General features: G+C 40.8%; 8 protein-coding genes and 1 long non-coding RNA gene across 14 annotated transcripts; 4 read left to right on the top strand and 5 right to left on the bottom strand.

The window, feature by feature from the left end:
* The first annotated feature begins 37,341 nt into the window (after window positions 1-37,341).
* Window positions 37,342-55,212, top strand: ADRA1B (adrenoceptor alpha 1B). The gene is made up of 2 exons (XM_042880661.1): window positions 37,342-38,800; window positions 54,079-55,212. Exons 1-2 carry the CDS (start codon window positions 37,840-37,842, stop codon window positions 54,639-54,641), a joined length of 1,524 nt encoding a protein of 507 aa, XP_042736595.1. The 5' UTR covers window positions 37,342-37,839; the 3' UTR covers window positions 54,642-55,212.
* Window positions 55,213-69,605: 14,393 nt separating this feature from the next.
* On the top strand, window positions 69,606-103,949 carry TTC1 (tetratricopeptide repeat domain 1). 3 transcript variants are annotated; one of them, XM_042880756.1, is made up of 8 exons: window positions 69,606-69,696; window positions 70,164-70,514; window positions 81,701-81,761; window positions 83,620-83,732; window positions 85,847-85,883; window positions 87,125-87,273; window positions 94,618-94,672; window positions 102,322-103,949. In XM_042880756.1, exons 2-8 carry the CDS (start codon window positions 70,173-70,175, stop codon window positions 102,453-102,455), a joined length of 891 nt encoding a protein of 296 aa, XP_042736690.1. In that variant the 5' UTR covers window positions 69,606-69,696; window positions 70,164-70,172; the 3' UTR covers window positions 102,456-103,949. The 3 variants fall into 3 exon arrangements, with proteins under 3 accessions (XP_042736690.1, XP_042736689.1, XP_042736691.1); XM_042880755.1 differs by lacking the exon at window positions 69,606-69,696 and adding an exon at window positions 69,700-69,722; XM_042880757.1 differs by lacking the exon at window positions 69,606-69,696 and adding an exon at window positions 69,951-69,958.
* A 20,207-nt stretch (window positions 103,950-124,156) lies between these two features.
* On the bottom strand, window positions 124,157-138,279 carry PWWP2A (PWWP domain containing 2A). The gene is given in 3 exon segments (XM_042880754.1): window positions 124,157-126,579; window positions 126,581-126,992; window positions 137,577-138,279. Coding segments are annotated over 3 exon segments (2,358 nt in total). The 5' UTR covers window positions 138,254-138,279; the 3' UTR covers window positions 124,157-125,310.
* Window positions 138,280-138,785: 506 nt separating this feature from the next.
* FABP6 (fatty acid binding protein 6) lies at window positions 138,786-177,511 on the top strand. Of its 2 annotated transcripts, none has more exons than XM_042880759.1 (6): window positions 138,786-138,999; window positions 140,036-140,123; window positions 172,706-172,807; window positions 173,660-173,835; window positions 176,372-176,461; window positions 177,377-177,511. In XM_042880759.1, the coding sequence occupies exons 3-6, from the start codon at window positions 172,741-172,743 to the stop codon at window positions 177,428-177,430; spliced, it is 387 nt and encodes a 128-aa protein (XP_042736693.1). In that variant the 5' UTR covers window positions 138,786-138,999; window positions 140,036-140,123; window positions 172,706-172,740; the 3' UTR covers window positions 177,431-177,511. The 2 variants fall into 2 exon arrangements, with proteins under 2 accessions (XP_042736693.1, XP_042736692.1); XM_042880758.1 differs by having other exon boundaries at window positions 138,787-138,999; window positions 172,703-172,807.
* A 3,292-nt stretch (window positions 177,512-180,803) lies between these two features.
* CCNJL (cyclin J like) lies at window positions 180,804-201,394 on the bottom strand. Its single transcript, XM_042880588.1, has 6 exons — window positions 201,135-201,394; window positions 200,682-200,992; window positions 193,407-193,617; window positions 185,070-185,369; window positions 184,126-184,285; window positions 180,804-183,090 (listed from the first exon to the last, which is right to left on the bottom strand). Exons 1-6 carry the CDS (start codon window positions 201,349-201,351, stop codon window positions 182,643-182,645), a joined length of 1,647 nt encoding a protein of 548 aa, XP_042736522.1. The 5' UTR covers window positions 201,352-201,394; the 3' UTR covers window positions 180,804-182,642.
* Window positions 201,395-206,419: 5,025 nt separating this feature from the next.
* On the bottom strand, window positions 206,420-214,076 carry C1QTNF2 (C1q and TNF related 2). Its single transcript, XM_042880768.1, has 3 exons — window positions 213,798-214,076; window positions 209,571-209,819; window positions 206,420-208,545 (listed from the first exon to the last, which is right to left on the bottom strand). Exons 2-3 carry the CDS (start codon window positions 209,809-209,811, stop codon window positions 207,932-207,934), a joined length of 855 nt encoding a protein of 284 aa, XP_042736702.1. The 5' UTR covers window positions 209,812-209,819; window positions 213,798-214,076; the 3' UTR covers window positions 206,420-207,931.
* Window positions 214,077-220,029: 5,953 nt separating this feature from the next.
* On the bottom strand, window positions 220,030-230,392 carry SLU7 (SLU7 homolog, splicing factor). Of its 3 annotated transcripts, none has more exons than XM_042880701.1 (16): window positions 230,312-230,392; window positions 230,026-230,208; window positions 229,719-229,872; window positions 229,358-229,438; window positions 228,802-228,966; window positions 227,856-227,921; window positions 226,397-226,444; window positions 225,807-225,938; window positions 225,443-225,540; window positions 223,970-224,037; window positions 223,617-223,756; window positions 222,625-222,786; window positions 222,113-222,217; window positions 221,870-221,944; window positions 221,521-221,625; window positions 220,030-220,584 (listed from the first exon to the last, which is right to left on the bottom strand). In XM_042880701.1, exons 2-16 carry the CDS (start codon window positions 230,187-230,189, stop codon window positions 220,405-220,407), a joined length of 1,743 nt encoding a protein of 580 aa, XP_042736635.1. In that variant the 5' UTR covers window positions 230,190-230,208; window positions 230,312-230,392; the 3' UTR covers window positions 220,030-220,404. The 3 variants fall into 3 exon arrangements, with proteins under 3 accessions (XP_042736635.1, XP_042736636.1, XP_042736637.1); XM_042880702.1 differs by having other exon boundaries at window positions 230,329-230,345; XM_042880703.1 differs by lacking the exon at window positions 226,397-226,444 and having other exon boundaries at window positions 230,312-230,391.
* An 18-nt stretch (window positions 230,393-230,410) lies between these two features.
* On the bottom strand, window positions 230,411-234,598 carry LOC122185141. Its single transcript, XR_006180754.1, has 3 exons — window positions 234,568-234,598; window positions 231,152-231,381; window positions 230,411-230,975 (listed from the first exon to the last, which is right to left on the bottom strand). It is a non-coding gene; the product is annotated as an uncharacterized LOC122185141 (long non-coding RNA).
* Window positions 230,415-233,392, top strand: PTTG1 (PTTG1 regulator of sister chromatid separation, securin). The gene is made up of 6 exons (XM_042880704.1): window positions 230,415-230,649; window positions 231,212-231,314; window positions 231,602-231,774; window positions 232,182-232,275; window positions 232,725-232,874; window positions 233,246-233,392. Exons 2-6 carry the CDS (start codon window positions 231,233-231,235, stop codon window positions 233,323-233,325), a joined length of 579 nt encoding a protein of 192 aa, XP_042736638.1. The 5' UTR covers window positions 230,415-230,649; window positions 231,212-231,232; the 3' UTR covers window positions 233,326-233,392.
* Window positions 234,599-250,006: the final 15,408 nt, after the last annotated feature.

Here is a 250,006-nt window from a genome sequence, read left to right as displayed (position 1 = left end):
TCTGGGGGAGTGCAGGAGGTAGCAGAGGTGAAGCTTCTCTCTGAAATATTTTTATTACAAATAGCCATAATGAGGTAACAGAAGTTTCTTTTGGATGTGTGCAAACTGATAAGGACCACACTAAATATTTCATAATGTTTAATTTACAAGGCATTTTCATGGAAAGTGATCAGAGTTAAGCATTTTCCCCTGCAATTTTGTCAACAGTTCAGGGTACAACCAGATTAAGTTGATGTGTAATTCAGTTCATGCTCACACAGCAACTTTTTGCCTTCAAAATGTGTTCTCTCTCTCATTGATTGTTTTAGGGCAGTACTCCGGAACATTCTCATTGTTATTCTTTGCCAGGAAGCACAGGCTTTAGTTAAAGTTGATTTATTCTTCTACCTTTGCTCTGCTTCTGTAGATCATTTTCCTGTGTTCTGTGCTCCTGATAGGAAAACTGCTTGTTTGATCCTAAAAGGCACAGGGGGACAATGAAACTAGGCCAGCATGGACCCTGCACACAGCCAATCATGAAAAGGCAGTCAGCACATTTAAAGAGGGGGTTTGGTCGATATTACTGTATATGGGTTAGGAAATTAGAGAAGTGGAAATGTGTAGAATTAGACTTGGATTTGATTTTTGCCAGCATCCAGTATTTAAATAAAGAATGTTTCTTTTAGATTCAGCACCTGAGCTCAAGTGAGCTAGTACTTCACAACATTACTCTTGTCTTGTGTCCCCTTGAGGTCTAAAAGAAACAGGTTTGTGACTCCAGGCAAGGTAGAGGAGACCACTTCTAAAACAGAAGGAGCAGGAGTTCACTCTTTTGCCCCTTCACACTTCCACTGAACAGAAGGCGCAGCTCAGTGCATCACACAGACCATTCAAAGTCATGGAATCTTCTATACTTCATCCGACATGAGGAAATGGCGCTGAAAAATGGCCTAGAAATACGGTAAAAGACATGTTGGAAGTCACCACTTTGACGATGTGGGAAAGATTACTGGTGGTGCCTTGAGCATGTAATTGGGAAAACTACATTTATTAGTACCTCTGTAAAGAGCCAGTAAACAGCAAGGTTTTCATCTGCATTCCAAAGCATGTTTAGCACAAGCAGCTCCTAAATGTCAGATGATGGTCCATATTCCTGACTTGTTATAAAATTTACAGCGAAAACAGATGCATAAATACTGCTTATCTTTGCAGTACTAGTTTTCTGTTCTTGCTTTTTAATTAAAGTTCATAAACGATGTTTAGCTTATCATAAATCCAATAAGAATTGCTAGTTCTGGTTTTCCTTAGAAAACATACTGTAACTGCAATTTGCAATTTTTATGCATTTCCATGACTACAGCCAAAGCAGTGCTAGGGCTCCTTAAAGATAAGTTGATTCTGACAGCAGAAAATCCCTTCCCAGCCACCAAGGGAGGACTGAGCTCCAAACATTCAGAAAACTCTTCATTAGGAAGAAAAATGCCGGATACTTTCTCAAGAGCAGCATTTGAGTATTTACTGCTCATGACATTGGATATTTATGATTTTTGAAAGATATGGTGGAAAATACTAGTTTCTAGCCTGAGCAAGTTTCCATGTCAACTGAGATGCTTCCTGCTTTATATTTTGGTCACTTACTCAACTTTAAATAGAGGATGGTTTCATAAATCACTGACTTAGGCTTGAAGCATTGAAAAACATGACATGCCAAGGAAACTGTTTTCTAGAGATACAAAACTGACGGAAGAAGTGTTGAAAGAAACCAAGTAATGAACCGAGAGTAGTATTTGGTACTGCATGTTCACAAGTTGTCAATGAGCTGCTGGATCATCAAAGAAAGGCTTACCCAAAGCACAGGGCAGCATATGGCCCCAGCTGTTCTGCAGCACACAGCCCTGCAAGTTCCTGGCCTTACAGCTCCAGCTCTGATTTCTCTGAAAGCAGTGAATAAAAAAAAAGAGAAACCAGTATGATCCTAAAATATTTAACTCTTTCTTGCCTTAACTCTCTGATTTATTTTAATTGCAAATGATCTAGTGTTAGGAGGAAAGAACCCGCATCAGTAAGTGTTCTAGCACTAGATAAGGTGTTGGGATTTTGCCAAGGCAGAATGGAAGTAAAGCAAAGGAATACTATTTAAAAATTGTTTATGAACACTATAAATGTAAATAACAGCGCACTAGAGTCAGAGTGGAAAAAGCATTCATCATTATTTAAAAAATAGGAATTAGAAGGGCTATTAATTTGCTGTGAAATCTATAAGTTTGATGCTTATCATTGGTGATATTTCTTTATCTGGTTTCTTTTGCATCTTCCTTTACTACAGCTTATTTATATCAGTGCAGCTAGTCTCAAGGCTTTAAGCATTTTTCAGCTGGATATTATTACTAATTTATTATTGGAAAAAGATATCTGAAATTTCCTTTCACCTCTATAGTGAAAGGACTACTGGCAATAAATATAATGAAAATAAAAAAAAATTCTAACCTTACAAAGTGCAGCTTCGCTTTGCAAATCTGGATGTATTTTTAAATTATGCTCAAGTTTCATAGAATCATAGAATCTTAGAATCACCAAGGTTGGAAAAGACCTACAAGATCATCCCGTCCAACCATCCGCCCATCACCAACAGCTCTCACCAAACCACGTCCCTCAACACAAAATCCAACCGTTCCTTGAACACCTCCAGGGTCGGTGACTCCGCCACCTCCCTGGGCAGCCCATTGCAGCCCCTGACCACTCTTTCAGAAAAGTGGTATTTCCTAACATCCAGCCTAAACCTCTGCTGGCACAGTTTGAAGCCATTCCCTCTGGTCCTATCATCAGTTACTCGAGAGAAGAGGCCGACCCCCAGCTCACTACAACCTCCCTTCAGGCAGTTATAGAGAGCAATGAGGTTTCCCCTGAGCCTCCTCTTCTCCAGGCTGAACATTCCCAGCTCCTTCAGCCGCTCCTCATAAGGCTGTGCTCCAGACCCCTCACCAGCTTTGTTGCCCTTCTTTGAACCTGCACCAGGGCTTCAGTGTCTTTCTTGCAGTGAGGGGCCCAAAACTGGACACAGCACTTGAGGTGAATAATATTAATTTATTAATAATTATTTATTAATAATATTATTGTATATTTTCTAGAATACACTAATATTATATTAATACAATCACTATATTGATATCAATATTATACATTAATATTATATTATATGCATTTATATATTAATAATATAGTTTGAAATATTAATGTGTTATTAAAATTAACAAGCTACAGCAATATTTTTCTCCTCAGTAATTGCTGTTAACAGCACCAGAGCATAGCATAGCTAAGGCTCAGTTGACACTCACATATGAAAGCCTCAGGGTGTTTAATCTTATGAAATCATTACATTTGGACTGATTTTTTTTCTGCAAATATTCCACCGAAGTTGACTTTTAAACCATTTTGAGGCTTGCACACTTTAGCAGACTGTTAGTTCTGATAGGTTTTGTCCCTTTCACTTGTTATTTCTCAACAAGGAAAACAAAATAAGAACAATGACTAAGCTAGCACAGCTTTATACTGAAGTTTTTGAGTTTTATAGATTTATAGATATGAGATTTATAGATTTATAGATTTATGAGATTTATGATTTATGAGATTTATAGATTGAAGGATCAAGAGTAAAGATTTTTGCATAGGAACTCAAAACTGTTCCCTTGGCCGGAATTTTGTTATGGACTCAATCTTATGCAATCCCCCTCCTGCCCCTTTGGCAAGACAGTTGATGATGAAAGTTGTGCATTCCCTTCTGCAGAAAGAAAGCTTACAAAGATCAGGAGCCCTCAGCAAGGCAAAGCTTAAGGACTGTGCTACAAGGAGTTGGTCACCATGAGTGGCATGGATGGAGCATGGAGTGATCATGTACTGGATCCTCCAAAACAAGAATGGGGAAGTGTCTAGAAAAATTAGCAGAGAAAAAATTCAAAATAATTGTACTTCCTCATACTTTGAGCTGGAATTCCTTACCATTGGATACTGCAGATAGTAGAAGTTTGCATGAGTTGAGATTTAATTGAAAATCTCCTGGGAGAAAATCAAATAAAGACAGCATCGATTGTCAACATTGGTTACTTTTCTCACTCCTTTTCTCCAGGAGCAATCCCACAGCAAAATTAGGTATGAACTTTATTTTCTTTATCTAAGCTGTAGATATTCAGCTTTTACATCAGGATACAGGAGTGCATTTTCTGTGCCTTTCCAGTGGAAGGGCCTTAAGGTAAACACAATGTGAAGGCTGTTGCAGAATTGCATGGGGAATTGGATCCTCCTTTTCTCTTTAGAAAACTTAAGATTAAGGAAGTCATGTTTGCTCCAGGAATCCAAACAAAACCTCCTCTGGACAGAATCCTACCCTGTGTTTGCTCAGCATCAGACAGAGCATAAAGGATTGCCACAAGAACCCATGGGAGCACGAGCTGGCTGCAGAGAAGGGGCTTTGAAGCGCTAAGATGCTCCCTGGGGCAAATGGGCAGATTCAACAGACATAGGAGATGTATTTAACAAGTTAAAAATAAGGAAGTGTAAGTGATGACAGAATCAAAACCCATTGGGCAGCAAAGCAGAATTCACGTTATTAAGGACATGTATTTCAGCTGCATTGTAGAAACCATATATAGGAAATAACATATATAGGAAATAACATATATAGGAAATAACAGTTACACTTGATAGCTTTTGTAAGCGTATGAAAATGTCATTCGTTATCAGACATATTTTGAAGATGAACTTTGATTTCATTTCTTCAAAGTGCCTGAATGCTTCATGGGTGTTTTTCAGCATCCTTCTGTTTGTTCTCCCACCCTGCCCAGCACCCCACAGCCTGACTCAGACAGTGAATGCTGGGCAGTCCCCCAGCTTGGCAGCAGGCTCTCTCTTAGAAAGCTGGCTTAACAGCTGTCCTGTCTCCTTATTCTACCTCCTTTCTGCTCCATCCTGTGATGTTTAAAAGGCAACTGAAAATAATACAGCTGGATTTTGGATGTTATTGACACAACCAGTTCTCTGCTCCCTTGGAATAATGATGTATGTTTCTGCCTTGACTATGGTGCCAAATCTGGTTATTTTCTTGCAGGTTGCATGCTACGTCCTCAAGGCCCTGTTGTGTAGTTATGGGAAAATAAAGTTTCTAGGCTACATGTTTGTGGTGAAAAGTTTGAAAATACAAGGAGCCTTACAACCTATGTCTCCAAAAAAGGCAAGGAAAACAAACAAACAAACAAACAAATCCACAGTTTTCTTTTTTCTTCTCTGCTTTTAAATTCACTACATGATTATTTTTTAAGACTCTGAACTCACTTTTGCAGTGCATGAGTTGGCACTGCTAATGTAAATACTCAGTAAGTAGCACAAGTTTCCCTTTATCTTGGGATCCACATGGTCATTCAGCTACAAGAGCTATTTCCAGTGTGAAAAGAACCTTCACGTATTATATCACTCACTAGATATTCTATCAGTGTTGTAGGCTCTCAGATAACAAGATCAATCTTTGCATGTTTTTAGGTTGAACCACTATATTGCAATAACAAACTTAAGTTGAAAAAAGCCTAAAGATCCAGCATGGCTAAGTCTTTTCTGATTCCTTCAACTTTAAATACTGATGTATTGCCGCTTGTTTTATATTTTGCATGTTATAATGCATTAATAAGGAGAGAAATCGCAATTCACATTACCATCTCTCTGGTTTGTGAATGCTGCACAGACTGGGAATCTAGCACTTTCCAAAATTGAATCTGTTCTGTTGCATTTGATCATCAGTTCCGTGGCACATGACCACCATTCCTGTATCACTGAACTTTGTGCTTAAACATAGCCAGAGATGGAAGTACATCGAGCACTTGTCAGTACACTGAGCCCTCCCATTCAGGGACTCTGAACCCTAATGGTAACTGAGAAGCTATTAGGACGCATCTGAACGACATGAAAAATTAATGCTCCAGCCTGCTTCCGTGCTAATTATACGCTTGTGATATCACAGAAGTCTACATAGAAGTCAAACTAGCCACAGTTCAAGTTACAACATCCAAGCAGCCTAATGCAACAAAAAGGAGCACGCTTGAAGACGCTTGGCTAAATGCATTTGTTCCTAGCAAGTTCCACACAGCATCTAGGACATATATCACCTTGCTGTGCATCCTATGTGTACCCAGGACTCGTTCGTGACTTTGCACATTAGAATGACAGACTTTTTTATCTACTGCCTTAATTAGACTGTCTTTATTAATTACTACTTACTATTTCTCTTTAATATATAAATAAATACGTCCGTAATACAGGCCTTCCTATAAGAGCAATTATAGTTTAGAAATGTAAGGGTGGCTCCTGCAACATGACTGACTGACAACAGAAAACAATCATGGTTAAAAATGTACTGACTCAGATTTATCAAACTAATGTTGCTTCTCCCAAACTATACAATCAGTTCATTGTCTGGGCACCCTCCACAAGAAATGGGGGGGACACACCATAAAGGAATCTCAACTGCTCCAGGTGTGGAGGGAGTGACTCTCACCCCGGGGCCTCATTTCCAAGTGTGACTGCAGGGGATCCAAGATAAAGCCCATGGATTCCATGTGGGTTATGCCAGCCACATTGAGAGCTCATTCTGACTTCAGTTTGACTCTTTGCTCATTACTTCAAAACAAAGGATTATTTTTATAGCAATGTTAAGTTCTTACACACACCAAAACAATAAAGAGATATTTTAAATATTAGAAATATGAATCCCATCCATTGCATCTGAGACAACAGCACTTCATACCGTAATTGAAATCACTGCACTTCCACAGATTTGAGTCGAATTATGGGCTGCAACTGAAAACTGCTCAAAATGTTCCTTCTTATTCACAAGAGCAATAATGCTTAATCCTTCTGTATCCTAGGCATTCTCCTCCTTCAAGTGTCTTTCATTAAGGTTCCAGCCAGCACGGTCCCAATGGAGGTCTTGGCATGAAGATGAGAAGGCAGGACAAGCTGTTTCAGATCTGGGCACTAATATCTCTTGGATAGCACTGCAACATGCTCATATAGATGCACTCATAACAATAGAGGTAAGATTTAGGACCATTTCAGAATAAAGGCATAGACAGAGAATTAAGTTTACACAGGTATATTGAACTTAAATGTGAGTAGGCAGCTTCTCAAGAGGAAGATTCTTTATTTTATTATTTCAAGGCACTTACGTATCATTATATTATACTACATTATATTATATACTATTATATTATTCTATTATAGTATAGTATACTACACTATACTATTATTATTTGTACTATGTATGTAAATGAACAGTAGGGCTTCAGCTCTTGATCTTCACTGTCAGCAATTTATTCTCTTGCTCCCCTGAATTTATAAAAAGCAAAATGTGCACTCATCTAAATGTTAAAAAAGCACACTATTATCTGTCCTGGTTGTTTGTTTTGTTTTTTTTTTTTTGAAATTGTAACACTAATACTAAATCAAAAGCAAAATGTGACTCTTTCTATATTAACTCTATTTACAAGGCACTAGTTAATTCTAAGACAAGATATGATTGCCCAAAAGTAAAATGATAGGAAGGGTCTTTTGCACAGCGTGGCATCATAGCACTCAGCAGTTTCAAAGTAATTGACTTCAAGAAGTCAATTTATGTTGTTGTTAAACAGAGCTTTTTTCTGCATTACAAGAGGTGGGACATACTAATAGACATACTCAAAACAGGTTCTTCAATTCTTTTCTCATTTGCAGAAGTACTTGTCTCTCTGCTGTATGTCAGTGCCAGTAAAACATTCCACTCACTTCTAAGCGTCCTCTACTCTACTCTCCCTCCCATCCTCCCTATGTCCAGCTGTCATTCAGTTCAAATGACATTGCTGTTATTCTAGTTGTCAAGGTTTTAGAAGGGCAATACCAAAAAAGGTATTAGAATTGGAAAATATGTTATGTGTTCTTGGAACTGCCTATAATTGGTGACTTCATAACTTTAAATATAAACACCGAAACATAAGAATTTTTCTGAAGGAATAGTAAGATATCATGCACATTTTGTTATTCGTGCTTATTTAGTGTCATTCAAGAATATTGCTTATTTGTTTGTTTGTTTGTTTGTTTGTTTCTTAGAATTTGCTTATTGGAAGTTGACAATACTGGGCAGTTCTCAAGGGAGCAGGGCCCTGTCCCAGCCCCTCATGCTGTCCAGCCCTACCTCAGGGCAGCTCTGACAGCATTCTGCAACTTCCATTCGCAGTTCCTACGCCCATCTTTCCCCACCTGCTCTTTCTAAGCCTTCTCACTCACTCACTTAGATGTTGTCCAGGCCTACAAAAGAGGTCTGCACTAGGGGCACAGCTGACTTCTGCAGAAGGAATGCCATGCACGGTGAGACCAAAGGTCCCTTGCACTTGGCATCTCAGCAATGGATGCTTAGGAAAGGACTATCAGCAGCAGGATGGACATGTGGAGACTCTTCCCAATCACAGGAGCAATACTGCATGTCTCATGAATATAATGTTCCCTCAAAAAACAAAACAACAACAAGAACAAAAATAGAGGCTGCTTTTAGACAATAGATACAATGTACGCAGGCAAAATAAAATTTTAATTGATTTGTCTCCCTAATTCCTGTCTGTGGTCTTATATTTTTGAAGGTGTAATTTCATTTCCCATTCCTGATCTAGGCTTTTCCTTTTGATTAAAATTACCTCTGGTTAAAACATCAGTACAACAGGCCAAGCAGCCACTGTCAACTGCTCTGAATCCTGCAGTTGGAAGCAGAGTTGCTTTTATTAGTGCAATTAACTTCTGTAGCTTAAAAGAACATGCACCCTTGCAGACCTACACTATGCAGCTGGCAATTAAATTCCAGAAAATTCATTTCATTAAGACATTTTGTTCTTTTCCAGTTCTCCTGGGATGGTGACGTGATCATCCAAAAATTGTTGATATGCACTATTTTGTCATTAAAAGGACCTGAGAAAGCTTCTAACACAGAGACATGAATTATGTCTTTTTATCAGACTACAACAGACATCCTAAAAATAGCTGAGAAAAAACAACAGCGTCTTAAAAGCCAAAAAAGTATAGTAAACAGTAGATTAAACAAGAGGAGGAGTGAGAACAACACATGCCAAGAAAAAAAAAAAAAAGCAAATCCAACAAATAAACTCCCCTAACAAACAAAAAACCTACACAAAGGAAAAAGAGTTACAGAGTGTCACTGGAGACAGTTCTGAGGGCTGGTGAAGTGAAAACACGCAATAACACTGACAGAACAACATCCTCAGCCAGCTGTGGGGTGGCTGTGGGGAAAGGAAGATCTGGCTGGAGAGACCAAGGATCCTTACGCACAGATGGGTGCAGAGACACCATTTAAAGCCAGCGCCCTCAATTTACTTGCTACAGTTCATGTACTTGTAGGCATCAGATTTGCAATTAATGTTCAGGATCTTTCTTTGAAGGCTATGAGATAGGTGAGATTTTTCCTGGCATTGCCAGACATATCACTACTGTTTCTTGCAATTGTATTCATTATACATTTCTTCAATGGAACAAATAGTCACGAGCTGGAAGGAATAAAGATAGAGTTCATTGATAGGCACTTCTCTATAATGACTAGTGATTAGAATAAGCTCTATTTCTTTCCTGACTGTCAAATGAAAAAGGAGAGAGGTAACTCTTGAAAGTCAGTTCAAGATTTAGCACAAACAAGTTAAAAAATTTTTCTCAAGGGAAGAGATATTCTTGGATAATCACAAAACAAAATATTCTCACCCTAAACTGTCTACTCTGTATGAAAAATGTGAATTGTATTGTCACTAGAAAAAACTGCCAAAAAGCAAAATTTTCCAAAGGAAATGAGTTTAGTCAAAAAAAAAAAAAAAAAAAAAAAAAGCCAGTAATTTTCAATCAGGTTCATCACCAGCATCACACTGACGCTTCAGCTGCAGAATGCTCCCCCATAATAATCCCAGGCTCCCCTCCCATGTGCCAGGCAGCCATCCCACTGCACGCCCTGCTGCAAGACCCCACATGCAGTGCACTCCACAGGAAGGGGCTGCACGTTTGGCTGCCCAAAGGAACTGGGGAAATTCCAGTTTCCACCCTGCCTGCTGCCAGCAGGGTCGCTAAGCATAAAGACTTCCATAGAGCCAACAACTCAAAGGCTATTTGTCATCTACCTTTTGCACCATATGTGAGCACCATATTTGAGAGCTCTTAAGGTCCTCCTCGTCTATTTTTGCTCATCACATTGTCATCCCGTCCTTTCATCTCTTCCCACTTGCCTACTTTTTTAAAAATAAAGCCCTTGGAACGACCTTTGTTTTCCAAGAGAATTTGCTTGTTTCAGTTTTAAGGCTTTTACCTCTCACCAACAGGTAGAAATATTTCTGTTGACTTCTCCAGTCCCTTACACCTTGTTCTATTCATCTTTGCTGAAGGGCATTTCAGTGACAGCTCACACCAGGTCGCCTACCAGTAAAAATTCTCTCCATGCCTCTTAGAACACTTAGAGCAGGGACTGACTCACTTTCTTCTATTGAAGAAGTTTCTTATTCTGCTTCATGCAGTTTAGATTTCAATTTATGTATTTTATAGAGAGACTTATAGCACAAAAACAACTGAACAACTAAAGATTATAATTACAAGTTGTGGTATATTTTCTGATTCCTAATCACACCACATTATCAATCAAATCATATATGTCTAGCTGAAACTCAATAATGTATACTTCTGGAAACTCTCATCTACAGCCAAGTATCAGCCATTGTGGTATGCCTGCTTGGAAAGAGGGAAGAGCAAAGTGACATTTCTACCCACTGGCAAGAAGTACAATAAAAGATACAGTTGCCTCAAAAGCAAAACAAGCAAAAAAATTCCCTTCTGCCCCAAGTTGTGCATAAACCTCAAAACATGTTAGCATCTTACACATGTCAAGAGGGTTATTTATGAAACTATTTGCTTGTTAGTTACTGCAGTACATTCCGTCCCTCTGCTAAGATACTGTAAATTCAAGAATAATGAGTAAAGTCTTACTTTGGAAGAAATATTTATATTTATCAGAAAAAAAAGTTATCAGCTTGCTCCAAGGCAGAGACAGCCTTTCAGTGACTTGCAGCATGTGAGCATATGATGCACTCTCTCCTTGTGCTACAGAGACAGGCAGTGTTTATTAGTGCAAAGATTTTAGTTTGACTGAAGCAGATTTTCTTCTGTAGCAGTCTCAAATTTTTCTTGTAGAGTTAAATGTACAGGCTTTGTGCACATGCTTTCTGTTGTGTCAACTTGTGAACAACTAACATCCTCCTGCAGTGAGAGCTGGGTGCTAATAGCATGGTGTTTGCCAGCTTGCCTGTGGCTTCTGTGCCTGAGCAGGGGGAAAGCAGAGATCTGCTTGTACAGCTGGCCTTGTCGCTCACTTCTGCTGTTCCAGTTGATGGACCAAAGCTGAAACACCTTACGGACAGTTTTTTCATGTAACAGCCACACTCCCAGAAGCTGAGAAAAAAAAAATAAAGCTCCGTGCTCAAAGTGGTGTCTTTTCAGTGGTCCAGGATGCCAAATTTATTTATGCCAAATTAATTTATGCTAAATTTATGCCTCTCTATAGCAGTATGAACCAGGTTGTGTGTAGGAGACGATGATAAACATGAATAGCTCCATAAACTGCTCGCATAAATAAACCAGTCACGCAGATGCTTTCTCTAAAGCACAATATGGTTTGTGGTTGTTTAGGACTGGTGATCTGAAACCGGATGAATTTCTGCAGCCAGCATGAGGCTGAACTCAGTGATTCAATTGTCCACCTGCTCACTAAAACTACAGCTATGGAACACAAGATGTTTTTCAAAGAAAGAGAACAGGCTGCCATTTGGGAGTGGCTGCTAAGTGCTCTCCTCTGAAAAAATAAAGCAAACAAGGGACAAAAGACCACCTTTTATGCTACATCTCAAAAATCTCTCTAGGCAAAGAAGAGTCTTGAGTTGATCTTTGAAGCTGATCTCCTTCTCATTTCAGAGGCCAAGACTGGACCCTGGTTTTCCCTATTTTTGTTTTAAATGCTTACCGATAATAAAAAAACCAAACTGCAAGAAGGTTCCACAGTTCATTTCAGTAGGGCAGTCTCTTAGGTTAGCACGGACCTAGAAGCACTACAAAACTGCAGAATCGCAGAATCACAGAACCGCAGGAGCTGTAAGGAACCTCAAAAGATCACTGAGTCCAACCCTGCTAAAGCAGGTACCTACAGTAGGTCACACAGTTAGGCATCCAGCCAGGTCTTTAATGTCTCCATAGAAGGAGACTCCGCAACCTCTCTGAACAACCTGTTCCAGTGCTCTGCCACCATTACTGTAAAGAAGTTCTGCATGTTGGTACAGAACTTCCCATATTCAAGCTGTAGGCCATTAACTCCTTGTCCTATTGCTGCACACCACCAAGAAGAGCCTGGCCTCACCCATCTGGCTCCCACTTCCCTTTAGATATTTTAGAGACACATTTATCAGATCCCCTCTCAGCCTTCTTTTCCCCACACCGAACAGACCCAGGTTACTCAGTCTTCCCTCATACAGGAGATGCTACAGACCTTTGATCACCACTGTGGCCCTCCACTGGCCTCCCTCTAGGAAATGCCTGCCTTTTTTTGAACCGGGGAGCCCAGAACTGAACACAGTATTCTAAATGTGGCCTCACCAGGGCAGAATAGAGTGGGGAGGACAACATCTGTCTTGGACTGCTGGCCACGCTCTTTTAATGCAACCCAGGCCACTGTCCTTCTCGGCCACCAGGACACACTGCTGGCTCATGGCCAACCTGTTGTCCACCAGGACCCCTAGTTGTCTCTCTGCAGAGAGACTCTCCAGTAGGTCATCCCCCAATCTGTACTGGTACATGTGGTTATTCATCCCTAGGTGCAATGCTCTACACTTCCTTTTGTTAGATCTCAATAGGTTTCATAACAAGGATGTTGTAGGAAATGGTGTCAAATGCCTTGCTGAAGTCAAGGTACACAACATCCACTACTCTCCCCTTATCTACCCAGCCAATTATGACATCACAGAAGGCTATTCAGTTGGTCAAGCATGATTTCCCTTTGGGGAATCCATGTTGACTATCCTTGATAACATTGTTCTCTGTCAATTGCTTGGAGATGGAATCCAGAACAAGTGGTTCCATCATCTTTCGAGGGGCAGAGGTGAGGCTGACTGGTCTGTAGTTTCCTGGATCCTCCATCTTGCCCTTTTTGAAGACACTGGTATCCTCCAGTTTTCAGGATTCCCTCCAGTTGACAGGACTTTCAAAGATGATAGAGAGCAGTTCAACTCTCTCCTCTGACATTTCTCTCAGCACACACGAGTGCACCCCATAGAGGCCCATGAATTTGTGTGCATTAATTTTGGATTCGTGCTCTCTGACCAGATCTACCTCACAAATGGAAAGCCTTTCTTTACCCAGACTCTCTCTCTCTTACCTCCAGGGTCTGGGAATCCTGAGGGCTAGTCTTAGGACTAAAGACAGAAGCAAAGAATGCATTCAGAATCTCTGCCTTCTCAGCATCCCCTGTTTCCAAGGCAAATGAGCATTCCTCACAACATAACCTCTCCTCCAGAAAGGAGAGTCCAGCCAGGGATGGTGATCTCCTCTCTGAAAGCTCTTCTGGGCAAACTGATATACGCTTGAGACCAGAATGGGAAAAGTTGATATAATTGAGCTTCCATTAATAGAATGTTAACCTCTTTACTCATCAGAAGGAATGTGGATCATGACTTTATAAATGCATGTCTGTAATTACAATCATAATACCTTATAAAGAAGAACAATCATTCTGACTGGAAATTAACTATACATTTCCATGCAAACCTGAAATCTACATTAAGTGTAGGAGACTATTTGATCTAATAAACATAAATTTGGTAAATGTTTTCAGACAGTTAGATAAAAATTTGAGTAATGCTCTCAAGTAGTCACAAGCAATAAATAGAAAAAAAAAAAAAAACTGAAAAAAAAATGCTTTCCTTGGAACTGAGCACAATTCCAGCTCATTAAATCCTCATTTTTTTAATGCAATGTTTGTTCTCATTATTTATCTTTATTTCATAACAGAACACTTGTTCTCATGAAAACATAAGTTTGTTCTCACACCCTTTCACAGTGCATGTCAAACTTTGCTTCTGACATGTGTCTTTTTGTTGGTATTCCACTACAACTTGGAAAAAGTAGTTACTGAATGACATGCGGGAGCCATAAACTTGGTCCTAGGATGATCACACTGCCAACAAGTTATCTGTACAATCTGTTACAAAGTTAGCTGAGCTTCTGACCATTTGAACAACAACCACTGATGAAATTCTAACACAAACACAACTCAGATTTACTGTTATCTGAAAATCTTCAATATTTTGACAGGAAAACAACCTCAGGCTTACAAACATTTTCCCACAGTGCAGGCATTTAATCTTATAAAATGCATCAACCAGGTAAAGTCATGCTTGTAGCTTAGAAGAGATATTTTTGTATTCACAACCAGGGCAAATTAGAACAGCTGTTCTTTCATGGAACCATCAATAATAAGAGGTTTGGGACCTTTGGCAGAGAAGGAAATGAAGAAGGGTTTCCAAAATGAAAACTTCAGCTTTGCACCCTGCATTCTATAAATACAAAGAGCACTATTTTCAACACTCCCCAGACCAAAGGCTGAGAAGAAATCTCTGAAAACCTCACATTTTTTACCATTTTTTCCCAGTGTTGTAGATTCTTCTTTTTCCAGTTTAACAATGAATTTACATTCATTTTACTTATTTATGGATTTTAAACAAATGAAACTTCACCCACACGATATGCAATACCCAAGAGAAATCATTGAGGACGGTGATTTACATAAGCAAATCTAAACAATATATCATTCTTGATTCCTCATGCATTTAACAAAAAGCAACCCCCCAAAACTTCCATAGAAGTTAATGAAGACACGCTTTGCCACTTCAAAGTTCTCCTGAAATGCAGCTTTAGACAACTTCTTAGCATCAAAAGGAAAAGCAGCAATTGAGGTGCCTTGAAGAATTATCGAGTGTACCCTTTGGTACCTATAACTGTGTTACGCTATGCAGAGTTGTACAGCATAGTGCTGCAGAACACTTGTGCAATTGGAGAAAGATGATTACTTCCATTCATAAACAAAGGAGGGCTGACCCAAGCTCCCATTGCCAACCTCCACTTCCATACTCAAACTTGAATTCACTTCCTCTTTTATCCTTCCCCTCTTCACTTAAATCTGGGTGAATAAAAAATATCAATTTCCCTTTAATTTGATATGTACAAATTCAATATCATTCTTGTCCCTCAGCCCATTTCTAATTAGTATCTGTTTTACTACTTTCATGTTTTCCATTTCACTGAGCAAAACAGAGTGCTGATCTGTCCATCTTCAGAGACAGATATGAAGCTGAAAAACAGTATGATCATCTCATTTATTTGATCATCTACAAAATGATGGTCTTGCACTCTGTTTTTAAGCTATCTTTGAATTTCATTCTGGTTAGAACATTTTAATAATAGAAGATATTGAGATCCCTATAATCAGGGAATAGTCATTAATATAAAATCACATAGCAATTCCTTACAATTATTTGAAGCGTCCAAAGCATTGGCCATTGAAGGAAATGAGAATTAAAGTTATTAAAATGTATTAGAAAAGGAGATAGTAATTAAATCACAGTTGCTGGAATATAAAAGTGCTCTGAAATTGAACAATACATATAGTTCCTCCAGAAACAAGAACATTGGCAAGTTTTCTTACTTATAACCATTCAAAAGCTAAGGTAATTTTTAAGGTAAGACTTTCTCTTCAACAGCAATATTTGGACAAAATTCTGTACCCAACAAAGTGTTTCTAAGATATTTATCCTGCTGGTTTTAGTCTATAAAGCACAGAATGGAACAGTTCCGTTGGAAGGGGCCTACAAAGATCACAAGGTCCAATCACCTGACCACTTCAGGACTAATCAAAAGTTAACATGCAGCACTGATGGCATTGTCCAAAAGCCTCCTGAACATGGACAGGCATGTGACATCAACCACCTTTCTGGGAAACCTGTTCCAGTGTTTGAACACCCAACCTAAAGTCTTCCTTTTATTGCACAAATAGGTCTCACAGAACTCCTTGGCTTTACCTTTGGCTGCAGAATTAGCAACTCAGTGGCAGAATTAATACTGAAAGGAAAGCTATTCCTCAGTGAACTACTCTGCTTTTCAAATGCAAGTGGTAATGACTAATATTCTTCCTTATCTCCAATTTGTCAGATTTTATGGAGCAGGGATCTGGTTTTATTCCCCCACAGCCCCAGTAAACACTCACAGCAATAGGCTATCTTTGCCAATCTCCTTCTGGTTCAGCACATTAATTGTCCTGTAACACACACCAGCTCGAGCGGCAGCAGTGGACTGAGAGCCTTTCCACATGAACGTGAAGGCAGGCAGGCAGTTCTGCTGTGAGGAAATCTGGCAGCAGCTCCCAGCTACAGCAAAGTCTGCAGAACAGGTTTATCTATTCTGTGCTCACATTCTTCTCCACTTCCTTATCTTCAACTTAACACCTCGCTTGAGCTTTAGTTTTCTCACTCCTATCTTCCTATCAGCCTCTCACAGAAGTATATGTGCAGGTCTTTGTCACCTCGGGCTTGCTCCCAGATAAAGCAGTACTGTCCTGTGCTCCAACATCCCTTTAGCTGCAGCAAGCTGGAAGCAAAGGAGAGCTCCAGTGCCTTGGAGGAATCATCACAACCAACCTGTGCATGAGAATGCTCACAGGGAAGAGTCCAACTCATACTGCAACATTATTATATAGATGCACTGGGAAGGATTTTGTGACACACACCCATTATTCATGCAGTTATACTTAACTAGCAGATTAAGGGCTCCTGAAAGACTGGAAAAAATGCCCAGGTTAACTGTAACCAGAAGTAACTTGCTTAAGGTTTATGGCCTCTGAAGAGAGGCCCAGTGCTGTTTTGTTGGGATTTCCTTAGTAGCTCTGTCTTTTAAACATTCTTACTTCTGCTACGTTAGAATATATTCCCAAAACGGACAACTTCCTAGCAATGCTTTAATATCAGAAAGAATATGAAGAATGTCTGCCATTATGCCAGACAGATTACACGTGGCATTTTATGTAGAAAGCAGAAAGAAATTGCTCCTCTTGAAACCAGAAATCTCTACTGGTTATCCAGGCAAGACCTCTATACCTACCTACGTTAACACCTATGTTCACAGTTCCTCACCAGAAAATGAGTCTGACATAAGCTTGAAATGACATCTGAAAGCATGTCCCTTCCTCACAGTTATTGGTATTACCCTTCAGACAGCAAAAAGGCATTCAAACACTTTAAGGATCTATTTCTTATCTTTCTGTGGAATATCAACTAAAGGAAAAAAACATGGTGAGAAGGTTTCTTAGTTTCTGCACGCTAATCCAAGTCCTCTGGAAGCTGTCATCATTTTAGAAGAGAAATAGATCACTTTCGTACTGCTTTACTAAAAATGAAATCTCACTGCTTCATTATGTACTCTGCTAAGCGTGGGGCTGTGAAGAACAAATGATGTTAATGATAGCATACTTCAGAAAATCTGCTGTGAATCGCATATGCTGCATCGCCACTGTTTTTGGTTTAACTCAGCCAAGCATTCTTTTAGTGGTAGATGACATTACCATTTCATCATTATTAAAGATAGATTTCCTGTAGTCTGATACTGAAAACAGTTTAGCTACAGCAATCAAATGATTTCAAGCACTACCACAAACATTTCATTAGCATCCCTTCTTTCCTGGGAGAAGAGAGAATATATTAGCTATGTTATCGATTATTTTTATTTCTCCTCTTTCAAAAAATGATGTGTAACTCAATTAGATTATGGAAAGGATCTTCAGGGAAACTCAGTGGTATCTACAGCTGTAGAAGTGTCCCTGCTTTTACCAAGACTCAGCCGAGATGTGCTACTTTAAAGTTGATGTAAAAATGGCGTACTGTGAGCCTGTTAACCAGCACTGTTCCTGTTGGCTTAAATGGTCTCATTCTTTGGAGAAGACAAACTAGTTTCTACAAAGAAGACAGAAGGAAGTACATGTTCACGTGGTACTCTGCCAATAAATCTTTTCCACTACGCTGTGTGTTTCTGTAAATAGCGTATTTTGAAAATCTAGCACAGTCATTATATAGCTGACTCAGAATACCAAATAATGTATCTTCGTAAGTTTGAAAACCAAACTAATTCTGTCTTGTTTTCCCCCATCCAGACCCATGATCTCATCCTGATATTCAAAAAAAAATATTTTCCCACAGGTCAGGGGGTACAAAAATAAATATATTTCCAGAAATGCAAGTTGAAACCATTCAACGACTGTATCTCATTTTAGAGACATGTTCCAATAGAAGTTTGCCCTAATTATTAGAACAAGGTAAAGATACTCTAGCTATTTTCAGCTGCTGAAAGTACAAATACAAACTTCTATCTTAAGTCAACTGTAGCAGAAGATAATATTAGTAGGGAAACACCTAAGGGTATGGTAGGTTAAAAAACCCACTTGACTCTCCAGGTGACTTCCTGAATTGTTTCTGGCATCTAACCTTCTGGTAACTTATTCAGGTTTGGGTGGAGCAAATAATAAGACTAGCTATTCCCCTGCAATTAAATGGTCTTCCTTTTCAGCTCTAACAGACAATGATGAGAAAATAATATGATGTGCCCTATCGTAAGCAGTGAGCCCTCTCTCTGCCAAGAGGTGATGGTTTGGAGGCAGCAATCAGTAAAAACACAAAATCAGCAACTCTTCTGTAGATCCCTTGATGCCACTGGGTCCAAGAAATAGCATTTAGGAATGAACTTTCACAAAGGTCATGAGATATCTGTGGGTTTACAGGCCAAAGGCAGCTTCTCTTCCTATTCAACAAAGGTCGAGCAGATCCCAAAGGAAATGACTGACATGTGTTGCCTGGCGCTATTTACTGTACTGTTAATCTATCTCTGGTTGTATCCTTTCTCCCACATAGCCTCTGAATTTCATAGTGCATTTTTATAGTATTTTAATCTCTAAGGATTTCATTCATTCAAATGAAGTTAGCCTGAAGGGAGACAGCTCTGCTAGATAAAGAAGAAACATCCAGTAACTCCTAGCTACAAGCAAGAATAGAGTTAAGAATTGTACTACTTGGATTCCTTGATAGGTTATCTCTGCAAACAGCAAACTTCCAGCAGCTAACCTGGCCTACACACATAGGAGGGCTCTCTGAATCCCACAACTCTCTCTGCTGCCAGCAGTCAGTATTATATTAGCCCCAACCATCATCTCCATCACCTGTTACCCCAGGTGATACTGAAAACTCGTAGGATACCAAGGTATTTCCAGGGATCACTTCCCTCAACAGGCTTCCCACAGTGCATAACCTTGAGTTCCCAAGAGAAAGGGCAGCCAGCAGCACGGCTATTACTTGGGTGATAGACTCACCCTGGCTCAGACACTAGAAAGGATTGAATATACTTAGGGCACTTCTGGGTAGAGAAAAAGAAAAATGTACCTCTTCTCCCAGACTGCAGTCCTGTGTCACAAATACCTGATCTTCCTGTAATACAGACACTTGTGTCATTTTCTAAGAGTCCCAAAATCTTGGAATCTTCTCCATTTTTCACAGGTACTATCTTGGCATCAGCTGAGGATTTTAGCACACTGAAATTTCATTTATCATTCTGAACTGATCAACAGTGGATACCAAATGTTATTCCTCACAATTGCCTAAAATTCTGCACTGTATTGTTAGATGTAAAACAATCTCTAACTGCATTTCTGCCCTTCTGGCCTTATGTCACGGTGCTGGGAAAGAAGATCCTATTCTGGGGAGAGGAAATTTGCAATGAACTGTAAGCTATCCTGACCACAAATCTGTAGACAGTTACTGCTCCATGCAACCACAAAACATTAACTACGTTTATTTTAGTAAAATGTTCATTAAATTCCCACTAGATATAAACCAGAACATCTGTACCTCTGTCAAACAATTTGCCTTAAGTCTGGTGAAAAGTCAGCTAAGTATCAACCTATGATACTCATTATTGTGATTAAGGAGTGGAGGAGAAACATGAATCAGAAATGAAAATGTGCAGAAATAGCAGCACACAAGCTGTGAGTTGCACCAGCCATCTCCTCATCCAGTGTAAATCACTGCTGTGTTAAACCAGCTTGTAGCTGTGATTTGACCGAAATAATAGGAAAGAAAACAGTAATCATTACAGCACAGAACGGGTAAAACACACGAATGAAACAATGTCTGGAAATGTTCAACCTCAGGGGGGTTATAAACTTGAAATAATTTCTTTTAAAAGAGCTTGAAGTTTTAGGAAAGGAAGCAAGAGACATTTTATTAGTTACACGAACAGAGTGCTGAAATGGCATGGTCATTTTTTTCTGGCACCACTTAAGTAAGCTCTGTTTCTGCCAGCCTTTCCATGTGAGCTCAGAAAGCTGTCATTGCCTCACAGCTCCAAGTTCTCATAGCAGCATTTCTACTTCTTGTTCCGTACGCTGAGCCTCTCTGTTGGTTTCACTCAAACTGCATCTGATTTTGCTGTCTGCCCCAATGTCTGTTTCCCACAGACTCCGCCTGAGAAGCCAGCACTCAGGTTTTTCCTCAGCAGCTGCAGAGTTTCACACACCCTGAGCTGGCCTAGATGTACGTGGGCAGGTAATAGGAATAGGGGCTACTCCAGATGAGAGAGGTGAGAGACACTTTCAGAAGATCGCGTCCTTCAGGGCACTGACAGGGCACTGAGATGCAGGCTCCTCTCTGCCTAGATGTTCTGTACCAGAAGTGCTACATTTATATAACAGAAGGCTGTGTATCAGAAAACCAAAGCCTTTGCAGGACACCTCTCCCAGCAGCACTGGCACAGTTCTTGTAAATATTTCTTTTTTTTTGGCTGGCCTTTCTTAGCAGCCCCGAGGGTCAACCAGCTGAAATGCTCAACTAGATTGAAGGAATACATTTAGCAAAACCCCCTGAAATGTGGGAAGGTTCACAAACTGTTAAAAAAAAAAAAAAGCACTCTGTATTGTGTCCTTTGGATGAATGCAAACGAAACAGACCATTTGGAGGTATCCAGTCTAGTATAAATTCCCTTTCTGTCAAATCTAGTAGGTTGACAGCATGCCTACAGATGACAGAGCAAGTTATCCTTGCTTAAACCTCTATAAAACATGGGACAGCTGGCATAATGCTCAATAAAAATAAATATTATGACACAAAATGCTAACGTTGCTCCTTATCTAAGAACATTAATAATGCTTTGCACATATTCATCCAAGTCTAGGGAGTCAGGCAATATGTATGCATGTCTCTTAGAGGATGAAAGGATAAACTGAGTAGAAAATTTAGCAGGGATGATGGAATAGTGACAGCACAGAGAGTGAACTTTCAATATTCATTAAATGCTACACTGCAAGCTGTAACTGACTTTTGGAAAGTGCTCTGAGACATAGATATTGTATACATAGTGTAATGTTAATGTTACATTGGAAGGTTACTAGCAATTCTATACACTTGTTAACAGATCTATTTTCACATAGAGTAATTCCATTTCCTTGACGCCTATAAAAACAGGAGCACTGTGGAGCAATGATATTTTATTCATACAGATTCTCTTTTTCCTGTATTCCACCTATGCAGCATTCAGAAGCCATACTGAAATCATCATATACAAATGAAACACTGCATCTGCTTACAGACTGGCACAGAGAGATGAACAACCCAGCAAACAAAGCCACCCCCTGATTACAGATATTTCCCATTTATGAAGCTGTAGAAAAGATGGCCAGTCAGAATGCAAGGTCTGCATGTAACAAAAATTGTATCACTGTGTTCTTTCATTTTCTAAAATATTTTTTTAAGGCTTTTTTTGATAGGACGTGTACCTGCTATATTTAACACTAAGCCAGCAAGCCAACAGCACTCCCATAGGTGGCAATCAATGAAGAAAAGCAGCAGACTTTGGTATGACATGAACAACAGCCCTAAGTAAACAGCGTTGTCATTGGCTACCAACTGATAAAAGACCATGCCATTTAGGATTATTAATTTTGTAAGGCTAGCCATCATTCTACTATATAACCTTGTTTTTTTTCTGCGTAACACAATAAGAAAAGCAGCTAACAGTAACCACATTTTTCTCCTTAAAATGTAGTTTCCACATAACAGTAACAGTAATGTATTTTCAGTGTGTCAAAATAGAACATTTGTAAGTATAGCACAGTAAGGAACAAATGCAGGCCAATTTTGGATTTGAAGGTAATGTGCCTAACTGACTTCATATATACAGGAGTGAAAACATAATCTTCAATAAATAGTCAAAACACATTCATTGTAGAAAGCTATTTTCTTTTTGAGACACATAAACTAGCAAGATTCATTTCTCCTATGAAAGTCCTTTCAGCTAACACACAAAAGATCAAAGATGCTTAAGACGGCTTTGCGTCTTCTGAAATGAAGGTTGATTGATTAGTGGAAGATACAGGAATATATCAAAAGACAAAAAACACTCAGATGAGTGTAATGAGAGCATCACAGAAAAACTGAAATAGCTGGTTAAAAAATAAACAAAAAACGTTCTGCCATGAAACATTTTATTTCTGACCCCATCCATTATTTTTGTTCAATAGCTTCAACCATTAATTCCATTGAATTTCCATTTACCTCCAGAACCAACACACAATTTGGAACACAGAAGTTAGAATATGCAGTTAGAAAAGTTCTAAGTTTCTGATGAGATTCTATAGCCCAGGATTAAGGAATAGGCCACCTTGGTATAAGTTATTCTAAATTCAGTTCTACATCTTAAAGAAAAATTACCAGCGTGGTATTGTACTGCTGTTTGTTGGAATGCCAGGACTTAAATCCGTATCTTGTCATTTTCAGAAGATAAGGTTGAACTGCTGTAAATCACCACTGCCACAGCTGCAGATCTGCATATCCACATGGACAGCAATAAAGCAAACAGCTGCAGCCTTTCAGCTGAACTTTCACTCACTTACCAAGCAGGGAAGAGCAACAACTTGCAAGTAGGCTGACAACTCCAGCACTCAGCAGTTCAACCAGTTCAATTACAATAAATGCCAAAAAGGAGAATTTTGCTGTAGTATTGTTATTTTTTTTAGTGTCAGCTCATGGACCTGCAAATTATAGTGTTTCTGCTGTTTGCCTCTCATGTATAACAAGGAACTTTTTAGTTGTGCATAAGGACTTGGAGTTTCTTCCACCTGCCCTGGAGAGGAAGGAGTGCTCTGGTGCAAGAGAATTCTTAAACCTATGCTCACTGGTTATGCCTGGTGGAAGCAGTATAACCAAGAAATGACAAGTTTCATGGCACAGAGTAGAGGGTCTCATGCCAGGTGGAAGGGAAGAGCCTGCCCCAGCTGCATGGGGAACCAGGGAAGCACTTTGCTGCCTCTGCACAGCACCTTACAGTCCTACTCTGAGAAAGCGGTTTGCTACCCTCCCTTGTTCAGAAACATCTCAGCAGGCTGCACTGCTCATAAACTTGGCTGCTCTACCTTGGTTTCCTTATCTGCAAATCAAGAAGATAAAGGAAAAAAAAAAAAACAACAAAACCAACACAGCATAAGCTCAGTAGAGATAACCTGTCCAACTTTGGATACAGCTTACTCCACCACAGCTGGGAGAGAGCCATGCTGAAGGCAGGAGTGACTCCTTAAGAGGCAATAGGAACATCAGAATAGAGCTAGCAACCTTAAGGCGAACCTATCTGAGCACTACCAGTGACCCTTGCCATGATCTCTGCACAGCAGCATCCACCAGATCCCTTCCAGTACACACTACCACATATCCCTGAGGATACAAGGGATATACATATGTATATGTACTATTGACCAAACTCTGTGATTTCTTCAGGCTAAAAGGGGAAAAAAAAGCCCCAGTTTTCACACCCATCTAGATGAACGTCAAATGCTGAGCCACCCCTTATTTATTTCCTTCTCCAACACCTAGCCGCTGCATCTGTAAGCATGCTGGCGAGTGCAAGTACAGCTGCCCAACAGAAAGCATTCAAATAATGGTGCCAGCCAGGAATAGATAAAAAGGATGAAACTGATAGAAAAAAAAGAAAATCTTCAATCTCTTGACAAGCATGGGAAAAAAGTGAAATGTGAGAGCCATATGGGTGAGCTGTTGGATGTCCCACTCGAGACAAGTAGAAGATATATTTAACACTGGCTTTCCCATAGTTCAATCAAATAACTTTGTCACACTTATCTCATGATGGACCTTCATCATTCTGATACTAATCAGAACTTCCACCCTGCCACTTAACAGTAAGTAAAAGTTTAGGAGAATCTGCATGTTCCTATAGGAAGTTCGGATTACAAAGTATTGAAAGCAATTTGGAAAGATTTCAAAGAATTTCTGGGGAAATCTCATTCATTGGAAAATTCTGATGAGCATCTCTGTAAAATGTTTGCTTACTAGAGATAAATTAAGTTTTAGATTATGGAAACCTGTTATGTTACAGCCCAGTAACAAGCAGAGAAAAAATAGCTATTATCTCCTTCTTGTGAGCTACCTTCACTTCTTTTAGTAGCAGTCTGCATTCATCGTGCAGCTGCTGTGAGCAAGATTTGCAGTTGGAGACACATCGTATATTCAGCAGTGCTGAGATCACAGTGACGTGCAAAGCGAGGCAAGAGAATCACCCCTTCATGCATTCCAAAAATACTCCTGTTACAGCCAGCGAGAGCACACGCAGCACCCGATGCATCCACCTACAAACAGACCCAGTGCATCTCCAACTGCTCCATTTTTCCAAGACTGAAGGACGTCACAACGACAGGTACACCACGAAAGTTCTCGGTTGCTCATTTATTTTTAAGCATTGATGTTGTTTTTCTCTGTAATAGCCTCAGAGTCACACAACAGATGAGCAGGCACTCACCCTGTTAGTATGCGTAAAAGGCTGCACAGGCTCTGTGAAAGATTCACTCTAGCAGAAGCGAAGGCATAGGAATCATGATTGTAAGTATAAACAGAAGAAAATCACAGTTGTACTAAGGTGGGTCTGAGTGTATGTATGTGTATGTAGGAAGGGGGGAAAGCCTGGTTGTTCACAGAATTATGTTTCATCCCTAGCAAGTCATGTTAGCTAGGTGTTTATTACTTTTCAACCCAATATCTGAAAGCATTTTACTGAAATAATAGGCTCCGTCATTTCCACGTGAAATGTTGAGAAACTGAGCCACTGGAAGAGAGCATGACTTGTCTAAATTTAGGCAGCACGCCATTAGAAGGGCACAGACCACAATTACCATCTCCTCACTCTCCAGCCAGAGTCCTGCCTAGCAGCAAGGCTGCTTCTCTGCACCACAGTGGGGTGTTGGTCCAGTGCGTTGGTGCGGCCAGACGAGGCCACTGCCCAAAGGCTGTGGAACTGTTATAAAATGTATGACATTCTTCATGTATGTTACACTTCTGTTAACTTGATAGCGCTTTGCTGTTGCATATACACGCAGGCAAATCAATCACATATAAACAGGCAAGTCTTTGGTTCCATTAAGTAACACATTTATCAGGAACATCTGGAGAAGTCCAGGACCTATACTCTCACTGCAGCTACTTTATGATTACATCCAAGATGAGAGTGACAGGAATGTTACATCGAAGCAGCCTGATTTTAGCCTTGTAAAGGCCCTTTGTCCCTGAATATATTTCAATACATTTATAGTATTATCACACTCCGAAGTGGTAGAACTGAAAAAAAGACAGTCACGAGGATGAAATGCAGACTGCAGTATTATTCTAAATATTCTCCAGATTCATAGCTGTTTCTATTCTGCTGCAGTGCAACAAGTGAAATGCATTACCCAGTGTATATTCTAAAACCTCTTGCAGGGCCCTGCAGAATTAACATTGTTTTAGCTCTTTTGTAGTTTCACTGCCATAATGTGCTCATTTAATTTGTAATGGAAATAATAGAATATTTGAGTTATCATTATTCATTACTTTAGCTTCTCCTAGAGTTTCATTTGTCCTCCTGAAACTCTCTATTAAGTTTGGTCAGGCTATAAATAAGATCTCCTGGGGTTTTAGATCTTGCTTTCTGAACAGAAATTTCTGTGACTCATTCTCAAACATATTTTCTTCCATTATCTTCATCACATGCAAATGTTCATGCTCATTCCAAAAGGTCAGAAGAGAAGAAGCTGTGACTAGCTTCCTGTCAGAAGTAGGTCAGAATGCTCTTTCCTTAGATGTCCTTAAACAAAGGTGAGTTATATTTGAACCAGAGACTGCTGGAGTAGCTTCTCATTACAACTAAGTCTCCTTAAGCCACGGAGTTGTAGGACGATTCCTGTCCAAAAAAGGAAAGCTGCTAATCAGAAGACTGGTGCCATTCTGACTGACAAGTCTAATGACTTCATTTGGCATCTCCAACTTGTAAGCTAGTCGACGCCTTACTGAACTGTTTTTTCTAACGGATACGTTTGTTTCTGGCGTCAAGAACTGTCATTCTTAATTACTACAAATATTAATCTGAGTAATAGACTTGGAAAAGGACAAAGTCTACAGCAGCAGTGCCTGGTGGGGACACATATTATCCAGTGTGCACCCCTGCATAAGAGTTCAACAGATTGTTTCTGAGGGATAATTTCCTATTCATTTGAAATGCATTTTGTATAACTGAACAACTCTGGGGCCAGACATCACTGGCAATGTCCCAAAGAATTAATTTCTGAGGATGTTATTATACGCCTAGTCTTTTTTCATACATTTCAACGCACAGTAGCCACTGGTACATTCAGCCTTGCCAAAATATTCCCATTACATGTCCCTCCGCATACTTCTGATACATCTGACATATTCGTGCAGTTTCTCATGTATTTCTCTGATCTTTACCTCCTTCATCATTTAGTTCTTCATACAAAACATTGGCAATACCACGAGGTGTTCTTCTGGACAAGTAGTTATGAGAGGCACGCATTGCCCAATGCCGGTAGAGAACAACTTGTAGGATAATCAAGTGAAAACTCTTTGAAAGTGAAACTATTCCTCATCCATCAAAACTGTTGCCCTCAGCTGACTTTTCTTTCTGACTCACAGTGATTTCTGATGTCTTCATGAATATCACTTGCAATGAGCGTGTGAAAAATTTGAATTTCAACAAAATCCAGATGATTCTCATTTGAGCAATAGCTTGAAGCAGCCACATTCTGCAGCATCATGTTACTTTGCCTTTGGTGAATGAATCCAAGAGGAGATATTCATGTGGTTGTAGTCCTTTTCTGGAAAAGGAGCTTATACTGTATGCCTGGTGCTACAGCTCTTATTGTTTGTGTAAGACAATGACAAATTAATAGTTGTGTTCACACTTAATAAACAGCTCTGTGATGAATCTAAGGCAGAGAGCTATTGAACTATACCATGATCAGATTTTTTAATCTTACTGTTTTTCTCCCACTAGAGGGTATTTCTTATTCCTGCCTGCTTCTGTTTACTGGTGCTTAAAAGGATTATAGAACATAAACTTCAAGTAATGCTGAATGCTTTTGACTCCAAATTATGCATAACAAACTGGAACACTTCATCAGTACTACATCCCCATGCAATCCATTAAATACATCTAGACTTCTCAGGCATTGTGAAAGTATTTAAAAAAGAAAAAAATATTAGACCTGAAAATGAGTTTTGTATTGCTTTCCCTCTTCTTCACGATACAGAGGAATCAGGTGATTTCCACGGCTTGAGCCAGTTATGCAGTGATTCCCACTATCTGCCCTCTCCTGATTCGCACTGCCACAAGAAATGTGTGGATAAGGAACAGCCAGATATGACATATCCCTCTGTTAAATTGCAGGAATATGAAAGCAACAGGGATTGTTTCAATTCTACAAAACAAAGCTGTTCTCATTGTCCTCCTACAGTCAACCATGAGACAATAAAAATTGCAGTTCACTAATGCACGCTTAATTAGAATTAAATAGGTCTTTCATATCGGCCTTAATAGTAAATGTGATCGTTTTAAATCTTGATAGGATAAAGACAAGAGAAAGATGTTTCCTTTCACCTAATTTTTCTCTGAAGAAGTCCTTCTGAGTCCTTGAAGATTCTTATGGCCCCTCACAAGAACAAGATGTGGGAAATGTAGCAGATTCACACAGATTTAACATAAATTCAAAGAAGAATCTATTGCTTGTTTTAACCAAAATTACAAGCTAAATTCTGCCTAATTCCTTACTTTGAAGTTCTCACTTTCCCATATACAAACATGTACTCTAGCTCTTGAGTACTCAACTGTCGCCAATGCACTGAAGAATTAATTTATATTTACCCTCCCACTCATCTCCAAGAGGAGTAGCATACACTTCTTTCATTTACTGAGTTGTGTGAGGTCACTACTGCATATTTGTAAGCATTATGAGATGTTTATATGCATTCAAAATAATTCTGTGAAGCAAGAGAATATGTAATACTTGAATTCTGTACCTGACTTTCATGCTGAGCCTTAACAAAGTACTACCAAGGAAGGAATATCTTGATTCACTAATTAAATAAAATTCTCTAATTATCCTTCTAAGAAAAGAGACAAAAGAGATGGAGGTTCTTCCAAGTTCCAGATTTTACACTGATTTCTTGCTTAGACTAATAGACACCTAGGAGCAGCACATTTGTAGGTCTAATAGAAGTCACTGTATCAATTATTTTTGCTACGTTTGCCAACATAGCAAACTTCTTTCTCTTTCTTTCATTCCCTCCTTATACAACAAAGAGGTCTTTATTGAGTTTATGTTTTCAACATTGGACCAAAAAAGCTTTTTATCTGTCAGTAATCCGTATCTACACAATTCTGCCATTTCTTAGTATTGTTTCCTCAGCAATGAGTTCAGCAAAGGAAAGACTGGGTGACTGTTGAGACATGGAGAAGAAATACAAGTTCCTAGCTTCTCTAAGATTTTGAGCTGCAACAGGAAACCAATAGCACAGAAAACCTAGAATTGCTTCTTTTTATCAGAGATATCCATATTTTAACAGAAGAAGATGCAAAAAAAGCTTCTTCAAGAATAAATAAATGTATCGATTCCAATAAAGATATCCCTAAAGATACCTAAGCACACATATATGAGAAACAAAAATTAGATTAAAAATTCACATCAAGTTATTTGAATAAAGTTCTAGAGTCTGTGTATCAGACTATATAGAGCTCTGTGTATCAGAGCTCTATCTGTGTATCATCCATATCACTGCGCACACAAAACACATCCACTGCCCTCTCCAGGCATTCTGATCGTGGAAAAAACATCATAGCAGGTTGGTGTATCACCACAGCAAGATGAATTTCAGAGTTTAACAGCAGTGAGTCCCCATCCACTTACCAGCAATAAGCTATTTATGCTGCAATTGCAAACTCTAAATGCAATAAAGATGTCACGAAGTACCACTGCGTGCACACCATGATCAGAACTTAATGAAATGGAAAGAGATGAGAAATAAGCTTATGCTATTTTTTTTTTTTTAAAGGAAATATAGACCTTCCATAAAAATGTCCCAAGTTGACATTCAAGTACCTTGGGACCTAAATTGCTACGACCTGCTAGAGGCAGAATAAACCACCTGAATATTTAAAGACAAAGGAATGGCTATCAGCAGGCTCAGAAGCAGTCCTGGCTCTGGTGCACAGTTCCAAGAGGAGTTTTTCAGAAGCACTGATCAGTCAATAAGGTGTTTTAGTGCTAAACTGTGAAGGTCAAAATCACCAAGCCAGCACAAATTCCCACTCAGTGCAGCTGCATTAAAGCAGCTAAATATCTTTGAAAAATCTCTTCCCTACTCAAATTTCTGCTCTGTTACAGATGTTATTCAACACTCATCACCCTCAGTTTTAGAATTAATGAATGTTTCTGAGTATGTCACAGAAATGAGACTAATTACTTATGACATAACCTGCCAGTATGTGATGGTTCTACCCAGCCTGAATTTACCTTCAAGTTTATCTCCTGAGGAATGGAGATTTATAACTCAGCTGTCATCCTAGCTAGTTAATCAGTGATTGTTTCATTAGCCACATGAATGTCTAATCTGCTTCTAATCTTGCTCAGCTCTTGGCACAATATTATTTTATGACAGTGAGTAACATGAGTTATGTGTTGTGTTAAAAACATTTTCCTCTTTCAGCATTTAATTTCTGTCATTTTAATGTCACATTAAATGTTTTCGATGCAGACTGGTTTATTTATTGTAAAGGAATATATTCAGCAAAGTGCCTTTTTTAATTAAAAAAAGAATGATGCAGTCTTTATTAATTTTAATTTTTATGTTATACGACAGACTACAATATAGTGTTTGAGCCCAAAAGTTTTCCACTCTAGTTCTACTCTAAAAGATTCAAGTTATGAGACAGATGGGTAGGAATGGATTCCTTCAGGAGAGCCTGGCATCTGCCTTCTCCCACAGGTCAGTGTTCAGGCTAAAATGCTTTTCTAGGAAAAACAATGACCTTGTGCAGCTACCAGGGCTGCAGCACTGTTGGGTTCAACACACTAACAGCCCATGCAAAACAAGGAAACTCATCTGGTTCCCATAAGCATCTTCTAATTGGATCAAAATTCTCAAAGATTGCACATGTTAGATCTCACAAGGGCTTAGCACTCATCTCTAGTTGGGTTTCCCCATATATGCTCAGCACAACGTTTTAAGGGATTTGCGTTTGTCCTGGATGGTCTCTTTGCAGGTTATCATTAAGTAGAGACACACAAGCCAGCCATGACCAATCATCACACTTTTGCTACTGGTCTGTTTCCTAACACCCACCAAAGACAGAATCATTCATTTTGTACTCGCTGTCAAGTTTCATTTCAAGTATGAGTCCTTCAGATGGCCCAAGCCATCCGGTCACCTGCATGCCGCGTGATGCTTGTCATGAACTGGCACTGACTTACCAGCTGAGCATCTTCTAGACATCTGAGCCATGTCAAACTGTGGTATATAATTTTCAGACTGCTGGAGCTTAGATCAATTCTTTGCTAACAAGTCAATATGTTCATAGAAGAATCTAAATGTAGTTTTAAAGGTCACAGCCAGGACTGAGGGAAAATGTGACCATTAAGGAAGAATGAAAGATGAAAAAGAAATGAAATAGGACTTCTGATCAGTGCTGTTCACTTTATGTAAAATTTCATTCCTGTGAAAATGGCTTCTGACAATGAAGATAACTCTCACCACTGCCAGCTGAATATTCTTAGATTGTCTCAGGTTGAAGAATAAGCTCCTAAATAATAAGGTCTCATGGAATCAGAGATGGATTTCCAAACCTAGCACACATTTTCCTTCTAATTTCAAGGTGTAGTTAGCAATGGCTATCATCTATACATGTAACTATATATTCATTTTCCTGCAAAGCACACACACATATGGAAAGCATCAATTAAGGGACAGAAGAAAATCCTTTGAAAAGTACCTATTTCCCTTTCTACATTTGTGGCTTTAATTTCTGTTGTTCTGGTTAGACATGCTGCAGTGTAACAGCATAATTTCTAGATAAGAACAGAAGAATCCCATCAAGACTACACACTGTACTACAGTAGCAAAGCATATGGGGCAGGGGCTGTTCCATCACATCACCTCACTGAGCACAGGATGTTTTTGCAAGCACCTTTACATTAATAATCTATGACAGTTTTTCACTCTTTTGCATTTTTTTTAAATGAGTATAACACCACAGACCTGCACATCATCAAATACAGCTTTGTGGCTTTTTCTTCTCATAGTAAAGATATCTTATGCTTTATATGAGTAATTTAATAAGGTTTGTTTTTTTGTTTGGTTGTTCTTTTTACTACATTGTGGTTTGTCAGAACAACTTGTCAGCTAATACTGTCTTCCAATAGCTCTGCAATTTGCCCATAGTTTATGGGATCACAGCCAGCACACAAAAGGTCAAAAGAGGATTCATAAAATGAAATTTTCTTTCTCCACAAGAATTCATTTTGATGCTTCCAGAAGTGTGCTGTTGTTCAATGCCAATAGCTGAAAATGCTTAAGAAAAGACCTGCAATTTATAGAAAAACCAGGAGTGATTGTTCCTATAGAAACTTGTTTTGTTTTACAATAGAAGATGTAACAAGACAGAACCCTGTTTTGTCTCACTGCTGTCTCACTGCAACAAAAAGCAGAAAAGAAGTTGTCTTTATGATTTGATAAGAGGGTCATAAATAATAAGAAAATTCTATTCTTTATGCCAGTTTCCAGGCAGACCATGAAGAAAAATCTGGACTTTACAAGTTCTCATTTTTTCCTCATTCTGGTGATATTTGTCTGTAGTTACTCCTGCAGCTGTTTTAGTCCTCTCCTGAGAAGATGCAGATACTACCATGGAGCAGGGAGAAATTTCTGAAGGTCAGCAACCCAATGACCTGGTTCAAGCAGTCGGAAGGAGCCTGTTTACAGCTGCTCAGCGGTGCTACTGGATGAGTGGTGTTGTTTCTGCTTTTGTAGCTGGAGATTGTACAGGCCAGAGCTGCTACTGGGGCTCCAAGAAGGTGACAGATGCCATGTTATGAGCACCAGCGCTCTGCCCTCTTCTTTCTCCCCAACTCTAGGGAGCAGAAGGCAGGCGTTAAAAGAGTAAGTGGTGATGGACCATATTATCAAATCACGGGGCTGAAGGAGAGTATAGTTCAGATCAATCATGAAAGAAAAGGCCAAAGAGACTCAGTTGAGCATCTCATTAAAACAGTCTGCTGTCTTGGGGAAGATGAAACAGCTTGCAGTCATCTGTGCTGATTGGATGCTATGGTGATACTACATTGTGACAGAGAGAAACAGAAAGGGATCCTGGAGCTTGGTGAGATTAACAGGTCCTCCCTCTATCTCTGCTCCTTGTGGATCTGCTTAGTGCAGCGTTTGGCTGTAACCCTGTAGCCCTTTACACAAAGGTTCAATTGACATCACTCTCATCAAGTCTTTTCTAAGATGGGGCCCACATCACTTATCAGTAATTTTGGTGGTCTTCAGTACAGCTCTAGCAGAAATGCACAGCTAAAGGAGTGTGAGAAAAAAATATGCTTTAATATCAGAAATGGGTCCACAAAACCAAAAACTAAAAAAAGACTTAAGAGCCATTAACAGTAAAAAAAAGCATATTTCAATTAACATTTTACTTAGAAAATGCTCTTTTGTTGTGTTTTTTTTTTTTGTTGTTGTTGCTTTGTTTGTTCCATAGAAATGATATGCACTCAATCACAGCAGAAAAAAAATCACTCAAAATTGCAAATGTTGACAACCTTCTTCTGATGAGATTAAGCTAATTACCTTTACTTTAAAAAAGAAAAATCCTATGACACATTTTTCCAACTCAAAAAATACAAAGAATCAGAATTTTCAAAATATCATTACAGGACAATTGAAAAGTTAGCACTTTAAATGCACTTTTTACTCTCCTTATCACAGAAATTTATCCTGTCCTGAGGCCTGCACACACATTCAGATGAAACTTGCTTCTGTTTAACTATGAAATGCAATGAAGTGGGACCCTACGAATTTTCTGTGTCAATGGGAATTTTCACTCCTCTGGCTGAGCCACAAAGGTTTATAAAGGACAAAGATTTGCTAATCAACTGTATTAGAAATCAAAGAAATAAATACCGTGGATCACAGTGAGAATTTTAAATATAATCCAGGGATGGTGACAGAAAAAGAAAAAAAAAAAAAAAGACTTCAGGAAGAGCATTTGTTCAGAAAGACTAGAAGCTTTTGCAAAACTGTAACTAATAAAGCAAGTAATCAAGTAAGTGTATCTAGGTAAGGAACATGGAAATTTCTGGCAAAAACAGCCAAGATCATCTTTTTTATCACTACATTTTTAATGACTGATGCCACCTACAAAGATGTATTATGTAGCAAATAACCTAGTGCCAAAACAGAAAAGATACACCTGATGCATCACACAAGTCTGTGTGCACACACAAAACTATAAGTAAATTATTAAACAACTTTCTCCCACTTCCTCACTCCACTTTTCAGGAAAGGCTTAGTATCAGGGGTGGTGGCAAGGAAGTGTGATGCTCCAACAGCTGCATGTATTGCCCTCCTCATTGCTTCTTGTTTTTCATACCTCTTCCATGGAAGGAAGGTTTTCTGGTTTGTGCTAATACTGCAAGATCATTTACATCAAATGATTGCATATTCACAATACCACTCAATCCAGAACGAATTTCTGGAACTATAGTCTTGCTTTTCTTCAGTCAGAGGTTTCCAAATAAATCAACCAACTGAGATAAATTGTATGAAGCACTTGGTAGGTATACTCATTTAAACTCTTGGTAGGTATACTCATTTAAACTCTCTGTTGGCTCACATGGCTCCCGTGTCCAATTAAGAGCAAGCTGTATTATTCACCATGTTGCAAAAGTGCTCTGGAAATGCTTTTGCTGTGTTTCTGAACTCAGATCAAAACACTAATACATCCTTTTAACATCACTTTATAAAAGAAAAATAAAATGAATGTAGCTCATCACAAAACTGAACTATGGCAATAGCAACATTTGACTGATACAGTGATGTATATTTTAGAAACATACTTCAAATTTAAAACTTGTTTCCTCAAATACACATTCTGTATCCATTCCTTAACTGCTACAGCAGCCTTCCAGCAGAAGAATATTGAACAGCCAAAGGGCATTTCATCTTGCTGTGTATCATTAAAATAATACTGAGCAAGATCTCCAAGCTATTAAATTTACTTCTTCACTGAAAATTATAAATCATCTGAATAAAAACAATTCTGCAATGAACATGATCCACAATTTTCTGATCATATGTTTGGGTATGAACTGACTTGTAGTGCCACATTGACCTCCGCAAGAAAAGTTCATTCTTCACAGTACCTATTCTGTTATGTACCTAAAGGCATGTAAATAGTTCACATTCATTTCTGGCTTTTGATACATGTGTTGTATTATAGCACCTGCAACTGAAGACCTCAAAGCAATTTGCAAGCATTAACCAGCTGAGCCTCGTGACTATTCAGCCATTATGTTATTTCACAGATTGGTAAACAGAGACACAAAAACACATCAAACTTCTCATAAGAGAAGAGGGTCATAAGAGAGGTGCAATAGCTTTATCTTATACTTTCTTTCCCCTAGAAAAGGACTTTTTCATGTACTGTTTCATCTTAAAGGACAAGAAAAGCAGCATTAGTAAGACTTGCCCCAGTACTCCTGTGAGCAAATACAGGGCAAAGAAATGTAGTCAGTTAGAATCCCTCCTCCCTTCCTTTCTGCCCTTTCCTGACAGTGCTGTTGACACAGAGCTCTGGTCCCTGCCAGCAAGCTGGAACCAGCCAGGCCCTGGAAGTGACTATTGAAATACTACTAAAGGATCTGGTTCCTCAGGGCTACAAAATTCTAATGTGGTGCAGCCAAAGCCCAAGAGGAGTTACAAGCTGTTCCATTACACTTTATAGGCTAGGCATGCCGTGTCACCAGCTTAAAAACTGCACCAAACCAGCTTACACCCTCAGTGATCTTTTCTTCTCCAACCTCCCCTCATTTTGCAGTGGTGGGACCTTCTTACATGACAAAAGATTGTTGTACCTGGAGAAATGAAGATCCTTCTTACTGCTTATACACTTGGCCTTTGTGTAGCCCCTAGCTAGGATTATCACCTGTGCAGATCTAATCAGCTCTAATCAAGTTCACTCAAGTACCAAAGCAGGAACATGCAGTCAGACTGCAGGCTGTCTGATCCCACTGGGACTCTGCTACCCGAGCAGCTGCTCCTGCAGCCCTGTGCACTGAAAGCAGTACTCAGCCAGCTGTGATTACACCTTCACAGTGGGAGCGAGCCCCTCAGCCTGAGGAATTTACAGTTTAAACAAACAAGGCAGAGAAATGAAATCAGAAATCACAAATGAAACAGAGTTCAACTGGAGTCCAGTGAGAATGGATAACTGCAAACGATGCATGTCTAAAAAGCAAGGCTGCTAACCGCTTTCATTAGCAATGAAAACTGTCTTGCAGAGACAGAAAAGCTGAGGTTAGCTCATAAACGGAGTGTTTGTTCCTCTTCTCTTCAGCGACTCTGTGGCATGTTATCATGTCACTCGTGTAAATATTTCAAAGAGATGTTCCCAGTGACAGTGCTTTGCTATAGCCACTGCTGTTGAGAAGGGCTATACAAACATCTGCCATATATTCTTCAAATATAATTCAGCCAGCATTTTTGTTTACATGATTTATCCTTTATAACCAGCACTCAGCTGCAACTTTCAGCCATAGCTGCATTATTAAGAATGAACCTTTTTTTTTTTTTAAACACAGTACATTTTGCAATAGGAGAATCAATATACAGTAACCCAGAGCACTTCAGACAACAGCTGTAAAATATAATCTGATGGCAGAAAGTTAAGAACAGTATTTTGGCAGTTATATGTTCAGCTAATCTTTCACTTCTTGTTGTTAACAGTACCAGGCTATAAAGACCTGTATTTCTCCCTATCTAGTGACCAAAAGCTACACACGTTTTCCAGTATTGTAACGCTACTAGCGGAGGTAAAATATAAATCACTCGTTACTGACTTTTTTCCTAATAGGTTATTGCAGCTATTCCCAGGGCTGTAGCAGCTGAACAACAGGCCCCATCTCAGTGATCTCACAGCCCTTTCTAAGACACTTTAGCATAAAGAGTACATTGAAAAATGACTAAATACTTTTCACTGCTTTCACTTTGGCTGCAGTTGAGGATGTTCAGATCTGTTCAAGGCTGGGATTCAATGCATTAGTTTTTACCAAACTTATCTAGCCAGAAAAGAGATGAAGCCACTGCTGTGCCTGGTATACAGGAACATAGAATAAACATAAATATCCTACTAAAGGTTTGATAATGTGCTACTTTGTCTATATTAGTGCAAAGTTTACCCTGAGAAACAGACTATTCCACGTACATTTCTATGCCATCATTAAATATTGAATCTAGGAATAGAACAGAACCTATTTTTGGAACCTATTTCTCTTTAGAAAGCAGGAGAAGATTAGTTCTCTGAAATATTATGAGATTTGCTTTGATCACAAAATAAACTCGAAGACCTTTTTTTTTGGTGAGTGAAAGGCAAAGGGTGCCACATCATTCTGTACCGAAATTGATTTGTTCACCATGACTGCATTTTCCTCAAATAACAAAACTGGTTGTATTTTCTTTTTTAAAGGTTCTCAATCCAAATTTCTACGTTGCGAATGCTTTAAGACCGATGCATTCCATTCTATGAGCGTTCAGACGCCGATGTGGAAGCTTTATCTTGAACCGCATTGCCCTCTAGCGCTGCGCCGGGGCCGCCCCGTGATGTCAGCAGCGCAGCCCGCGAGCGCAGGCAGCGGCTCCCGCAGAGCCCCGAACTGCTGACAAACCCCTCGGAGACGCACGTCAGAACAGCTAACGGGGGCATCCTTCCAACCGAACCACAAATGCACGAGGGAAGACAGTAAAGCTGTCTTTTATTTCAGGGACCGTCATGGTCAAAACAGCTACTTTCGACATCCGGCCAAGACCTCTGCCTGCTAATTTCTGTTTAAACGAGTTGATGTGAGAAATTAAGCGAGTTTGAACAGGCTGTTATTTCCGACAGGCTTTGGAGGACTTCACGCTGTGCAAGTTTTACGTGCTGAAAGCTAACAGCTTGCTGGAGAGATGAGTTCTCAATCCAAACCTGGCGGGGGCTTTGCAGCAACTTCTTGGGTGGAGAGAGAACTTTCTGCTGAACTCAACCATCTGCGTGTTGTGCACAGGATCCAATCATAACCTGCTATGGAGAATTACTTTTAAGATGAATGCCTACCTTGCTGAGAAATCCAATTCATCAATACTTGGATATTTGAAAGTGTCTGCATTAAATAGCAGCAATCTTTCTGCAAACAGCTCCAATGAGACAACAAGCAACCTGGATTTGCCTACCTTGGATATCAGTAGGGCGATAACTGTGGGGCTCATCCTAGGTGCCTTTATACTCTTTGCTATTATAGGTAATATTTTGGTAATTCTCTCTGTTGCTTGCAATAGACATTTAAGAATCCCTACAAACTATTTCATAATTAACCTTGCAATAGCAGATTTGTTGCTGAGTTTTACTGTCCTTCCATTCTCTGCTACACTGGAAATCCTTGGCTACTGGGTTTTGGGGAGGATATTTTGTGATATCTGGGCAGCAGTTGATGTGCTCTGCTGTACAGCTTCTATTTTAAGTCTGTGTGCAATCTCCATAGATAGATATATAGGAGTACGTTATTCTCTTCAGTATCCAACTTTGGTAACAAGAAGAAGAGCAATTCTAGCTCTCCTAGGTGTCTGGGTCCTTTCCATGGTAATTTCTATTGGACCTCTTTTGGGCTGGAAAGAACCAGCACCCAAGGATGAGAAAGTGTGCCGTATCACTGAAGAACCATTCTACGCTTTGTTTTCTTCCTTGGGGTCATTTTACATTCCTTTAATTGTCATCCTCGTCATGTACTGTCGGGTCTACATAGTGGCCAAAAGGACTACAAAAAATCTGGAAGCTGGGGTTATGAAAGAAATGTCCAACTCCAAGGAGCTGACGCTACGGATCCATTACAGGAACATTCATGAGGACACCTTAAGCAGCAACAAATCCAAGGGTCACAATCCCAGAAATTTCTTAGCTCTCAAACTTTTAAAGTTCTCTAGAGAAAAGAAGGCAGCCAAGACGCTGGGAATTGTGGTTGGCATGTTTATCTTGTGCTGGCTACCTTTCTTCATTGTTCTGCCTCTAGGTAAGTTGGTAATCAAGGGAATGTGGGGAGGGAGAGGAAGAGCATAGTTGTTTACTATAAAAATCCCACAGAAAATAATCAGATGAATGAGAAGTACATAACCATTTTGAGAACTGCAGTGAACAGATAAAAGGGTGGGAAGCAAAAGTAATTTATTTCTAATGTTGGCTTTTTCTAAGGCTCATGCGGCAGCCTTGCAAAGTGTGCAGCCTGCATGAAGTCTGCCCATCTGAGCCCTCCTCAGTGATGTCAAATCAAGGGATAATGCTGTCAGTTTACATATAAAATCCTCCCTCGTGGGTTTTGTTTAGACTGAATTAGCTTGTATAGGAAGCTTTAACAAAACCTTTGTAGACAGAAACAAAATTAGTTTCAGCATTGAAACTTTCTCTGTTCCAGTTACTGCTGCAGGTTCAGACCATAAAACAGAGTCTTCAAACATTACAAAGTGTCTTAAGTGAAAATGGGCCCAACCAAATGATGAGGTGCAAAACCCTTCTGATCTTTAAGAAGCTGAGAGAGTTCTGGTTCTCAGTTCAAATTTCATTGATCCAATCCCAAAAAATAAATCCTTGAAGCCCACTTCTCTCTGCCAAACTGTTCCCTTTGGTTTCAGTAGGTCTCCGTTCAGGCATTCCAGGAGATCGTCATGTGCATTTGTGACAGCAACCTTACACTTCAAAATATTATTAAAGTATTCAACTCGGCCTTAACAGTGCACTGCATTTCAAATCCTTATGAAATCTGCTTACACTGTCTTTAATATCAGCATCAGCTCTAAAGAGGAACATTTCAAAACCTGTTAATATTGAATTACTATGCTTTGAAAAATATCTGTTCAACATTCACTTCTGAGACACAAACTGTCAGACTAAATACAGAGAGGTGGAGAAAAAAAGGGAGGAAAAGCCTTTATCAACATTCTGTGTTCACGTTTACTTACTGACCCTACCAAAACATTTCTAATTGAGTGAATACTTTTAGAGACCTGTAAAAAATTAAACTGTGTTTAACAGCATGGTCGTGGTGAAGTGTTTTGAGATTATAATTTCTAGTCTAAATGACATTGCATCTTCACTGAATGTCAACCACAGCACATCTGCTGGAGCTATTGAAGAGTCACCGTTGCCTCTAACTTAGTGTGTCTAAAGCTGAAAAGTCTTCGTAATTCATGATCTACATAAAGCTAATGCTGAGCTTATTACAAATTCCAAACAGAAGAAAAATAGAGAGCAAAGTTCTCCTTAGCTACTAAAATTTAAGTCCTATGCTATCTCTTAAGAAAGAAAGTTCACAACATAGAACAAGTTTCCAAACATTGCTGAAGTACATACTTAAGTGGATAGAAATTTATTTTCCCCATATATTACCAGCAGTAGCACTGGATACGTATCTACTAGGTCATGTCTCCTCTGATTCTGAATTATTGGAGGAACTTTGGAAATAAAAAGCAAGCATGAATGCAACAGAACACATGCTTAGCTAGCAGAAGCCAGTACTAGCACTGCTACTGGTGCTATTAAGCAAACAGATGCAAACTAGTCCATTAAAACCATTTTGTAACAGGGTATAACTAATATGACAAACAACTAAGTTTTCTGGAAGGGAGTCAGTTTTCCCATTGGGAAATTACTGCAAAATTCCTGGTCTTTACCGGGAGGTTTAATGAGTGACTGATTATAACAAATGAGTGGAGAATTCACAGCTTGTCACAGTATTATTTTATCTCTCATTTATCTCTCATCTCACTTGTGCCCAAGCCATCAGTGAAGAAGACAGCCACTCCAGCAAGCTCTATTGGTAGCAGTGCCTGGCAGGCTGAAAGGCGACCTGCTGCTGTGGGCTCTGACCCAGCACAGCTTGGGTGCCAGTGAATCTCAGCACGCTCACTTCAGAGCTGTGAGCTCCTGGTGCCTCACAGAGCTGTGGGTCAGGCAGAGCTGCTGTTGTTACAGTTAATACTAGAATGGTGAAAAAAATAAGCATGTCAGCACTGCTAGTGCAGTGGAAAAGAACTGCTATTGCAGGAGGGTAAAAAAAAAAAAAAAAAAAAAAAGATATGCATAGTATCCAACAAAACATCCAAATGTATTTAAACATTTGGTGGTGGTACTTCCTTTGTTTTACTGACAAATAGTGCAGTTCTCATTCCTTGCCCCACTCCTTTTTTTTATTTACTCAGGACACTCCAGAGTCTTGTACTTTTCACGTCTGTAGCAGTGCATTAATGCACTTTGTGTCTGTATATTAATGCTGCTAGGGATGACTAAGCATTGTTCACAAAAGCAAGTGGGGAAAAGACCTTTTCTCAACCTGCATAATTCAGTCGTTCCCAGTGGGAATACTGGGTACAGCAATGGAGAACTTCCTAAGGAGCTTTGCTATGTGCTGCATTTTTCATAACAGAAATCTTTTCATTTTTGTCTTGAAGTTACAAACATAAAGGAAAAGTTAAGAACCCTTATGAAAAGCACACAGTGATACAGAATCCATTTTAGTGATAGGCAAATGTAAAATCCAAGCTGTATCTATGATTTACAAAACTCAACAGGTGCCTGGACTGCTCCAGTCACAATCTATTCACCCATCGTTGCAGAACTGCAAACTACAACACCTCTTCTACTTCTGATTCCAGACTAGATATTTGCCTTCACTGTAGTGAAAGGCTTCTTCCTCAGCCTGTATTTTTCATGCCCTTATATCTACAAACACCAATCTAAATCATACATTCACATCTGCATCTTTAAAATGTGTGCCTTGTTTCACTCAGTAATGCAATGACTGCACAGTGGTGTTAGCAGAGTAGCTCTGGACTTCTGATGATTCAGCTGCAACACATTTGAAAAGTCAGTAATCCTTGTTTCTGCAACACTCCAAAACTAGGAGTTAGTAAATCTAGTAAATCTGCTTATATGTAGGAGTTCTCCTCATGTCAAAAGCATTCTCAGATGTTCTACTAGTTGCCCAGCCAAAATTATAATTGTTTGGTTGTGGCACATTAATATATACAGCTATTCATTTTTATATCCCAGACAAAGGATTATTGCATCAGATGGCAGATAAATGCTGGGAACTGATGTGGTGTTGAAAGCAAGGATATTGCTTGAATAAATATTCCACAACAAAGGGTGATTTTCAAGCAAGAATCACAAGGCTCTGCAAAGAAAGCTCTCTGACAGAGCTCTGTATACAGCTCCAGAGAGAAATTAGAGCACAGACACCATGAGGTGTTGAGTACTGTAAAACTATTAGCACAAAGAAGCACTTGATGATGCAGCAAAACTTCTCATAGTAAATAATGTGATAAAATTGGTTTTTATTCCAGATATTTCTTCCAGACAGCAACAGAGCAACAGAATATCCCCACAGTCTTTATTTATATATGCTTCACAGCTTTGTAAACTTTCACCTTGCTGCTCAGAATTATTTCTGGTGACGCATAAAAAACAAAATGAAGATGTGTCTTTGAGACAACTTCTCATACTATAAATTCAGTGACTCAGCTATGAAGAGTAAATATCTTATGTTTTTAGAATAAATCTTTCTTTTCTTCCCCCTCATATAAATCCATTCTTGATCAGAGCTACACTAAAAATGCATTGTTGAATGATGTTAACTAAAAGTGATTAATCTAAACCAGAGCCCTGCAGCTATATGCATTAAAACTTCCTCCTTTAAATAAAGGAAGATCCAATTTTATGCCAATAATTTCATTTTAAAAATGCATCCAAAATGACAGATCATGTTTTCCCTTGGCAACCAGATAAAACTTTAGTCTCATCTCTGTTAAATGAGGCATCAGACTGGGCTTGCCAGTCTTCTCCCAGCTGTAGAGCTCACACAACACACGTTTGCACACAAACCTACCATCTCCACTACTGTTCCAAAGCATGCCAACTTCCCCAGCCTATTGCTTGACTCCAGTAGTGATCAGCAAAGCATTTTTCACTCCCAAGTTCAGAGCCACCGCTCTGCTCCTACAGAATTTGTGATACCAGCCACTAAATTCAGAAGCAAACTTCTTGTAACTTAACTGGCAGTGGTATAAGATCCCAAGAGCCTCAGAACAAAGACACAGCTGTTTTGACTACCTTTGTATATTAAGTTCTTTAAACCTCCCTGTAGTAAAAAAGAACATAAAAGTCTTCTGCATGCTAATTGGCCAGCCAATACAAAATGATTCCTAAAATAAAATGTTGTTCATGTAAAGTACATAGATTTATGTTACGTCAGGCCAACCTCTGTATCTCTGCTCTAGAATACCAAATTAGGTCTCTAAGTTTCCCATGGGAAACACTCCAAGTCATTAGGTCCACCACTGCCACCACTACTGGGTTCTGCTTTCTGCAAGGCTTCAAGCCTGGTTTGTCTTCCATCTCATTTTGGTCTTGCCTTGCCTTCTGCTTTCTAAATAGTCTTACTCTGTAGAGTTATGGGCATAAAGAACAAGGAGAAATTAATGGTACATGTTGCAGTCTGTACCTCTGCCCACTTTGCAGCTCTAACTTCGGAACACATTCAGTTATAATGGTGACAGCAGAAAACTGCTCCTCCTACTTTTTAGGCAAGTCCTGTAAGACTAAATATATGATATGAGCATTTCTTGGCCAGTACAGCTACAGCATGTTTTGCCACACATGGAGAACTAATTTAGATTCTTTTTACTACTAGAATATCCTCCCTTAAGCCCTGATTTGAATCTTCTGTGCAAAAGTAAATTGCATCCAAAGGATCCCAATTAGCAGTTATTTAATCATAGAATCCTTTAGGTTGGAAATGAGCTCTAAGGTCAATTTCAACAATTAATCTAGAACTGCCAAGTAGTCTACATTTTAGAAAAAAAATCTGTTTTATCAATGCAGCCAAAATTACGAATTCTGAAGGATTGGGCACTTCTTTTGCAGATTTGATTTGCAGGTCAGAGGAACAAAGAAATTTTAAGAGTACAGCCTTAGGAAAGTAAACATGCAAGGCATATGCAGAAAAAACTCCGAAACACATGGAGCCCATTGAGCTTCAGGGACGGCAGCATCCTCCCACCTCAAGTGTAAAAGAAAGGCTTCTCAAATACAAGGTTACATCATCACCCGTGATGTAGGAGCATGGACCACATCCTGATACTATTGCCATAAAACCATGTCTGCCCCTTGAAAAAAAAAAATGCTGTGGTTACAACAGTGACTCACTATGGAAGCAGCAGAAAAAAGATACTCTGGTTTCCAGGTGCACAAACTACTTCCAATGAAAGTCCTTCACTGAATCAGAAAGTTCCAAGGAGAAAAAAAAAAGTCAGGACTGAATCAGTGGGCAGCAATAGGAAATCTCAAAATTATCGAAACCAAAACAGGAGAGAATTGGTAGTTCCAGAGGGAACATAGCTTTCAGCATGCAACAAAGCAGGAGACACAAGGACCACATGCCTTAGGAATCCCCAAACATGTGCCACTGTTCAGGTTGGCAGTCATTACGAAAGCACTGAATAAAGTTATGCTTCTGCATACAGTTCTAAGGACACCAGCTGTATGTCCTTTAGTGCACCTGTCTGTGAAATATAGTCAGGAATAAAAATGCATGTTTATGTTTCTTTCATATCCTCACTGAAGTTCTGCTCCACAGCCCATAGCAAGATTTAGAGCTATTTTCATGGACTTTCAAGTGACATCTAGAAACTGAAAAGCAGTAACGATCAGTGTCTAAATAACAAAGGAGAAAATACAACGGAAGTTCATATGGTAACTTCGTAGCTGTATTCAATACCCTGCTAGAATCCTTTTGTTAACCAGTGATGCCCAAGACAGATTGCCTCAGGTATAGGTGAAAAGTGAGAACGGGAGAAAAAGACACTAAAGTATGCCCAGTAATTGAACATAGTTAAGTATAACATATGAAACGTCAGCAGACGCAGGGTGGCTTTTCTAGACCTCTGATCAGCTAAATCATTGCAAAACAAACATAAGCTTGGCTCATATTCTTTCTGGTTAGCAGCTGCAAAACTCTGTATCTGTTTTGGACAAATTTTTAATAACAAGAATATATTATTTCTGTCCTTACCATCAATTTTAGAGTACTGAGTTTCTTCCTAAATCAGGCCTTGGTTTTACAGTGTTTATGCATGAGCAACACAGTGTAAAAAGAAGTTAAATGTAATTAAATTTTTAAAAGTTAATTTTCTCCGCAGTGTAAGCCATCACAAGTAGTGTGAATTGAGAAGGGATAGATCTATAAACAAGCACAAACAGAATTTCTGTCAAAATTCTGTGTGTGCTCGATGGCTTTTTTTCCCCAAATCTTGTATATTTTCTATATCTTAAATACCTATATTCTGTTATTTAAGACATTCAGAATTTTTGCCAATAGGACAGCTGTAGATAAGGCTCGAAGAATCTTCACTCTGCCAGTTCATTTATTTATTATTTTTTAAACTACAGATTTCCTTTATCTTTTTCTTTCTAGATTGGAGAAAGTTCCTACTTAACTCTTCTATACCTTCAACAAATATCAACTTGCCAATAGTCTGTTGTACCCTATGTTTTTAAAAATACTTTTCAGCTCTCCATGATTTGAGCAACAACAGCATCTTTTGTAAGAGGCTGTACAAAGGGCAGCTGGGGACTTCAGACCAGAGCAGGATCTGTAGGCATGATTTTATAAAATCTGCATTCCTGGTGACAATGTTGGCATGCCAGGAGTGCCCATGTTAGTAATGTGTGGTTAAATACATTAGCACTGCTCTTTTAAAAATGCAAATACAGTTACTTCCCTTTGCAGTTGCTTGTAAAACAAGAAGATGCAACAACTCTGAGTTTTAGTAAGATCTGATTCTTACCTACTGTAAGATTACATTACCTAATGTACTACAATTTCCATCAACAAAGCTTCAAGGGAAGTAAAGATCTGATTTTATTTTGGTCACTCTAGATAAAACTCTATTTTTGGAGCCTTCAATAGTATGTCAGATTTGAGTCACTGTGAATGCAAGTCTTGTAGGAATGGTTTGTTCACCTGAAACATGAGCCATCCTTTATCAGAGATGGACAGTGCAGATGGTGAGAAATTGTGGGTTTTAATCAGGAAAAGAAAATAGAAACTGTAGCCTTTCCCAGTCTATAGGATAGCAAGGAAAATATCTTCCTGAGGCTTTTCTCTTGTTCATATTTCCTTAGAGGAAGGTACTTTTTAAAATTAGATTTGGCAGTCATGTATGTTCGCTACTTTAATTTACCTACTTAAGAATTTGTTTGCTTAGGATCAGGCCTTGGATGGGCAAGACTTCAGGAACTTGGTTAATACGCATCCTGAGGCAATTCAAAGAGACACCAATGTCCTCAATGAGCACAAATGCTCATCATCATCACTGGCTTGTGGTAGTAATTTAAATCTCTTCTCTTTCATTTTCTTTAATAAATTTTATTCTGTTGTTTTTGGATGCTATTCCTATTTCTCAGGATCTTTTATTCCCCCTGCTGTTATCCTAATCCTTTCTCCTAGAAGGCCTGCAGGCTCTCCCAGCTTGATCAGCTCTTAATTTTATATCTCTGTTTTGTACTCCGCTGTTTGTAAACAGGGGTTCTTTTTTCTATATTAAATAAATCCAAGGGAATGCAAACAAACTGAATGCTGGCAGGAAAGGAATCAGGAGCTTGAGAAACCCAATTAGCTTTAAAACCTTGGCATGCTGACTTGGCTAAGCAAGTGGTAAAAAGGACCACAAAAAGCTTAAATACAAGACTAAAATCTTTCCCACATTCTGTAAGCTCATAACAACTGTGGTCAAACACAGCTTATTGTTTTTATGAGGAGAATTTTACTAGCTATCCACATGCAGCACTTCAGCTTTCCCTGTTCATTAAGAAGTGGCAGTAATTCAACCTCTAACAGCTAGTAGCAGGTCTGGCACAGCAGGAATCACAGCAGGAACTGCAGGGCAGCAGTGGTGGTTCGCAGCCAGGCTACTGCAGCCATCTACTGCATCAGGAAAAGATGGTTTTCATAGGAAGGCTGATTTTCAACATAAAACAAATTTACAGTGAAGCGATAATCATTTTTGCAAAAGTCATCTTCTCAAGGACAGGGTATGATATCCTGAGCCAATTCCCGCTTCTCAAGTTTCAGAATTCATGTTATCATTTGCATTTTGCAATGTTTTACACCACTACTGTGCTTTTTAAGACACTGGAATTTTCTGCATTCCAGAAAACACTGAAAAACTCAGATTTAAATCCAGCCACACGACTGCACGCTGTTCTCTCAATAAGGAAGGATGCATTTGTCTTCCAAGGTCCCCTCAACCAATTCTGTAACAAAACTTTCAAAGTTCCAAACTTTATGGCTTTTCTTTAAGATTAAAATAATGATCAGTGATGCTCTCTTCCTGCTGCATTATTGCTCCACAACGTATTTTACTGCAGTTCATCTGCTGTTACAGAATACTAATACACACACAGGACCTAAACAACTTCAGATCATTCTGTTTCAATAACAACAAATGCAGTATTTATTCCAGTAAACAAGATCATGCACTCACCCCAGGTTGGCCCCCACCCTAAGTGGAACCAGATTGAGAAGTTCTTGAAATACGAGTTTCTGTTAACTGATAGAAAACACAGCACCTGATAACCCAAAACTTATTCAGAGAGACTTTCTCTCCTTAACTCTAAAAACCTCACAGTGCTCTTCACCAAATGTTCAACCATCATCTAATCTAAGTATCAAATACTTTATTCTGAACATAGTTGATAATTCTGAGTAATTCATAGACTTAATTGATAAAGATAAATTAACAATGAATGCTTAATTAATAGAAAGTCAATTTTCACAACAAAAAGCAATTAGAAAAGAGTAGCAGCTAGAATTTAAAATTAAATGAGACATGAGAGGAAAATTAAGTATTTAAAAATGAAGAAGAAAGGAAATATCAGGAAAGCAAACATGCCACAGTGGAAAAAGAAAAACATGTGAGATACTAAAGAGAAGGTGGATAGGTAGAGAATGTCATTAATTTTGGTCTAATATAAATACTTCAATAGTTTGCTCCCGCTAGGTACAAATAATAAGTGCATGGCATTCTTGAAAACAGACACAGAATATTCTGCCCCACAAAGATGACTCACACAGATGTTAATGCAGGATGTAAAAATATTCAGACAGCCCTATCAGATGCAAGGTGGGAGCATATTGAGTATATCACAGGAACAGAGCCAGTAGATGGAGGGAAGTGATAATGTCCTTTTATTAAACACTCATTAAACCACGCCTGGAACAGTGCAACCACGTAGGAAGCTGTCTTACAGGGAAGGCAATGATAAACTGGAGTCCAGTGGAGGTGACCAAGGATATCACAGGGTTGAGTAGGCTAGGTGAGGGGAACCTGAGGGAATGGGGTTTTTCCAGCCTGGAGAAGGGATGGCTTCAGGGGAGCTAATGCAGTGTTGAACCTCCTTTGAGACCAAGATTGGAAACGAGACCACATGAAATCCCTCCCCACTGCAATAATTCTGTAATTCTAGCAACTTCTTGGCTTTTGGCCCCAAGTATAAATATATGTATATATATTTCTTGCATGAGTGATGAACAGAGCAAACGTAACTGCACAATAGAACCAACAGATATTTCACAAATGGCTGTCTGGCGTCACAAACAACTGTTGATCATTACCCACAGTCGTTTACTTCCTGTAGGTGGCTGGAAATGGCACACAGGGTGCAGTGGCACAGAGAGATCAAAGGCAATTTCAAAAGTTTTCATTAACTCATGAACATTACCTTACATAATCTTTTTAAGACTTAAACTCTAGATAATTACTATAGTACTTGATCACCTGACAACTGGAGTAGCAGATTTTCTCCTGGGTGTAGTTTGAGGGGATGAATGGTTGGTTGGTTGCATTGCCTGGTTTAATTTTTCTCCCATAACATGAATGTGGAAACTAAAACATGTCCTGTGTACTACACTTGCAACATAACCTTGCCAAATGTTACATTAAGGATCCTTAAATAGAAGGTCCTAACTTTCCCACACTCCTTTCTGTACACATATAGAGATCAGTGGAGAGAGGTAGCAACAGAGCAGATACTTAGATGGAAGAAAAATAACAGAGCAGGAAAGAATATGAGAAAGCAGTGTGTATGTGTATTTACATGCGTGTATGTGTTTCACCTCTGTACAGGGCTACATCAAATCTTGTTTAAGTGAAAGACATTTCTTTATTAAGGCTATTGTGAGTAAACCAGTCTTGAAGATTCTCCTGCTCTTCAATCTGTTAATTTAGAGACTGTTCCAAACTACACTAAATCCTTTATGAACCCTTACAAAGACTTTCAAGTACTCCCACTGACTCCAGTGGTCTGAACTTCAATAGCACAGCAACGCTCTGCAGAATGTGTGAAGACAACTAATACACCAAATTGTTTCTCATGATGTTCCCTAATCTCATTGAGGGTGCTTTACTTACTTTCAGCATAGTAAAGCATTCATTATAAAGACCCAGTCAGTCCCTAAATGAAATTAGCTTTTATTAAACAAAATACTACTTAATTTCTTTCCATGCTGTTTGCTTTCGCTCAGTATATTCCCAAACGGAATAGCTCTGTCAAGTCTGCTGAGCACAGCTGGTTAAATTAATGACCAAAATACAATAAAATCTGGTCAGATTGATTGAGTTAAAATATTTTCTGTTCTGTATTTCTGCCTGGCAAAAGCTTTGCAAAAACTTTATTAGCGTAAGAGGTGCAATCAGAGGTAAGATTGTGGTGCTATGTTTAATAAATCACAGTGTTTAGCACAGGAGGATAGAAAACTTACATTCCTTTTGAGTGAAGCTGTTAAACATGAAACATCAGGAAGGAGGTAACTTAGAGAAGAGTCACTCTGGCTACTGCCATCACAAATACATCACTGAGGAGATAATCATGCGCAATATTTTCCAACCATTTTGAAAAGCAATCTAAAACAGTACAGGGAAATACTTAATCTGTTTATCAGACTGTGATGGGAAAATAGTTGGAGGTTAGAGAAGGAAATATGAATTTGATGTTTATAGAATGTGTCTATTTAGCTTTCCTATTTTATCAAGGTACCAAAATAGTCCACAGTTGTTTGCTTCTGACAGGTTAATTACAAGGTAAAAGCATGTGTGCAGTTAAATAAAAGATGTTGTTAATCACAGGAACAATGTAAGGAAGAGTAATCTTAAAAATACACAAGTTATTCAAAATATTTTTCATCTCTTTATATTACAAAAGGCAGAGGAGCTTTGTATAATAGTAACCAAATTGAACTACTTACAAGTACACGGCATATACAGCCACTTCCAACTATACCACCTTCTGGATGACTTAGTGCATCCTCTCTCTATGTAGGAAAGGAAACCCAGCAAGAAGGAACTGAATTCAAAAACTCAGAAACTTTCTAAAAACCTGAAGAGAATAAGTGCCCAAAGAAGTATCAGCCAGACATTCCATTTTTCTGACAGTTAATCCTCAACCTAAATAGTGGATATATTTACTGACAGTATAGAAGATTACAGTGTCAGTGAGATTCCAGTACAGAAAATGCAAAACTTTGCTGGCTTGCCAAAAATTTAAACCATGAGGTTTTCCTGATGAGCAAAGTTATAGTCTGCAGAGACAATCAGAGAAAGTAGGACCAGAAGGTATCTGAAAAAGTCACACAGGGCATCCTTCAACCCAAAGGCTGGATCAGCTATACCTAGATCAGTAGATGTATGTCTACTCCATTTTTAAGAGTCTTCAGCATTGAAATTCTATACCTTTCTTAAGTGGGATGTTCCAGCATCTTCCTGCATTGATAGTCTGAAAGCACCTCCCAGTTTATCTTGCTGCAGTTCAAATCACTGTGCTTCCTATATTAGCCACAGTGGACATGGAAAACTTTCAATTTCATTTACTTCCTCTTTCAGATTATTTTAATATTGAAGACTAACTGCTGGGCATCCTTTCAGCTCTTTTTATTCTCCGCGATGTACTACAAAACTATTGTCTTCAAATGACTCTATATGTTCCACTGGTGGCCCTCTTCATTACAAATGGATCACTTCATGGGTGCGGTTCTGCTGAGTTCATGTAGCCATTGAATATAACCCACACAGTGCCAGTAATGCATTTTATCATATGGATCAATTAATTTCTGTTAATTTCAGAAAATATTCTTGAATTCTGATTTTTCTTTGGGAAGGTAGAAAGGCAGTAGAACCCACCAAAAACACTTTTTGAATTCACTGTGTGTTCTACAGGTTGAGTCATGCCAGATCTCACTGGCATGTTCCAGTTCCACTCCTGGTAGAACAAACAATTTTTCCATAGAGAAAACTACTGAGCCCACATCCACCAGCTGACTGCTTTTACTTTCCTCCAGCTGAGATTGTTCATTGGTAAAATCAAGAGGATGCTGTAGTCAGGATGACTGACAGATGAGAAGTGCCATCCGACAGCAAGTAGAACATGGTCCCATCCAGGAACTTACACCCACATGGATTGCAGTAACCTCTTACTGCTGGGCCTTCCTGAAATCACTGTCTACCTGATTTTGGTGATAAAAATCCCCACCAAACACTAGGACATAGTAGTGCATTGTACCACAGGCAAAATTCATAGATGAAATTCATCTGCCTTCAGAGCAGTGCATATACCTGAATTTGTACACATACACGAGGAAGTGTAGAAGAGTTAAGAATTCTAACCAGTTTTAACACGCCAGATTGAAATAAGATAAATTAACAAAACAGTGTATAAGTCAATGTTATTTTTTTAATCAAATGCCCCTTGTTCAGAAGAGCACACTTCTTCCTCACCTGCTTATCAAAACTTAATGGTTTCTTTGTGACTTAAGTGAACAAATTTCCACTGTGCTGTTTGCAGAACTAGGAAAAAGTGAAGAATTAAGTAGTGTTTCATGATCGTTAGCTTCATGAAATTTGTTCCCAAGTTTCTTAACTCCAGAACTTTCCTACTATTGTAACTAAATGCTGATACTTATTTAAAAATAACACCACCACACAGCTTTCCAAACTGATGTATCCCCAAATTTTATCTGCTAATGACTCAGCTTGGGTCATGATCACTTCTAAATGATCAATCGGGGCTCAGCAATTTTTCTAGAATCTTGAATACAAGGTGCCTCTGTCAGTCAGGGTTATTATGGAGGAATTCTCCACTCTTTTGTGTTGCTGCCCTTTAATACAAAAGACCTTTGGAAATGCTTGCTGCAGCTGCTGAAAATAATCTGCTGTCATTTTTTTTTTTTCAAATGACATTTGAAAAACAGGTTATTGTAGAAGATAGTTGTAAGCTCCTTACCTTTTTTTTTTTTTTCTTTAAGGAACACATATTCCTCTCAGCAGTTTAAAGATCAGCCATTTTTCAGCACTCAGCTTTTTACTCCTTCCACCCCTTCCACCAACAGCTTGGTCTCTTAGTCTTTACAGTATGTGGTTTTATTTGGTTCACGTGTAAGATTAAACAATCACAACTCATTTATCTGCATTGGTTCAGAGTTTTCATCTCTATAGCTTATTTTATTTGTCCTTAGGGAATTTCACAGAATTTGTCAGCAAACTTTCTTAATATTTTATATCTTTGAAAGCCAAACCACAGCATTTACTATGTCTAAAATTATTAAAATCTGGTGGAGCAATTTCCTACAGATTTTTAGTTATTACAGTATAAGATAACAACAAGCAAACTGGTCTGGAAAAACTCACCACTGTCCAATCAAGATTTACACATAGAAGAAAAATGGAAGCTCTTCAGACACTTCATGAGATTTACTGGGCTTTAAAAAAAAAAAAAAGTAATTCATTTTTTAAGAAAGCTCCAGAAAACAGAGCTAATTTTAACCAGCAGCATACAAGTACACAGCAAAGGGGAAAATGAAGAACTATTATTCTGAATTCGTAGGATCTCTCCTGGTTTCTGTTAGCCAGGTGAGGGGGATAAAGAGAGCTGATGCCATTTTAGTACCTGATTTTCTCTTCTGAGCCAGATCAGGTACCAATGGACACAGTGACAGAGGAGGACAGCAGCCACCTGATAAACAATGTGCACGTAACTCCTTCTGACTTCCTTGTGAGCTGAGGAGACCCAAATCCATACAGTCAGCTACGCCAGAATTGTCTTCTACATAAACAGTATCTGCTGTGACACATAAGAGCTTTTTAACCAAGTCACTGAGAAATGCTTTTCATAGTTTAGAGGCCCAAGCCATGGCCTCTACATTGCCATGAGATGGGAAACACGCCTAGAATCACAGCCCTCCCCACCACGGCATCCTGACAGCCACAACTGACTCAGCTGCTTTCACAGCCCAGGGAATCTAAATCATTTCAGTGTAAAAGGTCCTCTTCTCAGGAATGTGTCACTCCAGTTTGAGTGTCATCTCTCACAGAAAGAACTGAAAATCTAATTCTAGTTCTTGAAAGCAGGATGCCCTGTGAACCTCTGTTCTTTGATTACTTTAGCCAGACACAAAGGTGTTTTCCCAGCTGGAAAACTGTTGAAGGTCTGCTTTAAAAAAAAAAAAAAAAAAAAAAGCATTCTTTTATGGAGATTAGTTTACTAAATTTAATTGATAATTCCATCTTTTTAATGATACAAAATACACAAAATTTATTTCCCAGTACAAGTTTTTCATCTGGGCGTCCTCTGAAGAGACATTTTTTAGTTGTGAACAAAACAGGAAGTATGCATAAAAGAATCTTTCTTTCGTTTACACCATTTGTTATGACTGGGATACGTCACCTACCAAATTTAATTCTGGTTTCAAGAGGTTTGTAGCCTACCAATAATCTAGCTAAACTGGGTAATATTTATAGGCTGAAAAAGAATATAATATAAGCGATAAAGCATGTCTGAATACTCTCCTTCTGAAAAGCCTGGAAATATTTAGATCCTTTTCTGCAGGTGACATTTAATAGCTCTTTGAAGAAGGCATGACCTTATTCCATGTGTGTAGTAGCTTTGATAATGGGTGTTTGATCTTTCACTGGTATACAGCAAGTTTGTTCAACAGACATACATACAGCAACTTCATATTAATTCTACACTAAATATGTGCTTCCATATCTTTTGTGTGGTGGATAAAGCAGTTCCTCATTAGCTTTAAAAATAATATAAATAACACCTTATTGTCAGAAGACCAACACTGAAAGCAGCACGTGTTAAGGATTTTCAGCAACCAGATTCTAACACTGATCTGACAGGATATTTACCTTTACCAGGTAAATCAATTATCTCAAATAATGCCTGCTTGTTTCTTCTGAACAGGATCCCTGTTCTCAGCTCTGAAACCCCCTGAAATAGTCTTCAAGGTGATTTTTTGGCTTGGCTACTTTAACAGCTGCTTGAATCCAATCATCTACCCTTGCTCAAGCAAAGAGTTCAAGAGAGCTTTCATACAGATTCTAAAATGCCAGTGCCACCGTCGAAAGCAGTTGGGGTGGTGGGCCTACAGCTACAGGAACTGGAATCGGTGCTCCTTTGAACACCCTCGGAAGGACTCTCTGGAAGACAGTGGGAGTTTCTTAAGTGGCAGTCAGAGGACATTATCTTCAGCATCTCCCAGCCCTGGCTACCTGAGCAAAATCACTCACCCGCATATGGAAATGTGTACATTCCAGGAATGGAAAAACCCCAGCTCTTTCCTGAGCCCCTTACAAGAAGGCAGCAGTCAAAAGGACCCATGCCAATTCTTCACCTTCAATCTCCTAACAGAGCGCAATGGACACATTGCTGCTAGCAGCCAAGCCTCCAGCAATGGGGACCACGAGGACATATGTGACACAATGAATGGTAGAACTGACTGTAGTACAAGCATCGTGCTGGAATGAAAGGATTCTAATCAGTCTGCACAGATTCTGCTCTCTTCATACACCAACCTCTGATATTTATCCCAGGGGAAGACATGGACCACTGCACAGTTCTCAATATGGCACTAGAAGGAAGCCAGCGAGGAACAGGCAGATTATCATCACAAGAATGGCAAAATCTAGAGGCTAGCCATGTTCCTAATAAGTTGCTAAAGATGCTACTGAAACAAATACAGAGTGCAGAGAAGTAGCTGGATAAACCCAGGGAAGTACACAGCCAAGTATTCAGCTATCATGGTAGTGCTGTAGAACAGCCAAACACACATGTATATAGAAAGAATGTATAAATATGGGGGAGGGCAAGGGAAACGTGTATGAAAGTTTGTGCGCACACGTGTGTTAGCCACATGTTTGGATACCTGAGAGTGGAAGTGAGCAATGCAGTTGTACAGCGTTGTTTGTACCTCTCCAGAGCACTAGCTGCTGCTGATTTTGCCTGCAAAATTCTGATTGTTGCTGTACTTCACTGTACATTAGCACTTTAGAAATGGAAAACAATGTCAAAGATTAAAGTAATTTCGCAACAATTTAAGCACTCGCACCTATTACTATGGAGCTGGAATCCAACCAAGTTCCCTCCTCACAGCATCCATTTTAAAATAAAACACAGCGGTTAAGTTTAGAGTTATAACTCCTAGGATGTTCTTGACACTCTGCAGTTGCTTACTTGCCATGATTCCCTTATTATCAACAGTTGTGAATTCCTCTAGACTTTACCATGTTCTATTTCAAAAGTTTGAAAATAGCAGCAATGATGAGAGCTCACAGTCCACGTTTCAGCACATCAGTAAAATGTCCTGAAAAATACACAGGCTACCAGAAGATCTTATTTATAAAAACAACACTCATAAATTCCTCCAAATCCCTCATAAACAGCGCTGAGAACAGAGCAGGAAAGAGCACTGACCGCTGGAGGACCAAAAGCCAGCTTAAAGACAAAAATGCTGAGCCCTTGGTTGTTTCTGCACGCTTTGAAAATAGTACTGCTCTTATGGAGTTGTTTTTTTACTTTGCCAGTTAGATAAAAAGAGAAAGTATTAAAACAACGCAGTAGTGATAGAATTTCACTGCCATCGATAGTTTTAAGCTCAGTAACAAAGCGTATAGTCAATGAATATAAAGATGTGATAATTATGAAATAAACAAGAGAGTTTGGCAGAGCAGATTATAATAACAAAAAGAAAATAGATAGAAAGCGTCCTGGGCTCGCTGCAAAACTCCAGAGGAGGGATCTCCAGAAGAGATCCTTCCCCATTGGTGGTCGGCTCTTAAATGAGTCGAGGAGAGGTGCAGTCAGGCTCCAGCCCTTCCAGCAGCACAGGAGAATTGCCTTCACCTGTGCTCCCATGGCTGACTCAGTGCTCAGTCAGAGGTTCAGGCCTTTATTCAGCAGCTCCCACACAAAGTATGTAACTTAGTTCTGGAGAATATCTTCAAGGACATTTTAGCTCATGTTTGGAAATCTCATCTCTTGCAACTAAGGGTGAATCATTAAATTAATGACTGATTTTTCTTTTATTCGAAGTGGTATAAAGTGTGAAAACAGGAATTCACTCCTTCCTTTTTCTTCTTAAGAATTTTAGCAATGCTTTTGTATAGCTTGAAACAGAGAACAAGCCACAAAGAGACGTACTAAAAACACTTAGGGACAATTTAAAACATTAGGTCCCAATGGAGAACCATTTCCTTTTGTTTCCTTAAATACGTATTCCCAGATTAAGACAATAGCAATGGATGCAGCTTGTGGTCAGATGAAACATCTCCCAGTTCAGTATCAGCAAAGATAGGAAAGTCACATTCCAAGATCTTCCCGTGGTCAGATGGGATTGTGAGAACTACGTAAGTACACTGCGAGTCCACTCTGGTCCCACTGCAGGGAAGGCAAATCTATTTGAAGAGTTCCATTTTGATTGTGAGGAAGGCTGTAATTTTCTCTTAGGAGGACAATGCTTCTAAAATGTATAAGCATTATAAAATGGATTTACACTTATTGCTCATATTGCCATAAATAGTATTTTACCTACTTGTGATATACTAATATCAATTTACCATTTTTGAGCCTACAAATGGCAGACAACTACATTTTCAAACTTTCGCTATAGTTTTTTGGAGGAAATCGACAGAAACTTGTGAAACACTTCTGGATTTTGTAAAGTTTAGCTGGAAATGAATTTCTTTAACTAATGAACAGCACAAGTCAGCCAGATTTTGAGTCACGTGTGACTTATGCAGAGAAAATTGAAGCAACTTTATCCACGTTTTACAGTTTCTATGTGATGCTAGTGGGTTTCAGAAAAAAATAGCACTTCACTACACTAAAGCCTTTAACTACATAGCTCTCAGAGACTAACAATTCTTTTTATTAGAATCTAATTCTAGCAAGACTGAGATCTCTGATCACTATTTAAGGGCCTCAACACAATTCTATAATTATCTATGACATCAGATAGCCTTTTATCCCATACTGGGGTCACCTACCAGTATTTGTAATCTCTACACATTTTTTATATATGATGTTATATATATAATCTGTTTACAAGGTAAACTGCTTTCTTTAAATTCTCCAAAAAAGAAAAAGAAGATTTTAGTACTGAAAAAACAGCTTTCTCTAAACAATGTAACAGATCAGGAAGAAAAGATTTCCAATAACATCATATCAGCCCATGCCCTGTTGAGGCCAAAACCCTCAGAGTGCCAGAAGTCCCAAGACAAGCGTTCAATAAAGCCTTAGAGAGAGCAGGTATGAAGGTGTTGCACAGACAGACACCCATATTTTTACCCCAAAAGATCTGTGCTATGAAGGCTACTAGGCTCTGCTGCTACAGCAGAATGGACTCATCCATCCCTGCTAGAGCCAGAGCACTGCTGATCTTCACATCACATATCTTTTTAGCAGGAGAGGCACATCTGAACTGCATGCAAAACACACACGGCTCAAGATTCGTGGATTCTCTACCCTGCAGTGCTTCATTTCCTCAAGCTTAAGTCTGGCAAGCATGTAAAGTGCCATAACCTTCTTGGGACATGACTGTGTTATGCTGCCTTGGCAAGAAAACAGGAAAGAAAAAGAAGCTCTGCTTTGGACATCTCTGATACAAGGAAAAAAGGCTTATTTATGCTGAATGAATGTTGAAGTTGGAAAACTAGGAGTTGGAAATAACAATAGGCAATCAAAACTGATTTATTTTGTCCTTTTTAAGACAGACAGCACCATCAGACCCATTTTTTCCTTAGCATGGTCATTAGGCTACACCCTAGAGGATCATCTGATGTCTCCCTAGCATCAGACAGAAGAAGCAATAAACTGCACACTTCAGCACAACAAAGCAGGATAACAGAAAGAAGTGAGAATTAGTTTGGGCAGCACCTGGTATGTACTTCAGATATCATTTTAACAAATTATGCCTCATTCTTCTTAACTTCCCAATTAAATTTTAAAATTAGAAAGCCCACATGGCATAACAGAAATAAGTGCATGATGGATTCCTTATGTTGCTTTAAAATATGTTTAAATTATGGGATATTTTCTTTGGAAGAGTCGTGATCATATGCAGAGCTTAATTCATCTCCAGCCACAGCTTCAGCAAACACACAGGCAACAACCACACTGATTGTTAAAACAAAGAAAAAAATACATATATCTGATCCTTCAAGGACTACAAGGATTACAGTTGAGAAAGACACACAGTAGCCTAAAATATGATACCCTCGCAAGGGCACCTGACTTCTGAAGAATAAATCCAGCTTGAATGTCTTTATTTTTAATACAGGAATCCTCTGTGACTACCAAAGCAAATGAGACCACTGATGAGACCACAGAAATCACCTTCATCTATTTCTCAATCTTTCACCATATAATGCTGTAATAGGATGACAACAGCAGGGTGCCAAAGTCTTAGGCTACAGCAAACAAGAACAAGCCCAAATACAGCAGCCACAGATAAAGAAATAAAGGAAAAAGAGCTGCTCACCTTCAGAAGACCTCAGACAAGCAGAGATCTCCTCAATTCCACTGCCAACCCTTAAATGAGGTCTGGGAAGGGGTGGATTCTGGCTTCACCCCTTCCAGTCATTCAGCTGTACTGCATGCATCTGAGCTCCCTTGTGTTGGCCCTGCCTTCCCACCAGGTGCTCAATCACTGCTTCAGGCCGTGACTTAGCATTTCCACTACACACCTGTTGTAGTGTTGTCCTTCAAAGGAAAAATTACTTGGGTCTGGGCACTGCCATCAAACACTATGGGACAAACCCATATCAGCCAAATTTTTAGTACAGCTAAAATTCATTCGACAAGTAGAACATCCATAATTTAGTGAAATGGCAATTGGAACACCATGGCAGTCTATCAGATGAAAATACAGTCCATCATGCATGTTTTTTTTTTCTGACTAATAACCAACCTGCTCATGAACCCATTTTGTGGGCAAATAGATTTACCCCCAAAGAGAAGTTACAACTGTTTAGCACAGAAGTTGTTCATAAAACACTGAGAATTTCTCCAGGTTAAGCTGCTGTTTGGAGCTTAATCACTAACTAGAGGCTTGTACAAGCCATTCAGTTGAGAGGCACAGCTGTAATGGCTCACAGAATATTGTTACAGCCCAGCTGCACATAAATTAAACCCATTAGGCTTCAATGTGCTCAGCTATCATGAAAGTGCTTCTTATTTTTGAAAAGAGTTATGGTAAAATCAATCTCACTGAATGAGACTAAAACTCCAGAGCATTATACATTCCTTAGTCTTTGGAAATGCAGTTTTCTATTATCTTTCCAAATGCAGCAGGAAGAGAAGAGGGGACATTAATATTATGAAGTGCAGCTCTACTCTGGAAATGTAAAAATAGCAACTTTATATTGAACAAATGTTCTCCCTGCTCTCAGTCACTGTGCTTGACTTTCACCTGATACAAATTAGCATAAAATTGCACAACACAAGAGCTATGGTATGAAACTATTGGTATACCAACAGCTGCTTATTCCTGTTAGTGACTACGAACAAGCCCACTCATTCCCATGAGAATAAAATGGATTCTCCTTCAATGCACTCTACAACAGCTACTCTTAACTTTTTTCCAAACCAAGTTTCAATGCTACAGCTAACATATTTCATTGGGCAGAACAGGGCACTATGAGGATGATACAATGAAATGTCAATTTCGTCCTGAAGCACTGAAAAGGAAATATGTCAGCTGCAGCTGATACAAAGATGCATCATATAGGTTTTAGCAACTTTAATGAAGCTTAACAATGTTTCTATCCACTGAGACTGTTTTGGATCTGGAAGGAGTACTAGCTGCCTTTCTAGAGAAGCATGCTATAGTGCAAAAGGTAAGTCATGATTCACGAAACCAGGAAAAACACATGAAGAAGTAACACAGTGGTCAGGGAACTAAGCTAGCAGAATTCCAACCTTAACAATTGCTTTGATGTTTCATCTCCTGGCTGTATAATCATAGAATCGTGGAATCACTCAGGTTGGAAAAGACCTCAAAAACCACTGAGTCCAACCATGACCTAACCATACTACCCTAACTAACAACCCTCCATTAAATCATGTCCCTGAGCACTACATCCAAACAGATTTTAAACACATCCGGGGATGGTGACTCAACTACCTCCCTGGGGAGCCTATTCCAGTGCTTAACAACCCCTTTTGTAAAGAAGTTTTTCCTAAAATCCAACCTAAACTTACCGTGGTGCAACTTGAGGCCATTTCCCCTTGTCCTGTCACCTGTCACCAGTGAGAAAAGACCAGCCCCACTCTCGCTGTAAGCACCTTTCAGATATTGAAAGAGAGCAATAAGGTCTCCCCTTAGCCTCCTTTTCCCCAGACTGACCATCCCCAGTTCCTTCAGTCTCTCCTCATAGGCCATATTCTCCAAGTCCATTATGAGCCTTGTTGCCCTTCTTTGGACCTGCTCCAGCACCTCCATGTCCTTTCTGTACTGAGGTGCCCAAAATTGAATACAGAACTCAAGGTGAGGCCTCACCAATGCCAAGTACAGGGGCAGGATGACTTCCATAGTCCTGCTCACCACTCCATTCCTGATACAAGCCAGGATGCCATTGGCCTGCTTGGCCACCTGGGCACACTGCTGGCTCATATTCAGCCAACTGTCCATCATCACACCAAGGTCCCTTTCCATCAGGCAGCTTTCCAGCCACTCTTTCCCAAGCCTGTAGGGTTGCCTGGGGTTGCTGTGACCAAAATGCAGGACCCAACACTTGGCCCTATTGAAACTCATGCAGTTTGCCTTGGCCCATTGATCCAGTCTATCCAGGTCCCTCTGTAGCATCCTTCTCCCCTCAGGCAGCTCGATGCTCCCTCCCAGATTAGTGTCATCTGCAAACTTACTGAGGGTGCACTCAGTCCCCTCATCAAGATCATTAATGAAGATGTTAAATAGAAGCAGTCCCCGTACCGAGCCCTGGCGGACTCCACTCATGACTGGCAGCCAACTGAATTTACTCCATTGACCACAACTCTTTTTGCCTGCCCATCCAGCCAGTGTTTCACCCAGCAGAGCGTACGGCCATCCAAACCATGGGCAGCCAGCTTCTCCACGAGGATGTTGGGGACAGTGTCAGAGGCCTTATTGATGTCCAGATAGACCACACCAACAGCCTTACCCTCATCCACTAAGCAGGTCACCTTGTCATGGAATAAAATCAGGTTTGTCAGACAGGATCTACCATTCATAAACCCATGATGTAATCTGCAGAGACATTGCTGAGGGCAAAGAACAATACTCCTTCCTTTCAGATGTCTCTGCATAACGTTATGGCACGTTATTCCTGGCACATTGCATCTTGAAGTCCCAGCTTTAGGTACTGTTGAAGCACGGCTTCTATACCATTTTCCACCATATCTTTTTCTCTAGATTTAAGGCACTTCCCAAAGTGCTGAGAAAAGTCTCTTACAGAATGTTATGCTAACTGGCATTATGGATTTTTCTCTTCCTTTTTCTTTCTTTTTAAACTAGATTAGAATGCACTGATCCAAAATCTACCAAAGAACAGCTGAAAGTGCTTACCCTCAGCAGATATATCTCGACTGCAGATCTGACATGCTTGCAGATACTTTCCTGAAGCATACAACAAGTAAAGCCTTTGGACAGCGGTTCAGGATGCCCTGAGCCCTTTTACCATGTCCTAGTATACATTTGCAGACATCTTTCAGCTTAGCTTCACCCAGGTAGTGTGTATTAGACCCCACTGTCAAACGCCTAAATCATCGTTGTGTAGGATTCACAGACAACAAGACTACAGTATTTTGTAGTCTGTTGTTATCATTCCAGATATCCTTACTTGTGCAGACATATTTGTTTTTAGCCAAATACCTTCTCCTTATACTTGTCCTGAAAGTTCTAGAAGATCTATGCATAGTATTTGGCAACTACGTTAAGTATGAAGGAAAATCACCAAAGGATCCAGAGAAAATGGGAAGAAATTTTTACATTATAGGCTCACCGGAGCCATCTGCTCAGCTAACATTACACACAGAAATTATTGATCTTCTTAAGGTCTCTCTATCCGTTACTTACTATTTTGTTTGTATACATCTATATGCAAACAACTCATTATTCTCTTGGGATGTGTAATTATTGGTTTGCCTATGAAATGGGAGAAAAATTTCTCTCTGAATGCACAGTAATCAAAACATCATTAACTCTGCTTTCTGTGCTTAAAGTGCACAGAAATTTTTTACTCTGTTCTCCTGCTTGTTTAGAAATATTTGTGTCAGCCAGCTGAAAATAAGCAAAACATTTTAAAAGCACCAAAGGCACCAATAGAGTTCATACATATTGGACAGTGTGCAATAATTTCTGGGAAACACAGGATGAAATCTAGGTATAAAAATAGATGTCATTTAGCCTGCACATGCAAAATTCTCAATAAGTAACAGTCCTTATTCCAATACATTACACAGAACTGTTTTCACCTTTGGTTATAGATAAAAGATGTGGATATATATCTGAGTTTGTGAACAACATATGGCTCATTAACTTGCATTAATCTTTACTGTGGTATTTTAAAGAACTGAGGCTTACACATCTGTCCATCTGTCAGATTCCTTTCTCATTCTCTTCTTATTAGCCTTTGAACCTCTTCATTGATGTCTGCAACACTGAAAAGATAAATTAAGAAAGATAATCAATTTCATGTTATGAAAATTGGCGGCCAATTAGAGGGAAGGGACCCACACTAGGGCCTCCTCTCAGGTGAAGACCTTTTTGAAGTCTGTCCCTTCATCATTTTCAAAGCTTGCTGGCTACTTAGGCTCCTGCATGCTAACCAGCTAGTCAGCACATATAGCCCAGAAGCAGCCAAGCCACGTGCTCCCATTTGCCTGATAAAACATGGCAGTGTGAAATACAGCAAAATGGCAACGTGGAAGACAAACAAGGGTGCTGAAAACACTAAGTGAATGGGAAAAGTGTTAAGAGAGAAAGGTCACAAATCCATAGATTAGCCTTTACTCATCCTAATGGCCACCACGTTTATCTGACTGGTTTATAACTAAATGAAGCCATAGAGAAAAGCAAGACTATTATTAGTACGTTTATGTAATTTTGATGTGAACTGGTGCTCTTGTATTCCTCTGTTCTGTCATCTTGGATGCAGAAGCATGAAGTTAGGTTCAATTTATACTCAGTTACAATCTATGTTGTTTTTTGTTGTTGTTGTTGTTTTTTTCCCTCAAATATCCATAATTTTAGTAATATTCCAATTAGAGTACACATTTCTAGTAAGATACTTGTCTGAAACATTTTTTTTCTACTTCTTAATCATTCACAATGACACACTTGTTGCTGATTTTAATTAAGTACTGGCTTAACTTTAAAGTTGCATTGTTCACTTATTCCCGTAACCAGTGAACTTCACAGAAATTGCAGTCACAGAAATTTCACCTTTTTGTTAGCATTATTGAAGATGTAAGTCTGAAATCAATGAAAAAAGCAGCATGTCCCAAATGAAAGTCATCATCTGCAAGATGAAATTGATTTATCTAGAAACTATAAAACCTACTGCAGCACATTTTACCTGAGGCAAATATTTTACTACCATATTTAAATAATTAAAAATGCTGATACATTTACAACTGTTAATAGCCTTTGTAACAGGTAATCTAAAGTAAATTGGTCTGATCTCAAGTATCAGGATAAAAACAGGTTATCTGCTGGGCTCAGAGCAACTTTCCTTCCAGTGCAGAAGTCTGAAATTCAACCTAGCTTAGAAAGCATTAATTCAGAACTTCAGTATTGCTAAGAAAATATCTTCAAAGAGTGAATGCAGTGATTACCACAGCTATATGCCAGTCTGTTATCTTTTCTCCCAATTATATTACTGATTTTTTTGCAACTGCTTACATGGATAATCAATAGGAAAATGTGCTCTGTTTTATCTGTTTGTAATGTACATAATAAGCCTTTGAGGTAGCTAATCAAATAGAGCAGTTCTGCTCTTCCTCACTTCCACTGACTTTTCTTTTAGCAGTAGTACTTGGCCAGCTAAAGCTGCTGACCATCTGTGAGAGCCACAGGCTGCAGTTTGGGAATTTCCAAATTAAGTGTTCTCTGGGGTTTGTTTATAGCCTGAACCCCTGCATTTTTTACTGTCTATTATTGTTATTGCAGGACATGCAGTTCCACTAGATGAATCAGTGACGTCACTATGGCAAATCCCAGTTTAGATACAATGAAGATGTGAATCGAAGTTGTTTTGAGCTCAAATGAGACAAATTCACGTACACTGCTCGAACAATAAGCATTCTGCTTCTACAAAACATCCAAACAAATGCAAAGAATAGTCTTAATTAGCAGGTTGGGATTTTGTGTTATTCCTTATGAACTTGAGCCAAATCGATCAGAATAATAGGTTTGACAAAGAACTAGCTTAGGGTCTTTCAGATAACTGGAAGGTTACAGGAACAGGAAATCTGGTGTTGTTACTGGAAATGTCTTATGTCAAAATACATTAGCTTGATTAGTGAAGAACATAATCCCTACCAACTAATTACAGAATTCCCATATTCTTTATAAGACTTCAGCCGAGACCAGGACTAAAAAGAGAACAGAGAGTCAAAATGAGTAAGAGTCCTTCACAGTTACTTGAATAAGTCACACTAAGAAGTAGATATGGTAGAACTTTAGGTTACAGTTGATTAAAAAGACTTTAATTGTCCATTTCACAATTTTCTTTAATATACTCTTTGGGAAGCACAATAAATTGATTCCTCTGAGACCTGTGGGCAAATGTTTAATTCCAGCAGAGAACTCGAACTCTGTATGAACCCTGGAAAATTGTAATTATTTTTTCTGTGTTTGATTCGTTAAAGTTTAGTTTCTTCACTGTGCAGATCAAAAGGCTGTCCCCAAAAATAAATGTTGCATTTGCTCTGGGGCCTGAGGTAATTACGGAACAGCTCATCCCTATTCTTTTAGTTAGCTTAGTGCTCAGCCCTGCGCTATTTTACTAAGTGGGATCTTCAGCCTTGATTTCCATGAGAATAACACGAGGTTTACACTGACAGGAACAGGGACCTGGACATTGGAAATCCAACACTGCCACCTGCTGGATTTCTGTTCCAGTTGAGATTCATAAATACAGTAATACAAATAAAGCCTCCTGGATTTTACGCATTAGAAATTCAGTGAACTTCAATCCAAAGTTAACAGTGAATCGGGAGTTACGATTGGTAAGCTAACAGGTAAAGAAGTCAGCTAACGAAATTCTGTAAGTGTCTTTGAAAATCCCCTCCTTATAATTTAAGTTGGTATTTGGTTTCCATATAAATTAATGCCTTGAAGTTTTATTCTATGTGTGTTTTGCTTTGTTTTTTAAAACAGAGAATGCAGTTTTCTGTTTTAGGACTAAAAACTATTAAAGAAAAATTGGGCTACTTCTGGAGATAACATGAATTCTTTTAGTAGAATCTCCTTCATTCAGCCTTCATTTTTAAATGATTCAACTCCAGTGCAAAACTTGTGTGTACTGCAATAATATTCAAAAAAGAAAGAGAGAATATTTTCCCAAATGCTGAATTTCAGCAGCACACGCTGCACTCAGCTTTGGTGCACACCATACAGCCTGCTGCATCCCAGCTGTGGGCACAGCAGTTCCTCTGGTATCACAGCAGCACTGCAGCCACGTGGTTTGAAATCCTTACATATCCTTGTAAATGTGTTCATTTACATTATCCCTGCCTTAAGAAGCACAAGTCTGATCTTTTCTCAATTAATGCATGCTTTTAGGACACAGCACGAATTACCTCCAGCAGATATACTTCATAAATTGGCTGTAAATTAGCCATTTTCACCCATCAGCAAAGCTTCCTGCTTTCATGATTGAGACAAGACCAGGGATCCTACAGGAATGCTTAGCTGACAGGAGCTGCAGTCAGAAGGGCCAAAGAGCTGGCCTGAAGCAGGCTGCAGTGGAAAGATCCTTTTAACAGACAGAATTCCAGGCCCCACTTGCTCTAGTCTTGCAGTGCTCTTCCTGTAAAGCTTAGGTATACTGTGAAAAACAAAACACACAACGCTCAGCCTGTGGGCTCATACTGGCTCTACCTTATGAACCTTCTGCAGTAAATATTAGTATCTGAGAGTGTCTGAAGACTTCACTTTGCACATCTTCAAAGTGCCTGGCTGTTTGAACACAGGGTTTTGGTCCCATCGCTGTCCAATAGTGACAGGACAAAGAAGAACGGTTTTAAACTAAAAGAGGGGAGATTTCAGTTAGATGTTAGAGGAAATTCTTTACTCAGAGGGCGGTGAGGCACTGGCACTGCTGCCCAGGACAGCCTGATCTGCTGTTGGATAACCAGCCCATAGCAGGGGGTTAGAACTAGATGACCATGAAGGTCCCTTCTGACTCAGGCCCTTCTGTGATTCTATAATACTGATGACATTTAAAGCATCCTGAAAGCTTTAATTTGAACCCTATTAGCACTTCTAACACCATGTGAAACTAGAATGCTATAAGAGAAAAGGCAATTTTAGGATCATCTAAAACTTGAACGGGAAAATTAACATATTCTTAAACTACATAAACATGAATTGTTCATCAGATATGGGAGCTCAGAACTTGAACAAGTCACAGTTTGCGGAAATATTTAGAAAACCAATGTAATTTTCTGAAATGAAAAATTAGCCATTTCTTATCCACAAAGGGATAATAATGCATGGATATCAGAAGTCTGCAGGAGGGAATGAGTGCAATATTTACCAAACAAAAAGTTGCTTTTATTTATTATCAAGAGGATGAGATTTTAAGGATAATTTTTCAGAATGCTGCTCCTTATGGTCACGTTTCTTGCTTTTTCATATAGATCACACAAATGAACAAACAAATGAAATTCAGTACTAAAGCATCACTCCATTGTCCCTAAGATCACTGTAATTAGATGCCTAATTATGTGCAGCACTGTCTTGAAAATCTGGCCAAAAAACTGGAACTACAACGTCCCAGTGTGAGATTTAGTTGAGATTGCTCTCAGGAGTTTGTTCAGCAGGAAATCAGCTGGACTGTAGCATTTAAGACTATGTTATGTCTACTGGTGGATTTACTGAATTTTACCCTTGAAAATAACACAAAGTCTCGCTGTCTTTGGTCTTATTAGAGGTTTGGATTAACTCAAGGATATTGGGCTATGAATTTCCATAGATTTATTGAAAGAGCAGAGCTATTTTCCCAAACGGCAATTACACATTGCTGCAAACTAGAGAGTAACAAATATGAATTTTAAAAACATGGCTTCAACTATCTGAATATAATGCTCTGCGCTTCCCAGTTGCCCTCTTGACTTCCCTACTTGTAGAACCGCATTCACAGTTGTAAAAGATTCTCTTGAAAGTAGTAAAAGATGTTCTAGATCCTACAACAGTCTAGTAGAAAACTTTAGTGTCAGAAACAAAAGAACTTAAGTCTTTCATATTGCTCCTTCCTATTTTCTTTGAGTACTACTGACAAAGTTAGAGTCAACCCAACATTCTTCCTGCAGCTTTTCTTTTCACACACTCCATCATGCTTGAATCAGCTGATTGCACCAGCTTACATCACCTTCAGCAAGCTGTGGGTTTGGGAAGAAACAGGGAAAAAAATTGGGAAGGAGAAAAAGGTTTTGGTAAAGTTTTGAGATATAGACTCTTTGTCTGACATTACCTCTTCAATTTACGTCTGGCTCGTGGAAAGCATTGTAGCATTAAAATGTTCTACTTGTGCTATGCAGTGACCTTGGACTTTGACACATCCTTACTGCCCTCAGGAGGTAAGCCCATTCAAAACAGTGAGTAAATCTCAACACAAGCTAAAGCTTCCATAGCCAAACTCTTAACCAAACATTTCTACTATTTGGGATTATATGTTCTCGTTTTTTTCAACAGGTGTTCACTTAAACAAACATCACTGCTTTGTAAAAATCCCCTAACCTCAAGAAGATTAAATAAATGATAACAAGATTTCATTTTTTGTATATACATAAGCTTCAGCTATTCATACACTTCTGCCTAAAGCAATGAATTAGAGATCCTAAAAGTCTGATTAAAGCAGTAATATGTTCTGTGTTTGAACAAGTGAGATTTAGTGATCAAAGCTGACAACTGCCCTATGATCTCCAGGGTGTTTCATACTAAAATGTGTACATTTGAAGATACAGTAAGAGAACTTGTTTCTTTACTTTCTAAATATTAAGCAAACTATGGACCCAATGAAAACAACACTTCTTTTAAGAATGTTAAAGTGTAAAGAAGAGAAAGTGACACAGACAAACAGACAGTAAGGTTTTAAGTGCTGATTTAGGACAGAAGTTACATACATTGACTATATTGGTATACCTAATAAGGAATTAATCTGCCTCTTCATTTGCTGTCTGGAGGACTGGTAGCCTGATGGAAAGCAGAGGGTTCTTCTGGTGGGTTCATTCACAGAATATTAACAAAGTCTTTGGGCTTCTGCTTCATAGTGGTATTGAGGGGCAATTCCACAGGAAGGATATTTGGAGACTTTCATGGAGCTGCAGCATGCTCAAGGCTAATTTCAGGATGCATCAGCACCCACAAACTGCAGCCCATCTGTTGTGGACTAGGACCTTAGGACCTTGCACTTCTTGCTAGATCCAGAGTAAAGATTCATGAGAGAAAAATCATTAGGAACGGAGGCTCTGGGGGACTGTAGCTCTTCCCTTACATTGCGTTTGGGAGTAACAAAATCGCTGAATAGTCTCTACTTCTATCACTCACAGAGCCACCAAGTGTCTTCAGAGCAGACACAGGCAGAAAATAAGCAGAGGAACCCTGTTTAAAAATGTGACAACGAAGAAAAAATACCTGTCACATGGGATCAGCAAACTCATGACACACGTTCCAGAAGTGACAGACAGGCTTTGGATGGCACGCAGCAGGGCTGGCCAAGGACTGCAGCTCCTGGAAAACAGCATTCCTAGCCCTAGCTGCCACAGCTCAGATGTGCAGGAGCTCAAAAGCCCTGTCTCACATGGAAGCAAGGTCATACATTGGCCCTGATCAGCAACAGCTGTGGAATTCTAAGCAGGGCTGGTTCCTGTAGTGCTTCTGCTGACAGATCAACTCTCTCTAGGAAACGAGGTAACATGCAGGCTGACACCACCTGGAAGCACTGCTGACCCCTGACACCCAGCGCTGCCTCTCACCACCACCATTCTTTCTCAGGATGTACCTTTCCTAAACCCCTGTGCTCACAGACAGCGGAGTTTAAAATGGCATTCCAGCCCCTTCCAAATGGCACGGCTTCATTTTGCACTGCAATTTTCATCTCCCACACACGCGGGCGCGCGCACTTGAAGCCGTAAGCGCGCAGCAGCCGCCCGCACCCGCCTCAGACTGAGGAGACGCCGCGCGCGCACCCAACAGTCGCACGGCGCAGCGCCGCCCGCTCCCGCTGCATCCCGCGAGACTACAAATCCCGGCAGCCCGCGCGCGGCCCCTCCTATTGGCTGGCGCAAACAGGAAGCGGTCCGCGAGGTGAAGGGTGAGAGGTGAGCAGCGGCGGCCGGGAGGGAAGGTGTGGGATTGGGACCCGGAGCGGCGCGAGGGGGGCTGGAGGGGGAGCATTCGGCACAGCCGCCTCTCTGCAGGCGGGGTTGGGCTGAGGTGTGGTAAACGCGGGTTTGGAGCTGGGCGCGGGGGCCTCGAGGCCCGCGGCTCGGCAGGGTGCGTGCCTGGGGCCTGCTGCTGTGCCACGGCTGGCACTGAGCGCCCCGGGAGCGTGCTTCGGGTGTGGGATCGGCGATGGCCCCGGTTAGTTTTGCAGTGTCTTGAAAAAGCGTGCGTTAGATCTGCCTTACCCTGGAAGGTGATGGTTTCTGGAGGAGTTATGGCTTCCATAGGATGGTATCGCTTATTATTAGGTGTATCCATAAGCACTTTGAGTATTTGTTGTCGAGATGTTTGTATTAAGCTAATGGAAGGTTATGTCTCTCTTGTTTCTATAAATTAAACCAAGGAGTCTGACATGGAGGAGGTGAAAAATGGACATCCGCCAGAAGAATTGCTTGATCACTTAAAGCTTTCTGATGAGAAGTCAGCAGAGAGCACCAGCTCATGGGCATCTGGCCCCAAAGATGCCCAGAATCCTCCAAACGTGGAAAGTGGCGATATACCATCTTCAGCCAAAGATCCCATCACAGCAGATGAGTGTTTCCATGACTGTCGTGACTCCTTTGAGGTGAAAGAGCCTGTACTGGATGATGAAGGAAATTCACAGAATGATGAGAATAACACAAGGAAGCAGGCAGAACTGGATGAGGAGTACTTAATAGAACTGGAAAAAGATATGCCAGAGGAAGAAAAACAGGTAATCCAGATAGCCCAGGTTAAATAGAATAAGTTATATTTTTACCATTACTTCTCTGGATGGTCTGCAACCAACATGAAAATAGTCCTTTAAAACATTTCTGTGTTTAGAGTTACTGTTCGTGATTCTTTTTTGGTGACAAACATTTTGCTGGCTTGTGTAAGGTTATCGTGGCTAAGAAAGATTATAAGAAACAAAAATCTCTATGTTGTTTAGTTTTTGTGCGTTTGTTCTTTTGTCCTTAAAAAAATTCAGAGGAGGTTTCAAGATAGTTTTGTTATCTGATAATTTAGATCATTTATTGCAGTATTTGTGGATTCAAATTGAAGTTTACTCCTCTAGATTACTGAAGCTTTCAAAACAAAATGCACAAAATAATTGGGTTCTGTTTGCCTTCAGTGCTGTTATATTGGACAAAATGTTTTGGTAACCATCACAGTGATAAACTGGATACTGTTATGGGGAATAATGAAATAAGTCTGAGAGAGAGTTCAGGAGCTTTAGAGATTATATTCACTCCATAGTAAGTCTGTGTGACCCAGTTGTTTTGACCTTCAGTCAGTGGTGTCACTTGACAGCTGTTCATTTTCAAGGTTCTAAAATATTGTGTCATCACATTTTCTTTATTGATAACTTGTTAAGTTACTTTCAGGGTTTGATTCAGGCTTGAGTAATGTCATTTTGTGCTGGTGATCAGGTTTTCATAGCATGTAGCAGAAGGCTATCTACTCATTTGATTTTTTCCTTTTTTTTTTTTTTTAATAGCAATTTCAATTCCCCAGTGATGGGGGAGTAAAAATAACGAATGAAGTACATATATAAAGGTTAGGTGTTAGGAAGAAATTCTTTAATTAGAGAGTGGTGAGGCTCAGGCTGCCCAGAGAAGTTATGGATGTCCCATCCCTGGAGCTGTTCAAGGCCAGGTGGGAAGGGGGCTCTGGGCAGCCTGCTGGTGGGGGCAACCAGCTCATGGCAGTGAGTTGGAACTGGATAGGCTTAAAGGTCCCTTCCAACCCAAGTTATTCTATGAGTTAGATCTCATGTTAAGAATAAGGGTACTGGAAGGGCTAGCTGCACAAATTAGGTCATAAATATCACTAAATAATTATGATGAGGTAAGGAGAAAGTTGAACAAGGATTGGCAGGTAACTAGAGAAGATAGAAATTGTCTTAAGAAAACATTACTTCATAGGGAAATGTAGTATATTGTATAGCTTTATAGTTTCAGAAATTCTGAATCATCAGAAGCGGCAGAAGGAATACAACTGTAGCTATAAACTATGAAAATGAGGAAAAGAAGAAATGAAATTATGAATGTGTCTGTGAATTTGTAGGGACTTAACTACTTCTTGTAGAGGAAGTCTAATCCTTTCTTGTTCACCTGACCTGGTAACACTGTACCACTCTTTCTTAACTGCTGGGTAGACCTGTGTAAGTAAATAAAAGATGACTGTATGTTGCTCCCAAACAGTTGGAAAGACGGAAGGACTGGACAGTGGCTTGACTGTCTTATTGTCAGCCAGGGTAAACAGAGACTGGTGAGCAAAATATGCAGAGCTAAGATGCCACAGGCGCCTAAACAACTAAATTCTTGTTACAAACCAGCACAGAGAAGTTTAACCAAGCTGTCATTCAGATTGTTCCCTTGCTGGTAGGGTGGAATTTATGACCCAAATACATCACTGAAGGTAAAAGGAGTTTTTCATCAGTAATGCAGTGGGTAATGTCAATGTAGAAGTTCCTTGAAGTGGAAAAACAATGGGGCTATTGGAGGAGGGGATCACAGAATATAATCTCCTTAAACTCATTCCTGTTTCAACAAAAACAACATCTCCTGGTTGACCTAGTGAAAATTAATTCATCTTTCTCTTGATCTCTCTGTTTTGACATCTGTAAATGCTGCTTTTCAGGTCTAACGCTTTGAGATCTAATAATGAGAAATGTTTTTAGACAACTTTCTGAGATTTTTTTAATGTCTCCCTTGCCTTGAGAAGACTGCTGGAGGCCATCTAATTGAACTCCCTGCTCAAAGTTGGTTCAACTAGACCAGGCTGCTCAGAACTGTGCTGAACATCTCCCAGTCTGGAGATTGCACAGGCACTGTAGGCCTCTAGGTTCAAGTGTTAAACAACCTTCAGGGTGGAAATTTTTTCTCCTTGTGTCTATTTAGAATTTCCTTTGTTGCAGCTTGTGACCACTGGAATTTTTTCTCCACGCATCCAGGAAGAGTCTGTCTCCGTTTCCTTTAGCATTCTGGTCTCTCTGAGGCACCTTTTTCCAAAGCCTGAACAAAATCACTTCTTGTAGGCTGTCTGCTTAGGTCCTGGTTCCAGCATCCTGGCCAGCTGTGGTGGCCTCTCCTATTTTGTGTGCACTATCCAGAAAGTCAGGGTCTCTTTTTTAATGCAGAACTGACACCTTTCAGACGCAGTGTTCAAGTGCTCAACAGAGGGCAAAACCTCCATCTATTTGCTGCACAGAAAAAAACATGATCACCTTGTCTTCTCTAATTTAAACCACTATCAGTATTTATTGCTTGTACAGCAAGGAACAGTGTGATTGTGAGTCATGATGAGGCTTCTGCAGCAGCCTGTAGGGCAAAGGCAGCTAAAGAGATTCATAGAAAAGATACTGAACTTCACAGGAAAAATGGCATAGGTTAAAGCAGTAGGAAAAGGAACAGACATGGAAATGAGTGTCTTTTAGCTTTTCTGCTTCTCTTGCTTCTATTGAATTGTTAGGTAATCATTTTATTTTCCACAGCAACTTTGGCCCATTGAAAAATAAAAGAAGTGTGAAGATTGAATACTTGCATTTTGCTTTGTTACATTCTTCATTGAAAGCTGATGTGGAAGTACAAAATAACTGTTTAAACAGGAAACATTTCCTTGCAGAAAGAATGGGCAGTTGCAGTTCTCATTTTCCCTTGTTGTTTTGTTGGTTTTTTTTTTTCCAGTGGTATTGAGGGATTATATTCTTCAACATTGTTTATGGATATACCTGATGAAGTGGGTGGATCTCACTGCTTTGTATCACCACAGATTATTTATAGTGTGAACTTTTATGTTCCACAGAGGGCTTTTTGATGGAGTGTGTAAGCAGTCTTTGAAATACAACTTTTTTCTGTAACAAAATATTGTTGGTATCTGTTACAAGCACAGCTTGAGAAATGCTGAAATGAGATGAATTGGAAGCTTGCAGCAGATGTTATAACTACCAAAATAATCCATTAGCACACTCTTACTTTGCATGACCATCTATTCTCTGTAAGGGAAGCCTTTGGTCTCAGCTCATTTCCTTCTGGTATTTGGAATTGTTGTTGACTTTTTTTTTATATTATTTGGATTTCTGAAACTGAGTCTTTGCATATTTTGGTTATGATCAGTTAAATGATGCAGGTGCTGAGAAAATGCTGCAGTTACAGTCTGCATCCATTTATTCAGTTGTTTGGTTTTTTTCAGTTTTTAACCTCAAGTTACTCCAAGGGATGTTTTTGAGAAGAGCTTTTTTCTTTTTGAGGCAGGAGACAAGAATGCAGAAATATTCGGAAGCTGTTTATTTGACAGTATCATTAGGTTGTGGCAGCAGACTCAGCAGTGGTGCTGTTTGCTACTTCGGCAGTCCTTGATCAGTTATTCTCAAGCCCCTGCTGCCTCCTTCATTGAGCTGCTTCTCAGTGTGAATGTGCAGTGAACCAGTTACAGGGTCTGGTGCAGATAAAGAAATAATGCTGTACTTTTAGATTACAGGCAGCAGACATCAAATGAAAGCCTCATGATGGCATTTACTTATGGGGAAATGTGTTTTCTTCAATTAGACTGCTTGCCCATGTAAGAAAAACTTTGTGTTAATTATGGTTGCAACACCAAACATAAGTTAAGTAGTCATAATATTTGGAGAGCTGAGTGTTAGCCCTGCTCAAATCGAATGATGGAGGTATCCTTTTATAGTTTTTTTGTTAAACTAAGCACAATTGTCACTTAGCAGCTTTAATAAAACAGAGATTTTGAGCACTGTTCTCATATGCTGTGGGAAGTCTCTAATTTATTCTGAAAATGTAGGGACAGATTTTAGTCCTTGCTCTGTGTATTTATGCATGTTCTATGTGTAAGCTTTTGCAATAGCAGCTCAGAGTAAAATTTGAGGTCTTTGTAGTGAGGTTTCTAATCTTAAGCAATAGGAATTGTTTCAACAGAAGCAGTATGAATACCATAAGAGGTCTTCTTTGCACTGTGAAATAGAATAAGAAGAGGAAGGGAGGAGAGTATTAAGACACAAACTTGCAAGAAATATTCTTAAAAAACAAATGCAGAAATGTAGCTTAGAACAGAGCTGGTTTTTGTGCTTGGACTTGCAAGTCAGCTTTTTGAAAATTATGCAGCTTGAAACAAAATTCAGTTTTATAAGATTTTTTTTTAAGTGTGCTGATTGCTGTCTCAGCAGAGCACTGAGCAGTAAATTGCTTTTGATGCATTACAAACAGATTTTCTGGTTAGTTGCCGTTGACAGTGATGGCTTTGACATTGGTCTTGTCGGCAGAATTAATCAGAAGACTCCCAACAGCTGCTACGTGGTAATTGTTTCGGTCTGACCTGGTCCTCTTCTGGAGGGGTCTCCTATTAATTATGAGTTTGTCCAGCAGCAAGATTCTGAATCCCTCATGACAGATGTTGCTTGTTCTTTGGGTCTTGTCTGGGAAAGACTTAAGCACCGGCCCTAGTGAGCTGTTACTGTGGATGTAGAACACTCCTTTCTAGCTGCTCTGAGACCCTGGAATAAATATGTAGCATTTCTCAAAAACAGTTCCTGCCTTTGAGCTGTCACACGTGTGCTGGAGCTTCAGTTGGCTGTAAGCACGGTCATCTTCTGTGTTAACACTAAGAAATGTCAGTAGGATAAGAACATGCTCTAGTAGAAGAGTTTCTTCATTAGTGTCTTGTTAGCACCTCTTCAGACATTAATTGAAACTGATCATAGAGAAATAGTGTTTCTGAGTTCTGCCTATTTTCAGTTCTGAACAAAGAAGCAAAATCTTTTTTTAAACCTCTGGAAGTTCTCAGAGATGTTAGAGAACATCTTTGTCCTCATCAAGACATTCAAACTGCTGCCTTCTTTCTCCTTTTCTGCCCCATACTTTAAGTTGATCTCATTGTTCTTCTAAAAACTATAGCTTCTGTAGAGAATTTATTTTATCAGGGTGTAAGAATGGATCTGGGATTTCTTTTGAGATGGCTTCTCAAGTGTAATCATTCATTTCAGTAATTGGTGTTTTCCTAATGTTTGGCCAATACAGGATAGTAACTTTTGTGCATAGCAATTGGACACATCAGTACAGTGGGAAAGGCATTACAACATTTGTGATAAAAGGACCAGTACAGTAGAAAGGTGCTTTTAAAGAAGAGAAGATGATTGCTCACCTGTATCAGAAGATTCCAGGTTTGCAGGAGAAAGCTTCACTAAGGAGGGATCTCCAACCAAAGATCCTGCCCTGGTGGCCGTCAGCTCTTAAATGAGGTCTAAGAGAGGTGCAGCCAGGCTGCAGCCCTTCTGGTCACACTGCTGAATTGCCTTCACCTGTGCTCCCAGGGCTGACCAGGTCCTTTCCCCAGGTGCTCAATCAGTGGTTCAGACCATCATTCAACAGTTCCCACACGCTGTGAAAGTTCACTTGTGGTGTTGTGTTTTTTTGTTTGTTTGTTTGTTGCAGTAGTGACAAAATAAAGACACAGAATGGAAGATGGGTTGTGAAGAAGTGAGGTGTAATTTGGAGCAGACCTCAGGTGTTGGTCACTTGGAGATGGCCTCAAAACTTTTTAGCAGGAGAGAATCCTAGCTGGACCAAAACAAGATTATCAGTACATAAGACAGTGTAACTGACTGTACAGCAGCAGGGCTTGTTACACAAATTATTGAAAAGTATATTTTTTGCTAATGCCTCTCATTGATGTTCACAATTATTTTGCGTAGCAATAAAACTTGCAATACATTTGGGTTTTGAAGGGTTCAAAATGCAATCTTGTGGAAATACAATAAAAGGTGATTCCTGCATTAAGATGACCTACTTTAGTAACCTGAATCCAGCATGCAGTGCAGCAGCAACACTAGATATGCGATTCTTTTGGTCAGATCAGAGTAGAAGATGGTTTGCTGGACTAAAACTGCCCTATCTGGTGGTTAAAAATAGAACAAAATATCCTGTTTTATTTTCTGAGTTAATCAAAGCACATCTGAAAAGTGTATCGGTATCTGCTGCAGTAATTAATTCTAAGTGCTGGTGAAAAGAACCTGTATGATGTCTGGAGTTAGAGTCTCCATGTGTGATTTATAGTCCCAGCTGCATTTATAGACTTAATTGCTGGATGGCAATTTCGTAGAGTGAAAAATTATACCTTCGTTTTTCTTGCAGTGTTGCTGTTTTTATGCTTATGTTAGATTTGCATTTTTCTGGAAGATGCAGATACTGTCAAACTCAGACCTTTGGTTTACAGAAGCGATAGGCTTGTATGTGACTAAATATTTTGACTTGTGTGCTGATGGATTAAGTGGTCAGCTCCACTTTTCTGCCCGAGGCTTTTGCCTCCTTGAGCAGAAGTGACTGGGTGGCGTGTATTGTCACTCGGGTAGTCACTGCTTTCAGTCTGGCATGCTAACTTAAACTGACTGCTTGGGATGGATGTGACCTATTGTTTGTGGAAGTGCTGCTTACAATTTCAGGAAAAGGTAGTGACTGGCAGCAGAAAGACTAAATCCATCTTTAGCATGAAGTTACAGTGAGTACCATACAACCATAAAGCAAAGTTCAGATCCTTGAACGTGTGGTACAGCAACAGCTTCACAAAACTGCAGGGGGAAGCAGATGACTAACCACAGATGGCTTACAAACAGAATTGGTATTTGAAGCTCAGAAGTGTGTTCCTTATCTGTTCAAATTGCTTGCTTTTGTGCACCCTTCGAATCCTGGTGATTTTAAATGACTGCTACTGGGTGACCTTACAGAAGGGTATATGAGATGCAGATGTGCTCTGTCACACTGTATAAATAGCCGTGCAGTGAAGGAAGTATATTTGCTGCTCTTCACAAAACTGGAGCCAAGAACAGTTCCCTTGCAAAGTTAAATCAATTGATCAAATAAAATGCATAGGAGCAGCCAAAGGAAACGTGGTTGGAAGCATTACAAAAGGAAGGTATTCAGCCTCCAGCTCTCACAGCAATATTTAGGGATTCCGCTTCCAACACTTCTATTATATTGGTTCCTTCCAAAATAAACAGCAAAAAATGTGTAGGTTGCTGCCTTCTCTAGTACTAGAATAAAACTTTAATGATTTTATTTTTAACTGCAAGCTTCTTGGTGGAGTAGCTGAGGTCCAAGGACTGTATCTGATGGTTTTTCTTTTGAATTGTACTTCATTGTCAGAAGGCCAAGCTGTCTTGTCTTGTTACTTCACATCAGGCCTTCATTCTCAGCACCTCTTACGTGCCAGGCAAGTGTTAAGATCTTAATTTCTTCAAATGTGGACAATTCTAATTCAGTATCCAAATCAGATCCTTTAAGAATAATATTTCTAGTTAATTGCAGTTATTTCCCCCAGTTGTTTTGTTGGTTTTTTTTTTTTTTTTTCTTCTGTGTATATAAAAAACTGATGCTTGCTGCTTGGAATTTGTGATCATCTTATTAAGAAATCTTGCAAGAAAACAAATGGCAGATTTTCATCTATTTTGACTATCAGGAGATCATAAGAGAATGTAAGTTGGGAAGTTGTGACTTTACCCTACCCTCTCATGTGAGCAGCCTTAGGGTGCATGGTGGGTCAGGATATTTCCTCTCTAGGCAAAGCATTCCAGGAGTTTGGGCTGACCTACTTCCTTCGCTGAGGAGGGGTAGCCAGCCCTGTAGCAACTTCAATCTTGCTCTGAAAACTGAGTGGGTGGGGACACTGAAATGACATAGTGCAAAATTTGTCCCAAGGACAAGTCACTTGCAATTTTTGATCTCTGGTCTGATGTGATTGCCATTAACTGATGACCAGTCCATTGAAGCTGGAAATTCAACTTGCTGAGTGAAGAGCTTTTGTCTTCTAATAGTCCTTTTTTAAACCTAAGTTTGTGCAGAAGATTCTAACAGTATCAGAGCAGTGCATGGTACAGCAGGCCTTTCAGATTAAGTTGGTGTTAATTCAGAAGAGTTGTCTTTCTGCTGCTTTGGTATTAGGACTTTCTATTGCAGAAATGCATGTATGTGCAGGAACAAATTGTGTTTATTTCACAAATAGAGAATATCCGTTTTCCGTAGAATATCCGTAGCAGACGTTAGTGCATTTAGGATGGGATGTACTGACATGTATGCATTAGCATTTTGTGAGAAAGCCAGAGGGATTTACTTGTAGGGGATGATAATCTGCTATCATGCATCACCAACAGGTCACGCTTTGAATGCAAATACAGAACGATGCACGAGGTATCCCTGAGTCTTGCCTTTCTGAAAAGTGCAGTTAAGTGACAGCCTGAAACCTGTGAACATGGGGATATGAAAACATTGGTGAAGCTGTAACAGAAATCCTGGTTTTGAACCAGAATTGCGTTGCTTTTATAGCTGCTTTCCAGGGAGCTGAGTAAGCTACAGGGCCATATAAGGTATTCTTACCAATGCTTTTGAAACATGCTTACACAACACTTTTTCTGGTCAAATAGTCTGAAGTCACTGCAAGTCTCTCACTGACACTCATATGGCTGGAACAGCAGGGTGAGTAATAGTCTTCCTCATTCCTTCAAGATTGTGAGTGACCAAGAGGACATGTTGAAGAACAGGCTTTCAGAGGAGAGCTGTGTGAACGATCTCATCGATCTCATTGCAGTGTAACAGCCCTTAGCTCCTCAGCTGCTCAGAACTTTTGTCTGACCACGTTTCCCCAGCAAATGTGGGTTGTACAGACACCTCAGTCCTCTTTGCTGTTGAAACCAGCTCGCAGTCCTCTTTGCTAAGTAACAAGGGAGCCCATAGTTCAAAAATTTAGTGATAGAAATTTTTTCCTTTTCTTTTTGTAAAGATTATAAAGGTTATTCTCTTGAAGTTTTCTCGCTTTGAGTAAATTTTTATATTAGTTTTTGATACTTGACTGGGATAAGCATATACTCTTTTGTAATACTTTTAATAAAGTGCTAATGCGAGTAAAGATTTTCATCTGATATTCCTTCTTTTTTACGGTTTCTGCATCAGGAATACCACAACCGTTTTATGGGGGGAGAATTTTTTGTTACATTGCACACAAGTCTATCTTTTGCAACATTGAATCAGTTAATAGCACTTAAAGGCCAGTTCTAAATAGGTCACCAGCAATGAAGTCAACAGGGCTTGTGTTTCAAGTATTTCTTATCTTGGATAAGGTTTATTCATGTAGATCTTTTATCTTTCCCAGTAAGATCATCTTTTCTAAACCTAAGCCAATTCTGTGCAGAAATTTGGCTACTTGTTCTTGGAGGTCTCTTCCAACCTTGGTGATTTGATGATACTTCTTGGTTCACTACTGTGCAAATGACATCTATAAGGTGATTTTAAAATGTATTATTGTGGAGCTGCTGTGTGAGCAGCTGTGATGAGTGCTTCCAAAGTCAGGGTGCAGCTTTCAAATGTGGCTATGTGTTCCTTGGGCTGAATTGTAGAATCCCACGTGTACACAAAGAATGCATGCTTTTAATGCTGATTGTGCCTTAATCTCTCAAATTTGTTCCTACACTCATATTTAAAAGGCACTCACTGGCTCGTTTACCTTGGTGCTAATGACATTGCAGAAGGACTTGTGTAGGTTCGGCAGAGAACCCTGAAGGAAAGCTGATTTCTAAATAGTGATATACATCTCATCCGCTTTTTTTTTTTTTTTTTTTTCAATGTGAAGATCAATCAGTCTGAGACATTGTTTTTAATAGGCAATAGGAAAAATGTTACTGGTGTAATTGTGTACCCATGGGCTCAGGTGAGACTTTGCTGGGTGGTTTTGTGTGCGACCGCTGAGTGGCATTTCCCTCAGAGCACTGTGACCTGTTTTACTGACATGGTAACAGTGGTTGGTGAATGATCATCCAAAAGCAATAAGGGTGAGAGGAGAGAACCTCTGATTTTGCATTGTTTGTCAGTTACTTGGCATAGCTGTGAGATGGTGCAGTGCTCCACAGAGTACTATATTTAGCTGTTTCCAAGGAGATGTTCTGTGCGATATTGATAATTGCATTAATCCTTGATTTACACAATCTGTGGGAAACTGTTCCTTTCCTGGCGTTGGCTTTTTAATTGCTCAGTGATCTGTAATTTCTGAACGCCTTGATTTGAGTCCCTTGTGCCTGCATGTTAGGGGCAAATCGGGGACCAAATTGTCTTTGTTCTTTTTTTGCTATGGAAGTGATTCACAAATGTGAGCATTGCACTTGTTAGCATTGTCTTTCTTACAAGCCTTTTGTCTTTACTTCTGTGAGGTATGCCTGCGTGTGGAAGCCTGCCTTTGTAAATACATTTCAGAGATGGCTTGATGACATCCTGTGTTTTCAGTGTCAGAGGCTAAGAACATTCATGTCAACTCTGCCTGTGCCAAGAGTACTGTTAAGATATTCATGGATGAGAACGCAACTCAGCTCAGCGTGTGCAATTTTCTCTGTATAACAGAACAATCTTCCTGTCTCAGGGTCTGATGGTTTATTCACTCTGCATAAGAAATCTTTCAGAGAGGTATTATGCACAGACCTGTTTCTAATTCAGTGAGCTGAAAATGCTTTGCATGTTTCTGAAAGTAACTATGGATTTCTGAGGTGGAATTATTTCAAACAAAACTTTTGAGACTTGACTATATAGAATGCATTTTAGATGTAGAGCTACACCAGTTGAATGGGTAAGGAATTAAGAAGCAAGCAAACAGCTAAGAGACTAACATGCTAGTTTAAACCGTATAATTCATTATGAGTGGTCTTGGTGCATAATGTTCACAAACTGGGGCTTTCTGACTGCCTTGCTGATGTACTGCAGTGTTTTATGGATTATGAAGTCTATCATCTCACAGTAGATGTAAGCAAGGGATCTTGGCACTAGCTAAAATTCTTCAGATTGTGTTTTATTTTGATTTTCATTCATAGTTTATTTGGAAATACAGCTGACCTACTTGTTCATTTCAGTTAAATACTTTGAGACGTCTCTTCTTTTGTAGAAAAGAAGAAAGGAAAGCACAACGCTAAAGGAGAAAGGAAATGAACAGTTCAAGAAAGGAGGTGCGTTGATAATCTTTGAATATTGTATGGAAATTGGTGAATGTTAGATTAATATTTAGCCATCATAGTGATATTGCAGGAAACTCGTAGGAAAATCTTGCATTTATTATTTTTCAGCTTTATCATCTTTATCGTTTCTTCACCCAGCCCTAGAGAACAGAAAGAGATAGCAGGCTTCCTTAAGAGTTAAGTTCAAATCACAAAGACTTGGATCTCTAGAGCAGGATTGTCATGAATGTTGAGTTTAAATCCAAGAACACGATACAAAACTGACTGCCTTCCGAGTGCCAAGGCTTTTTCTGAGAATCAAAAAAGGCTTCCACCAGTCCTGAGTATTGCTAATGCAATTGCTTAGAATTGATGATGGCTCAGTGGCTCAGTAATTCTCTCATAGCTTTGTATGTTTGTATGTGTCTTTTTATCCACTGGCTCAGTCCTTCATGTATGTGCTGTAATTGTGTAGGCATTTTTATACTTATTTATACATGCATTGTGTACATCGATGTGCATCTCTCTATATATGCATATACACACTTCTGTTTTTGTGTATGCACAGAGATACGCACTTTTATGTAGCTGTACACAACCATGCATGCACATAGAGACCTCTATAGTGAAAAAGATCTAGGTGTGTGTAAATTTCTGACTTACACTGAAACTGGATGTTTGTGAACATAGTTAATCTGTAGCAGCAGAGTTGAGGCGAGCAGTAAGTAATACCACCAGCAATATTTGGTAAAATGTATGAAGGGGAAAATGATTTTTGACACCCACCTTTCATTCTGAAGGTTAGAGGTTTCACAAAGAAACCAGGAAATGGAGATTAATGGTTCTGTCAGTCAGTGGGGACACAAACAGGTAACCTCCATTTCCCAGGGTATACTCCTATGATCAGATAGTGGTCTTCCTGTTGGAGGTCTTTTATTGTGTGTTGAGAAAGCAAGATTGCTGGGTAATGGTTTACCAATTCAGGCAAGTGCCAGAGCAGGCAGAAGGGGGCTGGTGGAACCATGGAAGTAGCAAGCCTGTAATATTGGCTCAGCTTTCTTGTGAGATCTTATCCATAGCTGTCTCTTGACAGATTCTTTGTTGGATCTGTTCAGTGTGCTTGTGCTGCTGATGGCTGTCAAATTGCTTACTGATCAGAAATAAACTTTTAAGCACCTGGTTGATCACTGGTTAATGTGGACAGAAACGATTGCTCTGCTTTGAGGAGAATGCATTTATCAGCTAGTAGGCTGTTGCTCACAGTCAATACAAGACCTTTCCATTACTTCTTTCTACCATTATTGGAAAGAAATAAAATGTGCTTAATCACTGGTCTTTCCTTTAGACCAGATTTGATGATGGATGACCATTGGGTGTCAGTGGTTTATGGTGACGGACCTGTAAGTCAGTCATTGAGGAAGTTGGGGCAGTTATCTCCCAAGCAGCTGAGAGCAGTTACTGGCAGAACACCATGTCCAGCAGGTGTTCCTTTCAGGGCAAGAATACATTTCTGGAAAGATTCAACCTCTGAGGCTGATGATACCCTCTCAACAAATAGGACAAAACAGCTTCAGGGGTGAGACCTGCATGCACAGCATGCTGTACTCATTATACTAAGCACAAGTCTATTTTTCTGCTCCCATGAGGCTGCTGATTTTAAATTAATTGATTGTCATTTATGTGGATGGTAGTCAGTCATGTACTTTGTCATAGAGCAGCTACTGCTTCTGACCACTGGTTTAGTATTGCATCACATATTGAGAAATGTTTCCAAAGAAATCATAGTCATGTAATTCGTTGACCATACTGGCATTTGAAATAAATGATCTGTTGCTTTCTTGTTATTTTTTTTCCCCTCTTGCATCTACAGAGTACGGAGAGGCAGAAGACTCTTACACAAAGGCTCTGCAAATTTGTCCAGCCTGCTTCCAAAAAGATAGGGCTGTTTTGTTTTCAAACAGAGCTGCTGCAAAAATGAAACAGGTGAATATCTTTTTTGTTTTATGAAATGATTAGTATTGATTGTATGCCACGTGAAATTATGAAGTCACTAAGGATCTGTAACAAGGGAAAGGAATTGCTGCATTTGCAGGCTTTGCTGCTTGTGTATTCTCTCAAGCTCCCAGTAGGAATGCTAGCATGTTTGGTTTTACTGAGGGTTAATTCAAAACTGAAAGTTGCAGTTGGAACTGTTCAGAGTTTCTCTTGACATTATATTTTAAACACTGATTGGTTTTTATTCTCCTTTAAACAAATTCAAAGTTCATGTGGAACAGATGTCTTTAAGCATGCTTAGCATATACAGACCATGTGTTAGATTGTTCAGAAGCGTGGCTAGTTAGTATCTTTTCTAAAAACCTGAGTAGTCTTGTAAAATAATTTGTTCAGATGCTTTAAGGCATAAGCAGAACTTCTAACAACTAATTCAGTGTGTGTGTGCTTCCTTCATAGTTGCTGTATTATAGCATAGATCTACGTAGCAGGGCAGTGTCTGAAGAGAATGGCTGCAGCTTTCTTCACGTCTTTTCTATTCCTTACCCAGGGACAGGTGCCCACTTGTTCCCGGAATCTGTATTCACTGTAGGCAGAATAGAAGCCCTAGGACCCACTCTGTCTGAACAGAAACTAAACAATTTACTTTGTAAGCTGATAATTGATTTTAAAGAATAACAGTTAGAGGTTCTTCATGTAAGTGAAGATTTCATCTTTATAAACAAGCTGTTGGACTGCTGTACAATTGGAAGAATGGGAGGAGAACCATTATGCCAGTTTGAGTTAATACAGTCTGTGGACATGCTACTGCATGGGACTGCAAAGGGAGCTAGAAGGACCTATCAGCAAGTATTTGGTAACACTTTTCTGGCTCACAGGACTGTTCAGCGTCTAAATTTAGTTGTCTGAGATATTTGTATGGCTTTTCTATAATGGTTATTATTGTACTTAAAGAAGTAGGTCTCTTCAGGCTATAAACATGCTAAATTACCTCTTCTTTCTAAATAAGTGGAAGTGAAAATTCAAGAGAAATTACTCCCTACTTTTGTTTTAAGATTGAATGGTTCTGGAAAAGTAGAATAGTAACTCCTATAATCTTTTTGTCCTCTTGTAAAGTTAACTGTCTTGCAGTTCTCTTTAATTTTGAGGCAGATGGAGCTCTGTTTGGGAATGTACCTTGCAGCCATATTTAAGTATAAATAAATCATTGCTCAGACAGAATTATCTAACTTGCTTTTGGGATACTAAATTATTTGGCCAGACAAGTTAAAAATGGAATTCAGTAGTAGCAGGTGCTGGAATCTTTCAAATACAAAAGCTGTAAACTGAAAAACATCCTCATAATCCAGGTGTTAACTAGAAAACTAATCTAATAATTCCCAAACAATCACAAGATGATGAAAGAACTATCCACAGACTAAAAACCTCACCTGTCCAGATGAGTGGAACCTCCCACACCAATACTTTACTCTGAAAATAGCAATGAGCAGCCTTGTTTTCTTGAAGGCCTTTCAGTTTAGATGAAAATAGGTTCTTTGTCTCAGTCTTCTTCCTTTTTTTCTTTTTCTCCATTATAAGCAGATTGCTTGACTCTCCTCTCCTAACTTGGCTGTCTGGGCACACTAAAATCTTGTCCCTACTGCTTCTGGCAGACTCAAGCATTTTCCCTGGTACAGGAAGTTATATGAGTCCTAAAGGAATATCTGCTTTCCAAATGTCTCAGCTTGTACAGACAGGAATTTATCTGGGAGTCTGGGAACAGTCAGTTCCAACCACTTACTTAATTGACATACGTACAAAAGCTGTAGCTCAGTTAAGCTAAGGCCTGCAGATGTGACTCAGCCTTTTGACTGTAGCTTGCTGCTGGCTGCTCTGTGCAGACTGATTAGTGGGGCAGCGTGCAATTGGAAGGCTGGCAGTCTTTGCAGAGAGAAAGCTAATCACTGGTAAAGAGCTTTAAATCAGAAGCAATGGTATGAAAAGCCTTGATTACATGAACATCCCAGTTCCTTGGAATTCCAGACAACCCTTCTTGCTTGCAATTGTAAGTAATCTGTTTCCCAAGAGATACAGTTTAACTGTAACAAAACTATTCTGTGTTCTAGGACAAGACAGAAGCTGCCCTAAATGACTGCAGCAAAGGTATGACTTTGTCTTTCCTGTGTTTTGCTCTTGTGCTAGATTTTTGATGAGTAAATGACACCAATTAGTGCTTTACAACAGTGCTATGACTTTGGGCACAACAGTCTTGAAGTAATTTAGAGAAAAACTGTAGTGGAAAGCATCTCAATCTAGAATTACTTACTTTGTGAAATGTGAATGAAACTTACTATCTGTAATAATTTACTTTATATTCTTTTATGCCAACAAGACTGTTGTTTGTACTTTTTTTTTTTTTTTTTTTTTTTAATAAGAAAGCATTTTTTATTGTGGAAGCTGTTATACTTACTTTTATAAACCCACTTCCACCTGCCATTCCCCTCAAACCTTGGTTTAATCCCAGGCTCCAAAGAGCTGTGGGGCCTCATAGAATTAAAAGCATTATCAGTTCCCTTTTATGCATGGCTTTTGCTTTGTCACAAGGGCTTATGCTTTCCCATTTTTGTCCTGCATAGTTTTATCTCTGCAACTTCTAGTGAAATCGTTTCAGCTGTGTGTTGCTTTATTGCTTCCACCCACTCACCCGTGCTCGAATATTTGTTAAACTCCCCATGATAGCTGGGGAAGAATGTCCGAATTACCAGTCAGAAAACTAATCCAGTGGCTGAGTGCCAGTACTGCTTGTACAGTAAATAGGAGTTTGTATGTTTTAAAAGTAACCTTGAAGGTAACAAATTCTAGCTGACCTCTCTTACTCTGGGGTTTTGCGTTTTGGCAGCGGTGCATTTTCAAAAACATTTCTGATAATTTTGTGGTGGCTTAGAGAGGACTGCTATGTTTTGCTGCAGTGAGACTTAAACCAACCATCGCCTGATGCTCCCCAGGGACTTGGCTTACAAACTGCAATGCAACACCTACAGCACAGCAGAGCAATTCACTCTGCAACATGCTGACTGTAGTATTGTCTTTGTCGTTCCAGAAGGAATAAGCTATAGAACACTTGCCTAATCTGAGTTTTAGTTATCCTGAAAATAATTTTAATGGGTTGGCAATTAAAAATTTAGGCAGGATTTTGTACTTGCTTTTACTGTGATAAAAAAATGGGTGAATAAATTCTTGAGAAATCAACAGCAGCCTGTGAATTGTAAGTTTAGGATTTAGTCCTAACTTTTAGTCCTAAAAATAACTATTAATATTAAAAAATTAATACACACTTAAGAATTATTTGTAGGAGCTGTAGGAATGTTTCAAGTAAAATGCTGTGCTTCATTTTTGTTTTCCAGCAGTGGAATTAGATCCTAACTATATTAGAGCTTTGCTGAGAAGAGCAGAACTATATGAAAAAACAGAAAAACTAGATGAAGCTCTGGAAGATTATAAAGCAATCCTAGAAAAAGACCCATCAGTTCATCAAGCCAGAGAAGCTTGTATGGTAAGCCTTTTCAGTATACTTTGACTCAACTTCAAAATGAAGACTTTCCTTTCCTAGTCTAAATATTCAGTGCTCTCAATGCAAGCTGCTTCATGTAGCAATACCTTTGAGTCTGAAATGTACTGTTCTCTTCCAGTTTTACATAGGATAGAAGGCATGAAATGCTACAACTTCCATTACGGACCTGAGTCCTGCTAAGCCTAGGTGGTTTTTTTTAACGTTTGTAAAATGATTGAAGGTAGATGTGTGTTTTGAGCTGCAAGCTGTATTTGCGCCTGTTGGATAGCATACCCCACGCCTTACACAATGCACACACAAAAATCACAGAGTTGTGGGAGTTGGAAGGGATCTAGAGATGGCTGAATCCAATCCTGCTAAAGCAAGTTCCCTACAGCAGCTCACGTAGGAATGCCTCCAGGTGGGTCTTGAATATCTCCAGAGAAGGAGGCTCTACAACCTCTCTGGGCAGCTTGTTCTACTGCTCCATCACTGACAGTGAAGAAGTTCTTCCTTACACGGTTTGTCACTGAATATATTACAGTTCTCACTTTTCTTCTAGTTTGATTCTCCCTGAGGGATATCTTGTAACTGAATGCAGTAATGTTTCAAAAATACTCGTCTAAGTAACGTGACAATACACTTACTACAAACTTTGAATTCCTGACTGAGGTTGTTAACTGTATTTATACATGTGCTAGGAAAGGTTGGCTAGGCCACAAACAGGACAGCACTGACTGCTGTGGTGAATCACTGCAGCATTTTAGTAGCCAGCACTTCAATATGGATCAGCAATTTGGAAATCATAGAATCGTTTGAATTGGAAGGAACCACTAAAGGCCATCTGGTGTAACTCTCCTGCAATGAACACGGACACCACAGCTCCATCAGGGCTCAGAGCCCCTCCAGCCTGACCTTGCGTGTCTGCAGGGATGGGGCACCCACCGCTTCTGGGCAGCCTGTGCAGTGCTTCTCTGCTCTTATTCTAAAAACAAACAAACAAAAAAAAAACCCCAAAAAACAAAACCTTAATTGTATTCTGACTTTTATTCTTAAAGTCGGAATACAAATACTCAATAATAAAGTTTTTGCTTGTTAATAAATTAGTGGGAATCTATTTTTCTTTCAGTATAATTTTTCTGGTAACTGATGAGTTTGCAGTTAAATGCTTTCTTGGCATAGAAATAGATACTTTTTTGATTACTTTATTATTTAAGTGAACAGCAGATAGAGGCTGTTTGAGTTATCTGCAAGTCTACTTAAACATAAGTCTACTTAAACGCTGGTATTTGGCTTCTTGATTTTGCTGTGTTCTGGTTTTGGTGTTTGTTGCGGGTTTTTAACATATACCTTGTGTGTATTGGCTATTTTGAGATACTTTACTAATAATGACTGAAGTCTGCTATTGATTTTTAAAAACTTAGCCTTTCACATAAAAAAGGCACCTGGTAGTTGTGTCACTCTTTTCTAATTAAATTATTTTTCTTGTTCCCAAATAACGTGAGTTCTTCAGCTTAGCACTGTGTTCCCATGTCTGCTGTCACTGAACATTATAAATACTTAAGGGTTAATGATTTCTTGAGGAAATTTTGTCATATCACTCAAATAATAATAATTAAAAAAAGTAAGTTCTTTAAGGTTTGCTTGGACTTCAGGATGTGGCAGCTTTGTTGAACAAAGGAAAACTCCTAACACTTCATGAAGCCCAGTCTATCATGTAAATAACCTCTACTCAGTGAGGATATAAAGTCATTGCTACAGCCAGTTCATTTGAGTTCGTAACTGTCAAATACAAGCAGAAAGTGTTTTTTCTAGTGAATGTTCAATATGTTAATGCTTAGCATGGAAACCTGCTGTCAGTTGGACAATTTCAAAGGGTCTTTTCACAAAGGTTGGTGTAGCACGAAGGGCTGTTTTTGTGCAGAAAGCTCCTCTTATAGGCTGCTTGCCATTCCTATTTCTGAAAGAGGTTATGAAGGCTGTTGAAAGGAAAAATGTGGTAGATAGAGAGACAGTCTGTGGCTTTGGAAGAATGCATGCAAATGAAGGGTAGCTGCTATCAAATAGAAAGTGACCACCAGTTATGTCAGAGCTGGAGCTTCGTGTCATGGTGTGTGAATGGCTCGTGAGCACCAGAGTGCCTGGAAAGAGCTGACTACCTTCCAGGCACCTTCCATACGGAAAACAACAACTTAATTCCATTTTACGATAAATGGATTTTTAAATATAATGCTTGGTTGGGCACTTGAATCTATATGACATAGTTGACTTTTAATAGCTTGTTAAATTTTCAAAGGGCATCAGTGTTCTGTGTTCAGATTCATATCAGTGAAACTGCAACCTACTCTGCCCCATAAAGGAAAAAAGTTTACTCCAGAAATTTTGTGTAAAAGCCACTATCTATACGTTGGTGCAGAAATATGTTTTCAAGGTTTAGGTTTAATTATTTTAATTCCCTATTTGTGAAAATAAGGTATTAGTAGTGATTTTTTTTTTTTTAATTCCCCTCCCCCGTACCATGGTGTTGTAATGACACATTAGGAAGTGCTTTAATAGCATATTAGACAAGAAGCCTTGCCTGAAATTACTTCCTTTGGGACTAGATCAATTGCACTGATGGCAGAAAAGTACTCTGCTTAACTGTGTAACTCCCATTAGTGGTAAGGGTAAGATTTCACAAAGCAGCTGAAGTGTTGAACTGCCTGCTGCTTAGAAAGCTGTCCAGTTGCTTTCCTCATGCTTATGCTGGTACAAGTCCATGACTGACCCTGTGGAGATGGCTCGTGATATATATATGTGTATATGTATGTGTATATATGTATGTATATACATGTGTATACATGTGTATATATATGTATATATATACATGTGGCTCTGGCAGGCAACTAACCTGGCCAGAAGGAAAAGCATCTATAAGTGAGCAAAAAAAAAAAAAAAAAAAAAAAGCCAGCAACCAAAAAAGCCCTGAAGAGCAGCTTTATATTGCCTTGGCTTTCTGCACTCAGAGGAGTCCTACTGCAGTTACTGGTGAGAAGAAAAGATGTGGTCAAGGCAGTGCAGGAACTGGGCCGGTCATTTCTGGCAGCACCCTGTGACAAGGTCAGTTTGCTGTACTGTGAAACAACCCCCTGATGCTTGTTGCGTGCAGCTGAGAGCAGGAGAGCGTTTTATCACCTAGCTCTTGGCAATGGCTTAATAAATGACAGGCTTGTCAAACATCGTTACTGCAGGGGCAGTGAACGTGATGCATCCATCATAGTCAAGAAAAGAGTATTTGTGTTGGCCATGTTTATAGTCTCCTAGCTGAGACTATGGCTTATTTGATCCAGGAGTTCAGCCAAGGAATCTGCTGACGTTTCTAAAGGAAACGATGGGATTTAGTTTTGTAGCTTGTAGTCTTTTAGCATTAGCCTCGATCCAAGAAAGAGGCCTAATGTAATCTAGTTGGTTACTTGGTAAAACAGTGCGAGCGTGTTTTAGCAGCTCTTCATACAAAGAGCAGCTGTGCAGATCTGACAGATTGTTACGAAGCACCAGTAAGGATTCCATAGATGACGATGTGAGAGCAGTCAGTCATTGGTACAAAATACAAGGAGTTTGAAACATACATCTTAGCTGATCTGAACCCCCTGAAAGTTTAGATGCAATCCTTCTTTCTCTTTCAAAACCACAATTTTCTTTCAGTATCTGGTGGAGATTTGTTCCAGGAAAGAATCAGAAACAGTGCTGCTGTTCTTCCTGGTCATCTTTCAGAAGTGTTTTAGAATGACTGGTCATTTACTTATAATTTTTGTAGCTGGAAAGCACAGAGTTTGACTGTTTCGTGTACATTCTGCTCCTCGACCTCATTTTAGTAGGCAGACTTCAGGTCACATGTGGTGCAGGATACGTTGTATGAAATGCCCTCAGTTTGTACTGGAGTGGTTGACAGCATTTTGCTTTTCAGTTGGTCAAGCTTCAGAATAAAAGCAGTATTTTGAGATTGAGGCTTTAAAGCCCTCCCCTCCCTACTCCCCCCCCCATGAAAATTTGTTAATGAAATACTGACATGGCTAATTTTATGCTTTTTAAAATAATTGTAATTGATCTCTAAATTTTATAATAAAAAACGTTGTTCCAGATATAATGCTGTCTCCACGTATGTAATTAGCAGATCTGTAATATGTAGGGACTAAGAGGTTCTGCTTTATTGTGATGTAAAGTGCCCTGCTCTTTGCAGAACTAGTTCAGCACTTCTGTGCCTCCACTGGTAGTGAAAATGATGCATCAAGAGAATCTGCAAATTGGCTTTGTTCACCTGTTAGAGCCAATCTTTCTCCTTCCTACGTATAAGAAATACTTCACATACTGCTGTAGGGAATATAATAATCTTGTTAAATGGGCGTTTAAATGAAGTTAAATGCACAGTAATTCTTTGCTTAGGTTCCTGATTTGTTAGCTGCTGTAAAATTTCAGTACGGCTTATATGTCAGAAGTACAGCACTCATGGTTTAAAGCCCACTGTTGCACACTTTGGTTGCCTTTGACATCATTTATGCCAAATGAAACAGTTTGAAATTACAGTGTTATGTGGTCAAATAATCCCTATCGATGCTTTTCCAGAGAGTGTTTATTTATGTGGTATCAATCGTTAGGTTTTGTTTTTAGAAGGTGTATAACAATGTTGTGTGAATTTGAGCTTCAGCACAGTTTCTGAGGGAGTGGCAGACCAGGTAAACTTACTTACCAAAAGAAGCTGTACTTTGAGATAAGTGTCACAGACCAAGATGAATAGCCAGGTTTATGGATACCGTTCTATAGATAAGTAACCTTAGATGTACTTTTCTGGAGTGAGAAATGCTGAGTCTTTGGAATAGTACTGTTCAGACAGACAAAACACAGAACACATATTTCTGATCAAGTATTTAGGTCTTCATTTCATGCTGAAGGCTGATGTCCACATGAGAGACAGATTCTGTGTAAGCCAAACTCATCCAAGATAGAGCAGATGTGTTGTGGTTTAACATGGCAGGTACTTGAGCACCACAAAGTCATTCACCCACTCCCCCAATTCCCAGTGGGATGGGGGAGAGAACAGGAAAAAAAATAAAGTAGAACTCGTGGGTTGAGATAAAACTACTTAGTAAGATAGAAAAAAGGAAGAGAGAATGTCACAGCCACAATGCAAACTGAATTTACAGCCTGGGGATATCCCCGCATTTTCATGTAGGCAGCTTGGGTCCAGACCCAAGTTAATAAGGCCCTCTGGGTCAGCAGGAGTTGGATGGTGTCTGACTGCACTAATTGGATCTGGTTCACTGGTGGTGGTATTGGGCCTAAGCTCATTTCAGACTTAGCCACCTCTGTGTATGTGCATTGTACTCTTTCATATTGACTTTTCAGTTTGTATGGGGTATAACACCTCACTTCCCCATCAGTGTTGAAAGTGCCCGTGTTCACCAATCAATACTGTTTTGAACAGGAGGAATAGCCAGGCAGATATTTTTTTTTTCCTTGACATGAATATCTTATTTCACTGTAACAATGTTATCAGAGTGACAAACCCATCCGTGATGATTGGAGCTATAAAATACAGGAAGGAACTAAATTAGGAAATTGAATTCTTTAACTATGTTCAGAAGCCAATTATCACAAGGGAAGTACATAAGGAGTGAATTCCACACTTGTTACCATAGTTTACAACTGTAATTAACTTACTGATAGCACCATTTCAGCAGATCTGTCTTATTTGCCATGACTATATAATTGGATCCTGAGCTGCCAGAGTTGTATAGTAATAAGCGTAGTAACTTTGAAATAGTAACTTCTGAAAATATGAAGAAGATGCAGTGTGAATGGCAGTTGCTTTTTATATATATTTTTAATATACAAAGGCTGCTCAAAAGTGATGTTTCTTATTTTATTATGTTGTCCTGTGGTGTCAGAGGTGGATGTTGGTGGTATGGAAGCAAAGGTTGAACCTTGTCACCGATATTCCATTCCATTTTGTTGCCATGTGCCAGATGGCAGCAGAGGGGCATTCTGACACAATGGCATCTGACTTGGAAGTGTGTATGAAGCACAGTGTGAAATGGATTTCTCCACGGGGAGAAAATGGTACACTGAGTGACATTCATTGACAACTTGGTGAATGTTGATAGAGGCCAAACAGTGAATGTGAGCACAGTGAGGTGATGGGTGGTGCATTTCAACAGTGGCTCACCTCTTCTGGCACAGACTTTTTATGAGCACAGCATGCAGGTTCTTCTTCGTTACTGATGGTGACTGTATGGAAAAATAATGTTTTGTAGCTGAGAATTTGCTCTCTCAAATAGTGTTACTATGCTCTTTGGATCTGTTGTAGTTTCTATGGAAATAAATGGGAGGCATTACTTTCAAAGTGATCTAAGCTGTTTTCAACTGATGCAATAGTAAGTGTAGTGAACATGAAACTATAGTTTAAAATGGTCTTTACAGTCAGTTAGCAAAACAGCACTGCTGTTTGAGATGGAAAACGAGCCACAGCTGTTCTAAGTGTAAATGGGAATCTCGGATCACTGAGAATACGTAGACTATGCTGTTATGCAATGCTTATTAGAATGTGATAAGTTTTTCACCTGTGATGGTGCACAGATTTTAACACTAGTGCCATTTCTGAGGAGGAAAAAAACCAGACTGTTCCTTGGACTGACGCCTTGCTCAGGATGAACTTATTGGAAGTTCTCTCCATGATGAATCATCGAATTGGGGTCCTCATTAGAAATATGACAACATTGAATAATGAGGTGTTGCTCATTAAACTGTATCTTGAAGTTCATATACAGCAATTCAGTGATCTTCTGGTAACATATTTTTGTCTAGAAGATCTTCACATTTTCAGCATGCATTTCCTTGAAGCTGTCTGCCAATTCAAACTGACTTTACAGATGCTTTTCCCCACTAGACCTGTACTCATGTTCAGAAGTAAATACAGTGCTTCCTTAATTTCTCTAGTCTCTCCTAGCCATATTTAATGTCTGTGGTAGAGGAGATAGGACAAAAATGTACTTTAATTCTAGGTCTCTTAAATTCCCTGAACTCTTCAGTTGAAATACTAGGCAAGCAGATCAGATTCCTTGTTCAGCCATAAAAATGTGTGCCTGTGTGAAACCTGCACTTACAAGTTACAACTTGCTCTGTTTCTATGAATTGATGTCATAGGATGAATTACAAGTTTCCACAGTGGGATAAAAGTGTTGGTTTGACATGAGGATTTTTTTAAAGCCATAAACAATGTATCTTGGGTACGTACATGAAAGTCGCATACGCTTAACCTACAGTATTACTGAAAGCATGGATCTGATTCCAATTCTGTCTCCTTTTCTGCAGCGATTACCTAGACAAATTGAAGAGCGGAATGAAAAGTTAAAGAAAGAAATGTTAGGTAAGTAGTATGCTTATGTAACTTGCTTAATAATCATTGTGGTCTGCTAGAAAAATAAAGGATATAGTTGTGTTAAACAAAGCTCATGATTTATTCCTAGTTCTCCATTGCTTAGTTTTGCCTACAGAACTTTTAGCCAAATAATGTTCCCCTACAGAGGTTATTAGTTAAATTTATAGGCAGTAATACTCAATGTATTCTATAACAATAAATGTAGAAGCAGAGGGAAATGGTTTGAAACAGGCTCTGTCCTTACTCTGTGCAAGCAAACTTTCAAAGGAGACGTTCCCATGAATGGGTTAAAACAATTTTCACTAAACCATACATAAAAGGATTCAACCAGCTGTAATAACTGAGCATGTTTGATCTTGCGACTGAAAAAATAAATTTGGTTCCTTTTGTAGCATTTTCCACCTATAGACCTCCAAGTCTTCATGTTTATCCTGGTTTATATGGTATTTCATTGCTGTGTGTGTTGAGGCTGGATTAAAGGTACCTAGTGTTACAAGCAGGCTTCTGGCCTTGCTAGGAAAGGAATTTGATTTCTTAACTTTCCTTATAATTCATAAATGTCAATATATACCAAGATACTGTTGACCATTATTATTTTTTAAAGAGAATGTAATTGGTATAACTATTTGAATGTATGTGCCCTCATGATTGTATTGCATGGCGTTGCTTGGATAATGACAACAGGATTGACATCTCTCAAAAGGGTAATTACTTAAATAAGACTGCCCAAGGAAGTTAGGTTTTCCTGTGTCATAATAATTTGTGCAGAACGCTTCCTTGCACAACTCACAGTGTTATGGATAAACTAATCGTTGTGGGGTGATCCACAAAGGCTGTAGCCAGTGTTGTTTGCTGCCTCCTAATCAGAGGATTTGGTAGTTCTTATAGGTTCAGATAACAGATATCCCAATATTCTGGTTTTAAAACAAGTTGTTGGTGGGTTTTTGTTTGTTTTCACATAATCTTCTCATTTGTGTCATCTAGAAATTGCACACAAAAGAGCAAGGACAAATGTCAGTATAAGATAAAAAGAGAAAGTTGACTGTACGTGACTAGCTGTCAGCAGTTAGCTATTTACTCATTCTGAGTGTGACAAGTAGTAGATGAAATGCTTTTGCTAAGATGGATAGGTTTTGAGAGTATAGGATGGTGCTGTGTTATTCTGTGGAGAATCAGGTTAAACAAACTCAGTCTATCTTGCATACAATAACACTGATTCCTAAAATATTTGGGTAGAAGAGACTCTTTGGAGAGATTCTACTGTAGTTGACATTGTTCTTCAAGTTTTGCCTCTCACTGTGCAGGAGGCCTGATGTGCTTTTGTTTTGTATGTGTCTTGATCTACTGAATTTAAATAAAGTTGCAGTAAGGCTTTCTAGAGCTGCTCTACATCATCAGATTGTTTCCAGCACTGTGCTTAGAACAAGCTATAAATAACTGACAACTGCAGAAAATCTCCAGAAGGATCATGCCTCTTTGGAGGATGCGATAGTTTTCAACACAAACTAAAATGAAAACAGTTCCTGAGCTCTTCTGAATTCTCCCTTTTTGCTATTGCTAACAATGTCTAAAAAGTCTCACTAACCACAAAAAGTACTGAAACAATAAATCCAGCTTTATAAACTGTCATTAGCCAGCTTAATTCTATATTGTTAACTTTCATCTAGATTTCAGACTAGATGTAATTTTATTTAGAAGTATTAATCCAGTGGCAAGTAAGATTTAAGAACTGTTCTAGTCTTCTGAGAGCTAGATCAGGTGATGTGTATTGGGATGCTGAAGAAGGGAATCCCTTCTCAGTGGTATTATATCTGTGCAAGGGGATGCACTGACATTTACTTTTGTAAACAGCCAGACTAAGAGTCAGCATGTAACCCTGTTTTCATCCATAACCTCAGTGCAACAGGATTCGCATAAATTGTCTTATATGTTGTTAAAATTGCCTGGGTCATTTGGGCATTTATTCATGGCATTACTTGTTATCACCAGTGTAACAGAAAGTAGGGAATTTTTCTATCATTCGGTGTCTTCATAGAACATTTGAAGTTAAGTTTCAAGTATGGGCAATAATTACTCATTTTATTTAAGTGTTATGCCCAATACTTGTCCATAACAGAAGCAGCAGCAATGTCATGCGTCTAATGGTGCAGGCCTGGGAAGAGAAACCCTTCCAGCTGAAGGGTGGAGCAGGGAGGAATTGGGAGTTCCATCAGGAATGTAAGACAATCTTGAGTAAGCGTGGTGTTTAAAACATTTCTTTGGATTCTTTTTATTGTACAATGTGTTTTAAGCTGCTTCAACTCATGTTTTTCAAGAACTTTTTTAGTGCTATCTATCCACTGAGTACTGCATCAGAATTAACAGTAGCTTAACAGCAATCTGCAACCAGTGCCAGGCATAGGAAGATTTGTTTCCCATCTCTCTCACAGGAGACCCAGCTGTGCTGTCTGGGTTGTGCCCCAGAATTCTTGGTCCCAGGTGAGCAAGTCAGACACATCCAAATAGTTTCAGGTCAGGCCTTGTGCAGGTGCACTTACACTGAACTTATGTAATAACTAACAATGTCTTTTAGAATAACATCACACGTGTGCCTTGGTTCCTTTTGAAGTTTGGATACTACCTTGAATTCTTATTTTAGACAGCATATCAGCCCAGAAACATGTTTTTTTTTCTAGGCTTTTTGGTTTAGTTGAAACACACTTAGGACTGGTGTACCCAGCACAGCTGAGTAATGCTGCCATGAAAACCAGAACTGAGTACAAATGCACTTTAAAAGGAGTGCATCTTCCTCCTTCCCCCAATGTGTTGTTTCCTGTTTTCCAGTGCAGCAGCTCATTACCACATAGTTTAACAGAAACTGAAACCACTTCTTAAGTGATGGTATGTAAATAAATCAGAGTACACGTTCTTGGCTGGATCTTCTTTTCCAAACTACCTTGCTATGAATTCTTGCATACAAATGGTAGTTGCATGTGATTAATGAAGTTAATGTCATTAGAAAAATGATGGTTTATTGCCAAATCAGCCCCATTTCTGCTATGTATTCTGAAAGGTTTTAACACATCTAAAGCTGGCATTTGCCTTTAAATTATGTCTGTATTTTCCATTCAGTATTGGCAGGTTAATGTTGTCACACGAGGCTAAAATTGGCTCAGTGCCACCTAACCTCCATTTGAGTTTCATATAAATGAAAGCTTTACTTATAGCACACTTTCAAAGTAGCTTTTAAATGCTTGTGGCACTGAAGTGTTCAAGGTCAGGTTGGAGAGGACTTTGGACATCCCCCTCGAGATCAGGTTGCCCATGCCCACGGCACGAGGGTTGGACTAGATGGTCTCTAAAGGTCCATTCTAACCCAAACCCATTCTGTGATCCTATTTTCTTTTCCTTTATGTTTCATCACATGGGCATCCTCTGCCTCCCTCACTGCCTATGTCTATTTGGGTTATTTTTCTTCTGATTTTAAAAGCTCTCTAGCTATTGTGCAACAAAAGCTAGTCTTCTTTAGCTCCTCATTATTGTGATGAAGGACCGTGGCCCTGGGGGAGAGGGTGTGAAGTGAGCGGGAGTTTGGAATTGTTTCAGTGAGGTTTAGCAGCTTGCTGTCTGTGATCCCAACACAATTCTTTACATAGCTATAGGAAAGCTAAGCCTATTGGGTATAAACATGGGAGTGGAACATATGCCAATCTGTGTAACTCATCTTATACAAAGAATTCATCAAATCTGATCAAAAACATTTGGGATTTTCAGCTAAAGTTATAAAATGAGTGTATTCTTGAAAACAGTAAAATGTCCTTGCTTTTTAATGTGATTAACACAAAGACCAATTAGAGCATATCCCCTGGGCCTTTCCATCAATAAGAGCTTTTTGCAGCTACTTGAGATCAGTGCAAATATTTATGAGGCTTAATGCCTAAAGAATGATTTTCTTCTTTGACACTGAAGGGTATGTTGTATTTGAAACTAAGCAGCTGAAGCTCAGTACTGCGAGTACAGAGAACTTGAGGTCACTTGAAGTAGTTCAAACCAGAACTGACATACAGTTACTTTTTGTCCAGTCTTTGCTTACCATTTAGGGGTAGGAAGATGGTTTGTTCGAGCTCTTCTGATTGCTTCAAAAATGCTGTTGATATACAGAAAGTTACACAAAGATAAGACCTCTTCAGAAATTTTTTAATCCAAAAAAATTCTTAGCATAAGCAATATCTGGCTTTTCAACTTCCAAGCAACACAAAATCTCTAGCAGCTATATTAGAAGAATTGCCAGAAATACTCAACAGCAGCCAGTTGTGATTGTTACATGAAAAATAAATCATGAGAAGTCTTTGTGCATCTGTCTTTTGTAACAGAACATTACTTTTTTGTTTAGGTGAATAATGAATCGCAGATTTCTGAGACTTACATTGATTTTTCCCAGTTATTTTTCCTGTTAATCTCTCAGTATTGTTCTGCTCAATGACTTTAGCATGATGGAGTTCCAGGTGGAAAGTACACACGTGCTGTTTTGGGAGAATGTGACCCTGCTCTGGCGAGTGCTTGACTGCTGAGAACTCCTTGCAGCTGAGTCACAGCTCCACATGCTTTTTGCCTCCTTCCAGCACTGTTTTTCTTTTAAGAGTTTTACTTTGGGGGAAGGGAAAGGTTGGGCTTAACTACTGATCTTAATTTAGGGATGAAAGGAGAGTGGGGGAGGAAGAAACAGTGCACTCCAAACAGTGGGAACAGTGCATTGGGCTTGAGTTCCTGGAAAAGGCAGGGCTTTCTTCTGCTCTATTAATATTATTTATTGGATGTGGTGCTCAGGGACGTGGTTTAGCAGAGGGTTGATAGGGTGGTATGGTTAGGTTGTGGTTGGACTCGATGATCTTTTAAGGTCTTTTCCAACCTAAGTGATTCTATGATTAACATTTTAGTTAACATGGCTGCACCAAGAAGCAGTGCTGTGTGGACTTCTGTGGTAGAACAGAATGGTGACCTATAACTGTATTGTTTAATGTATAGTCACAGCTTGGGTGAGATGAAGAATAAAGCATTAAATACATCTTCGCCTTCAGCTTCTCCCAGAGAACTGGCCTAGCTACAGGCAAGAATGCCAAGGCAGTTATTCTGTGTTTATGCTCCAGTATGACCGGAAAACAGCCATCATACTAACTGCCACTAGAAAAGGCCTTTCAGTGTTTTCTGAAACAGGCAAACTTGTCTTCCTGCTCCTGAGCCAGCTGCAGTGCTCGGATAACTTGTAAACTGTTTACAACTGGCTGTAGGAATGCCAGATTATGCCAGGATTCTTCCACCACTAGACAAAGGCACTTCTCACCCAAAAAAGTGAAGCTAAGCAATGACTGATTGTTTGTCTAAAAGCACAATAGCAACTATTCATCCCCATCGTAGAGACACTGTGAACATCTTTGTAGTTTGATATCAGAGTGCTTTTAGAATGAAGTGTAAAGTTATGAACTTGACTTAGTAGTTAATTTACACTAAGCAGTGTAGCTTAAAAGAGTCTGCAGAAGGAAACTAACCCTAAGTGAGCTGCCCACTGGAATAACCTTGGCCAGATCACTCAACCACCTCATCTGTTAATCTGAACAGAAAAATAATATTAATAAAACAAAAAGCAAAAACCCATCCTACTAATTAGCTGCTTTTGTAGACAAAGGTTGTCTTTCTTTTCATGCAGAATTTCCATTTTGCCTCTCAGAGACCAATCATGCTCTAAGATAATTGCACAGATACCTGAAAGATTTTGAACCTGCATTTTGATGCAAGATCTTTAATTACACTGGCTAATATTTAGAAGAACTGCAGTAATATTAACTGTTAGTTTCCTTATACAAGATTGAGCTGCTCCTCAGACTAAAATGTTTGCATTTTTTTTACTATCATTTCTCCTTGTATTTTCTATGAGTGTTTTTGAAAAGCTTTCCTGCCCTAATTCTGTTTTGCAAATGTGATTGGAAACATAGTCTATTTTGGATTACTGGGACAGTGTTTAAGCTGGCGTGAACAGTTGCCAGATAGTCTGCCCCTTGTCTCTCATATCTGTTGAATAAGTTCAGACTTTGATACAGTTTCTGTTTTGAGTTCAGTCACAGGGTTGCAGCACAGTGCAAGGCAAATGACTTGATCTGTTTGTGCTCTGTGTAACATAAATACTGTTCATGTCCTTTTGCAAAGGACTTGCATACAACTTCGCTCCTTACATTTCTGTATTTCATCATTGCTGTGAAGTTACTGCTTCAGTATGACTTAGCAACAAAGCTCTAACTCAGTCCAGATTGTTTGCTGCATTGCAGTGAGGAAACTTAGCTAATAGCAGTAGTAATGATTGCACTTCTGGGGACAACTTGTCCTGGCTGCCACCTTAAGCAGAAGAACCTAGCAGAAGCATAGAAACTAAATGGTAACTACTCTTATGACTTTGCTGTTGTATCCTAATACTTAGTTCAAAGTAAAGGTAAAGATGACATCTAGAATAACACGTACACATCTTGTGTCTAAGATGGCTTTAAGAAAGCACACGCTTACAAGTTAGGAACAGCCAGGAGGAACGTGATATTTTTCTTGGAAAAGCAGCCGTCTTTCTTGTGCCTTGTCGTGCCAGCAGATCAGCTAGCTTGTGTTTAGCCAGCACTGAAGGTGTGAATTTTGCCTCTCGTTTAATTTTATGCATTTTACTTGTTCTACAAACTCTATTTGGATATGATTTCTTTGAAGGATGTCCTTTTGTTGTCCTTCTCCTTTTATAGGTGGTAGGAACTATTGTTTAGTAGAGTCAGAAAGCTTGTGTGGTGTGTATATTAATAGTGGCCTTTGGATTTTAACTGTTGCACCTTTTGTATCTTTAATAATGCTCGTTAAATAACGGCTGCTTAGAATTCCTAGCAGGGATGAGTTGGCTACAGAGAACTGTAGTTTTGAACATGAGTTCCTGATGGCAGGATGTCATCTGTCATGCTAAAAATGGTAACAGAGTTGTATGCTTCAAAATGGAACTGCTTTGTTAGAAGGTGCAGACACTTGCATGGATGGATTTCTTTCAGTGTTCATTGTATCAATATACATGATCTAGAAAGAGAGCTGTCATAATTAGGAGCGAGCAGAGTTTGAACTTTAGCTTTCCCTGTTTCTGTTGGCAGTCCAGGAAACTGGGCAGTTCTAATATCCTTGAATGTTTACAGAACTGTAACTGCACCAAAGTGGCAGGAACTGAAAAAATACGTTAAAAAACAGAATGTTGGCAGGCATCAAAGTTATATCCAAGTACAACAGAGACTAATTCTTTTCTGTGAGCTGCTAAGGTCCTGTGTAAGGAGCACTTGTGAGTGAGGAAATAAAGAACTGCTAGTTAGCCACAACCAGATGGTGTCTGCAGCCACTGCATCAGGGCTGCCTGAGAGACCTATCAGAATCTGAACTGATCTACTTTCAGCTCCAGAGCTGACACTGCCTACATCACAACTGGAATTTTTTTAGTTCATACAGGAGCCTAAATATTCAACCAACTGGAGAGATTTCCACAGCGTTTCCCTTGAATTAGTAGATGAATTGGTGGAGCTGGAGTGTGTAGTTGGGCATCATTCAGTGGGAGTTTTCCCTCTGCTTACTACTCACGTATTTCTTTTTCATTGTAGGCAAACTGAAAGATCTTGGGAATTTGGTTCTCCGCCCCTTTGGCCTGTCAACAGAAAATTTCCAGATAAAACAGGATTCATCAACTGGCTCATATTCCATCAATTTTGTTCAAAATCCAAACAACAATAGATAACATGAATTCAGCTTAGTTCTGCTGGCTTTCAGGCTTCGTGACCATGTGCTTGCATGTACCAACACAAGGATTCAGCAAACATTCTTCACTCTGTCCAAGTGAAGATAGACTCAAGCACATTCATTTCCCTGCTTATAAATTATTTACAGTGTGGATGTAAAGAAAGTCATTTGACTTCTTTTAGTGATAACTCTGTCCTGTGTGTGATTCTCCACTTGCAGTATTTGGCTTGTCCACCAGTCAGGTACATTATTTGGGCCCATTCAGTGCTGGCAAGAAAATTCTAGCAAACAGTTCAGTTGAATCAAAATGCCCGTGCACCTGTGGCCAAGAACAAAGCCAGATGGTGTCTTGGGGAATTAATGAATCTAGCAGAAGCACTTCTCCACATTTGGGAGGTGGATGTGACTGACAGCATGCATGGAAGCAAGCCGACCTCCTCTGTGGAATAATTTTTCTTGGTAATAAAGGCTTAGTATTTCTGTTGGATTGAATGTGAAGTTTTTGCCTTGTGTGAATCCTTTCCATGGTGGCAGTGTTGTGCAAAATTCTGACATCTACCCACAGATAACATACTGACAAGACAGTAATTTTGATGCACTTGAGGTGGTTTTTCTTCTTGCTTATGGCAACATCAGTCCGTTATCCTCAGGCTACCCTTTGTTTAGTTTTTATTTATTCTCATTTTTTATTTATTTTCTTTTGAAAATGCTACAGAAGCTGTGTGATGTTACGTGTACACCTTGGAAAGGTCATATAAAGTTAGGGAAATCTGCTTCTCTGAGACTTGTTCATGTTACAGATCCCCATCATGGCCAACAATTGACATTAAAATTGATCACGAAAGTTTCTTGTGATGTAACAGGCTTTGAGGATGCTGAAGCATTAATTTATAGAGAGCTATAAAAAAAAAAAAAAGTCGTTTTCAAGTAGTTCATCCAGATTTTGGAGAATGAATATCTTTTGTAATTGCTGCATATTGTTGTGGAAATGTTTACGTTGGAGGCAGACTTCTTCAGTTGTCTCCACGCAGATTTCAAAACATGATTTAATTAAATAATGACTGGTAGCTCTCTGTTGGCTATTAGTTGTCATCTTAAATTTATTTCAAGAAATCTTTTTGTGTGTACTTAAAGACTGAAACTGTACTTGCTGCATGTTTGGAGCTCAAGCTTTACAGTGATGTGCCTGAAGGGAATACTCTCAAGCTAAGCTTTCTTGGTGCTTTCTTTTTCTTCCATTTTACCAGTGCAGACTTAAAGGTGTAGCGGTTGGGGTTTGTTGTTTGTTTTTTGATTGTTGTTTCACTCTGTCCTGGTGCATTTTTAGTTTTGACTTTGTGGTTAACTGTCTATAAATTATTTCATGTCTGCAGTGAGGTTGTGTTACATTTATGAGAATTAAAATGTCATTGCCAAGAGAGAAACCAAATTCACAGTAAGGACTGTGCTGCCTTTAACATCTTCTGTGTAATTAAAATGTCTCTTAACTAAGCAAAAGCGTTCAGCCTCTAGGATTTCCATGTGCTGAAACAGTAACCGTGTCTTGTTTTACTGGACTACAATTCCTAAGTGCAAGATTTTATTTCCTGTACTAAAATTGGGTAGACTGGTAGGTGTATGGATGGGAGGCTTTAAAGAAAGATGCTGCTCCTGATGCTGTGGGTTAACCCAGCTGGGAGCTCAGCGCCATGCAGTCATTCACTCACCCCCTCCATTCCCAGTGGCAGAGGGCTGAACTTACCTGGGCAGTGCAGTGAGCATATAAGGGAGTGTACTGGGACAGAAGTCTGCTCACACCCAAGAGGCTGCATAGGCTAATGAACTGGCTCAGAGCTAGCAACTCTGCTTTCGGAAGTGCAGCACTCTGCTTTCATAAGAGAGCTCTTTAGACTCACAGAAGGCTTATTAGATGAAGCAGAGTACTGAGACTGGTATAAATCTCACTAATTTCACCTGAAGCCTGGACTACTAAGGAGCAGAGGCTCTGTTGAGCTGGAACTCATAAGCTTGGTTTGAGCCCAAACAGAGAAGCCATTCAGGAATGCCTGAATCATGCCTTGCTAAAGCTTCTAGGTCAGCACGTGACAGGTAGAGATGTCCGCTGTTGCTGTTGCAGGCTCCATGCTGCCTGACACTGAAGAAGTGTCTGGCCCTGGAAGCACAGCAGTACGGCTTCAGCTGGAGCAAGGCAGTCCACTGACTTGGATTTCACCATCTGGCCTGAGCAAAGGAGTGCATCCAGGGGTTTGTCTTGTTTAGCAACAGCCCTCTATCACTGAATGTGAGGCAGCTTAGATCAGAATCCCAGCCTTCTCTCAACTGCAATGCATACCCCTACACCACGCATAAATCAAACCACTTTGAAGCTACTGTGGATGCTGTACTTAATTTTTTCTTTGTATCTTGATTATTGCCAATTAATTGTTACCTTTACTCAGCCTTCTGTGTTTACTGGTTTATGGCTGTCGCGTGGAGTTGCAGGCAGCGATGGCGACAAATGCTCTTCCTGCCATTCTGTTCCATTCTTATCTTTAAAGACCTTCTTGGGCAGAGGCTGGGTAGCTTGCTCTGGAAAATAAAAGCACAACAAAACTTGTGATATTTCTACCTGCTGTGCAACTTCCCTGCTGGATGCCTGCTGTGTACCTGTAGTTTTAAAATGAAGGGTAGAATAAATGGAGCTGAAGAATTGCAGCTGATTTGCTTTTCATCCTTGTTTGTAATTTAATTGCATTGTGTGAAAGAGACAGTTTAATGTCACTGTAAGTTGTGCACACCATTAGAGAGGACTCATCTGTAGGTCATTCCTACTCAAAGTGCCGCTGTCTGGCTAGAATAGAAACCTCTGGACTGTTATTTGACATTACTGCAAGTTTTTTCCAGGTAAAACACCAATTAATTGCCTGATGGAAGCTCTTTTGCATTGTCCACATCCTGAAGCAGCTGCCTTTTCTTTTTTTTGGCTTTTTATTTTAAAAGGGATTTTTTTTAATGTCTAACCAAGTCATCACAGCTGCCAAGAGAAAGATAATTGGTACTTCCTCCTGTTGTAAATAGCCACAGATCCCTTATTGCCAGGGTGTTTTGAGTCACATGCATTGGGTTTACAACCTCTAATAGGAAAAAATGCTCTATGCAGCAATCTTTTAAATATAAATGCTCTAAGCCAACAACATCTCTTAGAGTTTCGTTCCAATAGTTACTCACCCTTGTGTTTTCAACAGACATGCCTCTTTTCCACTTGGCATAGTCTCTCCTCAGCTCCCAGCCTTTGTTTCATCTCATTTCTCTGCAAAAATACAAAGCTGTTAGTACCTGGCACTTTCTCCTTGAACATGTTTGCATAGTAATGAAGGGGCCAGCTGGTTTTCTCTGTAAGCTGAACAGACAGGGTTTCTTTAAGACTTTCCCTACAAATAATTTTCTCCAGGATTTCTGTAATGTTTGTGTTTCAGACTTTGTTTTTCCTTTATCAGTTGTCTCTTTCCTTTATCCTTGTCATTTAAGAAGGGACATCAGAACTGATGCTGAGTTTTGTCTCTTTTCTACTTTATATAGAAAGCATTACATCCTTGCTTACTTCTTTCTTGCTTACATGCTCAAACACTGTTAGCCCTTTGGGCAACAGCTGTGCCAAGTTTTAGACCCCCTAAGCCTTTTCTGGAAGGAATACCTGGTTCCTCAGACCCCCACTTTCCTGCAGCTGTGGGCGAGTTGTTCTTGCTTGCGTTATTGCAGCTAAATGCAGAGTTCAGTCATGTTTCCTTTGGTCTAGCTTGACAAAAAATGCGTTGTTTGGTGTGACTTCCCACCATGCTGCTGCTTACCAGGGTTTTCAGGAGTGACTTCAGGTTTGTTTCTCACTGACAGATGGAAGTGTTGAGTAGTATGAGAACTAGCTGAGGTTTGAGCAGGATCTCACAGGAAGCATCCCCACTGCCAGGACAGTGGCAAACTGCTTGAGGTCTGCCAGACAGACAGACCTTAATTCATGTGTGCAACGTTTATTTTATGTTGTAGATATTTCCCTACGAATGTTACATATATTGTAGAGTGCAGTGCTAGGTGATGTATCTTCATGATTAGATTAGCTGAGAGTTGATCTATTTTTGATGGATTTTAATTGCCTCTTTTCTATTAATTCTTCTCTACTGAGACCCTGCTTACACGTGGCATGTTCCTGTGCCACTTGGTGTGAGTAGAGATTGCAGACAGTATTTCAACCCAGTGTCGTCTCAAAAGAAACAGGACCCCAAAAAGAGAAAATCTGTGGATGAAGGAAGAGGGTCGAAGAGTGTTCGCTGGAACATGGCAGATGAGTTCTTGTTGTGGACAAACAAAACAGTTTTCAGCTTGTCTCACCAAACAATTTCAGGCAAACCGAAGAAATGGGAAAATGTAATGAAAGAAGTCTTGAGGGTAAAGCTGCTGATTTCAAAGTTCATGCTTTGGTGTTGGATGAAATTACTGATGCTACAGCGATGGCTCAGCTGGCCATTTTTATTAGAGGTATTGACAGCAAATATCACTGGAGAAATGGCTTTTTTGATGCCATTGAAAAAAACACAACTAAATCTCTTGATTTTTATGAAGCAGTAAAAATTACATTAAAGCAATTTTCTTCAGCCTTTGTCAGCAGATCTGTTACAGCAATTGATGGGGCCCCAGCAATGGCTGGTTAAAAAGAGGGACTTACAAAATTAATAGAAGATGCAATTGCTGCCAGCAACTCATGTTTGATGAAATCTCACAGCATCATACATCAAGAACATGCCTGTATGAAAGCTTTAAAAATGGATAATGTCGTGTGAACCTCCATCAAAGCTGTGAATTTCATCAAGTCTGAGGGATTCAGTCATCACCAATTCCAGATGTTCCTTAAGCGAATGGATGCTGATTATGGGGACATCATTTACTTTTCTGAAGAAAGATGACTAAGAGTGAAATGCTACAGAAATTTTTACCAGTTGTGAAGTGAAATCAGGTCATTTATGGGATCAAAAGGAAAATTTGTGCCAGAACTCGTGAATGAAAAATGGCTCATGGATTTAGCATTTGTGGTGGATTTCACTACTCTTTTAATTGAGTTAAACGTATCTCCTCAGAGTGAAATTTAACTTTTCTGCTCTATATTTCGACTCGTGACAGCATTCAAAATGAAACTTAATCATGGCAAGCTGCAGTTATGGCAAATAATTTCAAGCATTTTGGTACAACGGCTGAACTCAGCCTTGAGAACAAGTGTGGCCCAGGCGAGCCAAAAGGTTGAACAAGCTGCTCTAGATATTACAGCCGTCCAAAGCAGCAGAGCCAGGAGCTCGTATCAGAAAGCCCTTTAGAAATAAATGTAAAAAATTCAGAGTGCTCAGCACATCTTCAGCACTTCAGCTTTTCATTACAAGGCCACTTAGAAAGCAGCTCATTCATTCGCTGGTGATGCCGTAAGTAGCGTTTCTGGGGCTTTACCAGCACAGCCAGTGGCTGTGCTCAGTCGCCTCTTCAGTCTGTGGTATGTAAAATTGCTGCTGTATCTTCATTTCTACCCTTCCTGAATAGGTAATAGCAAATAATTGCCAGTCTGATCATTTAAGTCATTCCAGTAGATCACCGTGTGCTAAAGCTTCTATCTTTATCATTTGTGAGGACGTGCCAACTTTCTTATTGTGCAGGAATATTAGAAATAAGGTCAAGGAACCTTTGACTGTTCTCCTGTCCATAATCTGCATTTAATTGTAAGAGTAAATTTCAGATTATATCACATCTGTTACCTCTATGCCTTCATGTGTGATGGGAGTGGGATACCCAGGAGTGCTGTCTTCATCCTCTCTTCTTCTGCCAGCACTCACATCAGCTCCAGCTCCTGTGTCAGACCTGCACAGAGTTCACAGTTGGCACTGTCTCAATTTGTATCATAAGATCTGCCTTTCAAAACACCAGTCTTAAGCAGGAGACAACACCCTCCAGCACAGAAAAGAGGCCTTGGGACTAACATAATCCATGACTTACTGTAACTGCAGTGCTGCTGATCCCCTCCTCCCAGTCAGTAAGCAGGAATATGAAACCGCTCCCAGCTCCTCACACCAGAATATTTGGGATTTGCTAAAGCACCAAGCTTTGAAGTTGAACCCTTCCCTCCCTGATTAGTGCATTTCATCACTTTCTTTCAGACCCACCTACCCCTGATGAGAGCAGACACAGCTGCACAAAAAGGAGAAGCCTCTGGTCACCAGCTCCTGTGCTTTAATGAGCTGTGCTGTTCCTAAGGGATTACTGCAGCAGCCAGGAGCTGTTGCCGGCTGCTGCAGCCAAGAACCAATTATATCCCAGTACCACCTCTTTAAGTGTAGGTACAGATGTGTACAGGCACATTTAATGTGCATTAATACATTGCTCATTCGCAAGCTTTCCCTGTTTGGAAGAATCCCAGCATTTTCTTGTTCAGCTGCTTAGTTTTTTTTCTAAACCTGCACAGCCTCTTGTGTGAAAGGAAGCAATTGCTGGGGGATCTTTCATCAGCAGAGGCTCTGGTTAGCTGCTTGTCAAAGAAACATTCTGCTGAGGCACAGTAAATTGCCAGGCTCTCGGCTGCTGTGGCATTAAGCCAGAGTCATCGCAGCCTACCCTGACAGAGGAAAGTCCTATATAGATGAAATGTCCTAAACCAGCCAAAAAACAGTAACCACATTTTTCTGATTCTGCATGTTCAGTGGCAATCCTCCTGGCTGGAGGCATCACCATTTGCAGCTATGTCTCCAGCCTGGAGCCAGGATTCCCCATACCTGCCTGCTGCTCAGCAGCTGGCTCACAAGAAAACCATTCTCAGATCAGCCCTCCTGGCACAGAAACAACACCAACAGCTCTCCTTTCCAAGCCCAGCCTGTTCACCCTGCTGTCCTTCGCATCGCTGCCCACACTGACCATATCCCCAGCATTGCTGCAGGGACCGGGGGCCCTGTGCTGCAGGAGGTGGCTGGAATGGCCTAAATGCATTCCCAGAGCATTGATGGCATGTGCCAGCCATAAAACAGGCCCCTGGAGAGGCAGCAGCACGGCTGGGCTCTGCTGGAATAATTGCATCCAGCAATTGCATCTGTCTTTATCTCAAGGAGAACTGACACGTTTAGCGCGTCTGCCACAGCCTGCCATCTTGGGGCACTTTTCTGTCTGAGAAAAGAGGAAAGGCAGAATCTGGTAGCTCTGGGAAGAGGAGGCTGCGAGCAAACATACTGCTGCCCCTGCCTGTTACATGGCAGCTCTCTGCGGCCACACGGACCTGCAGGTGCCCTGCAGGAGCTCAAACACAGCAGAGGCACTGATACGTGCAACCAGCAGCAAGCTTACTAAGCCAAGATGCAACCAGTGGCTCTGCTATAATTTTACCATATTAAGGAAAACATACGTGATGTACATACAGCAGCCCTTGTTCTCCCAGCTTCTCTTTGAAAAGAGAAACAGACAACAGAGTGACTCAGGAGAAGGTTAACCATCTCCAGCTGTACTGTATTAGTAGTTCAGAGGCCTCATCTGAAGCACAGGCTGATGTGCATTCTGCATTCTGGATCCCCAGCCCCAGCCGCTTTCTCCAGTGGCTCAGAGAACTTTAATATTTGAATGAGCCCGGGAGCAGGCACAGCCTGCCTTTAATATTTAATGACCAAGAGGACTACATTTGGAAATTTGTGCCTCTGAGCTCTGAAGATTCAGAGCTTTTAGCTGAAAGTCTGGATTTCAGAGTTAGAACTGCCCCTCGTTAGCTTTGAATATTTACCCAAAATCCCAAACAGCCCAAAGCTGACACATGGGTCACAGCCTGCCTGGCCCTGAGCACACATGGCTTGAGCTCCAAACCCAGTGGGTAAATAAAAACAAACACTACTGAAACACTCAAGGGGAAAACATGAACAGAACCATAAAGCCAGGCTGCAGAATGCAAACAACAACCTGCCAGCACCGTACCAACCAGGAAATAACCCAACCCTTTTTCTAAGGCCATCTATATGTGCTGAGCCTGCCAGAGCTTTCCTGTAACAAAGAGGGAGAATGACAAATCCACATCCAATGACTTGAGCGTGGACAAGCGAACGAGAGCAGAAATGAAGACAGCGGGTGCCCCTTGATGCCAAGGGCAGGTCACCATTCCTGTGGCTCTCAGAGGGCTGCACGCACTGCTGCTGTGTCATTGCATTGCTTTTACAACCAGCACATGGCAGTGCAAGTACTGCTGTGCCACTGGGAGAGCAGGAGGATGAACTTCCTTACAGGGTGGGTCAGATCTCCACGTGAGGCACAACGACACCAGCCTTGTATGCAACCTTCTTGCATTCCCAACCTTTCTGAAAGCGCAAAAGCAGGAAAAGGGCATCGCCATGCAAATCTCAGCAGCCCCTTACGCTCTCAGTATCCCCAGAGGATGCTGTCAGACAGGGAAATGAGCCCAGCTCATCAATGGGGAGCACAAAGGTAATGTGAGATGCTGCCATTTCCTTCACTACCAAAGCGGCCGTGGGCAGTTAACCATCTTCTGTGCTCTCTATCACATCACATTTAAAAACAACGAGTATGTGACAGCATCTGAACTGACCACCACACCTCTATGTTAGCAATATGCCTGATTTCCTTCAGAAGTCTGCCCATTGGTCTCACCCTATAAGAAATCTTGTTTCTCCATTCCAATCCCTCTCATTTCAGCTGGCACATCACGAGCACTTCTGCTCTCATTAAGTATTCCCCTTTTGATGCTTCGGAGATGCAGTAAACATTATTACAGAGTGGCATTGTACAGGATTGGCTTCACTGCTGAAGGTTGGCTTACTTTTATACTTTCATCACCACACTGCTGGAGTGAAGATTAATCAGTGGAGTAATTGCAGACCTCTGAAACCTGTATGGCCAACCTCTCCTGTGGGTTTCACAGCCATGCAGCGAATCCAGCGCTCCCACAGGGAAAGCTCCCGACACAATGCCACAAAGGAAAAGCCATTAGTGAGCAATTACATTTCAGCAGGATTTCCCCTCTCCACCGACCCCTAATGAGGATAACCAATTCAAGAGGAACTGCTGCAAGAATGAAAGAATAATGAGAGAAAGGGGATGGGAGTTCCTGTAATCCGGGCAGAATAAGAAACAACTCTGTGAAGGCGAAGAAAACCACGCAGGGGCTGCGTTCCGAGCGACGGCCAGAGGTGGAGACCTGCTGGTTACAGGAGGCACAGGCTGACCCAAAAGCCTCACGGAGGCCCCACACCAGGGCGGCAGCACTGCAGATGGCATTCACGTGCACGGCCGCTCCATCCAGAAGTTACCTACTCCGTTTTGGAGAAAGCCTTAACAACTGGTCGGTAACAAAACACCTGGCGTCACACAGGGCAGCCGGTACCACACAACCTGCTCCTCCTTCAGGGCACCACAGTGGGACAGTGCCACTCAGCACGGCGCGTTCCTCACCCAAACAGAGGAATGAATTCCTCACTGCACTTACCTGCTGCAGACAACTTGTCTGAAGCCGTCAGTACTGCCACAGAAAGGTGAGCAGGTGGGGTGTGGGTACCCAGCGCATCCTGTGCCGCTGCTGCTTTGTGCCCCACTGGGCTGTGCTTGCCGGGAGCTCTGTGGCTCCCACCAATGCTCATTGCCAACCTAGAAGCACGGCTGGAGGGCTGCAGCCTCTCACTGGGGCCTCCTTCAGCAGGGCTGGGTGCCTCCATCGCAACCATGAAACTGGGCCATCGAGGTTCACTGTGAATCTAGCTCTATAAAGCACAGCTAATCTCATCTTCTTCATTACCAGCAAGCAAAAGAAAAGCTTTTCCCCATCTCCTGTGGCAAGCTGGCTGAGCACACCTTGACATCTTTCACCATTGTGAAATGTAAGCCTGGAGAGAGGCTTGTCCTGATGACTCACTTCCAGCAGCGGACAAATAAACTCAGTTTAATCTTTAATTCGGAAATAAATAAATAAATAGAAATCTTTTGGGCCAAAGACTAATAAAACAAGGAAGCTACAATATGAAAACGTTATTCAACATTATTTCCCTTTAAAAGAGCACTGAAAAAAATCAAGGCTTTATTTGAATAAATGTTACACAACATTCTTTATCATTTACTTCTCAGCAAACCTTAAAGGATGAATCGTTTTCCTCATTCAAGTCTACAAAATGAAAGAGGCATAGTGACCATTCAATATACAGACAAGAAGGTAGCACGGAGCAAAGCTTAAATATTAAGCAACTAAAGCAAAAAAAGTGAAAAGCAATACATTACTGTAATTCTCTATCATTAGAATATCCCTGACAATTTCATTTCAAAACGAAAATCTGGTTTCAAACAAAATGGCTGCAATACTTTCTGTGAAAACAAACACAAGTACAGTTAGCTACCTTGTCTATTTTTATGCTGTTTGCTTATATACCCATATTATCCAATGCATAGACCTGCATCACTCTTAAGTGTTTTTTTAAATATATATATATATATATATATTTCAGCTGCTGTGCACCAGTGCTCACGGTGAGGAAATCAGAGCACTGTTAAGAGTCAGATGTCACACAGGCAGGCACTACCGGCTTCTACTTACAACATCAATCGGTTTTCAACCCAATGTGCAATAACCCTGCTATTACAGTCCTGGGCCTTTTTCCTGAGCAGAAACTGTTTTGTGCCATGTTGTTTGGTGGCTTCTTTTTAATTTGGTTGTTTGGTTTTGGGTGAGGGTGGGTGGGTGTGGATAAAAATGTGATTTATTAGGCCAAGACTGTCACTGATTAGCAGTGCAATGGGGGTTTGGTGTCCAGAGGTGAAAGGCCAGCACATACACCATAGCACGTCACTTTCCCTTTCATCACATCAGATGCCTTAATTTCTCTAAATTCTAATCACATCTCAGCCACCAACAGCACCTGACTGGTGAAAAGGAAGAGTGCTGCCAAACATTAATCCGAAACTTAAAAAGAAGGATTGCAGTTTATTATGAAAAACGGTACAACTTGAACCTACTATATATCATGATGCAGCTATTTGTTAAGAAGTAGGCAGCATGTGCTCGATTTCCAGCTTTATAAATAAATTACCTCTTAATAAAAGGAACTGAGCAAGCGCTCAGCACGACCAGCCTCACTGTGTGCATTGCTGATTTGCCCTTGCTGGAGCTGCTCCAGCCCCTCACTGCCCTTCTCCCCGACTGCTCAACTAACTGAAACCCACTGCCAGCACCAAAGCCAAGCAGTGGAGGTGGAATGAGTTTGGATTCAATGTTACTTAATTCAGGCTCCATACACGAAGGCTGTAAAACTGCCTTCATGCTGACAGACACCTCTCAGAAAGGTATTTTTCTTTTTAAATGACCTGGACAAAGACACTGTGCTCTCCAATCAAATCAGGATATTAGTAAAGAGGAAAAGAGTTTAATACAAGTCTTTTCACTTCTATATAAACAGAAATTTGACTTTGAGTAGATTATGTGCACATTTTCAGTTCTTCAGAACAAATATTTTTTCCCAGGCTATATAATAGATCCCCTTCTAAAAACGTTGTAAGAAATGATACTGCTGAGAAAATGTGCACACAACATGAAATAATCAGTGACAAATAAATTAATATTTAATAAGTCAATATTTCAGCAGCATGTCCAGCATTCACAAGCTCCACTGAAGTAAGTCGTAATCACCAGACACCTTTTGGGGAAAGGGAATAAAATGGATCAAACCCACTGGGTTTCTTTTTTTGATTTACAGCTATTCAAAGAAGTCAACAACCATCAGAAACACGAATAAAACCTTTGCTCTACTACTTACGTATCTGAGAAATATTGACGTCAAAAGGAAAAATTAACCCATGATTTGAAATAGAAATGCCATTCCATTTAATCTCTCTACATTCACAACTCCCATCTCGTTGAAGTATCATAAGCAAAACGCTGCTCTCTGCATCGTAACCCTTCCACAATCCTCGGTTCCCTAAGTGGTACAACAGCATAAATAAAATGCAACCATATTCACACAGAAGGAGCTTTCCCATAATACAGAGATACACGGATTTGTGGTCACTGCCCCTTCCATCACTTCTATGGGAAATGTTGGTCTCACGTAGCAGGACTGTTCATATTGTACAATACAACTGGTTTCAGACATGCTTTTGATCACAGGTCACAGCTCTGCTAACACCTGCACTAAATACTAACTAAGCCTCATAGAATGGAAAATTGCAATGCTAAAGTTAAGAATTAAAATAAAAGTTCAAAAGTTACAGTCAACTTCCCAGGCAATTGGCTCCATCACTGGCACCTATCGAAACATACAAACTGACTGTCACATTACAAAAAAAAAAACAGTTATTTGCAGTGATTCTTCATACCAATAATTCAAGTGGTTCCTTGCATGTAAGTGTCATAGAGTCTGTAATAATTTCATGCGTCATTTATTGCAAAAAAGTTTTATAAAATATTTCCTAACATCTTTTTAAACTTTAAAGAAAATGTACATTAGGTACAGGTGCCCCAGCAGGGTGCGAGGGGTGGCTTCAACATATTTACCCCCCTTTCCCATTCAAAAAATGTTTACTGCTTGGTGAAGATTTCAGAGGAAAAATAGGACCATTCAGTCTCAGATTTCTTTCAGTCCTGATGAGCTGGTGCTCTTCGTGGCAGTGTAGTGAGGTTCCGTAAGAACAGCAGCTGCCTAGTGCCTCTGAGCTGCAAAGGGGAGACAAAGGGAGAACGGTTAAACGTGGTTCAGTGCCTTCCAGTGTATATTGCAAAAGTAGGCAGACAACATCTGAGGTGGCCAGAAAAGCTCCCGGTTCACCTGCTCAGCTTGGTGCGTTGTGTGCAGAAGACAAATACGTGTATGTGTGTGTCCACATGACAGTAAGACATACACCAGTGAACAAACTCCTCCACTGATGGGAGCTTAAGAGAAGCTCCGTACCGATCTGTTACGTCTCACCCCATTTCAGCATCAAGAGAGAACTGCAATTTTCAAACACATTTAGGGGTCGTTCATGAAGGAATGAGATCAAAACAAAAGGTCTGTGCAGTGACGTATAATTTACAGTGCTGGACTGAAGCTGATGCTATAGCAGCGTGCTGAAGGTGAGACCTAAAGAACGCATGGGAGCACTGAAGGCTAAAGCTGCTCAGCACATTTCTTCCCACTATCGCTTATGTTTTCCCATTTGCTCTTCAGAACTGAAATGAAATGATGGTAAGGCAGAAACGGGCCGAGTAATGACTGCTGCATGACAGCACCGACCACTGAGGGCAGCACAGATTAGCAGTGTGCCCTGAATGGTGCTTCTGGAATGTAGAGCAAGCAGATTTCAAAATAATATTTGAGTGGGAAGAAACCTCTTAGAGGTCTTCTGGTCCAACCCCTTTGCTCACAGAAGGGCTCCAGCAGGTCCTGGCCAGCCTTGTTGGCTCCCATCCCTGTTCTGTTGAGCTTCAGACTGCTGCAGCTACTTTAGATGCATGTACACATTTTCCTGTACTGACAGTGGCTTGGTGAATAACGCATACTGCAGGTGGGAAACTCCTAAGGATCCTTCTACACTGACAACTCTCCTGAATAATATCGAAAAGAATAAAAAAATGAGAGCAAACGAGAGCAATTCGTGAAACTGGGCCTAACTCCAGAGAAGGCAGGGAAGATACAGGAGAAAACTGTGCAGTTTCTCAACTGTTCAGTTGCTCATGAGTGAAATAGAGTTAAAATAGGAGCGAAATTTTGGGAAAGCTGACGCAGATAAAATGAGGACTAATTACAAAATTGAGCGGATCCAGGCAAAGATGCACTTAGCTGCCATCCAGGGAAGTAACACATCGTTTAGCAAAGAAACTGGCAGACAGCAAAACAGCATCAACAGCAACAGGTACTTATCTATCTAAGGACCCGACTGCCCACAGAAGACCTTGGTGCTCAAAGCCAGAGCTCTACTATGAATCGTGCCACACTGTCTAAAGTGAGAACTGAAGCAATGGATTGCAATTTTTGGTAACCATGACCAAATACAAATTGTAGAGTTAAAAAAAAGCAAAGTTGGGGCACTGACTATTCAGAATGGATAGCGTTCTACACCTGATTTGTAACGAAGCCTGTAAGAAAATAGATCTTTTTCACATAGGCAGACATTGTGCCATCACAGTCAGTGGCCAAAGCCAATTCATACCTATATTCTTCTGTGTCTTAGATATGCCTTACTTCCTAAAACGTAAAACAACAGCAGCTACTCCTCTCCTGTTTTGCACGTGAAGCTGATGAAGAACCATTTTTCCTCCCCAGGTGAAAACCATAATGATGAAACTGCCTCTCCTTTGGCTTTATGTATTCATATGAAACAGTGCACAGTTGTGTATACCTCATTAGTAATGGCCAGACTACCCAGAATGTCTTTACTATAGCAATTAAAGTCACTTAAAAGCAGATGACTCTCAGTTGTAGAGCGTATTGGAGTTTCTTTGTGTGCTGCTTCACATTTTTTGTTCTAACAGCTATCCCCATATGGCCCTTCACAGCCTATAAACTGAAATTCAAAGCCTTTTTGGCAGTAGCATTATAATCACTGTTGAAGTGATTATAGCATGGAAGAAACCTGAGACAACCCAAGGTGAAAGTGCAAATGGACCAGTTGCTCTCGAGGCTGTTACGATTCAGGGGCAAAAATCCAAGGAAAAAAGCTGATAAAAAAGAATGAAAGACTCTCTTGAAATCAATAAACCAAAGTACTGCAGAACCTGCTATTCTCACACATACCAAGCATACGCTTATCTGCATGTCTGGGGAAATTCATGAATACAGAATATTTTGTGATGGAACCTTTCCCTGGTTGCCATTACGCTGGCATCAGGTGCATTTCAGAGGCTGGTGAAGAAGAACCATGGCTTGGATTGCTGTAAGGTACATAACCTGATCGGGGGACGGCTGCTCGAAGGGGCAGCCCAGTTAAAATTACATTGCTGTATCTGGATCAGGAGCAATGTTTTGTACAGACGAGGCTTAAGGCAGAGCTATGCAAAGTGAGTTGGCTGCTCAGCTGTGCGTAACCCTCGGGATTCCCTCCAAGTGTGCTGAGCACAACGCAGCCCAGGGGCCGAAAGGCAGCGATGCTCAGAGCGCAGCACTGCTGCCAGCCCTCTGGGTGCAGCAAGGAGTGCCTTCATCAGCTGCTCCACAGCGAGTCCCTTCACTCCATTGCTGTGACCTTCAAATCAGTGGCAGCAAAACCCCGGTGCTGGGTCCTTCTTTTCAAAGGAAAAGCACAAAGACAGCAGGCTGGCAGCAAGAAGGGGTGGCCAGGAGGGATGAGGGGAGTAAAACCAGCAGCACCTCCCATCAAATAGACCAAAGGAAAAGACAGCTGCTTCTTAAAGCACAGCTGCAGTAACACGACCAGCTTCATCGGCCTGCTAGCACCTTGGCTGTAGATAAAACCAGCTAACAGAAGTGACTTAACTGCTGCAACGTCAGACTTTGAGCAGTTATTACAACAGGTTTCTCTTCCACGTAATGGATTACCAAAAGGGAAGCAGAACTGCCACGTTCTTCTACAGCATATGACAGTACTCAGCAGTGGGGCCTTCACTCCCATAATTACCAAGCAGAGATGCATTCTTCACTTTATGTACCTAATTCTCTGAAATACATTTAACACATCAAGAATTTCTAAGAACCTGCACGAGCCAGCTTTTTAAAATGAACTTATCACAACAGATAACTCCCTAGGGCCCTCAGTGCTCGGAATGGCTCACATTTTCCCCCCTAAAATAACCATATATTGCTAATGTAATATTGCATCCAAGAATATTCAATGGCCAAAACCTTCAGCTATGATTCTAAAATCAACGTATACAGAAAGAAAACATCTTTATTTTCTTCCTCATAGCAGAAATCTAGCTCTTTTTTTTTTGCTTTTTGAAGGGGCAAAGACAGAGGAGGGAGCTATTTCTATGTTGTACTTGAACCATATGCTTTACAATTTGGAACCCCTGCAGCAGTGCAATTAAACATCCTAAAGCCAAACAAAAATGCTGTATGTTGCTAAATTAAAAAAAAAAAAAAAAAAAAAAAAGGATATAAAACTGGCATTTAAGTAAATATTTGCTTGGAACTGAACCTGCTTGCTTTACTGACAAAGCAAGCACCTTCTTCCCCTTTGTGCACCTGTTAAAACACAAATGGGCAATGACAGTTGGGCAGAGTCTGTCACCAGAGTTCTACTACATCCCCATTACAGCCTCTTGCTGATGGGAACAAGCTGGTGGGAACACAGCTTGCCTTCCAAATCTCAACTGCACAGCACATGGCTAGCACATGTAAGAACAGCTCTTGTTCGTACTGCGGATCTGATAGCAAAACCATTAGTAAGTAAACATGAAAACTGACCTATGTGTTTTAAAAGAAAAACTTGTTTGAAGTTGACATATTATATAAATGATGTCATCCAAGCCTGATTTTGCATAGGAGAGGCCCCTTGGCAGGAGATGCAGAGCAGTCTGGGCGCTGTGCTTTCACTGTACCCAGTGTGATTGCTGCCTGACACACCAGGCACAGCACTTCCTTATCTGCACATTTCTGCAAAGATTCTTTTTCCTAAATCAGAGCTGTTAATTACAGAATTACAGAAATGGGAGCTGTGTTAGGGCCAGGACAGCTCAGCAGTTCTGACCCATAGCCAAACGCAGGATGAATTTAACTAATCCAGTCCTGACAGAGGTTAACCTCACTTGTTCCCAAAAGCTTGCAATTACAGAAGCTATGCAGCTCACAAAACAACATCAAGGATTTTGCTGCTGTATTCTAAATAAATTCTAAGCTTAACTTTCTGTCTGGTAATTTTAACTATAACTTCTTGTCTTGCTTGCATTTAAACAGGAATATTTCATTTCCCCTCTGTCAGTTCACTTGTCAGGTACTTGCAGACTTCCAGTCCCAACAGGCTGTTCTTCTACCTCTGCCAAAATCGTTGACATAGAAACTGCACTACAGCTGTTCAAAATGTGCCCAGTCCTGGTTTTGAAAATAACTTCTCAGTTGTAGCCCAAGTTAATTCCACAAAACCATTTGTCTTCATACTTTGGAAGAGCAAAGCCTGAATATAAAACAGGGGACCTTGATCTGTTCCTTTCTCCAACTTACACCTGCAGCTGACGTTGTTATCATCCTTTTGGGCCACAGCAGGTAGATAAGTTTTTAGCACTGTGCATTTGCAGACCATGCAGGGGGTTTATGCTAGACAATCCCTTACTCCTTTCTGTCTCCCTACTGGATGTGCAGGGTGGCTCAGGTCTTCTAATGTGTAGAACATCTCAATCACGCTCCCTTTCCATGCTGCTGCTTGTCCTACTCCCTACCAAGAGCACAGGGATGCTTTTTCTTTCTTAGCCATGGATCCGAGTTCCCCTCAGCAGTCAGCACCTGGCGGTGAGCCAGCCTGTGCTGCAGGGCCACCCAGAGACTTTGCTCCCCAGCTGCTGGATCTGATGCCAAGAACAAAACTGCAGGAAAAAGCACGGTCAGTCAGCATGCCAGTGTCTCCACAGCCGCGCCAGGGAGCTGCTGACTTTCCTTGTGTTCACACTGGGGCAGCTGTGTCCCAGCAATTCAAAATATATTTGTATAAATTAAAGTTCAATATGAATTAGTACTAATCTCTGATATTACAAAAGAAAGACTGAGATGTTTGAGTAACTCATAGAACAACCACAAGCTACTCCCAGGCTCTAACAACTGAAAAGCAAAAGCAGTCACCAGAGAAATAACCAATGTGGGGAAGAACCATTGCACTGCTGCTCTGTGAGTTTTGCAAGACCCCATGTAAATTACCAGAAACAGTTCTTACCATTGACATTGAAGAAAGATGAGCTCAAACTGGAAATGGTGAAAGAAATGCCAGGAAGATGAGCAGGGAACAGAAAAAGCGTCTTACATGGGGATCTTTTTTTATCCAGTTAAATGGCCACGTTCTATAAACACACAGCATAAGGCCACTAAGGAAATACAACATTACCAAGAGCAGAAATTGAGGTATTTTAAACGTCAAGTAAGAACTTGTCTTTATGATTAGCGCAGCCACGTATTCAAGCAGAGCTTTTTCCCACAACAGATCAGTAAGAATTTGAGCTGTACATTTGCAGCCACATCTCACAGGCTTGGATCTTCCAGCTCATCCTGACAGCTGCTCCAAAGCAGCCAAGAATGCAGGCCTCTGCCTGGCCTGCTGATGAACGTGGGTGATCCCTGAGGAACTCAGCCACATCAGAAACCTTAGGGAAGTTACTTACATGAAGAGACCTCTTTGGTTATTGATAGCTTATTTTATCTGCAGGGATAACTGCACTGTATTGCTGCCAAGTACAGCCTGACTACATCACCACCAGGTATCTCATCAGACCTGTATTTCAAAAAATAAAGAAAGAACACGGACTTCATGTAAGCATAGCCTAAACTGACAGAATCCAGCACCAAGCCACAGAACTATTCCCCCCTACTGCACTTGTAAAGTACTGTATCATTCTCACTATTATTCTCCCAGTTCTACTTATGTTATCATATCTAAGTTCACACACCAAGTTCCTCTCTTCTCCTTCAGGTTCCCTATGACCTTTCTATTTATACCCTTAAAAAGTAAACTGAAAGTAAGAACAGAAAAATAAAGCATCTCAGCCTGTAACCACTATAAACTCAGCGCTGTAAGATCACTTTCAAGTTTGTTTTTAAATAATATACCCACATTTTTACCAAACTGCTTAAGGCACAAAATGCTTCCACCTTCATTCCCCTTTAGGAGGCTTTTTGCCTTCTGAGACTGCAGCCAAGAGGATTGCTCTACTTGTTCTACATTATACCCCACAGAACAGACATGAGGGCAGATGATAACAGTGCTGAGGATGAGCCGCTGCTTGCTTTCATAATCCACGCTCACACTGAACCCTGACAACTGCAGCAACGGCTCACAGGTGACAAACTGAGATCAGTGGCAGGCCTTGGGAACATCAACCAGTTGACTTTGTTAGTCTGTTCCACAAACCTAGCAGTGGGAAAAAAAACAACCCTATTTGCATTAGTGATGTTTCTTAAACACTTAGAAGCTTCACCCTCATTTCCAAAAAACCCTTTTCCTACACAGTGATAAGAAATAAAAGCTTCTCAGCCTTGCACAGCTGACCTAAATTCAGTGCATCCTCAAAACCCCATTGGGGAGGAATCTGCCAGTTCTGCAGGATTCATGTAATAAAATATTCGAATAACCAAAGATAACACTGTCTAAAAGAAAATAAGTACAACAAGAGATGATCACCTTATTTAAATGTTGACATAAAATCACAACTCTGACTAGAAAAATACCAAATATTTGTTCAATTTCCTGTACAACTCCAGAGAAACACAAGTATTTCACATTTGGTCCCACCCTCACTCATTAAACACTCAGGCTTTCCAAAACTTAAAGGAAATCTTTATGTTTTGGTATAAAACGCCTTAAGATGAAGTAGCTTTAACTAACGCTACTCAAAAGAAAAACATTCCTGTATTACACACCCATCACTACCTGCCTTATTTTTTCCCCAAATGGAAGCATCGTGCACACACAGCCACATTGAGGAACTTCCTTAATTCAGAAAGGCAACCTCTGCTTATTGTATCAAGCTGATAGAAAGCTAACAGTCTGTGCGTTGCTGTTCCTCCTCCGCACACAGCCTGCTTACAACAGCTGCACAGCTTAGTCACACAGATGCACCTTCCTGGCACTTCACAAACACGCTGTGATTAGTTACCTGATAAATCATTTACACTGTGCAGGTAATTCAGAGAGGGGAGGCAAAAGTCCTGAACTGCACACGTTCACACTGTGGGCACTGCTGGGCTCAGGGGTGCTCATAAGAATGCAGCATTTTGCAGCTAAGGCAAAGCGCGGCGCTGTGCCAGTCTCCAAAGCTAATCCACACACAGCACCCACGCTGCCACCATCCAGGCTACTTTATGGCACAACCAGGCTGCACATTAAGCCCAGCATTTTCTCCACTATGGATTCAATCTAGAATTGCAGCTACTTCAGAGCAAAAAGAAGAATCACAGAATCACATGAATAGGATATTTTCAATGGAACATAACAGGGTGCTGTGATGAAAGAAATTCTCTGCTGGGTTTGGGACCTGTTAAGTCAGCAGTGATGATGTACTTTATGGTTAGTACAAACTACAAAACTTAGGAAGGACTTCATAAAAGACTAATCAGCTACAAACCACAACTCAGAGTCATTAAAGGCCTTTCAGAACCCTCTTTTGAACACAAAGCAATCAAAAGAAACCCCTCATAGCTGTTGCTCTTCAACCTTAGCAGCAAACACGTAAGTTCCAGCTATGTACACTCTAGCACTGTGCTACCTTTATAGAAATCTGTATAGAAATTAAAAGAATACAAAGCTTCCAAGTACTTTAAATTAAAAACTAACAATGTACATATCAGTGCTACTGCTACTCCACCCGCAACAACTCACAAGCAGTTTGCTCAAGATTCTAAACCTCAAGAAACCAGCGCAGACATCCTAAACCACCTTGGATGGGTTCTTGGCTTCAAAAAGCACTCTGCTTTAGTAACAAAGTAAGGCTTATTTACTTCAATAAAGAAACTGTTTCTGTTTGCAGGAAAGAATACATAGAAGTGAAACAGGATTTATTTTTATTTTTTTTTTTTTTCCGTACGATGAAATTTATTGTGTGTTTATCACATTCAAAAAGCATTGACCAGCTGTTTGGTTTGATTTGGGTTTTTCTGGTAGCTATTAGAAGCTCAAGGAAGAGCTGACAACTGGAAGCTTAACTAGCACCTAACAGAGCTCAGCAGATACTCGGGAGGAAATGCTAACAGCCGTGTACTCAACACTTCGGACTGCAAATAGTTCTGTGGGCACAACAGAATAATTTTAAAAGGTTAAAGAAACCGAATGCTTTGGAAAGACCAGGCAGTATCACGAATATACAAAATTTAATCTTAAGTTCACAAGATTTTAAGGGTTTGATGGTTAAATCCTTACCCCCATTTCTCATGTCTGCTCAAAATCTAATTGCAGCCTAAGCTGAGATCTTTACATCTGTCATGGTTGCCTACGTGGGCAATTATGGGAGAAAAAAAAATACAGGATGAAAACTGCTCTGGGATGAACGCTGACAGATTCTTCACAACACATTGCAAGGCTCAAACAGCAGTGGGTTGGAAAAGAGAGGACAATACATATAAGTCAGCTGAGGACCAAAACTAGAGGGAAAAATGTACAGTCTGTACAGCGAATTGCATGGAAGTGCCCAGCATCGAGCAACAGACATGCAGGAAAAGCTGAAGTAACAGCGGAGCGGTTCTGCTTAGTTTCTGATAGATGGAGAAAACCAAAAACATTTCCCCACTGTACAGGTGACATTATCCAGTTATTAGTCAAATATATGGAACAAAATCTAATTAAGGGGAAAAAAACCTGATAAACTTCCCAGAAAGCCCTCTATGGAGCTAGTATTGAAACAAAGGGGAGCAATAATTGCTTCATCTCCAAATTAAGACTGAAGTGTACCAACAGTACTTCACCAGCACTTATCTTTAAGAATGAGCAAAAAAGGACAATTTACTTTTTAAAAGGGTGTCCTCTAAATCCAGCATAGGTATCAAGTACTCTAACATCCTAGATTTTTTTCAAAGCTTTTTGAGAAACACACACAAATAATTCAGATTTAGTCAATTTTATTTACAGTTTGTTTTTACATTTCAGAGCATTACACAATTACATAATTCTCATTTTCTGACCTGCAAACAGATACCTTAAACGGAAATATTTAAAAAAAAATGAAGTTAGATACATCCAAAATGCAACAATTACACATCTGACAATTCACAAAGTGTAATTAACTAGGACGTATCCTAAGAATTTAGGAACAACCAGTCAGGAGAAAATCTGACCAAATTTCATCAATCAATTATTTACACATTCAAAACAAAGCCTCTCTTAATCTAAAACTCCAGGCAAATGGCCTGAAAGACTTCTTCAGGAAGAAAGACCAGAAGTTATGATTCACACCTATGCAGCATTAACAGCCCTTGATCCCAAACACTGAGCAATTTCTCAGCTTTGTCTTAGAGCTACAGGCATCACTCTCAGCTTCTCAGACCCTGAAGTGTTAATATTTGTGCCCCCATGTGCATAGAAAGGCTGAGTGTTTAAGAAGTGGTCACTAAGATAAAACCCCATTTAATCTGGTCTTTAATTTTGTGAATTTTTCTTCCTTAAAAACTTCAGCACATCTTCTAATGCCATTTAAACTGGCCTTCATGGATCGGGGCACGCCTCTAAGATGCTCATGCGTGCATTGAACCAATTTGCACTGGCCAGACTAAATACATCAGAAAGTATTTGAAATCATGTTTAAAGACCATTTAGACAAGGCTTACGTTTCTACACTTCCCTGATGGGCCACCTAAGAAAAGAAAAATAAAGTATCACAGCTACTACTTTCACCCCTTGTGTCAACCCTTTGCCACACAGCAACTAGGTACATACTGGGTAGAAACTACTAAAAAATTCCCTGCAAATAAGCTGCCTTTCAGCTGAGGCTATGGCTCCTATGCATCGGGTGTTTGAGGAGTTCTTTCTTTAAAAAAAATTCTCACTTGAAAAATACTGAAATTCTCACTTTAGGCTAATTTTGATTGCATGTTCAATTTGTTTAACTTCCATGAAACCGCTACAAATGGAACTTTAGTATAAAAAGAGCATCCAACCGACTGCAACTTCTGCCTCGGCAAATCCTTCATGGTAGTCCTCTAACTAGGCTATGAATTTCGTGGAGCCTCCAGATTTCTTGCCTACCTTACTCTCCATGTTCACGTTTCAAACTGCGTCAGCAGGGCCCGAACTTCGGGAGTCAGCTGCTTAGCAGCCTTGGCTGCCTCTGTGACGGCCTTGCGGTAAAGACCCTTTCTCTTCTTATTAAAGCGCGACTGGAAGTTCTCTAAAAAGGGGGATAGTTGTGAAAGAGCAAGAATAGACGTTGTTGGGGAGCCAAACCATGATATACAAGCCTCCTGGCGAACTAAAAGACCATTATCTTTCCGGCTCACAGTTATGGTCAGGATACGGGCTGGCCACCAAGGGAAGCCATAAATTTTGGCCCAAACAATGTCCCCTACACATATGGTCCTGCCATCTGGTGTAACACATTTAGAGACTTTTTTGGAAAAGACTTTCATTTTCAAGGAATTACTGAGCTTTTTCTCTTCTTTCGAAGAGGAGGAGGAGGAGGAAGGTGCATGCATGCTGCCTGGAGGAAAATCAAAGCTTTCAGTAGAGCTACACTCAGAGTTGGTAGATTTCAAATCATCTGTGCTATCACTACTACATACTGATGCACTGGAAGAGTCAGATTTCTTTTGATTAAGGGTCATGTAAACCGTTATATTGCTTTTGCTGCCTCTCTTGCCCAATGTCTGGTGTTCATCCTGATCAACAGTTACATGCACTTCACTTGTGTCCTGAACCTCACTGCTGGCCTCTTCAGGGCCTTTTGAGGGGCTCTGATTTTCTGAAGGGGCCTCACCTGCTGAGCGGGTGGAGGAGCAGCGAGACTGCGGCTTAGTTGCCATCTTGCCACTCCGTATTTTCTCAAGTCCTGTCTTGAGAGAAGAGTCATTTTCTTCATTCCGATATCTTTGTGGCTTTAAACGCAATCGGGGTGGGAGGGAACCTGAGCTGGTGTTCTGAAGACGCCGTGTGAAGTGGACCTTTGAATGTGCATTTTTGGAAGAGGAGGTTGCACTCTGCTTCTTTTGTGCCTTTTCTTTGGCCATTTTCAAGACTTCCCGAGCTTTTGCATGATCCATGTTTTTGCTCTGGAGAACTTTTTTTGTATTTAACTGCGCTTTTGAAGTATTTGCTTGTGCAGTAACTTTAACTACTCTGCTTCTGCTGTGGGCAATATTTGAAACTTTGACCACAGCATTCCTTTTCTGGCTTTCATTTTGGCTTTTTCCATCCACCTTATGGTCAGTCTTAAGTTTTTTATTCACAGTAGTCACGCTCTCGTTTCTTCGTTTTTTATTATCCTCATATTTTGAAGAGTCACTTGCATTGCCACCTTTTTTTATTTCCTTTTTTTTCTGCAACAACACTGTTTTTGCACTTGTCACATAAGACCTGTCGGGGTCGTAGTTTGATAGCATTCATAATAGAAGTGGGCTCCTCCCTGTACATTTTACGCTTGGGCCGCTTAATTTTCCGGGGCGGAGGCTGAGGTATTGACTGGTTATATGTGTCCCTGATAAACAAAGGAGGAGGATATGGCGCTCCCTCATGGAAGAGAGGAGGTGGTTTAGAAGTCCATAGGCTTTTAGCTAAGCTTGGTTCTGATGGCTGTGTGAGAGAAGAGTCATCGGGGACTGCAGCATTAGATTCACACTTCACCTGTGCCTCATCTTGGAATGGTTTACTTTGGAGCTGCATGGCTTCAGGTTTATCCTTGTATTCCCTTTTAGGAAATATGGTCACAGGGATTCCGTGGGGTCCAAACCTTCAAGAGAACAACAACAAAAAGAAACATTAAAGGTTGGAGGGATCTTTTGCTGTATTTATTAAAAAGCATTTTAAAAGCCGTCAGCATAACTACCATTTGAGAAACATGAGTTCTGGACAAAATTGAAACATTATACCAAGTCTTAGGCTAAGTTTTGAAAAAGCAAAACATCAAAGCCAAGTCAGCATCCAACACAAAATACATCACTTCACTTACGTGGGTTTCTATCGTGTCAACAACAACCTCTGAAAATACATCCAAAAATATTGCCAGGGACAGCATTTATACTTCTAGAAAACACTTATAAACACAAAGTTCATACTCACCCCATCAATCCCAAATCTACTCAAGATATTTCTACACCAATTCCATTTATATGAGCAAGGAAGGCTTTTGATTAAACAGAATTCTACAGAATTCTTCAGTTTGTGGCATAGCACAAAAGTCTGAACTTCTGTTAAATTTCAGCCAGATACACAACGTGTAAATACTGGCATTTAACAGCACTGTCATTCTTCACATTGACATCCACAGAAGATTACTGCTCGACCACCTGATGTATTACAGCCTAGAACTTGGAGTTTGGGTTCCTTCTGGCAAAAATACCCCTGTAATTTCAATACAGCACAAATAATTCCCTTCCGTTCTGCAAACAAACTATTTTAAAACACTGCCTACTTTTCTGCAGGCAGCTCCAGGTGTTCTAAGATCTCTAACACCCTGTTTGACACACATGAAACTCCACTAAGTCTTATACATTAGTTTAACTTCCCTATACTAAGAGAAGTAGAATGCTGTTCAACAGGTAACCAATATCTTCTGCAGTATGTTATGCTAAGGGAAATGTCATCAGTTTACAGGGCATAATGCTTATCTTCTCCTGGGAGAAGAGTTAAATACATCCATATTTCATCAATTTGTCTTTCAATCTACTGAACACAAAGGGAAGGATTATAAAAGCCTGTTTAACCATTCTCACGTCCCACGTTAGAATCTACAATCTGAAGTACCAACCTTACAAAGCCCTCACGAGGCATTCGAACTCTCTGCCCAACTCCAGCTCCAACACACGCAGATGTGTTTGGCTTACATTAGGCTATATTTGAATAGCTTAGCTTACTGCAGCAAGAACACTATAGACAAGGTTGCAATTCAAACATTAAATCACCCATTCCAAATCACCAAACACCGTTTGTATTTATCTCACATGACCTGAGAATGAAGTAATTAACCAAGACCTGTCCTCAGGTTAACACTAGTTCACATTGCTGTGCAGGTGTTAAACTGCAACATTTGAACTGACGGAACTGAAATTTGTCATCTATGGCTGCTGCTAGACTGAAGGTAAATGCAGAGTGGTGGTCTATCTTCCATTCACATTCCTGCAATAAACATGCAGTTTAGACAAATATCTACAGGCTGGCTTCTTGTTTTTTCAAAGTTTGTTATGACATTTTTTTTCAATACACGTTAGAATATTCTTTACACTGTCACAAGCAGAAGCCGTCACTTATTTGTCCTTCTTACCTGTTAAGCCTCTTTTCACACTTTGAAGTTGTAACTGAAGCAAGCAATCCATCCAAAACTAAATTATCCATCCCATCTGCATTTCATTATACCCAGTCAAGTGACAACTCAACCAATTTTTGTCATCAAAAATAGATGAAGTTGTACACTTGACAACTTACAGGTAGGAAGCATCCAGTGCTGTTGTTACCTTCCCCCTAGATACTGTAACATTCATACCTTTGAAACCTGGAACCCAGGCAAAGCCTGGTCTACTAGCTGCTGGAGAACTATTCTGTATATACACAGAGTGACAAGCATCCTATGCCACAGAACACCTTACTACCCCACAAAAGTTCATTTCTCAGGGTTGGACTCACTCCATTTGGACTCCAGATGTCCTCCCTGAGATAAAAATCAAAACTAAACGCAGCTTGCTGCACTACTGAGGGCTACAGCAAGTTACGAGCACTGAACTGTGGATCTGTGCATCTCTCCAGCCAGCATTAATTCAGAAGATACTCATTACTAGGTTTTAAGTTCCCTAAAGACTCAGAAGGCCACCAAGAGTTGAGAAATTATTTTTGCACAAACGCTGTTCCTTTCACTAAGGATGACAGATAATTGTTCAGATCTGAGTGTAGGATTTACAAAAAAACAACAAACACCAGCTGTCAGCTGACAGCAATAAAACTAGCAACATTTTCAGTGTTACTTGCACTAAGAGCTTGGTTTCTTGTACAGCAAGAAGATCTGGATCCCACTGTTCACCACCTGATAAGATTTGCTAGAGTTAGGAAAGCAGTTAGTGTAGCGTAGGAGTTGAGAACAAGAACCCCTAGATGGGACAAAAATCTGCTATACAGATTTCAATCCACAGTGAACACCAGGAACACCACTGATGCCATTAAAGCCTTTTAAGACTGTGACTGCATCTTAGACCATCTTCTCCTTCATGAAGCTCCATAATATTTAGTCCAAAAAGCTGAGGAATAGGACCGCTGATGTGGCTATTTTAATATATAGGAGGCAAACCTACTTTATGAAGGTACAGAACCATTCATACTGAATTCCTGAGGCTACAGCCTGTCTCACAAAAGGTAACGTTTTAATGAATGAGCTGGAATTTGCTGGCCCTATCTACCTAAAAATTAATGAGTTCAAAGATTACAGACTTCTCACTGATGTCTGGTGCCAGTTATGCAAGAGCAAATAGGAATGTGATTTGTGTAAACTGCACATCAATACATAAAGGCCCGAGAAGCAATGATGCAGTTCACGCAAAGTACCAAATAAATCAGGCACACCCAGAGACTGATTCTTACTTGCAATGTCTTTTTTCTTTTTTGCCCCATTCCAGAGCAGGTCGTGCCCACATTCTGTTTTTATGATTGTTAACTCTTCCTTGGTGAAGTTCTCCAATTGTCCAACTTGCAAATTTAAAAGAGAAAGTGAGCAGAAAGATTTAGGAGTGGTACAGAACCGAGTACAAAGCTGGAAAGAAGAACAAGGCAATAAGCACAAAGAGAAAGCTGACAGTGGCATATCTTCTCAACAGAAGCAGCAGAATGAATGTGACCAGAACAAACCTACTGAAAACTACACATGGCAGAGCATCTAAGTGGTTCAGCAGTTATGAACTAAAGTATTTAATGCTTACATACTGCAAGAGATCGCCTTGCCTTTATTCTAGACAAGTACATCTTTTTTGAATGCATTGATCCTGAAGTATCACCTGTCCTTACTTTAATACTTTCTTCCAACATTCCAGAGAACACTACTCTTGGGAAGGCGAAAGACAGCGTCTTCCTTATCAAAAATGAATAGAATAAAAGTCAATGTGTGTCTAAGTTCCAGCTGTGCTCTGTACAGCCCACTACTGCACTGTATGTACAGTTCTACCTCAGAATATTACATGATGTAATAGAAGGATTCCTTGATGAAGATCTGAAATCAAATTGTTAAGAAAAAAAGAGAGTAAGAAATGGGTATTTAAACAGAGATTAAGGCACCTCTGCTTCACGCGTATTCAGAACTAGAATCAGTTCTCCATGTTGCCAAGCTTCCTCTTTCAAAAAACTGTCCTGGCCCTTTTTTACTCTGTAAAGTTCTCTCTGACAAAGACGGATAACACTCAGTGTAAGAACAATATTTTTAAGAAGGTTTACAAGTACGCACAGCAATCAGGAGGATCTAATCATACACACATCTGATACCCCGTGCCGGACACAATTCCTACATGCATCCTTATTAAAAGCAAATAATAATCAGTAATTGAGAAACAGGAGAGATGAGATGCCTTCCGACAGTCCAGTTATCTTTACAACACAAACAACTTTCAATTAGCTTGGGAGGTTATACAGAGACAGATGTGATAAGAACACTTATGGTTTTATTTCCATGTCTTATCAACTGGAACTTAATGAATGGGAAGCCATGGCATCTTCTGTGATTGTGCAGAAGCTACTTTTTAATATCAAACCTACAAGTTATAGAGATTTGCATTACAGATATGTAAACCCAAGCACTTCAAACAAACTAAGAAGTCACTTTTCACATCTAAATCCTATAGCAGAATTATTATAATGAAGACATATTACTGTTCAATTTGTATGCAAAACAGGGCAGAGTTAAGAAGTATTTTTAAATAAGCAGGAGATAAGGAACAAATACCAACTAAATGCACAACTGCATGTACATAAACATCTAAATGACGCATCCTGGGGCAAAGTGTCTGCATCACTATGTAAAGTCTCCAGCTCCCATCTTTAGTCTCCAATGTTTAAGTTTTGCCTTTCTCAATTAAAAAAAAAAATAAAAAATAGTACAAGTATATTTTTTCCTGCCAAGAAAAGCCAAAGGAAAGAATGTGCAAAAAGGGTTCAGAAGTATTTCATGTTTGTCTACAAACACTGGGTTATTTCAACACAACACAATAGCTTCTAGTGCTGGGTTAAATCAATTCTGTTCTAAATGATTCGGATCAAAATTCTCATCTTCACCATTAAGTCAGACTACAGCAATCATCAATTACCTTTCAACACATTACTCTTGTTCAACCTACATTACCAGTAGGTATTTTGTAGCAGCCAAGAGAAGAAGCAATCAAAGCAATTTTCATCTCATGGATAAAGGCTCAATGATTCTGAACACTGAGAGTATAACAACATGCTCAGGTAACATAGGGCTAAGCATATTTGTTTCACATGTACACACAAGCTGGGGGCTTAAATCACAATAGTTGATGTAATACACAATTAGATCATAGCTATTTCAATACAAAGTATTTCAGAACCCAGGAAAACAGTCTGTATCCAAAACACAGATTATGCAGTAACCTATTTTTAATAAGGGATTTAGTTGGCACAATAAAGCTTGTTGTGGCACACTGCTTCTAGTGGTAGGCACCTAACTGAAAAAGCATCCACATAAGCCAAGTTATCAATTCAGAACTTTACTTACCTCCTAAGCAATGTAACAATAGAAAAAAGACACCAAGAAACGCCTACTGCAATTAGAGCTTTACAAATATGACAAAGAACCACAGTGTGAGCAACTCTCTTAGGAAATCACATCAAGAAAAGCTGCATCCTCAAAGTCAACTTCCATGAAACTACATCAGAGAAGTCCATGTAGTCAGGATGCTGATGCAGACATGAAGATTTAGCCACTGCATAGACAGAACAATTTGCAGTGGATAAGCCTGAAGGGTACCCAGATGGTTCCTAATCATTCCTTTCCCCACCAAAGGGAAGTGAGTGTATCCTTCACCTTCTCACTGGAATGACTTTACATGTGAATTCTCAAAGCTTCCTTCACTTCTCTGTAACTTCCAGAGTTCTGACAAGGATACAAAAGTAAACTTATTTGAGAGATGAAATGCAAATATTTTAAGCTTAGGCTTCCTACTAACTACTGCAATTTTACTGTCATGCTTTTAAGGCTGAAGATCCATTTAAAGTCATCTTTTCATTTTACATCTGTTAGCATTATTAAACACATGGATCACATTTTAAAGCAGATACTTAGCTGATACATTTGGATGTGTTACAAAGCTACAAAACTTTATAAGATGTCTTGAATATACATTCCAGATCACCCAAATAACAGTCAAATCCCGAGAAACTTGAAGAGGACATCATTTACTAATGGATGAGCTTTAAGTCAACTCAGTGGCAAGATGTGTAAGATTAATCAGCCCTATAGAATCATAAAGGAAAACAATCATTTCATGCATATTGAAAACTTCACATCAGACCTTTGTCTTCCAACACTTCAAGCTCAGTCAAGTTAAGCTACCCCCAGAACACAGTAACCCAAGAAAAGCATGCCATAAGAAAAATGCCATAAGAAAAAAGCACAGTTTAGCCATCATCCATTGAATCAAAGTCCAGCAAAGAACAGTAGTAGACTACAGCTACTTTAGGAAAGGGAAGTTTGAGGCACAACACACACACACACACACACACACACACACAAACCATGCAGCAGCAAGATCAGGGATTATTACTGGTTTCAGAAGGGGGTGGATGGAAATCACGTTCCTTGTACTGGCTCAAAACCAGCAGCAGTTTGACAAGTATGTCTGCTCAGTGTAAGCAGCAGTTACAACGTGTTTTATACCTATACTAGAAAAGCTTTAAAGCCGCTCCAGTTTTGCCAGCCATTTTTACAAGTGGAAATTTGGAATGAGAAAGCCTTTCAAAAAGGCATTTGATAAGTGACAACAAACAAAAGCTTTGGGTGTAAACAGAAATACAGGAGAAACTATTTTCACATAGAGAAGCTGAAACTAATCAGAATCACAGAAAAATTCAGCTTGGAAGCAGTGTCACAAGATCCTCTGATCCAACCTTGTGCTCTAAGTGAGGCTAACTAAATTTGACACTATACCTTTCAATGTCACTTGTCAGTCACAAACCAGATGTGATTTACTGTCTTAACCACACACACTCACATCAGACCTATGCTTCCAGTGTTCTAGGGAAAAAAACAAATAGCAAAGCAGCATTATGGCTTTTTTTCTTAAACGCTAGCATTCCATCAAGCTTCTTTACACATCTGAGAAACAACAGGAAAACAGGCAATGAATTTATGAACACTTTGCAAATTGGGAAAAAGGAAAAGCTTAACCATGCAACCCCAAGTAACACAGATATTTCTTTACTGCTGAGAATGCATACTGTAGTACCACCACTTCCACTGAACTTCCAGGGGAAGTTTTTCCCCTGGACAAGGAACATCAAATGTCTCCACTTATTAAACGAATTTATCAGTTAGTAAAAGGGAACCCAAAGCAAAGAGAAACGAGCCACAATTTTTCATGCAAGATTCTTGCTGCTTCTTCCTCACACCAGCAGACCTTCAGTCTTTTGCAACTCAGAGTACTTATTTTTGCCCTCCTCTTGCCTTGGTGCATACAGTTACAATACACCAGGTGCACCCTGTAAAGTTTAACAAAATCTCAGCATATGTAGACAAGTTTCAAGAACTGCTAAATGTAAGCAATTCAAAAATATAACAGATGTTCTGCAGATTAAAAGAAATCCAGGAATGGGCGCAACAGTTCATTTAACCTTACTATTTTGCTAACCTTAGAAAAAAGTAGGATTCAAGAGACTCCAGGAAAGAACCACTATATGTGAAAATATTGTTAGGATTATCACAATCTGAGCTTACCTGAAGAAGTTTGTTTTTATCATACAGTTCATTCATATCTTGCTTCTAGAAGTCTTTCCTCATTTTCTACAGTCAAACCCCAACTAAGATGCCAGTTTCAACAGCTATCCACTGGCAGTAAAGGCATCACCTTTCAGCTACCCAAGGCTTTGAGGTTACAACACAACTCTGCTCCTCTCCCACTGCCTCCTCCAAGAGCTGCCACAATCACACACAAAACAGCTTAGAGAGAATAGCAGTAGGAAGGCAACTGTCCCTCACATCCATAGGATTAGAAACAAAATTTTAGTCAAATGATGACACCATATGAAGTCTAAGTCCTGCCTGCTGGCAAAATTCCTCCCTACCTCTTCTCCAGTACTTAAAGTTGAAGAAGGCACAAAAAAGAACAAAACAAGGCAGGATTGAAAGTCTCTCCAGAGGAACAAAACAGAACCAGGACTTTTTAACTCTGCATTTTAAAGTTTTACAAATGCTACTTTCCATAGTTATTTCCTTACTGTTTTTTTCCTCCAGGTGCAGAGCAAGATTTACAGTAATTCTAAGCCAGCAGGTGGCATTAACATCTCATATACCCTAAGCAAACAGTGTTAGCCAAATGATGCATACAGGCAAGCTTAAAAGCCCTATACCTAACGAGTAGTTGGAATGGAAAATTGGCTACAGCCTTCCCCATCCACTTGGACACAATGACACGACTGCCTTCACCTGCCTGATGGTTGGCTGCACTTCCTGCTTCTTCCATCTGCTCCATCGGGTCACGCCACAGAGCCCACATCAGAACCTCGTCCAGGAACACAATAAGGCACTTAGATTTTATTACCACTATTGCCATTATCCTTTAACAGAAGGATCACATTTTTTAATTTGTGCAATAAGCCTGTAATGTAAAAAAAGGCTGAGAAGTCCTACTCCTACCAAAGAAGATTTACTGCATAAGATGCTGATTCAGAACTCGGTAGACGTGGCTCCCTATTTTCAGAACCTCCAGTGCTGACAGGCAGTGTACCCCACTGCCATCAGTAAGAGCAGAAATACTTCCTTACCTCAAAGAAATGGGGGAATAATGTCCACTAACACTGAGGTCCTTGTACTCTCGTTTTACAGACACCTAAACGGACATCCTACTTACAGCAGGCAGGAGGAACAGAAGGAAATTAGATCTCTAATATCATTAACTTCATACTGAAGTCCACAAACATAAATGCAAAGTCAAAACATCATCTTAATAATGAAAATAGAATTAATGGGGATATTTTTTCTTTTCCTTGACCTTGAAGTTAAACTAATTTAGAGCATGCCTTGACAAGACAGGAGTCCAGCAGACAGGTTTCTGTGTTTGCTTTTTAAGTGTTCATTAAAACTCACTCTTCTCATTACTGCATAGAAGAATCAGCTTCACTGCCCTTCAGAGGAAAGCAGAAATTAAGATCCAAGAAGGAACAGGAATTACTTTCTTCTGAATACACGAGAAAAACAGTACCAGCACATGCAGAGAACACATCCACTCATCCCTTAATTTCAAAAAGTGATTTCAATAAAAAATTCAAACTTGTTTTTTAAAACAGAGAACTCTTCTAGAGGGGCCTTAAGATACCAACCTACAGCAAAGAAAATTCACATCAGGAAGGCTTATAAAACTATTCTTGTTCACTTGGATGAGCAAGAGGAGACTGTTTTCCACGTCCACTCTCTTCTGTATCAGAAATCTCATTGCTTCCATGTAAAGTTATGCTGAATCTGAGGTGGTTTTGATTTAAAGATCTAATTTTACCTTCTGGATCCCAGTGTAACAAGTGCCCCTGCAGGAAGCCCAAGATTATACAGCTGGAGAAGAAGGAATAAATGAACTGCACACAAGAATAGCTGGGAGAAATGACACAGGCCTTCAGAGTGGTCTTCTTCCAGAGGTCTTTGGTTCTTATGTTGAAGGTTTCCCCCAGGGCCTGTGCTTAAAACAGGGAAAACTGAGATGCAGCTTCCACCCAAGCCACAAGGCAGAAGAGCCAGGGTTTGCTTGCCGCAGACGCCTATTGCTGCAAGGGGCTGCAGCAGCTCTGCTGCTTGACAGAAGGATCCACAGGGCACGAGAAAACCTCAGGCAAATGAGGGGATGTTTGCAGGCAGTACATGCATAAAAAGATATCTCTTACAAGAAAGGGAGAAGCTGATGTTTCATTTTTCTTCTCAACACAGATCCTTACAAGCACAGAAGCATGTGCTTTGTCACCTTCCTAACTAGATTAATAACGGGATTTTGCTGGTACAGAAGTCAAACCTACAAAAGAAGTTTTAGGGCTAGGTAATATCTGTTAACTGCTCCTGACGTTCTTTAAGGCACTGTCATACTCAAGATGAACAGATTTTGCAGATCAGATTTTAGTACTTGGTTTTCAAAGATCGGTAGCTGCAGTTCAACAATTTAAAAACGTAAAGCTTACTCCATCTGCATCATCCAGGAGTTAGGCTCCAGAAAACACGTTCTGTTTCACAAGCCAACCAAGCTGCTAGGCCGAGGATGAAGATGCTGGCCACCTTCTTTCACAAGACATTAATGATCTGATATAACAGGAAGTGATTAAGCAGATGGTAGCAAGGTAAACCACAGTGATAAAAGACAAAAGCATGTGTGGCCTACATCTTGAGAAAAGACACGTTTTACGCATTGTGATTCTTTTAAATAATAACCCTGGCTACGTTTCATTTTCCTCCGACATATCTGCATAGCATTTATAGGTTTAGTAAAGAAACAGGGCATATTTTCACCTGTAAATGGCACTTAAACTCTTTATACCTATATGCTCTCAGTGATGGCTTGAGCATCCCAAGAGGACACTGCTACAGAAAGGAACGAAAAAAGCCAAACCCAGTGCGATTAAGGCTTTACTTCGGTTTGTGATAACAGCCCCTAAAATAAAATTATTACTGTACTTCAGAACCATTAGACTTCACCTCGCTGCACGCAAGGAGCAATTAGCACTAACAGTCGTACTTCAGGACTGCGACGGCGTAGCCTGAAAACCATTACGGCACCTATAGAAATGCGAAGTTACCCAAGCAGTGCGAGACACCAAGCCGGCACACGTGCCCACACCTGCGGTTCGCAGCTCCATCCCATGCGCAGCGCTGCCGGGGGCGCCGGGAATCCCACCCGAGCCGAAAGCAGCGCCCATGTGCTCGGCCCTCCCCTCCCGCTTCGGGAGCGCTTCCGCCGGGCGCAGCGGCACAGCACCGGGCACCGCCAGCGCCACCGCCGCCCCCAGGGATGCCGACCGCCCTGGGCGGGCCAGGATCCCCGGACGGGAAGGAAGGAAGGAAGGAAAGAGCGGGGGCCGCTGTCTTCGGCCGTTCCGAGGACGGGCGGGGACTCGGGACGGCTCCCCCGTGAGAGCTCACCTTTTCGAGAGGTCCATGAGGACCCCGGAGAACAGCTTCTCCCCCAGCCGGAACGAGACCACCAGGGCGTCCTCGATGATGTGATCCAGGGTGACCCGCACCTCGGAGCCGGGCAGCAGCGGCGCCTCCGCCTCCCCCCCGCTTGGGGCGGCGGGCGGCGGGCGCTCGGGCTCCGCGGCGGCAGCATCCGGCTCCTCCTCCTCCGGCCGGGACGGCTCCTCCCCGGGCTCCCGCTTCGCGGAGCCCCCGGCAGCCGTAGGGCAGGGCTGCGGCCACTCCTCGGGAAGCTGGGGACGCGCGACGGGCGGCGGGCAGGGCTGCGGCCGCTCCTCGGGCTCCGGGCCGGTCACTCCTCGGAGCTCGGCCTGCGGCGAACCCGCCTCGAGGCCGGAGGGCGGCGGCGTCTCCGTCCTTTCGCCTTCCGGCTCCCGCGTCCCGGCCGGGCTCCGGGCGAGCTGCACGGGCGGCGGCTCCTCGGCCTCGCCGGGAGCTCCCTTTCCCCCGTCGGCCTCCTCTCCGTCGGGCGCCGCCGACTCCACGGCCTCGGTGACGGCAGGAGGAGGGTCCGCGCCGGCCTCGCTGCCCGGGATGGGCTCCATCTCGGGCTCGGCTTCGCCCGCCCCCCCATCGCCCGGCACCGCTGCAGTCGCTGCCGCCTCCGCAGCCATGGCCGCCATTTTCTCTGCTGCTTCTCCGCCGCCTCCCTCCAGCAGCGGGATCGATAACCACGGCCTTCCCCGCCCGCCTGGGAGGGAGAGCCCGCCCCCTAGGCTCACGTCTGGCAGTCTATTGGTGGACGCCACGGAGCTTTCTACTTCTAATGGAGAGCGAAGCTGTCAGTCGAGCCCAGTGGAAACTTCCCGTTGGTCAGTGAGGACTTCATTCAATGGAGAGTCGGGAAGAGGAAGAAGGGGCGTGGCTTAGCGCTTCACAGGTCCTTACGGACGAGAGGGGCCGAGCCTCTGCGGCAGCTCCGTCGTTTCATTGGCGGAGGGAGGAGCCGCTCCCAGAGGAGGGCGGTCATTGGCGGGAGCTGACGTCCGTCAGTGGAGCGCGCGGTGGTCGGCATGCGCGCTGCGGGCGGCCGGGAGGGGGCGCAGGGGAAGATGGCGGGGCACGAGGGCGGCCTCGGGGGGTTCCTCAGGCCCCTCTAAGGGACCATCCCCGGGGGAGGGGTTGAGGGGCGAAATCGGCTGTAATGGGAAAAACGTGAGGGTGATAGGGCGCTCGTTGCGTTATGTGAAGTAAATCAAAGATGAATTTTTTTTTTAATTGGGTTTATTGGGTAAAAGTGAAAAGCAGGTGGGGGGAAAAGAGAGGGGAAAAAAAGAAAAAAGTTAACGTTTTCCCGTGGGACGTTCTGAGTCAGTGGTTTTCTCCCCGTGGGATCAGTGCTTGGTGTGTGGGGATTTGCTTCTCCCAGGTAGGAAATCATGCACTTCTTAAGCAAATTTTTTAAAAAAAGAAAAATAAAAGAAAAATAAATAAAATATTTTTAAAAAGAGACACGGTTTAGGTTGTTACATGTGTCTTTGGAAGCTGCTTCCCTTTGAGGAGCAGAAAGGAGAGCGCCGTTAGGAGGAGAGATGGGAGGTGGGAGCAACTAAGGAGGTGGGTGCCATCAGAGCGTGGGTGCTTCTCCTTCCACATGCTGGTGTCAGGGATATGTTGCTCAGTGACACACAAAAATTGCTGTAAATAACAAGCCCAAACTCTAAAGTTTTCTTTAAAAGCAAAACGTCCCCTTTGGATCAAGGTAGTGACTTCTTACGGGCAGGTTTTGAAGGGGTAGGAATTGAGCTATACCCCATGTGTTTGCTTTAAAGCATATAAATAGTGGGTGCAAAGCCAATGAGACTTTTCTAAGAAGTAAGAGGAAAAATCATTAATCAAGTGTAAGGCCCAGTAGTGTGCTCACCTTTTTTTTTGTTGTGGAAAATAGGGCTACGTGCAGATTACAGCAATGCGAGCCATTTTCTTAAGTAATAGACTGGGAGTATTCTTTAACAGCAAAGCAGAGATGTATAACAGTTAGTTCATTGCTACTCATGTATGGACCTGTGATCTGCTGGCTGTAGGATTTCAGTAGAGAATAAGTATTAAAGTGCTCTGTTGGCCTGAATGCAGTGGTTTGACACGTAACATGCATGGACTCTGCCCCATTTATATCTGGTAGTGCTTTGCTTCACATAGTAGTGTAAATTGTATAAAAAACATATAGGAACATCAGGAAAAAACTAGATGTATTTCTGGAGGCATGCATCACAAATATAGTTACTATTGCTTAATATAGTTAAATGCTATGAAAATATAGGTAGAATCACTTAATTTTTTATGTTTTCCCATCGTATCTGTTATACTGCTGGTTTGGTAATGTGGTTTTGTAGGATAGAATGTATTTACTGGGGGAACAAATAGTAGATACTGATTTTAATTTTTTCTTAATTATTTTTTCCCAGGCATGCTCCCAGCTTTATCAATCAGTATCACAGAGAAACAGCAGATGGATTCGACATACGATCTGTGGTTTTTAAGAAATCATATGTGGTAAGCTTTCATAAAACTGCCTACTATTAATATTACTGCCTAGGTCATTTTGAAACAATTTTGTTTGGCCAACATTGTAAGATATGTGACCTGTATCCTGAGGCTATAATACTTTGAGAGATGGTAACTGTCCAAGAGCCTTCAAGGCTGAACGTGTCATTTCTCAGAATTCTGGAGAACAGCAAGAAGATTTGTCACTACTGAATTACCTTAATTTCAAGCTGTTCTTGAGCAAGGATTTCAGTTTTTTTCTTTATGTTCCACCTGGCAGAGTGCAGTAGTGGCACTCAAAGATTTGCAGAAGTTGCAAACGATGCAGAAGGGGTTCTTATCTTGAAAGAGGCTGGTGTCGTAAAAACAAAAATAAAAACGGTCAGACAAGTGTAAGGAGGGCTGTGCTGTTTTTTCCTCTCGTTTCCTTTGTCCTCTGCAATTGTGTCGGCGTATGATGCATCAGAAACCTTTTACCTTATTCAGCTGAGTCCTAGTGCAGATTATAAAAACATATTAGTGAAGATAGCTCATATGTAACACCAGAACTGTTTTCACATTACTCTCCTACGCAAAGAACTTGGCTGTGCTTGGAGGTACTCCAGCTGTATTTCAACAGTAGGCCAAACCGTACTCTGCCTGCACAGAGCCGTTCTGCTTGTTAGAGCCATGCTCATCTGTTCTAATGCTGCTTTCCCTGTAATGTCTTACACTTGTAGTGTACACTTGTTGTGAGGAAAAGGCATCAGGTTAGCCCTCAGGGTTGGCAGGATGAAGGGATACATATTGTCAGAGCTTCTTTTTATTGGTTTTAGTTTCCGTATTTAAGAGAGGTAGTGCTACTGTGTTTCAAAAGGCAGGAGAGGACAGAGCTGTTGCGGTTCCTGCTATAAAACAGCGCGGCTTGTGTATTTACTTCATATAGTTGTGATTTTAACTGTGCTATACGGATAGTTCAGTTAGCTGCAATTCATTTTCCTAGTGCTGCTGTGCCCTGGCATAGAAGAATGGCGTTAAATTCAGAGCTTACAAGAAATTACCAATTTATACAAAGAGACTACTCCTTGAGCTAATGGAACATTGAGATCTAATAGCTTAGCCCAGCAGGCTTTTTGTTATGTTAAATTCAGACTTCTGTAAAGGATGGGCAGAAAATGGAAGATTTCCGCTTCTAAAACTTCGGGGAGATTAATGCTTACTGAAACCAACCCTGCTTTTCATCAAGTGTTGCTTATGGCAGGCAATTAGCATTAAAATGCTGAAAGCCATCTTTTAGTCCGTTGGAGTCCGCAGTAGTCCTTATGCGAAGCAGGGGAAGCGAACCTCGGTGTATGATTTGTTAACACCTCTCGAAGTTTCCTTGTAATAACAAACTGAGGAGGTAACCTCTAACCCGTCCAACCCAACCACTGCAAACGTGGGGGGAGGGAGGGTCTTAAAAATGACATATAACCAGCTCTTTGTCCATGTTATTTACGTGTTCAAAGGAGCTGCATGTGCTTGTAAAAATAAGTAAATAGAACATTTATATGTTGTTCTACTCCAATGGTGAACAGAAATAGGATATCACAAGTAACCCTGAGTGGGAATGCTGTTAGCAGTAGGCATGTACATGCAGGATGAAACATGTTCATTGAACAGAAAAATGCTTGTTGTATAACTTTTCTCCAGCCCAATCTTTGTTGATCACCATTTAATTTCTGTTTATTTTAAATGTAGTCTGTAGTCTCCTGAGGATAGGGTTTGTCTTTCTGTGGCTGGTTTGCATAGAGATTAGCATAGCTGAGGCCTTGTTTCTGTCCCCGAGCCTTTACAAACTGCCAAATGAAAATGAATGAAGTTAATGAAACAAATTGCACAATTTCTTTAGATTAAAATGAGTCTCTGTTCAGCGATTGGCAGAAAGGACAAAAGTAGAAAAGAAGCCATGAATTCAAGGGAGGAAGGAACTCATAAAATTGGAGTGCATAAAATGATGAATGTGAAGGCAGGAAAAATGCAAAGTTATTTGAAGATATATTAACAGACTGAGTGGCAGAATTTACACTAAGCTTGAATTGAGTGAGTAAATGGATGTGATGAGCTTGTGGTAAAAAGCAGAGGTGGTTCTATCACTGCATCAGTATACACTGGTGGAAGAATTGTGTTTCTAAGCTGGGTCATGGTAAGGATCAGGTCTGGCAGCCTTGTCTATTGAAATGCTTCTACTGCCAGATATTGATGCTGACTTTTTTCTGTCAAGGCCAAAAGGTCTTATTGCACCAAACTAAATATTAATAGGAAATCTCAAAGTGTATGGATAATCACAGTGTGTATGTGCTTCACTTGTACAGTGGTAACAACGTCATTCTGTGTGCATTGGGTTCAATAAACGTATGCTGCCATGAGAGGTCCAACAGACAATGCAGGCACATCCACAGGGTTGAAATGGAACATTATATACCACAGGCATGTCAGGGAGCCAGTGAAGCCAAAATTGTTTTTTTTTGCAGCAGGCAGCTAAATGGTAGCTGAGTATTTCTACCATTACAGGTGAAACAGCCTCAAGAATGGGCTGCACCTTGCAATTGCCTAGCAGCCAGAATTCGTTGTTACTGGTGTCCAAGGTGGCTAGATACACATGCATTCACTGTAGCTGTTGATGCTGCAGTTGATCTATATGTAGACAAATGGAAACCTTAAGTGATTATGTGGACTTACAAGAAGTCTTGATAGAATATCAGGTATTTTTTCCTGATTTCTGGCTGTTATGTAAGAATTTTAGGTTAGAAGTTTACAATTTGAAGCTCTAACAAACTTATTCAGGTTCTGTGACTCCACACATCAAAGGGATTTTATGTTATCAACCAGCAACTCCTATCTTTCCTGTCAGGAGCAACACTAAGAAATAATGCACTTTGGAAAATGCAACATTGTTCCACTTGTTGATTGGGATCATAGTGGCAACAGATTCCTGTGGCTGTCATAGTGACAACAATTTCTTGTGACCCTGAGCAAAATCTGAGTCTCATAAAAACCCTCAGTAGGTCATGGTTTAAGAACCATGGTTTTATACTGAATTACTTTAAAATGGATTTAGTAACACAATGTTTGCCAGTCAAGCTCCACAACTGTGACATTTTCAAGGCTTCTGTATTCAAAAAGAAAATAAATGTGACCAGCGAAAGCTGATGTGCATAAGTAATTCAGAAGAGGATAAGCACGTAATAAAGGCTGGGTCTTGGTTGTGTGCTGCAGACTTGCTGCTTCTATAGCAAGTTAGGAAAGTAGTGCTCTTAAAACAGTTACTTGCTGGAATACCATTTTTGATCATGGAGGAAAAAAAAATGTTTTATGTCCTTATGAGTACTGAGCTGCTATTGCTGGGTTTGTGAACGATCATAAAGGATTTATAAAATCTCACTGTAAGCAGGCATGCCCTGAAAGTCTGCTCTGGAATATGGAAAGTTAACTAGCAGCTAAATTTCTCAGGAACAAGAGAAGAAATCATTGACTGGGGCTCTGCCCGATGTCTGTGTAAAATTGATTTAAATCAATTACCGTAGATTGAGTTGCTTAAAAAATTACAAATATAAGTGAGCCCTTGGGGCAAGGCACTGGCATTAGCTCACTGCTGATGTGCCTCATGCTTGTTTTATGATTTTTAGAAAGTGTGGTCTGAAGCTACTTCCTGCGCTGTCATGTAATCTCACTGATGTCAGTCATCTTCTGAAATGAGTGCCTCTGTAGGTACATGAGATATCCACACAGTATCTCCACGCATTAAAATAAAGCAAATTCAAGGTGCAAAATTGAATCTCATTTTATATTCTTATTTTATATATCATATTTTAGTATCAAATACCTTATGTCCCGTCTTACGAGGGTGCGTGCATTATAACTGTCTTCAACAAAAAATCATTTTAGTATGAACTAAAAAAAATTAATATGCACCAAAAGCTGGTATATAGTGTCTCGCAAACCATGGTTGTTATATTTGAGTGATTAACTTCCTGATTATAGCTTATTCTTAGTACATCAAGTACCAGCCCTTTTCCCACAGATGCCTGTCAGTATTAAGAGCTGTAGTAGGGAACGAATCAATTCATTTATGGATCAGTTTTTAGTGCCCTGTTGTGATGGGTTTTACTGAGACTTGGAGTCTCAGTAAAGCAAGATTAGTCTTAAATGTAACCAAGAAATCAAAGCAGAGTTGACAAATTGTTTGGAATGCATTGTCAGACTTAGTCAGCCTTTGCAGTGCTCTGGACATGAGATGTATCGGTGTAGCTACAAGAAGCTGCTGGGCTGGGGTGCTGCACATCAGCAGCTTCGTGCCTGATTTGGGTGTGAAATAACTCCAGTTCCTTCTTGCTGGAGCTGCAAACGTTTCGGTGGGCTGACAGCCCCTCTGACTACTTCTTCATCAGGCAGAGAAGTGCGTCTTCTGCTGCATGGGGTAGATTTGATCTGGAATACACTTAAATGAATAACGTGGACTAATTGATAAGGAAAGTTTGTTTTTCAAGAGCATTTTGGTCAGAGGGTGACAAATATGCATGACCTAATTTAGGTGCCTAAAATAAATGGCTGGTTTATGAGCTCTGTAGTTAGTGGGGAGATGAAGCACTCTCAGGAGAGTGATTCAGAAGGGTACACTAAGCTGGTTTGAAATGATCTCCTCAGTGGAACATCTGTCCTTCTGACTCTACAGGTATGTTCACTGCTCAATTTAAACATGAGAATTGTGTATCTCAAAACCCGAGGAAAGGTCTACAAGTGTTAACAAGGCTTTTTTGGGGAAATTAGTGACTAATCTGTTGAGGCATTTAGCTGTGTTTTCTCTCAGTTTGAGCTCTAAGGCCAAATATTTTTGAAAGCTTAAAGGCCTTAGGCTCTTCTATTAATTTTGTGACTAAACCAGTACTTAATGCAATTTCCAACTCTTTATCCATAAATTAACACTTTCATAGAAGTTTTTCAAACAGACTTAAGTATTATAGAACTATTCTTATCACATTTTTCTTATTTTTTTGTGAAAGATTAATTTTCCTGTTTTAAAACAATGTTGGTTGTGTTTTCCATAGTTTGCAAACTTTGGTTGATTCTCTTAGTGCCCAGAGCTGTGTGCTTGGGGGCTGTTGCCTGAATTGAAGATCCAAATACTCTGAGATCTTGTTTCCTTTAGATATTAAATTCTTCTTTTCTTCCTGCTCAAAGTTCTTGTTTAGCAAACAGGATGGAATATATTCTCACTCATGTTTTAAGTGGTATTTTAGCCAGGATCTTACAGTGTTTTAGCATAAATACAAGGTAGTATTGAAAAAATCGTAACATAAAAGAAAACATTTGCTCAAATAGTCTAAGCTGTCTATCCTGTGGGAATGTAAACCACTGTATATTTTGTCTTGGATTTGGAATTCTGTTCTAAATTTCACTCAAGTGTAATGTTGCAAAAACAAAAACAAAAAAAAACCACACACAAGTGTTATGAATCCTGGGGTATGCTAATTTTTACCAAGTCTAACTGCTGCTTTTGCACCACCATCGTGTGTCTATTGACATTTATGGATTTTTGCAAGTGAAAACTAAGATTTTAGTTCCCAGGTGATGAATTTTAGGAAAGCCATAGGTGTTTTCATTGTGACAGAAATATTTCCAGTCAAGCTCCCTAAGTTTTATTGGGAATGGAAGAGCAACTGTGCCTTGCTAAGAACACTGTGTTAACATTTAGTTGTGAAACTCTCCTGTGGCTCTTCAGAGTGCTTTAACTGTGGGTATGGCTTATTTCTCTTAAACACAGACATGGCTTTCAGGTCTGGAGGATTGCTCAATATAGCAGAAAGCTTGTTAAGGTTTGGCTCTCGTCGTTATTGAATGATTTGTGATCACTTTAAGGATCTTCCATCTGGTTGTTAGATTTTTAGCTCCTTTCCACCAAGAATCAGATAATTATCCTGCATTCTCTGAATCTTTACCTCTTCAATTTTAAATGGAGAAAAAACTTTGAAAACGTATCATTTCTTATTTTATAGTTATTTGGGGTTTTTTTCAGTGAAGTTTATAGCACTGTTTGTATCAGTTACTCCCCTAAATATGGTCCTGATGTGGTAAGCACGTCTGGACCTTACCTGAATTTCTGTTGGAGGTCCCTAGAGAACACTCAAATGATTTACTGAGTGACTCAGTTTTCCCCTGAATCAGTGCTAAATCAGCATCCTACCCGAGCAGTGGCTCATGCAGCACAAGAGTTTGCTCATGGAAGCTATTAGTGAATGGTTCTTTTTATGGATGCTGCATTCTGATGGAATAAGGCTTTCCAAAGCGAGGCCTTGTCGTGCAACTTGCAGTTCTCATAGTGCAGTTTAGAACTGTAGCAGGTGTTTGCAGGTACCCTTGCTGCTGTGGCAGAATCTCTTCGAGCTGCTGCAGCACCAGTAAGTAGCTTTCTTTTTCTTTTCCCTGTATGGTTTCCATGGCAAAACCAGTCCTTGGAGGTACTGTGTTTGAGAGGCAACTCAAGCTCTCCCAGTATTTTTCCTAGGATATTGGTCTTGGTGACTTTGGTATTTTCTTCTGTGTATTTTTTCTCTGCAGTTGAATTGAATGCAGTCGCCTTAAGTACAAAGCTGTGGTTGGATTGCATACTGCAGCAGGGTTGGATCTTAGCCTCTTTTGCATCTGAGGGAAAGGTTGAGAAGGTTCCTTTTGGTTTCATTTACCTGCCTTTGTGTCCTGTTTTATCACGTGATGGGTACTGCATCAAGCCATGCGGGTGATGTTTTTGGAATCACTGGGGTACTTCTGAATCACCTAAAGATTCATTTGTGTAAATGGCAGTGTTCTGCCAAATTTGATAATGATTTATACCACAATAATTAATGATGTTTCCTTCTTCCTTAGCTTGTGAGTTCCAGTTAAGAACACCTAATTCAATAAATTCTGTGTATTATGCGCGGCCATTTAGAAATTACTATGAAAGAGGCTACTGTAAGTAAGGCTGTGTAAATATCTGCATTCTGAACTCTAGCTTAGCACTCTGTCTCATCTCTTTTGGACACTTATGGAAGAGAATGTTTCTAGATTTCTGTCTGAAAAGCATTAAGTGAATAAATAGAAACAAAAGATATGTGGCTAATTTGTCACAAGCCAAGCACTCTGCAGCTCTTAAGTCTCCAGCTGGCAAAATATAATTGCAGCGTGATTAAAACATCACAAATTATACTTCAAGTAATGCAGTGTATCTTGTAAATATTATGTATGCAAGTGTGTTTCAGAATATTTCTTCAGAAACAGGACAGTCTGTATGGCTAAAAATTAAAAAAAAATGAATGAAAGTACAGAAAAATACAACTAGTTATTTAAAGGCTATCTAAACAAATGCATATTAAGGGACTAAAGATGCAATCTTCAATCTGACATTGCCAGACTCTTCTGTTCTCACTTATGCAAATTCTGTTTTTCTTGACCTGTTCCTACTTTTTTCCTTTTTCTAGTTGAGGTACAAGTACAGTTATTTTTTCCATGAAAATGTCCTGCTCCATTAATTTTTGTTTCATTTTTCCTCAATCTCCTTTAGTTATTTAAGAATGCTATTTCTGAGAAAGCCCCTTGGAATGTTTGTGGCAAATAAGCACTGCAATAAGGACTAGTTAAATATGTGGCTGAAAAATGTTTAATAAGAATTAAAGAATGTTGCAACTAAGAAAGATCTTCAGTCTTATGTGAAGATTGCAGCAAGAAAATATATTGTACAAATATTTCCTGGAAATCTGTAAGTAGACCAAATCTTTCACGTTCCTTTCAGCCCATCAGTAGTTTGTAGGCTTTGCTGTGTCAATGGAATCACATACAACCTCGTCTCCTTATGGGATGAGCACAGCAAATTTTGGTTCTTTGTACCAGAAAATGGAAGCTGGAAGCATTTGTTCAGCATCTCTGGAAAAAACGTATTTACTACTGAATGTTGGTCACCTCTTTGGCAGAAAAAATTATTGGAGGTCAGGGTAACTGAAAAAGTAATAATCCAATAGCAGTTGGTATTTGGTTGAAGTATTGCACTCTCAATTATAAATACTTAATCTTATTATCCAAGAGAGGATTCTGCACTTTATTGTGTTACTCATTTTAAGATATCTGGCATCAGATCTGTTGTTTAGGATCCTTTGAGTGTTTTGGTTTAATATTAGTTGTTTACAGACTGTGGGTTAGATGTTAAATAATTATTTTCATTCTTGCTGAAGAATTCCTGCTGCAGGGGGAGATCTAGGAGATTCACTGTTCTTCTGACATCTGCCTTGGAGTACATCTATATTCAAATTTGTGTGTAACAAAATAGTAAAGGGACAAAGATGGACACAAAAGCTGTTACACTCGGGTTGGGCAGCCACAACTATTACATACAAGTTGGATTATGATTTTGTTTCTGTTGTGGCTTTTTTTGGGGGGGGAATGGGGAGAGAAGTTAGGGAACCTGTCTGTTAGATTTGCATACTTTTGGGGGGCAGGTTACTCGTGGAACTAGGGAGAAAGTGTTTTCAAGGATATTCCTGCCCCTCTGTTTCTTTGTTCAGTAGATGTAACAGTGAGCTTTGAAGTTTCCTTTTGTCTGACTGTACTGGGGGGAAAAACAAACAACTTTAAAGACCTTTAAAATGTAGATTGAGAGTTTTACTTGCCCATTTTGGTGTTCATTTATTTCTTTTACTAAGCCCATATACTACCTAAGTCAACTGGGATTTGTAAACAAACCCATAAATGATACAGGCATGTAACTCAGCAGGGCTGGTTTGGCATGCAGCGTGTTGTAACCCAAGTTGCTCTAACAGATGGTATAAATCCACTCCAACTACTCTGCGTACCTCAGTACTTCAAAATATTGCCTCTCCTATGAGAGAGAACTCTTCTACAAGTCTTTATAAGGAGGATTTTTGCTTCTCTGTAAACCAATCATATGTTACTCGCTTCACAACAGAATTGAGACCAAGTTTCTCAAAGGGTGTTTCAGCTGACTGATTGCATTCTGTTAAGATGCTGCTCTTGAATCATAACCATTTTCAAGTTGTTTTGTTGGGAACGGACCAGACTGCTCTAAGTGCAGGTACTTTTGACACCAAACCCTGGTTGCAGCTTTTACCTGCTACTGTAATACAAATAACTGCATGAACTGACAGATTTTGCAGCTTTTCCTGCAGTAGCAGAAAGAGCATTTGTATTGTGTATAAGCATTGCATTTTATCTTCCTTGAGTAGTAAACCCAGATTTTACCTTTGATTTTCTTCTCCTGATTCCTGACTCTGTGTGAAAATGCCTGTTTCACATTAATGCCCACATTGTTCAAGAGTTAATCGATTTGACATAGCTTATGGGTTGAAACATGTATGCTGCTGACATGCAGGCATGTAATGCATTACTGGTATGCACAATCTTCACTCCTTGCCATTGTTTGGAGATGTCACCCTAGCTCCAGTGATAAATGGGAAGGCTTAAACTGAAGTATGGGTGAGCTAGTATGGCAGTTCATTTTGGATTTCTTATGTGACTTCCTGAATTCTGTAAGTCTATTTCATTTCAATAACGGTATGTCAAAATGATTGTTTTTTCTTTGGCTGTGGAAATGCAGTAACATTTCTGAGGCTGTGGCCTACATCTGTAGACAAGCTCTGACCCCACGTGCAATAGCACCTGCTGCTATTGAGGTGTGGCTTTTCCTTAGCTGTAGTCCTTGGAGATAAAAGCTTCTGTTGAATGGGAATAACAAGAATGGTAAAATCCTACTTTGTGTATTAGTCAGGATTTTGTGCTGGCATAGTCTAAGAAGGCAGGATAGTAACAGAAGTAGAATTGATCAGTAATCATTTGGAACCATTCTGCTTCCCTAGCTGAAGCGAACACGAGTTGTCTGCACACCCCTGACATGGTCCTTTTTATGACTCATTATAGTTTCAGTTTTGCTGGCTGTGAGATATGGACAATAACTTTTCATTCATAGGAGTGTAATGAGGGTTTAATTGCAATGGACATTTAAAAACAACTTGAGGATAAAATGTGCTGTAATATTATCCTTGATGAAGACACAGTAACAAGATGATTAGTCTTTCAGATGCATCCAGTTAATCTATAAATTACAAATTATTCCCTACTACCTTAATTCTTGCTGCCTCTTGTGATAGAGATTTTGTAGTTGTTAAAAGGCAACAATAAATGTGAGCAAAAGGCATCGTAACCAAGTCTTTCAAGCCTTTCCTCTCCACCTAAATAGGCCAAAGAAGCAGTGAAAGCTGTAAAATATTACTTAGCAATGTCATTCAATTAAATACTGTTTTTTGGAAGAAGGAGGGAAAAAACAACAACAAAAAAACAACTAATATTGAAGTCTGTGGTTCCCATGTGATGAAAAAGCTACTGTGAGCTGGAATCTTCCCAAACCATATAATCACATCAGTACAGCAATATTCAGGGCAATATTCATTTTGATGTAATTCCACTGACTTCTTAATTTGATTGCATCAGGGATGAATTTGTCCCTCCTGGTGTCTGTAGGTGCACACACACGCACATACGTGCAAGCTGACAACAGTTAGAGGAGTCATGGCCCATTTGTGTGTGCTGGTGTCTGATGCTCAGATTTCATCCTTCTATCAGATGTTCTGTCCTTTAACTAAAATCAGAGCAGTTTTGGATGGCAGACTTTTTTTTCCAAAGATTTTTTTGATGACATTTTACTACAGGATTATTTTTCATTTTTGTTTTGTCTGTTTTTGTCTTTTATATCCATCCTCGTACTGCCACAGGCCTCATCTGGTTTCCCAAGAAATGCCATCATAGGCAAATGTTTTCTACTTTTCTGATGCTGAAAATCTACCTCAGACAGCATATCTCAATCTACTATTTTAAATAAAAATATTAAATTGTTTCTAGTGTTTAATAGAAATGTCAAGGTTATTATTAATTTTAAAATACCAGATATTGAGAAGCAGTACATGAGGAACTAATCTAGAGAGATTGCTACTGGTCAGCCTTCTTAGTGAGTAGGGCTGTAGCAAGGGAGGAGAATTTGTTGACCTTATGTACTTCCTTTCAGTGATCATACAAATGTTAAGCTTCTAAAATTGAGTTCATTCTCCTCCTCTCATCTCCTCCCCCAAAAGTTTGCTAGTTGAAGACATTGATGCCATCTCGTTAGTTGTCTAAGATGCACGTAGTGCTTAGCACTGAAGCTGAGTTCTCCCATCCCACTTCATCTTTAACTATGAAGTTCATCCCAAAGAATTGGAAATCTTGAATCTGGAAAATCTGTCATGTGCTGAACAGCTTTTCATCTGAATCAAGAATTGTGTGGTACATGGAGTTTCAGGTGGGAAATGTCTTCCTTCCCCTAATAAGAAAAAATAGCTATGCTGAAATGCTATGTTGTCAGATGCCTTAATTCCATCAGCAGTTTTGTGTTTGTGACAACAAGGCTTGGGACCTTCCCTGAATTTGTAGAGACTTTTCTTTGCTAAAACTCTGTGAACATTAAGTTAGTAAGGGGGGAAATGCTGTACTGCTTTTGAGTCACAAACGTTACCCTTACATTAGCAAAATATGCTTGGCATGCAGTAACTTTGAGTGCCTCCTGAAATAAGAGCATGTAAAAAAGATGCAGTCCGGACTCAAATCTGCTGAGTTCAGTCATTAACACAGTGAAATGGGAATGTGAAACTTATGTCCTGATTCCTAAGATATCTGTACTACTGGACATGCTATTTCTTTCTAGGTGTTAAGCCATTTTGTTCTTTTCAGTGCATTATATTGTATTCTCTTACATATTTTTATTCTTGTCAGCAAATGAATTTGTGGATCTTAAGTTATAAAACCTTCTGTGCTGAGAGTACTTCAAGAACAAAGAAATGTCCACCACTAGTACTGCATATCTGATTTGCTTCTGTTCTTATCTAATGCCTCATCTAGTTCCAGGTGGGATCAGTTCATGGATAGCTCAGGCTCAGCTTATCTTCTTGTCAGAGCTCATCAGCAGTTCTCACCATGGCCAATGGCAATCCAGTTCCTTTGGTAACATCAGGTCACCTTAATTACCTTTACCAAATTATCTAATGATAACATGTAACTCTGAGAAAATGCTGTTTGCAAGTGGTTTGTTAATCAAGAGCAGATTTTCCAAGCTAAAAGCTTGCTCTGTTTTTTCTTAAGGATACGCTTGGTTGTCAGTGGTTGGGAAGTTGTGTTGTCTTCATTCAGAAACTCTTCTAGCTGAAGTCTTATAGCTATAGAAAAAATATGCCATCATTCCAAAAATAAACTAGGTTGTGCTTGTGATGCTGTAATCAATAAACCACTGCGGTTTGTTAGGCTGGGACAAGTGCTTGGCAGCCAATCCACAAAGCTGTGTCAGGGGTTGTTAATGTAACAGACTTAATTATCCTTTTGCTGATAAGGACGAGTGGTGGTCAGTGGGAAAAAACTGCAATATAATGAATGTTGCCTTTCCCAAAGTTTTGGGAATGTAGAATTAATTTCCATTTTTGATTGGTCTTGTCACAAGCTGGTTTATGAAATCACAAATACAAAAAAGGCTGTCACGATTTTATGATTTTTGGTTATTGGTGTTCCATCACAACACCTCTGTCACAGTGTCATTCAGCCTAGCTTAGCTGTGACTTCTGCACCTCTGTCCATTGGCACCTCAAAGGCACATGAATAATATAGCTAGAACAGATCTTGGTCATTTGCAAAATGTGCTGTTTGTTTGTTCCTTTTAACTGAAGCTGATAAGGTACGAGTGGCTAGGTCATACATTTCAGCTCTGGTGTTTGTAGTTTGTCATGATTATTGTCTGTGCTCTGTGTGACAATTGATATCAATGGAATTCTTGCCAAAGTGTAATGAGCAAAACTGGATTTTTGTTGATGTTCAGAGAAGGCTGTTTTGGCAGCAGGAATCGTGAAGAGTTTTGGCAGACTGTTCAGGGACATCGAGCAGGGTTTCAGAGCATTTCAGTGAAGTGTAAAGTGTTGCTTTATGGAAGCGGTCATTTCAAGGACTGAAGTGGGCAGGCTGTTACCCCACAGAACGCTGTTACCCTGTGATCCTGCTATGTTGTTCTCCAGAGCCGCGTGTGGGCTGTGGGCCTGGCAGGCCGATTTCAGGACTGTGTGAATGTGCCATGTGTCAGAAAAACTGCCATGAGATGGTTCAGATTTCTGCAATTCTTGCTAAAGCCCCATTTTTTTCTACTGTGGAGAGCACCAGGAACACCTGTGTTTTTATCATGTACCAATGTCCTGTCATTTTCTGACAGGTCAGCAGCAAAACAGAGTCTACTGAGTCTATGTGCAGCACTTTTGACAAAATACCTTGCTCTACTTTTCTACGAAATATCAGTAGGCCACGGGTTGCAATGTTGTAATTGAAGCTTGTAATATTATTTTCTAGGCAAGTGGTCAATTTCACCACAGTTGTGGTTTTTTTTCCCCCTTCGTTTTCCTTTTATTGGCCAATTTAAATACTGAAAAACAAGTTGTGAAGTTACATACCTGCCTTAAGGAAGGAAGCTTGAATGGTGGTGCTCATTAGGTACTACAGACTCTGAGAATGGTAGTAGGATGTGTGAAAATAGTGCAGACTGTTTAAACGCAGTACCTTATTTCACTGGGGCAGTATCAGTATTGGCTGTGTTCAAATTAGCTGTGCAGTATTAGCATCTCTGGAAACAGGAAAATCTGTATTATAAAAGTTATCTTACTGAAACTCCCCCCTCATATTCTTCCAGCTTAGAATACAGAAAAATTCAAGCCTTCAGCAATTGTTTCACCAGCCTTATGAGGAAGTGTATTGCTGTAACTATGCTGCATTTCTCTCAAGTTACACTAATCTAATTCCCCATGTGGCAGCTTATCACAAAATGGAGCCAAGCCTGCTGTACCTAGGATATGCTGATGTAGCTGTGTAGCACAGTTTATTTCTACAGATGCAGTTCCTTCCTATTAGAATTGAAACCACCATGCTCAATAACACATAGCCTACAAGGAAAAGATGCCTTTGCCACCCTAAACATCTTTCTTTCCACTGGGATGGTTGGTTACAAGTGTAGTTGTTTTTCCTTCCTGTTTCTAATAGGTAGAAGGATGCAGAAATGGAAAAGCTTTAAAAATACCTTTTCCCCAGGTTGGTTTATACTAATTTGAAAGATGTATACATTAAATAGCAGGAGAGATGCTTCCTTCTGAAAATGAAGAGCATATAATTACTGTTGATGGGTTTTTTTTGTTGTTGTTGTTGCTCTTGTTTGTAAATCTTACCAGATTATAGGATTTCTCTATTTACATTCAGTCAAATTAATAGAATAAGAAGAGAGAAAATCTGTTAACAAATAAATGCTACTAACGCATTCTATTAATTACAGGGAAAAGACAGAGAACCAAAACAATCTGCATCTCATACAAGGTTCATTCTTTGTGTTTTTGAGGTCTACGCCTTAGATAATTAATGCTTGGAGCACCACTGCAATTTTGGTATTGCTTCTCTCCCATCCCCCCCAACTGAACATTGTGTCAGTTAGATGTTATGTTTACTGAGTGTTCTATCACTGTCCTTGTTCTTCAGTCTGGCATGTGTCTGCTGTTTGTTCTACTTCGGCATCCATCTGAATGACAAAAATGTTATGAAATGCAACTTAGATTTCATGATGTGTACTGTCATCAAGTGATACATTTCTGTAGCAAAAAGAGTGTGGTGAATCATACAACACAATATAGGTACATGTCTGTGTCCTAGAACAACGAACAAAATGTCAGACACAACGGGACTAATCAGAGGGAAAAAAGGACTTATTTTCACTCTCTTCGCCTAGAAACTGTGAAACTACAATACATTTTAATGTAGTGTTTTTGTACTTCTAAGAAGATTTGTGGTAACAAGTATTTGTCAGCTTGGCTGCTTTTGAGTATCTTTGATATCTCTGTTCAGGTAAAATGTGTGGTAATTTCAAGAGGAGTTTGACAGGCAAAGAACTGAACAAGCAGCCAGTTGAAGCCCTCGGAATTTTGCCCTGTGTTTTTCACTTGCTCTACAGAGTACTCACAAGTGTAAAATAGACTTTACAACTGTTGTATATGAGTGTTTTAAGTTCTTGTGTAGACCCCTCTGTTAAAATAAGTGATGAATATTGGTGACAGAGTGGAGTCTCAGCAAGTTTGCTGATGACACCAAGCTGAGTTGTGCAGCTGATATGAGGAAGGGAAGGGATGCCATCCAGAAGGACCTGAACAAGCTTGAGAAGTGAGCCCACAAGAACCTAATGCGGTTCAACAAGATCAGGTGTAAGGTGTCACTTTAGAGTCAGGGCAGTCACAAATGCACACAGATTGAGAGAAGAATTCATTGAGAATAGCCCTGTGGGGAAGGACCTGGGGGTCCTGGTGGACTAAAAACTTGACACGAACCAGCAGTGTGCACTCACAACAGTATCTTGGGCTGCATCAACAGAGGGGTGGCAGCAAGGTGAGGGAAGGGATTGTCCCCTTCTACTCTAACCTTGCTGTGCTGCATCTGTGGTACTGCATCCAGGCCTTGGGGCCCCAGAGCAAGAAAGATGTGGAGCTGTTGGAGTGGATCCAGACGAGGGCCACATAAATGCTTGAAGGGCTGGAGCACCTCTTCTGTGGAGAAAGTTTGAGGGACCTGGGCTTGTTTAGCTTAGAGAGACAGGGAGACCTCATCAGGCCTTCTACAAAGCTCCTTAAAAGGACCTTATGAACAGGAGGGGGGCTGACTTTTTTACACAGTCTGATACTGTGCTGTGGTTTGGTTATCAGAAGTGACAGGACATAGTGATAGGACGAGGGCGGAATGCCCAGAGAAGCTGTGGATGCCCCATCCTTGGAGATACCCAAGGCCAGGTTGCATGGGGCTGTGAATAACCTCATGTGGTGAGTGGCAACCAGCCCATGGCAGGAGGAAGGGTTGGAACTAGGTGGTCTTTAGGGTCCCTTCCAACCCACACCATTCTGTGATTCTATTTTATAATTCGGAATGGTGATTGCTGTCTTAATATCATGTAATTAAGGAAATTTGCTGCTCTCTCACTATTTCTTTCTATCATGGATTAAAACTTGAAAGTAAATATGTATGAATTTCTAAAATTTTTATCTCTGTGGTACAAGTGAATTTTTTTTCTTCAATTTTTTAAGGTGTTTTTTTTTTCTCCATGGCAAGTTGAGTATGAAAGACGATCACGATAGCTTTATGTTTTTCCCTCAGAATAAAACCAAACTGGCTGATTGATGCAGGCTTAGACCAGTGATAGACCACATAAATACTGCCTTCTGTTTGTGTTGGAAACCAGGAATTCCTTGTCATTTCAGTAGGAAGATCATAGTTACTATTTGGCTACGGTTTTTCTACATTAATCTTTCTTTGATTCTAACTTTTGAAGTCACTCAAAGTGAGTCACATCTGGTCAAGCCAGAATAAGCTCTCAAACTGATCTGAATTGATGGAAAATATGAGTCAATTCAGAGAGTTAAGCAAGTAAAGCCAGTCATAAGCATGAAACAGCTATCGAAATGTCTATGATTCAATGGGAGAGAAGGTCCACCCAGTGAATCAAAACTGAATTGAAGCTGAATTTCAGATCTTTTCCATCAGTAGAGCTGGGGAATATCCACAAGAGAGGTAGGAGAGCCATGAATGGGGAGGAGAAATTGACAGATATTTATGTTGTGTGATTGCTTTTGGGTTAACATAAAGCAAAACACCTAGAAAGGAATAGGTTTGGCCTGTGACTTGGACACTCTCTTTTAGGGAGGGAATAGGAGAAGTGAATAACACCGTGGAACTAGGCAGAGGACTCCACACTCTGAAGTCAGATGATGATGTCCTGGCACATCTTATAGTGGCAACCCATGTGGCGCGTTCGTTAACACTGTTGCCAACTATATCAGCCTGGGTGCACATATTGCAATTAATAACTGTGCTTTCTCAATAGTTCTGGGAAAATCTGTGCTACTGTCATGTACCACAGAGAATAGTTTCTATTTTGTACAAGCTGCAGTTGGCTGTGGGAAAGCAACTTTTGCAGAGACTTAGAACATGAGACTTAATATTATATAGCAACCCATCAAATGTTATTTTTTTAAATTTGCTTTGTTTTTTTGACAGTAGTAATTCGCTGCTGTTCATGATCACAGGCAAAATACAGTGCAAGTGCTGAGTCAAGAAGTGTTGCTACACTAGAGTTGGCTCTGTAAGCATGGTTACAAAATTCGATGAAAATTCCTTATATAAAAACAGGACCTCGGTGATCGTTTTAATTTTCAGCTAGGTCCATGGTGAAGACAAAATTCTTTTCTGCTAGTTCTTTTCTCCTCATTGTAGCTTATCGCTTCTGCTTCATTGCTGCAGTGTTCTTTGCTAATGCAGTAAATCTGGAGACCTAATGGTGCACAAGCCCCTTTGAGGGCAGCACTGACTTTTAAAATATTCATTTCTATGCGGATCAGGGATATCCCAGTCTGGCTGTAATCAGAGGAAGAAGGAAGGAGACAAATAATCACTGAATATGACTGTTTAGGGAGCAATTTGTGTCAAAAAAACAGTCAGCAGCAAAGGTGGATATGAGCTGGTGTTGCACCCCCAAGCACAAGTAAGAGTGATGTGGGCTTGTTTGATAGTCATAATGGTATAATTGCTTCTTTCTATTCCTTCATCCTTTAGCCAGCTGCTGCTCCCTTACTATGCTGAAATGCCTGTTGTTTCTCTCTAACTGCTGAGTAATGTAGGGCTAGTGAAAGGTGCCAGACCGACAGCAGTGCGATCTGCTCTGCTTCATATTCAGACAGCAGCTACAGCCTGAGCCCTGACAGAGCTCCTTACTGCAGGAGGGAGTTTCAGCCCTGACCTACAAGGACAAATCACAAGACAGGGGATCCTACTGGACAGTTCAGTTCTTTGTGAATTTTGTTTGTCAGAATGCCAGCTGTGGAGTGAATTGTGTGTTCTGGAAAAGCAGCATGTCTGTACTTCCAGCCAGAGACCGGTTCATAGCCTGAGTTATTCCAGATGGAATAGACCTTTGTGCCATGAAATGGGCTTTCAGTCAGTCTCCAGCCACTGGGAATTGAACTGACTATGAAATTTATCTCATCCAGGCTTAATGAACAGTCGTCAGGTAGTAATGATCCTACCAATCTTGATTTAAATAGCAAAGGTTGAATTCCTTATCCCTAGAGTAATTTTTTGTGCCATTCAAACCTCATCAAACTATCTTGGTGGAAATGATTTAAGCTAGCACGCTGTTCTGCATGTTGGCAGGCAGCTAAGGGAATGGTGGATCAATTACTGTTGCTCACTCATAGCGCATTAGGTACCAGGAACTTCCTTGTGCGCATCAGTTCTTGCAGGCAGATGTGTAACTCTGGGCTTTCTCTTTTAATGCTTGAGGATAGCAATACAGCAAGGATGTGTCTGTCAGTGCCACATCCTGTGTGTAAATTCTCCAGGTTCTTTTGAGAGATATTTGAACATTCATTTTATAGTGGAGAAAACAAATACACATGTATAGAAACATGTCTGACTTGGTGTGAGGAAAATAAAACAGAGGTCACAGCAACTCCAGAGCTGGCTCAGCCAAGCAATGTCACATAAAAAATTAAAGAAAGAAGGCTTTATTTGGATCATGTCTGTATGTAGGTCACAATAACTTAAGAGAAAGCACTGAGCAGGCAAAAAGCTTTCAAAAAAAAATAAAACCCCATTATTGTAGGAGAAGGGCTCTTTCTCAAACAGATGACTGAGAATTAGTACTGAAAGAATTTCGGTAATCAATGCTTTTATCAGTTAGTCATGTTTCCACTCACCAGAGGCTGAGTAGAGGACCACCTGCACTGGTTGTGTTCTCAGCCTGTCTCCTGCATGTGAGCTTTTCCAGTTCACTGCAGCAAGACACTGGGAAGCTGATTCAAGCCATTTCTCCTCCTGAATTGCTGTGCTTTGTTGACCCCATGTAAATCAAATCTAGCTTGATCATCCTTCCTGAGGAATAAAGAGGGAGATACAAGTCAGCTTCTCCTACTTTGCACGGCAGCTCCTCGTGACAGCCTTACATTTCTGGTTTTCCTCAGTCCCTAATTACAGGATCTGAACAAAAACCTCTCCTGCTGCTCCCTGGTTTGTGAACATCACTCAGTGACCAACAGCCCGCTCTGGTGATTCTGTGCTTCTATGCAAGAATTACTCCTTTATGCAGGGATCTACATAGTCAATGTCTTTTCTCTAACAATCTACTTTTCAGCTTAGAGAAGCCTGAAGAGGGAAAGGAAAACAGATCTGCCATCTAGCCCTGCGGCCATCCTCTATGCAAGCAACAGAATACCAGCATGTAACAATAATGAAATAAGCATTTCTTTTAAGAGGAGAAACTGGAGGCAGTGATGCAGCTGTGAAGAGTTAGGGTGCAGAAGGGGTAAATGCACTTGGCCAAAGAGCTCTTACTGACACTTGGGTTACAAACAGTAACACAGTGTGGGAGGGAAGAGTACACAAAGGTATGAGCTGGGCCTGAGAGTACAGATTGCTTGTAGAAAAGCTGTATTAGACAGATAGATTTTTGTTTTTGAAATCAACGGTGGAAATCAATCATTTCCCCTTGGCTTTAAAATCTATTTAGGTGCTTAGATTCTGTATCATAGTCCATTTATGTTTGATTAGTAAAGTTTAATTTTTCTCTTTGCTGTTGCAGCATAACAGGAGCTAAAGCTGTACTTACAAGTGTTTCATTGCTGATTCCAGTATTGTTCAGAGGGAGATAGACTCCCATTTTGGATTAGCTCTGACATTTACCATGGGGTAGACTTCTTTCGCCATCTTCTTTCCCCCGTTCCTGTTGCACTTCTGCTTGGAGCAACTCTAATTCTCTATTATGGAATTCATTTTTTTCCTCTAACCCACCTGCCAAAATGAAAGTCATGAAATATTTCATGCTGGTATGTAAAAACATCGCAGTAAACTCCAGGGAGATTAATAGAGCAGGATGAATTATATTCTCTCTTCAAGCAGTTGTTTCAGCCTGCCTGTTTTACCGGCTCCAGAATACAACAGGATAGTGGCTTACATCTAGCATACCCTTGGAAACTGTCCCTTAGTCACAGCAGCTTACAAGATAGACTCAACTATTGTGGGAGATAGTGAGAGCTGATTTTCAGGTGTGCTAAGTAATAGTGAATCCACATGCCCTCCTGTATGACCTTGGGGATTATTTGTGAGGTAACTGACAGCTTGAAGAAAAAGTGTATTAAAACCGTAAAGAATTAGTGATTAATAATCAGAAATGGATTTAAATTCATGTTTAAAGGCTTGAGATTTGTATTTAATTCCTCAAGGACAGACCTTGCAACTCAAATCAGCATCAGAATGTCTTTAACACACTCAGCATTAGCAAGTCAACAAAGATTTCTATGCTGTAGCCTGACACAAGTTGTAACTAACCTTGTAAGCTACAGATTTATTTTTGCACAGAATTCCATTTGAAGCCTATCAGAACGTTTATTCAGCTAAGGAGCAGAATTAAGGCTTCCCACTAGATGGCAGTGTGATTCAGACTTCTCTATCTGATTGCTGGAGGCTGCTCTGAGGGGCCTTCCCTTCTGTGGTGGAAAGGTTCAGCAATGTGAATTTTAGAGCCACTTCAGCATGCTCACTGAGGAGTCCCAGGCATTACCTTGGGTGCCAGAATTGTGCATTCTTGGGGGATCCAACTGCTTTGTAAGCTTAATGCAAATGTTGTCAGTGTGGTTTCTGTCTGAGGAACCAAGGTGTTTGCAGAGATGACTTTCTCCAATCACTGTGTCTAGATTTTTAAGCACCCTAAGGACAGTAACTGATCTGTATGTGGTACCAAGCTGTGCCATTCAGAAATGCAAATTTAGGTTAAAAACAAAGTTTAAAAAATAAGCAATTTTTTTTTTTTTTTTTTTGTATTCCCTACTGATCTCTCATGGTGTAGGAAGAAAATGGATATAAACTGTTGTATGGCATTATGAGATGAAGTTTGGATTTTCAAGTATATTCCAGATTTTCCTCTTGATCCCCAAAGGAAACAGTAGAAAAATAGTACTTACTCCAGGATTTAAGATAAAAATCACAGTTGTTGAAAACATGGTCTCATTTTCCTAGCTTTATATCAGCATTGTTTAACTAATACCAGCATACTATTGCTGCCCAATTCCACAGAAAATAGATCCAAGATAAACCCACTGGAAGAGGAACACTGCAGTCTAGATCTAACATAAGCAGCTAATAGAAAGAGCAGATGCAAAGAATGGCATTTTTTGGAGAAGGTGAGGTAATGGCATGCCATGTATGTGTTTTCCCTGCTTTGAAAGCATATTTTTCTTGTGCTAAATGTGTATCTAAACAAATATAAATAATTTCAAACTTTAGGTAAAATTCTCAGCAAGATATTACAGTGTTTCAGACAGATCAAAGCAAAGCCAAAGCCCAAAAAAGTACTTACAGTACTTATATATGGCTTTTGTTGTACTTCCAGAAGAGAAATGTGTCCTTCTCTGAACTGTTCTTGCACCATTAACCTGCATAAGTACTTTTAGTGCAGCACATCGTAAATGCTGTGCTAGTGTAAGAAAATTACACTTGAATATTGGTTTTCCTTGTCTTTGAGATTCTTCATTTTAAGCCAAAATCCCTTTTTTTTGCCAGGTCTTTAGGGGCAGCAAATAACTTATTGCCATCACCAGGTAGCTGTCTGCTCCATCTAACTCTTAAGGTGAGCTGCAGGAGCTGGGAACTGAGGAGAAGCTTGAGAAGTGAAGGAAATGGGAGGGATGAAGAGGGATGATTTTAAAATACAAGGAATATCAACTGCAAAACAGATCTGCCTTTATATCTAACTTTAATGTTGACTTTAACAGAGATTCAGAAGCTTCAGCTGAAGGAATCATTTGGAGCAGCAGAATGGAGCTGCTTCTGGGCTTGTGTGCACAGTGAAAGCAGCAGGCTGTGCAAGTGCAATAGGTGGAGGTTAATACATTCCAGGAAAATCAGTGGAGATAAAGGGCAATGTGCTGGAGAAATGGTTATACCCAAAAGGTGGAGGGATGTCTAGTGTTGTGACAGACAGCAGAGGATCAGAATTTCTGCCTATCAATCCCATCTCTTATGATCTGGGGCAAACAACATAATCTGTGTTTAAAATGCAACACTATTGCTTTAAAAACGAAGGGCTGGGGATCAGCAGTCTGGAATGCAGGATGCATAATAAAGTATGCTGTGTTTATTCCATGCATGCTGAACTCTGGGTAACCCTTGCAGCATGGAAGTTCCCCTGACAGGCCAATTGGGGAATTTGGCCTTTCTTTAGCTCAGCTGCTTTGTGTTTGCTTCAGTAACTATTGATGATCCAGATACAGAGATGTTGAAGTTACAGAAGTAAAGACATATGAAAATAAGGAAGATGTGAAACTAAGTATCATAAGGACATGGAGGGGGAAGGGGGGGGAAAAGGAGTTCGGTTTTTTTGTTGCTGTTGTTTTTGCGTATTTTCCATGGCAGAAATATGAAAATGTGTTGGTATGTTCCAATGCATACAAAGTAGAAGGATACTTCTTTACATTTTACTGGAATATCCAGAATGTTTCCATTTGAGACCTATGAAATGAATGCATATTTTTAAATGTGGCATTGTCTCGCTGGAGCTTCAATTTAGCCTCTTGCTCAGCACCCCATTGGTAGCCTGCGTTTTCCATGACAGATATCATGGAATAAACTCTGCAGTGTATAAAAGAAAAAGCTCTGGGTGTCCCAAGCTAGGAGGAAAAGATGAAGGGAAAGGAGTAGGACTGTTATTACCGTGCAATTATTAAAATGGCAGTTGTATATAAATCACTGGTGGATTTGAAATCAAACACTCACCCATTTTAAAAATGCTTTTGTTTTAAAGCAAAGCAAAATAAATGCTGTTTGGAATTAAAAAAAAAATCCAGTTTTATGTAGGTTTTTCTGTGTATGATTTGTATAAGCTTGCATGTAATGTAACTGAGCATCTCCGCTTTGTGACAAGGATTTTCTAAGGGTGCAGCTTTAGCTAAGTGCTCTGTAACACTGCATTGGTTGTGGGTGTGGGAGCAATTTAGTCTACTCCGTGTTATGTCAGACTCTTTCATGTCTCTCTGGATTGCTGTCCCTCTTTCAACGTGGTGATCCTTTACTATAGGAGAAAGAGAAGGAAAAGACAGAAGCTCCTAATGTCTTTGTTCTTCCTTGAAACACCACTTAAAATTAATAACTCTTTCTCTAAACAGTAGAAATCTGAAACAGATACATACATAAAAGTCAGATGTGCTTGTGCTTTAAAGTGTGGTCTCTTTTAAAACATTGCCTTACTGAGGAGAATTTATCTTCTGTATTAAGTAAATGTGACGTGAAGTGGAGCTAATGGAGATGGAGTTCTGTGAAATGCTGAATGTATCTCCAGTTCCTGTGAGATCCTTAATTAACACAAGGAAATACTTCATATTGCAAGACTGACTGGTAGTATTCTTGTATTAATCAGATGATGGTCTTCTAACAATAAGCAATATTTCCTTTCTTACTAACCATAGGTTGCATAGTAGTAGCCTATGGTTAATAAGCCAATAATGTGAGTGAAATTGAAAAAGGCCAAATAATTTATTGTAATTTTCACTTTTTAAGAACTCTGAGCTCTCTATGCTCATTTTACTAATTTATAGGCTTAAAAAATCCATCCCCTGTACAGCAGGTAGCACTTAAACTGATTTATTATAACATTTGTGAAGAAACAGAGAAGCTTTTAGCAGAATTCCTACAGAAATAACAAGTTAAATCATGGTCTTACATATCGGTTATTATTGACTTCAGTAAACCTGAAGCCAAGCTCTGAGCTGCATTTCTCCACAAAAACCCAAACCAGCGTTACATGGAAAAAAGTCATCAGCTGCTGTATCTCCGAGGTGGCACATGCTGCTTGCTGGTGTGCAGCTGTAGGAAACTACAGGACAGAAGGAAAAGAAGCAAATCTGTTCAGTGCATACGGAAATGCAGGAGGTCTAAGACCAATATCAGAAATTTGCCCAGCTCTCATAAGAGGCGTGCTGCCAGCAGTCTCTGCTGAACTTGTCTGTACTGCAGAAGCAGGGAGCGTCTGTGCAACATCCAAGTCCTGGTTTCTTCCCATGTTTATCCCATTGCCTTCTAAGGCTCATTTGTATAAATTTCTGATGTGATTGAATGAGTTTTGTAGGTAAATGATAAGAATGAAAACAGAATTCTAGGATGCGATTGCTGCCTTCAAAACACATTGTGGCTAAGGGAGAATTTAAATGTGGTAGTGGTGGTGGTATGTGTCAGTGACAGCTTATTGCAGAAACATGCATTCAGTGGCCCTCCCTGCCAGCAGGTACTGCTAATGTTAACTGCAAGCTCAGGGCACATTCATTTCATATTGAGTTTGAGCCCTTTTTCCCTTTCAGGTGGTGAATGAGGATTGCTTAGAAGGCCCCAGTCACGCGACAGGTCTCCAAATGAGACTGTTACCTTGAAAATAAGCTCCCACTTGAAGCTATATTGTCCTGATGAGTCACTGAGTAATATCACATAGATACTATCAAGTAATAAAATCTTTATAACGCATCTGTAGATAAAGGGGACGTGGCTATTATTTTTTGGTCAAAAAAATCAGAAGGGGTAATTGCAGTGATTCCTGTCTTTAGAGAGGTCAGACAGGAATTTTTTAAACCATAGCTGCATTCTGTTAGGGACTTCTGGTTTGTATATATATGTGGAACAAATATATAGAGGTAGCATCCTTAAGTCAGTTGGCTTTCACCAGAAGACTGTAGATAAGGCTGAATTCATAGAATTGTAGAATCCTTTGAGTTGGAAGGGACCCTTAAAGGTCATCTCTCCTGCAGTGACACATACAGCTCAATCAGGTAGCTCAGAGACCATCCCAGCCTGACCTCAATTTTCATCTTCTGTTTACCAACTTACTAAAAATTCTTTTCACTGGGCTAAAATTCCTGGGGTTCAAAATGTTTCATAGTGACTTTCAGTCCAAAGATGGTAATTTGGAGGGATCTTAACAGGTCTGTGTGAGCCAAACTGATAGCCAAAATTATTTTTTTATTGTGCGCTTTCAGATTGCTGTCTCAAAAGTGGCATAACAAAGGCCTTTGAGTCTTCCATGGTGGTCCAAGATAGTTTCCTAGTTCTGCTCTCAGCTCCCATTACCCATTGTTTTGGGGGTGATTGATAAAATCAGCCTAAGAGAACTAATTAAAGGGAAGAGTCCTGAAGAGAGGAAGGAACAATTCAGAAGGTGTTGCCAGTATCAGTCATACTCTATAAACTAAAATATTTTGGTAGGTACCATAAAGACCTTTTATTATAAGGTGGGTAGTGTACCAGTGAAACTTGTTGAGCTGGAAAATGTTCTGGATCCTAATCACCTCTGTTCCCAAAAGGTTATCTGAAATCAGGGGAAGTGGAGGGGAATACTGAGATGATAAGAGTAAGAAGACTTCAGAAGTGTCAAACAGTTTGGTGTGGCTCAACCTGATTGCTATAGTTTAACAGAAAAAGTGCTCTCTAAAGCACTTTGGAGGTAAACTTAGAAAAGGAAGTGGTACTTAAGAGAAAGGGTAATGCTGGCACAAATATAAGCATGTTTAGAACAAATGTGAATTGATTTAAACTAGAAATTAAAAGAAAAATGTTACATACCAAACAGTAAACTGCCCGCTTAATTAGCAAAGACAAACACTTCTTAGAATGCTGTAAATTCTTAGAGGCTGACATAATTACAGGTATCCCTCCCAGTTCTTTGTTCAGATGCTTCTGATTTAATTTACGTATGTGCTGGATTCTGAACAGCCAATGTGAAATACTAATTGCAGAGAATCTGGGCCTCAAGCTCACAGAAAAAAAATTGTAGAAATTGAGCTGAACTGGGCACATATCAATTGCTCAAATAGCATGAACACAATTCGGATTTTGTCCTGTACAGCCTTGCTTATAATCATCAGTTTTGTCTTCTTTTTTCTTTTAATATGGATGATAAAGCATAACTCAGATCATGATTGCAGTGAGCATTTCTCAGGGGCAAAATCACCTTGTGTAGATATTCCCTTAGCTGCATGTGCCCTCCTCCATGCCAGAACTTCCACTATGCCAATACAGCTATCTATGTGGCCATCAGAGCACTGATCCATCTCTAAAGAACCTTCGTATTTATCTTTGTATTTTAATTCAAACTAAGCCCTTTCTCTGGTTGCTATGTTACTGCATAAACTGTTGTGTCAGCACAAAGCAAGAGGTAGCTCAAGAACAGCCCTGATTTAAGCACTGCTGTCATGTCCTCAGGATGCTCTCAGTCACTGTGTGGTTTGCAGTCACCTCTGGACCACCAAAAGGGCCAAATGTTGGTGATAACAGTGCCATTAGTCTTTCTCTCCTCTCTTGTACCTCCTGTTGTACTGGCAGAGTACGACCATACACTGGGCCAGTTCAGAGAATGAAATCAGCTGAAAACTAGTGAAACCACCTGAAAACTACTCTTTCCACCCCCCCTCTTCCCCCCATAGGTTTAGTTTTCTGTCTTTCTAGTTGCCCAAACCAGAGCTCAGTCTCGTTAAGAAGCTCAGCAATGCCAGCCGGGATCAGCAGAACCAATCACTTTTTACGGAAGTTCTGCCAGCTTGAGCCAGTTAATCCATCGTTTTCTCTCTGGAAGGTACATTTCTGGAAATCAAAGCAGACTAAAGGTTTTCCTGATATAATGCTTTGACTGAAAAAAAAAAAAATAAAAAAAAAATGCAGGCTTCTTTTCAGGGACTCCCCACAATAGTTGATTTCTGAAGGGTCTGAGCCTTCATCCCCTGCAAATATTCCCATCTCTCAGCTTCTGGTAGGATCTTTTATTGTTTTCTTTAGGCAGATTCAGACCTTCAGAATCTCACATCTAGAGCAAGGGCAGAATCTCCACTAAGTCACCTGTAGCTGTCTTGTAGAGCTGGCCAGGGGATTGCTGTGAAATGGTTGGACTTCGTACAAGCTCTTCAATACTTCAACCACATCTTGTTGGTAATTACTTTCCTACACCGAGTACCGTGCTAAATGGATACTTAATAAGACAAAATTATAATACAGCTCTCATGGAATTACACATTACATTAACACCAAATGTGTTCATTCTGAGTTCATTATGAATGATTACTCTGAATACCAAAGGAATTAATAATAATCATTAGCCATTTGCAGTGGAGGGCTGTTGAATTGCTGTTGAATACAGCTGTATTAAGAATTTACAGGTTTTCCTGATCAAGTTTCATTCTGAAAGAATCATTAAGGGTAAGTTTCTTTTCATTGGAGAGCTCTTGCTTTTATTCTGAGTCTGTACTCCTTGTTCAACTGCATTCCAGTTTTAAAAGCACTTCAAAGGCAGTCACTCAACCTTGTTCATTCACTAATGGAATTACTTTCCTTATCTCCGTTTTGTCTTTGAGCGTACATCAGTTGGCTTTATACAACACTTCTGAAAGGTTAATAAACTTTAAAGCATGTTGGGAGACATTCAAGGGCAGAGTAACTCCAACATGACAAAAAGAACATAAAGGCGTTATATTTATGACTGTGTGGCAAGTAAATTCTGAAAGTGAAGATATCCTTGGCCTTTGATTTTGTTCCTGAGTTGTCCCTCCTGTTCCCACTAGCATTTGAAAACTCAGCTGTTTTGCATATCAGAGGTAACTGACTTGAGACACAGAGGGAATGAACTGCTTGCTTTAGATGAGCTTTTCCTTTGGATATCGGCTTTCATGAGAGTTTTACTTCTCTTGAAAACTTACTCATGCTAAACATCTACAGCAGCCACATTTTCAACTCGTGTGATCCTAATAAACTAACATCCTAATAAACTAACATGCAGCCTTTCTGTGTAACTTCTCATTGTAATTAACAGTTTGATTCTTTCCCAAAGCCCTGGCCGTTCAAATCTGAGGTTTGCTGTGTGCTGATGTTGGATCAGTGATTCAGAAAAGTTTCTAAGATAGATGAGCTTGATTGCGAATGCAAGTCTTGTGGTTTTTTGTTTTGTTTTGGTTTTCTACTTTGTCAGACAAACTCAATGTAAAAAGCCTGTGTATACCACTTCCTTGCCTTCTGTCTGCTCTGTTTAAGCACACACACCCTTGTTTATGTTTCTGTGACAGTTGTATCTACTCAGATTTCATAGATGGCAATCTGTCACAAATAACATTTGCACATAAAGTTAGATTCATTAGATTGTTCTGAAGTTATAGCTTCACTTTAGACAATTCTGACTGAATTTAGGGGAGCCAGCATTTATTCTGTGACCCTTTTCTGGTTCAGGCAGAATTTTTTTCTGTTTGTTTTAAGCAGTCAGAGAATGAGGAGACTGGGGTCAGCTGTGGCACCAGGCTGGTTACAAACCCTGGTGCGCTGTAACCGAAGACAGGGCCCTACGTGGATGAGGCAGGGCTCCTCCCTTGGCAGACAGGCCTTGGGAGCTGGCCACCAGATGGCACGATCTTCTATAGAATAATTTTGTGACCTCCATAAAGAACAGCTGTTTATCCCTCCATTGAAAATGGTAGTGCCAGGTACAATGAAGTTCATAAAGTTTTAAGAGTTGTTTTCAGCTTTTTACACCTGAAGCTTTTTATTGTTTTGTTTTTCGCCATTATAACTCCTGTATCGTGCCTTCCCTTTTCATCTTTGAATGTGAACAGGAAAACACCCTTTCTTTTTCCATTGATCTCAGATATTGTTGTTCATTCAGTTGCATTTCAAATCAATTTTGTTAAGTAGAAGCATAGCATACACAAGGATGTTTGCATCAGTAGTAGATGGAATGGACTAAGTACATAATGAAGTGTTCATGTACTATGAAAAAGACATAGATGATTTTCTTTTCATTTATTTTTTTTTTTAACTGGGTCATTCTGCACCATTTTGCTCAGTGCCCAGCCCACCAAAGATGAAGCACTGCTGTAGAGGTGTGCAGAAGTGACACTGAAAGCTCAGCTCTGAAGAGGCAAGAAAACCATGAATACTGTAAATATACTGTAAGGTCATTAAATGAATACAGTTTTTAACTGACACTGAAGAGAGAGGAACTTGATTGACTAACCTTAGCAGTTGTTAAAGTGACCACAACCAATTAAAGTCAGAGGGCCTCCATCCCTTTATTTTTGGAATAAACATTATCCAGATTCACTGTCTGAAAGTCTATGTAATGATATTCTGAATTTTCCAGTACTCTCCTGAATTTCGTTAGTTTTTACAACAAAAAGATATCAATTAAAGGGAGAGTTTATTTCAGAATAAGTGAACAGAAAATGGATGAAAATTCACTATGCACATTAAAAGTTCATCTGCAGAGACAGGTACAGAAATTTGCTCAAAACTTGTTCTAAACTGTTCTGATTCCAAACACCCGGACAGAGTAAGCACAGCTACTAACACCACGTACTTTTATTTTTATTTAGATGCGGAGATTTGTAACATATGCTGCAGCTTGCAGGTGTGGTGTAGTGTACAACTCTTTGGAGGTGAATAAACTGAATAAACTTAGAGTGACCCACCCTGTCAAGTAGCTGCTCACCTGTAATTCACTGTACTACATGCTGGCTCTATTCCTCCCCCATTCCCAATGCAGGCAAGCTCTGTTTCAGAGTTGTGTAGCTGTCAGCATTTTTATATCACATCACAAGATAGTCATCAGTGTAATTTAATCTTTATAAAGAGGGAGAATGTAAAAGCTCAAGTGCTGTTCCTATAATCTAGTTATCTTTCTCCTGTTTGACAGAGTTGTACCATTTTCTTTATCCAGTTTGATCTATCCTTCAAGGTCCATGTGGCATTACAGCACCAATGGTATTGGCCCATAATAAGTTGAATGTAAACAGGCGGGTTTATGGCTTGGGTTCATTTACCTTTTTCACAGTTACATATGTCTCTCCAAAGCATTGAGAGCCTGGTACAAGACGGAGGCCTTCATTTCTGAGCTAACCTGAGGGCAGTGTCTATCAGTGATTCCCGGTCCCAGAAAGCACAGTTGGTGCTGGACATTGGTCACCTTTTAGTATACAGAGCATGTAGAGCCATGAGCAGAGTGTGTCATGAACCAGACGCTTACACAGCCAGCCATGCAAGGCAGCAAGAAACGCTTGTTCACAGCCTGTCAGTGGCACAACTGTAGAACTTCCTGGGTGACTGTGTGAAAGTAATTGGTTGTCCAGAGCTCTCCTTGTCTGCTTCTAGTGACTTATTATAAGAATGTTTAATTTAAGTGCCATTTCTTGGACATGGGGTTTATGCACGGACTTAGAATTTCTTGCTGTGTCATCCATTGCATACATTAAATGCTCTGACAGGTCACTTCTTTTTTTTTTGTGTTTCAGCCTGCTCAAGTATGTAGTAGAGTTGGTGATACCTTCCCATAAATGATATTTTGGAATCTGTGATGGAGTGAATAGTAATTTTACTTGTTTTTTTTTTTTTTTTTTTTTTTTTATTTTTTTCCTTTGTTTTGCCTCTATTAATGGCACAGAGTTTACACTGTTGAGCTTAACCAGTGCCTACTAAGCTTTACCATGGCAATAAGAACAGAGGATTTTGTGTGCAACCACTTCATTGTTTTCTGTGCTGATGCCATGCTACTTCATCTACTGAAAGCCTAGGAATCTGGACCTAGTTGTTAAAGGAAATTTCTTTCTCAGTTATCTGCTCCTGAACAAGCTTGAGATTGAGGTGAAGGAGTTGTAATTAAAAGAAAATGTGTCAAATGTAGTTTCAGAACAGACAGAATCCTTTGGCAGACACTTGAAAATCAGCACGAAGGTAACACTCTTTGCACAGCAAGTTTCTGCTTATTTCCTGAACCTTTTGAATTTGTAACTGATACACACACACACACACACACACATATAAACAAGAAAAAGGTTAAGTTCTTTCCTCCTACAGCCCTGTGTTTTGAATTCAGATCGCAGAACAGGGAGAACATTCACTGAGGAAAGGTATATGGCTCCCTTCTATTTCAAGTGGGGAGACATCCTTTTAATTGCAAGCAGACAGCAGATGGTATGGCTTTTGTGGTGTCACGAACTCCAGCACAATACAGTGAGCCGCTGCACAGCGTGGTACGATTTAAAGCTGAGTGAACGTGGGGGGAGTGACGGGTTAGGGGTGGGAAGGCAATAATTCTGAGGACATTTGTTCTGTTTTTATTTTACAAATTGACCATGATTTTTTTATGTTTCCCTTTTGTTCACTTTCTGCATCTGTTCTAGAAAACTGATTTCCCACGAAGAGCGCATGCCAAAACAAATAGTTTTGAAAGGATTATTGTCAACTTCAAAAAACACACCTCTGTACTAAAGTTTATAAGTTACTCTCTCAGACCTCAGAAGAGGAAGTAGGTGGGGGAGAAAAACAGAAATATAAGTTTGCAAGCAATAAACACAAGGCAAGATCTCTTCTAGTCCACAGTCATAAGATTCTTTTCAATTAGAAGTGCCCTTTGCACCTGATTCAGCCTTTTAACCCACTGGCCAATGTATTGTTCTGGTATCCTCTCACTTAGCCTCTGTAAGGAAAAGGTTCAGAACTGCAAAGATTTTCCCAAGACAGGAGATGTTTTTCTATTCAAACCTCAGGTACCTTGTGTCTTCCAATGCTATCACACTGTTAGCACATAAATCCTTGGAAGGTTTTTGTTCAGACTGTTGGTCTGTGTATTGGCCTGTGGAGCAATGCCAATGCACAGCAGCTGGGATTTCCTACCCTGCTCCTGTATGCATTCTAAATTACCCAATAAACTCTGACTTTGAGCATCTTACAGAAATCAGAACTCTAATTCTGCATTTCCCAAGTAAGTATATGTTTCTAAAACATTTGTGCTTTGTGCAAACATTGTCTAAGCAATATCAAGCACTATTTGTTTTCTGATGTTAAAAAAGATACAGGAACATGGTGCCATCTATCAACACATCCAATGTACTTTATATCCAAGTAATGTAATATATTTCACAATTCTTTTTTTCCATGAGGGGATAAGGAAGGATGTGGAACTGGAGTAATTTACACAGAATTGTGTCTGAGCAGAATTACTTAGGAATCTGTGCAGCTTGCTTCCTACGTTCATGTGTTAACTAATACAAGATATGCTTCCAAATACAGCAGGGTTGTGATCTAAGGACACTGCTTTGAAGGTATTTTCTCTCTGTTTATCATAACTTATTTTACCATTATTTCACTGTCCCTGCAAAATCAATCGGATATTTAAAGTAAATATGCATCACTTTCTTTAAATATGCACAAAACCTGAAATCCATCTTTTGCCCTTGATTTCTGCTGATCTCCAGATCAATTCAGGATCTTTTATTGAATTATGATCTTCATTTTCATATAGGTCAATAGCATCCGTGTTAATGACTCACTTAGATCATAAAAGTACATTTCCAAGGGGCGTGACTACAGGTGGGCTGAACAGCTTGTCTGGCTTATAAAAACAGGTCCTCAGGCCAGCTGCACTTACCCATTCTTCTTTGTTCCAGCAGCTATTCTGCTCTAGCAGCCACATCTGCAGGGCAACATGGCATTCACAGGCAAATACGAATTCGAAAGTGATGAGAACTATGATGACTTTGTGAAGAAGATTGGTAAGTATGTCTTGGGGTGAGCCTTAAAGGTTTTAAATTAGCTAGAAACACTTGTTTAAATAAAGCAATTTATTGAAAATGTGTTGAGATCAACAGGAGATAGAACTGGTTGGAGTGCTCCACACTTCAGCAAGGAGAATCAGTTCTCATTCTTATTAAGAACAAGAAGCACTGTTATCTGCAGGAAATAGTCCTGTTGTACAGAAGTTGTTACTCCTTTTCAGTGGCAGCGGAATGAAGGGCAAAGATATTTGCAGTATAATGACAATTAGAACAATTTTTTTCTGTCCTGGGTATTCATTAGTGAAAGTGTAAATTTTAAGTATGAAAAATACTTGTCAGTCTTACACTGGACCAGGTTTCTTTGAAGCATTTCAGAAAAACTGTGTAAGCCTGTGTCTGAGATCACTCCTGGGAAATCCCTTAGGAACACTATGATCTGTGTGCATAAATTCAGTTCTTGTATTCCTTTGTTTAAAAAGCAAATGCAAATAGTAAGTCGGTATGCACAGCTGTGTGGCAGAGGCAGAAATTCATTCACATGAAATTCCATGTATCTGCATGTGTAGCCTAAGTAGAGAGATGCAGACATTTATATATTCCTTCTACCTGCACCTTTATTATATATCATTCCTAAGGGAAAAGAAATCAAGACCAAAACCTATAATTTTAGCAAATGCATTGACTGCCTTGTATTTTTCTTTGTATCACTAATTTAAATAAAGAAACAAAAACATAAATCAGATACTCAGACATCAATGTCTGAGAACAAACATCCCAGTAGCGTGCTTTACTTCATACGCAGCTGATGAGACATTTGATTTGATAAACTGTATTTTTCTATTTATTAAGGTCTCCCCGCTGACAAGATCGAACTGGGAAGGAATTGCAAAATAGTCACCGAGGTGGTGCAGAATGGAAATGATTTCACCTGGTCTCAGCATTTCCCAGGAGGACACACCACAACTAATTCATTCACTATAGACAAGGAAGCAGACATGGAGACAATGGGTGGTAGAAAGTTCAAGGTATATTAACTTAGCCCTTGAGTTCTGTGCAGTCTCGGTTGTTGTTTTTCAATATAGAGTGAAAATCAAATATGACTCGGGTACATCTCCCTTAACCTGTTAATTCATCTATCATAGCCTGGACATCATATGTATTTTTTCCCTGTTTCTTGTTGTCCTAGCAAAATATCTAAATCTAGAACTGCATTTTGATGAGGGCTAGAGTTCAAAACTATTAACTAGTAAAGAATGATGAAAAAGTGAAGAGCATCTACTCTTGTCGTGGCTCAAGCAATCTTAGTGCCCATTAAAACTGTAATGAGCTGGCTCCCAGCTGTCCTTGTTGTCCAGCACCATACAAAGGAAGCACACCCTGACAGCAGTGCTGTGGTCCTTAGCCTGACTGTAGTGTTCAGTCTTTGAAGCTGCCTTAAACTATGTAAGGACTATGTAAAGTGAATGTAAATAAATCTCTGTGTACCATCCTTGATATTGGAAGTACAGATCCACTTGCAAGTGGAGCAGTCTCTAGAGATAAGGTTGTACAACCTGATCTGCACCTGACCTGGACAAAATTTTGATATCTACATAAAATGGTTGCTTTAATACCTTATTCATTTCTCACCTATTTTAACGGATAGTTTCAGATGACTAAATTCAGCATTAAACCTACAACAGATTAATAGATAAATGCTTTATATTGAAGAGACAGGAAAATGATCAGTTGCATTGGGCAGCTCTGACAAAATAACAGCAATAACATTGCATGATTTCTGGAACGCTTTTTCAGTCATACCATTCTAATTATACGGGGGAGAAAAAGAACATTTGTCTTTGGTTGTGAGAAACCTTTTTGAAGCCTAACATATGGAACAAAATGTAGTTCTACTTAGTCTACTTTACAGTTTTGAAGTATTACAAATACTGCCTTTCTTTTGGCCTTAGGATCTTCAGCAGTCCAAGTCCTGCTAAGTATCTAAAGCCAGAGGCAGTATAAAAGACTCTCAGCAGTGAAACCCCTGTCTTTTAGCAGTCACTAAACAATACCTAAATTAGTAAGACTGTTTCCTTGTATCTAGTTAAAAAAAAAAAAACAAAAACAGCCCATTTTTCATTTTGCAGTTTTTTTTACCTTCTAGGTATGATTAACTCATCCGTCTATTACTACTGCATAGTAGGTTGACTTCCTATGTAAACAAGACTCATTTTGTCATCCAGTTGTGTAGCTAGTTCTACAGAGCTGGTTTTGGCAGTCAGCTGAACTGCTGCGGAACTTGTGATCTTAGATTAGTGTCCTACATAATTCTTCCATGCAGAAATAGCTGTGAGAATGATAGTCCACTTGGAAGAGACTTTCAAAGATCATCTACTCCAATGGCCTGACCAGGGCTAACCAAAAGTCAATGCATGTTGTTGAGGGCACTGTCCAAATGCCTCTCGAGTAGAGAGCCATGAGACATCAACCACCTCTCTGGGAAACCTGTGTCAATGTTCGACTGCTCACACCACAGAAATTTTTCCTGATGTTCTGTCTGAACCTCTGGCTGATGCAGCCATGTGCTGTTCCCTGTTTTCTTTAATTGGTTACCAGGGAGAAGAGACTGGAACCTCTCTCCATTTCCTCTTCTCAGGAATTTACAGAACACAAAGCAGCTGGCACAGATCATAGTATGAAGGTGTGACTGCAGACTGTACAGTCAGCTCATCCATACTTGATCTCGGTGAACTCTAGCACAGTTGAAGTTATGAAACTTAGGATCTAGAGTGAAGAATTGATATCACTAGCTCACAGTCACTTTTCTGCTGTTTGCAGCCAGCTGTTTACTATCTGAGAACAGTACTTTAAAAGTAACTCCTACAATTACGCTTTTTAGTTCACTGTTGTTACAGTCAGAAAGGTTAACATGGTGGAAGGATGATACAGGAGTCCAGAAGCAAAGGGACTATAGAAAATGGAATGGTTTTACAAAGAAAAAGCGCTCACCTGTCTCTGAAGATCTTGGCTTGCAGGAAAGACTCCACAAGGGAGGGATCTCCAATCAGATATCCTTCCCCAGCAGCAGTCAGCCCTCTTTTAAAAAGAGGTCTAAGAGAGATGCAGCCAGGCTGCAGCCCTTCCAGTCACACAGCTGAATTGCCTTCACCTGTGCTCCCAGGGCTGACCTGGTTCTTTCCCTGGGTGCTCAATCAGTGGTTCAGCCTGTGACTCAACAGTTACCATACAACTGTCAAAACAAAAGAACCACACAAAGTGTTGATGACTGAGAATATAGTCTGTAGTAAGACCATTTTTAGAGCTATGGATGAATAATGTCCATGCCTTATTTGTAAGTATGAAACTTAGAGGTATTGTTAGTTGAACATTTTTCTATTTAAATTGTGAATATTTACATTTAGGAACTAAAGCACAAAGTTTTAGTCTTATTGAAGAATCTGTGAATGTAATAGACGAATTTTTCTTCTTTTAAAGGAAAAACTTCAAACATGATGTATGTAGCATAACTGATAATAGAAATGCCAGTAAGCTCAGAGACCATTAAACCTCTGTCTGTTACAGGCAACTGTTAAAATGGAAGGTGGAAAAATAGTAGCTGAATTTCCCAACTATCGTCATACTGTAGAGATTTCTGGAGGAAAGCTTGTAGAGGTGAGTTCTCAAGTGTCCAGACTATTTTGGTTAGGACTGCAAGTCTTATTATTTAAGTTTTGAGTTCAGAAAAATACATCCAAATAAGCAATGCAAAACTGTGCATTACCTTTCTCCTTTCTAGATAATCTCTTAAAATTCTAATCCAAAATTCATGGAATAAACTTTTAGTTACATATTTTGTGTCTTGTATCATATACACAGACACACATTTTCATAACTGTAGTAGACTGGAGTGTTCAGCTTGAGGTATTCCTGAGTTGCTGTTTTTTTATTGACTATATTCACAGTCAATAAGCATACGCTTAAAGAATAGAAAATAATACGTAAAGTTTTTCACCTGCTACTTGAACTATATTTGTTTGTACAAAATGTCATTAACTTTATTTTTTAAAATGTCAATATGTTATAACTCCTCACAGCATTTCTGTTGGACCCTAGTCTGTTTTTCAGTCTTACTCCTAGAACAAAAATGTTGGAAGATCTTACATTATGAATAGTGTCCTATTTTATCATTGAAGTCACATGGCAGCGGTAGATCTTGATTTGACTCTCAAAGGGCTTCTTGATTTGTGGCTTCTCTCTGTGTCAGCTACATATGTCTGCATATCTTAACTTTGAGTAATAGTAACTTACAGTAAAAAACAAAGTGATGTTGTTACTCAGTGATTGCTTTTGGAGAACAACTGTCTAAAATCCTGATACCAACTTGGTGTTGGTGATAGCCAAGTCTACCACTGCAATAACTCAGAGCAGTCTAAACTATTTAGCTTATTGTTTATGTATGTTCTACTAAAGGGTAAATCTGCTTCTGTAAGTGGCAGGTTCCATGTGTAAGCTAATAGGTCTTTCTGTTTGTGACACTGAAGCTTAAGAACCCTGTTCAACCAAGTTTTGGTGTGTTCTTTATTCCAGATCTCCACTTGTGCTGGAGTAGTCTACAAGAGAACCAGCAAAAAGATTGCTTAAAAAAAAAAAAAAAAAGTCAGTCTTCTGGTACACTCAGAAATAAGCAGCAATACAAATAAAAATAATTCTGATCTATTGTGATCTAGTTTGCTCTTCCTTTCTCTTTGCTTCACAAATGAATATGAGTGTTATTCCACTGATGCTTATTAACTTCCTAAAGAAACACAAACTGGCATTTATTTATACTGAAGCAACACCACTATTTCAGGATATAATAATAAATACTTGGCATATTCAAATGTTGTTCACCACATACTTAATGGAAGCTCCATCCAGCTTCTGTCTAGACATCAGAGCGTAAGACCTGAGGAACATCTATTGCTTTTTCACTGATTAGAAGGCAGAAATTGAGAAGCTTTAAAAATTAGACCCACTTTCACACTTCTCTCATGGTTACTTTGTTCTCATCAACATCTCTTGTTGATCCAAATTCTTCAGGGATAGTTGCAGGAAAATTTGGAATCTTACTTCTTCACCACAATCCAGTTTACAAAGAACACATGAAAATCTGTTCTCTTAAACACAGAAGGAATTTGATAAAACAGTTTTTGAATGCGCTGTTCCAAGTAATTTCTGGCCAACATCTGGTCCACAAAGATTTCTCTTTTCAGACTTCCACTCTGAAGTCATTTTTTCCAGCTGTCATTTCTTCTGGATCCATCCAGCTGCTTGCTCTCACCCTTTGTTAATTAATAACAAGACAGGGCTTGTGTACACAGAAGTTCATTTCCTAATTTCTCTCTTGTTCATGACTGACAATCCTAATCATTTCAGGTATCTTGCAGTCAAAAAGTGTTCTTAATTGCTTTTATATTTTTCATCTTAATTGAGACTACTAATGTTTCCTATCTGCATTAGTTTACTCAAAATAGGCTTCACACAGCTTATGACCAGGTGTTGCTCAGTTAATTACTTGTTTTGCATTGAAGGCAACTCATAATGCTGAACCCCTAATTAGAAAAACATCTGTCAACTCCAAAACCTCTCAATCTTAAAGGAGTCTTTTGGTACATGCAGCAAACAAATCTACTGCATTAACAAATCATTTCTTTCCAATTCAGCCTCTTCAGTCGTATGGAAGAGGTATCACTCATTTCTTCTTCCCTCAACAAGAACACTCCATTTAGATTTCACACCCTTCCTACCTCGCTGCAGTATGGATGGGGCAGAAAGCAATACTAAGCATAAATCAAGCAAATAAAAGCAAAAAACAGAGAGCTGCAAAGTTGACCCATAAAAGCAGGTCCTCTGGAGCACACAGGCATTTGGCACTTGCATAGATAGCTGCCCAAAAGCCTTGTGCTGTCGACCCTGCTGGATGGTCCTTTGATAGACAGTGAATAAGTGATTTCAATTCTTATCATCCATTGATGTTAATTTTGCTTTTAAAAGGAAATAATAGAGCCATCAGAATTGGACAGTAAAGCTCTTATTTTGAACTTCATAACATTTGTGCGGGAAGAGCAAGCAACCCCTCTCACAGTCATACAGAATGACTGGAAATATCATTATTAGAAACTTCCACTGAAATATGAACATAAAAATTGCAATACTTCAGATTGATCAAGCAGACAAACAGTTTTGTTAAGCAGAACTGCCTGCAACAGAGATAATGGAAAGCTTACTAAGATTCTTATATTCACCAGTAAATCAGCATCATTTTTATCAGAGTAACTGGGTTCCTGTGAAGGTTGGAGTGGGCTAGGATGGAGGAGGTAAAACAGTTATTTTGATAACTTAATGATTGAAAGTCCTTGGATTCGTAAGAAAAAAAAAAAGTGAAATGGCATCTGTATACCAAATTAACATCACATTTTAACTGATAAGTAATAATGAATTGGCAGTCATTAAAAATTTTGAACAATACAATGAAAACCATAAATCAGAAATATTTCTGCAGTTAATGGTTCCAGGTATATGCAGTATATGAAGATTATTACTAAGAAACTAAGTACAAGAGGGACAGTGCTATTTTTCTCTGACTATGAGAAGGTTTTTTTTCTTGTTTTGTTTTTTGTTTTTTTGTTAACTGGATGTCTGTGCTCAAGGAAATCAGGCACATGCAGCAATCAGGAGAGCAAGCCACAAGCATTTGCAAAACTTCAAGAACACACGGACTACCACTATGTAGATGCAAGGTTGGCTTGATGCAACTTCTGTGTTCCTTTAGGACAGTAACAATGTCATTATCTTGCATGAGGAAGCTGAAGCATAATTCAGACCCAGTTGCAGAACACCATCTCAGGAAGTGATAGATATTTCTTCAGGCTCACTCGTCATTTCTCTTCAAATAACAATGGGACATCTTACAGATCTTAAAATGTGCCCATGATACCTACTACATAGAACCATAGAGCCAGACACAGGCTGCTAGTGTTCATTCTGGCAATTGCAGCACGGTGCTTTCTATTCGTAGCCACGTTGTTCTGTATGTGCTTTTGCAGTGATGTTTGTTCACAAAGCTTTCCAGGGAATTGCATGTTGATCAGACTGCAAAAATTCTGATCTGTTTATGCAAGAAATGACAGCATCAACCAACGCAGACACAGGGTGAGAAGTTTTATATCATTTCAAAAGAAACTTCATACGCATCTCTACAGCTCACTTCAAAAGTAACTGTGGCAAGAAAGTCAATAGAGAAGCATCTTTTTGATTGTCTGAACTCTTCTATGTTCTCTCTTCCCAAGTTTTCACAAGAGGGAAAAGATCCACTTAAAAATCTGTTAGGAAATCTCACCTACATGTAAAGCAGTCTGCAGAGAACAGTCAGTCAAAACACTATCAGGCCAACTCTAAGTTCTCAGAAATCTTTTCTGTATTTTTCTGAGACTGCTATTGAACAAAATCTGCCCCAAATTCACCAATGCTACAAAGGCACAATGCTAGAGAAGCCAATGGACAATTCTTGTTTAAAATGCAGTTACCAGAAGAAAAGATTATGTACAACTGTGTTCTCTGATTCAGTATTTCATGGCACTGGGCCATGTGAGCTGGAATAATCAGTTCTTACGTCCTGCTTCATGTCTGCACATTTTTTGCCTGTTTCTTCAGCAATCCCCACAGCCTGCTTTGTGTTTCCTCATACACACCAACACTTGAAACTTGGAGTGAAACCTCACTTTCTGCACAGGGACCAACTTCCTCATCTGCCTGCCTAACCCTTCACAACTTATTATTCGACAAGGCCATTCCATCACATTTGTCCTACCACCGTTCTGTAAGATGTTATGAGTACTCAGATCAGGTGTTTTTTAAGGTACAGATGTATTCCTTGTTAGCTCCTGAAAGCTTGGGAGAAAACAGTAGAAAAATTAACAGAGTACTTCATCTGTACACTTATTTATTGGAAGCTTTCACTGGAAACGTTGCAAGTATTTTCACATTAAGCAGAATGGCAGCCCAAAGTGTAACAGTGTGTGTGACCTGAACAAAAAGGTGATAAAAACAAAGAAAAACCATCCAACATACTGCCACTACTGTTTTGTTCAGCAGTTCTGACGAATGACTAATTATAAAATACACTAAAGTCTTCTAAAAATAAAGTTTAATATAAATACAAAACCAACAGAGTTAAAGATTAGATTAAAGACTAAGTTCTCTACATTTCTAGATCAATTTCTGAAGAGTACAGCCTCTTCATTTACAGTTTGCCTTTTTTAAATGGAAAAAAAAAAAATGCCCCTAGCCTGCTGAATGCAGGAAATCATTAGCTTAACATCCATCATTGCATTCTCAGAAGATGGTTACACAAGCACACATCAGCATGCAGGCTAATTTTCCCCCTCCACCTTTAAACACCCTTAAAAACAATTCTCTGAAAATATAATTTAAAACAACATTGACACGTGACTTGGAAAAGCTGCCCCAAGTCAGAAAAAGCATATTGCACATTACCTGTACTGCAGTCCTGAGATCCTTAGGGAAAAAGGACAGTCCAACAGTATTGTCTTCAAACAAACACACAATTGTGGTTGCGTATCAAAACTAGAAGTTTCACATTTCAGAAGTCTGTTTCTTGTAAATACCTACATTGCAGTTAAACAAACAAAAACCTCTACAATCTTCTCTGATCTCAATCGAAAAGGGAACATTTGGGTATCTGGCAGTAGGTGCATCTCATTATAAAGTAACATGATCTGCAATTCACCAGCTATATTTTCCAATAGAATCAAGGTGATATTCAAGAAAACTAAGTCAGGATCGCCTAGTGCTGCAACTAAACCAATTTCCCAATAAAGTTAACCAGTTCCCCATCTCTGCCCACATTACCAGCAGTTCCTCTGTCCTAAAATTGAACTACTGCCACAAACCGTTTGAGCCCAAACTACGAAATAACTGAAGGGACTGAAGTTTTTGAGAGTTTTTCAAAGAAAATTTCTTCTTAAATCCCTGATAAAGCTTGTAAACAGTTTTACTAACTGTAATCTCCAGTCTCAAAAAGCAGCAGCATGTTTAAGTTCTAAGATCATTTATGCTTTTTAATGTTTCTGTTGCTTATTTTTTTTTTCAAATAAGCAAAGGCAGAGCGGTGTTCTGTGTTCAGTAGCATCACATCTTGTTTCCAAGATAATTTTAAGTCAAAGATTATTTGATAGTCTTCCAGCCTTTGTTCCTTTCATTATGCAGTCTTACTCCTGCATTGTCACTCCAGTTCAAAGAAAATTGAAGTGTTCTATGCATCTATTTCTGCAAAAACAAAGAGCACCCGCATTTAAGTGAACACCATTTCAGGGCACTTTTTGTAGAAGCTTCCAGTAGTATAAGCCACCACTGTTCAAAAGACACATCCCCGGGAGAGAGAGAGCACTCTGTTTTCAATAACATCCTCTAAGAACATTGCTACTAAACCAAAAATTCGAGGAACACTCTAGCCTGAAATAACATACAAGCTTTCAGCCAACTCAGATCAGTGAGTCACGAACTGAGAACTAGAAAGCAGTAATCTCCACAGGGTTGCTATGCACGTCTTTCAAAGTTACTTCACATGAGGTATGTTACTGCATTTCTGTTTCTCTTATTAAGAGAGAAAGGTACAATCCTTGGCAAAGGCACCCAGCTTCCAGTGATCAATGGATCCAGATCCACGTCCTGTGGATGAGTAAGATGTACGGATTCTGTTCCTTCACGGTTCTCATTCAGATACACATTCCGTATCACTCACAGGGTCTTTTCTTTAGTTTTCACTCATGTCACCTTATTCTTGCGCCGATATTTATCCATCAAAACACCCAGCTGGATACGAATGGCAACCGCTGAAATAACTACTACCACAAGCCATGGAAATGCAGTGACTGGGCTCTGTTCCTAAGGCCACCTGCACAGCAATAGGCATTTGGACATGCAGAGTCTGGGCAGATGGCTGCAGGTTGGTCTGAAGAGCAGCATAGGGATGCATTGAGCTGTCAGCACTCCCAGCAATCAGAGTGCTGGGTCTGTGTGGCTGTAAGGAGTCACGATAAGCAGAGCACAAATCCTGTACTGGCGACTGGAAGTGGGAAAGACTAGCTGAATGCTGGGCTAAAGGATGATAACTGGATTGCTGAAATAGAACTTGAGTAGTGGCTTCATGTCTCAGGTTTTCCATTACTTCCTGCTGCTGATGTTGGATTGTTACTTCCTTTTTTATATTACTGGCTTCTTTGATGTCATTCTCATAATATCTGAAACAAATAAGTTAGATTCATCAACAGGGAAAATTCACAGAATTTGCATATACCAAAATTTCCACCCATTAGGCTTTTTACCCATAGGTATATATGATAGTTCACATGTTCACAGTTCATTTCTAATTACTCTGATGAGATCTTCATATCTTAAGAAGGCTTATGAATAATTTTTGCATCCCAAGTACATTTACAATTGGACTTGCTATAGAAAGTTATGAGACCTTGAAGTCCACAGCATGATTTTCTTAAAATAGTCTGCGTGGGTTTAAGTGCACAGCTAAGAGAAACACAGGAAAAATCCTGTAAGTTACCAGGAGGAAACACGTTCACACATTTGATGATCATTAGGGTCATCAATCAGTAAAACAAGTTGCTCAGTGAAACTGGAAAATCTCTGTCCTTAGATAGCAACAACTGACTAGACAGTGCTCCAAGCAGTCTGGATTCAAAGTTCAATTGGCCCCACTTTAAGGAAAAATTCTGAAGTCCACCATCATTCTATGGATCTTTCGCGTTTTCTGTTGAGATTTGTATGTGCTCACATGAATCAACCAGTACTGACACACTGCAGTCATGTCCTTTACTGCAGAAGCAGCAAAGAATAGTCCTGAAAAACATCTCCCTACTGTATTCCCAGTGTTGGAGATACACCGGTGCCCCTCTGCAGCAAGATCTTTATGGGTACAAGGAGAAAAGAAAAGAAAAAAAACTTTCAGCAACCATCCGTAAAAGCTTCCATCCAATGGCATGGACAACCAGTACAAGATGAAAGGAACAATAAATTGTGTGCCATTCTACAATGCACGTACTGTTAAAAAACAGTATTTAGTGAAATGATCCAATTTTTCCATTTTATTCCTCTCCCCATACTAAAGCTAGAGATTACCAGTGTAATAGCTAAAAGCAATAGCTATAATTAAGCTCATTAACATTAACAGATCCTTTTTCCTGCGCATTTTTTGTTTTGTTCTAAGTGAGCATCAACAACTTGCTAAGAATGCCAAGAGGTTCCTTGCATTTTGATCTTACATGAGCATCATTTCAATGCACTGGGCAAGGTGCTCCCAGGAGTAACACGTGAGCAATTCAAGCTGTGTTGTCCAGGCAGGAGAAATCTGCATACAGATGCGTGAGGCACACACAGAAGCCGCAGCAATCAGAGATGGACGAAAATGAAGGAAACTGTGATCTACAAAGGAATAAAAATAGCATGGGTTATACTCTTACTGATCACTGCAGTGAGCCTAGTAAGTAGTACATGGCAACACAGGACAAAGTTAAATCCTCAACTTTATTCCACACCTCTCAAAGTAGCAACTCACACCAATGAGAATTCTGTCAGAACTGGATGAAGCTTTACTGAAAAGCTGTGTGCTACTGGTGCCTGGAGGGTTTTGATTAAAAACAACAAACTATGAAATATATGAAATGGACTAACTATGCCAAAATTTTTAGACTTGTGTCAAGTGAACTGATGTCCACTACTGACAGTCACATACATTCACATTAGTGTTGGAATTTTAAGAATACTGCAGATTATTGCCTCTCTCACAGGCAGATATTGGAACTGGTGCTGCAAACCAAATCACTATAAGCTCAGTCTGTGCGTCGTATCATATCACCACGTCAGCACAGCATCCTCAAAAACATAAGTGAAAAAAGTCATACGTTAAACTGCATTCAGTCATGTCTACAACTGACAGCAGTTCATACTGATAACCATTTCCAGTGGTCTTGCCAATTAAGAGTTCTGAGATGAAAAAAATGGATCTCTCATTTCTGAGAAGAGGCGAGACTAATCTGCAAGGAAAGGACAACTAATTGCCATCTGAAATAACTGCCAAGTGGCACGCTGGTCTACATAGATCATTTTGTACAGTCCATATAATGACAACTTTTAAAACCCTTCTCTCTTCCAGATTTTTGCCCTTTGGCAAATGGAAGATCATTCTAACATAAACTAAGTCTCTTACCTTGCACTGAAAAATCAAGGAAATAATATGCATATTTTTCCATAAAAGCTTTGACTTTGGTTAGTGAAGTGATTGGCCAGCCGTTGTGAAGATCATTCTCACCAAGAGATGCATAGAGGTAGTAGTCAATGTAGTGCGCTGCTGTTGGTATGCACAGGTTCCAGTTGAAGTTTTCCAGAAGCAGCATTTCCATTTGAAGCAAGTCTTTCTTGCTCAGTACTACATTCACATTGCACATGTATGCCAGGTTATTTAAGTGCTCCAACTTTGGAACTTTATCTTCTTTTTCTTCAAATTTACCTGCCAAAAAAAGATGGTTTTCATCTAAGGTACATCATAATGATGGAGTGTCAAAAAGCCAAAGAACTAGAAAGTCTAACAGTGAAAGGCACTTTCTACAATGGATGAAAGAGAGATAAGAGAGTGCAGGGACACAAGTAAGGGGAAAAAAAAAAAAAAAAAAAAAGGGAAAAAGACTGGTCAACATGTTCCCATATCATATATCATTATTATATCTAATGTAGTTTTGATGCCAAAACCAAAATAAAGATTAATTCCTTAGAAGAGCTGGACTGGAGAGCTGGAACAGTACAACAAATAGAAGTTTAATATTCGTGATGCTTCTGGTTTTAAGAACACTTGTTCACAGAAAAAAGTATATTTTTGAAACTGGGAAAGCCAAATCATTTACTGCAAGTTTAGATGTTCATCTGTATTTTGCTCTTTAAGCATTTTTTTTTTGTTCTCCAGAAAGAGGTACCTCTTCTTTCCATTCATCTTAAATTAGGTCTGTTGTATCCATTTAACATTAACATTGTCACTGAATGTTTGCTAAGAATTTAACAGAAGCAGATGCTACAATTCATTAGCATTTTTATTCATGGCAGAATGCCTGGCATTGCAGTCAAGGAGGCTTATGCATTTCTACAAAGGAAGCAGAACAGGGAGAAACTGATGTCTTTTCAAGACAGTTTTGTACTGAATGTAGGGTTTATACATAAGGTTTCAAAAGTAAAATAATAAAAACTAACAAGTCCGTATTTAAAGAGGAAGTTGTCTACTAGGTTACAAACCTTCTTGTATTTAAGTTTTTGAATGAGCATTAATCACATTATACTCTGTTAAGCCTTTTCATTAAAGTTGAGTTTAAATAATTGAACAATCCTCAATTTTAAATGCAGATGATAAAAATACCAGCCGTAGAGATCGGAAAAAATACTGTAATCATAGCTGAAGTTGACCACTACTGATTTATATATATGACTTGCAATCATAGACAGGTCATGTATAGAAGTTCCCAAGTTATGACATGAACTGTGCATCCCACCACAAGCTTTTTGGAGTGTATTATACCCTTGAAGAGTCAACAAGACTAAATATGATACAGATCTTTGCTTAAATGTTTTTCCACTAGAAAAAAAACCAACAGTTTTTGACAATGAAGAAAATTTAGAAAGATTTCTTTAAATCTAAAGAAATTTAAAAATTTCTTTAAAGAAATAAAAAAGCTAATATAAATTTAAATACAAAACAAACATACTAAAACAAACTAACAAACATGACTGGGATACCAGGACAGAAGTCAGCATGTTTCAATTGCTAGAGGTTAAGTCATGGTCTAATCTTGATTGATGCTCCTGAACGCTTCCCTCCATCATTCTTGGTCACCAGGCATCCTAACCACAGTTGACTTTCAGGTGCTGCAAGTAAAGCAGTGAGGGAGACTGCTGGTACTGGTTTACCAATTGCAAACTGGATGCTTGGCATACTTTAGACAATCAAAGCTCAAAGTATCAGGTTTATCCTGAGATGACCAGAAGCAAGACATCAGATTGACCCTGCCTTTCCTTTACATTATCTCGATGACACAATTGACACCTTCCTGCTAAATGCCACTTCAGCTTACTAAAGCGGCACAAAACTAGAAAATTCTGCAGAATCAGTGATTTTATGTGCCAACAAGGGCAGCCATTCCCAGCAAAGTAGAGATACTATCATTTCAGCCTGAGCAGCTATCCCGTCTGCTACAGCTTCACCCAGGGATGAAACCCATGCCCTTCACAAGGGCCAACATCTACCTGGACACACATTTCTCACCATTCTCTCACAAAATCTCAAGGACCTCACTACTTTGCTAGCCAGAGAGAAGGAGTTAAGAATTCACAATAAGCCAGGACTAATAGTATTTGAAAATACACGAAGTGGTGGCTTATCTCTCTTTTCCTGTTTATTCTCAGTGAGTTAAACAAAAGCATCACAAACATTTTTCTGCTAATGGGATTAGTTCATCTTCTCTCAACCTCCGTATAAATCTTGATCCACAGCAGGAGAAGCCATTTCTGTCTTTTCATAAGTACACTAATGAACAATTTAATAGATTGCTATAGAACTGGAGGTACGATCTGGACTCTGCAGTGCTACAAGAAATGAGTAAAACCTAAAGTATGCAATGAGTGGATTTCATTATTGGATTACAGAAATATGTTAGTTTATACTTTTGTGTTTCACAACAGATTTCAAGAGGCCTTCATACCAAGGTAATTTGGGTTCCTCATTCCCATTATGTGTTCCTACATCCATGTTACTAGCAGAACAGAGGACAGAAAATTGACTCTTCTTCTCAAGCTACACATTGAGTGAAGTTGAAAGAAAGTTTAAAAAAAAAAAAAAAAAACACCACTATTCAGTCATGTCATCTCTCTTGTAGTCATTTTAGAGACCAGTTTTTCCTAACTGGAAGCAGACTGATGAAAGGCATTCAGTAAAGCATGAAGAAAAAAGGCAGCACAGGGAGGAGGAAAAAAAAAAAAAAAAACAAAGATCTAATACTGAGGGAAAAAATCTCCTTTGGGTATCAATACTGTCCTTTGGGTACGGAAGCTAAATGCATATGCTACAAAAAAGAAGAGGTAAAAACCCTCAGGCACCACCACCTTTGCCCTTGCTGTTTCATAATTTCTCTTTGTTCCATCCTGTCTTGGAAGGCCTCATTAGCTAAGGTCACTGAAAAGCTAGTAGTTGTACATTGTAGCCAAGCGATTAACATAAATAATTCCCATAGGATTAGCCGAGAGCATGCATTTTTAGAGTCCAAATAGCTGAGCAAAGCCACACCTTTTTCTGATTTGCATTTACTAGGCTATTGAAACAGCAGCAGTGTCTAGAAGCAGTCAGTTTTTCCATAAGTAGCTAGAAAGTACTGTCATTTTGTACAGTAAAACGTGATCTCAATTTTTATTGTTCTCAAAAGAGACCAAAAAAATACAGAAATGGCAGATTTGATACTGCCAGGATTTTGCCTACTAGTAACAAAGTGTTCCTTCGCAGCAAATGTAAGGAGACCTTTTTAAATTTGCAGTTACCAAACCAAAATGACATAGCTACCTAACATGCCTTGCTCAAAAACTAGCAAGAATCAATCACCAGTAATAACAACTTTTTCCAGTGCTGCTTAAATAACACCCTTGCTGAAAAATTCAAACTCATTTGGTTAGGTGTACAGCTATTTTAAAGTATACTGTAGTTATTATTCCTTTTCTTCTTGAATGCCCATCACCCACAAGAGACTCTTGCTTCAGTGATTCTCCCATTGCCTCCAAGGGAGCCTCTTTTTTTTTTTTTGCCTCTCCCATTGCCTCTTTTTTTGAGAAAGAGATGAACTGAGGAGATGTTACCATAATATTCAGAACATTCTTGTCAATCTAAAAATAATTAAAAACAGTACTGTGCCAGCAAATTACATTGAAAGATCTTGCTATCCATTTAGGATAGCAATTCTATTCAACAAAATGTTTCCATCTTGATTTGTTATCTTCAAACCAGTTCAGATATCATGGATATGAAATGTACTAAAAGCATTATAGAGCAGCCACTCCACCATAAAAGAGCACAATAGAAGTCAAAAACAAAATACATCTACCGTAAGAAGTAGACATTCATTTCCTGTTCTACCAGTGAAAAAGCCCTAAAAATTCAGGAGTCTGTGTACACACATTCATAAATCTTCTCAGTAAACTCGAATTTAGAACTGTTTAAAAAGAAAAAAGTTGAGAAGAGAGAAGATAACCCCCTCCTTTTTATTTCCACCCCAAAAGGTGATGTCAGTCTGATACAGAAGCTTAAGGAATATACCAGCAGAAGGAGAAAAACCACGGCACAGCTAAGAAACTAAGAAGCTGTGATTATGACTTCTGTAAGTTGCAGTTCCTTCCATCTTTCTCACTCAACCTTGGAAATTTCAAAAAGTCAGACCATAGTTTGGGGAGAAGATTATCAGCATGGGAGTGTTAGAAAGGTACTGTGTCAAAAAAAGGGCAAAGTTTTTTTTGATTTCGCAGAATCACAGAGGGACTTCTGGAGATCATCTAGTCCAAACCCTGCTAAAGCAGGCTCCCTACAGTGGTCACACAGGGAAGTGTCCAGCTGGGTTTTGAATACCTCCAGAGAAGACTCCACAACCCTCTTTGGGCAGCATGTTCCACTGCTGTCACCCTCAAAGTAAAGACGTTTTTCCTCACGTTCATATGGAACTTCCCATGTTTCAGTTTCTGCCCAGTGCCCCTTGTTCTGTTGTTGGGCACCACCAAGAACTGCCTGGCTTCATCTACTTTGCTCCTGCTCTTTAGATCATGAGTGCTCAACCTTTGGGCTTACCTGAGCCACATATGAAATACACAATGTAGTTACTGTATACAAGTAACAGAACTTATTTTTTGTGTTTTTATTAAAATGTGACATCAGTTTTTCCAGTAACATTTCCTTTCCTCCCAGATGGGTTTCCATTCACCTTTAGATTACCGTGAACAATTACCATTCATTTTCAGAATTAATACAGAGGAAATAACTGTTGATGACAGTAAAGTTCAAAGATTTCATAGCTGTTCTGGGGGGGCTGATGTACCCGGCAGGAATTTCCAGAGATCATCTGCAGTTATCACACTGTGCATACCCTGCAGAAGAAACATACATATTCCAACTAGAGAACACTTAGATGATTCCAGGGACACCCACCCACGTTCCTCTCAGCTGCAGCAAGTCCGGGCTGAACATGATTTGGCTGCCAACACAATCTGTTTGGAAGAGCATCATCTTCCCACTCTCTCATCTCTTTTTGCAATTATTTCCATAGTAGGAGGCACTGTCACCATCCAGTTTCCTAGATGGGGAAACTGATGAGCCAGTTAAAATGCTTTTCTAGAACACAGCAAGAGAAATCAGCTCCAGCTAACTAAAAGACAGCTGTGATCTGTGACATGAGAACACTGCTGTTGTATGCTCAAAGATGGATGACAAAGTTGGTAAGAGGGGAAAAAAAAAAAAAGTTTGAGATTCTTCAGATCCGAGAAGCAAACCTGAAAACTAAATAAAAGTTGACAACAATTTCTCTGAACTTAACACAACTGTCCTCAGTGTCCCCCAACAAAAGAAAGAAAATCCATCTCCCCCACACTTACATCGGAAACGTCACCTCTCACTACACCTCATCTTGTCTGTGGTCTGCACACTGTCATTAACCTCCTGCCTTTCTCTAAGGAAACAATCAGAAAGAAAAAGCAGAATTTCTCAAACGGTGTTTATCGTGCAGAATTATCTTCTGATAAACACTCAATAATCATCTTGAGCGAGGTAAACACCATATTCCAAAGAACTGAACCTTACTTTTATGAAGATGACTGTTTGCTCTCAAAAGTTATTAATATATATTTTACTAAGTACAAGTGTCTTGCTACAGACTGAAGAGTATTTCTGCTGCAATCCTTTGCTGAACAAGTAGGCAACTTCCTAATTATTTGCAGGAAGTCCTAATTATTGCATTTGCAGTGAAAGGCAAAAAAAAAAAAAACCAAAAAAAACCAAACCAGTTATATTTGTTGCTATAATGAGAAATATCAGGTGACTATAGTATACCATTTATTCTACTTCTTATTTTGAAAATAAACTAAACCCAGGAATTCCCATTTGGCATGAAATGTCTTTCCCCAACTTGACTTTCACCAGTTCAAGCTACATGTACCAAAGCAGAAGGTCCTTATTGAACATTAGTATGGCTCAAACAACGAACAACAGAGCTTACTACATCTAGAGACTCTCCAGATTTAAACACTTTGTGTAGACAAGGTTTTAGGTATTAATTTTGTGCAAAGCTGCTTTGCTTCAGTTTTTAGCATTTTGTTTCTACACCTTGGTAGGAAAGCTAGCTTTACAATTATAGACTTTTCCCCTTTCTTATAAAGGATGGTTCCATAATAGGATATAACGCTGCACTGAGCTAGTGTCAGGTTTAGAAAGACCCTCATACTCATTAGCTCACTAGGCTTGGACTTGACCCCTGAATCAAACTGCCTTTAAAAAGAGAAAAAGTTAAGAAACATTTTCCTCTTTCCCTCCAATACCATCATGAGGTGGTTTGTCAACTTCCTTTTCCTTCGCGGTTTCTGAGATGATCTAAAGCTGCATTTGACTTTGGCCCCTTACTTAAGGACAGCCTTAAACTTTATTTCATTTTAAATCCTAGACGCTACATGAACCAGTTGTGCAGCCCTCCCAGTCTCATACAGGAAGGCTCTACTCAAGATCTTACCATTATACCAAATCTGACAACTCATAAGAAGTTCGAGGGCACCAATGCCATCCTACCTGCACATGTAAGTTATATCTATAAATCTTTCCTGTAAATTCAAAAAACGTCACTAAAAAGAACTGCTGAAGCACCAATTTTATGGCAGGGATTAGTAGGAGAGGAGAATGCTCAAAAGTATCGGGTTTAAAGAAAATCCTGTTCTATATTCTTTATGGATACTTTCAACCATGTACCTGGAAAATAAATCAGCATTGCTATGAGGCATCTTGCAGTTACAAGGTTACACATACAAAAATGGAGTGTTCAAAATAAATGAATAAATAAATAAATAAATAAATAAATATAGGAAACAGAAAGAAAACACCTCAGCTGGGATTGTTTTCTGCCAATCTTCTAGTCTGAAGGAGCTCATCAAAGGTTCAGGTAAGCAGAACTTCAACAGCTCTTCCAGACTAAGTACCACTTAGTCTGCAGTAAAACCGCACCTACGGAAACTATTTCAATTCCTCTTTCCTCTGATTTTAACTCTGGCTTTTCTGCAACACAAGCAAGCATCTATCCATATAACTCATCATCTTTTTCTAGAGTCAACACTGCGGATGCTTAAATACACTATGTGCATATTATGGTAAAGTACAGTTCGTTGTTACCGTTATCTCTGCAGATCAAGCTCTTCAGGGCATTCCCCATAAAGAAAAGTGTTAGCAAACTTGTACCTTGATTCAATAAACACATAATATCACATTCTTTCCTCAGCAGATCCATTCTGGCTCTCTCTCTCTTCTCTCTTTTTTCCTTCCTTTTTTTCTTTTCTTTTTTTTAAACCTTAACCAGTATAACTGCCTAGAAGTTTCCAGCCACTGATGCTGCAGTTTGCATAACTTTTGTTGACTACAACAATAGCACGCTGCTCTGCCTGGCTCCCATATGGCAGGATAATTTCCTAGTAACCTAGAAACAGAGTTTGCAAGTCTGTAATTCCTTGAGGCACCAGCCTCACTTTCTTCCACTTGCACATCACTGCCTGCAGAGATTTCAAGAAAGTACTAACCACAGTCATTCAAGATCATCTGCCAAATGGATGCCAACACCAAAACTTCCATTTCATAGTAACGAGTAGGAGCCCAGAACAAGCAATATGCATTCCAGTACCATCAACATACCTACTAAGTGCCTTCGGATGCAATTTTCCTTTGGCCCTTGTACAAGAGAACTCTGATTTGCAAGGAATTGATTATGCCCAGTGATCATGACAGAGGCACAGATCCAAGGACAGCTCTCCAGGAGAAGCTGTATTACTCTCTACTGCTAATTCTTCTTTAGAACTAAACTCCCCCAATCTTGCCATCTCCTTTCCATTACTCCCTTATCTTCATTGCCCCTTTTCACCAATCCAACTTCAGGTACCTAAACTTCCTCCACACACTAACACCATCATATGAATGTGCAGAACAAGCTGTACAGTCAAGAAGAATTTAAGACTACTTTAGTTCTTTCTGTGGACTTCATTGGGCTTTACCTTAAGTACATCATAGAATAACTGAAGTTGGAAAAGACCTCTAAGGTCATCCAGGCTAACCATCCACCTACCACCAGTATTTCCAACTAAACCACGTCCCTCAAAACTATTTCTAAACATTTAAAGAAAGCAATTGGGAGTGGTTATCCTGTGCAGTTTTCTGTGTTAAGACATGCAAAGAGAACAACCATCTGCTAGAGAAGGGAAGAAAAGCCACAGTAAATAAGAGCCAACTTACTTGCTAGGAGAAGACAGGCAAATGAAGCGACATACAGTTGCTTGACACTGATATCATAGCGATCCATGAAGAGGTCCAGTAAGTAGATAGCAAGATGCCGAGCTGTAGGGCAGAGACTGCAACGGTTGCTGAGGACGGTCAAGAGATCAATGAAGTAACGGCGCATCCCAATCTGTGGTGAATGGGCCTTGTACAGAGGCAGGTTACGTTCCTACAGGGAGGGAAGAGAGGGGGGTAAGGAGGAAAGTACTGAAACATCCCATTGAACCATCAGGAATCCCTAATGCTCTCCACCTGCTATGGAAAACGTAGCAAAAACAGCACTGTGATGGAAATCAGGGCTGAATTACTGCATGTTTAACAGCCAATTAACTTCTAGTACTTCAGTCATACTGCACTTTCACCCAGGAACAGCTTGTTATCACTTCCTACAGAACACCAAACTTCTTGGCCATGAGAGCTGTCCCTTAAGGACTTTATTTTCTTCACCACTTCACAAATTGGGTTATTAAGTACTTTTTCATAAGCTAGAACAGCAAGATAAATTTCTCTGATAGTGCCTCTTCCAACTTACTACATTCTATACCAAGAACCATCCAACCAACAAGCACCCCACAGGTCTGTAGCATGAAGAATTTCTAATATTAAAAAAAAGCCATTGTGCACAGCTGCAATAAGTAGACATTAACAAGAAAAATAATGAGAGACTTGCAATTACGGCCAATTTAAGCATTTTTCATGCTGATGTGTTTCAGCAATATAAAAACTAACCTCTGAACTTGCAAAATGTTTCATATGTGATATAGAAATTTTAGTTTTAAAGGCAGAATTATTGAAGTTTTTTTGTCTACCTATGCTATCCCTTCACCTGAAAGCATTTCATACAGATTTGTAGCCACATTGTGAGGGAGGGAGTAAAGATCCTGGGGAACACCCACAAGCAAATGCCACTTTAGTGTTAAGCAGCCAGACTTAAATTGAAATGGACTGAATGCATGTGGGTAAACATAGATAAAAGCAAGCAAACTATATTTATTTATTTATTTATATATATATATATATATATATATATATATCAACATGGTGCACATCAGTAATTCAGATTCCACTTTTAGATCATTTTTGTATTGCATGCATTTGAAAAGGAACTAGAATCTGCATAGCGCTGTGAGATAAACGTGTCTTATAGCAGAACACAAAGTAGTGCATAGAGCAGTAATTCTACAAAACAAACACAGAGTTGAACAGGTGAGATCAGAGGAAGCATCCACGCTGGTGTGCTGCTTGCAGAAGGGCACCTCCCTGCACAGCTGGAGCAGTGCCTGCCCACACTCTCCCATCTCCCTGGAGGAAGCATTCCGTGAGGAGGTTCAACTTGTCAGGAGAAAATAGCTGCACAGTCAGGCTCAGAGGGGTGCACATGACTGGAAACCAGAGAGGCTTGTTACCAAGAAGCAGCTCACAAAGACAGCAAGCTGGGCACTGTTACAGATGATTGCTTACCAGCCCTTTTTTTTTTTTCCCTCTGAGCTGAACAGACACATGCTGCAGACAAGCAAGGAGCCCTTTGAAACCTGGAACAACCTTCACTGGGGGATTATAAAAAATACCCCTTCTTATAAAGAAGGGAGGCAATGGAACACGACCCCCACATTGTTTTATGCCCAAAAACACACCATAATGCCCACCACCACAACCACCTTACATACCAGGATATCAACCCATCAATAGGACACAGGTTGAGAGCAAGAGTTCATAGTATACTCACAACCTAAGCATTCTGGAAGAAATTATTTCACAGTGAAAAGAACTGCATTTGTGTTAAACGTCAGTACAAAGTCCAAGCTATGATAAGATCAGGTGGAAATTCAATCTCTAAAACATTTTTTCTTCCTGATGACTAATAGGAATGTCAAGTTTTACTTTTTGAAATGTTTCTGGCTTACAAACAGATCTCCCAGCAAAATTATGCTCTCTAGATATATCAGATCTCAGCATATGTATTTAATATGAAACTTCCTGCATGGACCAGAGTTATGGTTGGCAAGTATATAGTTCCTACACAAAGTGAGAAGCTCTATAAACACAGCTATTGATATGCATTCCTTTCCTCCCCAACCTCCCCTCACAGGGTTATTTAGCACCAGTTCTCCAAGAAAAAAATTACTTCTTTGAACACTAAAAGTGTAACAGACCTTTGTTACTTTAGGGATACTGGTGCACAATCAGCAGCTAAAAGTCTTAGAAGAAAAAAAAAGTCTTTCAGGAAGCAAGAATAGAATAATTTCCCATGCTTAGAATTTTCCTCTATCTCCAGTAAAGCAATAGAGAAGAAGCTAGGAGCTCTGCTGTCTGCTGGTCCTTTCAGATGCTGCTGCTGCTTACCTCATGCTGCTCACTCCTATCTCCCTCCACCACCTGGCTGTGGCTGCTGGCAGCCAATGCACTGAAACACTGAACATGGCAGCATGGGCTCTCATGCAGCTCAGGGCTGACCGACTGAGCTCCTTCAACAGTTACTGGTCAGTGTCTCAGCTAAAAGCCTCCAGGCAGGCAGAACACAGCGTTTGGGATGATTGCCACTTATCACGTTTTGAGATAACTAAGGCTTGCAAGAGTGAGGTTGTGCTGGGCTGAAAGAGAAGCAGCTTTAAAGGCAAAGTCAATTATAAGCTGGCTCCTATCAGCTTCAAAACCTGACCTTGTAAAAGAAGGGAATTGGTGTAAACATGTTTAAGTGGTGCTAAAGATGACAAATCTTCAGCAGTCAGAGCTGAAGTGTAGCCAGGCTCAGGGAGTTCCCAGGAGGTAACCTGACTGATTCCTGCACTGCTCATTGACCCAAAGAGCCAGACTTCACCTATGGGTCAGCTGGCTTCACAGTAGGGCTGAGCAAACCCTTCTGAGCCACCCCAGAGGAGATGCTGAGCAACAAGCAGAGTAAGTGAACCTCATGAAGTTTAGGCTCCTTGAGCTGGACTAGCCAACCACAACTGAAGAGGAGAGGAAGGAAATTGAGCACGATGATGTCCTCCAGCTCTCCTACAGCAGTTGCTCCATGCCCCACTCAGTGTGGTCAGAGCACTACACCATAGTGCTTGGGTGTTCAATACAGTAAGAAGTTGCATCCCATTTCCTTTCAGCACAACTCCTCCTCCCCAGATTTAAAGCCAGTAATAAACTGACAAACAGCAGAAAACTTGCAAGTTAGCAAGTGATGTGACATTACAGTAATAACTCCTACTAAGAATGATCAGTTCTCAGAACAAAAGTGAAATTCATCAACTCGCAGACTCCTCAACAAAGGAAAAGTGAGCTTCTATGACAAACATTCCTCAGGTTCTGACATTCATAAAGATGTTAACTGAATCTGCTTCTCTACCACATCTTCAGCCTGGCTCTGCTTTCCCATAGATGAATCATGCAGCATCCCCTGACTCCCTGTGGCCATGCAGGCTCAGAGAAAGTCAAAGATAAGTGACAGTGCAGTGTTCTTCAGGTACAGCCAACAGGATGCATTTCCTCTCACAGCAAAAATGCCTCCAAAATAGCCAAACTTGCTTTGTCTGGGCAAGCACGAGCCGTGCTGTCTTGTAATACAGGCTAATCTTTATACCTGTTCAAATTTACAGTGATTAAGGTCAGTAGAGGATTCAATGTGATCTGTGGTATGTAGACAGTTAAATTAAGATTCAGTCACACCATTAAAAAAAAAAAAAAGCATCAGAGCAGAACCATATTTCAACTGTGCTTAAAATCATTTTGATCTTATTCAGCCCTTCAGCATCCTTACAGCAGTCTGAAATTTTTGAAATTTGAGGGAAAACCAGACTGCTGTTGTGCTTGAAAAATGCATCACTTCCTGTGTTTCACTGTAGTGTATTATCAAACATTTCATTAAGACCTTTTTACACAATTCAAAGCATTCAGAATTCAGCAACTGATCTGTGAAGGATCAGAGAAAGAAGTGTGAAAATCAAAATTCCAACTTGAAGGAAGGAAGGAAAGAAAGAAAAAGGTCATGAATAACCATGTACTTTACCAGAACACCTGTTCCTTTCAGCTCCATGCATATGCTGCCATCTACAACATAAGCAAGCTACAGCTAGAGGCCAGTAATGCTATTGTCACTGGTTTAAAAAAAATAATCTAGCTTTTGAAGTGAACAGATTATGCTTTGTTGCTGGACTTCCAGTTTTGGGAAAAGCCTGATATTAGCAAGCCTCAATGCCTTCTAACACCGTCTTTTCTTACATCTGATTCAAAGTGGAAAAGCTCATCAGAATGAAAGGTTAATGCTTTATCCTCTTGATTAATTGAAGTGAGAGTCCAAACCCTTTTGAATGCCCCAGGTATCTGGTTCCCCTGAAGTTCTCATCTACAGTTCTTTAAAAAAAGAAAACAAACCCCACACCAGAAGCACCACCTGCACAGTGCCCCATTGCCTTCCCTCTTCTGCAGCACAGCCCATGGGGCCCGCGCCAATCCCACCTTCAGGCAGTGCCAGGCAGATCTGAGCACATCGCACTTCCATCAATGCTTGCTTAGCGTTGAAGGGATCACAAGTTTTTAAAATAACAAGGACGAGTGGATTCATTGGCTGGAAGACAAAACAGTGCCTGTTACATCATGAACTGATGTGATGCACCTAGAGGAACTCACCCAGACATATTTACCACTTAAAGGACTGTTTGCTTTCAGCAGGAAGAAGATCAGCGCTCCTCACAGGGAGTTACTTACAGACATTTGGACCGCCTTTAAAGAGATCACATTACAATATTAACTTTTTAAATACATAGAAAAGGTCCTGCAAAGTTCGGCCCTGCTCTGAGAAGCCATGCAAGAGATGAATAAAAAGGAAATGCAGACAGATCCAGTTATTCTCATTAATTGCAAGAAATGAACATATCCTGAGAGGAAACAGCCCAACGCAGTGCAGCAACAGGAGAGGAACAGCAACCAGACATCCCTCCATTTTCTGGGACATTCACACTGCCTTCTGAAGTACAGGATTTTCTCAAACACCAAAAACAAACCACCACACACTGACTTGTTACTCTGCTTTTCACACTTACCGAGTATTTCGAGCTACTAAAGAAGAGAGCTTTGTAAAGGTGCTGCAGGAGTTCCATTTCCATTCAGAAAGCTCAGACTTTCAGCGTGGGGCAGCAGCCCGGACCAATCAGTACCTTTCTATTATCACCTATTTCTGCAATGGCCCTACGTTATCACAGCACTGATATTTCATAGTTGGACAATTCAGGGGCTATTGATTTCCTCCACATTGAGACGGAGCCTTCAGGGAGCACCATTTTTCAGCTGTCAGAATGAGAAGCCAGGTATAGCCCACACATTCAGCATCTGCTCTCATGCAGAACGCATCCATCAGAACAGTGCACAACATCTGTCACTAAGCAGCCAACTTCTAAAAAGATTAACAACAACTTCCATCCAAGGGGGTGGGAATTACACTTCTTGCAGTTAACATAAAAACTTGGTTGTTTCCATTTGCATCTCAATCGCTTCTAGTGTTCTAGGAAGAGCTGCATCACCTTTCATTCCTCACCTTAAACAGACTTAAATATGTACTTAAAAGAAGCAGGACAGCCTGCAGCCTACATTTCAACATCCTTGACAATTACTAAATAACTTTCCTCTCATACTCACATGCTCCAACTAAGACCTGTTTCTTCTGACCAAAGACACAGACCGGCCCACACTAAGACTCTTCAGAAGGCACCTTAAAGCAGGGAGGTCACTCAGGCTGAAGGTACCACTGCATTAATTCTTCACATCCCATCATCAATAAGGCAATGCACTAACAATGCACTGACACACAACAGCTCAAGTGGAGATGCAGCTACTGAAGCTTATTTTCTCTACACGTTTGCCACAGGCATCCTCAGCCCATGCTCACAAAGCTGTCAATGCTCATCTTCCCAAACTTTGTTGTCTGGTCCTTTTGAGGAGATTTGTGACATTCTTTTTAAAGTCCTGGTGCTTCTGACATTGAAAAAAAAAAAAAAAAACTCAAAAAAAAAAAAAACAACTCAGCAATACACTTCAGAGTAGTTTTTGCAGGATATTACTTGAAGAAGGAAACAAAGAGTGAACCAAATATTAGTCTTACCACCTGCAATTATTTTTTCTCGCTACAGTGGCACCCTGGATTCTCCTTTAGTACTTTGAGAAGGAAAGAAGTCATCCTTGTAAGGTGGGCAGAATTAGTATACAAAGTGCCCCAAACCTTCCTCAGAGCTGAGGAAGTGCAGCCCAAAGACCCTTCTCCCTCTTTGAGGGTTCTTTACATCATCTCAGCCGGCCTACACCCATAAACAAAGGAGAGGTTTTAGGAACCTAGAGTGGCAAGATGCATCTGGAAAGAAGTCTGAAGAATGAAATGGTTGTTTAAAAGGCAGCAGATACACTGAATTAACAAACACACCAGAAAGTTATCCCCAGCCCCTTCACACCCCAGCACTGGATGCCCGCCATTCCTCCCAGCCCATAGAAGGGACCTGGCCCACTCAGAACCTAGACCTGGGAACACTGCATCACCTAACACCATTTATTGCTCAATGGCGGTAATGAACATCCAAAGGTAACTTCATTACCCGTAGCTTTGCTAACATCAAGCTGGGTTACATACAGGCAGTCACTATGTTCTGTGGACTGGCTCTCGTGCCCAACCACCTGCGTTTAGGGTTTACTTCTACTTACTACTTTGGAAATCTACCTAAAGAAACAGCAGCTTTAATTTTATCTGCCTTCAGTAAAAGTACGCTAAGTCTTAAAAGCAGTGCCTGACTGTTTTGCTTACTGCAAGACGTACAGTTGGCTTTCCAATCAACGTGTAAACGACACTGAACTTCTAGAAATAGCATCTCATGCCCATTTGTGCACGTGCCCGCTCCCGTACAGCCCTCCTAGGCACGACGTCCCAAATCTTAGCGCTTATCCGTGTGCAGAGAAGCAAAGCCGTTTCTCCAGATCCTGCAACACGCTGACTTTTCTTTCACAGGACAACACCCGCATCCTCCCAGCGTCTAATAGAACAAGTCCCCACCCCGGCTAAGTTACAGAGTCACAGCTACCGAAGAGCCGCAGGTTCTCCAGGCTGCCGTTCGCTCAGGGCTCACTTTGAACAAGTTTCGATCGGAGCAGCGCCCGGCAGCCCCGCTGAAGGCACAGCGCGGTCACCGCAGCACAGCCCTTCTCCTGGGGAGGGCACAACGGAGAGCAAAGCTGAGGGAAAGGAACAAAGCGGGAGCAAACCTTCGTCCTCAGGGTCTGATGGATGTCTGCCGCCAGCTCCCCTTTCCACCACTGCTCCTCCATCCTTTTTCTTCCCATCCAGACAAAGCTCTGGGAGGCGGACGGGGCACCACCGGGACGGAGAACAGAGCGGAAGAGCCGTTTTCGCCGGCCCCCGCACCTCCCGCTGGCACCGAGCCCCCCCCGCGCTGACCGCTGCGGCCGCCCCCCTCCGCAGCCGGCGTTCGGGCCGGCGGAAGCCCCGCGGCCGAGAGGGGAGAGGAGGGGAAAGAAGACAGCGGGAGGACCGCCGCCCGTCCGCCGGCGCGGCTCTGGGGTTAATGGGCTGTAATTAACAGCTGCCCGCCCCGGCGGGACGCCGCCGACCCCTCCGCGCCGCCGGCAGCGGCACCTGCGCGCTCCTGGGGCCCCGCGGGGGGAGCGGATCCCCCGCCCTGCAGGCGCGGCACCGACGGCACGTGGCTGCCCGGCTCCGTGCGGGCAGAGCCGCTCCTCGTGTTGGCGGCGGCGAGCGGCGCTCAGCGAGAGTCCGCAAGTGTGGACGGGAGGCGCGGGCTTTGTCCTCGTTCTGTGCTTCCTCACCTTCAGTTACGGGGACGTGCAGGCGGCGTGACCTGGCTACAGTTTCAGCCCAGATGTCACCGCTTTGCCGCGGGGCCCATTTCCACATCCCAGCTTGACGCTCGAAGAGCCCAGGAAAAGAAGATCACCATACAGCCTGTTCTCTACCAAAACCTCACCGCTGATCTGTTCAGGATGAAATTGCCACAGTGAGTTCCCCCGGCCTAGCAGCAGCTTTCCCTTCTTGGGAATTAGACCCCAGTTTCAGCATTCGTTTTTGGGGGCTTTGTCTCTCAGTCGTCCTGCACAGGACTTTGCAAAACAAACAAAAAAACCCTCATGAGATGTTTTCTTCTTTGGTTTCCAAACAAACAAACAAAAACAACACAGAAAAACCTGCATGTTTTGCTTCCATCAAAGTTACTATCTTGGTTGATTTTACCGTTCCTAGGAAAATGCTTTCAGGATCAGCAAAGAAAAGCTGCTGAGCGGTTACCGGTGAAAACATCCCCAGTTGTTTATGATCAGCTTTCTGCCTTGGCCCTGCTGTAAAAGCCAAGCAATGAAGTTAAGTAGCAGCGCCCATTAAACCCGCAGATAAAAGCTGCCACCAAGTGTCCGTCAGAAACAATTTTCCCCTATTTTCTTTCAAGTACATCTAATTACGCCACTGTCCCTTAAACAAAGTACTTGAGTGCCCTAATTTAAGCAACGAAACCACTTTTTTTTTTCCCCTCTTTTCATGTAAAACTGAATACATACTTAAAAACGTGTTGAACGGCAGTCTGAGAGTTTCCTTACAAATAACCCATGTGATTCATACAGCACTGTATTCAGTTGCTATTAGGTTTTTTTTTGTTTTTTTTGTTTTTTGTTTTTTTAACCTCTAGGTTATCTCAACACTATTATCAACTTTAATACTGTTGAATAATATTGTTCTAAAAATTGAGCTCAGTTACAGTGTAATTTTTCCATCTGAACCTTGGGACCTTTCAGGACAAGCACACATTCAGATACAATGGGTACAGCCGTGGTTAAAACACAGGCTTCAGCCACATCAGAACTGTGTGTATTAAACTTGCGAGCAGTTTATCAAATAGTCTGAAAAAGAACAACAAGAACAACAACAACAACAACTCGCAGGAGAATTCCTGAAGTAAATAGACTTAGTGAGAGTTACATTCTTTTAGAGAAACTTCATGTGAATCTATCTACGAATAAGGCACGGCTGGGTAAAGCACAGGTACAGCCACTGAGACTTAAGTGATGCAAACCTAGTTTCAAGTCACTGATGTCATCAGCTTTATGGAGGTTTTCTTTAAGAATCAGTTTAAATTGAGCAAATCAGCAGCTTTCCCACTACCCCACCATTCTGGACGTTATAGCAATAAAATGCATTCAGGATGAATAAAGTTACCCAACAATAGCTAAGGTACAAGCCTTCAGTCTAACAGACAGGGCTCAGGCAACCTGTATTTCACCTGCTGGCACAGCGAGCTTCAGCTGGAAAAGAACACAGTGGAAATGCTGCATTGCAGAGGCTGCACCTGCATCAGTCAGCAAGGAGCTGGAGCGCTCTTGGTGGAAAAGAACAGGCTTCTGAAGTCCCATGCACAACACAGAGCCCACGGCTGTGCTCTGCAGCTCCCCCTGCCCACCCCCACCTGCTGCCGGAGGCAGATAGGAGCTGCTCTGGTGCTCAGCAAGGGGGGAGTACAAGAAGAGAGCACTGGTGCCTGCCCAGATAGCCCTACAGGGCTCCTCCTTCCACAGGTGGGCAGCCCAGATTGATGCCACTCAGGTGCTCCACATTTCACCAAAATCCCAAAGCCAGATTGTATCAGCAGCAGTTTGAGCAACAATTTCAGCCAGTTTGAGTGCTTTCACTCAAATTAATGTGGTGGTTTTCTTCTACTGAAAGAAGAACTGATTTTCCTTCTTGCTGGTTCTCTGTATCTATCTGTGTTTTCCTATCTCTCTTCTTCACTCTGCTCCTTTGTAGCTCTGTCACTCAGCATGCATTTTTCACTACGTGACCCATCTCATTAAACCTAGTCTTTCTGTCAAGGTAACTTTCTGTAAGTTGTAGCATTCCGTAGGCTCACAGGGATCTGAAGCAAGCACAAAGCAAACAAGAAGAGCAGCAAAATGTAAGCATGATTTCTTCCTTCAGCAGTGTTCACTGCTGTAGTGGGACTTGCAGAGAGGCTGTCCTGTTCCCTCACCTTTAAACACTCAAAAAAAGAGATTTGTGACTCTGGGGATACAGCACTGGCTGTGGTAAATGCTGGGGAGGTCTGTGGGCTCTCTGCTTCCCAGCAGCCTGGTGTACCTCAGTTCTGTGCCCAAGAACTAATGCCCAGCCAGGTCCCCAGGATATCCCTTTGAACATGCTATAGCTGAAGCATAGGAACTTCCTTGTTCCTCCTTCTAGCCACCAGCTCGTGTGGAAATTGGAAACCCTGTGAAAGTGTCCTCCCTTGTAGGAGTCTTCCCCTTCCTGACCTGCCTGTCAGGCACCTGGGGACGTGGTCTCCAGCACATGCTCACTGAAAAAGCCTCAAGCTGAGGTAATTATGGGGTTGTAGCAGTACTAGAGCAGCTCTTGGGTGACAGCCCTGCTATTATTTTCCCTGCAGTAAAATCCCTGGTGCTACATGTGAGGGCAAGGCCAGCCTCTGCGTCCCTGTGCTGTGCAGGGGTGCTGCACCAGGAGCTGGGGGGTGAGGGGCTGGGGATTTGTGTGGCTGCAGTCACAGGTCTGTGTCATCCAGAGGGCATGCTGCAGCTTCTGCTGCTAGGCTGGGTTGCTTCAAGGGCAGAAACACTCCATGGCAACACAGCAGTGCACAGCCAGGTAATTGGTACACAGCTACTTGAGGCAGGTTCTCCTGGGCCTTCCTTGGCCTCCCTAAGGGAAGATGTGATGGAGACTGGAAGGCTCTGCTCAGCTGGAGTGAGCTGCACGGTTCAGTGATGAAGGTGGGAAGGAGAAAGCTCTGTGGTGGTGGAGAGGAGTTCACGTGGTAATGAAACCCTTTGACCCCATGGAGAGGACCTGTGTCTGTGTTTTCACAGCTGCATCTGTGCTGGCTTCTAATGAACCACGAGATGAAACAGCTGAGCTGTCATTGCTAACTGATCACTGAGGGCAGGTGTTGCACTCCCTGTTTTTACCTGGCATGCTGAGTTCCTAGAGGGACCTGCTTGTGACAAAACTTGGTGCACAAAGCAGCCTAGGGCAGCTCTGGTGTTCACAGTGGAGAAGGTTGCTGCAGTGTAACAGGCGTTGTTTGCATCCACTGCCCTCACACAGCATCCTGCCTCAGCCAGGACATTCCTCCCTCCTTCCTGATAGCATCTGCCCACACATTTGCCTAGCCAAGACATTCCCAGCTCTGCTCCCACAGTAATGGAGGTGCCGGGAGCTGCCTGGGCTGGGGCGAGCAGCCTGCGTGGGAGCAGTTCTCTCTTGTGACAGCTTGGCTGTGAAAGTCAGAGTTCTTTACTTGGTGTTATTCCAGAAACTCCATATTCCTGGAAAAAAAGCTTATGCAAATCTCATTTTTCAATAAAAACAAAAACTACAACAACAACAAAAAAAAACAATCAACAACAACAAAAATAAGTACACATAAAAACCGAATGAATAGCTGTTTGGCTGGAGAAAAATGGAACTGCAAACTGAACTGCAGCCTGAAGATGTGAGAGCAAGCCAGAATGTATCATTTCTGAAATGCTCTGAAGCCTGAGCCAGTTTCTTGAAGAGAGGAAAAAACACCCCAAACTCAATGTTCCCATGGTCAGCCCTGAGATAACCCCGGCGCTGCTGCCCTTCCCTCCCTCCTCTCCTGGGGGAGGCAGAAGGAAGGCAGCCCACAGCTGCTGGAGGAGATGCTTGTGCAGGTTTGTGCTGAGCAGAAGCCATCTTGGTCAGCATGCAGGCTGCCTTGCTTAATCTTAAAACATGCTAAGAAGAGATAAATCTTTTTCAGAGCAATCTGTGTACTTCAAACAACTGTGCCTCTTTTGCAGACATAATTGATGTATGATATCTTTTGAATGACTGCAGCGCAATCGGAGGTTAAACAATTGGAAGAAAACAGTCCTCTCCCTTCTGCCTGCTGTATCTTATTGGCTTGAGCTTTCTCTTCTGAGTCCTTGATGGCAGCAGATCCACAGAGCTGGGGCTGAGCTGTGCCCACAGAAGCAGCACTGTGACTTGGGGCAGCTCCCAGGGGTGGATGTGGGTGTGTTAGAGCCAGAGCTCCAGGTCAGCAGGGAGCGCCTCATAGCCCCGGACAGAAAGCAAGCTCTGTGCTAGTGAGTGCTTAGCAGGGGGTTTCTTTATAACTTGCATTTTGATCTTCGGAATTTGAATGCATTTGCATGTTTTCCTTTTCACTCGATCAAAAATGATGCTTTGCCAGAGAGTTAATAACTCCCATGGCTTCACATCTGGGGAAACCAGCTAGCGGGCCCCTGAGAGGACTGATGGTGGGGAAATGCTCCCTGCTGGGGCTGCTGAGATAACGGGACAACAAGGAGTCCAGCCCTAGACGCTGGTTGGCAGTGCAGCTGTGCTAATTGCTGACTGCTGCTTCCCCACCTCAGTCTTATTCCCTGTGGTGCTCTGCCATTCCCTCCCAGCTCTGGCACCTGCCTTGTACCAACTGGGTTCAGCAGTAACCCATTGGAAAACCAAAATGAAAATCATGCTGGGGATGGTTGATTGGAGAAATTGAGGGCAACAAGATGGCAGTCCTGCCACCCCCTGGGGCTGTTGGTGGAAATGCAGGGCTGGGCACTGAGAGAGAAAGGCAATGCTTGAACTGTAGCTGCCTGCAAAATGCAGGCCAAGACATACTAAATGAGGGCATTGCAAAGGAAAGTACATTATTTGCACAGCAACTGCTGGGAAAGGACCTCTGCCAGCGGGCTGAGCAGCTACTCGGGAATGTATAGACCCTGTTCCACCTTGTAGAAGGCCTTGCACAGAGAGTGAAAAAGTGTGTGCTCCCTGGCTTGTAGGGTTGGGAGGGAGGAAATACACTGGTGGCATCTGGCCCTACAAAATCCGTCACTGAAACTGGCAGCGTCTGTGGAATCTGTAACAGTTTTGAAATAATTTCAGGAAAACTGCTTAATAAGCATCAAGGATGTTGCAGTGGTAGTTTTGTTCAGCTTTATTTAAAAAAAAAAAAAAAAAAAAAAGTATTTGAAAAGGTTTTCATAAAATATAACACATTTAAAGTTGTTCACAAAATCATGCAAATACAATGACTTGTAGAAGTAAGGTTAATATATATATATCTTAATTTGTTCTTCTGGGCTCAACGTCTAAATGTGCAAATGAGTAGAACTGGAAATTGATACAAGTTTTTGTGTTGCAGTAGAGAATACAAGAAATATGACTGTGGGAACCAAGAAGATGTGTCAGATATTGAGGAAAACTCCTTCCCTCTGACCGCAGACTGACTTCTGGTAGTGAGCAGCTGCACACACTGGGGCAAGGCAACTGGCTGAGCAGCCATACAGCTGGAGAGCTCTTTGCTGTGATAATAATGCTCCATTTGGGAGCATATCCCTGTACGGCTGCTGGTTGAAATGGGAAAAAATGCAAAGCTCATCATAGCAAGACCAAAAAGCTCACCTCTGGCCTTTTCTGCCTTGTTTTTCTTTTTTATACAGTTTAGAACCACTATGTTAAGATTGGATCATCTGTAACATTTGACATACAAAACCAAAAAAGCAAAGCACGTCATTAAGACAGAGTCTATCTGCAGCATTAAGCCTGTGAGGAGCACCTCAGCAGCACCATGAGTATTTCCTTTCAGCAAAAGCTGGCAGGGATGGAGCAGTGGGATTTGATGCACCTGTTTCTGGAGTGAAGGTTCACTCTTTCTCTCTAAAAACTGAGTCTTATCTGCAGTGTTGCTCTCCACCATGGACCAGAGGCTGGCAGGTATTGGGCTTGCACAGCCAATGTCAGGTTCTGGTCACAGCTTTTTGACACTCATCTGAAAGCAGATGCAATACTCAGCACTGCTTTGTTGTGGCTGAACTCTGAGCAACACCAGCAGAGCTCGATTCGACAGCGTGTGTCTTAGCAGAAGTTTTAGCTTTAGCCTTAAATGTGCTCTTTTCTTTGTGTCCTATTTAAACCGGATGCCGTTGCTTATTAGCACTGCTTTGATGAGGCTGAAGGTTGCTGGTACTTTTGTAACGGCAGCTGATAATTTCCTGACTTGTAAGTAGCTGGTAAAGTGTAGTAAGTTTTATTATTATTATTATTGAGGGTGGCAGAAGGAGGGGCACTGATATAATCTCCAACATCAATGGCACTTATAAACTCAGTTTTCTGGAAATGGTTTTTGGTCTGTATGCATTACAATAATATAAAATCAAAACATTCTGCATCAGTATTTTGAGTTACGTGTCTGTGGTATGTTTGAACAGTAGGAAGACACAGCGGCTGGCTTCCAGGATTACACAGTCATGAGGTCACTTAAAGGTAGGTCCTAAAGATCATGATATACTTCATGGACTAGTTGGAGACATCAAGTAAATATCTGTATTGCCAATATGGGCTGTTAGTGCCAAAAAAGTGAAATAATATCACACATGTCCATGTGCAGGCTACATTTTGCTAGACTGAAGTTGCATCCGTTTCTTATTTGTTTCTCACTCTATATTTCATTGAGATAATCTTGGTCAGGGTAGATCAGGAAGCCAGTAAATAAGCTGTCTGTCCAGTAGGGATCATAAAAGAGCCCATTTTGTTCAGAGTAAAAGATCTGCAGCCACACCTCGTCCTCTTGCTTCAGAGAGAGAATGGTTGATCCAGAGGCAACGTCGTGGTTCCCAGTGTTGGCGTCAAAAGTCTTGATCCGGTACTGCCCGTTGTGGACCAAGCCGATAGCCAAATGTTTGTTGGCCAAAGTGATATCATAAGTGAAGTAGTAAATACCTGGGATGCTGCATATGAATTTCCCACTGGAAGCATTGTAATGTCCTCCCTCATTCATCAGGATCCTGTCAAATTTGATGGGGAGCCTTTCTCTTGGGTAGCTCTTAGAGACCGCTACAGAGAAGGCAGATTTGGCTTTGTTGGCATTGCAGGTGCAGGGTCCTGGCATCCCAGTCTCACCTTTGTTCCCTTTGGGTCCTTTCTTTCCTGGTGCTCCGTTTTTTCCAGGATTACCCTTTAAACCCTTTGGTCCTCGTGGGCCTGCCTTGCCAATGGCTCCTGCTTTCCCCTTTGGTCCCGGCTTGCCTGGGTTTCCTGTTCTGCCCTGTGGACCTGAAAGACAAATAACCTTGTAAACTCTTTAGTGAAGGTTTAATAAGTGGAAAGGGGTTGTTATCATTGCAGCAGTATGTTTTCATTTGGGAGGAAAATCGTAGTGGTAAGAAACCAATGAAATACCACCTGGGGCTGGACACACGTCAGGTCATAAATCATGTAAATACTGGGATTTATGCTGTGTCTTATTATCTGCCATAGCAAGGGTAGATGGCTGTGAGAGGAAATGTTCTCTAGATTCCCTGTTCTGACTGTGAGAGAAGATGCAGCACTGGCACACTGGCATTATGCTGAACCAGGAGTGCACTCTAGTGTGGTGATGGGAAATCACTGCCTTCTGCCTCCAGCTGGCCCTGATGCTCACAGTGGGGACTGATGGAAAAAAGAGCCCCTTTGCAGGACCAGAGGAGGGTGGATGTGTGCTTTGATTTTAATGGAGCACGGTCAGAGCAGTGCCTGACCCTCAGTGAGAGTGCTCTAGGGAATCAGTGCTTAATTTTTTATTTGATTCTGTTTCCCCTGAAAGCAGGAATCAGAGATCAGTGTTTTGTCTCTCACATAACGTGTGTGTGTCAAAACAGAAGGTCTCTCTCCACAGGAAATATGCATCAACAAAGAGAAGAAGAAAATGATTACATGCAGCATTACAAATCTATTAGCAAACAATATGTTTTGGGAGGTTTTGGCACGGGTTTGGGGGGTATTGTTTGAAATACTTTCTATTGCCGCTTAGGCTGATTAGACCTTCAAGGATTCGATATTGTGAAAATAAAAGTATCCACCTGTTGCTGTGGCAGCGCTACGTGGGAGCGCCTGGACACAGTGTGAGAATCCAAAACTCACTGGCAAGATCTGAGAAGAAGAGAATGTTAAGAGGAGGAGGCTGAATTCCTGGAAGTGTCTCATGAGATGTAGCCTGCTCTGAGGCTTGGATGTGGGATGACAAGTTGATGTTAACTGGGCTGTTGCACTCATGCTTTTACATTTTACCCTTGCTTTGCAAAGAAGCTCTTCCCTCTTACCTTCATCGCCGTGATCGCCTTTGTCCCCATCCTTGCCGTCCTTGCCATCTTTCCCTGGGAAGCCCATCCTGCCAACTGTCCCCGGAGTCCCAGGTGCACCAGGAGGGCCGGGAGGCCCGGGGGGACCCGGCAGGCTGCACGTCAGCTGGGGGCCCTCCTGCAGCGCTGCCTTGGCAAAGCCCCCGAGGATGTGGTTGGCCACACAGGGCACAGTCCAGAGGAGGAGGACGGCAGAAATCATGGCACAGCCTGGAGAAACGAGATGGGGGCTCGGCTGATGCGTGCGGCAACCCGTGTGTGGGTGCAGCACGGTGCCCTCTGCCAGGGCTCTGTGAAAATGGGGCACAACTGAGATCTTTTCTTTTGGCAGGCTGGGGGAGTTTTTTGTTTTGGTGTGTTCTCTCTTACCTCTTCGCTCCTCTTTGCCCTTTGCTGATCCTGCTTTTCCCCCCAGGAGCTGAGCAATGATGGCAAAGAGGTACAGAAAGCAGGTGCTCTGGACTAACAGGGCAGAGGAAGGAAAAACTGGGGAAGCTCACACCAAAGCTCTGAGATATGCACTGCTGTTGCATTGCTGAGTCTATTACAGGGTCCAAGCACAAATTCTAGGGTGATGTGGGGCTGAGCTGAGTTGTGGAAGCCTGGGGACAAGTCAGTCAAGGAAATTCTTAATGTGGTTCGCCTGACAGAATGCATTGAGCCTCTGCTAGCTGAGGACACCTGCTTGGGGTTCCTCTTCTTCATCATGCTCAGCTGCACTGCCTGCAGCCAGGATCAGCCCTGCTGCAGCCACCACTGCTGTGATCTGTGTTGCTGCAGGGGCTTGTGGCTCTCGCTCACCTTGTAGATGGATGGCCATTAACAGCACTGTTTGCTGCTTTTCTCCTGGCTCGACCATAAGCCATTGCTTTAGGTCTAGAACATGGCAAGGTTTGTTTTACTTGTTTTTGGAGCAGCCTTGCCTCTGCCTTCATTGACAGAGGAGGCTGATCATCCTGGGCTTGTCTGACTCCCCTCCTGGACAGATTTCTGATAGGAAATCATTTCTAGAATAAAACTATTCCTGTGGAACTGTTAGCGATGCAGAGCAGTTATCATGCAGTAACACCTCCCTCTGGATGTCTGCACGTGAGCTGTTTGCTAAGAGCTGCACACAGAGTAACCCCACTGCATCTTAAAATGGTGCTTGGAGTGGCAGCTTAGGTAAGGTGCTCAAAATCTATCTGACTGACAGGAGCTCATCTTCATGCACAACCTGCCTGAGACTCTGAATGTCAGAAGAGAGTAAAGTAGACTTTGCATTGGTTCTGCATCTCATTACAGATATACTTAAAAGGAGGATTTCCCCTAGGTATCAGTTTCTGGCAGACGAACGAAGAGCCTCTTGCCATCCCCTCCCAGCTCTGGAGGATGCTATGCATTTGGTGGTGTCCAGGTTGAAGATTTTCTCCTTCTCCTGCCAGTGAGGGAGATCACAGCCATGAGCTGCGGGCACTGACCATGTACTGAGGGAAATGCTTTTGGTGTTGGGTTTTTTTCCCAGTGGTCTCAGTGTGGAAACAAGCTGGTGGGGGATGGAAGGCATTCCCTGCCTCAGTTTCTTTCTTTGACCTTCTGTAGTTGGAGTAGCTCTTGGAGAAATGAGACAAAACCTAAAACATCTCTGTCTGGTTCACTGTTTTCTCAGTGAACTCACTGTTTTCGCTCCATGATCAAGAGAGATCGAGCCAAAGGAGTAGGCATGTATCACTTTGATACAATTCCTGAGCTCCAGGCTAGGAGGTGCACACTTTTATTTGGTGGTAAAGTCTCTATGAAATGCAGTCTTTACCTTCACTACAGCTACCCTGTACTGGAGGAGGTTAAATATTTTGAAAGGCTCATCCACTTGCGTGGGCTTTCTTATCACATCTCCAGTCCTGTTAGCTAAATACAGAAGCAGGGATTATGAAGCGAGAGAACTGCATTTCAGATATTTCTTCATGCTTTGGTGCTGAGGCAAATTTGCAATAGACAGATGAGCTGCATTATCTCCCGTCTTTCATTGGCCTTCTGGTCAGGCAGGATCCTGTGTGGCATGAAGCCAAGTACTGGGAATCTTTAGCATCTCTCTGGCAGCATTATGTTCAATTCCTGCACTGGAAATGAGATGTTTGAAGGATTGCATACATTTAATGTTGCCTTAGTGCTCCCGCCCTGCTATCAACTCCTGAAGGGGGTGGGAATGCACATTACATGCTCCAGATCCGGCCAGCAATATGCCATATATAAATGCTGAGTGGGAGCCCCCTGGTTCTGAGAGATGTATAATTAAAAACATGCAGAGGAGTAGGAAATGCAGAACAGATTTCTGAGCTGGTTGTGCCTGCTAAGCCATTTCCTTCGTCTGGGCTCTTTTGCTTTCCTTACACCCAAATTTATTTGCTGGTGAAAAGTGTTGGTTTAATGGCCTTGTGAAACTGAAACCACCAACCAGTATTGATGTGGACAGTTGAAAAAGTCTTCTCACTTTACAGAAATGGAAAAAAGTGCTAAAATGCCTTTGGAATGGGGAGATGCTAAGGAAAGCTCCATCCTCTCTTCCCAGTAACCACCTCAGATGGGGCAGAAGAGAAGGGAGAGGTGTTTGGAGATGGCTGACTCTAAGCGGTTGTGGCAAGGAGGCATTCCATTGTGGAACATAACCTGGGGAAAAATATAGATGGGACTGCTTTGTGTGGAGAAGGAATGAGCAGGAGTAAAGCATGGGGCAGAGGGCAGCAAGTTCTCTGGAACTTTCTATTTACCTCCAAGCAGTGCCCCTAGTTAACCCAGGGGGGTAACACACACAGTACGCTGAGGCTGGGAGGTTCAGGTACTGACACATGCACACATGCGGAACATCTGGCTACCTGGGTGTTCTGCATGGCTAGTTTGGGGCTCCACAAGAGCACTGCATCCCACATCACAGCAGTGGCACATTCACAGGAGGATCTATAAATAAGCTTTTAAAGGAATCCCTTTGAAAGAAAAAAAAATCTCCTTCTGTTCCACCTTAAAAGGAAAATTGCATCTCAGTGAAGAACATACAATGAGTTCCAAAAAGCAAATTGGAAACAGACCAGCATCTTTCCTCTCCTCGGTACAAGCAGCAGACCTGGCACCAAAGGCCATGCAGCACATTTTCAGCTGAGGTCTCACTTTTATAGAAACGTTTTAATTAATGCTTTTTGTAATAGGGTTCTGGAGGCTTTCGGCCCTGACAAATCCCTGCTGTGTGGGACTGCACCCTGTGCCCAGCACTGTGAGGGCTGATGGCTGAGCACAGCCTGTGGGGGGAGATGGGACGATTGCAGATGCAGGCAATGCTGAGCTGCTCTGAGGTCAGCGTTGGATGCTGGCAGGTTCATCACTGCTGGGCCATCTATTGGCAGCCTCTAATCTCTGAGAGAGGCTCCAAAACGTGCGGAGAATGTCTGGGTCCTGAGGCGGCAGGATGAGCCACAGGCAGGTGGTGACAGGTACCATCAGCTGGGATTTAGGGACGGTGTGCCCTTCATCCTTCAGCTGAATCCATAAGAACTGCTGCTGTGGGGTCCAGGGCATCCCTTGGGATTGGTGTAGTGTGTAAAATGGTGCTGCAGATCCCCATGGGTTCTAGTTCTGTATATGAATAAGCATTAAAAAGGAGCATCTGCAAGAAAAGCTTTTGCCTATGAGAGTGAGCCCCAGGAGCGAAGGAGCGCTTGAACCTCCTGGTGCTTGTGAGGCAGCTGGGCCGAGACCACAGCGGAGGGGAAAGTCTCCTGGGCTTGCTGGTTGTGGTGATGGTTTGGCACCAGGCATCATGGACAAATGGAGATTTTTGGCAGGGAAGTGGCCTCATGCAATGCGGTGACAGTGAGAGCCTCTGCATGGAGAGGGAAAGCTGAAAAGCATGCATTTAACTTCCGATTAAGCGAATGAAGTTGCTATAGCTGATATGATCTGCTGCACAAAGTAGTGTTAAAGGAGTTGAGGGGGAACGATGGATCTCCTGCACCCAAAACCACACCGCCTCTTCTGCTGTCCTTCCCCGACTATTTCTTCCAACCTGGGCTGTTGTTTTTATGTTTCCTGTGCAGGTGTTGGAAACCTGAGTGCGTGATAATTTAGCTCACATTTGCTAAGTCAAGAGAAAGAGGGGGACAAAAAAAACCAAACCAAAACAAAATAAAACAAAAAAACAGGGAAAAGGAATGTACTCACCCAGGCTTAATCTCTTCAGGGAGGTCTTGACAGGCGCTGGGATTCCGCTCAGCTTGCAGCAGATGTTTTGCTGCAGATTGCTGTCACATCATGGAGCACAAACCCCGTCCTCCTGCCACTGCGTCCTTCCAAGTGTGCTCTGTGGTTCTGACTTGGTGGGTCTTTCTTTTCTATTAATGTTTTTCCCTGTTTTGCATGTATTGCTGGCTTCCCGCTGCAGCTCTACGTTTTGGCTCAGCTTTGCCAAAGGCATATTTTTATTATTGTGTAATGGATCCGAGCTTCTTCCTCTGTCACGTGGCGTGGGCAGAAGTTTTGCACACACATGGCTGGAGAGCTCTCGGTGCCTGAGGAGCCTTTCCCCTTCCTCTCCTCTGCAGGCTGCTGCGGAGCTGGGCCTGGGTGGGTTCTGCTCTGCCATAGCCACTGCCCCTATGGGCAGGGTTTGTAGGGCCATGGGCAACAGGGATTGATGCTCAATCTTAGAGCACTAGCAAGGGAAGCAAATCTCATGCTGAGGGTGGGAACAAGCTTCTTGTGTATGGAATAATTTAGACGAAGCAGTAAGGATAGATCATTCAGGGCTTGGAGTGAATGACATCTCTGTGAAGCAGCAGCTTTGCAAAAATGTATATTCAAAGGAGACAGCAGGTACTGCACAGAGGTGCTGCAGGAGGGTGTGTGAGATAAGGCGAGGAGACTGTCACTGAGATGATGGAGTGGGAAAGTTTCTGTCTTTGGAAAGACTGAGGTTTTGCTGTAAGCTTTCAAAGTAATTGCAAAGCCCCAGCAATGGTTGGTGATGAGGCAGCGGTGCTGGAGGTGGTGCTGTGAAAGCTGGCTGCTGTGGGATGCAGTCAGCTGTTGTGGGATGGCAGTGCTGGCCCTGGGGCTGCTCTGTGCCCTGGTGCTGCAGGCCATAGGCACAGGGCCCTGCCTTGCTCAGCACACGTGCTGGCAGCCAGCCATGAGGCCAACACAGCTGCTGCCAGCCAGTCGGCGCCTGGTGTTCTGTTCAGTGCCGAGGGCCAGCAGAGCAGCAGTGCTCCGCAGGTGCCATTCCTCTTCATGCCAGAATTTGTCTGCATCGGAGATCTGACGTGGTTGGTTTTTGTTTTCAGAGTTTTTGTTTGTTAGTTTGTTTGTTTGTTTGAGTTTTCTGCAGCATTTGCTCTCAGAACATGGTGAGAGCAGATTCAGCTGCATTTGTTTGCATTAGAAAGACAACCTATAAACTGAGTGCATCTGCTATTGGTTTTGTGACCTGCAGTTGGTGAGGCTGCTCCTGGAGGGGTGGGGATGTCTCGCTGCTGCCGGGGCACCAATCAATACAGCAGAGCTGTGACAGCATTCAAATACTGCATGTATCTTGCTATCCACAGGCTCCTCTTCCCTGCACCCTGTGTTGGCTTTTCCCACCTAAGTGTGAGCAGGTCGTGGCCTTCAGACAGCAGAGCTGGAGAGCATGCTGGCAGCATGTGCTGTAAACCAATGAGCCGCCCCTCTGCAGTGAAGCAGAGCAGCCCTGGCGTGCAGCTCTCCATCCTTTTTGTTTTAATGCACTGCAGGAGACTGTTACAAGAGGTGTATTTCAGCAACAGAGGGTTTTCCCTTGCTGGTTCTTGGAAACTGTGCTGTTACAGACGCTGACCTCATGGCAGTGCCTTCATAACCAGACACAAGGAGTCAGACAGGACAGATGCGGCTGCAGCTGGAGGTGGCTGACAGGTGGCCTCAGGGCGAAGCGGGGTGATGGCTGAGCAGGTTTGTCTCTCTTCAAAGATGAATGCAGGGCCTTTGATTTTTTTTTTTCATTTTTATGTTTGGAAGATACTAATGGGAGGAAAAAAGCATTTTCTCTGCAGCAGGTCTGCTGGCTTAGCGTGGAGTGGTGATTTGAGTCACTTTTATTGCCCTGCCTGAAAGGAGCTTGGAAGCCTCTGAGCACTCTTCAGAGAGTGATTGTCCCTCTCCAAAAGCCCCCATAAAATGAGACAAATCGCTCTTTAAACTTTAAGGATACGCTCGAGACCATCAGCTCTGCTTAGAAGCTGCTGTCCTAACCCATTAAGATAAAAATAAATAGGTCTATTTTGGGAGGAGGAAAGTGGGAACCAGCCCAAACATCAGTGAGACACTGCCAATGTGTGCAGAAGACAAGTGGTGCTGTGGTTTTGTTTATTTGGCTTCTTTTTTTGTACTTTCTTTTGTCTTATGCGCCTTCTAACTCAAAACCAGCAGTCTCTTTGACTTGCCACATCTGGTCTATCTATCTGATCTATCCAGTAACACATTTAGACAAGAACTCTTCTGAAAATGCCTTGCATTTCTCAGGAAAGCTTAAAAAAGGGAATGGGAAATTAGTATGGAGTTCTATAGGAGCCCAAGCCTGTTGTCAGAGCACTGAGCGATGGAAATGCAATGGCACTGATTTGTGCATAAGCAGGTTATATAGAGCTGAGTGAGCATCTGAAAGCAGCAGAGAAGAGGGAGAGCAGATTGCTTATTTAGTAGAGTGGGGAAAAAATGCAAAATAATCTCCTCAAACTGAAGGCCAGATACAAATATAGACAAGAAACAAAGTAGAAAAGCAAGAGTTGATCCAGAAACCTTGCAAACTCTGAGTGATGGTGTACATTCTGAAGGCCCAGGGGAGCCAGACCTGGAGTTAGCAAAACCTCTGAGCTGGGATCTGAGCATCACTGACAGTGATGGCAGCACCTGGGGATAAGGGCAGTGCCCAGGCCAGGAAAGTTGAGTGCCTCAGTGCAGTGCCTCTGTCCTGCAAGGCAAAGCTGCATCCCCTACACAGACTGCATGTGAGCCGTGACAGTCTGCACAGCTAATAATAGCTACGGAACAAATCCCATCTCTCTCTGTTGCTTTCCAAGTGGAGAATTTAACATTAGGGCTGGATTTTTGGTTCTCAGACAATTAATTTGCTAGAAATTGACTTTCTGCTGCTCCTAAAACAGAGCACACTGTAGGCTGCACTGGCCCTCAGTTGCTAGGAGCTGCCCTTGCTGCTTTTGCTTCTATATGTGCCCAGTGTGAGATCTCTTAAAGCAAGAAGGAGCAGCCACACCACAGCAGGGGCTGACTGAAGGCGGGCTTTCTCCTCCCAGTGCATCTCAGAGTGGCTCTCAGGGTGCTGCCCACGCACAGGACACATGCTGACATGGGCAGTGTCTCCTTGCCCTGTGCTGATGGGGCACTGCAGCAGGTGCTTCAGCATCCAGCGGGGATGGGTTAAAGCTGAGAGGGGAGGTGCTCTTGGAAGGTCCCACTGCTGAGGTGAAGTGGGAGTGAACAGGGCAGGGCCATGTGCTGTGCTTGGAGTGCAGTGCAAACAGGAGGCAGGGTGATGGCTTTCTTAAAATGCAATGGAATGATGAGAATATCTTTTTAAGACTGCTGCTAGGAAGCTTTAGGTTTGCTCATCTGCCCATGGAACAACATTTCCCTGGACAAAAAGGTTTTCTTTTTCTTCCATTGAGGTTTGAGATATGGTAGTAGTTAGTGGAAGCAAAGCCCACCCCTGCCTGCTATCTCTGGGTGGGTCTCTGCCTGAATTATCCCAGAAGTGAACAAATTTGTTCCATGTAAGATGAAGTAAGCTGAACTTAAAATATTTTTGCCTTTTTCTGTGTTGCATCCTGCAAAGCTAACGCCACCAGGAGAGCTAGCAGAACAGGAAGTTGCTTGCATGTAGTGTTTTGGCCTAAACATATCCAAAAATGGGATGGAAAACAGCTATTGGGCTGCACTGGGCATAGCCACTGCGTTAGCAGGCACAGAAAATCCCATCTCTGCAGTTTTTAATTGTTTTTTTTATCCCCTAAAGGACCAGTTCCCTTTCATTCCTGACTATTGCTAAGATTCCTGCTATGCTCTGATCCCTGAACAATTGCACACATGTAGAACAGCACCTCTCTTTCACTAATCCACTCAGGAAAGCCATAAAGATCCAATTACAAAGAAATGTGGAAGACAGTAGAAGAACCATCTTGTGATGTGCCTCGAAGGAACATAACACAGAATGATAAGCTTATCAGCAAAAAATAAAGGAGAATGTTTTATCTGCACGCTTATAAATGTAAACACCTTCAAATAATGTCTTGCTCTCAGTTTGCAGATTGAGTGTGCCTTCAGAACCAGGATTCAAACAGGGAGGAAAAAAGAGGTAATTGAAGCAATTGCTGGGAAGGGAGATGGGAAAATGAACGCTGAGCTCTGCCAAGGGTGAGATGCAGAGAAAGCTGCTCCGAGTGTGCTGGCTGGGTCTGGTTTGCATTATGATTTCAGAACGTGACAAGTTCTGTTAACAGGCTACTACATTTCTTCTCATCTCCCTTGTCTTTGTGTACACAAGAAACAATTGCAGCCATCCCTGCTGCTTTCCACTGTATGATTATTTTCATCCAAACCTGCCCATAAACTTGTTCCCAACTCATTTTAGAAACAACAACAAAAAAAACCCAACAAACCCAACCCTGCTTGTTCAAGGGGAGGTGATCATTGGACACGCAGTCACACTGCATGCCAAATGCAAGGGGAAACAGATGGAGGAAAATTAATCCTCACCACGATGCGTGATGTTCTGTAACATTTAACCTCTGACACAGAAACAGAACAATACTTTTTTAGCTTTTTCCCTTTAACTGTGGAGGCTGACTTAGAAGAGAGATCCTCTGTCATTCACAAGTCCAAAGAAGTGTACTTTGCATGAGTCTAAATGCTTTTTCACTCCACAGCTGGCTGCTCTGGGAAACACAAGTCACCCAGGCTCTCTCTGAGCAGAGCAAGACAGGACCTGCCAGGGAGCTACTCATGGCTTCAGGCATTGGACACAAAATCCAATCACATAAATGTACTTACGGTGGAATTCGGTATGCTTCTGTAAGAAACCTGTCTTTCTAGAGCACTGAGCATGTTACATGAGCTTTTAAATACAGGTGCCTTTAACTCTTGCCCTTTCTCTCTCATAAAAATACACACTACTGTGCTCGGCTGCTTGACTGCTGAATTATGTTTATCATTTTTAATTGCTCTTTTCGGTGTTATTTCTGAACTGCCTCCTTTGTAAAGAGTCAAGACTTCAAAAAGTATCCAAACAGCTCAAGGAACCAATAGCACAGACTGATTTAACATCCCCTTCTCCCTCACACTGAGCTCGGCACTAAGACAACAGCAGTTGGCACCTGGATGCTGTACTGGCCAGTACAAAAGTATTACAGTTCAAAACAACTACATCAGAAAAAAAATCATTCAAAGGTCGTAACAGGAGATCTCTGGACCACAATAAAGTGATCCACAACACTGATCAATGACAACAGCACAGATAAGTTTTTTGCTTTTTTTTAAAAACACAGAACTACTTCAGTGCCTAACGCACAATTTCCATTTTACTGCACACTAAATTAAAATGCTCAGACCTCAGAAGGTGGCTGAGAAATCATATGCAGAACATTCAAATTTGCTCTTAGTGTGTATAACTACTTGTAGAAAAGTGTAATTTTCCCTTTGAAATTATTCACAAACTAGAAAGGTGAGGATGAGCTGATGTGAAAACCTTGAGAGCAAATCACTGGTAAAGCAGAAGGGAAATTGCACCCCAACCCTCCTGCCCTCTGACTTTCTAAATATCCATGTTTTTTGTGAAAACATAAACACAATCTCTGCACTAATTCTCAACCCTCCCAAGTACAAAGCTATGGCACGAAGCTTTTCACCTATTTCTTCAGCTTTTAATAGCAGAGAATTCACAGCTTAAGGACAAATATGTCCAAACAACATGCAGATGCTGCATGCTAGCAAAAGGTACTGATATTTAACCATCACTTCCACACAACCTCCTGAGTCCAGTTATGTTATGAGGATAAGATGTATATTGTTATGGAACAAAACCAAACAACTGAGATCTCTGCTGCTGAAACGTGCACCAACACCTGCAGAAACATAATGAGAATTTTATAGCTCTGTAGTCAGCTTCTCCTGAACTCTTAATTACAACACCTAGATAGTTTTTAAGACCTTTACATTAATTTAATCAAAGCTGTACAAAATGATTTTCACATTCCAAAATACTCAGTGAAAACTGATCAAAAACTATTTCTCCCTTTAAAGCAGTGAAAGGGCTTGCCTGTCACACAAGTAAAAGTTGGGCTTCAATAGCTGCACAAATTTACATGCAACAATTACTGCTGTACATTAACAGTGACACCTGTTGACCATCTCTTCACTGTAGTTAATTTTATTGAGTTAGTTAAGTCTTTATGTACGGCCAAATGAACCTGGAACTTCTGGAATTACAGCCAATATCTGATCTTTTCCAATCAAGAATTTAGAGTGTATGTTTTTTAAAATGCATTTACTCACTTATGTACATATATACTTGTGACTGTATATATACATACAAACATAACATTGTTTTAAGTACTAGACTGCTCAAGTCTGCCGAAAAGACTTTCTCACCAGCCTCTGTGGTACACAGATCTCTGCCATGTCTGGCATTTCTGAGCTGCATAGAAGGGAACTGTCTACGGACTTGTAAACAAGCATAGAAAAGAAGAAAAAAGTCTTGGGTATTGAAATGACTTCAGCACAGCTACTGTCCAAGAAAAGAGGCCATGGGATCATCAGGTCTCTGACGTTTCATTCTATAGGCTTCCATTTCCTCTTCTGTTGGCTCCCTGGTCTCATACACGCTGTTGTATGGTCTCTTCCTCTCATCTAACTGCATAATTTCTTTAACTTGCAGGAGACGAGCCTCTTCCGCATTTAATGCCTGAAATGGAAGAAAAAAATGCAATGAAATTAAAAACAAACAAAAAAAACCCTAAGATTTTGCATCAAATCCTAGCATAACAAAGATAGAGCAGGCACAATGCTGAGATAAGCAATGCACACATGCCTACAGCACACCTTGTGTGCTGTTTAATGCACATTTTTTAGTCTTAACCACAAGACAACGGTAAGTTTGGAGTTTGCAAACAAGATACTCCTTTCCAATTGCCAAAATCAAGTATGAAACTCCTGGGTTCTACCTAAAGAGTAATCATGATCCTGGAAGGACAAAAACATGCCATCTTAGGGGGTTGATGTGTCTTTTTTCATTTAGGCTGTAATTTTTGAGATGAAAATATACCTTTTGAAATACAAGTTCTTCAGTTCCTCAAACAACTACTATTAGAAAAGCAAAAAGAAAAAGTAGGGTTTTTTTAACTACTGTTTAGTGTTAATTTGCTTCAGATACCCAAGGACATGGCTCTGTGTTTGCACAGGGTCCATTCAGCAGTGGACAGGATAGCTTGTGAATGGATTTATTTTATTAGCTGTGAGTTGGTGCCTAACTATGGGATTAAAAAAATGCTACGTTGAGCTTTGGCAGTGCTTTTTATCTCTGCATCTTTCCTTAATACTCAAACTGCTGAGTTCTGTGATGCCTTTTAGATATCTGCAATAGTAACAGGTGACCAGGAAGGAAGCATTCAGTATCTTCTAAACCAAGTCTTCCAGAGCTAGAGAAACAGGAAATAACAGCAGTGTGCTTTACAACATCTAACAGCATTTTAAATTTGCTTCAGCTCAAAATTAACATAAAAGAACTCTGTCCACAGAATTCTATTGCAGAACTATTACAGAATTTATAAACCTGATGTAAAATGCATTTGAAGCTCTTTTTGCCACAAAAAAAAAAAATTGGGAGTGCTTTTGAATGTACCTTTTTAAGTTTTTCTTGCTTCTTTTTCTCTTCACCCTCACTGTCTGAATTTGAGCTCTTCTTGTGTTTCTTCTTTTTCTTCTCCTTCTGTTTTTCTTGGTGGATCTACAAGGTGGAAAAATAGCAGCAGTTAAGATTCAGTAAACAGTTGTAATATTCAAACCATTAAATCCCAACTGTCTACTAATGCTACTGAGAGCTTAGTTTTTAATAGAGGTGTCAATGACATAGAAATTATGCTTGGTAACTTCCAGACTTACTAAAACAAATAATTTTGTAGTTGCACAAACGTTTGGGTTGCTTAAAGGGATAAAGAAAAATATCTCCCTTAGAAAGGTTAACAACCCACCTCCATCAGTGTTTTGGGTTTGGTCACATGCTCCTCCTCCCTGGGTTGCTCCTCTAGTAAGTTTGCTTCAGCATTCTGTACAGCAGGCAAGAGAAAGGATATCCATTTATAAAGCATGTTTGAAAGCAGAAGGACAACTTAAAGCAAAATCATCTAAGGCTTACAGAGATTAATGCTTTCCAACTCTTCTCAAATAGTAAAAAAAAAAAAAGTGTATATATATGTATATATATATATACTTACAGCAATTTCTTTCCCAGCTTCTCCTGTACAGTATGAGAACTTGACAAATGAGTGGCAGCACTTGTATCCCCACTTGCCTTCCTTCCAGTATGAACCCCAAATGCACTGCAGGAGAAGATGACAGAGCAGTCATAAGGACAGTCCCCTAACGAGGCAGGATACAATTTATGCCTGCCATTATTTCCTGATGAGTAACCTATTTAAACAGCCCAGAGGGGAGAAGCTACGAGAAATTAGCAGTTTTACATTAGTCTTACAGGTATTATTTAACAATAAACAACAAAACAGGATGTGGCCAACTCATTCACATCAAAGGGAAACATAGTAACTTCCTTTTCAGTTTAAGATGGCCATCATAATTCTTTAAATTCATGCTGTGATAATGAGGTTGAAATTCCTTCTTTGCAGAAGGATAAATTTACATGCTGTTTTGATCATACTGTGCTGCATCTACCACATGTCACTCCCTTACAAAGGGAAGACTTTTTTTTTCCCTTAAACTAGATACTTACTGTATGGTTGTTAATCTTCACATCTTCCTCATATTTAGAGCAAGCAATAGCTTTCTCTTGTCCTTTGATCACTGTTCCATGCCTAGAATACTCTACATAATCTTCTGTTTGAGCTAACAGCAACTCAGCTGGTGGGGCATCTAGATGTTCTTGTCCTCCATACTATAATGCAAGAAGAAATCATGTGTGAGAGTTCTGAAGAAAACCTATGCATATGGTTAACCATACATTTCAAGAATGCCACCTTTGGTGCCTTCTCTATCCACAGCACATAAATCCAGAAATACAACACTAAAGGCTATGAGAAATGCATTTCCTATGGCCACTGACTTTTCTTTTATTCCTGGAGGACTGCAGCAGCAGATATCCTTGTTAGTGATGTTTCGAAGCAGGAAAACTTTTCTGATCAAATCAAAGGCTGGAAAGTACACCTTTTCCCCCCCACTCCACACTTTCATGTCGGCAAGGTCAGAACCTACAAGGATTACTGAGTTCTTTGTCAGTTGGCCAAAAATCCAATAGCAAAATATAAGAGATATATATTCATTAAGAAGACTTCACCTAAAACTAGATTCTGAAAACTGCTTTTCAAGAGAAGAAAAACTTAAAGGAAGCTTTGGGACACAGCTGCTGGGGTATTTTTACAAAGATGCCATTTTTAAAGCACATGGAATGTTTTTTTAACTAGTTGTATTATTTTTAAAACAAAATACCTAGAATTCATCACACATACTGGTGTCAGATTTTTCACTAGAGAAATTCTGACAGGTAAGGGAAGCTCCCACAGTAATCTAAAGAAATATTTGTAGATCTTTAGAGGTTCCTGTATTAAATAATGGTTCCAATAGATTAGTGTATATAAGTCTTTTAATTTACATACCATAAATGTCATTAGAATAGCTGCTGTGTTTTCACATAACATTATGTATTTGTTTCCTAAGACCCAGAATTCAAACTCGACAGAATTCTAAATAAAACCACGTGTGTTTTACCTTCTCTAGAATGCTTTCTTTCTGCTGTGCCTTGAAGTCTTCTTTTTTCACTTTGAAGGATTTATAGAGCAGCTCTAGTTTTGTAGGGTCTGCTTGAAGATGAACTTCAGAGCCTTTGTCGTAAGCCTCCCAAGCAAACACTGTACACACAAGAGTCATCACTCAACATTTATTCTCAAACTAAGGTACTCATTCAAATTTCCATCTTTAATTCCCAATCTAAAAGACTTTTCTTTTGCAGAAGAGCAGCATTAATGTAAATCCGTTAACTCTATTCCCTAAAAACAAGCAACCAAGAAATAAAACCCAATACAAAAAGCCCAGCAGGTCACAGAAAAACAGAAACCACTCACACTGAGTCTGCGCCATTGAAATGGTATCTCCAGTGTAACGAACAAAGTTGTCACCCGCATAACCAACCCTGCAAAAAAAAAAAAAAAGAAATATTTTTAGTATGCAGCTAAGTGATTGTCTTTTAAAGGCAGTCATGCAACTCTAACAGGAAAATAAGCTTCTCTGTGCCCTGAGTTACAAGCAGAGGGAGGGAGCGTGCAGCTCACTACATGAAATCGAGGCCTAGGCTCCCAGCAGTCATGGAAGCACTGGGCAGCATTTCAGAATATTCACTGCCTACATTTATACGGGTACATCTTGCAACACTTCCTTGGAGCTCCACCTAAGACACTGTGCATCATGCTTGGATCTGACTGCATGAATGGCAGGTGATATTCAAACAGTGACTCTCAGCTTTCGTATTTATCAATCTTTCCTGTTCAGCTTCAGCATATTTCAGCTATTTAAGGCCTGGCAAAAGCTTTACTGCCCTTGGTTACCTTTTGCTCACCTCTTTGTAGAGGTTCACAAACCATAGTTGGAACATAGGTTGAAAAATCAAATTATGTTAACAAATTCAGTTTGCACCTCCCCACAGCCACCCTGAAAAGTTTCCAGTCTGCAATACTGCAGCAGGAACACAGATTCAATAAAGGTCAAATTATGACTGGGGAGAAGAGGAAGCACTTGCATCTGAAATAAAACTGACTAGCTTCACTCTATCTGGGGGCAAGGAGAGGTGCAGAGAGCATTATTTGCTGTCATTTAGCCACTGCCATTGTATTTCAGGCAGCAAGCTAATCCAATTACTGTACCCTGAATAAATGTTTCTACTTGCAATTTGTCTGCTCTGTATGTCCACAGCACCACACAGGTCAAGGCAGGGTCACAGCTCAAGTGCTTGACCCAGGTTTTAGCCAAGACAGCATTACGTGCAACCAAGCCCTCCTACAGTATCCTTCAATCAAGTGACCTATCTAGATAACCATAAAACATTCAGACTTTTTCTGTGCAGGCTCTATGAATACACGGTGAGCTTTTGTTCCCCATTCTAGCAGTTAGGGAACACAGATGCTCCATGTTAGAGGTCTCCAGCGCTGAATGCCTCCCAAAAAACAAAGGAGGAAGTTTTAGATTCAGTTACTGAAATACTCTGCATAAGCATCATCATCACCACTGTTCATAAATACCACTTCTAGAGAGAAGTTCCTAGTTCTGTGTCAGTTTAGTAAGTGACAGTTCATGCACCCCTGAGGATTAAAGACCAGTATCAATAAAATACTGCTTGCATGTACTAAACCACAAAGTTAATAAATAGAATAACTTTTGCATGTTTAATGTAAAGCATTATTGAAAGACTCCTCCTCCTACAACTGACTAGGGATTAATTAGCAACACCACATACAGATTCAAAATAAAATACAAAGCTATTAAAACCATCTCATTTTTAACGGAGTTTTGTTGGATGCACCTGCATGCCCATTTCAACTTACTCATCTGGATTCTTGCCTGTATTGGCATATGGATTCTCCCTCATTGCTCTCGTTTTGGGATCATAATAAGCAGAGTTTGGATCTAAATTCCTCAGGTACTAGGGGAAGAAAAGATGATAAGTTATTTCATTAACATTTTTGATTTTCAAGGAACTAAAATTACTGCTGATGCCTCAGCTTAAGACATTTTAAAAGGACAGTGCCCTTGAGAACGTCACAGAATAAGCTGGAAGTGAGCTGAGAACTGACCTCAACTTCCAAACACAGGGACTCACACTCAAACTCAGTGATAACAGAGCATTCAACTTTTAATATTCACTAATATGAAGAAAAAAAGAAAACCTGTGAAGAATCCTTTACCCACTTTTGCAATATCTTCCCGAATACGTAAATTCCGAACTGTGATTCGTCTTTTAGAGTCAAAGTTCTGCCCAGGCATATCAATGTCATCTGCATATTTATCTTCATCTTCATCTTCACTGTTATGATCTCTTTCCTAAGAACAGAGATAGAGAACTTATTTAGAAGCAGTCATTCACTCTGGAGACAAGAGTAAGAATCTGACTTCAGTGGTTTCATTACAAATGGGCTTAAGTGTGCTGATGGATCATGCAGCTACATTCATCGTTCCAGAAATACTCATCAAGGATTGCCACTTCCTCCAATTAAAAACTGCAACTGTGATGAATTAAAAAAGCTACCTTGGGCAAATCATACCATGCCTTAAGAAGCAGTTACTTGCTGACACCTTTAAGGTTTGACAACACACAGGAGTTAAAAAAAAAAAAGCACAAAACAAAGCAATTAATAACACAAAACCCTTCATGAAAGAAAAACAGGCAGCCAGTGATTGAGCCCAACTCTGAAACCCTTATGCCACCCTTGTTTTGCTGTTTCACTAACTACAGGTCCTTTTTTCTGCCCATGATGTGATGCAGTGGGTATTCATCTTACTGTCTGTGAATTTGGTTCCTCTTCTCCCCACTGGTGTCTTGGGGAGTTCTGCAGCAAACAAAGAGCACATCAGCAGAGAAGATAAGATAGTGCAGAGAGGAAAGGCGGCAGGCAGATCAAGACCAATCAAAGCAGGACTTTGATGCTGGATACAAAAATACAATGCACTTGTGGCACAAAACACACAGATCACTGAATGCTGAGTATCCTAGGGAAGAGCTGTAACACAGCTCATCACTGAATTACCAACCAAATTTCTAGGATTCACCGTTCTTGCAAAGGCTCAGTACTGTCACTGTTACCTAAAGCCTGCTACACCTTCAGAGTAGAACAGATTGGAATATTTCACATCGTGCAAATAAATCCAAGATTAAATTCTGAAAGCTTTAAAAAATATATATTAAAAAGCTAGGTATGCATATTTAATTAGCACTGACAAGAAGACCGAGCTTGAATCAGAAGACTGAATTCAATCTGGAGAAACAAAACCTAATTTTTTTATTCACCTGCTTATCCTTTCACTCTAAATGTTATTCTGCAGTGAATACACACATTAAAAAAAAATAACAGCAGCTTTTATCTGGAAGGTCAGAACTCTATTTTATGCTGGGTCTGAGATTCGGTTCACTCTGCCACCTGGTGACAAAATGCAGGGTGGCAACCTCTGGAAAATGGATTCTGATTGTACATCATCTATTGCTCAATGCCTTCTGTCTTAAAATACCAATTCAAACACTCTTTTGACCAGAAACAATCCCTATGTTGTCTCTGTGTTAGAAACCTGCTGTCAAAACTCAGAAATTGAGCTTAGAAAAAACCATGCTGTTAAAATCAGAACTTGATATCAAATATTATCCAAAGCATTGCCTATAATCTAAGAGGAACTGAAGTGGAAGATGCAAACTTCGCAGTTACAATCCAGAGGGAAATATCTGTGCTCAGCCTTCACATAATCAAAGACACTGCAAACAGCCATAGCAATGACTGAAGAAGAAACAAGCCTGGTTCCAGGATAAAGATATCTTCCTATTCCCATTTATACTGACCATAATAAAACAATCCACGCAACAATCACTACTTCAGTATTAGACAAAACAAACCTTTAAATTAAAAAAAAAAAAACAGACAAAAAAACATGCATCTCAGGGTATGAGCAGAATGACTGTATGGCAGATGAGCTTTCTGATCTAAAATACCACATCGTTAATTTTACAAGGTTAATAATCAGAAGGAAGTTTTGTCCAAAAGCAAAACACAAAGTCACACATCTGAAAGAAGGTACTCTGAATTCTTGTACAACACACAACCACCTGGGGCTACAAAGAACTTTAATATTTTGCAGGCTATAAAAAGCAACAGGAAACTGTGTATAGAGAATAAACGCATCAGAGAGCAGAAATAACCTGTTGGGTTTTTATTCAGCCTAAGCAAAAATAAATCAAGAGTTTAATGCACTTACCACTTGTTCCAGCTTTCCTGATGCTAACTCCTCCTGAAGCTTCTGGGCTTTCAGCGTGCGCTTGGCCTGCATATCATGCAAATGCATTTGTTTTAATATTTCCTTTCCATAGCAAGCACGTAGTGATGTCATAAGCATTTATTGTAATAGATTTTAAATGGCAGTGATCACAAGAAAATCAGCTTCCATTTCTACTTGTAAAAAAAAAAAAAAAAATCAGTAGCCTAAAGTTTATGTCATCTATGCTTAAGACTCATCACAGTTTTTAGAGCCCCAAGGAAACTACATGTAACTCACCATTTTGCTGTTTTATGGTATACTGTTAAATAAGCAATTTTACTATAGCTCATGCAGCTGTACCGTTGCTTTGTGTGAACTAATTAAAGAAATACAGCTTATTTTAGTTCAACAGCGTTTGAGAACAAATGTGTTTTACCATAGTGCCCTCATCATGTAGTCAGGAATTTCAGTAGTTAAGGTAGTTCAGTGAGAGATAGTGCAAGCATTTACAACTCATACGAGAATCATGACATTTTAGCAATCAAAGTGATATTTTAGAGCAGCACAAAGTAAGCTTTTATGTGCATGACATCACAGAACCACAGAGATACGTATGAACAACCACTGTTCCACAACAGTAACAAGAAGGGCTCTAGATAGTAAGCATTGCTTAGAAATTCCATTTTTGCCTACAAATTAATCTGCACTTTGGTCAGCTCATTATAGCGTTTGTCTAGTTAATGCAAGCAATTAGGAGACACACATAGCAGACCCCCACTCAGATCTGAATTCCTCTATTTCTAGTGAATCTGCTAACACAACACGCACCCAGTTTTTCCATTACTGATACGGCACAAGGTCTAATGTTAGCAGTGTGCAAAACAAACACCCCTCACAGTAACCCAAACACTACAGCTTTCCCCAGTGAACTGCAACGCCTACGTACCAAGTCAACCTTGGCATATTCCTCCACAATCTTCATGTGCTCTTCTGGGTTATAACCATTCCAGCGATCTCGCTTTCCATCGTAATCAAACATCAGCTGAGGCTGCACGTGTTCATCTGGTGCAATATTCATGCCTGTGTACTTTGCTCCAACTTTCCTGGGTCTCTGGATGTAAAAAACATACAAAAGGGTTGGATCAATTGATCCAATTGAAACATGCCCTGCGACACCACTCTTTAAAAATGTTAATGTAAAAAATGTTAAGATGGCCACACCAGCACTGGAACTGAAGTACACTAACATAAGGAACTAAATGTCAAACACTTCCAACTTTTATTACAGTGTTTCTTGCAAGCAGAATTAAATGGTGATTATTTTTTTCTTTGTTTTTCTCTTTATTTTCCCCACAGAACAGCTGCTTTAGATAATTTCAAACAGCATTATAGCACCTGTAATCTTTTCCAAAGTAACTGCTATTTTACCTGTAGCAAGGCATTTTTTCACTGCAGTCACATTCACTTTTGAACCATTAAAATATCAACAGCGTCAAGCTTACCTCCATGCAGTCCTTCTTTTTGTGTGTCAGTGCACCACAGTTCTCACAAGCTCCCTTGCGGTATCTGGTAGCTATAGAGTGCTAAACAGCAAAAGACAGCATTAAACAAACCTGTGCTAAGATTCATACAGATATTCCCACCAATGGATTTATTTATTTTCTAACACAACCAAAGCATGCATGCTCCAAACTCAAAAGGCCATTTTGATGACCACCAAATGCTGGGTAATGCTTGCTGAGTACAGATTTCCAGTTCCTGTCACCCTCCCACAACACATAACCAGAACATGCAGGGTGTCAATACCTGTTACTGCACAGGAATAAACCACAGCTCTGTTTCAGGACAAAGGCAGCCCCATACCTCTTTCACTCCCCGTTTGTACCAGTCTCCCGAGGAGCTGTACTGCTTCTGCTTCTCCGGCTGAGGCCTCTGATGCTTCAGCGTTGGTCTTTTGGAAGGATCGATGTACCACGGGACTGAAGATATGTACTGAGGGATGTGAGGATTGATATCTCTGTGAAAGGCGTTATGAAATTAACACATGGCACAGGAAAAAAACCCACCACATTCAGTTAACAAACAGCTCTTACGTTAAACTCTGTCACCAGGTGAACCTATTTTACCAACAGAACTGTTAACTTCTGATGAATCTGCTTTACGAACTCACTTTCCTTCCTCATCCACTTCCGCAGGTGCGTTCCCCAGTTTCCTCTGCTCCTCCAATTCCTTCTTTTTCCTCCAGTCCTCCCTCGTCATCTTCTTCGGCTCCTCCATGCTCACGTCGCCCGGCCCTCCCGAAGGAGCTGCGTTTACCGCTGTCCCAGACGCCATTTTACTTCCCCCTGTAACACTAAAGAACCACACGCGTTCAAACCCGGCCGGATCCCACGAGGTTCTCCTCAGGCACCCCTCATAACCGCCCAGCCGCCCACGACCCGGCGCCCACCCCTCACCTCCGTCGCCTGTTTACCAGCTAGGCCGCGCCGCCGCCCCACAATGCACCGCGGCCGGGAGCCCCGCCCCTTAAAGGCGCCGCGTCCCCCGAGGAGCCGTCACGCAGTCACCACGGCAACGAGGCACCGGAACCCAGCAGTCCCGCCGTCGCCCCGACGGCGCTGAGCCAATCGGATGCCTGAGCGTTAGTCGAAACAGCCAATGGGAGGAGCGGAAGGGCTGTAGGGGCCGGTGGCGGCAGGGCGCTGTTTGTACTTTTCTCTGTCCGCGCTCTGAGCCGCTCCCGCCCGCTCCGCGCTGTCCTCTCTCTCCTGTTCCCGTCCGGCTCTCACCGCAGGTAAGTGTGCGGCTTCCCGCAGGGAGTTCTTTCTTGGCTGCTCGCGATTCTTCTGCCCTGGGGGAAGAGGCCCCCTGTGACCGCTGGCTGCTCGCGTTGCGAGTCGGATCGCCAGCCTAGGCTTCCTGCAGTGAGCAACACTGAGCGCTGGAGAGAAGTGAAGCAGCAAACGCGCAGGATTGCGGTGAGACCTTGAGTCTTTCTCAAACCCACGTGAGCTCCATGGGTCCGGGTATCGGTGTATCCAGGGCCGATAGTCTGTAGCTAAACTGCTGTGGCATGAAGTACGGCTTGCTGCATTCTCTTCACGTGCCAGCACGTGGCAACTGTCATCAGAGAGTCAAAGAACGCCTTAGGTCAGAAGGGACCTCAAGGATCATCAAGTTCCAACCCCCTCCCCTTCCCCACCCCATCCCCCCACTGCTGCACGCAGGGCCGCCAACCTCCATATACAATACTACACCAGGTTGCCCCATCCAACGTGGCACCATTCCTAGCATACTTCAAACACTTGCTGTTTCTGTTAGCAAGAACTGCCTAGATTTTCTGTATGCCTTTCCAGGGTGGTCTCATCAGCCCAGAGATGTCAACGCTGATCTTTGTGGATAAGGAGAATGGTGAAGTTGGTGCAACTAAGAACCAGTTGAGGCGCCCTTCAGTATCATGTGGGTATATGCTCCATGGAGGCAGTGTGGGATGGAGTACAGTGCATGTCCTGGATTTTGTTAATCACTGTTTTGAACAGAAATAACAGGTTAAGTTGATAAATAATAAAACTAAGTTTATCAACTATTATAAATGTGGAAATTGCCTGTCTTTTGTCACAGACAGGATTTACACTTTTGAGTTACAAGCGGAGAACAACAAGTAGCTTTCTAGCACACGCACTTCATTAGAAGCAAGCTTTAGCATTAACATGGTTCTAAAGTTTGCCTTCCCTTCCTGTCTGCAGCAAAAGTCTTATCAGAAAGAACACAAGTCAATACTCCACTTCCAAAAAAAACAATCAGAACTCCAGCCACATCCCACTCTGTCAGAAAAGCTCTTGGAAACGTGAACAGAACTGTAGGAGTTACAAGCAAGAAGGAACAGAGAGATAAAAATCAGCCTTGCAGTGCAAAGAAAGTGAGTACAACCCTTCTGTAATGGATGGGTATCAGAAGAATGCATGATGTACCTACAACAGCTTAGGGAACACACAAGGGTGAAGAAGTGGCTCTAGACAAAATATTGGCTGGGCTATTGTCTTGTTCATATTCTGTTCAGTGAGTGTTTATTGTTATGAGCCTAAATATCTTACTGCAGAGATTAGTTGCCACTGTGTATCACCATACAAGCTCAGCTGAAGCATTTCCCCTTTTGCAGCTTATTTGTATCAAGGGTGTTAGAATTCAGACAGTATGGCAATGGAATTCAGAGCCTGTGTGGCAAGTGCTCACATCTTTTCTATGCTATACAGGTTTACAGACACAAAAAGGGTACTACACTGAGAAAACATGGTAGCACAAATAACGTGACTTCTTCATTTTAAGGTTGCTGAAAAAGCTGTTGGATTAGAAAGCTGGGATGCAGTGGGTGATGAAGCTTACCCAGAAATAGAAAACATGTTTCCATTTGATCCTCTAGGTAAGAGCTCTTGGGGTAGTTATTAAAACCAAATTAAGTGTTGATGCTGTAAGACTTTCACTGAGCTGTTGTGGTAAGTAAGCTGGTATTACATTTCTGCAGAGTCCTTTCTTAAACATAAGGGCATTCAGTATTTTTGAAGCATCACCTTGTTCTTGTTTGACTGTTTTAAACACACATACTGCTTGATACAGTTGACATAGCATAGGGATTAGAAAAATTCCTTACAGCTCTTGCTTTATAATGACTGTTATGTAGATTTCAGATAAGCGTTAGCATACAAAATTTCATGGACATTGATAAGTAACTGACAATAAGCACTCCATAAGAAGGAACTATTGGATTGAATTGTCCTGGAACTACTCCTGTTTCACTTAATCAAAGACAACTTGCAGCTCCTCATGCTATTGTGTGCTGTTACTGAACTACAGCATGTCTTTCCTAAACAGACTTCGAGAGTTTTGAAGTTCCTGAAGAGCACAGATTAAGCAATATCAAGCTGTATGGTGTTCCTCTCATGATACACACAAGTACTTGTGACAAACCTGTGAACATAACTTGTTCACCTGTGAAGCTTGAAAAGATGCCTTGGGAGTCTGGTAAGTGGAAAACTACCCTGAGTTCCAGTGCATACAGTGCTCATTAAGGAAGCAAGTTGGCTGCAGTAGTGAACAGCTATTGCTCCTGTAAGTACAACAGCAGGACGTTTGTCTCAAAGAGCTCTCAGTATACAACAGAGCTGAATTTAACTGGTCAGCTCTACTGGCATAGGTAGTGGTCTCAAAGCTGCTCTGCCATGTAACTTTCTGTGATGTATTGGTAACTCATTTGTTAGGAGGAATTAGTTTATACAGGCTAACAATACTTGATGTAGCCATTCAAGAGGCTTTTGCTAATCCACCAGCAGCTAGCTTGAGTGTAAACTTCTGGATTTTATGAGTAACTAATCTGCTCTATCTCTAACTTTCAGACTTGCTACAACCACCTACTGACTTTATTTCTACGCTGGATGACATCATTGATATGCCACCTATGAACTATGACTTTTAAAAGTATACTTTGAAGTCTCTATTGAATTTCCTGTTTATAATAAAGGTTAGTTTAACTTGTGAAATAACACTTGCTTGCTTTTTTTCTTTCAGTATAGTTAATATGCTGCGTGCCCAAGATGTAGACATTTTACTATCTGACAGGCTATTGAAACTAAGCTTAGTCTTGCTTAAGAGCTCATCTATAATTCAGTGTTCTGAACTATATCCAGATGTTAGTATATGAATCTTCAAGTCACAAGTACAGATTCAATTTCTTCTTCTCACCACTGTTGTTGTTCCAGTTCCTTTCTGTAATCTCATAAGACAAGTCAGGTTTAGAGGTGGCATGATTCATAGTTGCCTGCTATACCACAGTGGATAAAACTTGGTTTGGGGTGTTTAATGAAGGCTGGAATATGGGGCCCCTCACTACAAGGCACATCCTGGAACACGTTCAGAGAAGGGCAATGAAGCTGTGAGGGGTTTGGAGCACAAGTTGTAAGAGGAGCAGCTGAGTGAGCTGGGATTGTTCTGTCTGGAAAAGAGGAAGCTCAGGGGTGACCTAACCACTCTCCACAACCACCTGAAAGGAGGTCGGTGAGGTGGGGGTCAACCTCTGCTCCCACATAGCTACTAATAGGATGAGAGGAAACAGCCTCAGGTTGCTTCACAGGAGGTTCAGGTGGGAAATTAGTGAATATTTCTCCAAGAGAGTGGTCAGGTGCTGAAAGGGTCTGCCTGGGGAGGTGGAAGAGTCACTGTCCCTAGATACATACAAGAAACAGATAGATACTGTAATGAGAGATGTGGTTTAGTGGGAATTACTGGTGATAGGTGGATGGGATATCAAGGTCTTTTCATAGTGATTCTATGATGAAAATATGCTATTCCATCTTCCTGCAAGTCTTATGATGCTTGTACATGTGTAGTAGTTACATATAGTTACTACTATAAACACCTGTTTTTTTGTTTTTTTCCAGAAAAAGAAGTATTTACTTGCTGTTGCTGTGAATTCACTCTTGTGAGGAAAAAAAAAAAGTGAATAGCAGATTCGTGTCCTTGTTTGATATATACACTATATTCCTAATTCTTAAGTATATTTCTAAGCAGTAAGAAGCCAGCTCAGAAAGTGTAATGCTATAATGTGATGAAAAACACAGCAATGATAGTGAGGTAGCAGAGTCCCAGGCTGCCAGAAGTGAGGACAAACCCAAGTGCAGCAGCCATAAATGCAAAAACAAAGGAAAAAAAAAAACCTCACCTTCAGAAGGACTCACATAAGCAGGGATCTCCAGCAAGGTACCTTACCTCCACTGCCAACCCTTAAATGAGGTCTGGGAGGGGGGAGGATCCTGGTCCCACCCCTTCCAGTCATTCGGTTGCATTACACACACCTGACCTCCCTCTGGTTTGGCCCTGCTTTCCCACCAGGTGCTTAATCACTGCTTCAGGCCATGACTTAGTGTTTCTGCTACAGGAAGTCCTAGCGAAAGTCAGGAATCATAGCCAGTAATGTTTGCTGTACTTCTGGTTTTGTACACAACATTAGCAATTGATGTTCACTTGCTTTTAGTTCCTGGGCAATACTTTGATCTACCTGGATTGCAGCAGCCTGAGCTGCCTTAAGCTCATTCTGACCATGAATTACAACACTGTGATAGTTTTTTGTTGTTCTTTGGGGCAGCTGAGCTCCTGTACAATGGACAGGAACTGCTGTGTCAAATTCAACATCATTGTGACTGACAGATGAGGGACGGAGCTTGTCAACAGCTTTATTTTCCTAATTGGTAGGTGTGTAGTGTAGATGACATTTCAAGGCTGAAGGAAAGCAGGTGTTAGAGGAGCAGTTTAATGAGTCCAAACTAGTGGTTTTCCAGACCTCTACATCTCAACTCCTAACCCCTTATTCCCATCTCCTGTCAGTGGAAGTCACTTTCTTGAGAAATGAACATTGCTTTCTTATGATCATACATTGCAATCACCACAATGACGGCTGTAGTAGTTAAGACATCACTGTATGCTGTGCTGTGTGCCAGTGGTATACAAGATGTTGTTTATTAAGTAGTGTCCAATAGCTTTCCTGTATAAGGGTGAATTAAAAGCATCACTCAGCACTAGTCACAGAACACAAAGGTGACAGGTGACAAGAGCTGCATATCTAGGTTGTGGTAATGGTGCTGTGAGTAACTTGTATATTCTGTTTACTGTCTTAGAACCCCATGATAGTCTGCATTGAGAAAATACTTGACTGCTTGCTAGGGTCCTTTGCTTTAATAATTCTACATATATCAGTAGAACCTACGGATTCTATTATTGCCCTCCTTGTGGCTATCTTACTGGTCTAGTACCTAGAGAGGGGTTCTACATCTCACTTCCAGTGCGCTAAATATTAAGTGCTAAACATTCTACTGATGTTCTTGCTATATACTTGAAAGGGTGTCTTGGTGCTTTCTGTGTTTGCAATTAAGGTCCTGTAGGCTGTTCTTTTAACTGTTTTAATTAAAATACGTTGAAGATGTTGCTATTGCCACTCAGCAGAGATTCTGAGCAATCTCTGCCACTTGCTCAACTTTCAGTGGGTTGTTGGGAACCTGAGATTGCAGATAGACTTGTAGAGTGTGATTTTAAGTCCATGAAGATGGAAGAAAAGTGTTTTGATCCATAGATCCTATTAAAAGAAACCAACAAAACTACTGGATAAACGTAATTGGAGACTATTTAGAGAACACTTCTACGGTGCTTCTCAAAGCAGGCCTAAGACTTCTTATGTTTTATTGAATCTTTAAAATGAACTTGGGAACCAGCAGCCTGTAGAAGCTTTTCTCAGAACTGTTGGACAGCTTCTTACAGTCTTGTGGAGTGTAGCAGCCTGTACAGTCTGGCGTGTAGCAGCCTGGGTTTTGCAGTGAGGTGGTCTGGCTGCTCCAGGTTGCCACAACTAAGCAGCTGCAAAAACAGCTTTCCAGCTCATGCTTATACTGGTACTTGAAGTAACAAATAATATGCTAACTGCATGTTAACTAAAAGAAATCAGGCTAATTTGGTGCAGATCAGGGATGGCTTTAGAAGCGTGCTATGGGTGCAGGCTGACTGCTTAAAGGTGTGATATGAATGTGAAATTGTTTTCGTGCTGTGCCCTGCACAGCTGTCAAAGGTGGAAAAAATCCGTTTGAAGACTAGAAAGAATAACAGGCCTCGGAATGTTTCAAGTCCTTAATGCTTTTTACTCATCAGAAGCAGATGAGCCTGAAGGTAGACAAGCCTTTTGGGAATTGTCCTGTTGCAAATCCTGACCTTTAATCAGGTTTGCTGTTTCTGAACTATCAGCCACCTGAAATAAAACAGGCGTTCATTCTGCTTTGCTCTCAAACTTGTCAGGGTTTTAGGCAGTGTTAAATACCAATGAATTATACAGTAGCTGCTCTTTGTCTTTATGACTAGCTTCTTGCCTTTGGCTTGAAACTTCAAAAAATAATCAGGAGAGTATCAGACCAACAAAAACTCTGAACTGAATTTCCTTTAATCATGTAGCTCAGGTTTTTGATGACCCTTACTTCAGACTCAAGAAATATTAAAATTACCATTGCCTTTTCAGCTGAAATCTAAGTTTGGGTATAATCTAACAGTCACAGGAGTTAAGGCAAAACTGGAAGGAAGTAAGGAAATGGGCAGTTCTCAAACTTTGTCTCTACCAGTTCATTTGAGCCGGGATGAGACTCCAGACCCCATTGAAGCTGCAAATGCCTGTAAGTAAGGCAGTGAAACTGATCGCACAGTGCCACCATGTGGCCTCCTATGCAGCCATGCAAATTGAAACAAAAAACAAGTCATTTGATGTAATACAAAACACCTGGCAACATAGTATGAGATAACGCAAGGCTGTGACACTAAATCAAGTTAAATGCATAAATATAGGCTGCATCTATTTGCATGTCCATCTGTTTGATCTGAAGAGAGATTAGTATTTTGTGCTAGGGAGGTTTTTATAACAATCCTTCTTTATTTGTTCTTCTGAAATATTCAGTAATCGAGTGCACACATCTATTCTTCACTCCTCCAGTACTTACATTTTTGTGCCACACCCACAGTGTTGCTCATGATGTCAAAACATTCAGAGCACGCTTGCTAGCTGTAAGATTTCTTATCGGTATGGATAGCTTCTGTCATGTTCGTAAATGATAATCGGATGGTTGAGACAGTCTTCCTGCTGCTGGTAAACTTTGCCCTTGAGCCCCCCTGAGGCTTGTTTTATTCTCATTGGATTCTCTGGTGAATGCAGGTCAAATCTGCCTCAAAGCTCAGCTCTGTAAATATTTGTCAGAAATATCCGTTGGTTTCAGTTAGCTTTTAATTTTCCTGTTTCAGGTACTTCTGAACTCAGTTGGTTGGGGTTAAAGGGAAATGCATGCTCTTGTGATTCTTGCAACTTGCATGACAACCAAGGTGAGATGAGGCTCAATCATTGCCTTCCTGTTTGCAGTGACTCAATGAGATCGCAGTCACAAGTGCGCAGTCTCTTCTGTCAGGAAAACATAAACTCTTAGGCATCTTCTGCAGCTCTGAGGCTATGTAAGCCCACAAAATGCTGTTTTCTGAGATGCAGGCAGCCCGCCCTTTGGGAGTTTTGCACTGCTACCTGTTGTTTCAACTAGGGACAAACACTATCTTTGGTAACCAAAAAACAATTTCCTGAACAGTTTTGCTGTTGATATATATATAAAAAGTTGCATATATTGTAAAATGTTGCTTCTTTGATGGGGCAGCGTCAGAAATAGATACAACTTGAGCTCAAAGAGGTGTCAGAGCATTACCTCACCGACAGAAGCCCTGCTTAAAACTGTTTGCCTTCTTTCAGTTCACTCGATCAGGTTTATGCTTCCTTCCAAGGATGTAAATCCATGGCTATGATATAAGTGGTGTCTTGTCTGAGTGATCCTTAAAAGGCCAATGTAACCATGATGTGACTGGGAAATCTGGATTGTAATGAGACATATAACAGGTACCTCATTGACTGCTATCAGTCTGTCAGACGTTGTCTTTCTCAGCAACCTGATGGTAACAACTACTTTAAATCCTTACCTGAATTTCTGCAAAGAGAACTCAGAGATTCACTTAAAAATAATGTCTTAGCGGGCTGAGTAAAATTACTGCAGTGCACATCAGATAACTCACCCTATTTGTAAGGTGCTGGCAGCAGGAGGCACCGTGGTAACAGCATGCATTACAGCTCCTGCAGCCTGACAGCTGTGCTGCGATGAAGTTTGCCTTTGGTGCATTGTGCACAGCGCAGGCATCTGTAATGGGTTTCATTCCACCATTAATGTGAAATGGAGGGTAAGAGTCAGCTGTAAGGAATTCAGTGTGCCGTTACCCTGTGGCTACAGGGAACAGTATATCAGCTGAGGGCTTTTTTATCTTCCGTTGTTTAAAAGGAACAGAAATTAGAAGCCTGCAGGCAATTGGTCTCTCTAGGGCTAGTAAGGCCATGAATTTTGTAACTTTTATTTTCACTGTAGTTTTATTAGCGCCAGCAAAGTGCTAGATAGAAGTACAATAACGTCTCTCAGATGTCCCCGAAGTGGTATCACTGTGTGACAAGAGACACAGGCGCTTGGTGATGCCACTTCCCTCACAGTATTGCAAGCTCAACTTCCACAAGCTTCAGCAGATCTTACAACAGCCTGCAGAATGACTCCAAATGCACCAATTTCTGACCTGAGCAGATTATGCTTTATTACTTAATAAGGTTAAGATGTGTCCTGGCAGCAGTGCCCAGTTCAAATTTCAGGCACTTTCTTCAGTTCACAGCCTTGGTACTTAGGGGTTGAATGTTTTCCTCAGGAACTCGGCTTGTGTAGAAAATCCCAAACAAACAGCTGGTTTTGAGATATTTGGAAACTTAAGAAAGAACCTGTTCCACTTGAGCATTTGGTTTGACCTCAGACATATGCACCTGGTTTCAGTTTCACAGTTAGCCCTGAGTCCTCTTAATAAAAAGATCGTTCTGAGCTGTGTGGTGACAGATTTGAGACAAAGTCCTGCAGAAGATGTAAGAGTATGGGTGGGGCAGATTCTGAAGATAGATTTACCTCTTTTTTTTTCTGCCCAGTAACCCAGAAGTAAATCGCCACTGTGATTAAAAATGACATTTGTGGTGCATACTCAGCACTGCAGCCTCAGGCCTGTGCTGCCTTCACGTGGGTGCTCAACAGCCCTTGGGAATTGCTCTGGTGCTTTCTAGAGACTGCATCCTAAGTCTTCTGCTCTTTCCCAGTTCAGATCAAATTTCCATGAGCAAAACTCTGAGAGCACTGGCTGAAAGCAGTCAAGAGCATCAAAAGTGCCTGGGGCTACAGCTGTGCTGCCGTCAGAAGGGGCTGATCTGCAGCTTGTGCAGGCACATCAGGAATCCTTCTGCCTGGCTTTAGACCTGTTGAGCCTCACGTGTTATATGCAGCATTCCTTTGGCTCCTCTTTCTTACTCTGGAGTCTGTACTGTCTGGCCTTTTCACCCCTTAGTGGCTGTGAGTGCCAGAGGAGAGCAGTGCTGGTGTCTGCCTTGTCTCTGATCGAGGTGCAACCAATCAGTACTTACGGAAGATGCCATTTTCCTGCTGCCTTCCCCCTCTAACTGCTGCATGTTAAAAAACAGTCAGTTCTCTGTTTTGGTGTTGCAGGCATGGTGGGTAAGCCATCAGGCTCATCTGAGCTTCATGCTGTGGGAGGCAGAATTGGGTACTGCCATGCTGACAGCCAGGAGCTGTGCAGGGCTGGTGCAGGCAGCCCCATGTCCTGTCGGGGAAGTAGATGTTCTGGGGCGGAAGCTTTGAAGGATGAGGACAAAGAGCTGATTACGTGTTACATTTTATTTGAAGATAACACATTCTACTAGTGACAGAGGACGTTATCACTGTGAATATAAGTGAGCACACAGCATGCCAGTAGAAGGATTCAGAGACCTCAATGACAACATCTGAGGGATCAGAGTTGGTGCTGTGAAAATACAAGAAGGTAGGAATGTGGCTAACAGCTTGGTAGGAGGAGGGCGGTAAAGGGAGCTAAAGGAGTCAGCAGTAAGCAGCAGCGTCCTTGGACTGAGTCGATGTTTGGGGCAGGTGGTGGGGATGGGGACACAGCCAAGAACTTCCTAACGCTTCTGGCAGGCGTTTTTTACCTTCTTTAGCGAGCTGGGCCACAAGAGGGAGCCGCTGTTACCAACTGTCAGAAAACGAAGGACACGAGCAAATTTTTCGTCAATTCCTGCTGCTACGGAGCTGTGTCGATGGGCTCCAGCCCTCAGGCTCCCTGCACAGCAGGGATCGGTGCTGAGAGAGGCAGAGGGGCAGAGCCTCTGCCTTTGGCTTCTGCACCCACTGCTGCTCAGTGCACTTTACACAGGGACAGATTTCAGCAATGCTTCCATTGTGATTTCTTTCTGTAACTGCAACTGCCTGTGCATGTGACGTGGATCCTGATGAGGAGAAGTGTCTCTGATCCCAAATTACAGACCCTTGTCTTCCCAGAGGGCAGAGGTTGACCCTTTCTTCAAAAAAGCCTCCCATCTTTCCTTGTGAATGATACCAGCATGGCTGTTGTGCAACAACCGAGCGCCTTTTAGTACCACTGTGACTCTTCTCTCTGTTGCTGCTGCTCAGTTTTTTTTGTCATATCCAAGCATGATGTTGCTATTAACCTTCTTTAAACAGCCATCTGGATAAGGGCTGTCAGTGGGCTTAAGTAAAAATGCCCGGAAATGTTCACTTTCCCTGCAGTGGTTCTCTCCAGCTCTGTGGTCTGACTGTGCACCTCAGAGGATGGAGAGATGAGCTGTGCCTCAGGGAGACTAAGCTGCTGAGCTCCCAGGGAGCTGAACTGAAAGTCATCCTGTTCTTCCTTCTCTGGTAAACTCCCAGCTGTCCATGGGGAAACAAAACTAACGTGTGCCTGCCCCTGCAGTGAGGGATGTCCCCGGTGCTGTTGCAGGGGAATCCCAACTGTGGGGCCCCACAGACCCTTGCTGCTCCCCTGAGCAATGTGCAGTTCTGCAGGGTAAATAACACGGCCAGCGTCCCCTTTGAGGGACCTTGGGCAGGTGCAGGAATTCTGTGTGGTGACCAGGTCCCTGATGGATCTCAAGAGCAGCACCGAATACTTCTGCAGGGTAGCAAAAAAGCTGCTGCTCCATGTGCTGGTGAATCAGATGTCTTCAGAGGGATGGGCTATGGCTTGTGGCAAATCTCAGCAGGCACAAACAGCTTCTGTGCCAGGATGTCCCCATCAGGGGATGTTGGCTTTCAGCTGAACTTTTTTTCTCACCAAGAATATATATATTTCTTGGCTTTGTTCCAGTTCAGGTTCTGTAAACGCCCTGTGACTCACTGCTGCAACAAGGAAGAAAAGATACAGCTTCAATCAGTTATTGTTTGGCTTCTATTTTCTGTACGCCTGGTGAGCAAAAACATTTCAGCTTCAGGAATCAGTAAGTTAATATAATGTTAAAATAAGCTATCATCTTCTTCCTTAATCAAATACATAATAAAATAGAAGGTGCTGCCAGTATTTACTAATTCAAAGGGTTTTCCATTTTATTCAACATGATAGCACCTCCCTGTAACATCTGACTAGCCAGAAGTGAGATTCTCTATGCCTGCTGCTTGGAAACTTCCAGCAGGAGAAACAAATTGTGATTATTTCTGATGGTTTCTTTTTACTTTTAGGTAGTTCTATTGGCCTAAACATATTGAGCATCAAACAATGAGTGATGGTTTCTTTGCTGTTCACACCTTTCCTGCTTGAAAGCTTTTTTCACACAGTTTTGTTTCTAAGCTGTTTAGGTACTGTCTGCTCCCTTCCATCCCCCTTATTTTTTAAAAATACACAAGCCTTGACAAAACAGCCACCACAACTGTTCTGTATGTAGGCAGCCACATATATTTTGCCTTCAGCAGCTGCGTGATGCTTTGCTTGGAAGCGCCTGTTATATTTATTTCATCTCCTAGATTTTGTGAAGGAAATTAAGTTTCTTTCAGGTATTTTAAATTGTCATATTAAATGTCTTATTTTTATGAAATAAAGACTCCCATTCCAAACCTGACGTACAGAATCTTACCCTGAAAAAGTTAGAAATGCAACATCATTTTGTTGATCCAATGTTCCCTGGTTCCAGAAGCATTTGGACCTTATGAAAAAAAAAAAATCAAAACGAAAACATTTCTGTGGGAAATATTTGAACAGCACAGCACTTTTCTATGAATAATTATTCCACTGGAAAATGTTCAAAGCCTGCAAGTTGCAACCAGATGCTGGACTTCACTTTTTTACCTTCTACCCAGTCTTACCCCAACTACTTTTTTTCTCCTTCCAGATAAGGAGTTCTCTGCAATTTCTTTCAGTTTTGTAAACCTTCTTTGGAAGTGTTGTAATTCCATGCTCACCCTCCAGAGTCTTACTCTAAGTGTCTTTTGAAGCAATGCTTGGTACTGAAGTCTACTCACCTTGAGGATGGTCGTATTTTACTTGTCTGTCTCCTGACTCCTCACTCTGCTGTATATGACCATGCTGTCACTTTAAGGCTTTTGATACAGTGGCTTGCTGCTTTTTAGATTATTTCTGGGAGGAAGAAGCAGAGAGGCAAGGGCCTTTGCTAGCACTGGAACCGAGCCAGTTCTGTCAGTTCTTCTACAGTCTTACTTTTCTATTTTCATTTTTTAGCTGAAATTAGCATCCTATCTTTCTGATTGATACACAGAGTAGAAAAATGACACGTCCTCCTGACAGCTTCAACACTGAGCCTTGAAATACAGACTAACATAGTAGGAACCTCATGCACTCACAGCCAATACTTCACCTATTTTGTCCCGTTTGGGAGTCTGCAAAAGCTGGTGGGAATTTGTTACTAACCTCTGTTGTGAGTGCTTGTGTGACTGCCCAGCCTTTAGTGCTGGATTTTCTTTCCTGATGCTGCAACCAGGAATGCAACACTTCTGTGTGAAATGCAATACTGTCGAATATCTCAAATATAATATTCAAAGCTGTGTGTGTGACTTCAGAACCCAGGTTCTATTTTTAAATGTAGTTTGTGTGCCTGCAGGTACACCTACAAAAGGACTTGGGCCTCCTTTGCACCTATCCCCAAACTGCAGTTCCTCAGATCTCCTGCCATAACGCTGCTCAGCTGTGGTCACACAATGGCTTACGGCTCTTCTGATTATTCCAGATGAGTTCCATGATAAACATCTGTTTCTAGGCAAGCAGATAGAGTTTGGCTTATGCCTCAGCCCGCTGAGATGTTCCTGGGCCTCCTTGTTCTATGGAGGCTGATATGACAATGTTTTCAGAGCAGTTTCTCTGAGATTCTGGCAGAGTGGGATGGCAGCCGAGGAGGAGGTGTTGGCGTTTCTATTTCCAAGAGCACAGTACTCATCTGAATGTGTGAGAAGCCTGTGCTCGAGTTTCAAAATGCTCGAGAAGCACTGAAACTCTAGTCCCAGCAGGGCGACTCCAGAGCAGTTTTCTGAGTCTCAGTGCAGCACACAGGAGCATGGTGCCCCTGGCAAGGGGGAGGGCCTGCGGGTGGCTGGTGGTCAGCCTGCTCATGCAAGGAGAAGGACAACTGTCAACTCCTGCCCCTCTGGTCCCTGGTCCCAGGCTGGTTCACCTGGCTCAGGATGGCTGTGTCTGAAGTGGTGCAAGGGGTTGCTGTTTGTTATCCCCCCACTTGGGGCTGACTCACTTCCTGCCTTCGTAACTCATTTGAAACCTTCCTGTTTTTGACTCCTGACTGCAAAACATCTAGTGAAGTCATTTATGAAGCTGGTTACAGAAACTGTATTCTGCTGCCCCATACTGCTTTGCATCAATTCTTTTTGGCCCAGCAGGCTGGTAGGACAGCAGCGGTTTTTGGTTTTTTTTTTTTGCACACTGGAACACAGCGTTGCTACCAGTGGGAGCCTCCTGTCAGGAGCTAAGCTGTATGTAGGACCTATGCTCAGCAGGCATCGCAGCAGGGCAGTAGGCCAAGGCCTCACTGAGATCATGGGGCTCTCACGGTGTGGTAATCAACCGCTCAGGACCTTGCCTTTTTAGATAGAAAAACAACTTATAGCAAAATGGCTAAAAGAATGATAAACGAGAGAGGGATTACCCTGGCAGGGTTCAAGAATCTAGGGTGGATACATTGGCTATCATGGAGGACCCTGAACAAAACTGCAGGGCTCCTCTGGTGATACTGGAGCCTTCTGTGCAGCTACAGAGCAAAGCTTTTCCTTTAGGACAAGAAATATGGGCATGTATGTGCACTCACGTACACAAACAGGCTCTGTGGGGGAGGTTAATGGTGTTTCTGTGTGAATCTCTGCAGGCATTTCCTACTGGGAACGATTCCCAGTACAGAAAAGAATGTCACGGAGGGCAGCTTCAGCTCTCCTGTCTTGGCACATTCCCCCTTCTTTGTGAGCCCTGTCTGCCAGCAGAGCCCTGTAACTTCTGCAGGCTGCACGGGGCAACAGTAGCACGCAGAAGGGCTGCTCCTACTGTTCCCCTCCGCTCTTCCAGGTATGTTGCCATGGCCCTTTGCTGCTCACACAAGAGTTGGAAGCGCTGTCTTTTTGCTTATATATCCATCACAGTGCAAAATAGAGCTTATCTGGTTTGTGATATATCTTTCTAAACATGCAAAATTTCACATTTTATGAAGAATTTCCCCAGGTTTCTTTATCAGCTTCTTTTGAATCAAATGGCTGCACTGCATATTAAAGCCATGAGATAGAAGTCAGTAGGAGAGTGCACAAGACTTATACGTGAATTCAACCTGAAGAAATTTGACACCTAGAAACAAAAAAGTAAAAAAGAACATATATTTACATGTATGTTTAAGGCTTTACACAACAGAAAAAAAGGCCTATGGAACTCATCTCTGAAGATAAAATAAGCAATTTGTTACAGAGAAATGCTGTAAGCAGGAATGGAAGATTTATGAAATTATGCAAGAAACATCTGTATGTCTACTGTGCTTTCTGAAGACAGTTTTTGTGAAAGATACTTACGTATGAATCTGATTTATCTCTGATGCCTCCATGTTTCATACTGCTGTAAAGCTTTTGCTTAAATAGCTTTACTTATGAGAGACTCTCTCTTCTGAGAACACATTCCTCCCCAGTGAAAAAGGAAAATTAGCCCCTTGTATTTATAAACAATACAGAGAACAGCAATAAATAAAGCAAAAAAGCTGAAACTGCCAGGTGGTGCTGACAGCAGAACCTGGGCTGTGATTTGGTGCCTTTACAAAGTACTGCTTGTCTACATATTGTGTTTCTGAGAACATTGCACTCAGGGCTGTATTGTTATCTTGTTTAGCTTAACATAATATTGCCTCAAGAGATTCCAGCCACTGAATTAGGGTGAGGTCTAGACTTCCTGTCAAAAAACAAATTCTGCTAGTCAAAACTTTCCAGATGAGATGTGAAGATGATAGTAACCATCCCAACTGATGTCAGCTGTTGAGAATGATGCACAGCATATATATCTTCTCTTTTCTGTCACCATATAGCTTTTTTCCCTGAGCCTTTGCTTTAGCTCCACAAAGCAAACTGAAGAGCCTGTCCTGCCACCTTTCCTTTCTGAAAGCCTATTTAAGTGTTTAGACTTTACTGGTCGTGTTTTCCTTCTTGCTTGGAAAATGGACTGAGGAAGTGCCATTATCTCCCTGTGGGTCTCTCTGCTGCTGTTGAGCTACTTTCTGTTTTAGGTTATTCAGCTGATGAGCGCATAGTGAAACTTACCTCTTGTCACCCAAGAAATGGAGATAATCCCTACCAGAGATCACCCAAACCAGTGAGAGTGTATTGGATTGCAGGAAACAGATGAAGTTAGTTCAGAGCTGCTTACAAGGAGGTTTTAAAACATGGGACTGAGGTGGGGATATGTGATGAAAGTTGCACCAGTGAGCACTGCAAATGCTGCTGAATTTCAGCCCGAAATATAACTGTTCTCTCTTGTGCAAAGACTCGTGCAAGTTCATTCAAGCATCACTACTGGTAAGTCCTATCAGGACCTTTGCTTCTCATACCCAAACGTGACAAGCATCAACCACCAGAAAGCTCAAGGCAGTGCCTGAGAGCTCAGACACGGTATTTTCTTTGACTACACTGGGTATTTCTTGCTGCTGAAAGATTAAATCTCAGTTCCAGATGCTTTTTAAACATTGGGATATTTCACACTTGGATCTGCACTCAGAGTCAATGGATCTGCCTTCCAGTGATACTTACTTGTTGTTACTTATTTCAGTAGGGCTATTAAAATAGTGAGTAGTTTTGTGTCTGAAGTCTCTGCTCCAGTGAATTGTATTTTGTGCATTTGCCAAGTTAGGAATCTGTAAACTAGACCTTGGGATGAAACAAAAGATGATACAAACCTTTGTTTTGAGTATGGATGATCTGAGCCTTTGTACAGACTCAGAGGAATGTGGTTATTAACAACAAATAGTCTCTCAATTTTTCTCTTCTCCAAAGTAACTGGTCCACACATGAGCACAGTTTTTGTGGTAACCCTAAGGGTGAGTGCAAACATCAGAGTTCTCATGAAAAGCATTTGATATACTTTATGGTCAGAGAGGGGGAAGAAAAGTAAGACTGGATTGCTGCAGATCCACAATACCCGGGATAGTGTTCCCAGTTCCCTCTAGACCTGTAGACAGACTGGGTTTCTCCAAGCTCTTCAAAAATTGTCTGTGAAGGATTACTTCCCAGAATATGTCCTCAAGAAGCTCCCAAGCTCTCTGGCTAGGCTGGGATGAAGGTGGCAGCGGAGCAGGAGTGATTGCCTTTGGTGAGCCCTGATTCAATGTCAGTCTGAAATGCAAGGTGTTGGGTGTTCAGACTATGGTGGTGGAAGTTTAATCTTCCAGGGATAAATCCACAGATCAGAGAGCAGAGCATGCCTCTACAGGATTTGTACTGCTATTCTGCAATGGGAGGCTGGGAAAGAGTTTGGAAATATCCATCTAATGCCTGGTAAATGAGTGTCTACGCTGAACAAAGCAAACATTGCCACACTTGCCAGTTTTGCCAGTGAAGCTTGTAGGATGAGTGGGCACTGGAGTTTCAAGTAATCCCTCTCTCAGAAGCAATCTGTCTCGAGTCAATGGTGAGCAGCATTGGGATGGGGCAAGCAATCTGTGCTGCTGCTTCTGCTGTGCTGTTTGTGGATAAATGAAGGCATTTAGTTAACCAGACGTGTAATTCCAGACCTTTTTAATAAGTTTGAATTACACACACTGAGCATCTTGATGCAGGTACGGAAGAATAGGTTTGTTTATGCCAGTTTTAAATACCACTCACGTTATTTTGGATACCAGTGATGTTAGACTACAAGTCTAATCTCTTCTCTGTTAGGGACTTACTTTTTATTTAGATTTTAAAACTGTATTCAAATGAGGTTTTGACCGAAACTGAATCACTATGTACTTGAAAGCTAAGGAGCTTATCAGGCATCTGATAATGTTTTCAGGATTTCCCCAGATTAGACTGCGGAGTGTACAGACAGGAAGCTGAAGTATTGAGCGCCTGACCAGAGCTTCCTCCTGTGCAAGAGTGGGGGTTTCTCCAACTTGAATCTTTAGCTTTACAAGCACAGTCTGAATCTTGAAGTCCAAAGGATAAAAAGCACCCAAATCTCTCAGCTGGGTCCAAGAGCATGGAGAATGGAGTACTGCACTTACGTCCTGCTTGCAAGGTCAGCGAAAACACCTCTCCCTGCTACTGCTTACCTTCCTGGCTCCTTATCAAGCAGGGAATCAGAAAGGGACTTTCCAGAGCTATAAACATGTGAGCTGAAGAGATGGAATGAACCCTTATGCAAATGAGTCTTGATTCCCTTCCCTTTATAAAGATAAAAAGTTTTTGAGAGAGCAACGGTTCCTCCAGAATGTGGGTGTCCAGAGTTATTGCCTTGGACTGGCTGGATCTCTCTGTGCTGTCTGTCTGTCTGTCCGCCTTTCTTTCTGCTTGTCTGTCTTTCCATTGTAGAGAACAAAGCGGAGTGATGTAAAATAGAAAATGAGAAAAGCAAACCTTTGGTGATTGAAGAGGAGGAAGGAAAATGAAAGAGAAAAAGCTGAAGAGTGGGAAAAAGAAATAAATAAAATGAATTTTGGGGATTCCACTGTGAGTAAGAGCTGAAAAAAAAGTAAGCTGATTTATTACATATTTATCTTCTGCCAGAGAATCAGTGCTCCTTGTGTGTGTGGGGGTGAACTGCACATTAAAGATTGAATCAAAATGCCAAATTCTTCCTCAATTCCTCCAGCTTTAAACGAGTGTAATTCCGACAGCTCCGATGGATTTACAATTTGTAAACAGCAGCTGAATCAAGATCAAGTCCTTTAAGTCATTTTGAGTTATATTTATGCTGAAGTTATGAGAAATTTAGAATGACTTTTAAATAACGTTTTGTCAGGGAAGCTGCACATTTTCTAATGCTTGTCTTCACTGGGCAGGAATTTTGCTATGGTCACTGAGGTGCTGTTTTGACTTTATTCTGAATCCAATGGCAGTACAGAAAGAAGGGGTGATGTTTCCTTGCATTTTGATTTATGTATGTTCATTTTGACTTTGAGTATTTTAACAGCTGTTTAAATGGGGAAATGGCATGAGATAGTTGATGTAAGTATTTTTTTTCTCCACAAAATGCCGCTGATTTTGGAAGTGCAGTGTTTGACTCCAGCAGGAGGGTTTAGCTGGCTACACCTTGCTTTCTTTCACATTAATTCCTTATTCTTTTGCAGGTTTATTTCTTCCTTTGCATGCTCTGAGCTTAGCTGGGCATCCAAAACTTTGTTCTATAGTATGAAAGAAGAGGGACAGAGGACGCACCACAAGTTTTCTTGGTGAAATTTCCAGGCTTTTGTAGGTGTTGAGATGGGCATCTGGAGCCTGTAGGATAAGGCAGCTCCCATCCCTCTCTTTCTTCACCTAATTAGACAGTTATTCTTATGCTCTTTTTTATTTCAGAATAGTTTTTTTTTGCTAAAAAATGCCGTTTTGAATGAGCCGAAATTATTGACAGAGATGGACGGAGTGGTGCAAATAGTATTGGATAAACATCATAAAAAGTAGAAATATTTTGACATTTTTAGAATTAAATGCTAATTCTTTCTTTGAAAATGCTATTTTCATTTTTATGTTGTTCTAATATATTGTTTTTATGCAGCAATAGTGACAGCAAAGAAGAAACAAAGTATTGTGTTTTAGACCAAGAAGTAACCTCTAGTACAGCTAGAATTATTTGCTTATTTATTTATTGTTCAGAAAAGAACAATAATCATTCCAGGTTCCGCTGAATGGCATTTTTATTTATTTTTTCTTCTTTTATTTTTATTATATATATGTGTATATATGTATTATTAGTAGAGGAAAACATGGCTAATTGCCACAACCAAAAGTCCACACCATTGTCAGGACCAGCTATGTTTCAGCTGTATTAATCAGTCAGAGTATGGAGATTTCATGGGCAATTAAAAAGTGGATTATTTTTATGAGAAAAATGTACCCTTTAATGTGCTTTTATTGGTCTTTTAGATTAAATATATAATCCACCTTTTCCCATAATTAGAGAAAAAAAAAAAAAAAAAAAAGAAGAAGAAGAAGAAAAATCAGCTTTCATTATTGAAATAGATTTTCTGGAAGACTTTTGACCCAATTCCC

This window comes from Lagopus leucura, unplaced genomic scaffold, assembly GCF_019238085.1.
Source record: "Lagopus leucura isolate 7727_CA_CO unplaced genomic scaffold, USGS_WTPT01 Super-Scaffold_100027, whole genome shotgun sequence".
Lineage (NCBI taxonomy): Eukaryota > Metazoa > Chordata > Aves > Galliformes > Phasianidae > Lagopus > Lagopus leucura.
This window is presented reverse-complemented; position numbering and strand designations above follow the sequence as displayed.

Coding starts and splice junctions, on each gene's coding strand:
- ADRA1B (XM_042880661.1), top strand. CDS start 37,840: ATGAATGCCTACCTTGCTGAGAAATCCAATTCATCAATACTTGGATAT. Junction 38,801..54,078: donor CTTCATTGTTCTGCCTCTAG/GTAAGTTGGTAA, acceptor TCTTCTGAACAG/GATCCCTGTTCTCAGCTCTG.
- TTC1 (XM_042880756.1), top strand. CDS start 70,173: ATGGAGGAGGTGAAAAATGGACATCCGCCAGAAGAATTGCTTGATCAC. Junction 83,733..85,846: donor CTGCTGCAAAAATGAAACAG/GTGAATATCTTT, acceptor TCTGTGTTCTAG/GACAAGACAGAAGCTGCCCT. Junction 85,884..87,124: donor CCTAAATGACTGCAGCAAAG/GTATGACTTTGT, acceptor TTTGTTTTCCAG/CAGTGGAATTAGATCCTAAC.
- FABP6 (XM_042880759.1), top strand. CDS start 172,741: ATGGCATTCACAGGCAAATACGAATTCGAAAGTGATGAGAACTATGAT. Junction 173,836..176,371: donor TGGGTGGTAGAAAGTTCAAG/GTATATTAACTT, acceptor TGTCTGTTACAG/GCAACTGTTAAAATGGAAGG. Junction 176,462..177,376: donor CTGGAGGAAAGCTTGTAGAG/GTGAGTTCTCAA, acceptor TCTTTATTCCAG/ATCTCCACTTGTGCTGGAGT.
- CCNJL (XM_042880588.1), bottom strand. CDS start 201,351: ATGTGGAAATGGGCCCCGCGGCAAAGCGGTGACATCTGGGCTGAAACT. Junction 200,993..201,134: donor GAGCCGGGCAGCCACGTGCC/GTCGGTGCCGCG, acceptor CATTAACCCCAG/AGCCGCGCCGGCGGACGGGC. Junction 184,286..185,069: donor CCTTGATTTTTCAGTGCAAG/GTAAGAGACTTA, acceptor ATTCCTTTGTAG/ATCACAGTTTCCTTCATTTT.
- C1QTNF2 (XM_042880768.1), bottom strand. CDS start 209,811: ATGATTTCTGCCGTCCTCCTCCTCTGGACTGTGCCCTGTGTGGCCAAC. Junction 208,546..209,570: donor AGGCGATCACGGCGATGAAG/GTAAGAGGGAAG, acceptor TTTGTCTTTCAG/GTCCACAGGGCAGAACAGGA.
- SLU7 (XM_042880701.1), bottom strand. CDS start 230,189: ATGGCGTCTGGGACAGCGGTAAACGCAGCTCCTTCGGGAGGGCCGGGC. Junction 226,445..227,855: donor CAGGAAAGCTGGAACAAGTG/GTAAGTGCATTA, acceptor TGTTTGCTGCAG/AACTCCCCAAGACACCAGTG. Junction 221,945..222,112: donor AAGCTGGGAAAGAAATTGCT/GTAAGTATATAT, acceptor CCTGCTGTACAG/AATGCTGAAGCAAACTTACT.
- PTTG1 (XM_042880704.1), top strand. CDS start 231,233: ATGTCAACGCTGATCTTTGTGGATAAGGAGAATGGTGAAGTTGGTGCA. Junction 231,315..231,601: donor GAGGCGCCCTTCAGTATCAT/GTGGGTATATGC, acceptor TCCTGTCTGCAG/CAAAAGTCTTATCAGAAAGA. Junction 232,276..232,724: donor GTTTCCATTTGATCCTCTAG/GTAAGAGCTCTT, acceptor TTTCCTAAACAG/ACTTCGAGAGTTTTGAAGTT.